A 288,358-nucleotide genomic window follows, 5' to 3' on the forward strand; every position below is an offset into this window, starting at 1 on the left:
ATCCATTATCCCGACGTTACGAGGCCTCTCCGCTGGGGCTCGTCGGCGTTTTTGTGATGTATAATTGAAGCCACATGTAATTTGGAGCGGCCCGTTCGCACAGAACTTCCCCGTCGGTTGATGTGGAGTATTCCGTCTGAAGTGGAGCGCTCGTTTGAAGGCGCTGCCGGCGTTAACATGACCAGCCACCTCCGTCGTGCAATCCCACTCCACGCCATTCATTCTTTATGGGACTCGCAGGACGGAGGAGTGGAAGTTTGGATCATAAAGGCAGGGTTAGAATGGCACAACATAGGATCTGGCACCCTGAAGCTTGGGGCTCTGTGGGTTTTCTGATTGGACTATTAGACTATTGTTCAGTGAATTGCTTTCACTGGGCTTCCCCAAGTTAAATGAGGGCCGGCACTGAGACCGAACACACTGGGACTTCATCATTAGGCATTTTTTGGATTATTAATCCCCTTTTCAGTTCAACCTGGACAGACTCAAACAGACAAAAGCAGCGATTAGGAAGATTTATTGACATGTACATTAGTTTTGGTGATCAGACCCCGGCGGTAACATCGATGGAAGTCTGTAAACTGGGTTAGGCGTTATAAGTTTTCACTTCAGCCTAAACCCTTTCGGTCGTGTTGTCCACAAAGAATTGGAAATGTATTTACGTTTAAAGGAATGAACAGACCGAATAAACTACTACTCCTACTACTATCGGTGTATGAGAGTCAGTATGGATGGACAGTTGGAGTTTGGAATGCCTTCCCTGGAGCCTGGACACTGGTGGTGGTATGAAACCCGTGAAGATGCAGCAGGGAGAAGCCGTGAGCAGAAGAGGTGGAGATGGGGCGGAGGCGGATCACGGCACAGCTGGGAAGCGAACGAACCATGATTGCCGGGGCTTAAAAGCGGGCCCGAGGGCGATGATTGGCTGCTGTGGAGGTGCGGCTCTTACGCTGATGGCTGAGGTGGAGGTGTGGCCTCTCAGATCATTGACTAAAATAATTAGTCTTAATTTTAGTCAAAGTGATATTTTTGACGACTAAAATTGGACTAAAACTAAATTAAACGTTTTTCATGAGACTAAAACTATGACTAAAATGTCCAGATATTTTAGTCGACTAAAATGTCGACTAAATAAAAATGAAAAGGAGAGACTAAAATCATCCAAACTTCTATTGAGCGTCTGAAAGAGCCTCAGATCATGTAAATCCTCTGCCAAAGGAGCAGCTCTGAGCTTTGTTCATGTGAAGCAGCTCCATGAAGCAGAGGAACAAGATTTAATATGATTATAATAAATATTATCAATGCAAAGTCCACTAAATTCGTCTTAATTTTAGTCGACTAAAATTACTTGCAATTTTAGTCGACTGAAACTAGACTAAAATTGAAGATATTCTTTTTTTTGACTAAAACTAGACATTTTCATAATTTTCAACTAAGACTAAAACTAAATTAAAATATGTTGTCAAAATCAACGCTAGTCAATAGAAGCATGTTTTGTACTGATGGCGTTGTTGGCGTTCAATTCAAGTTGAGCTGTATTATGACTCTATTGTCTGTGCTTCTGTTGTTGCTTTGTACTGTTATTTTATATTGTGTACCTGTATGTGAAGCACTTTGGGCACCTAGTGTTGTTGTAAACGTGCTATACAAATAAAGTTGACATTGACATTGATGGCAGCACTGTAGTCCAAAATGTTACACAGTGTGCCTTTAAATTACCGATTTGATCAAGGTTGTAACATGAAGTTATGTTTTAATCACTGATACTGTACACAATGAATTATATATTGCACATATTTTTAAACTATTTTTTACAATAAAATGTCTTTACAATTTAATAATCCACAACATGATTTTTGTTGTTGTTCACAAACGCTGCGACCCACAGCTGTCCTTTCCACCCTCCCCTGAACGCCTCGGCTCATGAGGTGAAGGAATAAGCTGGACAGCCTCACATTTGACATTTTAAAGAATGATAATAAGTTGTACCTGTTTTCAAACTCATTCTAAGCACAAAAACAGTCAAACAGAGACGACACAGCGGCGTATCCTGCTCGACAGTTTATTCATTGTCCAATTTCATATCAGTAGACTCAGGAGAAACTAAAAAGTCCTTTTGTTTTAAAACATTCTCTTAAACAAAAATATAACAACTATTTACAATCACTGGTAAAAATACATACAAAGCATTGGAGCATCATGTTGTCTTTCTAAAAGACATAATTCACGACAGCGATGAGAGGAGAAAGATGCAGGCGTGACCAGACATCTGAATCAAACCTGTCTGTGCAGCCGCGTCCAGCTTCGTTTGTGCATTTGTGGCTTTATGTGAGGACGAAAACGATCGGCGTCGTCATAGCGATCAGGTTTGACGGGCCTGAAACGCTCACTGCAAAACAGAAACATCGGAGCAAACATGGCAGAATAGGGATCTCTGTTTCTGGAATTTGGACTTTTTTGGGAGGCTTTCCACATTCTGACATTGGCTTGAGACACATTTGGGCAAAACAACTCATTTCTACCACATTTACAGATGTGCAATATTCAAAACGGCTCGTATCAAAGGCCTTCCTGAAGAAACACGCTGAGGCTTTCCACATTTAGAACAGAAAAAAAACTCAAGTCATTTTCTTTTGTGTTGAATCCTTGCTCCTCCATGGTACATTTCTGACATCCGACTATAGGAAAAATGGAAAGCGGCTTGAACAGATAAATACAACTCAGAGATGATCAGAGTGAAAGATATAGACAGCAATGGTGCCCCTAGTGGAGGAGTGCAGCTAATGATAAAACCACTGCCTTCAATTAGATCACTATATATAAGTTATGTAGCATGTTTTGAATTATCTGATAGGGACGATTAATCAGTCATTCAATAAATCATCATGGGCTTAACTGATTAAAAAGTATGTTCATAATTAATCCTTTTGCTGTATGTACGTGCTAATAAGCATAAGACGTGGCGTTATATTTGAGTAAATATTATTTTTAACCATGGTTCATGATTATTTTATATTAATATGTGGGTAACAGTTCACCAATAATTGTTTGATAGTTACCAATTAACCTCTTGCCTTAACCAAGCGCCTTTTCTCTTTCGGCTTTACCCGAATCTAAAAGCTAAAAATCTAAAAGGCCTACAAAACGGATCTCAATTGATCTTCATCCTTGCATTGTTGCCATGTTGTTGTTTGTTTTTATTTTATTTTAACGCTTTTTGGTTGTGTTTTTGTCACACTTTTGCCTCTTTTTTTTTGTTTGCTCTTTTGTCGCTTTTTGTTGCATTTTCATCCTCGTTTGCGTCTAATTTTTGTCGCTATTAAGAAACTTTTTTTTTTCAGATTTGGGTAAAGCCAAAGCGGAGAAAATGTGCTCGCTTTAGGCAGGGTTAAGAGATGAATCGATTCAGGAAATTGTGCAGAATGTGCAGCTCTAACATCAGGTGTGGAGAAACATCCGTATCAGCGTCGGCGTCGTGTCAGCTAACAGTGTAGCGTCGTGTCAGCTAACTGTGTAGCATCGTGTCAGCTAACTGTGTAGCATCGTGTCAGCTAACTGTGTAGCATCGTGTCAGCTAACTGTGTAGCATCGCATCAGCTAACTGTGTAGCGTCGCGTCAGCTAACTGTGTAGCATCGTGTCAGCTAACTGTGTAGCATCGCATCAGCTAACTGTGTAGCGTCGCGTCAGCTAACTGTGTAGCATCGTATCAGCTAACTGTGTAGCATCGTATCAGCTAACTGTGTAGCATCGTATCAGCTAACTGTGTAGCGTCGTAACTGTGTAGCGTCGTATCAGCTAACTGTGTAGCGTTAGCTGCTCCGTTTACAGACGAGTTTATGCGAATGGAATGCTCGGAATGTTCCGGTGGAAATGGTCCCCGTTCCGTCCACTAGGTCGCAGAACCTTGTAGGTTTCTGCCACTTCTTCTTAAAGCAGTACTAAGTAACTCTTCCCCCTAAAGGCCATAAGCGCAACTGCAGGTGTAGTAGCAAGTTACGATTTTTTAATTTATTAATTGTCTTGGAGAGTAAATACTACGCTGACAGGAAAGGCAAAGGGAGAGAGGGTTACTGTGCATCCAATTATACAATAGAAATATTTTTTTTCACTCAAACCTGGCTGTAAATACTGTTTAAAGTGACGTTAGCCCGCAGTTAGCTTTGCCTGTTAGCATGTTAGCTTCTTCTTCGTGATTCCATTAGTGTGTATTGCTTTCTCCGGTCCGGTGGCAGTCAAGTTGCAAACATGGTTTTCTGGCCAGAGACACCAAGGGGAGATGAAAGACCCTCCAATCATCCCATAAACACTTGTATTACCCCCACAGGGACTACGGGAAGGATTTATTAAGGTAAACACGTTACTTAGTACTGCTTTAAAGGAACCGCTTTTCCAGAGATATGTTCTTGCCTGAGCTTAGACGAGTTGATTGCGTACCCGCCTGGTCTTTGTCCGCACCCTCAGTCACGCAAAACGACCAAAGATGTTGTTAGCATTTGGCCTCTCCCAGTATATCCCTATATCTCCAAACGTGGTGGAAGAAGAAGCGACAAAGCCCTTCCACACAGACCAGACAGGTACACATCAACTCGTCTAAGCTCAGGTAAGAACATGTCTCGGTGTGGAAAAAACGCCGGCCTGTTCCTTTAAGAAAAGTTAGAGACACCCGTGTATCACTACTTCCAAACATGCTTAAACAATATTTCAGCACAAAGAAAGTTGAATGACAGTAAATACGAGCTTTCACTTTCAGCTAAACCGCATGCTAGCAAATCATTGATGCTGTGATGAACACACTCTGCATGTGTAAGTGTGAGTTGTTTTGCCAGTGCAATATTCATGTTTCATTAGGTTGAAAGCCATTGTTAAAAAGTGTTCAACAGAAAGAAAATCCCTCCAATTAATTCAATTGAAAATCCTTTTAGCTTCGACGTTTCTCTGGTGCAGTGTGGAAAACCTATACGGCTTATGCGTTGGCGAGGATTTTGTATTTTTTTGTAAGTAACACTGATGGTTCAAAATATGAGGATTGATGTTGTGCAAAAAAAAAAAAAAAGTTTTCAGCAAAAATGTTTAGCTTTTAAGAAGTTGCTAGCTTCGACGGCGGCTCCTCTGTGGAGATCTGCTGTTGATGAGGAAACGGAGAGAAACTTTGGCTACGAAAAGCGTCTCCGAACACTTTTCCACTGGTGGATTCTGACAAAGGTTTGGCGGCGTGTCGTACGTGCACAAAGCAGGAGGGAAAACAATAAATTACCATTAAAAGTAACAAAAAAAAAAACACCAAGTCCCAGAGCACAGCAGCAGTTACGAGAAAACAAACGAAATGGCACCGAAGTTAGCGCAAAAGTTTCAAAAATCATCAAATATGTACAACGCTCACACACGTCCCGTCGCCTTTTTCTACAAACAAAAGTCATGATTCAAGTTTTTTGTGAAACATTTTTTCGATGATTCCAGTTCGACCAGATGTTGTGCTGCGAGACACATTTACAAACACACAAATTAATATTCAGGGCGGGGAAATGAATGAACATTTGTAAACATGCGAGCGCTTCCAAGTAAAACGCGATGAGGAAAAACGACTATTTAGCTTTTGAAGATGTGAAATAAAGTCGATTGTGAAGAAGATACAGTAAAGGCGTGAGAGACTGGGGGCGGGTCAGGGTCTGGGGCGCCCTCTGCAGGCAGCAGTGGGGAGGAACACGAGCTTTCACGGATCACAATGGGTCCAGAGATCCATGTGAGAGTCGTTTTAACGTGAGCTGGACAAAGTGGAGTTTGCGTGACGTGTCTCTCTGAAAGTACTAATACTGCTCATGAGGAGTCGTGAAACTCTGCGGAAGATTCTCCAGTTTAGCTTTACCCAAATCTAAATGCTTCTTGAAAAAAGTGCCAAATAGCGACGAAAACGAGAAGAAAACAAGGATGAAAACGCGACAAAAAAAGTAGCAAAATCTGATGAAAAAGAACGTTAAAAAACTACAACAATGCGAGGGAAAAGATCAGTTTCAATCAGTTGGTCTTAGCTTTCAAATGAGGTGTGGCACTACAGGCCAGGGGTGTCAAACTCATTTAGGGCATGGGCTGAAATTCGGCTCCCACGACGGATGGCGGGCCACGTATCATGTAAACAGGAAGAAACTACTGAGAACATTTTTCCAATAAATGAATAATAATAATGAGTCAAAGCCCAAACTTTACTGTAAACCATCACAACGGCTCACACTTGTACTGCACTCTACAAGTCACGGGCCGGATTCAAGCAGCCGCCTGTTTGACACCAGTGCTGTAGGCTGTAAGCTCCAGTCGAGAAACTTTCAGATTTGGGTAAAGCCGAACTGGAGAATTACTTGAGTAATAAAGTAGAAAGAATCGATACAGAGTAGACGGCACAAGCAACACCTCCTTGTGAATGTTTTGACACAGCAGATTATCCACTAGAAGTGAAAGACTGGCACTGGACGCTAACTGCTAGCTCGCTAACATATAGCATGAAGCTAAAATTAGAATTCAGTTATTTATGGGCTGTTGAACCACTTTTCTCCTCTCCATGTCTCTGTCGTTATTTGGTAGGAAGTACATCCATACTTCAGTGTTTGTGAAAGTATGAGGGTAGAAGTAGTACGAGTCGTTCTTTGTTTTCCCCCTCTGGCAGCTTCGGACGTGCCCATTTGCAGCAGTTCCCAGAGATGCCGACTGTATCTATGTAAATATATGAAAAGAGCAACTGAGCTATTTTACAAGAAAACAAGGCTAATGGATGAAAAGGTTCAAAGTGTGGCCCGGCCCTGACATTTACAAACAGTTCTGAAGTGGAGTGAGCACAGAAAGTCAGGATAACCTAAACAAACTGACAAAGTCGAATGAAACTTTGGAATTAATCTTGCGCCGCCGATGACGAGGACGCAGCTATTAGAACGAGCGCAGCTGTAAATGCGGGTAATACATGCAGGTCGCGTGGCGTTCTTGAGTTTGTTTATTGCTACGGCGATAAAATAATATTAGACTTTGTTTCTGAGAGGCGCAGCGAGGCCTTTGTTTGTCCGCTCATTAAAAGGGAGTTGTAATAACGAGTTTATGAGGCATTTTGTGGGAGCCGTGAAGTGCCCGGAGTAAACAAGGGACAGGAACATGTGCAGGACTTGGAAGTAACTCCGTGTTTAGATCTGGCTTCGTTTAGTACAGGGCGAGGTTTGAAAACTTACTGAACCTGCTTAATATTCAATTCTATAGTGGAAAATGGAGGAAAAAATAAATCAGCTTATGTTCTGATGAGAAAGTTGATCGATTTTCGCCTGAATGAACTTTTTTCAAAGAGCCACGTTGGTCAAAAGACTTAATGTGAAGCCCTGACAATGAGAAAAAACTGAAAGTGGACTGATGGAGGCTGGACTGCAGTTTTTAAAGCTCGGTTAAAAAGTACAATAAGTGCTAAACACAAACAAAAGCGCTCTGTGAACTTCCTAAAGCTTAAAGCTGGGACGATTTATGACAACTGGAGTTTAAACTTGGTTCCTTTAAGAGACGGCTAGTTTTCAAAGTCTTTTCAGCTCAGTTCAGCTCATTTGTCATGATTCTAAAATAGATTTGTGTTTGTCCAGTTGTCCGAAAACACCACAGCGTTTTGAAGCTCGGAATCCGCGAGCTACATTTGTGCGAGGGTTTTGAAGTCGGATGCGTTTCCGTCATAAACCCTTAGAATCTCACGTTATTTACATTCAACTTGTTTTTTTTTTAAAAATCCAGACAAAATGACCAGAAAAAAAACAACAACAACTCATTGTCTTAATACTTTTTCTTTTAAACTAGCTCTAGCTTTGTGTCCCTTTGCTTCTCGCTAATCTCACTTTGCAAGAACAAAAAAACTAAACGGCTGTACAAAAAGCAAAAACTGTACAGGTAAAAACAGATCCAACATGGAGGTACGGGCGGGACTCGCGGCAGAGTTCCTTCCTTTGTTTCTTTGTTCGCTTGGATTGACAAGTTTAGATCTTTCCACTCATTTTTCCACCAGTTCGAAGGTTTTTAAAATGGTCTTTCTCCCTTGTTGAATGAAGATGTTTTTTGTCTCCGGGGAGAGGGAGAGGTGCATTATGGTCCGTGTGGGGAAGCCACCGCGGCGCGATTGGACGATGTGCCCTGGTTCAGTGTGAGGTCATCATCACGAGACGAGAGAAGCCTAGACCGCGGACACCTGTTCATCTGGAAGAGAAGAAGAAAGGATCGTTATTCCCTGGTGCATGTACAAAGCTCTGTTCATGGCACTGCTGCTTTAAAGAGGGGGTGTTCTGCTTTTTTCAATCACACAGCACCAGTCTATATCACACTACAATGATGACAAACCTTCTGTTGGTCTGTAAATGCAATAAATTAGAATAACTGCCTTGTATAAAATGTCTCTCTCAAAATGGCTGTAGTGAATGTCTTGAAATAGGCCTCTGTCTCTTTAAGAACCTCTGAGCCTTTCCGACACGCCCCCTCCACACGCTGTCTGTGGCATCAGTGGGGAGGGGGTTCTGCTGAGGAGCAGTGGTTGGTTACTCGGCTGGTGACCAAAGCTCGGAGGCGTCTCCAGGAGGTGGGGGCGTTCCTAGGAGGACTCAGGCAAACCTATCCCTAAAATGGCCGCCATCAGAGTTTTTACAGATTACTCAAAAATACGTGAATGTGCCAAGGCAACACTTCAGGCATGTTTTTAATGAGGGAATGACATAATAACATGATGTAAAGCTTGAAAAAGTCCATTTTGCATAATACCCCCCCTTTAAAGTAGAAGTCGCAGGAAAAGTATTCCAAAAGATCAGACGAAATATTGCCAGTTTAGCAACTTTATTTAGCCCAGTTTAGCAACACCTGTGAAGCTCGACAGGCAACGCAGCACCTGGTTCACTATTGATAAAAAATCATTATAAATGTATATGTTATAAATGTAAAGCTCACAAAGATCTTTTGTCAAAAATGTCTGGTTTTACAAAGTAAACAGGTATTGGTTTGATATAGAATGTTCTATTTGGTTTACATCACTTGTCCCACATGCACAGAAAGCTGCACCAGGCCGTGTCCCTCCCCACACCTTACCGTCCTCGCTGTCCAGTCCGTGCGGGGCGACACAGATGCTGGCCGGTCGACTCTGTGCTTGTCCCGTCAGGAGGTGGTTGATCCGGCCCACTGCTCCGGGACTCTGGAGCAGTTTACTCCTCTGCAGGGCCACGCTGTACTCCGGGGGCTTCAGGTGGGGGTTCCTGGGCAGCGCAGCCGCCAGTGCCCCGTCGGACAGGGCCAGGTCTCCCAGTGCCAGCCCCTGGTAGCCTGGAGGGGTGGGAGGGGCAGCTCTGAAGCGCTCGTCTTTGGAGGGTGATGTGATGCAGTACACTGGATGGACGTGAAAGGCAAAGCAACAAAAAAAAAGCAACAAAAAAAAAGCAAGACGAAGTGTGGGAATGGTGCAGGGGGAGAGAGGGGGGGGAGGGGGACAAAATAATGGAAAAAATAAATTAGGATGATGTTTTACTGAGATGGTCTACACATGCAGTGAAAACACAAACACAGGTACAACCAATGAGATGGGTGCCCACAGCCAACGCTAGCTAACAACGCAAGCTAACTATTTAACGTGCTAACAGCGCTAGCTAACTATTCAACGTGCTAACAACGCTAGCTAACGATTCAGCACACTAACAACGCTAGCTAACTATCAACACGCTACCAATGCTAGCTAACTATTCAATATGCTAACAACAAAAGCTAACTATTCAATATGCTAACGATGCAAGCTAACAATTTAACATGCTAACAATGGAAGCCAAGTATTCACTACACTAACAACACAAGCTAACTATTCAATACGCTAACCATAATTCTAATGATTGGTTCAATAATAAAAGCTGGATCTGCTGGAGATGTGCTACTTCTCACATTTCAGTGAGATCAATCTCAGTTTTGGGAATGGTGCTTCTGCACAGGTCCACAGTTTCAACTTAAATATCAAATGGTCCAAAACGTTTTTGTAGGAATACAATGCATATGGAAAAAGTATGAATCCAATGTTTAACAGAAAAATGTACTGTGAAATCGTATGTGTAATAAAAAGCCATGTGGATGCTATAATGCTTCACATTTCAAGCAATAATTCTGACAATTGCATAAGTGTAAACTTTATAATCTACCCAAATTACGTTTTAAATGTTTAACAATACAGTGCCCTCCACAAATGTTGGTGCAGCTGATAAAACTTTTGCCTCTTGAGAGACTCTAACCCCAAGACTCAACATTTTAAAGATGATTCAGAACAGATCAGTTCAATAAAACAATCATTTATTTTGTAATGTTTAGTATTTTGTGAGTCTTGTTCAGTAAAACTACAGAAATCAATCTCAAAAGTGGAGCAATAACATTTAACGGATTGTGGTTCTCCCCAAGGTTGCTCTTTCTCCCCACAACTATTCTTTTTTTTGTGTGGCAAAAAACAAATCTTGCTTCTTTGCCCATGACAATCGAGCATATTAGTGGAGGGCACTTTATGACGTCCAATTTAATTTAAGCAATAAAAGTAAATACTTTTATTCTATGCCTGTGGTCCCTCACCTATCAGGCCTTTGTCAGTGCTGGACGTCACTGTTTTGTAGGCGGGGTCTGCGCTCTGTCCTGCCTCCTCATTGGTCGGCGACGCGGGGTGCTCCGAAGTGTTCCGCCTTTTCACCGTGCCGTAATTCCCTTCGTAAGTGTCCGAGAGAGAGCTAGAGGAGGCCCAGCTCTGCCGGGACAGGTCCAAGTTGGACTCCTCGCTATGATTAGTCCAAATGTGGCTACTGTGTCCCGTGTTGGGGTGCGCTTCGGCTACGGGTGCGGTGAGGGGTGCTTGTTGCTTGTAGCCCGATAAGTGCACGTGGGACAGGGGGAGGGAGAGGGGGTGGCCGTGGGTGCCGTGGTCCCAGGGGCGACAGGAGGAGGCGGGCAGGCTTTGGAAGGAGTCGTGGGAGTTGGAGGAGCAGGAGGTCCAGCTGCCCCGCCCACTGTCGGCTGCCCCGTCCAGGGATAGAGACGAGGGGTCCGGGTGCAGCTCCTCCGTGGAGAGAGAGGGGGGCACAGGCGGGGCGCGGGAGAGGCTGCCGCGGGCCACACAGGACGAACTGTGGAGGAGAGACAAAGATCAGCTTTAACGTCTTCCTTTCATTGACTGAAATGATCATTTTCTTAAAGTCATATTGTTGCTGTTTCAAATCAAAGTTCCACAGATTTCTACAGGTCTGTGCTTTGTTCCTGTGAGAGAAAGTCCATGAAACACTACAATTTGATAAATTGCGTCGAACAGAATTGTAGGAAAGTAAAGTTGACAAAATTTATTTTAGAGTTCATCGACTGGATTTACATTCAAATTAGACAAAAAGTAGTTATTTGACAAAATCTTCACTGAAACTAAGTAAAATCTTTGTCAAAAGGCTAGAACTAAATTAAAATAACTTGTCGAGATTATCACTGACACTTTTTCTCACATGCGGAAACACTTTACTACAAGCAAAATAAAGCGATAGTATATTTTTTAGTGCATAGGGTTGGGCGATGTCCCCTTACATGGCAGTTGATGTTCACAGTGAATCATGATTAATTATAGGCATTTTTTTAAGACATTTCCATAGCCTGATATCTTTACCTCTTAACCAATCACATTTTGAGCTACTCATGTACATAGAACACACATCCTCAAACTAGCGACCTTCCCATTCTTAGACACAGTATTAGGCCCTGGATCCTATTGTTCATAAAACAAACTCTTGCCATTGACACACTTGAACATAAAAAGTATGATAATGGCAAGTATATCCAACACCTGTCAAAGTGATTAATGGCTAAAAATGACTTTGAAACTTCTCTTATCAACGCCTTCCAGCTGTCAAATTTATCGTCATATTTTCGCTGAACATACTCAATGACACAGCGCCGCTTCTTCACAAACCCGGCCGCGTTTTACAATGAGGCTGAGGTGGCCATTTATTCTCTGCGGAGCAGACACATTACTGGGTCTGCTGATGCTTTATAGGCTCTACTTTATGAGGCGGAATAGGCCTGATCACCGAGACACAATGAACAAAGAGCAGACCGTAAAGCAGCCATTGTTTACGGGGACAGATTAAAAAGGTGCGCGTGTGGAGGGGCCGTTAGCGGCGGGAGAGGAGAGTAGTTAATGTTGGTAGTAAAAGACTGACTTCCCGGACTTTAATGAGGTATTGATAGAAACGCGGATGCAGCTGTGTAAAGTATACTTTTTAAAGTCAGGCTTTAGCTCTGAATGCACAGCTACAGGAGCATCAAGAGTGAAATTAATGCATTCTGATAGAAACTATTTTTAGTTATCGAAGCCTGTTGTTGAGGGCAATACTTTTTTTTTGCTTCATTTATCCTTTATTTTTAACTTCTGAGCCCAAATGTGCTCCATGCAAAAATCATAGTTTTAGAGCCAACTCTAAGGAGCTAAGCCGGTGTCCTTGTTTAAGCCAGGGGGAGGAAAAGTTGGCAACATTTCTGCACGTCACAACATTCTGTCTCATTGACTGTTTACACCCGTGCCCCGCTCCGACCTTGGGGCTGTTTTGGGAGTAAAATATGGGCTGTTAATTTGATACTAATCAGGGACGTTTGTCATTGAGATTTTTGTGGCGGGTTTATGATGGGTTTACACATAGGCACGGTGTGTTACGCATGGCGTTTTTCTGATATTCATGAGATTCTTTACTTCATGCATTTTAACAGGGTTCTAAACAGAGCGCATCGGCTCGTGGTGATCGTGGAGGATGTTTTTGGACAAAAATATCTTTCACGAATGTCACAATTCACCCTCCTTCACCCTCAGGTCGTGGAGGTCACAACAGAGCGTGTCCTTTTGTGATGTTTAGTGGTGATAAATAATTCAGCGTGAGAGCATTCTGAGTGTGGGAATCATTTGTGACTAGTCGTCGTTATGTTTGGTTGCTTGGTTTAGAATTAAAGAAGATATTTTGGTAGTATGGACAAGCACAAGCTGGTTTGTATAACATATTTCCAAAGCCGGTCATAGACACAGAATGACAGCTTTCTGGTTAGCGGTCAAACCAGTGAATACATTAGATAATAGAGGTGGATTGCAGTACGCACTAGTGGTAGTAATCCATCTCAAAGCACCTTTGATAGAAAAGCCTTCAGTGAATCCTCGCGGGGGCCGACAACTTGTCCTCTGTGAACAGCAGCCTTCTCCGCGCCAAGTCAAGACCGTGACATTTATCATGCTAATGAGTACGAGGCACTAACCTGGCAAAAGTCAGACTGATATTACAGAGCAAATATCACTACCAGAGTAATATCATCTGGAAAGGCTCCGCTTGTATTAGGATACGTGCCACCCATTGGATCAAGCACACCTCCCTTTTAGTCCATCACAGCCAAGTCTCAAATGACGAGATCAGTGGAGTTTGTGTTTGTAGCAGTGTTCCGCGTGCTTTCCCGGCGCCGCCTCTGTCGGTGCGTCCTCACCTTGTGCTGGGCTGGCTGTAGTCCAGACTGGAGTGTGTGGAGTGTGCATGAGCAGCAGGCGCGCTCTCGGGGACGGCCGTGGACGTGGCAGCAGTGGTGGTTGTGTTCGTCCTGGAACTGCCGCTGCCCCGGTCGTCTGCCGAGGCGGCGGGCACGGAGTCCACCGAGCAGATGCTGGAGCGGGACGAGATCTCGCTGTGGCTCGAGTCAGACAAGTTATCGGCCTTACCCGGGGGCAGCAGGGCGTAGCCTGCAGGGGAGGGAAGCGGAGTGAGTTGTTATATTTACCAAATCATTTCAACTTTAACATTGAATATGCACACACATCTACAAAGAAAGTTGAAATGAACACTTAAAACTTGCTAAGACTGTCTGAATCTGCGCAACATATTATTAATATCATCACTTCAGTGTGTGGCTAATTCATTCATTGGATTGTGAGAGCTAAAAGTGTGTGGGGCAGCAGGTTACAGTTTCAATTCCACTACCTGTCACCGTTTACAAATGTGGATTGTTTCTTTTATAAATCTGAAAGCCGGGTTAGTATTTGGTTTGCAAATTAAACATGAACAGAGAACAGAATTCCTACCTCATGGCTAAAAGCTCAAACTCTTTTTCTTGATACTTACTCAGTTTGCTCTGAAACAATAAATGTCACTGAAATGCTAAAATTGCCTGATTTGAAAACATCCTGGAATGACTCATAAGTTTGAAAACCATAGAGAAACAGAAAAGGGCAAAAGAGCAACAACAAAACACAAGATATAACTACACTTTGGTCATGTGACATCTGTCCTGTACCATCGTGAGGAGTCGGGTGGATAAACGGAAACAAACTTTGGCTAAACAAACCGAGTGCGTAAATACAAGAGTGAGAATTAATTTATTGAACTCTGTGGTGGAAATGTAAAGCTATACTGCCATCTAGTGTGAAAGGACAGAAGTCTGGCTTTCAAATGTGCTGTAAAGGCTGAAACTTCACGCTTCAGACGGTCCAGGAGACCTCGGTCACAGTTCAAGTATCACTTTGCATGATAATAAAAATAGACATTTACAAGTTCATTTCAGGACAAGCGCTTCTAAAATGTAGAAAAATAGCAAACTCTGACTGAACAATAGCTGCACTCAATGACATGAACTGAACACTTTCACATTTAGGGAATACATTATTGACGAACTAATGTAAACACACAAACTAAACTGTAACCACACAGAAACAAGTGATGTAAAATGCTCCTACAGTAAACTAGTCCAAACTCCTCAGTCGTATACATCCCTTGTGTCTTGTCGTGCTCCGTTTGCCCGAGCATTGGACTGTGATGCCGCAAAACAAAAGAAACGTCCGGAAAACCCTGGAAAACTGATATGATTTTCCATTTTCTGACAAAGATCTGCCTCCTCTTATCTGGGCATCTGTTCGCTCCCTGTTTGCTGTACACAAGCGCTTCCGCCTTAAAAAACAAACCTCAAAACCAATTTCTATACCACGCAGAATTGAGCCCGTTATCTGAAGCAGCGGTTCCCAAAGTGCGGCGCTGCCTCTCGGGGTGAGCCTTTTATCGACTCTCTTGAGGCGCTCGTTTGATTTCTGGGCTTATTTGTTCAGGTCTGAGCTTTGTGCTGCGGTAGATCACCGTGAGACTTCTTCTTTTGCATTATGTTACTCAGAGAACAGCAGAAGTGTACAGTAAACTAATGTAGCAGTGTTTAAAGGGGTGGTATTATGCAAAATGGACTTTCTCAAGCTTTAAATCATGTTATTCTGTCATTCCCTCATTAAAAACATGCCTGAAGTGTTGCCTTGGCACATTCAAGTATTTTTGAGTCATCTGTAAAAACTCTGATGGCGGCCATTTTAGGGAGAGGTTTGCCTGAGTCCTCCTAGGAACGCCCCCACCTCCTGGAGACGCCTCCGAGCTTTCGTCACCAGCCGAGTAACCAACCACTGCTCCTCAGCAGAACCCCCTCCCCACTGATGCCACAGACAGCGTGTGGAGGGGGCGTGTCTAAAGGCTCAGAGGTTCTTAAAGAGACAGAGGCCTATTTCAAGACATTCACTACAGACATTTTGAGAGAGACATTTGATACAAGGCAGTTATTCTAATTTACTGCATTTACAGACCAACAGAAGGTTTGGTCATCATTGTAGTGTGATATAGACTGGTGCTATGTGACTGAAAAAAGCATCATACCCCCTCTTTAAATAACAGTAAATAAACTCCTGGATGTTGGAAAGCTTCCCCAGTTCATGAACGCAGCACAAGAGCAGTTCATGCGTTTTAATGTTAAAGTTTGAATTGGATTTTTAGACCTGATTTCGCTCTGTTTCATTGCCAGAGTTCAGACCTGGTTTCAATGGTTAGTTCCTATATACCGGTTTTAGCTCCTGTTTAGTTTTCTGTTGAAGATCTTGTTCAGTTCTTTCTATATGGTTTTGATCTATTGACTGACAAGTGAGGCATCACTTTTGGCTTGGACCTGGTTTAGTTGAGGCTCAGCTTCACTGTGCGACTTTGACGGTCTGCAATGAATAATCCCTCGTCATGGGGAAAAATCTTGGGCTGTAGTTCACTATTTTACATCTAAAAATGTTAAAAGACAAAAACCATGGTGTGTGCTGGGCTTTAGGTGATCCCTGCTTTAGTGTTACTCTAGACCCTGGTTAATCCTGGCTTATACTGTATAAAACCTGTTCAAGTCCTGCTTTAGTCCTGACACATTTAGTTTGATCTCAGGCCTTCAGTCCTTGAGAAAATGACTCTTTTCTGAATGGAGAGAAGTCCCTCTTCATCAGACCGTCTTCCTCCTGCTGCGCTTGTCCACGCAGAGCCAGAGGAAGGGGTTGGGGCTGATGGACCTCCTGCCTCGCTGCTCTGTCTCGGGTTCGTGCTCTCCCTGACCGCGCTCCGGAGACTGCGGCGGCGTGGTCACTACCAGCCTGTCCCTCGAGCGACTCCTCTCCCTGAGCATCCTGAACGGGGACAGCATGCGCTTCCTCATGGGCGACTGCTGTGGCTGTGGGCTTGTCGGGGAAACTTGCTGTGTGGGACTTAGCGGCCTGGCTGCTGCTAGCGTTAGCCCTGTCGTGGCTCTATCGCGGCGGGCTTTGCAGCTCCACCTGCCTCGTCTCTGCCCTGACCGATTCACCCCTCCCTGAGCTTCATCCTGCGAGCGGCCGGCGTCTCCCTCGTCTTCCTCTCTCTCCCTGTCGCTGCTCGCGTCTCGGCTGTGCTGCCTAGTCATGAGGAGGATCCGCTTGTGGAGATGGGCCCCACCTATGCCGTAGCTGCGCAGGCTGACGGGGCCGGCCTTGGTGCTGGCGTCGCTGGTCAGGGAGGACGACGAGCCCGACAGGTTCATCTGGGACTTCTGTGCTCCTCCGACTGAAAGGCAGAGCAAGAGAGGATGTTCAGCTGATGTGTGCAGCCAGGGTTTCCAAGCCACTGGAAGCTCCAAGAAGCTCCTTTAAACCCCTGAACGGAGAACATTCTCCAATTTACACAAATCAAACCAAAATACAACAAAAATGTGACAGAAAAAGCGAGGATGAAGTGACAATTATGTGACTTTTTTGTTGTGTTGTTGGCGCGGTTTTGTCTCTTTTTTCTTGGGTTTTAATTCTCGTTATTGTCGCTATTTGGGGAGAGCCAAACCGGAGAAAGTGTGCTCGGTTCAGGTGGGGGTTAAGCGTGAATGCATTCTACATTTACACTTCAGTTATGAACAGGTCGAATCTGCAAACATGAGACATGAGACATTTTAAAAATAGAAAAATATCTCATTAAAGTTGATCTTCTCTTCACTACCTCGGTAGAAAACTCGGCAGCATCGCCCCCTCTCTTTATGATTGGACCGTCATAATAATCCGACTGTGGGAATCCTTTGCTGCGAGTGTAATTCCAGATGCTCCAGATGTTTGAAGAGAAAGTAGGAGTGACTGAGTCAGGGGCACTTTCCAAAAGGTCAGACTCAGGACAAACGTAAACTGATCAAAGACAATAACAGTGCCTTATTTACTAGGGCTGTGACCAAATATCGGATTGTATTGCAATACTTTGTCCTGCAATACCAAATATTAATACTTTATCATGTATCGCAATACTTTGAATATTTGTGTTGTTTAAATGTCAAATGGAGTTTGGTTTATAAACTTTGGGCACATGACTTTTTACACATTTTAAGGTAAAAATAAACTTATCATAATTACTTACTGTATCACAGTTTCGGATCGTGACAATCTACATTAAACTACATTTAAAATATTCTTATTCAAACCCCCCAAACATTTCCAAACACTGCTTTTATTAAATGAAAAGTACTTCAAGTATTTTTAAATTTCTTCATCATTAAGGTGAGAAAGTAAGGCGTAAAAACACCTTAGGAGCACTTCGACGTTGAAGTGCTCCTCAGGTGTTATTATGTCTTACAATATAGCACCGCTTAGAAAATCCACATGTTTTAATTTGTGTAACTAGACTTGGATCGTGTAACTCTTCACGTACAGGGGAAAAAAAAGTATTTGGCCAAAATCCAATAGAAAGTCTATGGGAAACTGAAGAGCTTGGTCGCTTCTCACTTCTGGAGGAGGAACACACTGGGAGACGCTAAATGCTAGCAACATTTGCGTGACTGAGCGCACGCACAAAGACAGTTATGCATCAACTCGTCTAAAAACAGTGGCCTGTTCCTTTAAGAGACATACATTTAAACTTCTGCAGTAGATTACGGACAAGAGAAAAACCTGTTTTCATGTTTTCATATAAAAATAAGGCCTGAAACATCCAGTTACACCATCTGAGCGTCTGGTTTGATTTTCGTACCTTTGCGTGGGGACCCCTGCGGAGACACGGTGGGGCTGGAGTGCAGGGACGACACGGTGGACACGGTGTCCTCGGACGACCTCTTCATGCTCCACTCGTCTGCGCTGGAGACCGGGGGCTTCTTCACCACCTGTGGAGAGCTGGAGTCTGCAACAACACCACACATCAGTCCATGCAGGTTTGACTGCTCCCCCCGGGTCAAATGCACTCTCTGTGCTCGTACTTGGCGTGCCGATGTCTTTGGCCGTGCTCTTCTTGCGCAGAGGGTTGAGGGGCACCTGGACCTGCAGCACCTGGGACACTCGGTTCTGGGTCTTGGCCGAAGGCAGAGCGGAGCGCAGAGACACCGGGGACATGTCTGACTTGGTGGAGCGTCTCTCACTCAAGTTCTTGGACACTGAGGGAAAATGATAAGATGTGAGGACTTTCTACTCTACCAAAACATGTTCATGCTGTTCATGGAAGTCCACTAGATGGCAGCATTTGGTTATGTTCACATGATCAGCTGGGAGCTACCAAAAATATAGACAAAAACAACTCAATCATGTTGTTTCTCAAATACTAGTACTAGCACTCCAATTCTTTTTATCTCTAGTTTTGACTAGTTAAAGTTAAACTAATGCTTTTAGTGCAAACGACCCATTTCATCAAACCATAGTGATGAATCATTGTAATAACAATGGTTTAATGTTTGTCTTCTGTGACGTTTATGAGGGATCCTTGGCTGTAGATGTGACATAACTGGAAACATACTGAACCATTGGAAATTTCTTTGTCACAAATGTTTTAGAACAACAAAAACAACACACTATGGTACTATGGTATGGGGCTTATTCCGGTGGTTCTCAGAGTCTTCTGAAGTTTGACATTTGATTCATTTGAGTTAGAGATTAGAGGTGCCTGGGGTGAAAAGTTTGAAACCACAGTTGTAGAACATAAAAGTTTCCTCTTTTATCACCACATTTCCTCATAAACTTTAAAGTGCTGTAATACTACATTGTGTAATACCACGGGCATTATCCCACCAAACTAAGTCGGGTCATTCCTGACTTAGTTTGTTTTACACAGGTCAGTCCTGCCATTATTACTGGTAATGCTGCCGTCTATTGTCAAGTAATTCATCTGATTATAGGGTTAGCACATCAGCTCCGGAAAGGCAAGAGTGTTTTTATTTATCATTGGAATAATCAAAGAAAGATGAATGTCCACCCAGTGACGCTGGTGGAAATCAATAACAAGAGCATTTCTGTTTCTTTAACATTTTAGAGACGTTCATTGTTGTGGCCAAGCATAATGTGTTAGGGTGATTAGTGGGGCCAGCTATTATTAAATAATTTATGTTTACATTGAGAAAAAGCCATCTACAACTGTCTGCACTGTCTGATCAAATTGTGAGTGCAAACTTCATTTGTAAAAAAGCCCTGTGGACAGATGTCTTAGAATAAGTGACTCAGGGACATATTAACTCGTCTTAAGATAATTTCACTTTTCCCCTTTAAAGCGAGACGCTGCAGGTGAACAGGGAAACTTTCTACATTTAGCGATATCAACTTGGAAACTTTTGCTGTAGAATACTGGCATCAATGTGAGAAAAGCATTTAGTGCATGTTTTCTGTCATTTTATGGTTTTATATAAACACGAGGTGTTTTATACTTAAAAATGCCCAAAATGTCCCATATTTTCAGCGAAACTGAATAATGGATCAAACCAGGTTTGAATTTGTTCATATATGACTATATGACTTTTTCAGAGGGGATTTGGGATATCTTCAAATCAACCCTTTAACAGGAATGACCCAGTAATCAGACGAAAACCATATAAAGTTATATTATCCCTGTGAATACGAGTGATGGTGAAAGGCTCACGTGTGCTGTAGGTGGGTTCACACTGCAGGGACATGATCTGGTGCTTCTCCTCGTCCGTCTCCACGTTCAGGTTGGACAGGTACTGCTTGACTTTGCGCGCCATCTGAGCGTCTTCGTACAGCTTCTTGGCGTTCAGCAGCGAGCTGCGCCTCACTCGCTTCTTGTGGCCGCCGCCCTGCACGTCCAGCATGTTGGAGTTGGTGCTGCCCTGACTTAAAGACCTGGAATAAAGAGGAACAGGAACACCAAGAGCTCACGTCAGCACGGGACACGGAGAGAACAGTGCACTGCAAAGAAAAGGATTATGATACACAAGTCCAGATGATTTGAACTGAAAAGATTCAGAGTAGGGACTAAAGCAAAGTGGAAATTCTAGCCCTGGTAGGTTTTTCAAAGCTTAACTGAAGACATTTGGTCTAATTTTAGTGCAATGTGCAATTTACTAACAAGCAAAAAACCTTATGTTGAACTTTTCCAATAATCTCATCAAAAACTTCCCAAATCAAGATTATCATTATTGATCCAATTCAGTTCAAATCATGTAGACATTCAGTTCTTTGCAGAGTAAGATGCCAAACCTCGCTGAATACATTTCAAAGCAACAAAATGTGCTTTTTGTGGGTGCAGCTTTTCCAAAACATGCAGCCGGGAGAAGAGGGCTGGTTTGTGCCGTGCAACAGAACAGCAAAACATCAGAGACGGAGCGAGAAGGATGCACAAGACTCCATATGGGGAATATTAGGGATTTGATGCAGATATGGACGTGTGGAGACAGGGAGGAGTTATTTTGGTCCAAAGGCTGGTAGTTGGTCACATTTGTGGATCAAATGCACTCTGATGTAAGATAAGACAAAAACGCCAAAGGAAAGCGATAAGTAAAAGACTTTTCATTTACTCCCATTGCAGCTGTGTTTCACTCATGTATATTTACTACTACGCTTTGTATTTGCATTATTCTGAAATACATGAAAGTAAATCACTTGTTAGAAGTGTTATAAGGCAGTAAGTTGTCATTACTGTGTAACTACACGACTAAACTCCTAGTACCACGTTTCTCAATGTCTGTGTCATCACCCAAAACTTGCCTTCTATCCTTGACTGCAAATTATTTTAACCTCTTAACCCCCGCCTTAACCAAGCACGTTTTCTGCAGTTCAGCTTTAACCAAATCTAAAAGCTTCTCAGCCAGGCCAGTGTAACACCTCATTTGAAATCTACAAAATGGATCTAAACTGATCTTTTCCTTTGTTTTATTGTTGGTCTTTTTGTCACTTTTTCCATCACTTCTTTTGGTCACATTTAAGTCATTGATTGACAGCGGAATTCTTCCGCAGTCAATTATTGGTTTTCATGTTCTTTATTATTATTCCTCTTCCATCTTTTTCCCGATTTTCTCCAGCTTTCAGCACTTTCATGCTTTGTGCAATTTATGCAAGTTATGCATCAAAACGTTCCGCATGTTGAGGAGAAGGTGCTGTTACTTTTGGGACTTCTGCAACTTACGTTTTTTCTGCAATCGGCCAAAATGTCGGAGATTTTTCCCATTGACTTATAATGGGGCTGCTGCAAATCCATGCTTTTGTGCACTTTTTTCTGCATTTTATGCAATTTCTGCACTTTGAGCATGTTCAGCTTCTGCAACTTGTGGGTTTTGAGAAAAAATTGGCCTTCTGCAGTTTTCCATTTTTTTTATACGAGAGTTTGAAATATTTGCATTGGTGTGTATGTGGGAATCCAGCCAATAGGGAGACTCCAGGCCTTTCAGCCATTTGTGCAGCTTCTGCCAATCAAGCACTGAGGCCATTTCAACAGTTTGACCAGTTTATGGAATATAAAAGTTCATGCAATATTAACCACTTTATGCATTTTAAACCGTTTATGCAATTTAAGAGTTTATGCCATTTAGGATTTATGAATTTTCATTCATGCATTTCACCACTTTATGCAGTTTATACAGTTTATGCAACATGACATTGTATGCATTTTACCAGTTTATGCAAATTAGATATTGCAAATTAAGCAATTTATGCAATTTGAACAGTTTATGCAATTTCTGCATTCGCTTCCCGCAATTCCGCAGTCAATCGCAATGGCGCAGCCATTGCATTTCTAGTTTTTTTTGTTGTTGTCTCGTTTTTGATGATTTTTTTCATTTGGGTGAAGCTGAACTGGAGAAAATGTGGTCGGTTCAGGTGGTGGTTAAGAGGTTTAAACAGCAGAGAGATTTTGACATCATTTGTAAATGTTTTGTGCTGTTTTATGAATGTGCTTTATAAAAAAAACTGAACCTTGAAACAAGTAGCAGTTTGTAACAAAATGAACAAACTTTGGTTCTATAATATGTGCAGGGCTAATAAACTGGGCTCTATAGACATTCACACAAGGCTGTTGTAAAATCATGATTAAATGAACAGGATTTAAAACTGAAATGTTGATTTCAGAGCAGCACGAGTGCACACAAATATTATTAGTATTTAATCAGTATTTGTTTAATCCTAAATTAAATGCACAATATCTTATACCAGTTATTCATCAACAACATTTCATAAACTAAAACACAAACACTTGGCTCCAGAAGTGTCCGATTTTATTTGATTAAGCTTCTTTAGGTATGTCTATCATAGTTTGTGACCCAGCCTTGATTAGTTGCCGTTAGATCAATAATAAGGTTAAAGAGTGCTTATTCAAAATTATACATAGATATTACCCGGTAAAAGATTATATTTGTCGTTTTTTAAAAGATGTCAGTAACAATTGCTCCTTTTGTCAAGGTGATGGTGAAAGTCTTGAACATTTATTTGTGGAATGTCCTTTTGTCTGCACTTTTTGGTCTGATGTACAGAACTACCTCACAAGAATATTTAGTAAGAGTATTACATTGACAAAAAAATCATATTTTACTGACCTTTGATAATACCACCTTCACTTCAGATGAAACATTTATAAAAAACTTAATTATAATACTAGCAAAATATTATATCCACAAAATGAAATGGTGTGAAAAAATACCCTCATGGTTCCACTTTAAAGAATCTGATTTAAAAATGTATTTGGCCATCCTTGAGAAAATGAATGTAAATAATAAAAAACTAATTAAATCCATCACTCTGTTGTTTTGTCTTATAGATTTTTATGTTTATTTGAACATGAACGAGTTACATCTATGTGTAAGATGAATTTGATTGAAAATGAGCATATTGTAATAAATTGTATAAATTTGCACTGATGTTAAATAAAAAAATAAAAAAAAATAAAAAGTTGCCGTTAGCATTAGCATTCGGCCGCTAGCTTTAGCATGCTTTAGTAGCATCAAGAATATGCTAGGTTAAAACTAACTCAGTAATTCGATTCTCCGGGTTCAAAGTTTCGACAGCATGTCCATGTTCACTCAGGTTTAAGGTTTGTGTTTTTAAAGCAGTGAGAGCCTAAACCGGTATCGGCTCAGTATCGGATGTTTGTGGCCTGTACCCGATACTGTTTTTTCCAGTTTCGGCTCCAATATCCAGTACCAACATTGGATCGGTGCGTCCCTATCATAATGTATTGAAACGGTTTAGCATAATATTGCAGTCTCATGTATGTGTATGTATTGAGGACAAAATAAAAAAAAACAGACATTATGGAATATCAGAAATCTGTCCTTGTTTTCATCTGAGTGCATGTGATCTCAAAACCTGCTGAACATTTGTGAAATATTCATCTCACAGAGCCAGCCCTTATCATTATTATGAATAAACATTTCTACAGTCGCACTCTCTGCCACAGTAAAGGTCATGTTTTTTAGATGGACTATAACGATGGGGGTTAATGGAACAAGCACAGGCAAAAACATTCAAAACAAAGACGCATGCGCTGCTATGGTGGCGTTATTCAGAAGTATTACGAGTACTTTTTACTCTGGAGATTATTCAGGGCCACAGGGACAAACTTACCCTAAACTTTTCCACCTCTTCTTCCTGTAAGCGAGAGGCGTGAACATTGAAGCGTGATTCAAAAGTTCAAAAAGTGAAAGACGGGGAGGGAGGGAGGGAGGGAGGGAGGGAGGGAGTGACAGGACGCAGAGATGGAGGACAACTCTAGAGTGGACATAGCAACTGTTTGAGGACTCTATGGGCTCTATACACCCAAGCGTGCCACCTCTTAATGGACTTATCAGTGTCCACACATCCTGTTTATTTAACACTTTCAACTGTCAAGATTACGTGGCGCTCATGTTAGAAAGGTTATGTCACCGCAGGAGAAACTAATGCGTTCACTTTGGGCTTTTTCCTCCAAAGCAAAAATGTATCTTTAAGCTCATAGCCCCCGCCTGAACGGACCACATTTCATAAAGCTTGACATTACCCAAATCTAAAAGCTTCTTGGAAAAAGTGTCAAAGCGATAAAAACGAGACAAAAATGAGGATGAAGATGGAACAACAAAACCAAAAAAATAAGCAAAGAGTGTAAAAAAAAAAAGTGACAAAAACGCAAAGAGGAAAAAGATCCATTTAGATCCATTTTGAAGTTTTCAAACGAGGTGTTGCTCCGGGCTACAGGCTGTAAAAGCTCCAGTCGAGAAGCTTTCGGATTTGGGCAAAGCCGAACAGGAGAAAATGTGCTCCGTTTAGGTGGGGGTTAAGAGGTTAAGTGTTAGATTGTAGGGAGTCATTTTAAAATCTAAGGTAGGGCTGCTCGATTATTGAAAAAATAATAATCACGATTATTTTTGTCATAATTGAAATCACGATTATTCAAACGATTATTTGTTGCCTTTAAAAAAATCCATCAAAAAAGTGACAAAAATCCAGCAAAAGTGAAAAAAATCCAGCAAAAAATGACAAAAATCCATTAAAAAAAAGACAAAAATCCAGCAAAAAAAGACAAAAATCCAGCAAAAAAAATGACAAAAATCCAGCAGAAAAAGACAAAAATCCAAAAATTAAAAATTTGAAAAAAAAAATTTGAAATTTTTTTTTGAAAAAAAATAATAATCGATCGCTAATTTTGTAATCGTTTACTGTTGTAATCGAAATCGTAATCGAATTTTGATTAATTGCACAGCCCTAATCTAAGGCAATTCAATATGACAGCAAGAATTTACATAACGATTACCCCCACCCCCCAGTACAGCTTTACCCAAATCTCAAAGCTTCTGACGGCCTAAATGACCAGTGTAACGCCTCAGCTGAAACTTCCAAAACTGACTTTTAGTTTATTGGTTTATTTGGTCGGGACAGTGCAAGATAATGAACAAGCCACATCAGATTGTAGCTCTGGGCTTATTTCTAACCCACAAACAGACTCTCATTCATCCTGGCCTATTGTACATGTTTTTAGTGGTCGGGGAAACCGGAGTACCTGGAGTAAACCTACGCAGACACGGGGAGAACATGCAAACTCAAACCTTTTAGGACTTTTTTTTATTATCACTCTTCTGTCATGTGATTGTGGCTCTTTCGTCACTGTTTCGTCGTCACTTTTTTGTTTTTTTGTCACTTTGTCATCAGAAGCTTTCAGATTTGGATAGGTCAGTGGCCTCCGTTAGTGACTTGCTATGTCCACTGTAGAGCGGCGTTTCCATCTCTCTGGTGACGGGACAGTGTCGAGGGCATCGCCAAAGACAAACGGGACGAGGATGAGTTGAAATGGAGGGACACTGCACATCTCCCCATATCATCCCACACACAGCAGCGGGTTCTTGTGCATCCAAACAGAAGAGACGCTGTTTCTGACGCAAGCTTTCACCTCTTAACCCCCGCCTGAGCCGAGCGCATTTTCTCCAGCTTGGCTTCACCCAAATCCACAAGCTTCGAAAAAGAAAAGCGTCAAAATAGCGACAAAAACGTGGATGAAAATGCAACAAAAAAAGTGACAAAAACATGACAAAAAAACAAACAAGAATGCGACAAAAAGCAATGAAAAAAAAAGCTATGAAAAGCAACAAATACAGGCAAAAACATCACAAAGAAGCAACAAAAACGCACCAAAAATGTTGAAGAAAGTCAGCTTTCAAATGAGGTATTGCACTGCTCTCCAGTTGAGAAGCTTTTAGATTTGGGTAAAGCTGAACGGGAGAAAATGCACTCGGTTTAGGCGTGGGGGTAAGAGGAGTAAATCTATATCATAAGTCTATCATTTGAAAGGTCAACAGTGTGTCACCTCCAGAGCATACTGTGTGATTCTGTCATTGTGAGTGCAGTATGCAACATGTGCCAGGAGGGGGCAGTCGTGCGCCGCAGTAGTGATGTGCAGTGAGCAGTTGTGTCTTGAATCCAGACCTCATCATTATTATTATGAGATATTTGTGGTTTGTTGTACTGTGTAATAGGATCCCTGAGTATCTGAGGGGTTTGTGGGTGCGGTGTGGATGATCACCTCTGTCTGAACATGAGCGCCGGGTCCATGTTGGCCGAGGTCATCCGGACCACGTGGCGGATTTCTTTGGCGATCATTCGGAGTTTCTCGAAGTTCACCAGCCCGTCCACGCTGGAGTCGTTACCTGGAGGAGAGGGGGGGAGAGTGGGATTGTGCAGGGATTCTCTGGCCTCTCTGGATTGCTGTATGCAGTAGCCCAAAGTGGCATGACCCTGCCTCTGTGCGTTTGAACTTACCTTCGTGCAGAAAGGTGAGGTCCTTCTTGACCACGGGGAACAGCGGGATGATGGGCGGCTGCATGCTCTGGCTGCTCAGGATGTTCCTGTACTTGGCCATGTTTCTGGACGGATCGAAGACGTCCTGGAGGTCGCTGAACAGCTTCTCGTACTTGCTCGGCAGCTTCTCCCACGTGCTCCTCAGGCGAGCCACTGGAGCCAGGTTCAGACCACTGCACGGAGGGAACGAAAGGTGAGGAATGTCCCCACAGAGGCAATATCTTCCTTTAAACCTTCATCTTCTACACTTCAGTCTCAACTATTGTTTCTCACTGGCCTGAGCCTAACAGAATACAGCGACACTTGCTAACCGTGTGAGTTCTCGGACTCGTCACTGTGAGTTAGCGAGTGTTCATTCATTCCGAGGAACCGAAACCCCCAGAGAAAGTGCCAGCGCTGACGGAGTAGATTCATTTAGACACACCATAATTATGACTGACACCGGCATCATCAGCCGCCCAGTTTACTCCCTCCATAATATAGGGCTTTTCTTCTTCTTCCAAATTGGGTCATTTTTCTCTTTCGGGTGAAATCATTAGACAAATTAAAATCTTGTCCGGAAAAGAAAGAATTCCTGTGACACAGAAAAAACAATGATGAAATGTTTGGGCTCAGTGAGCGCTAATGTGAGTTTGCGATGAAAATATAGTGAAAGATGACGACGATGAAGGAACTCGAGCCGTAATGTCAGTGGGAAAAGAGGACATTTGGCAGGAACTCGGATCACATTAGTTACGTTTTAAGGCGAGACACTGCAGGGGCACAGAGGAAAAAATAAATACTTTTACTAAATCTTTGCTGTAGATCAGCAGTTCCCAACCTTTTTTGTCTCGTGCACCCTTTGAGTCTTTGATTTCTACTCAAAGTACCCCCAAAACTCTGAGGTGCAGCCGAGTAATTAGAAAATGATCCGCTAAACTCTGATTTGTTCAGGTATTGAATAATCTGTAAAAATTCAAAGCTCAATAAATCAGGCAGGAATTCGATATTTTTAAAAAGTCCTTGAAACAAACCTTTAAAATATTGTCAAGTAAAGACGAGAAAGGAAAGCCTCATTTGGAGAAAATGGGCCTAAAGTTTAGTGGCATCTACTTATGTGCGTGTTTACTTCTCCAGTCTTTAGCTGCTGCGGTCTCCCACAAAGGAAATCTCAGTCATTTCCTTTCATGCTACACATGGATACCAAACATGTCAGTATTTGTGAATGACCTGCCGTGTCTCGCCTTAAGTTTAAGTTCTGTCATTACCAATAATGATAATGGCTTACACTTGTATTGCGCTTTACAAGCCTGTCGTCATGATTCATTCACTCCAGACTAAGTAGGGTAAGCTAATGTTGTAGCCACAGCTGCCAGCTGAAGCTACCAGTAGTGGAGATGTTGAAATCAATTTATATTCCTCTGTGCTCCAAAGGCATTAACAGTCCACCTGCGATGTCCTTCCTCTGGTCACTTGGCCGTGTGCCCAGGACAGCCCGCTGTGCCGGGGGGAGAGGTCCTCTGTCCCGACGGGCAGAAAACAGCTCAACAACAGGGGAACAACATGTGGCAGAGGGAGGCCATAACCCGCTGTCCGCACGGAAATATGACCCTGGATCAGACCGGACTGACCTCAGATGAAGACAGGAAGCTGCAGGGCTTAGCAGCAAGTCCACAGAGGATTAACACAGACATTTACTCTTTTTGCAGGTTAGAAAATGGTAAGGAAATACTATATTGACCAAAATGTAGGGTACATTTTGTTATACTTCTCCCCCCATAAATGCTGTCAAATTAAAACAAGGGAAATATCGAGCGTGCTACACATGTTGCTGTAGCTTCACCAGATGTTTTTTGTCACCAGTGAAGATTCCAAGATGACTCAAATATGCGCGAGTGGCTCAAAAGCACAGCTCCAGATCCGTGCTCCTCAGGGTGGACTAGGTCTTACCTGATGATGGCGAACATGGAGTTGAAATTCTTGCACTCGCGGCAGTGCAGGGCGATCTTGATGAAGTGCTTGATGATCTTCATCCGCTTCAGGGCGTTGGGCTCTTTGAGGATCTCCGTGGCGACCCAAAACGTCTCCTGGTTGATCACCTCCTCGAACTGCTTCAGGTTCCCGCTGCCCGTGGAAGAGTCCAGCTTGAACAGGTCGTCCACGTACCTGCAGCGACAAGGCACCGTCATCAGGACAAATCTCAGTGGATACAGGGCTCTGGCCTGTGTTGGAACGGCCACTTTCGGATTAACATGCTCCACATAATAATCTCAAACACATCTTTATCCCAATCTTACTCTTTCTTGGTTAGAAAATGCCATATTGATCTAGCCTGTCCAGCCAGCAACCCGTAACGGCTGTTTCAATCAATGTATGTTTGGAATGGGACAAAAAGTCTTTCGCTACGAGCTGAGCTTTTTGTGCTTGGCCCATCACTAGTATGAACCACAGGGTTAGCAGATTTCATTCTAAGTCCCCACTATCACAACCTAAAGTAAAGTGCATAAACTCCGCTGCTCTACGCTGCAAAGGATCAGTATAAGTGTAGAAGAGAAGCCTGGCCCGTACTCTGTGGACTCGATGTTCCTGAACAGTTCAAAGTCCCTCATGGACAGCTGAGCGGCCACCTCCATCGTACTGAGCTGCAGCAGCGAAATCTGGCTCTCCCTCAGCAGGTCCTGGGCGTCTTCGTCGGAGCACAGCGTCTCCGTCTCCATGTTGTTCTTCAGGTAGTATCTGAAAAAGGGGGAAACATCAGGGTTCATTTGATCTGATTACGTCTGTTATTCCGTTTGGATTTGGATACGAATATTCGAAAAGCATCAACTTGCAATGAAAAAAAAAAAAAGTCATGGATGAAACGCTCCTTAAAATAGATAAGATGCTTACACACACTCACACACACACAGACACACACACACACACACACACACGCTTTATTTTTAGCTGCGCAAAGTGTGAAAGGCAGAGGCAGACAGGTGGGCTTCTCTGGGAAAAAAAAAAACCCTTCTTTCTTCCGAATATCTCCTGAACTCTGCTCTCATTTCTCCCCTACCTCGAGCCGGTTTGCTGTCCGCAGGTAAGTGCTGGGGCGGGGGAGCAGTTAGAGCGGGACACTGATAGATTGGGGACATATTTTGGGGAGAGCGCTCCGAAGCAGGTGGGAGGGATGAGGTGAAAAAAGGCTGTTTGAGATGCTTGTTTTGCTCGTGTTCCTAAGTCCTCCCCTGACCCCAAACATCTAGTCTAATGGAGCTGGAGTGTGACCAGTCCCTGAACAGCAGACCTCAAAGCCCCACGGACCGAAGGTGCAACAAATACAAGCACAACGTTGGTACTGCAGGGCCTTAAAGCGACCACGAAAAGCCACGGGAATGCGTCACAGGCTACAGAGGCAATTTATGATGTGCTAGAAGTAACACGTACCTCTAGCACATCACATGACTTTTGTTTTTATGAAGGCCATCTTGGGAACCTTCTGCTCATGTAACTTATATCAAACTCCATCTCCACTGACTCAAGACAGCACATCCAAAAGTCCATCCATATCTTATGCAGATGAGCAGAGCTGATACTCGTTTTGCATTAAAAAGACGAGGCTGACACGCGGAGCAGTGACGGAAGAGCTAGAGAGTTAATTGGTGCGAGATTTGCTGCATTTTGGGATTTTAACCTCTTACCACCCGCCTAAACCAAATGCATTCTGTCCTCTTTAGCTATACGTCTGTGTAACACCTCATTTGAAAGCTAAGACCCACAAAACTGATCTTTTTCCTCGCGTTGTTGCTGTGTTGTCACCTTTTGTATGTTTTTTTCCATTTTTGTTGAGTTTTTGTCACATTTTTGTTGAATTTTTGTCACATTTTTGTCACATCTTTGTTGCGGGTACATCCTTGTTTTCTTCTCATTATTTGTGGCTATTTTGGTGCTTTTGTCCCAAGAAGCTTTTTGATTAGGGTAAAGCCAAACTGGAGAAAATGGGATCCGTTCAGGTGGGAGTTAAGAGGTTAAGGATTTAGTTATGTTGCACTCCTTTTGTTAGCCTTTAGTTGCTTACAAAGTTTACTAGGCTAACAGCCAAGCCTGAATGTTAACAATAATAAATAAATATAAAACTAGGGTGCTGGTTGATTCTAAGTGGAAAGGTTAGGGCTGGCCCTCGTTGTAGTGGCTCCGTCTGCCTCGTGTGGCGACAGCCCTGTCTTTTATGTAGGCGTGTGTGGACACATCACAACACAGCTCTGGGAGATGTTCTCACAGCCCTGCCAAGTTCTGCTCAGATGAAGGGCTCAGAAAAAGAACTGTTGAACAGGAGCTGCACGAACAAGATGATGTCATGTTGTTCATACGGCTCTGGGTGCAAGACTAAAGTTCTTAAGAAGTGAGAGGCTGGTCACAACAGAGGACAGTGAAAACAGACTTTCAATTTCAACCAACGGCATGCTAGCAAATCTATTATGAGATGAACACACTTTGAGGGCAGAACGGGCTTGGTGATGCATTATGAGTTTTGAAAATGTAGACGATTGTTTCATGTTCAAGGATGTAACAAAATCCAGGACATAAGGATCAGAGCACTTCAGTAGAAGAGGAAACAACCAACGTGAACAGTGTGTTTTTGACGAGGGAACAACATTATAAAATTTAAAGCTAAAAAAACTGACATCATAATTTGTGACCAAGCCACACCGCATATAATTTTACCAAATAAATAAAATTCAAGCATTTATTCATGACAGATATTGAAAAATTCCTCATAAATGTACAAACAAACATGAGCCTGTGCTGTGAGCGGCTCAGCTCTCCTGAGACATGACTGTGACTTTACCAGGAGTGGGGACGTCTCCAGCTCGTCTCCATGTGCCTAAAGTCCGCAGAATTTGAGATTTAAATAGGGAGCATGTGTGGTGCTGATGGCAACAGTCCATAATGTTACGCGGTGTGCCTTTAAGCAAAAACATAGAGGACGTTGGATTAAACCAGTAGCTGTGGCCCCAACTAGGGATGTCACGGTAACCGGTGTAGCGGTAAACCCCGGTAAAAAATTTGACGGTGAAAATGACTGTCTTGTTTTGTGTTTTTATTATTATCTCGGTGAATAACCGCACCCGCGGTGTCGGCACGGTGAGCCTCGCCAGCCACCGTCTCATCTGCTGCAGTTTCCGCGCATGCGCACTTTGTTGTTTGCAACACAAACAAAACTTTCTCGAAGCTGGAATCATGTCCGACACGACAGCGCGCAGGATCTATCAGCCTCAGAGTTCAGTTTGCGGAGCGTGCAGGAAAAAGTGTCTCCAAATGCAGCAATACTTCGAACCTCTGACTCTCCTGCGTGACCGTCTCCCACAGCTCTATAGCAGTAAGCTAACGTTAGCGTTTTAGCTGAAATGCTGATGTGGGACTTTGGGTTGAGGGAGAATGTAACGAGTCGCCTCATAGTGCGGCTGCAGCGCCACCGCCAGCACAAGCCGTGTCCGGATACCTCCGCACGATGGCACAATGCGTTACGGGGCTCCCGGTGGCAGATTGCAATAGATTCACTCTCGCCGCAGTTTTATGAATTTAATAATGATGGCATTTTCCCAAATCTGCAAAGTGAAAGCTCCCTGGAAGGACAACAACAATTTTCCTGATAAAGACGGTTTATCTTCGTTTCTGACGCTATAAATAGCACATGTAAAACCCTCGAAACATCAACAACACATCGTTATAGTTCCTTTGCTTTGATGTGAAAAGGCTTTGTCTGTATTTTTTTATGTAACAAGCACTGTTAAACTTTTTTGAAACGATTTCAGTTTGTGTAGGACTATCAATGCTTTCTGAACATATTACCACACATTTAAAAAAAATACCGCGATAATACCGAAAACCGTGATAATTTTGGTCACAATAACCGTGAGGTAAAATTTTCATACCGTGACAGCCCTAGCCCCAACTCATTTCTAGCTCTCACAGGCAAAAAAAAGAAAATCAGCAGCTCTGGGAAACTGTAAGAGAAAGATTTTTTACAGCAGTTACACTTATATATCTCTCACTAATTTACAGCCACAGCCAAAGTCGCCCTTCACTTAAGAAGCACCGTCCTCCCATCGTGTTTCAGTAGGAGTGGTTTAAAAATAGCAGCACCGTTGTCTATAAATGTTGACTTTACAGAATGAAAAGGCTTGTGCCATCCCCAGCAGGAGTTCATGCCAATCACCGGCGGACAAGAAACGAATACATTTCTTAAGAAAAGCGCAGTGAATCTATGCGGCGCCTGAGGTCCTGCTGACGCTGCATCATGTTTATGGAGTAGAAAGCATTGGCTATTCTCGCTCAGTCGCTAAGATGGATGTGTTTGAGATGTGCTCAAGATGGTGATAAATGAGACAAAGGCAAAAGTGCGTCGCCGAGCTTATAGAAGCGTGGGCTTTAGACAAGTTTAGTTCTGCGACTTTATACGTTCAAAATAAATACACACAAAAACAAAAACATGGTGAATCATCCTGAGTCTTTGTGATGGTTTCACGTGGAGCATCCTGGTAATAACAGAGATACTAACAATAAGCTTAGACAGAAACAAATAAATACATCTGCATTTTGACAGTTGCAGGTGACACTACCACCTCAACCTCTCTCTCTTTTTGTACAGCTGCGTTTCGCCTTTTTCTGAGAACTGCATTTGTGGTTTCTGTGTTCCACATTGTTTTCCTGGATACTTTTGGATGTCTTAGCCATGTTTCGTGAGGTTCGGCTGATTTTTTTTTTCCCACTGCAAAGAGTGCATAATGGTCCGAAAGAAAGCAGCTTTTTAAAAGTAAACAAACAGCTAGCTTATGAGCTAAAGACATATGAGACCAACACATTTCTTCTCCTGAAACACTGAGGAGGCACCAAGAGCCGCCCACACCTGCAGCACAGCGGAGGCGTCACAAGAGGAGCTACAGGAAACAAGGAAGGGACAAAGGAGGAGGTATCCTGGCAAGACTCACAGCTAAGCCACACATGCCTTCTGCCCCTGCTATTGTTCTGGCTAATGAAGAAGATGGTGAAAGACTGTTGTGGAGCGGAGGGAGCTGCGCAAGAGGAAGAGTCATGATGTCATGTGACAAAAACTGTGCTAGAAACTCAAAACCTAAGTCCAGGTCTGTTTTTGATGAGAAAAAAATAAAATGAATAGAAAATAGAAAACATTGGTTGGCTACATTAATGTTTAAGGTTAAAGCATGATTTTGGTGCTTGCTTAACAATAAGAAGTACAATATTCCTGTGCTAGCATGTTGATAAATTCGAGGTTGTACATTCATTAATTAAAAAAGCCTTCACTCCTCACCGTCGCTTAAGTTTACAGACACCAAATCAAACAAAGAGCTGCGTAAGAACACGTTTTTCAGACATTCCCACTATCTTCTATCCTCTGGAAAACAAAGCCAGAACAAAGCATGGCGCCTGCTTTAACATCTCTATAGACGCATGTGGCTGGGCATGAATTATTCCACCAGTGTCACGCCGTGTGCAGAGGCCCACGCCCCGGACGGCGGATGAAAAATGCATGCTAACCTACTTGGAGAGGGGACAGAGCGGGGACCACAAGAGGAGCGTGGGGAAGGCGTTTTCACTGTCACCACTGCAACACAATTACACTTGCACTTTTATCTTTGGGAGGGAGAAGAGAGGCAGCATCAAAAAGAGATGTCATAGAGGGAGGTGTTGAATATATATGAGCAAAGGTATGGGGTCAAAAAGTGGGAGTCGGTGGGGAAAAAAGTCAAGCTTTAATTGGGTTTGAAACTAAACCGGAGAAACTTTGAAGGGCAGCTTTCCCCCAGTTTTAAGAGTCAAGAGGGTAGAGAGAAATGAAGTGGTTTTCTGTGGGAACAGCAGTGAATCTTCACCAAAGTCATATATTCACTTAAAGGACAGGGGGCAGTTATTATCAACTTTGTCAGGTCCAAAGATCTGAAATTCTGCAAAATTCAGCAGCTCCGCATCAACATAAACGCGAGGACATTGTACAGACGTGGGACATTTAACATGTATCACTCGCCACGACACACTTTGACTAAACTCCTCATTTAGAATTTGCTCTTTCTGCTAAAGCGTGGCGATGGAATCTAGCCTTTGTTTAGGCTTTTTACTAACGAAATCAATGTAGTACTTACAAGGCAATGAGCAGTTTATCGGCACACCCAGATATTCAAAGCGAGACAGCAAGTCTTCCGTCATGTATGTTTTCATAATAAGATTGTACACATAAAAATGAACAAAATTGCCAAAATCTACATAGTGGATCAAGCCAAGATTAAATGTATTATTTTATATTAGATATTTAATGAATGAATGCATGAATGAAACGTTATTGTCCCACTTTAGATACTATTTTGTTCATATAATAGTTTTGGATCTTGTTCAGACTAGAAATTAGATATTGGAAAATCCCTCAGAAAAATATTGTAAGTTACAAGGCTAGCCTGGAAAGTTTGGAGTCTGTGGGAGCTACAAAAGTGGAAGAATGGGATGAAAACCTAATTTGTCCTAAAACAAGCGTCACACAGGGTAAGTTTTGTCTTTTTTTACTCTCTGACATTTAAAGCTGCCCTCAGATAGTCCATTTTGCCCGCCAGGAATTGTTGCTTTCTCACATTACATCGCCAAATGCGCCAGCCTCGAAACAGCGAGCAGAAGCAGAGACAAGCTCCACACCTCCCCCCCCCAAACACACAGACACATGCAGAATAATAAATGTTTGCAACAGTTAGCGCTAACACAGTCAGAGTTTAGCATTAGCACGCTAACACAGTCATAGCTGAGCTGAGCTTTAAAACTAAGATGTTAAGGGATAAATGTATGCGTTTGCCTTGAAGGCGTGTGTTTATTTCCAGAGCAATTGTAAAAGCCAGTTTATTACTTTTTTCACTTTTATGGACACTAGGTGGCAGCTGCTACTTGCTGGCCAATTGTCTATTGATGAAGTGTTTGTGTGTGTGTGTGGGCTGACAGTTTTGACTGACAGTTTTGGTGCTGTAACTTCGAGACAGGGAAGTTGTAGTTTACAATTAGGCTTCTGTTTATGGAAACCTACATCTTTGGCAGCACGGGTCGGACTGGGCCAGGCTACAACACACTGCAGGCTATCTGACAAACAGAAAGACAACAGCAATATTTGTGCTCCACAAGCTTGTCAACAGCCTGCTGGTCCAGGACTGTCAGTAATTGACAAAAGGGTCGACAGGAGCGTGTCATCTGAAATATTTAATATGTGTCGATACTTTGAAGTCCGACAGTCATCCATGTATACAGTGAATAGCAGAGGTGAACTCACACAGCCCTGGGGGACAGAGGATTGTATTATTTATTTTGACCAGCTGGACTCTGTTGCCGAAGTTTGGAAATCGGAATATCAGGTTGTATTGTGCTGAAAGAAGATGGTCTAGAAACAGAGCCCTTGCGTAGTTGAGTTTGTCAAGACGTTTAGCGATAATAAGAACAACAACAGCATCTTCAGAGCCACAGCCAAAGACCAGCTCTTATTTTTCCATATAAACCCAGCACAGAAAAAACAACAACGATAAAAATGTGTGTAAATGATCGTATGGGACCATTTAGTGGCACAAAAATAGATAATCCAACAACTCCACACAAACATATACAATAATGAATCCACCCTGCATTTCTCATTTGGCCTCACCTGCCGTTGAGCTGGATGCGGTCGGCGAGTTTGGACAGCTGGTCGGGCAGGCGGCGCTGTTTGATGACCCCCTCCGGACTCACAGACACCTCGCACAGGGAGTAGGTCTCTGGGGAAGCGGGCAGTCCAAACTCGTTGACCGTGTGCGCCACCACGTCTTTGGCCGTGGTGTCTTTGCTCAGGATGATGTAGCAGCTCTGTTGGTCCGCCTTGAACACGCGGATCACCTGGTCCGGGATGTCTGAGGGAGGGGAAGGGGGAAACAAAGGAAATCCATAAACGTGGAAGTTACGCGCAAGACCCGAGTGAAAAAAATCACAACTTCCCTCTAGTCCCATTTAATGATGGATTGACCCAGGTGTACATTTTGGATATCTTGTTTAGATTATCGATAAAGTGAAAAATACTTTGTGGTTTAAAGTAGGACAGAACAAAATTGAAGTACCTTGCGATATGTGATACGGCTATGCAATATTGCGATAACGATAATTCACCAAACCATTTCAACGCAACATGTTCCATTCTAGTTAAACCCAAATCATAAGTAACCGTTTTTTCAGCAAATTGTGTCAAAAAAAGACAAAAAAAAAATCTCAGTCAGATAAAGACTTAAGTGATGATGATGATGAGGCTCAATAAGTCAGGGTAGGCTGGGTTTCTTACTATTCAATTCCTAGCCTAAGTCCAAGCTTGGAAAGAGAGTGTGCGAGGAAAGTCCAAATGAGTTTGTGATGTCGACAGATGCACCAATATACTCGCCCTTCTTCAGCCACTAATGTCTACTCTTTTATACTTTACCATATTCGGATGACAGCGTAATCTCGGTCGCCTTTGGTGCTACAGGCAGACACCAAACATGTCGATATTTGTGAATGAATACGTGTGTGAAAGACGAGGGAGCGTCACGACGTAGCAGTGATTTGGAGATTAAAACTAAGAAGGGAGAAAACTAGCTACAAATCTTCAACATCGACCTCTGCGTGAAAAATCCATGTTTTCACCTGCCGCGTCTCGCCTTAAACAAATAGAGCTGCTTTATAGAGCTCTTTGTTCGGAGAGAGGAGCGGAGAGGAGGCCACGGCCCATTAGCCGCAGACACGCGCTAACGCAGTGACAGGTGCCTGAGTTAAAGGCGTCGCAAAGCAATGGTTTTATACACGTACCGTTTAGTGCGGCCTGTAAACCGCGTCTGACAAGATAACGCTGTTTATAGCTCAAAGTCATTAGCGCGTTTACGTGGAGCAGATAAGGCTTTAAATGACTGATCGTGTTTGTATGAGCGGGACATGGGGACGTTTATTATCGCTGCAGGGTAATGTATGAGGGCCACGCTCCAAGTCAATAGCAATAAGCGAGTTCCTTTCCTACGGCTCCATCGATCTGAGCTCTCTCCTTTGGCTTCAACTCCAAGGAGGATTCCAAGGATGGAATTGAAATGTAAAGGTAGGGTATTTTTGCTCAGTATTTTATGAGTTCTTATTTCTTCGAGCATGACTAATCATAGAGACTTTTACATGAGTGTCTTTGAATAACCTAATCATTTAAAGAGGGAAGGGAGAATGTTTTAACCCCTGAACCGAGCACATTTTCTCCAGTTTGGCTTTAACCCCAATCCAAAAGCTTCTGGAAAAAAAGGTGTGAAAATAGCGACAGAACTGAGACGAAAACAATGATGAAGATGTGACAAAGAGGTGAGAAAACTTTGACAAAAAAATGACAAAAATGTGACAAAAAAATGACAAAAATGTGACAAAAAAATGACAAAAAAGACAAAAATGACAAAAAAGACAAATAAAGACAAAAAAAGACAAAAAAATGACAAAAAAGACAAAAAAAGACAAAAATATGACAAAAAAATTACAAAAAAGACAAAAAATGTGACAAAAATGTGACAAAAAATGACAAAAAAAAGACAAAAAAAAGACAAAAAATGTGGCAAAAATGTGACAAAAAATGACAAAAAAAGGACAAAAAAATGACACAAAAAAAATGACAAAAAGTGATGGAAAGGATGGAAAAAAAATCTGACGACGGGAGGAAAAAGATCCATTTAGATGAGCTTTGTAGATCTTAGCTTGAGGTGTTACACTGGCCCACAGGATTTGGGTAAAGCTGAACGGGAGAAAATGCTCTCGGTTCAGGCGGGAGGTAAGAGGTTAAGGACTGTGGCCTTTTGCGGAGCAGAGGCAACGATGTCTTCGATGAGAAAGGTGCAGCTGTGGAGTCCAGCGGTGGACACAGTGAGGTAAACAGGAGAATGCGACGTTGCAAAAGAGGCCAGAGACTATGAAAAAGATCGGATACAGGTTGCAGAGGAGCAAAGTGTGCTTGGGTCGGAGGTCTGGGAAATTGTGGCTCTCTGAAACCTGGATAAAGTGGTAGACGATGGATGGATGACATACTGTATGACAGAAACACATTGACATGAAGGAAAAGACACAATATCCTGATATTAAAATGGATTTGCTTCCACCAGACAAGCGCCCGATTAGGCCTGATGTCAGTTTATCCTTGGTGTGCAGACCAAACCTGGATAAAACTGCCACAGGAAGGACATCTGATGCAAAACTCTTATATACAAGTCACTAAACCCAATGAAATGCTGTTTAGAGAGTTCGGGAATGTGACGTCATATCGCTAAGCATTATGGGATGAGCAGCAATTGTAAACTAATGGAGATTTTAAAAGTTAAAATACTGGAGTTATTGTTCACATTAAAACACTTGGACACCACAGTGAGTTAGATGTTTTTACCAGCAGTAACTCGGCGGCTAACAGAGTTGTTCCACGGCTATTTTCTCCACTTTTTATACTGTTTTTAGCAAATGTTAATCAATGGAAATGTATGTTAACAGCTGCAAAGATGGCGGCTCTCCATGGTAACTGTGGAATTTCCCGAACTCTATTACTAGGGCTTGCCAGTTTATGTCTATGTCAATGTAAAATGCTTCTTCCCTAGCTCTAACCGGTGCTAAGATGTTGGACTAAAGGGCAATCAAGCCGCATGCGCTCTCTCAGTGCAATAACCTAAAATAACACTGCTGGATGTCGGCCGTAGTGCTAATAGATCTCTTCTCTCTGGTGCGCGGTGAGTGTGGAGGCTAAACGCCGCTTGTCTCATTAGCGGTGATTTGTGATGTCAGTGCGGGAGCGCTCCTCGAAAATTTGCCCGCTCGTATCAAGGGGTCCCAATCACAATTACTCCTACGGACGCTGGATGGACTCGGCCCAACGTCGGCAGCGCTCCAGCTAACAGCCCATCCGTTAAAAATGATCCTTTCCTTGGCTTCGACATCCGAGTTTATCTAAGGCTGGGGGTGAAGGGGGGGTTTTAGCAGTTTTCTGAGCTTGCACGTTGTCCGCGTGTACTAGACTTTTTTATCACAGCCGCTTTATCATTAGAGTGATATACATGCTTTTGTTCTGTAAGTTACGGGTGTGTGAATTTTAACAAAATGAATAAAGTAAATATGGATGGAACAAAAACACAAGTCTACAAAAAGCACAGAAAAAGGACTTTGGGAAAATGTGCAAAAATAAACATGAAAATGAGTTTTACGACCAAGAGTTGAAATGTTTACTGAGGCACAAACGAACGGCAGAGCTAATGATGTTAATACTTACAGTACAGTCCCAGGGCTTTGGCGAAGGCAGAGGGAAAGGAAGACAGGAAAATTAGAGAGGAGCCCAAAGAGGAGAGAGTGGTTAAAGACACAACTCTGAGGCCGACACTGCACGACAGAATGATCCACATTTAGAAGTGTCCTGGATTCAGATCATTCACTCATTTGAGGACATAGACTTGCTTAGATTTAGATGTATGACTAAAACATTAGAAAACAGCATTTACTTTAGCCCCAGTAAGTTTTCTTAAGAGTTAAACAAACCCGGATGATTCCTATTTGAAACATTTTGTTCAAAGTACCTGGCGTGGTGACAAGGGCTTTCCTTGATGCTTGAATGCACAAAAATACTTTTTTCCCCAGCTTAAAACTAGACTTCAAGGGGCAAGATGCAAGTTAGCCATTTTATACTCACTACTGCCACCTCAGGCCATACATGTAACTGCATCTTCTATATTATGACGGCAATTCGGACCAGAAGTAACACCTTTCTGAGTGACAGTGCAGGATTTTAGAGGCACACATTAGGACATTGTTGGAACATGTAGGGGGAGGAAAATACACAATTTAACATTTTTAAACTCTGTATAGTCCCTTTAAAGGCACACTGTGTAACATTTTGGACTATACTGTTGCCATCAACACAAAACTCTCTCTGCTCTTAATGAGCAGCTCGACACACAATATGCTATTACTGCAGTGGGTAATCAAAGAATGGATTTGGATGAGTTAAATCTCAAATTTAACCAACATCTCCATGGAGACGAGCTGGAGATGTACCCACTTCCGGTAAAGTTACAGTCATGTCTGAGAAGAGCTGAGCCGCTCATAGCAAAGGCTCATGTTTGTTTGTACATTTATGAGGTATTTTTCAATGGTGAATATATCTGTGATAAAATAAAGGCTTGTATTTAAATGTTATTATTTGGGTAAACTTCTACGAGGTGTGGCTTTAAACTCAAGTTAAAGAGTTTAAAGATAGGTAAAACTGTGACTAAAACATTCAGGAAAAAATGTATGAAATATGAGACTAAAAACAGCTCAGAGTCCAATTACACATATTGTCATTTCATCTTTTCTGGGGGAAAAAACCTATGAACTGTGCAACATGTTTACAAAATATGTGGTAATAAATGACTAAAGACAGCCGACAAAGTGCATGGCAGATTTAGCCGTCTGTGTTTACGTGAAAGTTCTGTCGACTAGAACTAGAGCGAAAACTTAAAAGAATGACATGACTAAATCTCGCTGCTGTAATGTATTTACACCAGAATAACCGTAGCCAACATCTGTTTGAAATCACAGACAGGGAGACACAGGGAGGAAACACCAGACATGGGCCTGAGGAGAAACATGAGCCGTCAGCACAGCGGATCACCACATGACAAACTGCAGGAATGATGGACGCTTAGGAGCTTTCTGTTTATTTATACTGAGCAGCGTGACGTTTTCATTTTCAGTTGTGTTTTTGACCAGATCTGCAGGTAAGACCATAGAGGGGTTAAATAATCACCTCTCACTGCTGTAGTTTCATCACAAGCACCAAAAGTGTCCACAAATCTGCTAAAAAAAATGATCCCTGACTTGACATTTCATTTTAGTGGCTTCAAATAAAGATGAGAAACAGCGGACGATATTTACGACGTAAGATTACACATTTTCATAAATTACAAGCTCAGCAAATAAAGAGGTCGGGGCACGGGAAAGTCAGATTGCTGTTTAAAAACAAGCAGTAAAGTAATTCAGCAGAGAAAATAAACGGGAGGATATTCCTTTTACAGCTTTGGCTACAATCCGAAACGTCTAGCATGGAATTATTTAGTTGATGTATAGGTCTTGGAACGCAAAAGCCGTGCCCTGGTACATTTGTGCATCTAATAAACGGGCAGTGACATAAATCGAGACTTTGTTTACAGCAGCTCCAATAAAGCATTTCGTTTTTGTTTGAGGGTCATTTTAGAGTGTGACCACATACTGCAGATATTCAGGGGAGCGAGGGGAGGTTATTCATTACTAGGGCTGGGAACCGGTACCATACCAGTACTTTAACGATTAGGGCTGGGTACCAACCCCGGTATCATAACGTCCACAGGGTCCACGTGTGCTGGTCTACCCGGACCGATAATCTCCAGCCTTAACGGTTTTATACACGGCTGTGATGACGCATTAACCACGTGCGCTCAAATAGGCTCCAAATGTGCATTCTCTGCATTGGATCCGTTCAACCCCTACTACTCGCACGAGAACATTCAGAACCGGCCTAGAAACCCCCGGAGCTGCTGCTGCTAACCCGCTGGAAAAAGCGAAATGTAACGACTTCGTATTGAACAAACAGACGAGCCACGCGGTGTCGACCCACTGGACACAAGCTGAGAGTCACAACGAGGAGAAAACAGGCTTTGGCTCTTGTTCATTGTTATGAACTCTGTGATCGGGGCCGATCAGGACTCTGTAGTGTCAATCTCGGAGAAGAGAACCCTGGGGAAGCTGCTCTCTGTGATGGACGACAGAGAGCACCCCATGCACGAGCTGGTGATGAGGCAGAGGAGCTCCTTCAGTGAGAGGCTGCTCTCGCTCTCCTGCTCAAAGGACAGGTTCAGGAGATCCTTCTTGCCCAGAGCGATCAGGCTGTATAACAAATCCTTGGGTGGGAGGGGCTAAATGGGAGTGAAATGTTTTTTTTATAGTAACTCTATATATTTTATACTTATATATATTATATATATATTATATTTATTCTCTGCACTGTTCTAGTTATTTTAAATCTGATGTTTGTATGTGTGACTTGATTGTGCAGCTGATGAACTGAATTGATTAATTAATTGATTGAATTGATTGATTAATAAAGTATATCGTATTGTATTTTATTCATAACTTTTCATTCAGGCTCAGTCCCAGAGCTACAGCCTGTGATGAACAAAACACATATGAGACTGAATCCTTCATTTACTGAATAATGTGTTTAATGTGTAATCATGTATTTTAACTCCCACATATTAAGTGCATGCGCTAATTGAAAATAAAATAGGTCCAAATGTAGAGTAAATGTGTTATAAAAAGTATAACAAAAAAAAATAATATAGAGGCTACTATATAGTAGTACCTTTTTTTCCCTTTCAAAGTACTGATAAGAGTACCGTTAAAGTACCGGATCGATAAGGAGTATCGATAAGAGTAGTAGTATCGATAAATCCTTAACGATACCACGATGCTTGGTTTCCGATAACGATACCTGAACAATACTTTTTCTGAGACCTATACAAAAATATTTGTCGTAGAATCGGAAAACGGAACAATTAGGGAAAAAAAAGAAAAAAAAAGCTGCAAGGCACAACAATAAACACAACCTTCTTGAAAAAGCAGAGGTGAAGCAGGTACGATTTACAAACCGCTCACTCTCTCTCCGGTGTTGGTGTGGTCTTACCAGCAGGATTGGAGAAGTCCAGCACACTGGAGGCCGGCTGGAACAGGTCGGGGCTGCTGGACGACAGGTTCCCGGGGATGGGCATGATGGCTACGCTGTGCCTGCACTGTTTGGTCCCCACGATGCTGTCGTCCTGGGACTGTCCGAGGCCTCCGTCACTGCATCAGCAATGAACAAAGACAGAGAGGGATTCACCAACAACACACCAAAGAGGAGTCCAAGATCTACCAGAAAGACTGCGTTTCTAACTCATTTTTGTCCTGGTCCCAGAGGGGAGCCTATTGTACATGTTTTTATTGGTAGTGGAGAAGTTAAAGAGGGGGTATTCTGCTTTTTTCAATCACATAGCACCAGTCTATATCACACTACAATGATGAGCAAACCTTCTGTTGGTCTGTAAATGCAGTAAATTAGAATAACTGCCTTGTATAAAATGTCTCTCTCAAAATGGCTGTAGTGAATGTCTTGAAATAGGCCTCTGTCTCTTTAAGAACCTCTGAGCCTTTCCGACACGCCCCCTCCACACGCTGTCTGTGGCATCAGTGGGGAGGGGGTTCTGCTGAGGAGCAGTGGTTGGTTACTCGGCTGGTGACGAAAGCTCGGAGGCGTCTCCAGGAGGTGGGGGCGTTCCTAGGAGGACTCAGGCAAACCTCTCCCTAAAATGGCCACCATCAGAGTTTTTACAGATTACTCAAAAATACGTGAATGTGCCAAGGCAACACTTCAGGCATGTTTTTAATGAGGGAATGATATAATAACATGATGGAAAGCTTGAAAAAGTCGATTTTGCATAATACCCTCCCTTTAAGGAAATGGAGAAGATCTGAGAATGGCTTGCAAACTATAGAGAACCATCTTAAAGAATGCCCCAAACCTGGAGACATACTGTTTGTAAATTCAGAAGTACTTCAGTAGTTTTGAGGATGTGGACCCACCCCTTCACCCCTTTGTCGACCGATAATTTGAGATTTTAAGTAATATTGGTTGCAATATATCGCAACACCCCTTTGTCGTGATACATGTATCGCATTGGAAATCATGTATCACAATACTTTTTGATACTCAACACAGTTATGGAAAAAAGGCATGGTAATACCTTTTGGGCAGCTTTTTGATTCTCATTCCAGGGCCCAGGACCTTCTTGTTGTGAGGAGGGAGTGCAAACCCCTTTCCATTGATTTTTTTTTAATGAATCCATTTTCTGTTCTGAATACGTTTGAAACAGGTCTAGAGTAAATCCTTCACATTCTGTCCTGGTTGAAACAATGGGAAGAGCAGTTCATGCATATGTTCAATGACAGTTTACAAGCTGGTGTTGGCAATGCGCTGCGGAGAATGCGACGGCAAGAACTCGCATGCATTTGAGAGATGATTTTGTCTGCTGATTTGAATGGAATATGGATGGGCGTCTCACTCTACCTGCTTTGAGCTCAGGAATACATTAGCACGAATTAGCATTTGGCACTTGGCTTTCTGCGCGATGCTACGGCGCCGCGGATAGACGGGCACCGGGCTCCACTCAGGGATATGCAAACTTCAACCTTTACATTATAATGGACACAATCAGCAGGATGCTCAGGGGGGAGTGGAGTATGTGGAGAAGATTACCTCACGGGTCAGAAAAAGCAATACCATTTAACATTTAACATTATATATAACCACCAGATTGACATATTTAAGCGCTATATGGAACAATTTTTTTCTCTGCATTTGACACACATCCTTTAACCCCTCAACTCCCACCTGAACCGAGCACATTTTCTCCAGTTTGGCCAAAAGCTTCTGGAAAGAAGCTGTGAAAATAGCAAAACTGAGACGAAAAAAATGATGGAAATGTGACAAAAATGTGAGAAAACATTGACAAAAAAGTGACGAAAAATTGAAGAAAAAGTGGTAAAAATGTCAAAAGAAATTGATAAAAAATTGACGAAAAAATGACCAAAATGTAACAAAAAAATGACCAAAATTTGCTAAAAAATTGACGAAAAAATGTGACAAAAAAAAATTAAAAAATGTGACCAAAAATGTGTAAGAAATTGACAAAAAAAAGACCAAAATGTTACAAAAATGAGTTGAACACCCAACAAAAAAATGATGGAAAAAAAAATCTGATGACGTGAGGAAAAAGATGCTCTCAGGTCAGGTGGGAGTTAGGAGGCTAACCTCTTAACCCCCGCCATAACCAAGTGCATTTTCCAGACGTGACCCAGGAGCAACATGATGCTAACATGCTCGGGTAATGACTGTTTCCTGGCTGTGTTTTATTGCTACATTGTGGAAATAAATCAATAATCCATGCTAAAACCAAATATGCAAATGTTCCCACATACAAGTATAGAAATGTACACAAAAAGCAGAGTACAGCTTCTGAAGCAATGGGTAAGAAAAATGTCCTTTTGCTGACAATGAGGTGTAGTTTGAGAAATGCTTCGGCGAATAGGAAACTTTCACAAAAGTCTTACCCAAACAGGCCCCTGCAGCAGCAAACAAAGGAGAGGGACAACATTGAAAAGCGTGATAAAAAAAGAAAAGAAAGGAAAGGAATCAAAGCGGAAACATCAGTCTGAGAAACGAAGACACGCAGCCTATTTACAAAACACCCAGACAGAACAACAGCGCAGGAGAATACGTATTAGTTTGGACAGAGGAGCAGCATAAGCAAAAAACGGCAGACGGGGCATGACGTGTACGCTGGGTATAAAAATGAACAGGAAAATAGACTGAATTTTAGCCATAGCCATAGCAAGGCACATTTATGGAAAAAAAACTTCAAGTCCTCTTAGTGGACAGAAAGGCAAGAAGCAATTGCAAACAATACAGAAATGAAACATTCAGGAAAATAATCAAGCCCATTCAAGCAAAACGATTGGACTTCTATATACCTGATTTGAGAGATACGCAAATATATTAAATTGTCCTCATCTCAATCAGACGTGTCCAGTCGATATTCGATCGTCTCTCCTACGCTGCATTAGTGGGCTTTCGTTTATGCCAAACAGTCTGAAAACATGTTTCCCCCTGCATATAATGGCATGAATATCACGGTCATATGGCAAGATAAAAGTACATGGGTTAAGGGCGTGTCTAGGGGTAGCCAGGTGCCACCGCCTCACCAGGGTACACAGCTATTCCAATATTTTAAGACTGATTTATCTCAATGACTTCTGAAGGGCGTCACTGACTGGTGGATTAACCAACATGAGGAAGGCATGGATCGGATCGGGAAGTCTGGGCATGTCTGCTCAGACTTCTGCCCCCGCGATAAAGCGGAAGAAAATGGATGGCTGGTCTGTCTAAGAGGACTCGTGTGCGAAAACATGAAATTTAACAAGAAACATGTACCAAAAATGGCCATTCTTGCCTAAATCAACAGGCAAACTACTGTCTTTCAAGTACATGTGATAGGAAAAGAAAAGTTTGTTTTGAATGATATGCCATTTGCATAGTCCTCCGCATCGGGGCTGAAGCAGTATATCGGGTCTTCAAATCTATCTTGCTTATTATCCATCACCACACTATGACGTAGATGCAGAAGTGGTCATGAATAAGAACAAACGTAAGCCTCTAAATGTCTGCTGAAATGTCCAAATGGACATATGGCTCGTCCGAAGGGGCACATTCAGCTACTTAACACTGACTCACAGTTATTGCCATTACTGTCATAGTTAGTCTCTGGAGGACAGGATCGGCATCGGGCAGATCGTCATCTCCATAAATCAGCCGCTTTTGTCCGTGACACTCAGTGACTTCAGGACAAACCTTTGTCTATCGCTTTCCAATCGTTTCTCCGTAAATCCAGCGCCGCTGTCGATACGGGCAACGGTGTGACAATGTGGCGAGGCTTGGACAGGTCAATGTGGAGAAAAACAATCGCTGAGTGTATAGTAAAATAATAATACTTCAATTTAATAGCACAATATTCAAAAAGTACGGTCTTCTGCTCTTCAAAATGAAAGGCCGTTTTTGACACTGCTTTGGTTGTTTTGGATATTCTAAACTTTTGGAAAGTAGATTTTTTTAAGGTTTTGTGCTAGTTTGCTTCACACAAAATATAAACGTTTACCTTAAAGAAAATAGTGCTTAATCTTCATAATAAGCTTCATAATAAGCTATTCAAACACATTCAAACAAAACATGGATGTTTTCTCCGTCGACCTAAATTGGAAATAACAACTTCAAAGGCCATTGTTTCAACAGTTTCAATCTTCCTTTTCTTACCCGGCTTTACTGATATTTAAAAAACCAAAAAGGTATAATGTTATAATCTTTTCCCCCTTCGTGTCTAATATAAACTGGATTCAGATTTTTCAGCACAGCCGAGTCATGGCTTCCGTTACCCCGGAAACAAAGCTGCGTTAAAGCTCTGGTGTTGTTCTGGTAAAAGCTAGGACAAGGACAGAATAACAAACACTGGCTTTTGGTGAACCAGCGTTTTAATCAGCCCCGAAATCAGAGCCGGTTTCTGAAATAGTCTGCGGCGACAACAAAGACGTGAACGGAACAGTTTGGTGGATAATTGTGTTGTCGGCTGGATCGATGTTGTGCTTGGCCTGTTGAATACATGTGTGATTATTTTCACTGAAGATGAGTGCGCCGAAATAGCTTCATTCACTCTGCTCAATCTTCTTGAGAAACTTCCCTGAATGGGGTGTACATGTTTAAATGAGGCGTATGACATTCATTGGGCTCCTCAGCACTGATATTTAAAGTTTTCAAATGTAAAATAAAGTCTATGTAAAGAAACACATACTCGCAGACTTTAGTGAATATCTCCGCAAGTAAATGTCTCTGGGAAGTGATGTAAGGCTGCGTTGAAAATGTGCGCCGTTGCCGTGACAAACTCGCTAATGTTAATATATATAGTATTTGTCCACGATTTCTATTTCACAATTACGTGATCATGTGACTACAACTTGAACAAGCCCATTGGATTCCTAGACACCCAAAACATGGGGTTAGACACCAAAATGACTTGTCTAGGATGAGTAATAAAGGAGTAATGGGCATTTTAAGGATCTCGCCACCCTCTTGGACGCCATCTTGAAAATTAGACCTTTCCAGTGGTCAGATTTTGGTAAACTTTTAGTATGTTAATAAGCACACCTGATACTACAGAAAACCATTGAAAAACCTTTTGTAGCAATTTTTTTGGGGCTAGGTGTTTTTTTTTTTCATATATGCAGCCGCCTAAAAAGCCATTCATTGATGGATTCATTGATCTACTTGAAATAAAATGATAGTTGATATTTTTCTTAATTTAAAGCCGTACTAAATAACTTACCCTAGAGGCCATGAGCATCACTGCAGGTGTCACAGCATGCTAGGTTTTTTTTACTCATTGTCTTGGAGAGTAAATACTACGCTGACACAAAAGACAAAGGGACAGAGGGATATTGTTCATCCAATTACACAATGTAGATGACTTTTGTCACTCAGACTTGGCTGTAAATACTGTGGCACTAGCCCGCAGTTAGCTTTGCCCGTTAGCCTGTTAGCTTCTTCTTCGTGATCCCATTAGTGTGTATTGGTGGCTCCGACCCAGTGGCAATTGTGGTTTTCTGGCCAGAGACACCAGGGGGAGATGAAAGACCCTCCAATCATCCCATCAACACTTGTATGACCCCCAGAGGGACTACGGAAAGGATTTATTAAGGCAAACAAGTTACTTAGCACTTTGTTACTTTGCTTTAAGTGTAAAAGAAAAAATGATATCTTGAAATTAGTCTCTCAAAGGCTAACTTTACATATTTAGATAAATGTTTTTTCTGTTATTTCTAGAGTCTGTCAGAGCTACTAAAGTGGAGATGTTTTTGCAAGAGTAGTATATTAGTATTATATTAGTTAGCATATTCTTCTATGCTGTGTCTGTCTCCTTTAAAGGAAATGACCATATTTGGATTACAGTATCATCTCGGTCACCGTCCGTACACGTGGATACAAAATATTTGTGACTGAAAAAGCGTGGGTGGTGCTCACTGTAGTTACTTCCTGACAATCTCCGGCTCACTAGCAACAAAACATAAAAGAAGCATCGTAAAGGGAAGGGTGAGAGACTCGTGCGGCGTCGTGTGCTCACCCATTCGTGTGGCGTGGAAATGTGAAAACGCATTCAGAGCGAGGTCATTAAAGCTCCACCAGGCGCCGAGCAACGAGGCGCGGGGATCCGTGAAATGATGGGGGATAATCAGGTTTGTAGCGCCGCGTTATTGGAGCAATATTGAATGTAAGCCGCGTTCTGCACAATTACTTTGAATATTCCCCGATGTACAGAGGACAATGACGGCTGAACTAAAGGCTGAACGTGTGGGCGCGGCGTTTAAAGCCACGCTGCGGAACATGCCAGGTTATATGCCGCAATGGAGCGACTAAGCAAACGTTCTCCTCGAAAGCAAGACGGGACAGGATCATCTAAATTTCTTTGCCTCTTGGAGATCATTTCCTCATCCCCTTGTTTTACTTTAAGAAACATTTTGCCTCCGCTTCTGTGGAGTCGGGCCTCACCTGAACGGCTTTGGCGGCAAAATGCTGAAGCGCGTTTTCTCCAGCATCTTCCGTATCCTGTTCCGCCCGCCGGTCACCGTGTTGGCCTTCATCTTCCTGGTGCTTTTATGGTCGGTGGGGAATTCCATGTCTCCGGGCAGGTCGGGGATGGAGAAGCGGTTCCCCTTCTTCTCCTGGATTTTGGGGATATGGGGTCCGCCGTTCTTCTTCTCGTGGACGACCCGACTCAGCAGCTCTTTGAAGACTAGAGGGAACCCCAGTTTAGCCATTTTATTGTTTTTACTGTTTTCCACAAATAAAAAAAGAGACGCTGAACTCAATAATCAAACAATGTTCTTACCAAAGATGTTGGTCTTGACGGTGAGTGACAGATGTGTGTTGTTCCTTATGATCTCCACCGCTTTGGACAAGGAAATGTTTTCAAAGTTCTGCCCGTTGATTTCCATGATCTATGAGAATCAGCAAAAGAGAGAAAAGTGTATATTTGATCTGTTTGACACATCCATGATCAGTGAAAAATGCACTTTCATTTCACCTTTAGCTAAATAAACCTCGTGGAGAGTTTCATGTGACTCAAAAATAAAGACAGTTCTCAGAAACAACCTCAAACTGTTTAACCTGCTTCCTCTGACGTCTGCGGGGAGTGTTTTACATTCATACCGTCTCGATCAGATAGTTAAGGAAACATTTTGCATGGTTGGATCTTAACAAGGTTCTACGTAGAACTTCAATATGCAACAAGAAGAAAAGGGAGAGAGACAAAGAAAAAAAAACCTGTAGATTGAGTCATTTCCTGTCAGGTTTTCACTCTGTCGTGACGTCCTGATGCAAAGGCAGATAAAATGGTTTGGTTTTGAGCATGGTACACAGAAAGGTGGAAGACATTTTCATTCTCTGATGAGAAAAAATATGACCTTGATTGTTCTGATGGTTTCCAATGTTACGGAGATCACAAGCAGATCCACCGAGATGTTTTAGATGCATGTGGTCCTGAGCAGTCGTCTCACTCCCTTTTCTTCTTGTTGCAGATTGAGATTCTACTTGGAACCTTGTTAACATCCAACCATTAAACATGTGAATTTTGAAATGTGAACGGGTCTTCAACTTATTTTCTTTTCTTCATCAAAAGTTTAAGAAAATAGTTGCCGTTTTTATATCTTTATGTATTCAAACTGGATAACTATTAACTTCACTGATCCTGAAATTCCCCCAACAGCCTTTATTAAATATCAGTGACACATTAGAAAATATCAGTTTCTTTAACATCCACACTGAAAAAAGGAGCTACTTGTGTTCAGTTTAGTAGTTTCAAACTGACTCCTAACTTTCCTCACACAACTCGACACTAACATACATCGGTTTATTTGTTTCACGGTTTTGATTTATTGTGTAGCCCTGTGAGGCAGTACTGGGCTGCACAAAAACAACTTGATTTGATTTTCAGTCTTTGTTTATTCCTACGGAGAGTACGCCGTAGCTTAGAGCTTAAAAACTTTACTCATTATGTAAACATTTCACCAGAGGAGTGATTCTGTCGCTGTTTTAGCCTTAAAGCTTAAAATAGCATCACCTTCTGAACTGAGTTGAATGAAACACACTGAAGAAAACTAAAAATCGAATTTACTTTTAATTCACGTTAAAATGTGGACAGGAAGTTTTCGTTACCTTTTACTGGCCAACAGGAAGTTAACCAGAAACATTAGGTCTATAACCGAATATAAACGGTCTTTTCTATTTAACCGCTGTGGACAAATCTCCCATAGAGGGACAGTGAAGTCTCCAAACGTCCTGACCTGGTCTCCCCTCTTGAGCCCCGCCTCGGCCGCCTTGCTGCCCTCCTCCACAGACTCCACGAAGACGCCGAAGCCCCTCTCGCTGCCGCCCTGGACGCAGAAGTTCAGGGAGGCCTCGCGATTGGCCTTCTGCAGCGTGATCTGCCGCCACTTGGCTTTGGCGGCGCACGCGATGTTCAGCAGGCGCAGGTGACCCTTCATTTTCTGGAAAGCAGTCCACACATCCAATTAATAAGTTTATACGTTTTATTAAGTTTATAACTGTACATGGTTAAAAGACAATTACCGCGGTTTCTAGATGCTTCTCGAACTCCTCCAGGAAACGCGTCATGGCCGGGTCGCCCTCGAAGTCGTTGAAGTGGTTGTTGACCCACAGCAGCACTATTCTGGTCACCTGTCACACCAAACAGAGAAAACAAGGCTAGTCTTGTGGGATTATTGATAAGTGACTATTTTAGCCATCAATGAATTGTTTTCTGGATTACACAGACTCAAAAGTAGAGTGTTGTGACCATTGTAAATGTCATAAAAAGGATCTGTGTGACAATTGTCCAATCAGAAAGCAGAATGAGCTCCTCTCTTATTGTTGCCAGATCCTACAAAGTAAACCTCCTCAGTCCCCGACAGAGTCCCAGTCAGTGCCAGTGCAGCCTCCAGCAGCTGGAGTCTGGAGGTAGCTTTCAAATAAGGAATGGCAAACCAAGTCCAGTTGTAGTGACTTTGTAAATCGCCAAGAACCAAAGTTTACCCCAACACTCAATCATCAAGCACCTTTCACAGCCAAGCGAAATAATCGTTAAAATAATCTGCAGACTGGACATTACCAAAAATAATACTTGATATTTCCTTATAATGTTAATTATGGAGAAATCACAGAAATGATGTAAAAGCCGTGAAATGGACCTCACCGTACTTTGACCGAGCACATCTTCTTCAGTTCGGCTTTACCCACATCTAAAAGCTTCTCGACTGGAGCTCACAGCCTATAGGCCAGTGCAACGCCCCATTTGAAAGATAAGACCTGCAAAACTGCAAAGCTGCCACACTGTCATCACTCTTTTGTCATATTTTTTATGCTTTTTTTGTCACGTTCTTGAAGCTTTTGCATCCCTTTTTTCATCGCCAAGTGTTTAGATTTGGGTAATGCAAATGAAAATGTAGTCAGGTACAGTGGGGGTTAAGAGGTTAACATCGGGCCTGGGGTCGGATCGCTCAATTCGAACAGGTCCAGGAAGCCGTTGGTGAACAGATGTATGTATTTGGTAACAGGCGCAGTTAGTAACAGCGTTTCCATGATTACCACAGTCATGGGTACCTAGTTGGAGGTTTTAGCCTGTTGTACATGGTTTGGGTTGGAAAGGGGGAACAAAGGGGAGCAAATGCAAGGTTAACACACAGAAAGGCCCACCTGGTCCTGAACCTGAACCTGGGGCCTTCCTGCTGTTGGAGCTGATTATAACCAATATCTGCCAAACAATGAAATGGCAAATATGATGGAAAAGTAATCCCGAACTTTTTTCTTTGTGTCTGTCAAAAGTAGGGAAACAAATTAAACTTTCCTGCCGGATGAGAAACAATGCGGTTTCCTTATCTGCGTGTTTATGCATGCATCAAACCAACCCATCCACGCTGCAGTCTGGACCCCCCCCCCCAAAAAAAACAGACTGCCTTCGTTTTACATAGAGCCTCGGAAAAACAGCGGCGAAGATAAGACGCGCTAAAATAAAGAAAAAACAGCGGGGAGGAGAAATAATTGGCTGACGCTCTGCTACAGTAAGGCTTTGACCAACAGTTCATCGAGAGAGAAAAAAAAAAACGTCTATATATTCCCAAAATAATGGGCTTGGCATAAAAAATGGCTGACCCAAATTCACCCCAACAAACGCACGGCAAGTTTCCTCCAATATTCTGCAGGAGGTTCGAACACTGATGCAGGAGTCCATGAAAGAAGCTGCACAGTTCGCTGATTGAGATTGGATTAGCAATTTAAAGACTCAATAAGATTTGAGGGAAGGATGAAATATGAATTGGCTGAAGAAAAGTTGGTGACAGCGGGGATAAGCTGTCTTTTTGTTTTTTAAATTGGGGGTATTATTATATGCTGAATCAACTTACAATGCTGTTCTCTGGTCAAAAACAGACCTGGAGCTGTGTTTCGGGCCACTAGCGCATCTTTGAATCTTCTACAGCGGCTTTTCCTCGCACCGAGGCGGCATCATGGAGTATTTTTATTGAAACAGCGAAGGGGGGCAAGAGTAGGGTGGTGGGAGGGGCTTACAGGGAGATTGTGTGACAAGGAGGTGAAACTATTGGGTATTTCAGATGTTTTAGATCAAAATTGCATTTTCTAAACCAACTAAGTACGAGATAGTGAAGAATATGTGCTTGACATGATTTCCAAACATGTGTAGTAGTAGTTTTGTAGATGCAAATTTCACTACTTTTCATGGTCACGTTCAAAGGTGTGAATATAAACCACTGTTGATCCAAAACAACTCCAGGATACATGCGCCTTTTTGGGCTTAACAAGCCACCGTAGCAAGGCACCTTGGACTTAGCCCTTCACTGCTGCTAACACCAATACTGGATGGACGCTACAAACAATGAGCCATGGACAGACCTGGAGCAACGAGGAGACGCTGGGCCTCCTGGATACAACACAACTGCTAGAAAAAACAGACAAAAATGCGTTTGTGTTCAACATGTTTAGCGACAAAATGAAGCAGAGGGGCTTCGAGCGTCTCCTGAACAGCCGTGGCGTCAAAGTGGAAGAAACTTCGCCAAACTTAAATGAAAGTACGAGACGCATTAAAGAAGAGGAGGAAGAGCCACAGCAGCATGGTTAGAGTTACACGCAACAACGCCCAGGCATGAAACAATGTACTAATAAACAATGTACTAATAAACAATGTACTAATAAACAATGTACTAATAAACATGATCTGAGGCTTAACGCGGCTGAGGCTGAGTGACAAGCCCACAAAGAGTATTGACAACACAAGAGTAATGTTGGATTAATGCAGTTACGGACAAAGGAATGCTGCGTGTGCTGCTTCTGTATCGATCCAACAACACGGGGGAATACGGGCTTAGCAGAGTCTACACCGTTGTGTTGATAATGTCCCCTCACAAGTCTTTGATGGGTAAGTCTTTAGAGATTCACATGTGTTTGCGTGTTATCACAAAGTGTCACAGAGCTTTAGCACCTAGTTATGGAAGAAAAGAGCCGCACTGACCGTGTCCCTGAGGCTGTCCACCTGGAACCAGTGCAGCAGCCGTGTGCCCACCTCCATGGGGCTGCTCAGGAAGGTCCTGTAGGTCAGCAGGAAGTCTTCGATGAAGGTGGGGTCCACCACCGAGGGCTCCTCCACCAGGTGCATGATCAGCCGCTCCGGAGTGCCCTGTTCAGGAAGAGTCCAAATCAGGTTTGAATAAATATGTCAAGCAAAAGCAAGTCTTTATTTGAAGTGGCAGGTCAGGAACAGATCAATCGCCTTTAGTTTTAAAGCGGTTTGGTGACATTGACAGTGATTGGAGAGACATTTTTAAATCAGTCCTGACTTTAATGGGTAACCAGAGAGATGGGCTGGACTGAGTGAGCTGTGATCTCTCTTATTTGACCCGATGAGAAGTGTCACTGCTACAGGCTGAACTAACTGTGACCTGTGGCAAGAGCATTGTGTCCAGTCCAGTGCTTCATTTGTAAATGAGTGGTTTCAGGAACACTTTTGGATTGATGTGATGAATTTGGGGAATGGTTACCGGAATCTCACTGAAGGAGAGATTGATGGGCCCGGGGCAAAGAGCTGTAAAATCTCGTCCTTGCTGGAACGTCAAGGTGACATATAAATGACATCCAAATCAGTTATTATTGTAGAGTGATACGAGTCTGCATCACATATCAAAGTAATAATGGCAGTAACTTTAACGTAGGGCTGTGCATTAAGATTCAGCGCACTCGGCTGTAAACCTGAGCGACATCTGAGGCGACACAAGGGCAGATATGATCAATAAAGTCACGTGACAGGGGCGTGTAAAGCACACAGTCAAATCTACACACGCTCGTCTGAATGCATTACGTCCTCATTCATCATAAAACTGACAAGGACATCAACTGCATCGGGCAGCGCTGTCCGACCAGCATCAATAGATGAAGTCACCAGCGCCCACAGCCTCGCCTGTAGGGCTGAAGACGACAGGAAGCTGAGATTAAACTATCTGACTCCACTCATTTCTAGCTCTCTCAAACCATTCCGCACATCCCCATTCCTAAATAAAAAAATGCATGTTTTACAACTTTCAGACTGTACAAAACTACCATGATATCAGCACATGTTCATAGATTTGCAAGTACAGGGTTTATATAGGGATCAACAGGTCAGATTTAATGCTTATTAATGACATTTTACTGCCCAGCGGACAAGAGTCATGAAATAAAGCACCACAAAAGTTCTGTCTTTTTATACTCAGACAAAAAAAACAACTAAACTGTTAAGGGAAAAACATAAAATCTCAACAAAGTATAAACCTCTTAACTCCCGCCTGAACTGAGAGGATCTTTTTCCTCACGTCATCAGATTTTTTTTGTTGGGTACTCTCAGTATAACTCATTTTTGTAACTTTTTTGTCAATTTTTTTATCACATTTTTGTCATTTTTTGTCAAATATTTGTATTTTTTTTTTGTCAAATGTTTATCACATTTTTGTATTTTTTTTGGTCACATTTTGTCACATTTTTGTCATTTTTTCCCCACATTTTTGTCATTTTTTCGTCAATTTTTTAATCAATTTTTATCATTTTTTTGTCACATTTTGTAATTTTTTTAATCAAATTTTAATCAAATTTTTGTACTTTTTTTGTCACATTTTTGGTCCATTTTTTGTGACATTTTTGCTACGTTTTCATCCATTCTTCATCACTTTTTGTCAATGTTTTCTCGCTTTTTTGTCACATTTCCATCATTGTTTTCATCTCAGTTTTGTTGCTATTTTCACAGCTTTTTTCCAGAAGCTTTTGGACTGGGGTATAAAGCCAAACTGGAGAAAATGTGCTCGGTTCAGGGGTTAAAAAGGAACGGGGCTTTTACGTGTCATTCCTTTGGCAGAGCAGCGGTTGTAGCTAGAGTGAAAAAGGATGGGGATTTCAAGTGTCCAAGCAAATTGACCCCTCTATTCTTTATTGTGACAAAGCCTGAGTTTTTTTTCTTTACTTTGTCCCTTTGGCGGAAACAACTCGCTCAACAAGGAACCGAAACCACAAGTGCATCCAATTTTTTTTCGTGTCGAACACTTGAGAGAACAAAAGCTCCGAGACAAAAGCGGAAACTGCGGCTCTCGTGAATGGACCGTTTTCTTTTGTTGCCGAGGCCAGAGAAAATCATTCAGGACCATTACGCGATCGATACCCGGCGTTTGAGGAGAAGAGAGGGATCAAAGAGGCCTCGGGAGGTAATGCGGCAAACGCGAGACGCTTCGCCGGACGCTAATAGAGCCGACACTTGTTCTAAACGGTCAGCTCAGGACGAGAGGCGCTGATGGTTTACTCAGAGCAGGTGTGAATGTGTGGTCAGTGTGTGGTGATGGGACACTCCAGGGACATGTTTCGAGAGCCGTGAGCGCAGCACATTAAACAAAAGGCTGCATGAGAGAGCATTTGATAACTGCACAAGATGGGAGAGTGTGATATTTCTATAGTTCAATAGGGTTAAGATTAGATTAGAACCGATTATATGACAGTAATGTCTCTCGCAGATTTGCTGTATTATTGCATGGTTGTAGAAAACACACTCTCAGGGTTACTTTTACCAACGTCAACGACTCCAATGGCCTATAGCCAAACCATGTCCGGGGTATTATGGCGCGTTCCCTTTGTACTCGGAAGTCCGAATTTCCGACCTCCCAGTGGGAAATTTCAACTGGAACGCCCCCCCATGTCGGATTTCCCACTGGGAAAATTGGACGATCATCAAAGGCCCTGACTTGGGAAAACAAAATGGCGGCACCCGCTTGGTAATAAAATGGACTGTTTGCTCTGTGATGCAAATGATGCTAACATCCCTCACGGGTTAATGCTAACTGTGCTCTCTTATTGATTTGTAACATTAATGAGATGGTAAATGTAACCACACTGTTTGGGTTTATAAAACAAGTAAGTGAGGGCCATATTAGGTTGGATTTTTACCAGCATCACAGTTTAAGCCTGTCACAACTGGACGAACGACTCTATGGCCGTGGAATTTTTACCGCTTCCCAAATCGTTGTGTTTATTTTTCTTACGTAGTTGTGGTGTTCACATCACCTAGCATCCAACGCACAACCTTGAAGTTAAATGTGCGTCACACAGTGGCTGCTGGGACATGGGTTCCATGCGGGCTTCGTATGAAGTTTGCAAGAACGGCCCCGATCTGTACGTTGTGTGTACAAACGCTGTGCATTTGTCACAGAGATTATCCGGCAAATTGGCGGGGTAGAGCCATTATATTTCGTCCTTAGAAACCGAGAAGGCGCACATTTGGGCAGTATGACACACTTTTCCAGGAGTTGGAGAGAGAAAGCCACAGTGACTACATGTCATACAGTCACATGGATCCAAACACCTTTGGTGAATTGCTGCTACGCGTGACACTACGCATAACGCCTTCCTCTCTGCTATCTCTCTGACACCTGTTCTCTCCTCGCCTTCCCTCTTCCCCTCGGCATATGCAAAAACTGTGAACAAATGCCCCCACTCTGAAGCTTTATATATCGTTTTCGTGCGATTGTTGCACTCTCGCCGAACGGGCAACTCACGATGGACTTACGCGTGTATGCAGGACGTACGAGATATCTGAACGTGTGTTGGCCGCATAAAGTCTGTAAAGACATACAGCGTTCTTGCAACCTGAAAAAAACCTAAGCGTAGAGTTTGTCTGACATGACATGACAAAGAACTTCTGCTGCGAGTTAGCGGGCAGTCTACGGCTTGAAAATAGGCATGACACACGCATGCTCTCCGTGCATTTCTTCCGTTTTTTGCACGTAGATCGGCCGTAGGAGCCCGTACAACCGGTTGTGACCTAGGCTTTAAACGATTGTTATTTCGTCCGAGGACAGATGAAATGCAGCAATACCACACGGCTCGATCCCAAGTGCGCGGCAGCTGGAAACACAGTCCTCCATGCCTATTGAGAGCTGGGCCTATAGGTCTGTATATTTGGCATCCTGAGTGAAACGTTGCCATTTTCATGGTAGTACATTACTCGACTGCTGACATTTAACAATCCTCGAATGTCAGGTATACTTTGTTGTCCCCGTAGGAATATTTCACAAAATGTTTTCCAAATACGAGCCTGTCAGAAACAATGGCCGGTGCAGCGCCCGGAAATCCATGTCTGAATGCAGTACCTAGCTGGAGAATTAAAGTGATAGTCTGTAAGTTCAATTGTTTTACATGTTTAATAAATTGCGCCTTAATGTTAAATAAATACATTTGTTCTTAAGTCCCTCCCTTTTCTGATTTCACAAACTCATCAGAATCCCCCAAAAAACAGAAGGGTGCGAGTGCATCAATGGTCTGAAAAAAGTGAGTACCAAAAGCAGTCAAAAAGGCAAAAATGTCTGAGGCACTCGAGTCATGTAGAAAAATAAAAGTCCTTTATTGATACATGGACCAGTTGGTTTCGACCGCACAGGTCTTCATCAGGGCCTGTGAAGGGCATGACTACATGACTTGAGTGCCTCAAACCTTTTTGCCTTTTTGACTGCTTTTGCTGCTCTACACAAGCAGTTCTACAAGCAAGTCTCAGCTCACTTTTTTATCAGAATGCCCTTTGACCAATGAGACGAGCTTTTTTGAACCAGCCTGTCAGGTCCAATCAGGCAAACTAGAGCACTAGTATTTGCATGGTTCGAATCCCGCCTTGAGCAAGACACTTTACCCACCTTGAGTCCAGTGTCTGTGTGCACTGGTGTGTGAATGAGAGTGTGAATGAGAGTGTGAATGAGTGCCTAAAGCAGGTAGAAAGGCGCTATATAAATGTGACCATTTATTTTTAACATCCACTATACCTGACCCTCCAAAGGAACAGCACTTTGGAAACGGCCTTGCTTATATAAAATAAGAAAGCGCGCTCACCTTGATGACGATGTGGCCCTTCCTGGTGCCGCTGCGGTCCAGCTCACGGTGCTCCTTGACCATGACGATCTCGCCCTCCTCCTCCACCTTGTGCGTGTTCTTCTCCACATGGTTCAGGATCCGCCAGTAGTCCTCCTGCGCCACGCACACGAACTGCCCGACAAGCACATGGGGACGGCGGGTCAACTCACGGTACAGAAACTGGCTACTGGGCACGAAGAGCGGGAGTTCGGGTAACAGTATGGACGAGGCGTAGTGACGGGCGGGGGACGGCATCAGAATCCAAGTCCATTAAGAGACAAAGCTAAACATAAACTGCTATGAAGACTGGAAAAGGGAATACTGTGCTTAAAAAAAATACACGCCTATGCTAAGCTAGTTTAGACATTTTAGCATATAGATATGTTCAAGAAGAAAGATTAGTCCAGACAAAGCAATGTCACGGCACAAAAACAACATGACAATGACTAAATAATCTAAACAAGAATCTACTCTGCTAAGCTAATGTAGCCATATTTGCCGTTCTAGTAGGTTGGTCCAGACATCGTCATTCACAAGCGGTCCCCCTCGACTGAATCGTTTCTGCATTTGCCTCTCATAGTCTTAGTGCACTAACTTCCTGTTATGTGCGAAGTGGAGGAACTGGGCCGAGTGGACAGCAGCCGCAAGAAGCAGATTCGTGGCTTTTTGTGCTTTTTTTTTTTTTGCATTAGCTCAAGAGATTGTGCAAGATACAAGCGATTGACTGTGCGAGAAATAAAGACGGAAAAGCACAATGTTTCAAATAAACATCAGAGTCTAAAATTGAGAGTAGCTTTTTTCAAATAAAGAGCTTGTGGTGTGGGTTATTTAAACAAGCAGATGTGAGAATGAGTCGGCTTTCTTGTCACTGCTGGAACAAAAGTCATTTAAGGGCCTATCTCACCGGAGAGAGTCGCAGAGATGTTGACTGGCAGTCTCCACAACATCTCTGACTCGGACTGACTGCGTGCATGCACAGGGTCTATCCCACTGGCCTTATATTGTTGGGCTCAATAGTTATCGTTTGTAGTTTTTTCCCCACATTTCTATGTAATACTGTAATTAAAGCCACACCGTGCGTATGGTCTCCCAGAGCTCTATGTGGTCTCAAGCAGCTGTGGCAATGTTGCGAACACTATTTGTTAGGGCTGGGACAAAATATCAGATTAGATCAGATTGAAATACTTTGTGCAGCAATACCAAGTATCGATACAATCGATACAAGTATCGCAACACTTCATTTTGATCACACACTCCTTTGTTTTCCAGTAACAGTTACACAGCACTTTGCTACATGTGTTAATGCACTTTTCAATCTTAAAGGGATATTTCAGGATATTTGACATAGGGCCTCATTTCTTAGTTATTCAGAGTGTTGCTGGTCCCTGGAGATATTTCTTTTGTAATTCATGCAGTTCTTATGTTTGAAGAGTTTCGTGGCGCTAGGCTAGTGCAAGGCTAGCGCATTTCTATGGTATCAGCTAGCCTGCATTAAAAACAGTCTGACCTGCTCCACAGAGCACCTGAGGCAAATCACTTATAACACCAGACTAACCATATAAATGTCTGTGTCCATAGAATCATGTTTGGAATATAACTGACCTTGCATCACATGAATGATCGCATTTTGAGGGACTATTTTCTAGCAGATCACTCCGCCGCTGCGTAGCTTATACAACCACGAAGTTGATGCTGCTCAAACATAAGTTATTTTAAATGCAAAATGGTTAAAATTATTCTATGGACAGAGACATTTATATGGTTTGTCTGGTGTTATAAGTGATTTGCCTCAGGTGCACTGTGGAGCGGGTCACACTGTTTTTAATGCAGGCTAGCTGATACCATAGAAATGCACTAGCCTTGCATTAGCCTAGCGCCACGAAACTGTGCAAACACAAAGAACTGCATGAATTACAAAAAAAATATCTCCAGGTACCAGCAACACTCTGGATAACTAGGAAATGAGGCCCTATGTCAAAAATCCTGAAATATCCCTTTAATACTTCAATAGACGTCAAATGGCCTTTGGTTTATAAACTTTGGACACATGACTTTTTACACATTTGAAGGTGAACATATTACTTATATATAAAATATATTACTTACTATATCGCAATACCTATCGGATCCTCCCACAAGTATCGTGATACGTATCGGATTGGGACTTCTGGGACAATCCACTTTTGTCACAGAGTCACAGAAATGTCTCACAGGTTGAGGACAAAAATTTGTGTTCGCGACAACTGCTTGAGACCACATAGACGTCTCGAAGGCCACGTGGAGACCACATGGAAACCAAATGGAGACAAATCGAAACTTTTTGTTTTCACCAAGACTACCTGGAGACTCGTCTTATCTCACAGGCAACTCGAGTCTCAAACTAGTCTCCAACTAGTCTCCAGGCCAGTGAGATACGCCCTTAAGGTGGTGTTGAGGTGCAACTTCTTCTTCTTGTTTGGTGGCGGTTTGAGGGTTCATGATTTAACCATACGTATGTTCACTCTTACACATGAACCGACTTCACACGCTGCTGTCACTGACCTGGCAGTCGTCGCCTTTGGTGCGCACCACCCCGTTCATGAACTGCTTGTCCAGAGAAGGAGAGATCCCGAAGCTGTTGCCCATGCACAGGATCTCCGCTCTGCCGTCAGAGTAGGCGATCTCCACGGCGCCGTTCAGGATCACATACCAGTGGTCCAGCTGGAGACAAGGAGTGACCATTCAAAAACAGAGGCAGTGAAGAACATGGGTAAGAAAAGACATGTTTGACCTTCCAAGTAGCACCAGGCCTAGATCAAAATGAAATCAGAACTACTGTAAACCGGGTCTAACCACGTCTAAAGCAACAGGCCAGGATGGCACTTCTCTTTGGCCCTGATCACACTGCTGAAAATCCAGAAGGAACTAATAGAGATTAAAAAGCATTACATTTCACTTGCTTCTACCTGTAAAAGAAAAAAGTCTAAATCAGCATTTGTGAGAGTCCGCCCTGCTTCCTTTAGCGTCAGATAAAGCTGTACACATGTCCGCTACGTGCATATGTTTGCGTGAAAGTTTACGATACCCAGATATAACTAAACTACCTCCTTTGTTGGTTTTTATTGTGAAAACATGACAAAGCCCTAAACTGATAAAGACAGATTGTGTGAGCGACGTGGCCTCATAAAGCAGTTCTCCCATTCACAAAGTGTCCATCACCAACTGCACTGCAGACACTGTAGCGTCTCCTCCGCACTTCATACGCCGTGTGTCAGTGTTGCTTCTGGCTCCTGTCTTCTTTAACGGTCTGGTAAGAGGCTGTCCACTGGCATTTACCGTCCTGTCGTTTCTAATGCTGCTGTGCGTAACAATGTCTGTGTAACCTCATTAGGTGAACGGGGCAGTGGTGATTGACTGGGCTTTTACTGAGAAGACGTCCACGCACCTGTCTGTGAGGCTTTGTCCGACAGGACCAAGAGTCTTTGCAGTTTTAAATTCATTTGTTATGAATCAAATAATCTTAAAAAAACAAACATCTGTAAATTAGATCAAATATCAGTCTTTTGGATGTGTTTGTGAAGGCTCTCATTGTGAAAGCTTAAATCCTCCACTGCTTTGGGTTAGGTGGAGTTTATATATACTTTCGGGCTCAATATGTATCGTTTGATTTTCATTTAAGCAAATTGTGTAAAAAAATAAATGTTTTAAACTTGTGTGGAATTTAAAATGTGGTTAGGAGCATTGAGTATGTTCAACTCCACTATGATCTTTTGGAGCAAAAGTAGGAAATGTTTGAAGATAAAATATACAAGTTTTTATTTATTTATGTATTTGTGCAAAGGCTTCTGAAAAAAAAAAAAAAAAGACAAAACTAACTAACTCCAACTAAGCTGAAGTATATTGGGCCTGTGCTCAGTGGACTTTCCCGTCAGGTCAGGATGCTTTGAGTCCATGTCTGCAGCGCTCACCTCCTGCCTGTGCTGCAGTATGACCGTGGCGGCCTGTTCCACCACCTCGAACACCATGACGCTGCACAGCTCTCTCCTCACGGACATCGTCATGTTGGCAAAGGCCGGGAGCTGGTGCAAGAACTCCAGCAGCTGCTCTGTAAACGCACACAGGACACAAAGTGTTCAGGACACACGAGAGACAGGAAGTGAGTACGAGCTTTGTCTGTCATTGTAAAACCAAATAGTGTTCAGGTGTTAGTCCTGAGCCGCACCGCCACTGTGGGCAAACCTGACCAGCATGTTTGTAGGCCAGGGTCTGAAATGCTGCAGGCAGGTCTCAAATGTCTTTAGCTCGTGAGCTAGCTGTTTGTTTACTTTTAGAAAGCTGCTTTGTTCAGGACTTTATGGACTTTCTGCAATAAAAAAATGTGTCGAACCCCACAAAAACATGGTAAAGACGTACAAAAGCATCCAGCAAAACCGTGTGCAACACAGCAACTATAAATGCAGTTTGCAGAAAAAGGCAAAAAATACTGCTGTACCAAGAGAGAGGGAAGTTGCTGCTTGTTAACGCCAAGCACCATTAAATAAGCTTTACTCTCTTATATCACTGTTCCCTCGTGAGGGAAATGTGATTATGTTTCATTCATGCATGTTCAGTCTCTGCCACGAGAGTTTCGACCGCCATCATCACAAGGGACGCATCGATCCAATACTGGTATCGGATATCGGCATCAATAATGGAAAAAAGAAACAATATCATATTTGCTTAGATTTAGTCGGTGAAAGTTGTGTTTTGAAAACGGTTAGAGCCAAAACGGGTATTGGTTCATTTGTAATCCAGCTCTAAGGCAAAAATCTTGTCCCCTAGTAAGCAAATTTCTTATATATAGAAATATATATCTGACAGCTTTCACAAGGAGATGTTAGCCTCTGTCATGTAGCAGAGGATTTTTAGTGCAGGAAACTCAGGTTTTTCATTAGTTTATTAATAGATATAGATATTTTTTCACTCTAAGTCTCTTGGTGTCTGTTAATATCGGATATCGGCAGATACTCAAACCCCCAGCATCAGTATAGCTGGCAAAAAAGCTGGATCGGTGCATCTCTAATTTCAAACTCAATTTACACTCAATTTATTTAAATGAGAAACCCACCTTTGTGCTAACCACATTTGCTATAAAACAAGAGCAGTAACTACAATGAGATTACATCTACATTTTTCTTTTAAACAATGGCATTGCGTGACTATATATATGTCAAAATTGGTGAAAGCACATTATTTATGGTCCAAAACACATGTGATTTTTTTATGTTAGTTATTCTTGCTTTAAAAAAACATTGGCAATAAAAAGCATAAATCTGCCATCACAATAAGGTTCCACTCTGAGAAACCAAAACAAAGACTCGAGACGACTCGTAGTAAACCATGGATTTGGGAGATTATTGATGTAGATTAGCTTGAAACAGATTCAGAGAAAAAAAAACCTCTCTCCTCTCCATCCGCCCGAGAACACAGTGACTCTTTCATTTCCTTTTTACGCCTTCACACTCTGTACAAAGACTGGGTCAAAGGGTCACCGCGTTTTCATTTCATCTTCGAGAGCGGCAAAACAAGATCGCAGCTTCATACTTTGTGCGTAAACATTGAGATTGATGCAGAGAAAACACACCACATTCATCTGTTTCATAAATACGGTAATTGAATAGAGTTTCTGTAGATCTGTGAGTATTTTTGTGAAGAAAAGACTTTTACTCCTCTACATTTGAAGGATAAACTGAATACTTTCTACTCCACTACATGAACTATAACTATTTTGTGGGTTTTTGTTGATTTGTTGTTGCTTTTTCACCACTCTTCAGTTGTGGTTTTGTCACTTTTCCATTTTATTTTGTTATGTGCACTAGTTCCAGCATTAGTTCTTCTGAGAATGTCTTCCACATCCAAGTCAAACTGCTACTGCGTGCAGCGTTTTGTCAATGAGCCGACGTCTAAGCCTTTAACATTCACTCCTCCTCCTGTAGGACCCCACCCGGCGCTCATTAGCGGCCCCTGTGCCTGCCTGTTCATAATTACAGAAGGGCACGCGAGCTGAGACGCGCCACACGGGTCCCTGAGCTTCAGTGGATCACCGACTGAGACGTGGCTTCTAATGGAGAGACGCACTTCAAGACGCTTTCTTAAAATAGATGCTGACTTATTGGGCCACAGAGAGAACGGATAATGGATCAATCAGAAGCACAAGTGGAGCAGGTGTCGGATATTTAAGATCAGATGTCTTAAATATCTTAGAAGGCAGGAATCTTTGACGATATGGATGTATCACTGTTGGTTAACCCCTTGACTCCCACCTGAACCGAGCACATTTTCTCCAGTTTGGCTTTACCCCAGTCCAAAAGCTCCTGGAAAAAAAGCTGTGAAAATAACGACGAAACTGAGACGAAAACAATGATGGAAATGTCACAAAAATGTCACAAGAAATTGACAAAAATGTGACCAAAAAAATGGCAAAAATGTGACAAAATGTGACAAAAAAAAGACCAAAAATGTGATAAAAATGTGATGACAATTTGACAAGAAAATTACAAAAAATGACGAAAAAATGACAAAAAAATGACAAAAATGTGACAAAAATGTGACAAAAATGTGACAAAAATGTGATAAAAATGTGATGAAAATTTGACAAGAAAATGACTAAAATCTGACGAAAAAATGACCAAAAAAATGACAAAAACGTGACAAAAACGTGACAAAAATGTGACAAAAAATGACAAAAATGTGACAAAAATGTGACAAAAATGTGATAAAAATTTGACAAGAAAATTACAAAAAATGACGAAAAAACGACAAAAAAAATGACAAAAATGTGAAAAAAAATTGACAAAAAATGACGAAAAAATTGATGAAAAAATGACAAAAAAATGACAAAAAAAATGACAAAAACGTGACAAAAAAATGACAAAAATGTGACAAAAATGTGATAAAAATGTGATGAAAATTTGACAAGAAAATTACTAAAATCTGACGAAAAAATGACAAAAAAAATGACAAAAACGTGACAAAAATGTGACAAAAAAATGACAAAAATGTGACAAAAATGTGATAAAAATTTGACAAGAAAATGACAAAAAATGACAAAAAAATGACGAAAAAATGACAAAAATGTGACAAAAATGCGAGAAAAATTTGACAAGAAAATGACAAGAAAATGACAAAAAATTGACGAAAAAAGGACAAAAAATGTGATAAAAAATTGACCAAAAATTGACCAAAAAATGACAAAAAAGTTTCAAAAATGAGTTGAATATCAAACATACCAAACATAACAAAATAATGATGGAAAAAAAATCTGAGGAAAAAGATCTCTCGGTTCAGGTTAAATAAAGAATAAAACAAAGCTAAAGGCCTCACATCTTGATCGTTGTCATTTTGCGTTGGGATCCATATTCATTTCGTGCTTTCGAGTCTTTACAAAAGAAAGCAGCAGCAGCACTTTCCGAAGGCCTGTCCCAGTACTAGTGATAACTTACCGATGTCGTCGTCATTTCGGTCCCGTGGGTCTTTCTCCAGACACTCCCTGACCAGGTCTCGCCCCAGCAGCGTGTCCGAGGCCCTCTCCAGATCTTCATCCTCCTCCTCCTCTTCCTCCGAGTCCACGGCCGCCTCGGGGAGCCCGGACAGGTCCACGTCCCCCAAATCGCTCTCTGTCGCCTGGGCACAACACAACACAGAACTGGGGTTAGTTTCCAACAGTGGCTAAGGGGGATTTTCTAACATGGTTCAGCAGGAGGAAAAACCTGAAATCATTCTTTAGAGAAGGCGGCAACTGTCCATCGGTTAAGGTCAAGATAAGGTCAACTATATTGTCCCTGACCGGCTGCTTAGGGCGCCATCTGCTGGACGGGGTGCCAAATTGCACTTACATTTTTGAACCACATCAGGTCCATGCTCCCGCCATCGACAACATTGCCAATTTTCGGATATAACTTTGGAGCAGAAAGTGATGGTGAGATGCAGTCTTTTGTGCTGGAAACTAGAAATTTAAATCTTTCAAACGTCCCCTCCCTGGAGCCGTGCACCATCATGGTGAATATTTGTAAATTTATTAAGGAAGTACAGATTCCTCTTTCAACTCCAATTCTTCAAAATATTGTACAAGACTGTAAAGTTTTGAGTCAGTAGAAGCTACTAAACTGGGGATTTTGTTGCAGGAGTGTAATGAAAACCTTCTTTGGAGAAAATGGAACTAACGTTTTTGCAACACCTGCGCAGACGTGTGTAAATCGCTGCCTATTTTTGTTGCCATCGTCTTCCAGAGTGGAACAGACCAGATTTGAATCACAGTCATCTCGCCTTTTGTGCAACCAAACATGTCGATATTTGTGAATGAATATGTGTGATGTTGTCATTTAGTGATGAAAAAGGGTGCGGGAGTTGACAAAATGTTATCAAAGAAACGTCGTATGTGGTAAGTTCGGTCTATTTTTTACTCTGACATTAAAACCGTCTGCATTTGACCCTGCGATCAACCAGTGGGCTCATGCACTGTCTCCTCAAAGTGATAACCACGTACTTCAAGTCACCTTCTCCTTTCTTAAAGTAGACTTTCTGTCCTGTGCTCCCTCTCGCTCTTCGGTTATTTCCTCGGTGCATTCGTGTGACAGTTGGACACAATTGTATTGAGATCAGTGCGTGTGAAGATACGGCCTGCCGTCCTCCACACTTGTCCCGAGGGCGGCGCGGGATTGGGTTGAAAGGACATGTCCTGTATTTCTCATGTGTCAGTGACGGAGGGCTGAAGTGAAGGGAGAGGAAAGAGCGCCAAAGTTGGGCCACTGGATTTGCACATTTTGGCTGGTAACTTTTAAATCTATTCTTACTACACCTGAACGCTCAGGTAGAAGGCTGGCAAAGGTCGAGTTCATTTCCTGTATTTGACCTTTACTGTCTCGCAGCGGGAAGAGGGAGGAGCGACGGGCGGATCACCGGGAAGCCCCAGCCTCTACTATAATGAGAAGCTATTCACTGAGGAAAACGTACTACAGCCATGAGGTAAAGTGATTTGAATTGAAAACGTTTTCCCCAGTTCTAGAGGACCACATGTGTTAAAGCTTAAACATGACAGCCACATGTTTAAGCTTCATGTGACTGTCATGTGTACTTTGACCCCTTAACTCACACCTGAACCGAGCACATTTTCTCCAGTTTGGCTTTACCGCAGTCCAAAAGCTTCTGGAAAAAAGCTGTGAAAATAGCGACAAAACTGAGACGAAAACAATGCTGGAAATGTGAGAAAAAAGTGAGAAAACATTGACAAAAAAGTGACGAAGAATTGATGAAAAAGTGGCAAAAATGTCACAAGAATGGCACAAGAAATTGAAAAAAAATTGACGAAAAAATGACAAAAATGTGACAAAAAAATTACAAAAAAATTACAAAAATGGGACAAAAATGTGATAAAACATTGACAAAAAAATACAAAAATGTGACAAAAATGTGATAAAAATTTGACAAAAAAATTACAAAAATGTGACAAAAAACGACAAAAATGTGACGAAAACAATGATGGAAATGTGACAAGAAAGTGAGAAAACATTGACGAAAAAGTGACGAAGAATTGATGAAAAAGTGGCAAAAATGTCACAAGAATGGCACAAGAAATTGAAAAAAAATTGACGAAAAAATGACAAAAATGTGACAAAAAAATTACAAAAAAATTACAAAAATGGGACAAAAATGTGATAAAACATTGACAAAAAAATACAAAAATGTGACAAAAATGTGATAAAAATTTGACAAAAAAATTACAAAAATGTGACAAAAAACGACAAAAATGTGACGAAAACAATGATGGAAATGTGACAAGAAAGTGAGAAAACATTGACGAAAAAGTGACGAAGAATTGATGAAAAAGTGGCAAAAATGTCACAAAAATGTCACAAGAAATTGAAAAAAAAATGGACGAAAAAATGACAAAAAATGACACAAAAAACCCCCAAAAATTACAAAAAATATGAAAAAAGTGACAAAAAATGACAAAAAAAATGACAAAAAAGTTACGAAAATTAGTTGAATACCAAACAAAAAAATGAGGGGAAAAAAATCTGATGACGTGAGGAAAAAGCTCCTCTCGGTTCAGGCGGGAGTTAAGAGGTTAAACACAAGACAGGAAGATGTGGGGTTTGTAGGCGCTACTTTAAGTGCGGAGGTCGTTGCCGCAACCCAAAAATCTACATTATATAGATTTTTGGGTTGAGAGCAGGTGTAACAGCACTAGAAACTAGGACAACAAAGTCAAATCTTCTCAACTTCAGCATCATTGATAATACCTGAAGATCGCAGTAACAAATAGAAAAGGTGATTCATTTTTACTCATCTGACTGAACACACTGCCCATTTCAAACCCCTTTTCACGCAGAACGTCTGGTACGAGAATTCAAAAGCCCACCTGGTAAATGTCCGACAGACTGCTGCTCCCGGAGTCGCTGGCGATGCTGCATCCCGATTGGCTCTGCGTGACCTGGTGGGCGTGGTCTGTTAGCTGCATCTTATTCAGGTCGCCAGGGAGCTGTGGACACAAGAGAGAGGGAGACGGGACGGTCAGACCGGGGGTGAAACTGACACGCTTTTAGGAAACCAGAAATCAAGGGACGCATGGTGGAGAGGCAGGATGATTCAAAGTACGGAAAAATGATTCAGCTCACTGTTGCAGGAAATCTAAACGACAAATTACACGTAAACATAGGGGGTGTAACTCAGTATAGTAGTTGGCAAAAGATCAGCTTGTCGGTTTTGCTCCAGGCGTTAGCTTTGAGCATGACCTTTCCCAAAGATGCTTGTGTCAGTATCTATAAAGACCCCAACCCATATATTATTCTTACAACAAGCATAAAACGTCCAAAGCCTTAATTCACGTCCATACACGTGACTGACAACCCAACATACAGGGGAAAAACGATCACAACCAGGCTCAAAACAAAGCTGCACATTCACAAAACGACGCGTCTTATCAGCTCCTCCAACTCCGGAGTTCTTACCCATTTGGGCCTGGGCAGGTTTAAGGAAGACGTCCGCCTGCGACACTGTGCAAATCTGCAGCAGAAATCCTCCATCGCCCCAGAACAAGTCCGGACTATCCCAAACACACACACGCAGCGGGCCGACGCTACGACATGTAGCGGAGCGAGGCGGCGAGGAGGCAGCAGCATGTAATATTAAAGACGGTGGATCTGGGGGGGCTCTCACAGGCCTGCTCCTACTGTATATGCCCCCAGCAGCACTCAGACACGAGGGGCGGGAGGTTCACTGGTGTGTTCATAATGAGGAGGATATAAGGGGAAAGACCATAACAAGGGTGTGTTGGTCATTTTGAATTCACAAAACTAGAGTGGAGTCTGTTCGGTTTGGTCTTAAAGTGGACAGCTCCTGCAGATGGGGCTTAAAAACAGATCAAAAAACATGATTTTTCACGTTTTATCATTTGAATATTGTAAGAATGAACAATGAAACATGGCCTAGAGCTGGTGAACACTTATACTGGGGCTCCTCCTGCTGGCAGCTGTTGGAATAACATATGTGTAAAGTAACTTTCAGTTTTGATTTACGGCGTGGCTTACAGCTGCAGCTCGGCCTGATAAAGACTTAGAGCAGAGCGGCTCGGAACCGATATAATGTTGGATTATGGGCAACAAAAAATGTTTGCCATAAAAACTTAAAAGTGATAGTGTGTAAGTTTGCAAAGTGAGGAGAGATAGAGTGGAATTTGAAAGCGACCAATCAAATTCTCTCTTTAACCAGAAAGCCCTTCTTAGTTTACAAAATGAGGAGAGCAGCAACAGAATTTTCAAAAGTAAAGATCAAGCTCCTCCCCTTCGTCCTGATTGGACTAGTTCACAGGTAAAGCTCGTCTCATTGGTCGACGCAGCAGGATACTAGACTCTGATTAGTTGCTGAGATCCAGGAAGGAGGGACTTTACAAAAAATAATACATACAGTATTACTTAAAAAAAAAAATTAGGTGGTCGATTTTGCACATTTTATAAAATGTTTAGAACATTTAGACTTCCAAATAATCACTTTAAGAAAGTGAATCGTTTTGCAATGGCATCAGCCTGAAGAGACAAATGTGAATGATTTACGTTGGCTCCTTCGTCCTTGAAAAAGGCCTGCAGTTCCACATAGTATAAAATGGTAAATGGTTTAGTTTAGTTTATTTGAGCAGTAAACATTCTGCTCAAAAGGAATGGGCTGAAGCAAGAAGCATATAATCGCCCACCCCCAAAGTCTGTCAAAGCGTGTTTCTCAAAACGCTTTACATCAATGAACCACTCACCCATTCACACTCTCACTCGTTCAAAGACTGTGCTGCTTTATCATCACAGCAGAGGCGTCTACACATCCTGCATGTCCTTCAGCACCATAATATGATGGAGAAAAGAAGGCTTCTTCAGCTAACGCTCACAATACAAAGAAACTTTCTATTTTTTCCTATATTGACGGCGCCGCTTTAGTTATTTTTACTCAGAACCTGACCCCCCGTATGCAACATCTGAGCTGCTGTCACTCAAATCGATACTGAACATGCATTACCCCGAGGACATACAACAAAAGCAGGCTCTTTCTTACATGATCCACTACCAGGGAGGAGAGGAATTACCCATAATTACAGAGCCACTAAACGCTAACAGAGGCGAACCACTCTCGCACAGACTACCCGGGCCGTCCATTTCGCACTTCATTCTCTTCTGAGTATGTATGGCAGAAAGAAAAAAAAATGGCACTAAAGAAAATTTCTTGTTGGTTGCAACTTAACCTCTTACCACCCGCCTAAACCAAATGCATTCTGTCCTCTGGCTATTATATAGGCCTGTGTAACACCTCATTTGAAAGCTAAGACCCACAAAACAGATTTTTTTTCCCCTTGCGTTGTTGCTGTGTTGTGTCTCCTTTTTTACGTTTTTTTATTCTTTCTTTTTTTTTTTTCATTTTTGTCACATTTTTATTGAATTTGTTGAATTTTTGTCATTTTTTGTAGAATTTTTGTCACGTTTTTGTCATTTTTTGTAGAATTTTTGTCACGTTTTTGTTGAATTTTTGTCACGTTTTTGGTGAATTTTTGTCACATTTTTGTTGAATTTTTGTTACATTTTTGTTGAATTATTGTCACGTTTTTGTCACATTTTTGTTGAATTTTTGTCACGTTTTTGTTTAATTTTTGTTACATTTTTGTTGAATTTTTGTCACATTTTTGTTGAATTTTTGTCACGTTTTTGTTGAATTTTTGTCACGTTTTTGTCACATTTTTGTTGAATTTTTGTTACATTTTTGTTGAATTTTTGTCACATTTTTGTTGAATTTTTGTCACATTTTTGTTGCATTTACATCCTTGTTTTCTTCTCTTTTTTTCGCGGCTGTTTTGGGGCTTTTTTTCCCCAGCAGCTTTTTGATTAGGGTAAAGCCAAACTGGAGAAAATGTGATCCGTTCAGGTGGGAGTTATGAGGTTAAACAAACGCTTGGGATAATTTGTCAGGTTCATAAAAAAACCCTCAACAACCTGGAGCTGAACGCCCAGAAGACAGTGGAGCTGATCATGGACTTCAGGATAGACACAGCCCCACCGTCAGACTCCCCCCACTCCCACCTCCAACCTGGGCACCACCATCACCCAGGATGAGCTCAAACAGGAGGAGGAATAGACTCTGCAGAGGATGTTCTTCCAGAGTCTATTGTCCTGCGCCTGTAAGTGCAGGAGAAGGCCGGGGGGAGGGCGGGACGTTCACACCTCCACACCTCTTAATCCCGCCTTAATCCCCCCTCTCCCTGGCTTTCCCCCAGGTGGGACGTCCCACAGAGGGAGGGGCCGGGGGGGGGGGGTTTCGCCTCATGCATTAGCAACTAACCATTAATTATGAATGCGTGGTGTGCCTGTGCCTGTGCGCGATGTTCAAAATGGACAGATTGGAAAAGAGGCAACGTGTCCGACCTTGGACTGAGGTATGAAATAATCAGGAAGAAAGAAATTCTGTTATCATTGAGGAAGCAAATTAGCATATTTTGTAGACGGTGCATGAAATCCCCCTTTTTACGAAAACAGGAAACCCGGCAAGATCCTCAAAATACTGTCTGTTACAGTACATCAGACTTTATGTATTTTAATACACGCTAATATACAATAATATACCACACAAAAAATCATCCTCATTTCCTCATATTCTCGTGGCTGTGAAGTCCAGTAAAACCATTTGGCCATCGCACAAAGAGCCGTCCGCTCCCGGAGGCCCCCAGAGCCGGGATAATCGGGGCTAATATATTTGGAGGTCACAGCGCAGACAGAGGGTTCAGAGTCCTGCTGGAATCTGGAGGAAGAGGCTGAGGATTTCAACTGGTCTGGCGGGTTTAATGGCCTTCAATTGGCCGCTAAAAATCCCAGGAGGAAGTCACAAAATACAACAAGAGGGGGAGCAGAATAAACAGTACATGTTTGTAACATAATGACGACTGAAAGGCAAGACAAGCAATAAAACTAGACTTTCCAGGTTAAAGCCACACCACGTAACATTTCACCTAAATACAGTCATAGAAACTTTAGTGGGAGCAGGACGTCTCCAGCTCGTCTCCATGGAGATGGCAACTAAAGGCAGATATGAGATTTAAACAGGTTTGGTGCTCATCTATATCCATTCTTTGGTCATCATGTTTTGTATTGCTGGCATGAGGAGAATCCAAAAATGTTACCAGGGGTGCCTTTAAACACCTTTGCTGAACTGATATAAATATGAGAATAGATCCCGATTTAAATGGTTTTGATTGTTGACATATTAGTAACAAATACTTTTTCAGAAGGGATTTTGGACCTTGCTTAGATTTTGAATAAGCTCATCATAAGTGAAGAAATCTGTAACAACTCAAATTTGAAATCAAATCCAATAAATACAAGAAGATCACAGAATGTAAAACCTTGGGACGGCGTGGGTTCAGCGGCGGGATACGTGAGCCATGTTTAGCTGGCTTCTTCAGTGAGCGCACAGCTGAGTAAACAGAGGCGTGCTGCTGACAGAGGCTGAGGTCACCGCGGGGGTAAGTGACGTGAGCGCAAATGGACTGTAGGGGGCAGCGGATCTTCCCCTCGTGTCTGAGTGTTGACCTGTACGTGCGCTCAGGTCTCTCTTGTCATTTGAGGATGTGATTTATGCGCCTTTTTTCTCCTGATTCTTTACTGTAGGACGTCCGATGGTGGTAGCTGGGCTGTGTTTTCCAGTATCTACTTAGCCACACAAGCCTCTATCCCTACTATTGTTCTGCACATACTTGGAGTTAACAATAGGAGTTAGCACATTAGCTTTTGAATCATGGAATTGCACCCAAAATCTACTAGCACAAGTTGTGGCTATAATTACATTCAACCAACAAAGGGAAGAGCAAATATTACGGACATGTAATGATCAGAGTGGTATTCGGCTGTACAGTTTAACCTCTTAACTCCCACCTGAACATGTTTTCTCCAAATTCTCCAAATCCAAAAGCTTCTTCAAAACAGAGCCAAAAAACGAGAAGAAAATGAGAATGTAAACGCAACAAAAAAAACTAAAAAGTGACCAAAAAAAGCGACAAAAATGACAAAAACTCAACAAAAAAGTGACAAAAGAGCAACAAATAAGTGACAAAAATCCAGCAAAAAAAGATAAAAATCCAGCAAAAAAAAGACAAAAAAAACAGCAAAAAATGACAAAAATCTACCCAAAAAAAGACTAAAATCCATCAGAAAAAAGACCAAAAAAATGGCAAAAATCCAGCAAAAAAATGGCAAAAATCCAGCAAAAAAAGACAAAAATCCAGCAAAAAAGTGACAAAAGAGCAGCAAAAAAGTAATAAAGTGACAAAAACACAAAAGGGGAATAAAAAGTGACGACAATGGCAAAGAGGAGAGAATGGATTTGGTTTCTTCTTGGATTCTTTTCTTTTGCCTTTTCAAATTTGACCATGAAATAAAACGAAGAAGGTTTTTTTCCTAGAAGCAAATAAGAAGTTCTTGGGACAGGGCTGACACAAAGAGACAGATTGGGTTGATGTCTCTCAGACTGGAGCAAGAGCCACAGTTCAGTATTCCTGCACTGATTGTGTGATATTTGCGTTAAAAAACGAGCTATATTAGTGACGAGCTCCATTATCCCCGTCCATTTATCCGCCCACGTAATATCTCCAGATAAACAATAGACAATTTGCTCGCACCCAAAAATATCGTTGGCGTGATGCCGTCTGAAACCCAACGATTGTACAAATCTGCACAGCAACACGGTACCGAAAAACGGCTCAATCTTAGCATTATTAGCACAAACTCCCCGCCATGAATTTGGCAGGACATTTTCGGTGAAACCCGAGCCGGCGAGCTGGCACGGTTTGGCGCGCTCTCCGGCTGAAAGCAGACGTTTGCTGGCAGTCCGCGGTTCTCTGAGCGGTGCCAGCTCCGCGACAGACGGACGATGAACGGAAAGTGGTGCCAGCCCTGCCGGAGGCCGCCGGCTTCTGCCCTTGTGCCCTTGTGCAATGGGGAAGAAGGGGGAGAGGCTAAACAATGGTAAATAACATGGAAATGACACACTTGTACCTCACGATCAATACTAATACTGGATCCTGGTAACATTATCGGGACGTACGGCCTTCTTTCAAGTGCAAAGAAAGAGAACAGAAGCACTAAATACTTGATCTCCTCCTCTTCTGTAGACATTTCTATACGACCCCGGGTTTCCCCTTGTGCGCGGAGCTTTAGATCTCCTGTTTCTTCATCCTTCAGAGGCTTAAAGCGTGAAGGAGCACATTAGAGAGGTCGGAGCCCGCTGTGAAGTCTCCCCTCTCTGCACGCGTGGGGCTTTAGCATTAGCCGCCCTAGAGGGAACCGCTTTGACTCAGCCAGGCAGGTTGGAGACTGCAGCAGCTGACGAACTCTCAAAATAACATTCAGCGGCTCGCCCGACTCCACCCCAGCGCCTGGTGGACGGATAAAAACAAAAGGCGACCAAAACAACACTTTCACAAAAATGATAAAAGACGAATATGCACTGCCTGACCTTCAAAAAGTCGCCCTGATTAATGCAGTGACTGGCCTCTCATTTCTGAAAGAACCATATCAAAACACTTGATTGCAAACACTACTAATAAGGGCATAAAAACGGTTTTGGACACATTTGGACACACAGTTTTTTCTTAGAGTAATGCAATACAGTGGGCCTGTAATAGACCATGGTCATTTATTCAGCAGGCGGATGGAGGTAGGGAGGAAAGTGGAGGTCACCCTCTTTGTCCCCAGAGGGCGGGACCTGAACCTGCGCCCTGACGGCAACAGTAGTGAAGATCTGAGGCTATATCCACACGAAGACAAAGCGCTTATGTTTTCAGAAACTTTCTTTGTAAGTACGAAGCCAGCTCAGTAAATGTGTGCGTCCACATGGGTCGACTCAGGTCTGTGAAAACGGCGCAATTCATCTTCCAGGCCTGTGTGAGGCGCTGTGACGCTAACACAGATGATAGAACAAGATGTAGAGGGCGCATGTGCAGTAAACCTTTGTGGAATGTAAACAGTGAAAATGAAACTGATTCAAGGATTTAGGATCTACAGAAGAGACGAGGAGGAGAGTTTATTCTTCAGACGTAACGGGACTAAAGCAGAAAAACACAGACTGACTCGTGTTTTTCTACTTGTCACCTGTGGCTTGTGGACGGCAGTGGAGCAAAGAGGAGCGGAGTCAAACTATAATAGATCCATGAGTAAAACTCATTATAAGGTCAGTAGATTATGGATAACAAACACCACTCTGGAGCTGTGATGTCATCGTTTTAGTAAAAGTTGCGGAGACGTCGTAGCAACGGCGCCACGTAAACGGCGTTTTGAGATCTTTCCACTCTGGGACCTAGTTTGGAAAATGTTCGTTTACAAACCCCCAAAACGCCGGGCTCGTATGGACGATACACTGGATTGATAAAATATCTTTGCGTTTGGTCCTCAGCTTGACTTCGTATGGACAGGGCCTGAGTCCTTTCCTCAGAACTCTGGAGTCATAGATACGACTGAGTGAATCCTGCTCCTGATCGGTGATTTTGTGGCTGATTTTTAGCATTTTATTGAGCATGTTTCGGTGGGTTAGACAGCGATGTTGAATCTGTGAGGATGGATTCAACGAAACATTTATAGAAAGAGGCGAGAATGGATTGGTGGACTTGGAGTTTGCGGAGCTTACGGAGAAAAAAGAGGTCCTGTTGGCATTATAAAAAGATGTATTCAGCATTGAGTTGGAAAGTGAGTTTATGGTCGATTATGGAGTCGGGGTATTTTTGATTTTTTTGCCGTGGTTAAAGCAGTAATTAACCAAGCTAACGGCGACCAGTACTTTTTCATTCCTTTTTCACTCGTAGACTGCTGTGTGGTCTGGGGAATCGAACCCAAGACCGTCTTGTTTTTGAGTGATGTGAACAAATGATTTATATCCTTATCCGGTAATACATGAGCGTGGCCTTGGAGCAAGATGTTAGGAATGGTTTTTCATTGAAGGTTTGAACAAATCAAGTCACAGTTTCGCTGCCCGATACCGTTTGAAGGCAGGAGTCGGACAGCTGTTCAGTGAAGGAGCGGAATAATGGACTTCGATCCACAAGTCTTTTGTTTTTGCAGCGCCGCGAGCGTTTCAGGAAGCAGCGTGGCGCCTGAGGAAGGAGCAGCACGGCAGGAAAGAAGAGGCGGGAGAGAGGCGCTAAACAAAATACAGAGGAACACTGCCTATGGTGCTTCAGGTGAGAGATCAATGCTGTACGCAAGGGCCGCACAATATATCGCCAAATTATCGCAATATGTAGTGCTGCAATGACCAGATCACGAGAGCAGCTTACACTAGGGGGCGTAGTCTAGCTGAGAGGGAAAGGAGCTTGCTACGGGACTCTAAATGTTTCACACTTTTTAGATGTTTTCTGACTATGAGCATATTTAACAAAAATGGTAAAATGGTAAATGGACTCAACTTAAATAGCGCTTTTTCTACTTTTCAAGCACTTTACAGTAAGGAACCAGTCTCGCTCTAATTCATACACCAATGTACGCAGACACATATTTAACAACACTAATTAGGTCCAGAAATCGTGTCCTTGTGAATGTTTTTGTCTTGCAGTAGAAAATGGATCAGGCTGTCTGGTAGAAGAGAAAAAGCAGCGCTCGAAGCTAGCCGTTAGCATGTAGCATTAAGCTATTGTTAGAATTAACCTTAACCTCAAACTTAACTGAGCACACTATCTCCAGTTTGGCTTTACCCAAACCTAACCAAATTCTTGGAAAAAACATATAGCGACAAAATGAGACGAAAACGAGAATGAAAATGCAACAAAGGGCGAAAAAAACATGACAAAAATGTGTGATGAAATTCAAGCAATGAAAGAAAGTCCAAAAGTGACAACGCGCAAAGATCTGCAGGATCATTTTTGTGGGTCTTGGCTTTCAAATGAGCCTGGCCTGTAGGCTGTAACCTTCTAGACTAAGGAGGGGGCTACGTTTTTATGGTCTGTTGAAGCACTTTTCTCCTCTCTGTGTGTCTGTATCTTGATTTGGTAGAAAACATTGCCATAATTGAGAGTCGTGGAGGAGCAGGCGGTGAAAGATTGGTTCTTCTTCTTTGTTTTCCATTTGGCAGCTTCAGGCGTGACCATTTGTGGGCGTTCCCAGGGATGGGTCTGTATCTACTGGCCTCGTGATGAGAGTTGGATGATTCGAAGCGGCGGCTGTGGAAGATTTAAAATGTCCATCTGTGTCCAGTTAGCCTCTTAACACCCTGCACCAACAAGCGACAAAAAACAAATCACTTACAAAAAGCGCCCAAAATGCAACAAAACAGGCGACAAGAAAATGATGAAAAAGCAACAAAAAGTGCCAAAAAAAAAAAATCCCTTTTGTAGGTCGTAGCTTTCAAATGAGGCATTACACTGGCATATACGCTGAGAAGCTTTTAGATTTGGGTAAAGCCAAACAAAAAAGACCAAAAAAGGAACATCCTAAATCAATTCGCCTGCAAAAACATACAAGGCAATAGATATCTGGACACTTAACCGGGACGAGGGGGCTAGTCTGCTTTCGCACACTTGGAAAGCTTTACAGAAGAAGGAGAAGAACCTTAAGATACTACACAAATAAATGCAGTTTTTGGAATATATCAATGGTTCAAATTGCGATTTTTGTAGCAGAGAATAATTCAGTGTTTGTTCAAAGTGCGAGAGATCAATATTGCACGATGTGTTGATAGTACAAAGACGAGTATTGCACGGAGCGCAGCGGCAGACACTGGCACAGACGGCGCGTTTGCTGTGGGCTCGTTATTAGCATTTGGCTGGGAGTCCTATGAATGCCCTGCACAGCTGCCAAGATGTCTCAATGCCTCAGTGTGCCAATGTACACGCGCTGATGTGGATTTGAAAGAGATTTGTCAACATTACACAGGTCGGAAAATGTAGAAACCCTGTTAACAAATAACAAAGGGTTTTAATGAGCGACTGCGTCCAAATGAATGATCAGAAAACACTGGGCCTTTCTCTAGTTTGGGAATTTGACTGAAAGTCTGTTTGTTTTGAGCTGAAAGAGGTGTAGGTTTAGCTTCCTGTTGTAATCCTTGTTATCGATGGGCCTCGGGTAATGAATAAGGATGGGTAGTGTTAATATTGATCCTCCTTATCGATTCAGTACTTTAACAGTACTTTAAAAGGCAAAATTAAAAAATGCTTAATATGTTTAAAATGATTTAGTAAATGAAGGATTAAGTCCCGTAAGTGTTTTGTTAATCACAGGCTGTTGGTTAGATTTGGCTGTAGCTGTGGGACTGAGTCCAAATGAAAACTTAGTGCTATAATGAACCAGAGCCACAGTCCATATTTTTACAATTTCTCCTCATTATCCCCACATTTCCTCACTTGGAGATGAACCCAATGTAGTTGTGAATTTGCATTTATCTTCCAAACATGATTGTTACATTTCTGGTTCGAGGTGACAAATATTAGATATTGGGAAAAAAAAGAAATCGTTCAGGTATCGGTATCGTTAACCGAGTATCGTTATAGTACCCAGCCTTACAGGGGATTTAACCCCCCATTCTCCAAAGGCTCATAAACATCAAATCCATCACGGCCCAAAGCAGAAAACGCACATATACGATAATGAATGCACATTTAACCTTTTTGATCTCCCGCATTAGCGTAGCCTCTGTAGTTCACACCATGTGAAGAGACAGCGGCATCACAAGACCAGCTCTACTCCGAGTGCTGCCATTACGGTCCATTAGGGGGAAAACATGAGGGAGCGTAATTTAGGAGCAAAATGTATCGAAAAATCAGGCCAATAAGTCAAGAGACCCTCGTAGCCCTGGTTAGGAAAAACTGCAGTAAAACAATGAGCTGCTCTGATGTTCGTTTATGCCATAACTCTCTACGGGAGAGATGCTACAACCCCCCCTCGCCCTCCCCCACCACATGGACACACGACTGGTGCTAATATTTCAAACAACAAGACTTCCCCCATACCATTATCTCCAGCTATTGATCCCCCTCCCCTTCGTCTGTGTCTGCGCAACCTCTACGAGCCGTGGCAGGGTCATTTTCAAGGGCATTCGCAAAATCCCCAAATGGGCTGGAGAGAAAACCAAGGATGGTCTCTTTGCAAAAGAGAAAAAAAAAATGTTTTGGTCAAATAAATAGAAGAGAATGCCATCCATTATGTTGTTATGGGGACTGATAACTGCTGGGATGTAGACATTACAGTTACATTTTAAGCGTTTGTTACTTTTTTTGTTTCTCTTTCGTGGCTTTCCTGTTGATTTTTGGTTGATTTTTCATCACTCTTTAGTCTTGTTTTTGTCGCTTTTGGAAGTGTTTTTGTAGTGTTCTCTGTTTTTTTTTGGGGGGGGGGGGGGGTTCAGCACTTTTTTCGTTGCTTTTTCTGCACTTTCTCCATCTCATTTTTGTTGCATGTGTGTAGAAAATGTGCCCAGTTCATGTGGGGCTTAAGAGGTTTAAATTTTTAGGAAAAGTGCCAGACATTCATCTTAGCAGATAACGTTAACTTGAAACAGTAACTGTAGATCACGGACATAAATATGAGGAAAAAAATGATTCCAATTGCCTATTCTTTCAGCAACTAAATCATGGATTGAGCCAGGTTTGAATTCATGTTGTTAATATTCATTTCAAAGGTTCTGTATTTTCAGAGGGGCATTTTAATTAGTTTTTGGATAAGCTATTTACTAGTGGAAAACCTGTAAAAATTCAAATTTTGCCCTTTTTTGGGATTCAAAATTGAACAAATGAGGTACAATTAGATACTTAAAAATCCCTCTGTAAAAAAACACTTCAAAATCTTGTCCGAGACAGGAAAGTTTGGAGTCTGTAGAAGCTACTGAAGTGGAGAAATCTTTAAAGGAACGGGCCACCGTTTTTCCATACTACTGCAGCTAAAATCTGGAACAGTCTTCACGAGGATGTGAGACAGGCCTCAACTCTGACAATGTTCAAATCCAGGCTGAAAACAGTTCTTTTTACCAATGCATATGACTGAAAGTATTTATCTGCACTCTCGCCTTTTACTGTAATTGATTAATTTTATGTTGATGTTTTTAATGATTCTATTTGTTTTCAACTGTGAAGCACTTTGAATTGCCTTGTGTATGAATTGTGCTCTACAAATAAACTTGCCTTGCCTTGCCTTGCCTTGCCATACTGATATGTTTGTGTGTGACCAGACAGGTACGTATCAACTCGTCTAAGCTCAGGTAAGAACATATCTCATGCCTGTTCCTTTAATTCTGAGAAAGGTGAATATGTTTTTTTTTTTTTTGCCGGCTTGGTCTCCCATCTTGATCACTTTTCGTGCTACACGGATACCAAATATTCCAATACTTTTACTTTGACATAAAAACTAAGACGTCAAGGAGAAAACTAGCAAAACATCTCAACATTGAATCTCAAACTACTTTCAAGTGAAGTTCATAAATAAGAACTCTTTTTTTTGCTGTTGGCCTTGATATGGGTTGAACTGACCCTCCCACTGTCCAAATAACCAATTAACCTCTTAACTGCATTTTTCCAGTTTGACCCAAATCTAAAAGCTTCTCGACTGGAGTTTACAGCCTACATGCCAGAGTAATGGCTCATTTGAAAGCTAAGACCTACAAAACTCATCTAAGCTTTATCCTTGATTTTCTGATCAAGTTTTTGTCTTTTTTGATGCTTTTTTAATCACAATGTCATTGCTTTTTTGTGGCATTGTAGCAGTTCAGTACGTGATGAAAACAAGAAGCTTAGATGAGTTTTGTAGGTCTTATCTTTCAAATGAGGCGCTACTCTGGCCAGTGGATTTGGGTCAAACCAGAGAAAATGCGCTCGGGTAAGGTGGGGGTTAAGAGGTTGAACAACATCCGTGAAGATGGATTTTTTTGCTGGGTGAATCCAAATCAATCCAAAGCAGCATGTCCTCCTAACTGAGCTGAGTGCACAGGGCCAGAGAGGGTTAACCGGGTTGCGTTAAGGCCCATGACATCATCTGAACTGTGGCCTCATCAAAACGGCAGCATCAAAGACGACACTGCTGCCCCGTTTCTGAATGAGACCAAATCGCATCTGACGCACTCCGGATAAAACAGATTTTTAATGAGATTTGGAGCTTTGAACCGCCATCACAGGGCTGCTCACAGAACATTCATCTTGATCCATTTTTTGTGTCTGTGTATTTTCCTTTTTCGCAGCGTGTTGCATTGTTGTTTTTAAGCAGCTCTTGAGTGTGTCCTGGCGTGGCCTAATGCAGCCGTTATCGATCCTTATCACCCCGACTTCCTGTCACATGATATCGTCAGACCTCTCTAAAAGCCTGGCCGGGCTCCGTCCTGGGCCTGTGAGCGCATTCTCCAGGGTCGGCAAGGCCACGTTTCCTTGATTTGTGGCTGTCCGTCAGAGCGAGGCCGGAGTAAATGCGGGAGGTCGAGTGCAGAAATGATCGGCTGTGGATCCAAAGGGAGAGACCCTTCCACTCTGGACTCAGTTCCTTCAGCTAATTACTCACAATTCACAACCAAAGTTGGCAAAATAAGGAAACAATAAATCCTGAAAACGTGCTCATGGTAGGCTTGTAGTTTGTGATTGGTGATGGCTTTGAGGGCCGTTGATCAGTGGTCAGTGCTTTCAACTGTGTGAATTTATCAGGTTGTAATTGTGCAGCCACAACTTTACTTAGAGCTTAAAGGTTCTATACCTGATTTTTTTTCTTTAGTATATTGTAAAGTCAGACATTTGTGGAAATAATACACTGCATCTAATCATAAAGCATTTCTATCACTTTCATGAACTTGCAAGCTTAGTTTACGAGTGTTTCTGTGATGGTGACCTGGTAAAATGACCCTGGAAGCTGTGAAACGTGCCAATAATAATAATAATGCCTGACATTTGTATTGCGCTTTACAAGCCTGTATTACCAAGTTTCTCAAAGAGCTACAATGTCGTCATTAATCATTCACTCCATACTTGGTGGTGGTGAGCTACTGTTGTAGCCACAGCTGCCCTGGAGTAGACTGAAGGAAGCGAAGCAACAAGCCTGTGCCACCGCCAACCAGTCACTCACTCACTACATTCACCCCAGGCTTCCTGGTGTTACCAAAAGGTCTCCCATCCAAGTACCGACCAGGCCCTTCCCTGCTGAGCTTCCAAGATCTGACGGGATTGGGCAGTACAAAGGCGGAATGGCCAAAATAAACTCATCCATGTGATGAATTGGCAAGTTACAAATGTGTTGGAAAGTTGGGAATGAGTTTGCACCATTACATACATTTTAATTTTCTTTTAATTAAAAATAAATCAGGCCTTTAATATCAGCTCTATCTCACACTCAAATATTTGTTATTGAGGTTATAAGGTTTGAAAAATGAAGAATACCACCTCTGACTACATGTGCCAACTTGCCAATAAGCAAAAAGAAGTCTTCACACTTCAAGGTTGTAAGATACTGCTGTAGCCACAGCTGCCCTGTGGTGGACAGATGAACTTAAAGGCCCTATACTCGATTATTTTAATAGCAAACAATGAAAGAGGAAGCCACAAAATTAAAACGTCACAAATTAAAACGTTAAATTAATTTCCCAACTTTCCAAACATAATTCCAAATATTATTTGTAACATCCCTATTCTTCATAGGGATCAGTTGATCGGCACATTTCACAACTCAGAGTCACTTTCAAGGAAATGTATCAAAAAAAGCCTCCAAGTCCATGAAATTGTTCCAAATGCTTTGTAAATAGGACAAAGTAAATTTCAAAATCAGGCATATTGCCTCCAAGGCTGGCCCAAACTAACTCCTACATACATAAGTTTGGTTACATGACTTTGGTTAAAGGACATGACAGCAGTGAACTGACAACAGTAGGATTCAAACAGTCAACCCTCTGACTCACCTGTCAAGTATATCAACGTGAATAACAAAATTTGATTATCATTATTACTTATGTCAAATTAACAAATGTATCAACACATGAACTCTTGTAACAAAGTGAAACTCACCACAGTCCGGCTGAACGCATCATGTGGTGACGTTTAAAATGTGATAAGGCTGAAATAATCTCTTCTCTGTTGGCAGAATGACATTTTCATACTTTCTAATTCTTACAATACAAAAAACGACTCCTCTGGGTCCACATGCCAAGTACTTTCAAACCTCTTGGGACGTAATTGCTCTGGCTAATTTAAATGAATTAAATGCCAGTACAATGTGTGAGGACGCTTCTGAATAATTAAATCGCAATTAGACCCGATCCTCGTCCCGAACCTGTGCTGCGCGGCGTCGTCCTTGACCGAGTGAAAAACCGCGGCGCTTTCTCTGCGACTCCAAAATCAATTCAGTAATAATTACTTTGTGTGTTATCTCTCTCCCCCGCAGCGACGTTTCAACATGGAGCTTATTAGAGGTGTATAAAAAATGGAACACACACACACGGGCCGGTGCTGGAGGCGCTGTACCCCATCATGGCACACTCTGTCTGGGCACAAAGCCACGGCTGGGCCCAGGGTCAATGGACTAAAGTGGGAGATCATTCTTCTGCTCATGAAACGGGCCGGAGCCATGCCTGCTGAATGGATGAGAACTGGTTAAGGAAACAAACACAAAAAAAAAAAAAATCTTAAAGCCAGACTTAAGCGTTAACGTGGGCAAGAACACGTCGTCTCCCAGGGCTTCACTGAAGATACAAAAAACTGCATGCAAGACTCCAGTTGCTCCTCAAAAATGGCATGCTAACAAATCAACGTCGCCGTAGTAGATGGAGCTGGATCAGAACAGCTCCAGTGATGCTGGACAAATGTTATATTTCTTCCAGATTTTGTTCTTTCGTGTCACATGTTGGGGAGACAAATAAAGTATCTTGAACCTTGAAATACAACTTAAAGGGACTGGATGCAAATTTGTCATTTTATGCTCACTACTGCCACCTCAGGTCATACGTGTAACTGCGCCTTCTATATTAAGCTCGTGCATGACGGCACTTTGGACTCGAATTAACACCTTTCTGAGTGACAGTGCAGGATTTTAGAGGCAGTTGTGGTGAACAGGTCTGAGCTCATTCTACACATTAGGGCAGGGGTAGGCAACGTCAGGCCCGGGGGCCAAATCCGGCCCTCCATCACAGCTCCTCTGGCCCTCAAGATGATTTTGAGAAACATTATCACACAAATCAGAGAATACCTTTAGCATTATTAGAGTTAAATAGGAGAAAACAAGGTATAAATACTGAATACACCCAAATTAGGTCACATATTATGTACAACACTGGCATTTGAAAGAAGTGCCCTGAAAAAGAATTATCGTTTTAAGGAAGAAATGACATAAATCTACTTGAAATAACAGATTAAATCTGAGGTTTGAGTAGATTTGGTCTGAGACGAGATAGTAGTTATTCTCTTTTTTTATTCTTGTTCCATTGGCGCTAGCAATTTTAAGTAATTTATCTCATGTAAGTTGGTCATTTTTCCAGTGTTGTGCTTTACTTTGGGCTAATAATCAGGGGCTTCGGCCCTCGGTCTATTTACAATAAAGAAAATCGTCCCCGCCAAGAAAACTTGCCTACCCCTGCATTAGGACATGGCTGGAACATGTAGGGGGAGGAAAATACATACTTTTAACATTTTTAAACTCCCTATAGTCCCTTTAAGGTATGTTTTTGATAAGGGGATAATGTTAAACGCTCATGTAAACAGACGAAATCCTTCACTGTGTGTCCATCCAATGCTCATGCAGAACTAGCCATTTTTGCCTATAATATAATTTTCCCTAAACATCTGGGAAAATATTTATTCATTTTACTAGGACTAGAGTCACCATCTGCGTCTGATGGGATTACTTCAACCTTCACCTCTGTCCACTCTAGTCAAAAGTCTGTGTGCTCTTTTCATTCACCATTTCAAACTTTGCGAGGTATGTCGGCTTCCATCTTCCCAAAAAACAATTCAAGTGTTCTAATTGTGAAGTTTGGTGTTTCCACTACTCATGACTTATGTAAAACTTCAGCGTTCCAGTAGTTAGGCATGTAGCTCCACAGCTCTATTCTCTAGATTGGTTTTAGCTCATTTTAAATCTATAGACAATGTTTGCAGGTTTCCCCTAAAATGGGAGACGAACGCGACTGAAACAACACTAACCAAGGTCTTATTCAGAATCACACCACGGCATTAAGCGTAGGTCTGAACAGGAACAAAAAAAAAAACGTGGCACTATCTTCACAGAAGCTCGTCCTTGTTGTAAAATCTCCTCCATCTGTTTTGTCCCTGGCAGACGTCGCGGTATCACAGCTTTGCGCCTCCGTATCAATGCTTTCAGCCTCATTACGATGCAAAGAGCCGCCGAGGCGCATGGAGTGATTATGCCCCTGTTTCAGAGAGGTCCATCGATCGCTGAGGAGAGCAAAATCAAAGGCTCGGGGTCGAGTCCGAGTCGGGGACCGGATCGACCTCGGGACGGCGGGCTGGGACCTGAAGGTGACGACGCGGGAAACGCTCAGAGAAATTTGCAACGCAAATCGTTAAGGATTTCAATATGATGAGCGCTATTGGGTGAACAAAAGCGGAAACCAGTGCCTTCCAATGTGATAATGCCGCGATGTGAAATTTGGGAAAAGAATCAGTATGGTTGGGTGCGATTCGTCAAACAAAAAAGTGGCCGAGGTAGGAGTCAGCGAGGGCCAGCGGGCAGCAGCAAAACAACAGCAAGTCTCGATTATGGACGCTTAAATAATAGATGGAGCTCCAGAGTGGGAAAGAGCCAAGGAAGACAGAGGGGCCGGAGCTTAAGACCCAGCCCGGAGAGAGGCATCAGGCGTCGGGCAGACAGACGGGAAACCTGGGTTCAAACGAGATCAAACCAAAGCTCAAAAATGTCGACCGAGGGAGGTTTTGTCGTGTGTTTTTGACTCCGCTTCCCCTTGTTCCTTCCTGCGATCGCTGCTCAGCCAATCACAGCTGTACCTCTCAACAAACCGCCATTCATATAAAATCCCTCCCTGTCATTTCTGCTACGACTCTGTCTCTCTGACACAGCAGCAGAACCACCAGCAAACGACAAGTCAAACAAATGCTTCTCAGTGACATTGTACTGCCTAAAACAATCTTATTACTGCCGCAAATGCAAAAGAAATCAACGCTTTTGTCATAAAACGTATGGTATGGCGTACAGCATTGCCTGACTACCCTATACAATGTCGTGTTTGTCACCCGACGCCTGATTTCCAACCCCTGCAACCCAATATCCCAGTCAATACAGTCCTCGTAAGATTTGGCACGGTATCGACAGTCCGCCGTACAGGGAAGTGTTTTCAAGAACAAAAGGCGGCGAAAAGGCAGAATAAACTGTTGATTTTTCTGTCGAGGTTGTGCCGACGGGCCGGTTTGAGCCGCGTGTAGTAAACGTGGTCGTAGGAAATACAACGCTAAAAGGTTTTTGGCAGCCGCAGAAGTCCCCGCTGAGAAAGAAAGCCAAGCGATGAATCATGCAACGCAATGCCAGAGCTCTAGGGTGCAGCCCACGAGATCTTTCCGGTTTTAGGTCGAGTTGTAGTGTTTGAGAAAGGTGGATGTAAGTGGTGGGTACTCACGCGAATGCAAGAACGGTCAAATCGTGATTCCAGCCACTAAGTGAGTGATTGTGCTCAATGATTGCAGGGATACAATGCTTAATTCCCCAGGGCTAGGGTTAGTTATTTGTGACCGTACTGTACTCACCGTGCTGCACTGTATTTTAAAAACAGTGCAACACATGATTTTTCACACTTCCACTGAGATTTCATAAGCTCTGGCTCCAGCGGCGACCCTACTGTACAGAGAAAGACCCGACCCTGGTAAATGATCACAACTTAGCACTTTTCCACCTACATTGGGCACTCAAAGCACAAAGGAACCAGTCACCCATTCACATTCATACACCACTGTACAAAGACACCGGAGACAAGGTGGGCGAAGTGTCGTGCCCAAGGACACGACGACAGCGTGCATCTTCAGGAGGCGGGATCCAAACCCCGACCTTCCACTCACGAGATGACCTGCACTACCATTGTCGCTCAAGAATGGAACAAACTTTCTTGCTTTGTCTTTATAACTATTGCATGGCACGAATCCCAAAAAAGGAAATCCACAAACATTAATCCTGATCATAATCATGCAACATTTATCCAAACACACAAAAAGCGTGAACATCCACATTGCGAGCACAAAGAACATCCCGCGATCTTCCTTGTACTCACAAATCTTTGAACCAGGTGTGTAAACCCTGATACCGCGACCGCCCCCGCACGGAGCGCAGTGTGTCGGCTAATGGGGAGGAAAGGGGAATTTAATTAACCTTTAGAAAGGGCCGCGTTCATCACAGACACAGACCAATTAACCGTGGACTTCAAACGAACCAACAGGAGAGGACCACCCAGCCTCCAGCGAGCAGTGGAGCCACACGGGCCTGGCTTCGGGACATCAGAAGCTTTACAATTTGGTCTTTTGCATTTGACCCACCGTTAGCCTGCCCGACGTCTCAGATCTTGAGGTCTGTGGTGTATTGTGGCTAGTACTGTATCAAACAGAAGTTTTAGAGTTTTTTACACTGATGAGAGCATGACCCTCGGTGCAGTACAGCGCCGCGGCTGCATCTCTACTGGGTCCATAATACCACGATATGGGTTTTTGTTTTGCTTCAAGGACGTGCTAACGATGATTAGCTAACAATGCCTGGCAAATCGGTTGTATCGGCACCAGTTCTGATACTGATGCTGGTATAGGAACGTTGAAAGATGTTTGCCTACTAACCCAGTGGTTCAGGAAGTGGAGTGGTTGTATCCTAACAGATTAAATCCCAGCTCCAACCATTGAGTCTACGATCACATCATCATTGGCAGCCATTTTTCAGCCGCCCCAGGGCAGATGTGGCTATATAAAACAAAACAAGACTTAAAAATAGTGTCAAGACAGAGCAAAACAGTGCTCAAGACAGAGCGAGTCAAAACAAGACTTAAAACTAGTGCTCAAGACAGAGTGAAATAGTGCTCAAGACCGAGTGAAATAGTGCTCAATATAGAGTGAAATAGTGCTCAAGACAGAGCGAGTCAAAACAAGACTTAAAAATAGTGCTCAAGACAGAGTGAAATAGTGCTCAAGACAGAGCGAGTCAAAACAAGACTTAAAAATAGTGCTCAAGACAGAGTGAAATAGTGCTCAAGACAGAGCGAGTCAAAACAAGACTTAAAAATAGTGCTCAAGACAGTAAAATAGTGCTCAAGACAGAGTGAAATAGTGCTCAAGACAAAGTGAAATAGTGCTCAAGACAGAGCGAGTCAAAACAAGACTTAAAAATAGTGCTCAATATAGAGTGAAATAGTGCTCAAGACCGAGTGAAATAGTGCTCAATATAGAGTGAAATAGTGCTCAAGACAGAGCGAGTCAAAACAAGACTTAAAAATAGTGCTCAATATAGAGTGAAATAGTGCTCAAGACCGAGTGAAATAGTGCTCAATATAGAGTGAAATAGTGCTCAAGACAGAGTGAAATAGTGCTCAAGACAGAGTGAGTCAAAACAAGACTTAAAAATGCATATAACTGAAAGTATTTTATCTACACTCTTGCCTCTTACTGTAATTGATTAATTTCATGTTGATGTTTTTATTGATTGTTTTTGTTTTTCTTATATTTTATGCTGCTTTAACTGTGAAGCACTTTGAATCGCCTTGTGTATGAATTGTGCTCTACAAATAAACTTGCCTTGCCTATATATAAGTAGCCTACAATCACTGAGTGTGGGGAGAGGATGAAATCTGCCTGGTGGAAAGATTATCGTTACTGGTTCTGTGGACTTGATGGACAGAACTTACAATTATCACTATTCCCTATTCTCGCAGTTATTACATCCTGAGCATGAACGGACCACCACAGCACCAGCCTGACTTGTGTTAAAAGCTCCCGAGATGTTTACCATCATCATTATGTGTGGAGGTATAATAATGAGATCCCAGGAGAAAGACGGTCTTCAGTACAGCGCTGCCTTTAACACTTGGTAATGTCTATATTCCACGAGGTAGGAAAACGTCTCTAATACTATAAAGCACATTGTCAGAAGAGTTAAAGGAACAACGTGGCAAACTGCGCCTGACCTTAAAAGTTACTTGCACAAATTGCCGCAATAACCCACTTCTTCGTATGCAGACGGTTGCGTCAACGGCAGATTCGTCCGTCTCTATAGTCCAACTCTGGCACATTATGTAGAGCAGCTAAATCTGGGACGTTCAATTGTTAATTATACGCACATCCACAGCACAAGGAGCCACTGCTGAGTTCAACATGAGGGAGACGGGCACAGGTGTGTCTGCTGTCGTCGTGCCGGCGAATAGTATCAGTTACGCCCACAAATGAGCCCAAATGGCACCAATCCATTTTTGTGACCAGGCAAGGGAGATCCACCAAAATCTGTAGCTTTTGCTTAATAATATCTAACTACATTTCTAATCTATTGTGTAATTTCAGCGACTGACAGGTAAGGAAAGGAACAAAAGAGAGAACTTTGCATGTCTCCTTGAGGTGGGGACTCTGAATTCAAAATATGTATTGTGAAAAAAAAACCCAAATGAGCTGGTTATTGGTTAACCCCTGAACTCCCACCTGAACCGAGCACATTTTCTCCAGTCTGGCTTTACCCCAGTCCAAAAGCTTCTGGGAAAAAAGCTGTGAAAATAGTAAGAACACTGAGATGAAAACAATGACGGAAATGTGACAAAAAAGTGAGAAAACATTGGCAAAAAAGTGACGAAAAATTGATGAAAAAGTGGCAAAAATGTCAAAAAAATGTCACAAAAAATGAACGAAAAAATGACCAAAAAAATGACCTAAATGTGACAAAAAATTACAAAAATGTGATAAAAATGTGACAAAAAAATTACAAAAAATTGACACAAAATGCCAAAAAAAATGGCAAAGATGTGACAAAAATGTGATACAAAATTGAAGAAAAAATGACAAAAATGTGACAAAAAATAACAAAAAAATTACAAAAAAGTGAGTTACCCAACAAAAAAATTATGGGAAAAAAATCTGATGACGTGAGGAAATAGATCCTCTCGGTTCAGGCAGGAATTAAGAGGTTAATTATCAACCGATCCACGTGGAACCAAACTGGCACAAAGATTAGAGTGATTTCTTTCTCCACTGGACTTCACTCTACAGGTGCCAGTTAGAAGGACTTCACAAGATGAATCTGGATGGTTTGTGGACCCACTGACAACCACTAAAGAGGTGGATTCTCTGGAGAGTTCATCCATTCTACTATAGCCACCTGCTCTCCATCTGAAAATCCAAAATCAAACTCTAGAGTGTCATAAATATTCCAGAAAGATCAAGAAAGAATGAAAGAAACGGTATTTGGTTTCAGCGTAATAGGAACCACAAACTCACTGTTGCAATAATGAAGTCCTGCAATATCCATGTAACAAGAAGCAACAATATATCGCGACATCATCTTCCATTAATAATGTGTAAAAGTTCAGTTTTAGTCAATATTTTCCTAATTTAGCTCTTAGCCTTAGCCTTCATTTTGCTACAATTTGACGAAAAAGCAGATTCCTTACATTTTGTGTTCACTTTTAAAAGGAAAGTGATGAAGCTGATGATTAAAGTATCGCATTAATATTGCTATTGCGATATTCTAGACATTTTTCTTCTCAGTGCAAATATATGTAAATTTGTAGGATCACGCAGCCAAAATTTATATTAATTATATCAAGAAAAAAGCCAATAAACCTCACTAATCAAAAAACACAAGGCCATCTGAATAGAAAGACAAATGGAATCTTGATTCTTCTGAAAATGTTCCCTTTTTTTGCGGAGGTTACCAAAGTTTGAAAATGACGTAATGTCAGTGAAAGCGTCGAGCGGCGAGAAGTGGGTCTATCCCAGTAACAACGTCTATTTTAACATGCACAAAAACTGGAGCGGGGGGCACGTCTTTGGCATCTCCTCAAAAGCCTCTCTGCTATCAGCGTGTTACAAGACGCGTCCACTCAAATGTAAATGATGTGAGCTGGCGTGCATCAGACAGCCCCCCCCCCAAAATAATTTCCTTCATGTGCATGTAAATCAAGTTCATTTCTTTGTTTCTCTGCTTTTATTCTCTGCTATCTTTCCCGCTCACGCGCAGCAGCAGCAGCGGCGGTAAACCCCCCTAGAGCCAGAGACCAGAAAAAGCATTACGACATCGCTTACTTTGGAGGACCACGGCTGGAGGCAGTTGGCATAGCAACGGACCAGGAAAGCCATTTTCACCGATGGGATGGGCGGAAGGAAGGGAAGTTTCCACTCGTCGCTTTGACGGAAAAAGGGTGAATAAAAAAGACTGAATGTGCAGAGGAAGGTTTATCCGCTTTGCTGCAGAGACTTCCAAATCCCAAAGGTCTCAAGACGCAAAGTTCCACGCTAAACTTGTCGTCGTAATCTGGGGGGGGGGAGATGTTCAGGGGGAAATGGTGCAAAGTAAGTAATGAGGGCTTGCATTCACAGGTAGAGATAAAGTTCAGTCTCCAAGTTCTGAGCAGAATATCTCGTCACAAAAAAGGAAGAGGGTAGTGCTCATGTAGGGGCAGGAATCAAATGAAATGCAAAAGTGGCACGTCCGTCTGTTGCGTGGCCAGTTTTGAAGCAGTGCTCGTCTGAGGTGGCGAGAGATCCCTTTGCAAGTTTTTTTTAACGGAAAAAGGAAGCGAGAGCACGCCTGGTTCCAACAATTCGAAGTCCAGATCTCACTTGGAATTGTGACGATTTCCGACGCCAATGCACAAGTCCAAGCACAGTACGGAATCCTTTTGGCGGCTTTAATCCCTTCTTTGAGAAAGCAAGCGGGTCACTTTTGCAAAATAGATCCCTCAGGAGGTCGACGATTCCGACGTTTAAGTTTCAGGCGAACTCGCAGCGTACGGCGTCCACATCCCCCGTCGTCTGGAAGTTCATCCGTCGACCCAGTGGGAGCAAACAAGTGCGCGAAACGATTACGATCCTTTGGCGCGGGTCAAAAAGACGCTCGCAGGACAGTCTCCTGAAGTCAGTCCCTCCGGTTTGGAACTTGCCCGGCGTCACTTGCATCTTTCCGGCGGAGCACCTCCATGGCAAAAAAGGGGGGCCAAGTCTTCCCTCCGCTCCCTCAGCCCCGGGAAAGAGCACCTCGAATCCAGCTTCTTCTTCTTCACGCCGGCATCCCTGGATCCCTCTTTCTCCTCCCTCTTTCTTTTTTTTTCCGAGAGAGAGGCGCGCGGATAGGACGGAGCGAGCCGGCCGCTAATGGAGAAAGAGAGCGAGCGCGAGAGGAGGAGGGGGGGGGGAATCCAGCTGAAAAAAGGATGACATCACCTGAGAGCGGATAGAAGGAGGGGGGGGAACTGCATTAGACGAATTGGGAAAGACAGTCCACGGAGCCAAACGGTAGCATCTTTATTGATCTGTAACATAACGCCGAGTGAATGGAGACGTGCCCCCGCGGCCCCCCCCCCCCTTTTTTTTCTTTCTTTTTTTTAAGAGAGAGCCGCGATGCATAAATTACAGCTGGGGCATAAATCATGAGGCTTTCGCAGACTAGATATGAAGCGGAGGGAGGGGGAAACGGGTGTTTGGGGGGTACGGCGTGGAGGAGGGGGCGCTTTTTTTTTTTTTTTTTTGGCAGACGTGACAATAGAGAGCAGCACGGAATGGGTTTCCCCCCCACTTGAGGAAGCCCCCCGAGGAGAGGAGTGCGGCGGGGATTAGTGGAAAGTGTTTACCGCGAGGGAAAGAAGATGTCAGGCTTCAGTTGTAGGGCGTAAAGGCTAATAATACAAGACGAGTCGCATTAGCAGAAACATAAACACAGCTCCACGTTTTGGGAAATCCACTCACCCCCTTCCACAGTGTGAGAAGAGGAATCGGCGATACAGGGCTGCACTTGTGTTTTACAGCGTCCCCTTTTTTACGTGGCTGCTGTTAAGTTGGAGCACTGCCTGTAAAAACGCCCATGAGTTTACGCTGTGTTAAATTATGAACAGATTAATCTGATTGGGTAGACGTTGAACTTCTAGGACAGAGCAGAGACATAAAGGCTTTTTTTTTCCTTTTTTTTTTTTTTTACTGAGACATGCACATGCATAAGGGGGAACAAGTGCTTCTCTATTCATTTTCACAATTTACCTTTGTAGAGTGTAGAGTAGGGGTGGGAACCTCTGGGTACCTCACGATTCGATTCGATACGCGATACATGGCTTACGTTAACGATTATCTCATGATAAACCGATATATTGCACAAAAATAACCTACGATACATCACGATAAAAAAAAACTTTTACTTCTACATATTATTCATCATTTACATTGTTGTTTCTTTTTTTTGTGTCTATAAATGATCCCTGACACTGAAAATGTGTCTATAGATCTGTCCGTGACTTCATTTACATCTAAATAAACAAGAAACCACAGTCCTGTTTAAAAAGGAATAAATCAATCCCAAATGGATCTTATATAAATATAAAAAATATACTTAAAAGTAAATTATTAGTGTGACTAGTGCTGCCCCCTGCTGTCCTGACTGAATTCTTGATTTATTTATTTATTAATTATAGGGACAGTGCCTATTAATATACATTCTACATGTAAATCATTGTTGGCCTCTATTGACTGCACCGCTGCCTCATTAATATGCATGACGTCGCTCATTACAATATAGGAAGAAAAAAGTATTGGTATTGTATCGTCCCGCAAAACATCGCGATATATCGGGAAATCGATGTATTGTCACACTCCCGGTGTAGACGTTACAGTATTTTGAATGTCGCAAATGCATGATCATTTTGAAAGAATTGCAAAGCTTTCAGCTGAAAAGAGCCGTGCAGGGAAACGTGGATATTCAAAAGAGAACTGGACTCAGCGGGAAACCTGGCCACAAACATTTGTGTCAAACTGACGGGAAAAGGTTTGGTAAAAAATGCAGTTGCAAGTGTTGGAGACCATGTTTCTCGTGATTTCAACTTGTGGAGTCAAATGATGAGCTATGAAACATGAAAGAAAGGCAGATGTAATGCCCGTTACTGTACTGAAATCGACTGCTTTCTACTGGCCTTTGATTCATTCCATTCTCTCCTTTGTCCTTTGTACTTTACACTACAGTCTGCATCCACATTCCTCTCTCTGTAACGTCCTCCAAAACAGCCATTACTTCTTATCACGCAGATCCTTTACTTTCCCGCAGCTTATCATCGTCTCCATCCATTCTCGCTGGGCTGCAGGCTGCTCTGAATCGGGATTTCTCTCCCTCCCTCCCTAACCTTCGTTTGCCTGCTCCTCTCGCTCGCTACAGCAATGACATCATCCTTTACCCGGGCAGCCAATAGGAAGCGAGCACATGGAGCCCTGCCTTCCCAGACGCGCAATGTACACAAGAGACCAGGAGCACCGAGGCGGAGGCGTATCAGGAGCACAAATATGCTCGAGAAGCCGGCGGGCTCTTTCTGACATACGAGAGGATTACATTTGCTATGCGGGACGTTAGTTATATGTTGGTATGTCATTAGAGCCATTTAGGTCAGATCATACACAATGCTTTAGTCTTATATAGTGGTTTTCCAGATTTCGTGCACTATTCATTCGCTCCATGCCTAGTGGTGGTAAGCAACGTTTCTAGCCACAGCTGCCATGGGTTAAGACTGATGGAAGCGATCGATCACTCACTCACTCACTTATATACATATGTATTAAATCCATCGTCCAAAATTCAGGCCTTAAAGGGACTATACGGAGTTTAAAAATGTGAAAATCAAGTATTCCCCCCCCCCCCCCCCCCCACATGTTCCAGCCATGTCCTAATGTGTAGAATGAGCTCAGACCTGTTCACCACAACTGCCTCTAAAATCCTGCACTGTCACTCAGAAAGGTGTCACTTCGGGTCCAAATTGCCGTCATGCACGAGGTTAATATAGAAGCTGCAGTTACGCGTATGACCAGAGGTGGCAGTAGTGAGTATAAAATGGCCAACCTGCATCTAGCCCCTTTAAATGTCATTTAAAAGCATGATATTTGATTTCAACAGGCATTCAATCAACATTTCTTTGAAAATAATGTTGCAAATTGACTTCAGAAGTTCAGATCCAAAACTGCAACTTCTGCCCAAAGTTTTTGGTAGGTTTTTATTTTGATTTAGCAAACAATATGCTCAAAAGCTGATTATTGAGACTCTTGAATATTCATTTAAAGAGGGGGTATTATGCAAAATCGACTTTATCAAGCCTTACATCATGTTATTATGTCATTCCCTCATTAAAAACATGCCTGAAGTGTTGCCTTGGCACATTCACGTATTTCTGAGTAATCTGTAAAAACTCTGATGGCGGCCATTTTAGGGATAGGTTTGCCTGAGTCCTCCTAGGAACGCCCCCACCTCCTGGAGACGCCTCCGAGCTTTCGTCACCAGCCGAGTAACCAACCACTGCTCCTCAGCAGAACCCCCTCCCCACTGATGCCACAGACAGCGTGTGGAGGGGGCGTGTCGGAAAGGCTCAGAGGTTCTTAAAGAGACAGAGGCCTATTTCAAGACATTCACTACAGCCATTTTGAGAGAGACATTTTATACAAGGCAGTTATTCTAATTTACTGCATTTACAGACCAACAGAAGGTTTGGTCATCATTGTAGTGTGATATAGACTGGTGCTATGTGATTGAAAAAAGCATAATACCCCCTCTTTAACACACTTTTCACAATCGAACACTCTTGACCACTCTTGAACACTCTGTCGACCTGGACACCCTGAATGACCATCAATGGATTTCTTCCTCCCTGATGGCACAGGCATATTCTAAGGCGACAATGCCAGGGCTCACATAGTGAAAAATCATTTTCACACATGGATTGGCCATCACAGAGGGATGTGCAGAGAAGGCTTTGCGCAGTGTCCACACTTTCGTCATTGCAGAAGCTCACTGAGACAATGCCACAGAGAACGTATGCCCGTTCACAGCAAAAACACCCGGAATAAAATGAATTCTTGCCATTTATTTTATTTACACGGTGAAAAGCTACGCAGTACGGCCTTAAGATAAGCCATATTAGCGCATGGAGACAGTGGGATATTTCGCTCTCTACGACCAAAATAACTGTGGCGATGGTTGGGGAGGGAAAAAGAAGCGATACGAAAGGGAGGCAAAGGTTGGATTCACTGAGAGACGGTAACTGGATTATTTAGGGGAAACAAACACACATTACTTAGGGCTCTTTGCTTGGGTGGTGAATGAAATTAGCAGACGGAGAATGCATTACTGAGAGGGAAAAGAGACGAGAGAGAGAGAGACTAGATGCCAGAAAAAAGCAGCTAAGTATGTACACTGCAAAAAGGGATATCTGATGCAAATATTTGACTTTTAGGTCTAGATTGGACTCATGTGCGTGTCCTTATGGATCATTCGTCTCTCAATTTGAATAGAAATAATCTTCTGAATGCCATTTTGCCACTCATTTTGCGTACCAGCTATAAAAAAAAGTGTGGGAATATAGGAACAAGCCAAATATTCCATGCTAATTGAAACACTTGAACTGAAGTGGAGGCTCCGTTTTGCAGTGCATGGAGTTTGCTGCAGTGCAATCGGAACATACTGTATGTGCTATACACTACATCATTTTAGCCCCGCTGTCAATGCACACGGGCGAGAAGAGAGAGGCAAAAAGTCCACAGCCAAACACGCAGGGCCAAAGAGAACAAGCCAAAAAACTTTTAAGATTCAGTTTATGGGATTGGTCTCAGAAATACTATTACGGGGAAAAACATGAACCCTGACATGAGATATTGCACATGTGGACGTAAATGATCACAAAAGGCCAGTGATTTCAGCTGAAATGTATGCACGAAGGCGCATGGACGATGTTGGGTTTTATTTGTGTGGTTTGGCATGTTTTCATTGCATCGACATAGAACACAGCTAATCTCAGACGTACAGTCTCAATCAAAAGTTTAACCCCTTAACTCCCGCCTGAACCGAGCACATTTTCTCCAGTTTGGCTTTACCCCATTCCAAAAGCTTCTGGGAAAAGGGAGTGAAAATAGCAACAAAACTGAGACGAAAACAATGATGGAAATGTGACGAAAAAGTGAGAAAACATTGACAAAAAAGTGACGAAAAATTGATGAAAAAGTGGCAAAAATGTCACAAAAATGTCACAAGAAATTGACAAGAAATGGACAAAAAATTGATGAAAAAATGACAAAAATGTGACAAAAAAATGACAAAAATGTGACAAAAATGTGATAAAAATTTGACCAAAAAAATGACAAAAATGTGACAAAAAAAATGACAAAAATGTGATACAAATTTGATGAAAAAATTAGAAAAATGTGACAAAAAATGACCAAAAAAGTTACAAAAATGAGTTGAATACCCAACAAAAAAATGATGAAAAAAAAAAATCTGATGACGTGAGGAAAAAGATCCTCTCGGTTCAGGCGGGAGTTAAGAGGTTAAGACCAGTTGAAAAATGTTGGATGGTTGGATGTTAACAAGGTTCCAAGTAGAACTTAAATATGCAACAAGAAGAAAAGGGAGTGAGACAAAAAACACGTTTGAGTCAAGCTTTAATTGAAAACAACAAATAAACTGAAACAGTCTGTTACGCAGCTGATCACATGCCTGTAAAAAAATCTGTGCAAAAATGTGGATTCAGTGTCATGACGTCTAGTGGAAAGTCAAGTGGAAAACCCAAAAAGACGTACCCAGCTCTGAACTGGAGGATCTGGTGCGTCACGACACTGGGCGACCCTCGACTCACGTTACAGCTGTTACTGGAGCCAAAATTCAAAAAGACCGTTTGATTGATAAAAGCTTTATTCATTTTTTTTGTTTCACTCCCTTTTCTTCTTGTTGCATATTGTATAAATTCTACTTGGAACCTTGTTAAGATCCAACCAAGCAAAATGCGATTTTGTGCCATTTTTCAACTGTTCTTAAACTTAGGCATCAAGTCATGGATTGGTGCATATGTTATGTCGTAAAGAGGTTTTTTTTTAGAGCTTTTCACCATGTTACGATGTTACACCTATAGATGTGTTTAGAGCCGCTAGCGCATCTTGAGTCTTCTTTGAACCTTCTACAGTGGCTCCCAAAAAAGCTCCTCCTGGGGTCATGATTTCCTCACCTCTTAATAATCATAGTCATATAGCTTCACTAAAGCAACATGCTTATTTACTGTATGTTAAAACAGCTGTGCAGCAAAGGGGAGCAAGAAGAAGGGGGAGTGGGAGGGGCTTACATCAGCTCGCTCGGACTATCTGGAAGTTTCCGCTGTTTTAGATCAATATTTCATTTTCTAACCAACAAAGTGTAAGATAGAGGGGATATAATGCTTTAGGCAAGTACAAACTTTATACTGCATGGGCGGAATCCACTTGGGGAGAGGGGAGAGTTAACTGAATCCAAGTGTCTTCTCTTCCGGGTTTGAAAACTTCTCATACTTCTCATAAAAATGAGTGGTAGTACAATATCATATAAATGCCTATACTGTTGTTTACTTTCGCATGGCTAAACTCGCATGATACAGGCCCTTTAAGCAGTTAGTAAGTGTTAGTCATGATTAACTAATGAATTGTTCATGATGAAATAAGTGCTAATTCATCATTTATTAAGGGTTAAGTGAGGTGTAGTTACTATAAAGCAGTAAAAATAGTCACACAATAATACAGGCTGGCATCAGTCAAAGCGTCCGATTGGACCCTTTAATGTGGTCTGAAAACATGTTGAATGCCGTGTGTCAGAGCGTCCTCCTTTTTGGAGCAAAAACAAAGCAGCGGAAAGCCGTCACACAGGAAGCACTTCCTCTGAGGCTGTGGTCGGGTCAGGTGACTAAACGCCGAGCCGGCAAATCCGCAGAGGCTTCTGAGCGCAACTGAGTGGCAACAAAAAATACAGAGAGGAGGGTTCAACATTTACTGCTTTTGCAACACAATCCACAGAGGCAGAAAACGGTTTACTCTACGACAACAACAAAAAGAAGTTAGGAGGCGGGCTTTTACAAACTAGCTTTTGGTCAAACTAGCTACAACACCGGCAGCAACAATGAAAACTCAAGCTGAGCAAACTAGATGAGATATTTGCTCTAAGCTTTGATAAAAACCCTTCTGTTACTGAGAAGCTTGTCACTTACTCAAAACCAAATTGCGGTCCGTGGGCCAATTTCTGGTAGCCCTTAAAGACACCTGGTCCTGCTTTAATATGGTGCAAACTCAGACACTGGTGGGTAAATAGAGAACACTGTGCATCTAATTATAAAGCATTTGTATCAGTTTCATGAACTTACAGTGTAGTTTTCTAGCATTTCTGTAAAAAGTGAACCTGAAAGTTGTGAAATGTTCCTGTAAACTCATCCCTGTGAAAAAGCTACAAATGTGTTTGGAAAGCTGGGAATGAGTTTGGCCATAAAAAAACATTTTGATTTATTGGCTTCCCTTTTCATTTTCATTGTTATTTTATTGTTATCAGGTTCAGAGCCTTTACGCTCTGTGTTGAAATGGCACATAACGACAGACATGTTTTTGAATGATTCCGCACAGTTATAAGACAAAAAAAAAAAAAAAAAGTTTTATAGTGAGTCAGAGCTGGCAGTAATGTTCCTAAATAAAGCTGAGGGGCGGGGTTTAAAACTCTGCTAAATCTGCCCAGCTGGATGTTTCACTGCGGTCTGTGGGTCTGGTAAAAATAATCAACATCACAGCCTTAGAAAACTGTCCTTCCTGAGAAATGAATCAATCCGAAATGTAAGTGAAGAGGCATCAGACGAGCTCGTGCTGCTGCTCACTGAGGCGGGACAGTCACTCGCACAGACGGGCTCCTGTCTCTCGCTCGTCCTGTCTGGGCTGTGCTGGGACGACTGCCCCCCCCCTCCCCCGGGGACCCGCCCCCGCTCTGTCGCTCTTTGTAAACCCCCATGTGTTTCCCCCCGTGTCCAATAACTGTCCCGCATCGATGCGGAGAGCGGCTTTAGCTAACAGCTAATCAGTTCTGCCGGGCTAATTAACAAGCGCCTGCTGATCTCAAAGTTGCGTACGTAAACATGAAATCTCCGGGAAAGCGCTGAGTGGTTAGAGCCCGCAGGCGGTCCGGCCTAATAAGGGCTCTTCAAAACCTGAGGTTTAGCCACCGAACGGTGGGGTTAACCCTGGTTTATCGCTACTACCAAGCTGTTGAGGGTAGGTTTCTATGGTAACAAGCCCTGAGTGTAGTGGAGGTGATGTAACTTAAAACAAACTATCTACTGACTGGATTTGGCCCATGATCCAGTCATGTTAAAACTTTAAAATGCCTCTAAATATATCTGTCAGTCAAGAACAGATAGTAAAGGTATAACTGTACAGTTCAATTTGATGTCACGTCATTTTGGTGAGAATTCAAGAGAAAAATGGCTTAATATCCAACACTGATTATGCTGATACAAACAAACCAAGGCGGCTAGGCTAAAGCTATGCCACAAGGATGAATGAATCGAGCAATGTTTTGCTTTTTTGACAACCCAAATGGAAACATGCCCTGAGCACTTCATCTACCAAGGACAAGATGAAGTTCCCATACGAGAAAAGAAGACGGTAACTCCCAGCTGCTCTTTGTCTTTGGCTCTGCTCTTTGGCTGCTCTTGTGCACAAAAATTGCCAAAAATGCCTAGATTTTGAACAACCAAATATTAATAAAGAATAGAACTAGGTTGTTTTATTTATTTTGTTGATATATTAGGAAATTTGAGCTGACAGGATTTTGGATATCTTATTAGTTTTTGAGCTTGTTATTAGAGTGAAAAAAAGATGTAAAATCTGCCTTTATTATTCAGGTTCAAAGCTCAATAAATCAGGCTCGGATTTACATAGTGAAAGATTCTTCAGAAGACACCTTCAAAATATTATTAAGTCCCAAACTGGAAAGTCAGGAGTCTGGAGCTGCTACTGAAGTGGAGATGTTGTTGCAAAAGTGTAAGAAAATGCATTTAGAGAAAACAGACATTGAGGTTTTCATTCTCCACATAGGGCAGAGAAAGAGAAAGGGCAACCCAGTGCAGAATGTAGACACTTCACAGTGTGAGTCAAATATTTGTTTCCTCGTGAAAGTTGAAAGGAGGTCCAATATCAGAAGATGCCGATGATGAACCACTTGTGTGACTGATTAACTGCTTTAACGCGGTGATAATTTATGTGAAAGCGGCGCGTTCTTTCCTCAAAAGAACCCAGTCTTAAGCAGCACAAGAGTCAGATGATGATGATGATGAGGTTCTGCTGAAGGAGATACAGATCTGCCACAGTGACGTAAACAAACAAAGAGAAAGAACAACTCGGATCATGTGAGAGTCTCAGTACAACTGGAGTCCTGGATTCAGAGTGGATGTAAGTCTGACATAGAAACATTCTTTTGGCCGTGGGAATTTGACATTTTAGAGCTTACAACATTGTCTATGTTTGGACAGTTTTTAGTCAATATGTGAAGACGATGGGGTTTGTCTACTTCCAATACAACCTTTTTAAATCCATTTTTCCCGCAGTGGTCCATGTTGAGATTTTAAGCTTGTTTTCTCCATTAACATTTACCGTTTTAACATCAGAGTAAAGAATAAAGCAAACCCCTTTGCAATACTTATTTTATGACGTTTTGTCAAGGAAATTGCTACAACATGGTGGCGCTCCGAGGGATGCACCGATCTGATACTGGCATCGAATATCAGAGGTGATAAAAAAATAACACACACACATTTTTTAATAGCCGCGTCTCGAAACAGTGTGCCAACGTTATTCAATAAAATGGTGCTGTTTGTATCTTAGTCTGATCTGATCACTTTAACCTCTTAACTCCCACCTGAACGGATCCCATTTTCTCCAGTTTGGCTTTACCCTAATCAAAAACCTTCTTAGGAAAAAACTTTTGAAAAAACTGAATTTTTGTCACAAATGACAAAAACTCAACCAAAAAGTGACACACAAAAAAAAAGGTGACACAACACAGCAACAACGCGAGGAAAAAGATCAGTTTTGTGGGTCTTAGCTTTCAAATGAGGTGTTACACAGGCCTATATAATAGCAAAAGAGGACAGAATGCATTTGGTTTAGGCGGTTGGTATGAGGTTAAAGGGGCTAGACGCAAGTTAGCCATTTTATACTCACTACTGCCACCTCAGGTCATATGTGTAACTGCACCTTCTATATTAAGCTCGTGCATATAACACCGTTTTTAGTGAAAGTGCAGGATTTTAGAGGCAGTTGTGCTGAACAGGTCTGAGCTCATTCTAGGGGGAAAATACGTAATTTTAACAATTTTAAACTCCATATAGTCCCTTTAAGCTGTGAGTTAATACAACCTAAAAGGCTATCGAGTATCAAGTAGTAGAAGTTAGTAGAAAGGTCCAGTGGTCCTTGTGTAATGTTTTTTTTCCATTTGTTTATTAATAGATATAATTAAACATTGAAAAGATTAGACTTTATTGATCTCACACTGGATATCAGCAGATACTCAAACCCCCAGTATTGGCATCGGAAGTTAAAAAAGTTGGATCGGTGCATCTCTAGTCACTCCCTTGTGTTTCCCCGGCTTGTGTTTGGTGTCCACGTCGTGTAGCACGAAAGGTGACCGGGGTGACGCGGTGATCCAAATATGGTCATTTCCTTTGTGGGAGGCAGCAGCGGCAAAAACAAATGTTGACATACACACGTGCTCAGACCTTACATAACTTTAGGCCCGTTTTCTTTACACTTTTGCAACATTATCTCCACTTTAGTCGCCCTTACAGACTCCAAACTTTACGGACTTTCAAATATGTATAAATATGTCATTCCCAGCCTGATTTATGGAAACATGAACCCCAAAAATCAAGGCATCTAATGTGGTATGTAATGTCATTTCCCCCCCTATTCACCAGTTGAAGTTTCACTTGTGTTTGTGCTTTGCTGCTGATGTGAACTCAACATCTGCGAGAGGAGGATGAGGAGAAGAGAAACGCTGAGTGGAGGCGACATGCGGATGAAAAATTTAGACCAACACAAGATGGGCTGGCAGACGGGGAAAGCCATTACACCCGTTAGAACAAAGTAAACTGGGATAAACCTTTTTGTTGCTGTATTGTTTGGGAAGAAAAAACTCCCAATCTAAATCGTAGAGAGTGAACGATATTCCAGTCCGGCGTGGACGGAGATGGAAGGACATGGAAAGCGGAGGAGGCGGAGCTGGGGGTTCATGGAGGTTGTCATCTCGGTGCGGCTGATGTAATCCCTAAAATTAGCAGCAAACAGCAGCAGGAGGAGGAGGAGGAGAGCGGCTGGTACACTGTCTGCTCTGTACTGTACACACAAGAGGATGTTTACTTTACATCTTTAGACAGGAGCCAGGAAATGAGAAAACTGCCGCGCGCATAACAAATGGTGCGGTGATTACGCGTTTATTAAATATGCACAGCTCCGTCTCAAGAGTAAGCACTATTGGCCACTCGCACAACAAAGCTTTCCGTTTCCATGGGGTTTTATGAAACGTGCGACCTCGCAGCCCCCGATATGGCGAGTACGAGTCGGTCAGTTCTAGTTCGAGAGGTTTTGGGGATCATTACTCATCTGAAGAAACCATTCGCTGTTGAACTTCAGCTATGTCACAGATGATGCTGCCCTTTCCTCCAGAATTTGTTGGAATTTAATTCAATCGAAGGCTTAATGCTGGGTTTACACAGAGGCAAGTGACATATGAACAGAACATAGGGGTGACTGGCTTCAAACGGCTCCTCTTATTAACCCGTCTCCATTATCAGAGATCACCCAGTTCCTCTCATTAAGCCTCCGAGTGACCCTCCTCCAACCTTGACCCCACCTCCCTGTCTCCTCGTATCCTTGACTGACCCCACCCCCCTTCACTTATTACCCTGACGTAACCAGGCATTATTTTTATACCATCTCCCCTGACAATGAGGCGCGTGCCCTTCAGAAACCGACACACACAGTATGGATTTGTATCTAAATCCGTTCCTTCATCCGACTTCCACGTCCGTCGACAAAGAGATTCTGTCATTTCCATTTCATCCTGGTTTTAAATCCTGCTTTATTACCGTCTCTATGATTACCAGCCTCCAACAGCCTTCCTCGTCCCGCAGCGTCCTCTTCTCTCTTTTACAGTATGAAATATTCAGTTCATGCTTTGGCAAACCATTTTCATTTGTTTACTTATTATTCTTTTGTACTATAACATCACATTTCTTCACTATTAAATAAAGACATAAATGTACTAGTTTCTCTTATTATTAGCTCAGACATAAGTAAAATAGAAAAGACTTGCCTATTTGGCTGTAGTGAACCTATGGCGAGTGTTTTGTCTCCGTGGTGAGAGGATTAAAGCAGAACTAAGTAACTAAGAGTAAATACTACGCTGACAGAAAAGACAAAGGGAGAGGGAGATATTGTACATTGTGCCACAACGCAATTAGACAAAAGAGATCATTTTTGTCACTCAAACCTGGCCGTAAATACTGCTAAAGTGGCGCTAGCCCACAGCTAGCTTTGCCCGTTAGCTTCTTCTTCGTGTAATCATCCCATTAACACTTGTATTACCCCTAGAGGCACTACGGAAAGGATTTACTAAGGAAAACAAGTTACTTAGTGCTGCTTTAAGCTCCGTAAGGGCTCTGGAAATGTGAGAAAAGCATTTCCTGGATACCTGGACCTCAGGGGGGGGCCAGTGAAGATCCAACAATCACTCAAAGATGCGCCAGTGGCTCAGAACACAAATGCAGGTAGGTCTGCTTTGATAAGAGAACATTGCAACCCCTCAAAACTGCAGAAAATGTGCTCAGTTCAGGTGGGGGTTAAGAGGTTAAATGTGCTGAGAATGAAAGACATAATGGACACTGTGTAAACTAGAACGTGTCATGTGAATTAGTATGAATGAGGGGCAAGGCTGGCACCCTCTCCGGCATATGTGCTGCAGCCTAACCCCTAAGGCTAATGCACAGCATCACCTAAAGTTAATTATACATTTAAATATATATATAAAATGATCAGGCCAGAAAATCGAATATATACATATACACACAAATACAAATATTTAGCACATCACAACATTAACCTCTTAACTCTCACCTGAACGGATCCCATTTTCTTCAGTTTGGCTTTACCCTAATCAAAAAGATTCTTGGGGAAAAAGCACCAAAATACCACAAAAATTGAGAAGAAAACAAGGATGTAAACGCAACCAAAATGTGACAAAAATGTGAAAAAAAATGTGACAAAAATGTGACAAAAATGTGACAAAAATTCAACAAAAATGTGACAAAAATGAAAAAAAACAAAAAACAAAACTGGATTTGTCTGAAAGTGAGAAACCTGCTACTCCAGATTAGCCCATAAATGACTAAGCAACAACCAGGTTCCAGCTGCCAGGGAGGGATCATTTCTCTCCAATAGGTTATTAGGAGGAGAATCAATACTCATTTCTGGTTTTCATAACTCACTTTGGGAGCTGTGATGAAGTGCCTCCTGAACCGGTATTTCCTGTTTACAGTATTGAAAATGTCTCTGATTTAAACGATGGTTAAAGTTAGTTATGGTGGTGCCACGTGTGGACACATGATGGATTGGGGAGAGCCATGAAGTTAATACAAATGACTGATTAAAACCACCAAGAGAGGGGCTGAGCTGTCAACCGATCACCACCTGGTGGTGAGCTGGATCCGCTGGCAGGGGAGGAAGCCGGTCAGACCTGGCAGGCCCAAGCGTGTCGTGAGGGTCTGCTGGGAACGTCTGGCGGATCCCTCTGTCAGTGGGGTCTTCAACTCCCACCTCCGGAAGAGCTTCACCCAGATTCCGGGGGAGGCGGGGGACATGGAGTCAGAGTGGACTCTGTTCTCCTCCTCCATTGTCGATGCGGCTGCTCGTAGTTGTGGCCGTAAGGTCTCTGGTGCCTGTCGCGGCGGCAATCCCCGAACCCGGTGGTGGCGCCCGGAAGTAAGGGATGCCGTCAAGCTGAAGAAGGAGTCCTACCTGGCCTTGTTGGCTTGTGGGACTCCTGAGGCAGCTGAGAGGTACCGGCAGGCCAAGCGTGCTGCGGCTCGGGCGGTCGCAGAGGCAAAAACTCGTGTCTGGGAGGAGTTCGGGGAGGCCATGGAGGAAGACTATCGGTCGGCCTCGAAGAGATTCTGGCAAACCATCCGGCGCCTCAGGAGGGGGAAGCAGTGCTTCACCAACACTGTTTACAGTGCGGGTGGGGGGCTGCTGACCTCGACTGGGGATGTCGTCGGGCGGTGGAAGGAGTACTTCGAGGACCTCCTCAATCCCGTCGTCACGTCTTCCAATGAGGAAGCAGAGGCTGGGCGCTCGGAGGTGGGCTCGCCCATCACCGGGGCTGAAGTCACCGAGGTGGTGAGAAAGCTCCTCGGTGGCAAGGCTCCGGGGGTGGATGAGATTCGCCCTGAGTACCTTAAGTCTCTGGATGTTGTAGGACTGTCTTGGCTGACACGTCTCTGCAACATCGCGTGGCGGTCGGGGACAGTGCCCCTGGATTGGCAGACCGGGGTGGTGGTCCCTCTCTTCAAGAAGGGGGATCGGAGGGTGTGTTCCAATTACAGAGGAATCACCCTCCTTAGCCTCCCCGGTAAGGTCTACTCCAGGGTGCTGGAGAGGAGGATCCGGCCGATGGTTGAACCTCGGATCCAGGAGGAACAATGCGGTTTTCGTCCTGGTCGTGGCACACTGGACCAACTCTATACCCTCCGTCGGGTGCTTGAGGGTTCATGGGAGTTCGCCCAACCAGTCCACATGTGTTTTGTGGACCTGGAGAAGGCGTTCGACCGTGTCCCTCGTGGTGCCCTGTGGGGGGTGCTCCGGGAGTATGGGGTCCGGGGCCCTCTGTTAAGGGCTGTCCGTTCCCTGTATGACCGCAGCAGGAGCTTGGTTCGCATTGCCGGCAGTAAGTCAGACCTGTTCCCGGTGCGTGTTGGTCTCCGCCAGGGCTGCCCTTTGTCACCGGTTCTGTTCATTACTTTTATGGACAGAATTTCTAGGCGCAGCCAGGGGCCGGAGGGTGTCCGGTTTGGGAGCCTCAGAGTCTCATCTCTGCTGTTTGCGGACGATGTTGTTCTGATGGCTTCAACGAACCAGGACCTCCAGCACGCTCTGGGGCGGTTTGCAGCCGAGTGTGTAGCGGCCGGGATGAGAATCAGCACCTCCAAATCCGAGGCCATGGTTCTCCACCGGAAAAAGGTGGCTTCCCCTCTTCAGGTCGGTGGGGAGTCCTTGCCTCAAGTGGAGGAGTTCAAGTATCTCGGGATCTTGTTCACGAGTGAGGGACGGATGGAGCGTGAGATCGACAGACGGATCGGTGCGGCGTCAGCAGTGATGCGGTCGCTGTATCGGTCTGTCGTGGTGAAGAGGGAGCTGAGTCGGAGGGCAAAGCTCTCGATTTACCGATCGATCTACGTTCCCACCCTCACCTATGGTCATGAGATTTGGGTAATGACCGAAAGGACAAGATCGCGAATACAAGCGGCCGAAATGAGTTTCCTTCGCAGGGTGGCTGGGCGCACCCTCCGAGATCGGGTGAGGAGCTCAGTTACCCGGGAGGAGCTCGGAGTAGAGTCGCTGCTCCTTCACGTCGAAAGGAGCCAGCTGAGGTGGCTCGGGCATCTGTTCCGGATGCCTCCTGGTCGCCTCCCGCGGGAGGTGTTCCAGGCATGTCCTAGTGGGACAAGGCCTCGTGGAAGACCCAGGACACGGTGGTGGGACTATGTCTCCGAGCTGGCCTGGTGTCGCCTCGGGGTCCCCCCAGAACAGCTGGAGGAGGTGTGTGTGGATCGGGAAGTTTGGGCATCTCTGCTGAGACTGCTGCCCCCGCGACCCGGCCCCGGATAAAGCGGAAGAAAATGGATGGATGGATGGATGGATTAAAACCACATTAAGTAGGTTCCAGCCACGTCCTCATGTGTAGAATGAGCTCAGACCTGTTCACCACAACTGCCTCCAAAATCCTGCACTGTCACTCAGAAAGGTGTTAATTCGGGTCTGAAGTGCCGTCATCCACGAGCTTAATCCAGAAGCTGCAGTTACGCGTACGGCCTGAGGTGGCAGCACTGTGCATAAAATGACCAGCTTGCATTTAGTCCCTTTAAGCAAAGCTTATTATGAAGTTATGAATGGAAAACTGAGACAAAACAAACACATGGGCCTTCCTGTGTCTGGGTGGTTCTGGGTGCTCAGATTTGCCCCATCAACTTATGTACAATACTGTATTACTCCAACAACTCCTGACTAGTAACCTGGACCTGGTTAGCACTTTGATGGGGACCCAGAGGAGGTCGGAGATGTGTGACAGCTTGGGTGGTGGGTGCAGATTTCTACAGCATTACTTTGGTTGATCTAGACCAGGAACTCCCTAAATGTAGGACAATTCAGTAAAGGGCTCATTCGAAGTCATTTACAAATAACAAAACCTTAAATCAAACCTACATAGGGCTGAAACAACAATCCATTATTGGAATAGTTGAGAACTATTTTAGAGATCAATGAATCGTTTTGTGGTTTACACAGACTCAAAGGGAGCGAAAATGACATGAAAGTTTAGTATTTTTGATTGAAAAACAATATAATCTGTCTATGTCACAGAACAATTATCCAATCATAAAGCAGAATGAGCTCCACTATTATTGCTGCCAGGTCTTATGGTTTAAGCCTCCCATCGTTCAAGCTCAGTGGCTGCACTCTGGAGGTTCTAAGCTTTCAAATGAGGAATGGCCTGTTCACACAAACGTGTGCTTGTGTTTATTGCAGCTTTGAGCAAACCAAGTTTATCTGTAGTGACTTTGTAAAGCGCGAGAGCCTCCGACAAACATTCACTTTAGGTTTCGAACTAACTGATAACCAATTTATTTGGCAATCGATTTGCAGTAGTTTTAGCAAAGAAAACTCCATCGTGCACAACGCGCGCCCTTTGTAAAGCAGCAGAGGTTGTTAGGAAGTCTTTGGCTGGGTTGGAAAAAAATCTGTCTGTTTTTAAAAGCATGAATTCATTGATTTAATTTGATTTATCGGCCAGCCCTAGTTGCCGGCAGCCCAAACAAACATATACCTAATTATTCGTTTTAACTTTGCTCATTCAAACTGACACACATAGCCCTATTTCCAGACAACAGTATCACAAAATGAAAGTTACTGTCATAAATAGGCAAATATTACAAAAGTCACTTCGGGAGTCCGGACAGTTCTGTACATAATTTATCACTAATGTGTGGAGACTGGAGGAAAAAGGCACAATTCTAAATCGACTTTGAGCGTGTGGAAAATGACCATATTAGACCAATGCTTAGTAGTAGTAGAGCAGCAATAGTGAAAATGTCCTGGTGGTCTGTGCCGTCCCCTGGGCTCTGTGCTCCTCCTGCAGCGGTGGCAGAGCTGCTACTGGCCCCCAGAGGCTCCACTGGACCTATACCTGCACTGAGCTAAAATTAGTCCAGCACAATGGACTGAAGGGCAGCTACAGGCTTTGAACAGGGCACAAGAGATGACCACAGCACGTGTAGTTCAAGAGGAAAAGAAAGATAGAAATGAAATGAGTATTTGGGAAATCTAAGTCATCCTAGCTCCAAATGTTTTTTTTTCAGAAAGCAAGAAAAATGTACAGAGAATGTAGAAGCACCTCTGGTGGATAGACGTGGTACAAATCGAAGGCTACTCAGAGATATGTTAAAGGGACTAGATAAAGTTGGTCATTTTTATACTCACTGCTGCCACCTCAGGTCTAACACGTAACTGCACCTTCTATATTAAGCTCGTGCATGACGGCACTTCAGACCCGAATGAACCCCTTTCTGAGTGACAGTGCAGGATTGTAGAGGCAGTTGGGGTGAACAGGTCTGAGCTCATTCTACACATGAGGACATTGCTGGAACATGTCGGGGGAGGAAAATACTTTTAACATTTTTAAACTCTGTATAGTCCTTTTAAGAGCTGGATTACTAAAGGCAAGACGAGTGTGTATGTGACACAGAAGAGCAGACGCTCTGTCCTCTGACACAGGAAGTCAGCTCACCACATATGCTACGAGCGACTGTGACATTTCCGCCGTTTAGCGTCAGTGATCGCACCTAAAACCGACTGCAAGGCTTCAACTTGGATTGCAATTCACAGAAGCAACTGTATGTCGACATGCAACCTAAGACAGGTTCTAGAAAGTTCTTTGATAGTTCAACTTGTGAATTTGGTGTGAAAAATCGAAGACCAGCACAAAGCTTTTGATGCCATTTTTAGAATGTTACTCCAGCGTGGTGAGCTTACATGCATGAGTCCATGAGTGTTCTTTAAGATGCATACACAAGGTAGGCGTCGTAACAAGGGGCCTATAGAACGCTCAAGGATCAATTATTGGTTACATATACATTCCATTGTGAAAACCTACCAGAAATCCTAAAAAACAGAAATAAAACTGATACTGAAGAATCAGAGGCCACCGGGATGAAAAGGTAAAATATTTTTACATAAAAAAAGTTGCATAATGCACCTTTAAAAATGTAATTAAAAATAACTTTTCTTCACTAATCTGCAGTTCCAATGAAAAGCAGATTAATGATTTATCCATCCAAGTTAAAATTACAAAGGGATTAAAATTTGTCATGTGTCGATTTGGATTTCTTTTCTTTTTTACTGATAGCACATGTACTTGATGCAATCATGCTTTCGAGATTCAAGATTTCGTTATTTGTCCCGAGGGAAATTTGTCTTGAAGACAAAGGCTGCCGCATAAAAAATAATCACCAGGACAGTGAGCTCGAACAATTCAAAACAAAACATACTCGCTCACACACACATCCCCGCTCTGAGTGCAGGAGGTTCAAGTTTACCCAGACCTCTCTCTTTATATTAGCTCTTCCCCGAGCTACTGCACACAGTCCTCGTCTCCAGCGCGGACCCGGCCGGCTTCCACTGCTCTGACTCAGACTAAATGAATAAGGAGGAGAGTCGGCTTCCCCTGCAAACTAAATCGGGTAAAGCGGTTGATCCGTCTGCCGGAGGGGAAACACAAGGAGGAGCGGGGTCTTAATAAAGTGACTGGGAGTAGGGCAGTGTACTGCTAGCATTAGCATCCCCGGGGCTAAGTGAGAGAAAGTCTTGGGTTTCTGAGATCAATGTGAACAAAGTCAAGGCGGAGGTGTAGCAGAAACACACGAGAAAATGCAATAGAACAGGAGGGAAACATTTGTGGACCACATGTTCACGGCGTCAAGAAACCAGAGATATTGACAATTAACGGGAAAATAAATCATGATTGTGACAGTTTGGCACTTTCCCATTCACTTTCCAAGCTTCATTGACTTGTGCATACAGTACTCACTGAGCTCCATTAAGATAAAGGCAGAGGCACCAGTCTACAGAGTGCAGCGATGATAATGGATGACTGATGTTATTATGAGCCAATAAATGCTCCTAAAGTCCATCCGCTCTGGAAATAAACCAGGACCTGTGTATCGTGTTAGGACGCGGCTTCAAAAGCAGTAATAACTTCACTCCCTCGTTCATCGTTTGCAAGTTACAAAAGAAATAAGAGAAATGAGCCTCGAACCAGAACAACACGTGAAAAGACAAACCCGTCCATGATGTTGACAGATTACAGTCATCTGCCATTACCTTCAGCGCATGAACCACCCGCTTTCCACAATGCTCCTGAACAACTCCACGAAGCACACAAGACAAGAAGGAAACAGAGCAGTCCCGATGAAGGAGGGATCTATACAAAAAACAGAGAGAAAAGCAGCTCCTACCTTATTGTTGACATAATCCTGTGAGGAGGCCACATCGGACAGGACATGAAACAAAGAACACAAAAATAACATTTCAGTTACACATTAAACAAATGAAGTGCTTACTTTGCACATATTAAAAAGTTAGATCATCTGGAAATAGTTATAGTAGAAGAAGAAGAAGATCTTTATTTACATAGCGCCTTTCACAGACATGGTCACAAAGCGCTTACATGAGAGCATTTTACATTCACTCCATACTCGGTGGTGGAAACTACGTTTGTAGCTTCAGTCTCCCCTGGGGGAGACTGACAGAAGCGCTTTCGCGACTACACACGTCTGCGCCAACGGACCCTCTGACACCACCATACATTCACTCACACACACACATCATTCATCCTGGCCTATTGTGCATGTTTTTAGTGGTAGGGGAAACCGGAGTACCCGGAGGAAACCTACGCAGACACAGGGAGAACATGCAAATTCCACACAGAAAGGCCCCGTGCAGGTGGGAATCGAACCCAGACCTTCTAGCTGTGAAGCGAGAGCACTAACCGCTGCGCTACCGTGCCGCAATATCGCAATATGTTAATAAAACCTATTTTGATTGTGAGATTTTCATAAAAAGTGGACAATTTCCCCTGATCCACCTGGATCGATCAGCTCCAGCCTTTACGGTCCTGCCACTGGTACTAAAGGGTCACGCTGACGTCGCTCGGCCAAATCACCGCCTAAAAAGGCTCGGTTCATACTTCCACATCCGTTTATCCGCCCAGAGAGTGCACGTGTGGGATCTCTGTGCTTCCCTCCCTCTGCTGCCGTACATGTGGCACTGGTGTGAGGTAAACGGTGCGCTGGGAAAGACGTCAGGCAGTGTGTTCTTCTACAGAAGCTCCTGCTGCTGCTGCTTTAGAGGCGCACAGTCACAGCTCGACCCACTGGGCACAAGCCACAGGTGACACAGCGAGAAAGCGGCCTGTGAATAACATAATAAAAGACAAATATGAAATGCCACCCTTACTCTGAAAGTATATTCTAATATTTATTACACGCATTATTAGGTGCAAATGTGTGGTAAATATATATGTCTTGCCACATGTTGGTTCATAGTTGTATTTTACATGCCATATGACAATGCTATGTGCTAAACTTCATTTTGAAATAAATCAGGTCCAAATGTAGAGCTGTGAAGTATATATATTTTTGCTCAATAATAATCTGTCTTTTTCCAACATAAACTTCCTACTCCATCAGTGTCGACTGTTCTCTATGCCGCGAGCATAATCTCATCAAGCAAAGTAATTAGAAAACATGAAAACCTCTCATGTGCCGTGTACATTTTCCGTTCACGTTCATGTTAGTGTAATCAGTGGCGTCAGGCGAGTAACACAAGATGAAATAAAAGTAATATTTCTCATCCTTTTTCTGAAATGTTTCTTGAGCCTGTTGTCGTTACCGTAGATATGAGAGGTGCACTAAAGCCACTGTTACTCGATTACAATAATGAGGCTTCTGCTTTTCTATTCTCCGATCATGACTACCTTACCTCGCAGCACCTTCCTCGGTATCAGTATTCTGCAAGTGTCTCAAAGCGGGGCCTGCATTAACATAAAAAGTGCTGTCACAGAGAGGAATAGGTTGGTGGCGGCGCTTGAGGCGAAAGATGTAAAAGTAGGACAAGAGCTGCAGGCTGGACTGTGGCCAGTTTCAGGTGGATTAAGTCAGTACATCTCATTTTTACAAGGGTTTGAAAGGTACGGCTCTTTTCGGTGGTAAACACCATTGGGTTTGTCTTTTTTCAGCCCTGGGTTCAACGGGGCCAAATCCTAAGTTGGTTTGGTTTGGTGGTCAGCAGTGGTCGAAGCGTGTCCGCGAGCGATTAGCTTCTGCTGTAACTGTCACACTGGGGCCTCAGCGAGACTTATCAGATGGAGGGAAACTTGACTCACCAAAGAGGAAACTCCCCATCAGCGGATGAATTGGATTGGAGACGGACAGTCCCACTGCTCTGGCTATATATACATACTGCAAGCATTATGTGTTTTACTTGAACATTTCCTGTGCAACGCTGGAGTCACCACAGTTTTGACACGTCTCTCATATCACTTCCTGTCTGCTTTGCAATGTCTGAAAATCTAAGTCACCAAGCACGCACACACTAGATAACGCTGGAGCTGTCAAAACGAGCAAGATTTGTGGGATTTCCCGCACTCTCGATGAACAAAATTGTATAACACTTCTATCAAAAGTTGTTTTAACCTCTTAAATCCCACCTGAACGGATCCCATTTTCTCCAAAAAGCAATCAAAAAGCTTCTTGGGAAAAAAGCACCAAAACAGCCACAAAAAAATGAGAAAAAAACAAGGATGTAAACGCAACAAAAACGTGCAAAAAATTCAACCAAGATGTGACAAAAATGTGACAAAAATTCAACAAAAATGTGACAAAAACTCAACAAAAATGTGACAAAAATTCAACAAAAATGTGACAAAAATTCAACAAAAATGTGACAAAAATTCAACAAAAATGTGACAAAAACTCAACCAAAAAGTGACAAAAATGTGACAAAAATGTGACAAAAACTCAACAAAAATGTGACAAAAATTCAACAAAAATGTGACAAAAATTCAACAAAAATGTGACAAAAATTCAACAAAAATGTGACAAAAATTCAACAAAAATGTGACAAAAATTCAACAAAAATGTGACAAAAACTCAACCAAAAAGTGACAAAAATGTGACAAAAATTCAACAAAAATGTGACAAAAATGTGACAAAAACTCAACAAAAATGTGACAAAAATTCAACAAAAATGTGACAAAAATTCAACAAAATATGACAAAAATTCAACAAAAATTCAACAAAAAAATTACAAAAACTAAACAAAAAAATTACAAAAACTCACAACACACACAACACAGCATCAACGCAAGGAAAAAGATCAGCTTTGTGGGTCTTAGCTTTCAAATGAGGCGTTACACAGACCTATATAATGGCCAAAGAGGACAGAATGCATTTGGTTCAGGCGGGTGGTAAGAGGTTAAAAAAGGAAACTGCTTCAGGGGTTTCCACTCACTCATTCCGATGCATATTTTAGAACATCCGAGCCTTGTTTTCCTCCGAGCGTGAGCAGTTAGAGAGACAGGAAGGAAAAAGAGTTATGTGCGCTATTGTTGCCAAAGCTGGGTTTGTCCACAGCACAACAACATGTCAGTTTTCAAACCATAACAAGACACTGTGTCACTGCGACATGAGGAAGCTTTACGAGCGCCAAACTACCCCAGAGGCTCATGGCAAACTGATACAAGCGTGACATACGGGATGAGAAGCAGGGGATCTGGTAGGATCATCACAACATCATTAGAGGCGGCTTCCCCCAGCACAGCGTCTGGTACACCCGAGGTACAGGTCGACAACGCCAGTCTCCACAGCCTCATTCCACAGGTGGTCAGACTGGGCCCTCACTGTGCGTTACTGCAGCGTACATCATTTACTAGCCGACCTCTGCCTCCCCTTCCTTGTTTTGTTACTTGTTAACTGCTTAATACTAGTGTGAACCTGCTCTTCCATCTGCACTGTTCACTATTCCAGGCCTATTCATGACTGGTGCTCTATATGTCGTTTTCTATGTAGTACATACACAACGGAATAAAGGCACCATTCTGAACCCTCATACATACAGCCACAGGGTCACTCAAAGGTCAAATATGCATTAATATCACTTTTTTTCACATAAAAGTTTCTATACAAATACATATTCTTGTATTATATATGTGACCCATAGGCATAAGTTATTATAAACTGTTACGAAGCACATTACATTGTACTAAAGTTGGCAAATATTAAGGCAAACAACTTATCAAAACAACTTACTATCTTAATTTATAACGTTACCCACAAGTACCTTGAAATACAGTATCTTAATTTACTATATGAAGCTGAAAGTCGTCATTTTAATTATCAACCATACACTAAAGCTGATGAAATGTAAGACAAGAGAGAATCGACTTTGCAGAGGTTTGTCTTGGTACATAGATATCAATACATTCCAAATACTCCAAAGACTGAGGAATATACGGACTTGTTTAGGGGGCTACTACGCAGAAATAAGCTAGTAGGTTCATTTGTTCGGCTCATTCTTTTGTAATTAGAGTGAATTCATGAGACACAGCTCAGAGTGGGAGGTGTTATAATTACAATTACAATGTTGTCAAAGGAAGAGTCCCAAAAGAACCACGTGCAGCTGCGTTTGTTATGTCACGGTTAAAAACGAAAGTGATACTGTGGACGTTTTTAGTCGGAACTGTAAAAGATTAGAGAAATTCTGTATTTTCTCCCCGCTCGCTCCTCACCGTGTTGTACGAGTTGGGGTCCTGCCCGTCGGTGATGACCTCTCGCTCTCCTTTGGGGTTGACCCGTCTGAAGCGCCGGCGGGACCTGCGCTGGGACTCCTCTCTCTGAAGGAAAGAGTCGTCCGCCTCGCTGCCGTTCTCCACCTGAAGGGAACAGAAGGGTTCGTGTGACTGTTCAAAGACAAGGAAAATAAAGGATCTGCAGCATCTTGGGGACACGCTGGCAATGGCGGCGGGAAGACAATATTTTCTCTGTGAAGGTGGCGAAACATTACCTGAGGGGTGTCAGTAACAAAGTACATTTTGTTAAGTAGAGTTTTCAGTGGTGTTGTACTTTACTTGAGTGGTATTTGCGTTTTACCCCAACCATATAAATGTCTGTGTCAGTAGAGTAACTTTAACAATTTTGCATTTAAAATAACTAACATTTGAGCAGCATCAGCTTCGTGGTTGTATAAGCTACGCAGCGGCGGAGTGATTTGCTAGAAAATAGTCCCTCAAAATGCGATCATTCATGTAATGCAAGGTCAGTTATATTCCAACAAATATTCTATCGACACAGACATTTATATGGTTAGTCTGGCGTTATAAGTGATTTGCCTCAGGTGCTCTGTGGAGCGGGTCAGACTGTTTTTAATGCAGGCTAGCTGATACCATAGAAATGCACTAGCCTTGCACTAGCCTTGCTCCACGAAACTCTTCAAATATAAGAACTGCATGAATTACAAGAAAAAATATCTCCAGAAATCAACAACACTCTGGATAACTAGGAAATGAGGCCCTATGTCAAAAATCCTGAAATATCCCTTTAACTTTCCTTACACTTATATAAACTGAGTCTTTTCTACAGAAACAACGTACTTTCACATATGTAAAAAGTTGACTGAGCAACTTATATTGGAGAAACATTTGACCAGTATCTGTACTTTTACTCAAGTAATGAAATCAAGTACCATCACTGCCTTTAAATAGTCAATCAAGGCAGTGACCACTTAGACTAAAACTGGACTAAACTAGCCTTAAAGAAATGTGTAAACCTGGTCTAAAAGATGACTAAACCAGATTGTATCCACATCTAAACTGGGGTTCAAACGATGACTAACACAGGACTGAACTAGGTCTAGACCAGGATTGAAAGGAGACAAAGCCAAGTCTAAATCCAAACTAAATAAGGACTAAACCAGGCTCCAACTGAGACTAAAGCTGGACTAAACTAGGCCTAAAAACCTGGTCTAAAATATGACTAAACTAGATTGTAAACCACATCTAAACTGGGGTTCAAACTATGACTAACACAGGACTGAACTCGGTCCAGGATTGAAAGGAGACAAAGCCAGATCTAAATACAAACTAAATAAAGACAAAACCAGGCTCCAACTATGACTAAACCTGGACTAAACTAGGCCTAAAAAAATATGTGTAAACCTGGTCTAAAAGATGACTAAACCCAGTTGTAAACCACATCTAAACTGGGGTTCAAACTATGACAAACACAGGACTGAACTAGGTCTAGACCAGGATTGAAAGGAGACAAAGCCAGATCTAAATACAAACTAAATAAAGACAAAACCAGGCTCCAACTGAGACTAAACCTGGACTAAACTAGGCCTAAAAAAATGTGTGTAAACCTGGTCTAAAATATGACTAAACTAGATTGTAAACCACATCTAAACTGGGGTTCAAACTATGACTAACACAGGACTGAACTCGGTCCAGGATTGAAAGGAGACAAAGCCAGATCTAAATACAAACTAAATAAAGACAAAACCAGGCTCCAACTGAGACTAAACCTGGACTAAACTAGGCCTAAAAAAATGTGTGTAAACTTGGTCTGAAATATGACTAAACCAGATTGTAAACCACATCTAAACTGGGGTTCAAACTATGACCAAGACAGGAGAGAACCAAGTCAAAGACAAAACCCAGACCCTGCTCTACATCAACATTCACATTCAGGCACTTCTCCAACCTCCAAACAAGCACAATAAAACAGGCATTTGAAGCACCCGTACCAAGGCCGGGGACAGGTCGAGTCCTTCCTCAGAGCAGCAGCTCCTGCGTTTATTCCGTGTATATCCTCTTTGCTTGACCGTGTGGTGGTTAGTCACGGGCTCAGAGGTGCTCCTCTTCAGCAGCTCTGCCTTCCTTCTCAAACTACTGGTAACATCCAAGTCGCTTCCCGCGCTGTCCGGTCGTCCCAGCTTCCCGTCGGGTTCCAAAACGTGCCCGTGCTGTTCCTCCGGAGGCTCCTGATTGAACATCCAATTCTTCCACAGCAGCGACAGCCGGTGCCAACGCAAAACGCTCATCTTAGAAGCGGCATTCAGAGGCAGGAAATACCGAGGGCCCGAGTGTAACGCAGGGAAATCCGTGGACGGGGTTTTGTTTTTTGTTTTCTGAAGGGCTCAAAGTTGAGAAAGTCCTGAGAGGGGATCCATGGCGTGAACGTCCTCTCGGAAACCAGGGGGGAACGGGAAGGAAGAGTCCAGCGTGTCCCTGAAGCAGCCGAGTTGAGAAAAGTTCATGTGCTCAACACGTTGCATAGTCACAGAGTTACTCACATGCTCGGCAGCCACGCTCTCTCGTGCCCCCTCTCTCTCTCTCTCCCCCCTCTCTCGCTCACCCGCTCTCATTCTCTCTCTTTCCACCCTCGGCTGTATCTATGATCTTCAAACCTTTGCTGTACATTACTGACATAAATATGAGGGGAAATGTATTGCAAGTTTTCTGCCTTTCTGACTGACTTTCTGCATAAAAACAGCTGAAGTTGCCTCTCTTTTCAGCGACGAAATCGAAATAATTTAATGGGAAATGACCAGGAATGACTACGAAGTGATCATATTCGGATTACAGCGCCATCTTGGTCGCCCAAACTGTCAATATTTGTGAATGAATACGGTCCTGATTTCCGGAAAAACAACAGTATGTGGAGAAAAAGCCATAAAATAAGCTTCATAAATGCTAAGTTTGGTCTGCTGTGTCTCGCCATAAACGGTTAAACCCAAATGTTACAGAAAACATAAAATAAAAACTGAAAATACACTACAATGTAAAGCTCCTGGACGACTGACTTACAGACTTTACCTTAACTTTGTACCCAGACACCTTTCAACGGTGTCCCGGCCCGTCCTAACCGTCCTATCTCTTCCCTTCTCTCTCACACACACATACTTTAAGCTGAACGGAGCCAAACCATTTCCTCCAGGAAGCTGTAAACGCACAAATATCCTCACAGCAGCAGAAGAAGAAAACAGACCCACGCAACAAATTCCGGCCATTCAACTCACCCTCTTTAAAGTCCCACAGCTCTCTCTATCTCCGCCGCTGCACTGCTGGTGTATTGGAATGTGTTTACAATGTTATGTAATGGTGCGGTTATGAGTTGGTTTCCATACTACTACTTCTGCTCTACAGGACTTAGATTATCTGTTATTCAGGCTTTTACAACTGCTTAAGACAGTGGTCCCCAGCCGCACAGAAATACTCATTCATTTATGAACGACCGCATTTTCTCCGATTTATCTTTGGCCTGTTCCTCTTGACTCGCCAATGAGCTTTCACATAGATATATAATAAAACTCCAGATTGAAGTCAGCAGAATAATCCTCTGGACTCCAGTACATCTGGTTTTATTATAGACGGAATCAGCACAGCCTCGTCCAGCTCCCACGTCTGGCTTAGCAGGTGATTCAACACTGGTACTTTCAATTCCTAAAAAGTATCGGTAGTAACAGACAATTCACATGAAAACAAATCGAAATCATGAATAATGTGTATAGTTTCTCGTGATGTATCGTGGGTTATTGTTGTGCGATACATCAATGATTGCAGTATCGGCGGATTGTACGGCTATCGTGTATCGTATCGAATCGTAAGGGACCGACAGGCAGTGGCGTAGTAAGGGTTCCAAGGGGCCCCAAGCAAGAATGTCGGTAGGGGGCCGTCCGGTGGCCGCTCGGTGTACTGCGCACTGGGAGAGAAGCAGTGTTAATTTTGACAACATATTTTAATTTAGTTTTAGTACATTTTTTAGAAAATGTAATTTGACTTTAGTCTAGTTTTAGTCAAAAAAATATTTTCAATTTTAGTCTAGTTTTAGTCGACTAAAATTGCAAGTAAATTTAGTCGAATTTAGGATAAATTTAGTGGACTTTGCATTGATAATATTCATTATAATCATATTTAATCTGGTTCCTCTGCTTCATGGAGCTGCTCCACATGAACAAAGCTCAGAGCTGATCCTTTGGCAGAGAATTTACATGATCTGAGGCTCTTTCAGACGGTCAATAGTAGTTTGGATGATTTTCGTCTCTACTTTTCATTTTTATTTAGTCTTATTTTAGTCGACTAAAATATCTGGACATTTTAGTCATAGTTTTAGTCTCATGAAAAACTTTTAATTTAGTTTTAGTCCAATTTTAGTCGTCAAAAATATCACTTTGACTAAAATTAAGACTAAATATTTTAGTCGACGAAATTAACACTGGAGAGAAGATGTCATTTGGGCAGAAGCGGGTCACCTGACGTCTCCCATAATGCAGTTCTCTGCTTAAGTCAGAACAGAAGGTTCTTTAGGTCATGAAGACTCTTACAATAAACTGGTTTCACTATTCAGGGTTCAAGACTAACTTTTATTTTAGTAGCGCTGGTGCTACCAACTTTTTCATTTGGTCGCACAGACAATATTTTGGTCGCACAGACTCGAGACACAATATCAAAATTCACCATTTTAGTAAATTAAAACAAGAACGATTATAAACATGTTCGATATAACTTATAATTGATCTTAATAATGCTAATGATAAAAATGGTGTTAAAACTTTTTAAAATTGAGTTTTTCATATTAATAATAGTGATTTTATATAGTTTTATTATATATATTTTTTTAATTTTGTGTTTTCAATCCATTATTATTCATCTTCTTTGAAAATTGTTTGTCTCTTTATTTCCAAATCTGCAATATCAATTGCAGGATATTCACTTATAAAATTATGTATTACTGCCAATTAAGACCGTTTTAATAACAGGCTAAAAGTACCTGTTTTAGCCTAAAGCCTAAATAAATAGAGGAGCTGAATCTGCTGCGGCTGAGGGCGGGTCATAACAGCAGCTGTTAGCTCTCTGTTAGCTTCATGTTAGCCCTCTATTAGCTTTACGCTAGCTCTCTGTTAGCTCTCCGTTAGCTTTACATTTGCGCTCTAAAACAAGCTTTTTCTGACCGCGAGGAGATCAGAGCGAGCTCAGGTAGGAACATAAACCGCTGAGCTCTTTCTGCTCCTGTCTCCTCCTCTCGTGCTCGTGCTTCTGTCTGATCTGCGCTCGTGAGCTCGCTGCTCGGCTGCAGCGCTACCGCCCCAAAAGGCGAACATAAAAGTGAAAATAGATACTTCTTTGGGGAATAAACTGTAGGAAAGTGCGCATTGGCAGAAAGTAATAGAAGGTTAATTCATGTCGGGACAAGTGGCTTCTGTTGCTGTCTGTATTTCACCTGTCCCTCAGACAAACAGGGAGAACAGGGGCACTTGCCTGGACAAAACGTTTAGCGTAAACTACCAGCTGATTTCTTCAATAATAGTGGAAGCTTGGGTGGTGGGTGCGTGCGTGCGTGTGTGTTTGTGCAGTGTGTGTGTGTGTGTTCTCATGAAGCCCATTAGACTTTCTTTCTTTTTTTTGCTCGCACAGGCGCTACCACTTATTTTTTTTACTCTCACATTCTCTAAAAATAGTCGCATATGCGAGCATTTTGGTCGCAGTCTAGAACCCTGCTATTGGAAACATAATCTGGTGGAGCCGTGAGTAAAAAAGTCTGTCCACTGCTCATTAGAAGTTAACATTAGGGAACCATGACTCAGCACAGCAGGATGAGGATGAACAGCGCCACGGAGCAGTGGTGGAGAGATGATGCAACTGCATCACCAAAGTCATTAGGAAGACTTTGTATATCAAGTGTTGACTGCAGGCTTCTGAATAACGGGTTGGTTCATGGGGGCCCTTGACTGTTGGGGGCCCGAGGCAGCTGCCTGCGTTGCCTTATGGCAAGGTACGCCTCTGCCTACAGGTTCCCGCCCCATCACAGAGTGAGCCTCCTCTCACTGCAACAAGGATCTCTCAAGCGCCTCGCCAGCGCCCGCCTCACCGCCACCAGAGTCACAAGCAGTGTTAACTTTGACAACATATTTTAATGTAGTTTGAGTCTTAGTCCTTTGAATAAAATGTAAAGTAATTTTAGTCGAGATTTAGTCAAAAAAATCGTTTCAATTTTAGTCTAGTTTTAGTCGACTAAAATTGCAAGTAAATTTAGTCGACCAATTAAGACTAATTTAGTCGACTTTGCATTGATAATATTGATTATAATCCTATTTAACCTTGTTCCTCTGCTTCATGGAGCTGCTCCACATGAACAAAGCTCAGAGCTGATCCTTTAGCCATGATTGTAAATGATATGAGGCTCTTTCAGACGGTCAATAGAAGTTTGGATGATTTTAGTCTCATTCAGTCATTTTTATTTAGTCTTATTTTAGTCGACTTTCGACAACTTTTAATTTAGTTTTAGTCCAATTTTAGTCGTCAAGAATAACACTTTGCCTAAAATTAAGACTAAATATTTTAGTCGACGAAATTAACCCTGGTCACAAGCAGCACAGGCCAGGCATGAACGGGACACATTTTACTTTTATAGCACTTTTCCATGGAACTGCACTCAAATATAGCATGAAGGGCAAAAATACTCCATGGAAAAAGTTTAATTTATTTACCTTATTAAATCAAGCCTTCGGGCAGATATACTTATTTCAAGAAGATTGTACTTATTCCTAGATTTGTGTTCAGAGACATTGGCCACATTTATTTAAATAATTTTTTTATAAACAGTTACAAAGCACTTCACACACACCATGTTAAACCTACATTTTAGTTGTGTTGATCTTTTCCCCATGTTTTAAGGCGACTCACGAAGCTTCCTGGATCATACATATTGTATAGGCCCTTCAGTGTAATATTGAGCCTGTATCTGTGGTCCATGACACACTCCATAAAACTACCATGAGAAATGTTTGTGTCAATGGCCCACAGGGGGAATAACAAACAGGTCAGCCTTCACCTATCACTGCACCCCAGGGTCCGATTGGCAAAAATGTTGACTTTGAACAATAAGTTGAACACTCAGGGCGGTTTAATATAAGGGTAACAGCTGCTGAGGGCTGGTTAGGCAGTAAAACACCCAATAATGGCTGCGACTCCAAAGGTTCTGAAAGTCATAAACCAGCGTCATATAGCATGGTTTTAATGGGACTCATGAGACTGCCTCCGGGTAATAGAGAAGTCAGAAAAAGACACACATGACCAGGGAGAAGTCCATGTTTGTCCCATGTTTGTCCCATGACCAAAGTGAGGGTCCTTCAAAGAGCCGCCGGACTTCACACAGCGCTGTCCACGCTCGTCATTAACAAGACAAGGCCAGGTTCATGGGATGCATTCTTTATTTCCAAACATTTGTATCCATAAATATAGGTCTCTGTACAGTCCGTGCGTTGGAGCAGCTGCTGTATCTGTATCTGTGGTCGTAATGATAATTGTGCCGTGTTTCCTGTGTCCTCTGTTCATTCACTGCGGCGAGGACATCCGCCTCCATTTACACGGGAGGGTCACATGACGAGCGCACACATGCCAGAAAGTAATCCCATCATCAGTGTTTTGTAAATGACTAAAGTGAGTTTGGTCTGTTTAGATTCTTTCATTATTGATACAATTCAGTTAGTTTTGAGTCCTCAGCAGAGTAATGTCACTAAACTACTTCCTCTTCATGTCAGAAGTTGACCAATACTCGGCCTGTGTGTGGGTGTCCACATTGCATGGCGATCGGACATGCAGCTGACCACTTCCACCAGGCCGCAGGTCACGTTTGGTTTGTTACGAAAGCAGTGAGCCGAGTGTCCAAATCGTCAGCTACTGTGAGTTTGCTAAACTCAAGTCATAATGGATTTCTGCGACAAAGATCGACCAAATTCAAGATACACTTTATTATTTATGGATAAATATTAGATCTCTTTGATTTGACATGGATTTTGCGTGATTGAAGACGACGGCCTGGATTATTGCCTTTTTGCCTGAGAGAGGAAGCGATCAATCATTTAACAGCTCCAGCTGAAGCTAAGCAGCAAAACATTAGCCACTTCATCATAACAATTCATATTTAAGTGGTTTATTCATGAGCTATAAGCAACACATGAATAAAACAGCTGTTTTTGATTCATTCTGTTGTGTTTCTGTTTCTGTCAACTGTTCTCTCCCGTCTCTCCCACTGCTTTTATTAATATGGTACAGAAAAATTGGCAGCAAAGAAACAGAAGATTTTCCCTGCCGGAATTTTGTCCGTCTCATTTCCAAACATGGTGAGCATGAGTAAAGCCCTGATAACATCACACGGTGACCTGCTCCGTCAGAGTTTACTTTCGAAAATTGCAACATAAACACTGCATCCTACTTGTAACGACCAACGTTACATCATCAGATTCTTGTCCATCTCTTCTTATAAACCGCTATAGTCACTTCTCCTGCTCGTCTCCTCGCTGCGTTTCATTCTTGTGTCATTCCAAGGTTTCATAACAGGTCTCGATTACAGCAGGTCATCATTTTTATTTTTTATAGGTACAACCAATCTAAAAATCAAGACGAAGTAGAATGAAACAATTATTTTAGAATATGAAAAAAAAAAAAACATTTGGATCTAAATGACGCAGGAAACATGTATATATTGTGTTTTTGATGAATGACATTTTGTCAGCAAAAAATATCAAGATGCCTCTCAAATATTGCCTTGCCTGCCAAACTACTGCTTTTTCATGGATATTTCAGACATATAGTCTGGGAGCAGCATGATCTCAACGATTTCCCGGTGGGCGTGATTGACAGGCGGCATCAACCAATCAGAGTAACGTTAGATACGTCGCAGTAACAAGCGGCAGGAAGCCTTTCCAAAAACATCCTTTTTACGAGGAACGCTTCGAGCGCCGTTTCTCGCTCCGGTTTTAGGGATTTAATATTTTCCAAATGATTTAAAACAGACGAAAGAGCAGAAGAAAACCATGTATCGGTCGCCGCGCCGCCATCTTTAATGTTTTGGAAGAGTGCGTGGTGGTGACGGGTGACGGCTTCTGTCTCTTGGTGTGTGATTGGACCGATGTGGGTCACATCGTGAAATGATTGGCTGCGAGCCGCCGCCCAGACGGTTCTTCTTTTGAACAGAAAGGGGGAGTGTCTGGCAGGCCAGGCAGTCTCAAAACACGTGAAGTATCGAACCGTTTCGGTTCAGTCAGTCGTGAACCGATTCAGAACAATTTTGATCCATTTAATTTATTTAGCAGCACAAGTGTAAATGCAGCTGCCTTTAGAGCGCTGGCAGTGATTATATTCATTGATTTTTGAACTATCCAAAGTATTTTAACACTTCCAAATGCGAGCGTGTAGGTGGAGGAGGAGAACGGGAGCCGCCATCATGAGATTTCCACAAGATATTTTGACCGTAAAACTGTCTCTGCGCATTAGCGTGGTTTTATAGTTATTGATAGACCACGAAAAACACCTGACTGATGAAATAATATAACATTATGGATAAATCTCAAGATATTGTAATTCATTTTCAAAGAGAAATGGGTGTCTTAAAATGATGTTTAATACTGTGTAAGTTTATTTTCTGTGAGTGTTTTGTACAGAAAAAAACAAACTGTGCCCTCAAAATAGTAGTAGAACCGAAATGTAATTTTAGTTCAGGGCCAGCCCTAGCCAAGTTGACGCTCTAGGCAAGACTGAACTTTTGCGTTGAAAGCTTGAAATTTCTCGTTTCCAGCACAAAAGGCCGCAAGTCTCTATCACTTTCGGTTCCAAAGTTATGTCAGAAAATCGGCGATGTTGTCGATGGCGGGATCACGGGGTTCAAAAATTAAAGTGCAATTCGGCGCCCCTCCAGCAGATGGTGCCGGCCCTGCTTTAGTGTACGTTGCACCCCTGCTCTCGAACAGCATTAGATCATATTGTCCACAAAGGGTCGATCATCTAAAGAATGATTGTGAAAATAGTAAAGTAGTTGCAACCACCGTTTGTAGGGCGTCTGCTGGAACAAAACCCTTCACATTCTTGAAGTGATATGATCCCATTTCACAAATACTTTGATTGCATGAAATCAAATCTCACAGTAAAACGGGATTATCCCAGTTCTTACGCACTTGATAAACTGCGTTATGTCACCTCAGACTTGTTGGGCTGATACTGAATATGATGTTGTAACGAGTTGTAAACAGAAGTCTAATCTGTCTGGAGGAGAAATGATTAACTTTGCCTCTGGAGCTTTCCACAGAAACACTGGTCCAAAATAAAAATGCTCCATCGAAGTCAGAGAAATACTGAAACCCACTGTTCTCAGTCAAGTTATTCTGCCTAATTGGTTACAACAATAAGTTATGTGAAAAGCGTCTCATCATTATTATAAGTCACCATTGCGTTTAAATCCACTACTGTCGCTTTAACAATGACTTCTGTTTATTCTTTGTTTGAGGGACAATGTGCAAAGAAATGAGGCTCACGGAGACGCACTCGCCACAACCTAAAAAGCCCATTTCCACACAACTGATAGTCCTGTGCAGGGGAAGGCAACGTCAGGCCTGGGGGCAAAATCCAGCCCTCCAGCATGAAACCTCAGGCCCTCAAGGTGAGAAAATGTCAGAAATATTAGTACTATTATCAAAGTTTTAAATATACAAAGCTGACTTGCTACCCCAGGTTTAGTGGTTAAAGCTGGAGAACATAAACGTACAACACTGTTCTGTCCTCAGCTTTGTAGGTTCGCCCTGAGCTGTGAGTGATGGTGCATTCAAGTGATCCTCCGGAACTCGGGCAAACGACATCCCCAGGTGGGGAATTGAGTGGGGAACCCGAGTCAAAACAAGCTTCCCAACTTCCGCACCTGACTGCGAAAATCAGCTGATTTGTCTTTTTTGAGTTTAGTGTGAGCTGTCGTCATCCTCGTAGTAACAAAATTGCGAGTGAAATGCCCGATATCAATGCTGTTAATTTACATGATGTTTTTTTTTTTTAAATGAATGAACCAATGTTTAGCTTTTGAGATGCTAACAACACATTACAGGATTAGCTCAGTTAAGCGCTAATCAATGATAAAAGACTGTATTTATTTGATGACATCAAAATCCCCACTTCCCCACATAAAAACCACATGAACACAAACCAACTGGGGACAATGATGTCACATCTCGGGAACCGAGAAAAAAAGCCAAGGAGCAAAAAAAGACCATTTCAGTCAATCACAATTTAGGATGTGTGAATCGATACCAAAGAATCCAGACTTTTTATTCTTCTTCCACATCAAAACCAACTTGAAGGGATCAATCCTTTGCATTACAAAATGTCGAGAGGAAAGGAAGGACTTTATTTAAATACATATAAAGACAGTCTGGAATTGTGGTAATAGGACCCGGGGTGGGGGGGGGGACGATCACAGCTTGAACAAGAGAGAACCAATGAAACACGAAGCGAGCTTATCATGGAATGTATAGACATTCAAATTGAGAGGAGACTGTCCGATAGAAGTGAAAACTCGGCACTCAAAGCTAGCCGTTAGCTTGTAGCATGAAGCTAACGTCAGGATTTCCCTGTTATATGTACTGATTTGGGATTTTGAACCACTTTGTTCCACTCTGTGTCTCTGCATCTTTATGTGGCAGAAAAACAACCACAATTCAGCAACAATTCTTCTTTGTTAAAGAAGTTGTAATGTAAAAGAATAGCTAGAGCAGGGCTGATGATACTTTTAGGCCCATAAAACATGCACATTCGGCTAATCCTCCAGCTAGAGTCTTAAAGAGTCTAAAATGGCTGAATATTGGCAAACCTACAATAAAATTCATATTCTACCACATTAGGGGGCATTGAGTCTGTGCATTGGAGTAATGGGTCTATACTGTACTCCAGACATCACAGTTATGTAAAAAAAAAAAAAAATCATTTGAAATGAAAGTGCTTGACTTTTTGAGTCAAAGGAACAAAGTGGTCGTCCTGTGGTGTAGAAGTCTTGCGTATCCGGCCTTATCCTGTCTGATCCCGGTAAAGTCCGTTTAAAGTGTGACCAGGATGGAAAGGAGACGAGGAGACGGCGAAGGGAAGGAGGAAGGGAGGAGCCTTTGAGAGCGCTGCGACCTTGTGGAGAGGAGCTGAACTCTGGGGTTACAGCTTTAGGTAACAACAGCAGAATAGATATTTACTTACTTACTTGACTTATTAACTGGAACACGTGAGGAAGCATGCCATTCATAATGTCCACTTTTCACTCATATACGTTTTTGCTAAATGCGACTGCAGATTATCCCATGACACTTAAATAAGCCTTTGGGATTTATTAATTGCAACTATTCAAGCTACAATTTGAATCAATAGCCTTTAACCTTCGAACAATTTGGTTCAATTTAGGTCAGTTTACCCCCTTACCACCCACCAAAACCAAATGCATTCTCTCCTCTTTGCCATTGTCATCACTTTTTATTACCCTGATGTGTTTTTGTCACTTTTTTATGGCACTTTTGTTACTTTTTTGATGCATTTTTGTCAATTTTTTTGCTGGATTTTTGTAATTTTTTTGCTGGATTTCTTCACTTTTTGCTGGATTTGTGTCACTTTTTGCTGGATTTTAGTCACTTTTTTGCTGTTTTTTTTTGCCTTTTTTTTTTGCTGGATTTTTTTCCCTTTTTTGCTGGATTTTTTTTCCTTTATTTGCTGGATTTTTGTCATTTTTGTCAATTTACATCCCGCCAAAACCAAATGCATTCTCTCCTCTTTGCCATTGTCGTCACTTTTTATTACCCTTATGTGTTTTTGTCACTTTTATGCCATAAAAAAAACTTGCTGGATTTTTGACATTTTTTGCTGGATTTCTTCACTTTTTGCTGGATTTTTGTCACTTTTTTGCTGCATTTTTGCAATTTTTTTACTGGATTTTTGCCATTTTTTGCTGGATTTATGTCTTTTTTTTGCTGGATTTTTGTCACTTTTTGTTGGATTTTTGTCACTTTTTTTCTGGATTTTTGTCACTTTTTTTCCTGGATTTTTGTCACTTTTTTTCTGGATTTTTGTCACTTTTTTTCCTGGATTTTTGTCACTTTTTTGCTGGATTTTTGTCACTTTTTTTCCTGGATTTTTGTCACTTTTTTGCTGGATTTTTGCCATTTTTGTCAATTTACATCCTCATTTTCTTCTCGTTTTTTGTCCCTATTTTGAAGAAGCTTTTAGATTTGTAGAATTTGGAGAACAGGAGAAAACATGTTCAGGTGGGAGTTAAGAGGATAATGCTTTTTATCGCCCAAAAACATCCATGACCCAACTGACACAAAGATCTGTCCCATTTTACCTCCCAAGATTGAACTTTTGAGCAAAAACGTATATAAAACTGAAAGAAAATGTACAGATCGTTTTTGAAAAGTGTGCATTTCAATGTGTTTTGGACCATACATATACTATGAAGTACGTAAAGTTACTCCGTGAGGGGAAAGATAATGCTGCCAATCTGCGCCCACAGGCCCCTCCAGCGGCTCACTCCAACACCTCTATCACCTGAGCTACTGTTGCTCCCAGTCCCTAAAACTCAGCCTGGCCCTTTATAGTGGAAATGCAAAACCTTCCAGTAATCAAACGCCTGTGCACAATACACATCGTTTGAAAGAGGAGATGAAAAGACTTCTGGACAACACATAGAGGAGCAGAGAAAACCAAACTGAATGGACATCAAATAAAAAAAGACATTCTCACCTAAGCCTTGTTTTTGCATCGAACGGCTTCCTATCTGGATGTTTTGAAGAGCTATAGGTTATGTGAAGAGGCGGCGTGCGACTTACCACAATCATTTCTGACGGCTCCAAAGTGATGCATTCACAGCCGCGTCGACCTCCCAGCTGCTTCCCAAAACTGTCGAAACAGAGCAGACGTTAGAGACGAGAACATACACTGTGAAAGTGGAAACAAGCGGGACAGCGTTATACAATGTGCTGGTGCCGCTCGGGAAGGAAGAAGATTATATCCACAAGCGTTGAACCTGATCCTCCAGAATAGTGACGAGGACCATGACCCATCACATCACTAAATCAGCACAAATGACACTTTGTCGTCCACATTTCTGATACATTATTTGTTATCTAGAAAACAGAACAGTAATGAGTGAATATTGTTCAGATCGGCAAATGTACAATACTGGGTTCATCTCCAATGCCAAGAGATGTGTGGAAAAAATGAGGAATCATTTGGGGGAAAAATGGGGGAGATTGGGAGAAATAAGGAACAAGTTGGGAAAATGGGGCAAACATTGTGCAAAAAGGAAAAAAAACAAACAGAAATAACAGTGAAAAAGATAAATAAAAATTGTGCAAACATGGGGAAAGGATAAGGGGGGGAAAAAACATTTATTTGAGCTGAAACAACCAAGTCACTGCCTTTAATGCTGTCCCTGGACCAATAATTATATTTATTCGATACCGGTAGTACCTAAAGCTTTTTTCCAATACCAGACTGGTATGGTTTATCAGTCCCCAGGCCGCATCACGTAGAGTCCTAACCCTTTCTGGTCCTAGTTTTATTCCTATGGGGAGTTAGCCATGTTAATAATGAAAGAATAAAAGATCCGCACAACTTTGTAGCTCCCAAGCTTTTTTAATGCTCATCGAGTAGTGACGTTTCTTCAGACAATTAAAACAGCTCCATGTTAGCCATGTTAGCCTTGGTGCGATAAATATAGATTTCAATTGAACGGTGCATAGTAGAAACATGCAGCTCTTGGATAACAACATGTTAAACAATTCACAAAGGATGTCAGCAGTCCATGTAGGATGTGAGCATTTAACTGCAGGAGACCAAGTAGGTACCCTTTAACCACCCTGAGCCAGTTGTGGCGGCTATTTCCGAACATTTGGACAACTTTATTTGGCATTATGCAGTTCGATACCTTGACTTGGTCATTTACAGCAAAGGATTATCTCCAAGATGTTGTTTCATATTCGACATATTTCATTTTCATTCATTTCATTTATTTATTCATTTGAGCAGAAAAAGTATGTCAACATTTTACAGAAAGAAAAAATACAAAACAAGACTTTGTGCTCAAAAGGAGTAGGAAGACGTTCAAAGAACTTATAGTAAACCTACCCCTTATATCAGCGCCTTTTGCTGCAACTTTCAGATGAGAGGGTTTGCATGACATGTCCGTGGGCAACAACAACAACTTGGCCATGTTTTGGATACCTGAAGAGGTCCCACTCTGCTGACTTCAATCGTTTGTTGGGTGTATACAACTCTTGAGGAGAGCGTCCTTATGCCTCAACTATCAGTGAGTTTATGCGTGCAGCGGCCAGTACGTCAGTATGAATAATGTCAGCGGTCACCGAGCCCTCGAAAATACTGAAGGTTAACCTACTGTGTCCTTTAATAACCGTTAGAATTGTAAAACCGGTTAATCATGACATCCCTACCCGCGGCACTTACAAAATAAGAAACGAGGTCCTACACCAACATGGGTGATCTCTGACACTGATCATTTACTTACAGACCAACAACAGTTAGGGCTGTGCAATTCATCGAAATTCAATCACGATTTCGATTATTACACTAAACGATTACAAAATTAGCATAATCGATTTTTTTTTTCTTCTTTTCTGGCAAAGCAGACTTGCATTATTTCATGGTGCTGGGATTATTTTCCCTTCGCATTTCACGTGCCACGGCTCATGCTTTTGCCTGACATAAAAACAAACGGCGCTGGCCAGCAGGGGGCAGGTGTGAAACAGAGACCTCTCCTTAATCGAGGCATACTTGAAATCATTTGTACTTTTATGACTGTTCAGAAAACAGAAAATATTCCGCATAGTTTTTTTAATTAAGAAATATATGAATTAAATACTTTTTTTTTTAAAGGCAACAAATAATCGCTTGAATAATAATAATAATAATAATCAATTATGACAAAATAATCGTGATTCTTATTTTTTCAATAATCGAGCAGCCCTAACAACAGCCCAGTTAGTTAAAATGACATGGGTGAACTTGTTTACAGCCTGCAGGTTGTAGCAACTGTTAAGTCGAGCTCTAGTCACGTCAGACGTGTCTAAGCACTTGGTCCGGGAGAAATCTAGATAAATTGCAGTGAAATCTCATAAAATCAGACTTTGCTTATTTTGTGCGAATGCGCCACATGAAATGCAGACGTGTGTGACCCCTGCATGGGCCGGCCCGGCAGGGATGTTCAGGGAGCCCATTATGTGGCTAAGGTGTAACCGCTGGATGGACTGAGAGCTGCCTGTGAAGATCGATGAGGCTTTGTGGTCCGGAAGACACCCCCATTTCTCTCCACTGGGAATCTGGGCAGAGTTAGCAGCTAAAGTAGCAAAGGGCCAGAGTTTCAATCAAGATGTGTTTCAGTCTATTTCAGTGAGTGTATAATGCCCAGGCAAAAGAGTCAAAAGCGCCGTTATTTAAGTATGTGGAATGCAACAAAACATAGGAACTGTTTGTTACTGAGAAAAAGGAGGCAGAATTTTTTTTTTTTTTTACAGTGCCAGACTTTCTCACGCTTTCTGCAAAATGACAGCTGACGGGAACGCTTTACAACCCACAGTTTTGCTTATTGAATTTAATCCGAGGCAGCACAATAAACTGAATGTTAGAGATGAGATTTCCAAGGAAAAAACACAACGCAGGCCTTTGTCAGATGGATACGGGTGAATGTGTGTGGGACAACAGCGTGTGCAGTGTAGCAGATGCCATGTGGGGTCAGTGGGAATAGAACACCTTTTGTATGTTTGAAGACCAAAACAAACTGCGAGGGGCGGAGAACTATGTTTCGATGGGGCGACATCATAAATGGTAAGCTGTGAGATAAAACACATTACTTTGTTGCAGTGATAAAAACATGAGCAGATGGAGCTACACAGATTATGATCATCGTCCAACAGGGAGAATAAATCCTTTTTTACCTTGATATTTGACTGCACCGGGAGCTTGTCAGTATTAATTACTGCGACTCTGCATACATTTGGGTAATACATGTCTGTACTACTAGGCTTGGAAATGGGCGGGAAATTACAGCTACATTTTCAAAAATAAACAATTGTCCAAGCTCTTAATTTAAAGAGACTAGATGCAAGTTGGACATTTTATACTCACTACTGCCACCTCAGGTCTTATGCGTAACTGCAGGTTCTATATTAAGCTCGTGCATGACGGCACTTCTGACCTGAAGTAACACCCTTGTGAGTGACAGTGCAGGATTTTAGAGGCGGTTGTGGTGAACAGGTCTGAGCTCATTCTACACATTAGGACATGGCTGGAACATGTAGGGGGAGGAAAATACTTGTTTTTAACATTTTTAAACTCTGTGTAGTCCCTTTAAAGTGCATGACACATTAGAGACCATTTTTGCTAAAACATAGTCAACACAATTATATTTGAGATAAATGTTTTTGTGATGTTTACAGTTTCACTTCCTTATTGGACACTGACAGGAAGTGACATAGACCTTTCTCACTTTAGAAAGTGGCAATTTAAAGCTGTTGCCGTGCCAACCACGTGTTGTCAATACATTTGTAAGTGATGATGTAATTTCTCAACTTCCAGGTCCAACAAAACTTTAGGCGTATTCTCGATAATGTGATTTAGCTGATTTTAACCTGCTGTAGAGCCGACTACAGGCTAATAGAAAGATAGAGATTCTTAAGTGATGATTTTCTAACATTAACTATCAAATATTTTTTTCTATACACAATGAAGGCTTATTTTAAATATGTCGTCATTTTGCCTGGAGAAATGGTGAGCTATATTATTCTAATTAGGATTAAAAGAGTTTTACAGCAGGAGATTCAGATACAGTTGTGTTTTTTGCTGTTTGTCGATGGAACTCTCAACTGTTTGGGCCCGGAAGTATGTTATTATTGTGTGTGACGTCACACGTAACACGAGTGTCAAACTGACATGGAACATGTATCATGTTCCCTCGTCCAAAACATCTTCCTTCATTCCCACAGTTTTAAGACATCACATTTTCACGTCAGTGAGTTCTTCTCCTACTGAAGCGCTCCCATCTGTATTTCTTACATTTTATTGCATCATAGTGGGAATACAAATTTGGATTTGCTAGCATGCCGTGAGCTAAAGTGAAAGCTTGTGCTCACTGTTATATAAATGTAGTTCCCGCTGGTGCCTGCAGAGGGTTCTCCAGACCATTTCAAACTCTTGACCAGCCCACTCTTTCACTCTTTCCTTCCTTCTCTTTATAGAGACTAACTTTCAAGTTTTAAAACATGAAAACTCAAAGCTGAGGACGTCAAAACAATATTTTGAAGCTGTAAAAATGTGAGCGTGACCAAAATGATCTCTTTCCTGGACGCGTCTCACATACCTCTGGTCCAAAACTATTAGCTTCTGTTTGACCTCACCTTTATTTTCATACATAAACGGTTGCAAACAGCTCAGGTGCAGCCGTGTCTAACTTTAAGCAACAAAACTCCAAACAGATGCAAAGGAGAGAAAAAAAGAAAAATCATTAAGCGCCGGCGTGGAGTCGTCGCACTCTGCGGGCCTCGGTGTAATTTTAAATCCTAGCTTTAAAAGTGACTTTGAAGGTAAACAAATGAAAGTCCTTGTCCCAAAGCAATAAGCTGCAGCACGGTGTATGGGTTTTTATCAGCTTTTTCAACAAATAAAGAAAATTTATCAAAATATTGGGAAAAGAAGCACTTTTAATATACCGAGATTACGCCTTGGGAAAATATGGGAGATGTTCCTTGGATGAAGAAATGAAGGACCAGCAAAGATCTGTGTTAAAGGCCTCTGGTATTCTTTAGATGGTCATACTCAGGCTATGACGGGTCGAGCAGAGAGATCACACATGATGCTCGGGTTTGGGTCCAGATTTCTTATCTATAATATGATCTCCACCAAAAATATAAGATAAAAGGTTTGTCTAGTGCAGGGGTGGGCAATTCATTTTCATAAGGGGCCAAATAAGGAGCCACAAAAGGGGTCACATGAGAAGCCAGAATTGAGTCGGAGCCGCACCAACAATAACTCAAACTTATTCTGCTCAATTTTGTGTATTTTGAATAGCTGATACCTACCGTTATTTAGTAGGACTAATATTTTCTGTAAATATTTAGCCATGTCAAGCCAAGGACACGCATGTTTGCGCATCATTATTTAGGTTATTCAACTTTTTAAACTATTTTTAAACAGAGTTTGTTGGAAATGAAGCGATGCACTATAGCGGGGGTCTCCAAGTACATTTCCCTGGTCCAAAATATATCGTGAGTGTATCGCCGGGTCCATAAACAAAATCCTGGTAATTTCTTTAAAAAAATCTTACCTCCGCACCGGAATGGCTGGAGACGAGAAACCTGTTTAGTTTGTTGTTTATGCTCCCTGTAGCTAACCATCAATGTGTTACGTTAGCAAAGCAGACGCCTATTCAGCCTGTTGTTTTTTCATTTGGCAATGTTTGACTAGTGCGACGTGTATTCCGGAAAATACGATATATTCTTGTACTCGTCACGTCATATTATTATGTGGCAAGTTATATTATATTTAATATTAAAAGCAAAAAGGAAAAAAATGCCAGTGATGTTGCAGTTCATGACGTTCCAGACGGCGAGATATGAATAAATCTCTTCACACTCTTTACAAATGTGTCTGTTTGGAACTTATCGTGTTCCGATGATGGAAATGGGAAATGTGTAAGGTTGTATGGTTAACATGTTTTGAAGCTCTCTTCCATTTGTGGAGGAAGGGCCCAAACCAAGTGAGGTCTCCCAGGGCCCATAAGCAGAGGTGTACACCCACACACACAATGGCAGTCTTTGGTGTTTTTGTGTCAGCATCGACGTGAAAGTCCCCAAAGCCGCTGACATCACTGTATTACATGGTAGCTGCCGGACACTCTTCTGTTTAGACATGGCCGCCGCGGAGAGGAACAGAAACAGAGTAAACTGCGGTTGAATGAGTGTAATCTGAGAGGGGAGTGAAGTTGGCTCGGCCCCAGCTCAGCACGTTCCCATAATTAAAACCAGCAGCTCCTCGGGACTTTAACGATGCTGAGTCGCCGTTTAGCGCGCCAAAAACAGCAAGATGCCCCGCTCCCATGGATCACACAAGAAACGAGCTGAAGACCACAACACTGAGCAGGACGACATGAATGAGAGAGAATCGAGACAGAGGCATCAGAGGGAAAAGGACTGCTCAGAGAATTGTGTTGTTGTTGTTGTTGTCATCAAACCAAGACTAAACCAAGTCAAATTTATCGATGCCTATTCAAAGTATTGATACTTTTAATGTGCGCCGTCAGACTGATCAGAGACTTGGATTTGCAGCAGGAGTTTTCCGTTTTTTTCTGATCCGAGCAGGAGCGAGCCGTGTCATTCTCCTCCTCTGTCGCTCAAGCCGTGGCTTTGTATAATATACATGTGCGCCGGCGGCCCATCTGCTAAACTTGGAATATCCTGCGTATAAATTATCTTTGAGAACTGAAACCAGCGCATTCCATCTGTAGCTACCGGCGTTTTGACAGTGTGGGAGACGCAGAGGCGGGGCCAGAACGCAGAGTCCAGCTTCAAACCAGTGTCTGATGTTCAGAATGAGAACCCCGGGCCACTGAGACAAAGAAAAACACTCGGATTGGCCTTTGTTTTAAGAATACTTCCAAAGTTTTGTATTGAATTAGGCCTCGTCTACATACGTATTCTTAACAGCCTATCACTCAGACAAGACAAAATTGTTTAACCTCTTAAAGCAGTACTAAGTAACGTGTTTACCTTAATAAATCCTTTTCGTCGTCCCTGTGGGGGTAATACAAGTGTTTATGGGATGATTGGAGGGTCTTTCATCTCCCCCTGGTGTCTCTGACCAGAAAACCATGTTTGCAACTTGACTGCCACCGGTCCGGAGAAAGCAATACACACTAATGTAATCACGAAGAAGAAGCTAACATGCTAACGGGCAAAGCTAACTGCGGGTTAACTTCACTTTAAACAGCATTTACAGCAAAGTTTGAGTGAAAAAAAATATTTCCATTGTATAATTGGATGCACAGTAACCCTCTCTCCCTTCGCCTTTTCTGTCGGCGTAGTATTTACTCTCCAAGACAATTAATAAGTAAAAAAATCGTAACTTTCTACTACACCTGCAGTTGCGCTTATGGCCTCTAGGGTGAAGAGTTACTTAGTACTGCTTTAACTCCCGCCTGAACCGAGAGGATCTTTTTCCTCACGTCATCAGATTTTTTTTCCCATCATTTTTTTGTTGGGTGTTCAACTCCTTTTTGTAACTTTGTCATTTTTTGGTCACTTTTTGTCACATTTCCATCATTGTTTTCATCTCAGTTTTGTTGCTATTTTCACACCTTTTTTCCAGAAGCTTTTGGACTGGGGTAAAGCCAAACTGGAGAAAATGTAATCCGTTCAGGTGGGAGTTAAGGGGTTAAAGGTGGAAAACTTGCGCGAGTTCATTGTAATAATGGATGAAATGGGTATTTCATTATGTGTGCTATATTCACTGTCTTCAATCACGTCAAAGTGGGGGGTACGTGACTGGTCTCTCAAAGCTTCTGGGGGTACACCGCTCCAAAAAGCTTGGGAACCACTGCCATTTCTGATTTCATTCACTACTTTAAGTCTTAGTGTTATTTACTAAATTCTTACAGCTTTGGTTTGTTTTCAGCTGAGTGTCTTGTATTGTAACTACGGCAGGGTACTGTTACCATTTTTGTTAGATACCAGTACTGAAAACGATTTCGATACCTATAAAATATTTGTCATCTAGAACCAGAAAACAGAACAATAATGTGTGGAAGACCTGCAAGTGTACAATATACGGTTAGGCGATATGGACTTAACCTCTTAACTCCCGCCTGAACCGAAAGGATCTTTTTCCTCACGTCATCAGATTTTTTTTCCATCATTCTTTTTGTTGGGTATTCAACTCATTTTTGTAACTTATTTTGTCACATTTTTGTCATTTTTCTTCATTTTTCTTCATCAATTTTTTGTAATTTTTTGTCAATTTTTTATCAATATTTGTCATATTTTTGTAATTTTTTTGTCACATTTTTGTCATTTTTTCTTCAATTTTCTTCATCAATTTTTTGTCATTTTTTGTCTATTTTTTATCAATTTTTTGTCATATTTTTGTATTTTTTTGTCACATTTTTGTCATTTTTCTTCAATTTTCTTCATCAATTTCTTGTCATTTTTAGTCAATTTTTTATCAAATTTTTTACTTTTGTAATTTTTTGTCACATTTTTGTCATTTTTTCTTCAATTTTTTTCATCAATTTTTTGTCATTTTTTGTCTATTTTTTATCAAATTTTTGTTATATTTTTGTCATTTTTTCGTCAAATTTTTGTCATTTTTTCGTACATTTTTTGTCAATTTCTTGTCACATTTTTGCCACTTTTTCATAAATTTTTCGTCACGGTTTGGTCAATGTTTTCTCACTTTTTTGTCACATTTCCATCATTGTTTTAATCTCAGTTCTGTCGCTATTTTCACACCTTTTTTTCCAGAAGTTTTTGGATTGGGGTAAAGCCAAACTGGAGAAAATGTGCTCGGTTCAGGTGGAATTTAAGGGGTTAAAACATGCATCATGATATTTTTTGGTATGTATCACGATATGACAATATGATATAATTAAATGAACAGATTTTTTATTTATTTTTACTTCACCCACTGAGATAAAAAATATAATTTTCATGGGAGTCCTGACCAAGAGGCAGCAAAGGAGCTACAACTACAATGTCAGCACTGGTTCAAACGTCTGTCTCCACGTGCTCTTGAAACACTGATATTTGTGAAGTGTGTCCTCGGCCCGGGTGAGGTTAAATAGATCATTTTGCAGACTCATTTTGGCACGCACTTGAAGTCAGAGGAATTCCATTAGGTTTCCTCCAGGAAAATTAAATTATTCACCAGAGCTACAAAGTATCATCGGCTATAAAAGGGCATTTTCATAAAGTGTGCTGTTTTGGGGTGAATCCGGGGACGTCCGAGGCCCATTAGCGGACCATCGATTCTCCTCGATTCTCCATCTTTAATGCAGCTCGTGCAGAAAAGAGGATTTAAGTGAAGGAACTTTCGAACTTTTCGCATCAAGTCGTAGTCATATCCATCAGCCAATTGGGATTACTCGACATGCAGTTCCCATTCACGCTTTAGCAATCATTGGAGAAATCCTGTTCTGTCTGGATAAAAGAGAGGGTGGATTCGCCATGATGCCTTCGCGGTCTCTTGTGTGGAACTCGTCAGTCGCTTCTCTCTCCTCTGTATAATTGACACTTCAGCAGCAAACGGACGACACATTGTTGACCCCAGTCATTCCACGGATAGTTTGGCCAGTTAAACCGAGGTTAAAAAGTAACTCTTCTTGGCGCTCGGATATTTGTAGGGTTAATGATCTTAAGAGTTTGGTTAAAAGCAGAACAAATAAAAGATCGTTGGCGGTTTGAAAGCACTTCATGTGTGAAGTGCAGTAGTATCGGTTTGGAAAGTTTGGAAACACTTTTAATGAATCGGCTTTTCTTTATTTTCAACACTGTTTCCATTGTGTGAATCTGACTGAAGACATTAAACTATGAATGAACACACGGGATTATCTAGGAAACAAAAAAGGGTGAGATAACTCAGTGGGCCCTTACACAGTCTGAAGTGTAAACATTTCTGGTGGCTACATCGTGAAGCTCATTGAGAGGGGATTAGGGAAATTGGTTCTTGACCCATCCTCAATGCCACTGGGGCGACCTGTGGGAACAGTGGGCCGGCGCTCGGGGACCCACCTCCAGATGTGGAGCCAGGCTGAAGGTCAAACCCTTGGCTGGTAGATTAACCGATTGTACATTTAGTGGGAAACTGATAGGGCTGCACGATTTTGAGGAAGAACCTAATTGTGATTTTTCGGACAAATACAGCGATTGCGATTTGCAATATTTGATACATTATAAACTGTTAAAATGATGAGTGAAGGAAGTTACTTTTAGACTTCTGGCTCAAATCGCCTCACATTAGATCAATACACAATAATCTACTTTCAAAAATATTTGGTTTTATGTGGACACTTCTGGAGGAGCTTCCCCGACATTCGGAGAGTATCTCTGGGGGACAGCCACGTGACTGAAACAGAACGTCTGAACACTTTAGAATCTGCTTCATGGAATCTCAGACAAACTTTTACCTGTTGCAGCTGCGCCTGAGATCGCAAAGCTCCACAACATCTTTCACTCAGAGACGGAAGAAGAAAAAAAAATCTCTTTAAGTCACGTTATTGCAGTAGTCAGTATATTGCAGTATCGGTAAACCTTGCAGCCATAGAAACCGGAGTACTCGGAGGAAACGTACACAGACATGGGGAGAACATGCAAACTCCACACAGAAAGGCGCTGTCCAGGTGGGAATCGAACCCGGGACTTTCTGGCTGTGAAGCATGAGCACTAACCACCAAAGCATTTATCAAAGACCACTATTTTGAAAAATCTATTTCATTTTTTTTTTTCCGTTTAAAACTTAACCTCTTAACTCCCGCCTGAACCGAGAGGATATTTTTTCCTCACGTCATCAGATTTTTTTTCCATCATTTTTTTGTTGGGTATTCAACTCTTTTTTGTAACTTTTATGTCATTTTTTTGGTAATTTTTTGTCACATTTTTTTTGTCATTTTTTGGTCATTTTATTGTCATTTTTTTGTCAATTTTTTGTCAATTTTTTGTCATTTTTTGTCATTTTTTGGTCATTTTTTTGGTCATTTTTTGTCATTTTTTGTAAATTTTTTATCACATTTTTGTACTTTTTTGTCAAATTTTTTGGTCATTTTTTTGTCACATTTTTGCCACTTTTTCATCAATTTTTCCTCACTTTTTTTGTCAATGTTTTCTCACTTTTTTGTCACATTTCCATCATTGTTTTCGTCTCAGTTTTGTTGCTATTTTCACAGCTTTTTTCCAGAAGCTTTTGGACTGGGGTAAAGCCAAACTTGAGAAAATCTGCTCGGTTCAGGTGGGAGTTAAGGGGTTAAAGGTGCATAATGCAACTTTTTATGAACAAAAAAGTTGATATTTGTGCATATTTGACCTTGTAGTGACCCAGAGGCTGTATGAGTGGTCAGCATGGCGCCTTTACTTTTGATCACAGTGGTCTCTAGGACGCTCCAGGATCAATTGTTTTGTAGGTTTTGTGGTGAGAAGTTAAACCTTCCAAAATCTGTAAAAAGTAAAGTAGATCCTACACCACAGTTAGTAATAAAAAGCACCAATACAGAAATGTTCTTCTAGTCCAGTCTGATTCTTATATCGCTCGACACCACTGTTATATCGCACATGGAGATTTACAACATTTTCGACACAAACTACCAAAAGAGCTCCTGTAGCCCCGCACGTTACAGATTGTACCCAGAGAAGAGCGCTGGGCTCTGGGCTGGAGTGTTTGTCTGAGAGCTTTTAGCTGGAGGTCATCCCACTGTGACAGATCTCTCCACACTCCGCTGAGGCGAGACGCATGGTCCCTGTCAACAACATGTCGCAGTCTGCCAACTCTCCCCCTCTCTTTCCACTCTTTACCTCTGTGCGCTGACAGGACTGAGCTAGGACTATATCAGGACTGAACCAGCGCTGAATCCATCCTAAACTAGAAGGGAACAACCAGAAGGAAAACACGGTTCAAGTAGTGCTATTTCCAGGCAATGAAGCTTAAGGAACATCTTTTGTTTGTTGACGTGATCCTTTTGCCGGTGCTTTATCCATATTTCCTATAGTGAATGGACTCTTCAGAAAGAATGTTCACTGTCCACTGTATAAACCTGCTGTTGCTTTGCCTCTGCCGAGGGACTACAGGTGAAAATCAGCTTGTAGCCATCTTTTTCCTCAAATAAGTGGATCATTGAAAAACTAAGCAAGATACAAAGATTTGTTCAGGCAAACTTTTGGACCTAATATACCAAAAAATAAATGTGCATATTCAAACCTGGTTCAATCCATTATTTAGATTCTGTCGCTGGAATATAAATGCCTTCATTTCAGATGAAAAACAAAATGACAGAAAACTTAAGCAATGCATTTCTTTCCCTCATATATATGTCACAGTAGGGCTGCTCGACTATTGAAAAAATAATAATCATGATTATTTTAGTCATAATTGAAATCACAATTATTCAAACGATTATTTGTTGCCTTTAAAAAAAAAAAAGTTCAAGTTTGCCTCGATTAAGGAGAGGTCTCTGTTTCACACCTGCCCCCTGCTGGCCAGCCCTCACACCTGCGCAAGCAAACTGAGCAGCGCGGCCTGATGGCAAAAGCATGAGCCATTGCACGTGAAATGCGAAGGGAAAGTAATCCCAGCGCCGTGAAATAATGGAAGTCTGCTTTGTTAAAAAAAATAAATAAAAAAAAAACATTTAATTGTTGTTGTTTTTTTGCGATAAATTGTTATCGAATTTCGATTAATTGCACAGCCCTATGTCACAGCAGAAGTTTCGATGATATCTCTCAATACTTTTGTTCTATTCCATTTCCCCTTAAACCTATTAATTATTTCACAACAGGATCATGACAAACACAATACTATCTATTATAGAAAACGCTATCTCAATGGCCGCCGCCTGGGCGCCGCCATGTTTATTTCCCATACCGACTTTGAAGCTAAGCAGGGACGGGCCTGGTTAGGACTGGGATGGGAGACCGTTTGGGAACACCAGGAAGCCTGGCGACAGTACTGAGTGTGTGCGTGGTTGGTGCTGCCGTGCGTGTGCGCGCATCCAAACAGGGCGGTGTGTGTGTGCGTGTGCGTGTGCGTGCGCGTGCGCGTGCGCGTGCGAGTGCGTGTGTGTGTGTGTGTGCGCGTGTATGTGTGCGCGCGCATCCAACCAGGGCAATGTGTGTCATTGTCACTCACCTCTAACCTGCAGACGCTCCGCACAGGTACAGTTACGTCCTCCAAAACACATCTGCGTGTCTTTGTTTAAGTCTCTCCTGCAGTGAGCGAGGCTGTGGTTCATTTTACATCCAGGGCTGCGTAAAGTTAGAGACGCAGACAAATGCGTAACATCCAATCCTGCCCATATACGTCTCCAAAGCTTTGTCTCCGAAAAAACAGTACACGCTAAACTTTGCCCAAAACCTGCTCAAACACGAGCCTCTAATCAAACGCGCTGCTCCGACTGATTTATCCTCCGTGTGCGAAAAAGCGAAAATGACACTACTACTTAACGAGCGCATGGCCTGCACTGCGTTGTTTTTTTCCTTTTTTTTTACTTTGCTGCTGTACCATTTGTTTTCTATTTTGCTTTCAGGTATTGTGAGCCCAGAGGTACTTTTTATTCTAATGCAGCTTTGAATGCATTGCCAATTTTATTGTAAGGTTATAAATACTGTCTAACAACGATCATTAGGCTATTTCAGTTCAAAACCTACTCATTATTTATTTTTTTTGTACACTACCGTGATGCACCAAACCACGGGTCCTGCACCGTGACCCAAACCGTTAGAGCTGAACCCCTAATATTTATCCATAATTATCCCACTGTCTCTTGAATTCTATTCCCTGAGTTTAGCGAAAATATTGTCGATGTAGTTTATAAGAAAGGAGCACGGGTGCATCAAACACTCCAATTGCAGTTTGTTTGACATTATTTTTAGCATTCATTATTTTACACATTTGTAGTGGCCACAGTTTTTGGAATGGGTTGGGAACCACTGGTCTACAGCTGAACTGTGTGACGGGTTGGACATTTCTTTGTAATCACTCATAATCTCTGAATATCACATGTGGAGACTAGCGAGGCCCGGCCGAAGGCCGGGTCTCAGCTAGTATAATATAAACGTGTTTGCGGCCTGACTCGAAGAATAACAATCAACAAATGGATCCAAAACAATGATCAGTTTCAGCCCTAAAAAGTCCCGACTGTGGGTCTATTCAGTGTGACATGGGTGAATCCATCAGCAGCCGTGTCACAGCCTCTACTGAAGCACAGCTGCGTCTCTGCTGTCTGGAGCTGCTCCACGATGATGGATGAGCTACAGTCACAGCAAGTCGCTAAACTTTCAGACATTTAAACAACCAGCACTCGAAATGTACACGTAATGTGTTTTTCCAGAGACAGTTGGGCTTATCACGTTAAAACAACTCTTATGAGCATTTTAATCATGTTATTTACAACACTGGGACACCTGGAGTCAGATTCGTCATCCGGATTAAGGCTGGTATTGGATCAAAAGTTTAGATCCAAGTTTTGATGCTGTTGGTCCAGGGGCAGCGTTAAAGGAAGTGATTTGGTTATTTCAGCTCAAACAAAAATAAAGTTTTGCCCCCAATTTCTTCCCCCATTTTTCCCTAATTGTACTTTTTTTTTTAATTATTTCTTTATACTTGTCCCAATTTGTTCTCGTTTTTATTTTTACCCAATCTATTCCCCATTATAAAAAAACAATACTGTAAATGTGCAGACCTTTCGCATATTATTGTTCTGTTTTCTGGTTCTGGATAGTATAGGTATCAGTATAGAAAACCAAACATCATTAAAGAAAAAATGTAACGGTACCCGGCCCTATTCCTGAAGCAGCTCTGCGCTCGAGTGGGCTCATCACGGCACCATGGATTTGCTAGCATGCCATTACATAAAAGTGAAAGCTAGCCTCCTTTTACACATGATTCTCACTTCTGCCTGCAGAGGGTGCTCCAGACCATTTCAAAAAGCCAACCTGCCAATGTGCTGTCCACCATTGAAAAAACCCTCACATTTCGGATGAAAAGTAGACTTGTTTGAGACACTCTGGCACCAGTTTCAACCTTTGAAAATATTGCAAGTGTTCTGTCGTTTATTAAGGTGCACCAGACGAGACTTTTAACAGTTTTAATATGAACAAAGGGCAACAACCATCTGCTCCCATCTGACGCAACCAAGCGCTAGCAGATTAACATAAGGCTGAAAAATAATTAACGGGCCGTCCTCGGGGGCCTTCGCTTTATTATTCCCTACGACGCTCGTTGATTAAACTGAAAATTAAGTGGTGGTCTCGTCACACCTCGGCCCAAACGTCCTGCAGACAGGTCTTCATGACGCTTTTTAATGGTGATATTTTGATGAACAGGAAAACAGCGGGAATATTGAGCTCTGAATAGGGCCGCACCAAGGGGAAAACTGGAACATGAGATACATTTCACAGATTTCACTAAACCCCGTCAACATGGTCAACGTGGAAAATACTCAATCAGAAATAAATCTATGACAAACTAAACGCCATGCATATCCAACATCATGCATGTTAACCTCATAACTCCCGCCTGAACCGAGAGGATCTTTTTCCTCACGTCATCAGATTTTTTTCTTTCCCTAATTTTTTTGTTGGGTATTCAACTCATTTTTCAACATTTTTGTCATTTTTTCGTCAATTTTTTTCATCACATTTTTGTCATTTTTTTTGTAATTTTTTGTCAATTTTTTGTAATTTTTTTGTCAAATTTATATGACACTTTTGTCCTTTTTTCGTCAATTTTTTAACCTCCGTTTTGTCACATTTTGTCACATTTTTGTCATTTTTTTGTCATTTTTTTTGTCATTTTTTGTCACATTTTTGTCATTTTTTTGTCAAATTTTTATCACATTTTTGTCATTTTTTCGTCCATTTTTTAACGCATTTTTGTCACATTTTGTCACATTTTAGTCTTTTTTTTGTCATTTTTTTGTCACATTTTTGTCATTTTTTTGTCACATTTTTGTCATTTTTTGTCACATTTTTGTCATTTTTTTGTCACATTTTTGTCATTTTTTGGTCAAATTTTTATCACATTTTTGTCATTTTTTCGTCCATTTTTTAACGCATTTTTGTCACATTTTGTCACATTTTTGTCTTTTTTTTGTCATTCTTTTGTCACATTTTCGTCCTTTTTTGGTCACATTTTTGTCATTTTTTTGTCATTTTTTTGTCACATTTTTGTCATTTTTTGTCACATTTTTGTCATTTTTTTGTCCATTTTTTGTCAATTTCTTGTGACATTTTTGTGACATTTTTGCCACTTTTTCATCAATTTTTTCTCACTTTTTTGTCACATTTCCATCCTTGTTTTTGTCTAAGTTTTGTTGCTATTTTCACACCTTTTTTCCAGAAGCTTTTGGACTGGGGTAAAGCCAAACTGGAGAAAATGTGCTCGGTTCAGGTGGGAGTTAAGGGGTTAATGAGGCTGCAGTGCTCCCCTGCTTTCACAGTCTACCGAGGCCAATCTTGATCCAGAATACGGTCAGCAGCACCCCGATTCTAAGCACGATAAAAAACATTGAATTGTAAACGTGCCCACCCAGTTGACCGTATGCTGTTTGATAGCACCAGGCCCAGCGTCACCTGTCGTGTGGCTGAAGCAGGTGAGGGTAAAGTCAGCAGAAAGATGAGGGCGGTGTCGGGTCAGAGACAGCTGAAGTGCTGTAAACAGAGCCCACACACAGAGGAGCCCGGGGACAGTCACAGGAGGCAGAGGAGCAACTGAACCACCAGTCTTTGGGCTCACAGTGCACAGTTACTCACTATGCGGACAGTGCCATCGCTTTGATATGCAAAAATCCCTGTGTAGGAAACAACAGTAGCACGAACTCCACACAAACACAGATAGGCCGCATTACATCACAATACGGAGTTTATTATGGGAATCTAATCGGGCCGAAAGTCCAGACAGATCCATGGAAAGAGTGATGAAGAGCGCGGGCACAAAACCGCAGACCACACACTCGTACGATGGAGGGGGTTCAGCTTTCTCCGACGTCCAGCCTCCCAGATTCAGCGCTTTATTTGGCCTGCACCGACTGCCCCACATGGATCACGTTACAAGAAATGGCAAACAAACAGAGGCCGGACGCCGCGAAAGAGATGCAGGCGAGAGAGAAAACGACACGCAACTGGATGAGTCATTTGCAACAGCGGTTTGTCCACAGCCATCCCTCTGCCAAGTCCAACTCGTCCTCTTTCACGATCTCTAGGGCTTGAAAAGACGCTTGTTGAGTAAAAACTGGTCTTGTGTGTTGTTTGTAGCGCCCTCTGGTGGCCACAGGGAGACTTTGGCACAGCATAACACTATACACAAGCCACCATGTCTGACCAACGGCATGCTAACAAAGCACAGTTGAAGCCCCGAGTTAGAGGCTGCCTGATATGGGTTCTTCTAAGGCCGACGCCAATATGCACTGCTGACACTTTTGGACAATATTCAAAAAGGTCATGTCTATAATCCTGTATGATGATTCTAAACTGCTTTATTAGGTGCAGAGGGCTGATTTATTCAGGACAATAGGGTTGTTCTGATGTACGATATCCTCGTCCATCGTGATGGATGAGCAACATCACGATGGAGAACCACCATCGTGATGCCACGCCCCCTCCTGTCAGAAACACGCACTGGTCTTCTGTGGGCCTTGTAAACCTACAAACTTTGCAGGATTGCACTGTAAATTAAATCACAAATATAACTAATATGCGCGCTAGTTTCAGTGGCCTGCCAGAAGCCAGAAGACATGAGGTGTTAGCTGTAATTGTTCGCTGCAGCGCTGCTCTATGTGATGCGATATGGCTCTCACATCGGAGCTAGCAGAGCGTGCATGGGTTTGGATATATCCTCAGGAAGGCCCGACAGAGGAGAGAGAGGAGAGAAAGAGGCGGTGCAGGAGGTACGAGGCTACGAGCTCACGGACCGGGCGGCGCGTGGAGCGGCTTTAAAAACGTGAGCTACGACGCAAACTTAGAAATATTGTCCCGTTCACCCACTGTTTCTTAAACATTACGTTCAAATTAAGCAAATGCAAATTGTTGCAGAGTTGCCGCTCTGAATAAGTCGTTCTCTCAGATTTTTACACACGAGTTTTAACACATTTCTTTTGCAATATTCGTGTTCCATGACTGTGTTCAGATCATGTTTAGTTTAGATCCATTTATCCTGCTATCTCACAATTTTCCTAATATAAATCATATGCAGCTTCTATATAGGCTATGTAAAGGTCTTTAAAAATGCTTATAATGAGAGATGGAAGAGATCATCGTCCATCACGATGGTTCACTGTAAACATCACAACACAATTATGGGGACATCGCCCAACCCTACAGGACATGCATGTTTAGGTACTTCAGAGGGAATTAGAAGCAAATGTCTGCAACATTGGAACTTTTTATGTGAAAAAACAAACTTGATGCGGGCGCAAGCTACCTTTTTTCATTTATTTTTATTTTATTTAATTTAAAATTATTTCATTTTTATTTAATAAACACTGATTTTCAGCAGGTTCCTGCTCTGCAGAACACACAAACACAGTATCAACATCAGCTCAACACTCGACATAATTGTGACCCAATGGCAGTATGGGTGGTTTCCATCACAGTGGTCTCTACAACGTGCCAGGATCAATAGTTTAGTCAGTGTTCTGGTGAGAGGCTCCGTCTACCAGAGACAAACTGCTCCTGAGGCATCATAGACGTCACTATAAAGGTGCCATGCTAACCACTGGGCCACGAAAAGATAAAATATGCACAAATAAAAAGTTTTGTTTTTCACTTAAAAAGTTGCATAAGACACCTTTAAATATAACAAATATGATCCGAGCCTCCGCTCACTTTAATGCTGTGACTCTTTCCAAACGGGAAATCTCATGCTCGGCCAAAAGCCAATATTGGAAAATACCCATATATCGGTTACCTGCTACCTGCTATATCAGTCGACCTCCACCCAGAACTAGACTCTAGAGAGTTTCTATTTAAACTTTAGCACTTGGACAGCAGCACTAACAAAGCAGCTAAGCGACTCATTCAGAAACATTGAGGGCCATTTGCAAAACAACAGTGATCAGAGGTGGGTTTAGTGACAGCTGCCCACTTTACTGTCACTGCCACAGCTCTGAAGGGCCAGCGTTACACAACTGTGGACAATGTCTTCCCCAAATCACTGTTTTGTTCCCAGAAAACAACAGAGGAAGTGACGCTGAGCCAGATCTGTCAATGTTTCACTTTGGGAGCAAAGAGGGAAGTGGAGCATCAACTGAAAATCAAACTTCATGCCACACTTTTACTGTTTCATGTTTTAGTAGTTTTGTTCATTATCGGTTTTGATTTTTGTTCCCTCATATTGGCTTCTGTTTTTGTATGATCAGGGTTTATACCGACAGCAGCAAGATTTAGTGCTTTTCATGCTTTTTCTTTGTACAATTGATACAATTTCAGCCATAACTGCTGCTGAAAGTGTAACTGTATTTCCTATGAACGTATGCAACAAAATTTACATTTAATGCCCGTTTGAATCCAGTTTAAAGGGATATTTCAGGATTTTTGACACAGGGCCTCATTTCCTAGTGTTGCTGATTTCTTGAGATTTTTTTTTTTTTAATTCATGCAGTTTAACTTATATTTGAAGAGTTTCGTGACGCTAGGCTAGTGCAAGGCTAGTGCATGTCTATGGTATCAGCTAGCCTGTATTAAACACAGTGTGACCCGCTCCACAGAGCACCTGAGGCAAATCACTTATAACACCAGGCTAACCATATAAACGTCTGTGTCCATAGAATAACTTTGCTGCGTAGCTTATACAACCACGAAGCTGATGCTGCTCAAATATAAGTTATTTTAAATGCAAAATGATTAAAATTACTCCATCGACAGATATTTATATGGTTAGTATAAGTGATTTGCCTCAGGTGCTGCTCAGCTGCTTGAATTACAAAACAAAAAAAATCTCCAGAAATCAGCAACACTCTGGATAACTAGGAAATGAGGCCCTATGTCAAAAATCCTGAAATATCCCTTTAATGCTTTTCAATGACATTTAAGGCCTTCATTTCGACAAAATCCCCAAAACACCAAAACACCAGATCCCAAATTTGTTTACGCAATAAACCCGACGGATTTGATCTCAAGGGTGTCACGGAAAGCCTGCACCTTTCGCCAATGGGACGACCCACAGCGGTGTCCTTTGGGAACTCTGTGCTGCGCTGTCGCTCGAGTGACGGCAGACAGGAAATGGAGGGTTAAAGAAAAAAAAAAAGAAAAAATGCAAAAATAAGAGGGAGTTTTGAATAAAGGAACAGAATAAAGGACCAAAATGACCGCTATCAAACAACGCTATCAAACAACGCACGCCAATAGAGCGCAGAAAGCAAAGCAGAACAATGCTGCCTTATGGTCAGGAAAGCTTTGACAACACAGCAGTAAACTTAAGCTCTAAAACAAGTAGGGAGACTAGTGAGAAGTTAGTGGTGCAAGCAAACAGCTGACCGCCTGGATAACTTCCATAACAGAAGAAAAGCATGTCCCGCTAGTCACAACTTTGTGCTTTCTGGGTATATTGCTTAAAGTTGAAAAAGTAACCGACCTAATTGACAAGTTCTGGTGGTCCGCTTGCAATGTGTCCAGTCCAGGGAATTAAAATCCAGCATTATATCCGCAAACGAGGAAGGGAAAAGTCCAGCGAGTAATCCGGGTATAGATCCAAACTGGTTAATACTCCACAAGTTGAAAAGTGTTCCTCGTTTGGCTTTAACCCTCTCTCTCTCTCTCTCTCTGCAGAGCTTTTTCCCTCCCTCCTCTCTCCCTCCCTCTCTCTCTCTCTCTCTCTGAGTTGGCTACATGTGTGTTTAGTGCAGGCCTGCTCATTTCCGGTTTGCTTCGGCAGCAGCTTGAGGCGGGCACGGCACACACATGGCTTTTCCCTGCATTCCTCCCACACTGCCGGTAACTGCCTGTAGCCGACTACAAAAGAGGGGGGGGGGGGGAAGCGAACACGACCTGGAATATGAATCTCTCTTATCGGTTTAGACATTTACGCAGCAGGTCATGGAGTTTCAACTTTTTCCTTTTTTTTTTTAAAGCTACTACGGCACAGCGCTAGTTCTGCCTTGAGGATAATGAGCCCCATTGCCCCCCACACACTGGACACACCTCCCGTCTCCCCTCCCCCTGGTCCTGCTACCCAGTGACCCGCGCAAAAGCTGACCGCGGACAAATGCCCCGCAGTCATTGATAGTTGGGGCTAATTTGTCCACAGTTGTTCAGAGGAGGCTTTGTTTTGTTTTGGAAAAGGGCAGGCTTTTACAACTGGCCAGCTGCTGTGGCTCATTCCAACAGTGGCCACGTATATCCCACTGTGGGACGAGGATCGGGGTTTTATTCGGTTCACAGTGTGAAACAGGAGCATTCAGGATGGATATGCACATGCATTTCAGAACACGTTTGTACTGGGGTTAGAAGGCATTTAAAACCTCTCACCATCTGCCTTAACCGAGTGCCTTTTCTCCAGTTTGGCTTTACCCTTTAGATAAAGCTAAAAAAAACAAAAAAAAGAATCAAAATAGCGACAAAAACGAGGATGAAAATGTGCTCAGTTAAGCCCTTAACTCCCACCTAAACCGAGCACATTTTCTCCAGTTTGGCTTTACCCCAGTCCAAAAGCTTCTGGAAAAAAGCAACAAAACTGAGACGAAAACAATGATGGAAATGTGACAAAAAAGTGAGAAAACATTGACAAAAAAGGGACGAAAAATTGATGAAAAAGTGGCAAAAATGTCACAAAAATGTCACAAGAAATTGACAAAAAATTGACGAAAAATGACAAAAATGTGATAAAAATTTGACCAAAGAATGGCAAAAATGTGGCAAAATGTGGCAAAAAAATTAGAAAAAATATGACAAAATGTGACAAAAAAATGACAAAAAATTGATAAAAAATTGACAAAAAAATGACAAAAAATGTGACAAAATGCTACAAAAAAATGACAAAAATGTGACAAAAAAATGACTAAAAAATGACAATGTGATTTAAAAAAATTGACGAAAAAATGACACAAATGTGACAAAAAATGACAAAAAAGTTACAAAAATGATGAAAAAAAATGACGGAAAAAAATCTGATGACGTGACGAAAAAGATCCTCTCGGTTCAGGCAGGTTAAAGCGGGGGTTAAGAGGTTAACATGATGATTGGGCCTTTCCCGCGCGAAGACAAGCGCTCTAAGACCTCACAGGACACAACATCCCCATTTAACCCCGCATCTGCCCCCGCATCTGCCCCCGCATCTGCCCCCGCATCTGCCCCCGCTCTGTGCAAACACCAACGTCTGGCAAAGGAGGCGCAAAAAAAGTGGAAATGTTTGAAGAATGCCAGAAGTGTACGGTGCGGAATGTGTCGTCTGTAACCCTGTGTATGAAGCTTCGAAACGTCAGTGTTGAACTGTGACAGCAGGGGGCGCTGTATGAGGGGCATGGGGTATAGATAGGGGGGTAGAAAACTTCTCATGAGGGTCACCATTATATTCTCATATTTATCACGTACAAATCGGGTCCATATGGATGTTTTTCACAGCAAAATGGTTCAGCGGAGCACTCCTAGCTAATGTAGCATGAAGCTAATGTTAGTTTTGCAACCTTTCTGGTTTGCATTGTCAGTTTTTTTTAATTTATAGCCAGTTGAACCACTTCGCTCCTTTCCATTTCTTTATATTGTTGTTTAGCAGAAAAATATACTCATAATTCAGCATTTGTTACAGTAATGGTGGAGTAATGGTGGCTTTCCCCCAGGCTGCTTCAAAGACGACCAAATGTGAGCAATTCCAAACATGTCGTCTGGGTTGACTCATTTTAAAGCTCAAACTGAGCTCTTTCCAATTCAAAAAACAGGAATTCGCCATCACTTTTAGTTCCGGAGATATCGGCCTTTTTATCGGACAACAGCCGATATTGTAAAAAAAAAAAAGAAGCCTGTTATGCAGACGATTTCACAGGCGATTATGCAGTCTGTAAAATCTGCAGATCCACCTTTATTAAAATCGCGATGACATTAAAATTCCCTTCATAGTCCAGCCCTACACAGTACGACCTCATGAACAGTCATCTGCAGAGGCTATTGTAGCGCCCTGACATCTCTACAGTGTCTCAAACCAGATCAAATACTATCATTGACAACTTGAAGACAGGCTGCTTCATGCCTTCTCCCTAAAGCGCCGTAAAGCATTGTTGATACTTAAATGATAAGGATACAACCCGCCGAGCTCAGCGTGCACGTGTAAAACGAGTCAAAACAAGCGCACTTTCACTCGTCCTCCTGCTTTCACACACAGAACAGGGCTTCCTCTCCGGGACGTCTATAAACACACCTTCCTTTGTCTGGCATTCCTCAGGCAGCAGGGACTTGCTGGTGGTTTGGAGGAGCAATTACCTACAGCAGCAGCGGTGGCTCGGACAACATTCGGAGACATTTCAAAGCGTTTTCTTTCATGTTCAATCAAGAGTTTTTAGCTTTGTTTTCAGCTTTTAAGAATAATAAAGTTGTCCCAATCGAGGAAACAAATTTGGACACGTCACTTAAATGCAGACGACTCTCAAATCACTGTGAGCTTGGAACAAATGGATTGAGTCATAATCTCAGAAGTAAGGGCCATTGGGCCATTTTTTGGGAGTTAAGAGGTTAATGAGGCTGCATTAACCTCTTAACTCCCACCTGAACCGATCACATTTTCTCCAGTTTGGCATTACCCAAATCTAAAAGCTTATTGGGGAAAAAGGCGTCAAAATGAGAAGAAAATGAGGATGTAAACGCAGCAAAAAAAGTTCAAAAAGTGACAAAAATAGCGACAAAAAACCAACAAAAAAGCAACAAAAAACATAAAATGTGACAAAAAAAGTGACAAAAGAGCAGCAAGAAAGTGACAAAAATTGATGAAAGTGCAGCAAAAAAAGAGACAAAAATGTGACAATAAATTGATACAAAACAGCGATAAAAAGTGACAGAAAAACCCAACAAAAAAGTGTCAAAAGAGAAGCAAGAAATGAACAGAAGTGCAACAAAAAAGTAGCAAAAAAGTGACAAAAAGTAACAAAAAAAGTTGGCAGAAATGAGAGGGAAAAAACATGAACATATTGACAACAACGTGGCAACAAAGCGAGGAAAAACATCAGTTTTGTGGGTCTTAGCTTTCAAATGAGGCGTTACTCTGGCCTTTAGGTAAAGAGGAGAGAATGCATTCGGTTTAGGCGGGTGGTAAGAGGTTAACCTCTTAACTCCCCCCTGAACCGAAAGGATCTTTTTCCTTACGTCAACAGATTTTTTTTCCATCATTTTTTTTGTTGGGTATTCAACTCATTTTTGTCATTTTTTTGTAATTTTTTCTTCAATTTTTTATAAATTTCTTGTCATGTTTTTGTAATTCTTTTGTCACATTTTTGTCATTTTTTCGTAAATTTTTTGTCAATTTCTTCTGACATTTTCGTGACATTTTTGCCACTTTTTCATACATTTTTCGTCACTTTTTTGTCAATGTTTTCTCACTTTTTTCTCACATTTCCATCATCGTTTTCGTCTCAGTTTTGTTGCTATTTTCACAGCTTTTTTCCAGAAGCTTTTGGACTGGGGTAAAGCCAAACTGGAGAAAATGTGCTCGGTTCAGGTGGGAGTTAAGGGGTTAAAGAGATGAGATGTAAAGCTGGTCACTTTATGCTCACTACTGCCATCTCAGGTCTTACGTGTAACTGCACTAACTTTTGGGCGCAGCTACTGTATAAAAACCTCTGATACCATGAAAAGGGGCTTGCAAAGATGTACTTCATGCATAAACAAAGGAAACTTCAGTGCATCATCTACACAATTGCGATATGAACTGGAGAAACGTAAACAAGCCCATGTTTATGGAGACGCGCCACAGCTGTCAGATAATGAGGTGCTATAAATACAACCACAGGCTCCTATAGGGACGCAGTGTGAAGGCATCAACAACAGAAGCAGCAGCATCTCTGTTTATCATCAGTCTGATCAACCTGTGTTACCAAATATCATTCTCAAACAGGAAAAATACAAAAACAAACAGACGTTAAACTGCTACAGGCGTGTGTGGTTCGGTGTGGCGTGTTTTGAGTTCAGTACATACCAACAGCGGGCCAGGTACATGTGCTCCTTCACGAACACAGAGCCCGAGAGGAGGATGTACCAGCAGGTGGCGATGGTGTCAGGGCTGCGAGACACAAACAAGGAAAGGGGTTGACAAAACATTCATTAAACTTGGTCAGTGAAAAAATAAAATTAAGTTTAATGTTTGACTGAACCCCATTAAAAAAACAGAACTAAAACAAAAAATAAACTACCGTGAATGCTCTAATATAGGCCGGGGCTTTTATTTACTCAAGGGCATCTAGGACCAGGCCTTTATTGGAACCAGGCCACAATTAGAGACAGGCCTTTAATTCTATTTGAGCAAAACGGACGACCAGGAAAATGAAGAAAAACTAGATTTGTGTCCATTTGCACCTAAAATATTAGGTTCATTTATTAATTAACATTTCAAACCCTCTCCCAGCGGTTGGAACATTGACGCCTTTTATTTTGTCGGGACAACAGGAAGTGTTTTGTTGCTGTTAGCGGAGCTTTGACATCAATGTCACTGCAGGCTCTGTTTCGTTTTTACCGCGGACCAGATTATTTGTTGTTATCTTGTGTAAAAGGCGAGTTTAGACGGAGCGTTTGTGTTTGTGATCGATCATGAGACTGACCCGAGAGAAGACGAGACGCTCGCGCTGATGGGAGGAGTTATTTTGAGGCGTGGGACTGACCTGCACACGGAGCAGCTGGACGTGCTTTGAAGACGCGATGGTGACTTTATTAAAACCCTGGAGGGTCAGACAACATTTGTTGCTTTCCCTGTTTCCACAAATAGTCACTGGAGGTTTGAAAAGTGGCTAAATCTGTGTCAAAGTTACGCTCGGATCAGCTCCTCCACAGCGTCCCCCTCGGCCCGGGTTCTCGTTTGTTTACTTCCTGTACGTGAGTTTTCATTTACACCAGTATGAGACAAATTCCTAACATGGGGAATATTTCTACCGCTATAGTTTCTAATAAAAGCCCCGGCCTGTTTTAGAGACCAGCTTTAATTTGCCTCCGCCAGCCGCGAACCCGGCCACTGTTAGAGACCCGGCCGCTAATGGAATACAGGCCAGTATTAGAGAATTTACGGTAATACATGTTTTTGTAATTGTGAATGAATCACCATATAGTTGTTGATGGTTAATTTCGTTGACTAAATATTTCGTCCTAATTTTAGGGCATGGTTCATGAGACTAAAATTGAGGAGAATTATTTGACTAAATCTAGACTAACACCAAATAAAAATATGTTTGGATGGAAGTTGTCATTTTCATTGGGTTCGGTCACTTGTGAACCATATACATACAATTGTTGTCCATTTATTTAGTAGCACAACTTTTTAGTGAAGCGGAACAAATGTTACACTTGTTTCACACAGACGCTATTGAGTGGCGGACTTATACTAATACTTGGGCTTATTTTTTATTGTGGTCTCGCCATTTTGTCCTAATGTCTGAATGTCCAGAGAGAAAAACAGTGCACTGAACATTTCCCACAATGCATTCTGAAAAGTAGTGAGCAGTGATGGGTCAAAATAAACCACAATGCATTGCAAGAGTCAGAGGAGAACATACAGAGACAGGTCTTTGAATGAAAAACAGCTGTTCATTCACATGTTGCGTATTTTTTATGAATAAACTACTTGTGTTTACGGTGAAAAGTGGCTAATGTTAGCTGCTAACCTTTAGCTTGAGCTGTTAAATGCTCCATAGCTTCCTCTCTCAGGTATTAAGGCAATAATCCAGGAAATGTGCGTCCATGTGCCCACCGGGCTCAACACTTTCTGCAGAAAGTAGTGGGCTGCATGTCCGAATCCCCAACAGAATCAGGGCACTATGTTGGTTGTTTTCAGGTTGTAGAAAGTGATGATGTCACACCTCCATGTGGGGGCAGGAGCCAGTTGTTCCTATTGACTGCATTACACTTTCACAAGTAGTGAAAAAAAAAAAACACTGACTGCGTCCATGATCCAAAAACTTTCTCAAAAACTAAATCATTTGACCTGCCCCGCACCTGTGTAAATATTATAAGCCTTTAGAACGCTGTGATTTTCTACTATATAGTGTGGGTGTATATAGTGAATGAGGGGTTAGGACATTCGCACATAACCTTGGTGTATTATTTCTCAGCGCTGCCTTTTGAGTGGTGGCAGAGATTATACTCATTCATTTCTGAACCATTGAAAGTATTCAAACACTTGAAAATGTGAGCGCGTAGGTGTTTGTTGTTGTCACACTGTCATCGCTCCGGTCCAGTGATACACTGTATGAGTCACTGGGCAAAAGCATTGGTTTAAGGGTTAAAGGGATACAGAAGTTGATTGAAGAAGTGTTGTGGATAAATCTACAGAATTGTTAAAAAATAAATTATAATCTAGATCTAAATCAGTCTCTGGAATTGCAATACTACAATAAGATGAATTTCCAAAAAAGTCATTGAAAATGGTTAGAAGTTATGTCTCGCTGGGAAAGAATTGTTGTCCACTATGACTGTTAAAGCAGAAGAAAACAGCAGCTGATGCAATCTGGGAAGTGCAAACCAGTCACTCGTCAGGCCACTAAGTTTCAACACTGTTACGTAACATTACCGTTTTTACATATCATCATGTCCAATAACATATCTTCAAGTCAGAACGCTTCTTCCTGAATGCACATCTTGAATTGAAATAGCAGAGGTGCGTGATCCCAGACATGAAAGCCAAGTCCCCGGTGATGCATTTTGCATCGGATAAATGTATTGGTCGTGTGCAAAGAGCTATGGAGCAGCTCCATTATGTGCCATTACTGAGGCGTCCATTAGCCGCAGGGAGACGCGCTCAAATGTTTAGGCACGAAATCCTGTGTCACAGCGGGAAGGAGAGGGGACTTAGAGAGGAAAAAGGGAGTATTTGGACAGCATGAAGACAAAAGGCTGGATAAATGAAGAACATGTGGGTATTGATTGCGTGACACGGTGGTTTTGGAGTCATGTGTAAAGGGTGAACTTACAAGAACAGGATGTGGTTGGCTTCATGTCTCTCGTATCGGGCGGAGGAACACATCGACCTGAAGGAACAACATAAGAAAGTCATTGCAAAACACTTCTTCAGTAGAAACATATTCAAGTCCACCTTATATTGATACAATTCTATGTGATTCACGATTTGTGGGTTGAAAAAGTTGCCAGCACCGTGTCTATTTACACCAATTAAGGGCTCGGGAGAATCGTAAACAAAAGTCCCAGGCGCTTATTAGCAGGAACGTAATTGGATCGACCCCTTGGCAGCCGGTCATTTGGAGGTGTGACTGTTCTGGCAAAGACAGACATTTTCATATGAGTCCAAATCCATTTAGTTCATATTGAATGAGCCACAAAAGCCATGTCTAATACTGCAATCAACGGGACACAGCTTCTGTTAATAACAGCAATTTAAGCGCCTGGTGTTTCAAATCCTCAATGACAAGTTTCAAAAATGATGCCAAACATTCAGTAGCATGTAGGAAAGTTCTGCTGTGTGTTCTTTTTGTGTTGTTTTTCCCAATTACACGGCAAAAAACAACAACATTTTGTTTAAAAGTATTTAGTCAAGTTAGATATATTGGATGGTAATAATGTATAACTTAAAGCCGCCTTCAGCTATTCCATTTTGCCGGCCTGGAATTGTTGCATTCCCACATCGCATTGAACACATTGAACACCCCCTAACAACACATACAGCAGGGGTAGGCAACGTCAGGCCCGGGGGCCAAAACCAGCCCTCCATCATCAAACTATGGCCCTCGAGATGATTTTGAGAAATATTATGCCCCAAATCAGAGATCAAATGCCTGTTAAAGTACTCTAGAAATGTGAAAACGGCCATAATCCTAAAAGAATAATCATCTAAAGGAAGAAATGACTTAAATCTACTTGAATTAAGAGATTAAATCTAAAGTTTGAGTAGATTTGGTCTGGCCTTAGAGCAGATAAAACCTATTCTTGCCAATGGAACAAGCACAATTTTTTTTTTGTATAATTTCAAGTGAAATGGCCCTCCACCGAGGAAACTTGCCTACCCCTGACATCCAGCATAACTTAATAATCAACAGACTGACCGGAGCTGGTGTTCTCGGAGGTGGGAGAGGACGTCCATGCGGTAGAGGTGGCTGTAGATCGTGTGGAGGTCCTGGAAGAAAACAAAGTAAAAAATGTATGGTGAGCGGAGTTATAACCTTCATTCCAAGTCACACAGGATTGAGAGAGTCCGCATTTAAATGACACATTGAGTGGATTCATCAAAATTCTAGCGAGAGAGGATTGGCTGCAAACAGAGCCACAGACACTCCTGCCTTTGAACAGCAGGGAGCCGTCTGCGAGGATCAAACGCAACTTTTTGGAAAGAAGAAGAAAATAATGGCGTCAAATGTCATGACCTAAAATATTCACTCAAGTTTGTGTAAGTAAACTTCAGTCTCCTGGTCTCGGCTGCTCTCAGGGACCAAGAACAGCAGCATATCACTCCTCGATTCTTTCACACTTGTCAATATACCAAGTTAAGGAAGGAGGTGCCCGACAACTGCTATCTCACCGTTTGGCTCTAAATAAAGCCTCATTTCGACAGGACCAGACCGGAACGGACCGGAGCGGTTTGAAGCTGTTTCCACTGCCAAAAGTGAACTGCTCCGCTCCAAAAGGGGGGTCCAACCCACTCCAGTCCCAGAGCACTTCAGCCATGGGGTCTGGAGCAGTTTGCAAACTAGACCAGTTTGGGGGGAAAGGGGAGGGGGGCTTGTCACCACTGTGATCGGTTCTATCATGACTGGTTCACAGAAAATATAGGCGTTTTTTGCCATCTCTACTCACAGCCTATGCCTGATTTGATGTGAAATCATTCAATTAAATTATATATTTTCCTCATATCTATGTCAGTAATTTACTGTTCAACTTTTCAAGTTTGATTTGCACAGTTTTCCCAAACATTGTTTCTTATTGCCCAAATGAGAGGAGCGAGGCCTCATATCACTCTTTTATTTTAGAATTCACTGTCAAACTAAAAAGATTAGGTTTACTCGTTTTGGGCATTTTTGTGATTTTTCTTTTTTCCTCAATAACTGTTCCTCTGGTGCTTAAAAACTGTTCAAACACTTGAGCCTCCTAATGGCCACATGTAACAGATACAAAGGTGTTTTGATGCAGGACTAAAGCACAGTGATATCAGGCTGTGGTTGTTGCCACATGAATATGAATGTCCTAGGCCCCTCCCATAACGACCCAGACCACTTTACCTTAAAGGGGGGTATTGTGCAAAATCGACTTTTTCAAGCTTTACATCATGTTATTCTGTCACTCCCTCATTAAAAACATGGCTGAAGTGTTGCCTTGGCGCATTCACGTATTTTTGAGTAATCTGTAAAAACTCTGATGGCGGCCATTTTAGGGATAGGTTTGCCTGAGTCCTCCTAGGAACGCCCCCACCTCCTGGAGACGCCTCCGAGCTTTCGTCACCAGCCGAGTAACCAACCACTGCTCCTCAGCAGAACCCCCTCCCCACTGATGCCACAGACAGCGTGTGGAGGGGGCGTGTCGGAAAGGCTCAGAGGTTCTTAAAGGAATAGGCCACCGTTTTTACATACTAAGATATGTTCTTACCTCACTTTAGACGTGTTAATATATCCCCGTCTGGTCTTTGTCCGTGCGCTCTGTCACGCAAATGGAGCACATACGCAGCCTCTCCCACATGTCACATAGCTTCGAAAAAGCTCACGATAGAAGCTACCAAGCTCTTCCATGTGTTCCCTATTTAAATAAAGTTACGTGAAGTGTTTTCATGCGAAGTATATTTACACAGAAATGTAGCATGTCGATTTTATAAGCAAATAAAAAGGGGGACTATATTGTGAGGCGTAATGATACGAGGAGCACAGCGTCCGCGTAGTAACTCCTAAAGACTTCCCCCGCTCACTTCCGTCAATAACCTTTAGGAGTTACTGCGCGGACGTTTTACTCCTCGTATCATTACGCCTCACAATATAGTCCCCCTTTTTATTTGCTTATAAAATCGACATGTTACATTTCTGGGTAAATATACTTCGCATGAAAACACTTCACGTAACTTTATTTAAATAGGGAACACGTGGAAGAGCTTGATAGCTTCTATCGTGAGCTTTTTCGGAGCTATGTGACATGTGGGAGAGGCTGCGTATGTGCTCCGTTTGCGTGACAGAGCGCACGGACAAAGACCAGACGGGGATATATTAACACGTCTAAAGTGAGGTAAGAACATATCTTAGTATGTAAAAACGGTGGCCTATTCCTTTAAAGAGACAGAGGCCTATTTCAAGACATTCGCTACAGCCATTTTGAGAGAGACATTTTATACAAGGCAGTTATTCTAATTTACTGCATTTACAGACCAACAGAAGGTTTGTCATCATTGTAGTGTGATATAGACTGGTGCTGTGGGACTGAAAAAAGCAGAATACCCCCTCTTTAAAGACACTTGACACAAACTTGCAGGCACTGCCCCCCTAAATGAACCGGTCTCAAGTGAACCGAACTGGTCTAGTGCTGTTGAAATGGGGCTTGAAGCGCCATTTACGAATGAAAATTAATATGATGAAATACTTAATTCCTTTTTTTTTTTTTTTATGAAACTGACTATAACCCCTTTGAGTTTTCGTAATCTAAAAGGTGACTAAAACTATCACTTTAAGAAATGACTAAAATGTGACTGAAACCGTCCAAAAGACTAAGAGGGGCTGCCAAAAACAACCCTGCGTCTGGTGCTTTCTAAAGTAAAAGTGAGTAATTACAAACTGTTTCAGACGGTTACTTGGCTTAAGTTGGCTCCGGTTCATACGAGTCTGAGCGGCTGAGAAATGGAACAACATCCTCCAGAGTTATTATCAGTGAGGCCGGGTGTCAGGCGATACCATGTGCGTTGTTGTGTGAAAATGCACGTGTCCGATATCAACGTGCGCCCTCTTAGACTGCGCCGAGGCATACGGACACTGCATGTTTACACGTAAATGACTCCACAATGAGACTGTAGCCTAAAAGCAATCCGAGAATGCGAACATCTCTGCCAATACCTGCACAATCAACACAAAACAAAAGAGTTGTGATGCCGAACGTCCTCCTCCCTGAACCTAAAGCAACTTCTTCAGTCAAACGTCTCTGTGAATGCGAGGCAATGTTCTTTCCCACTCAGAGAAACTGGGTACAGACACTGGTTTTCTACAGGAGACCCGCCTCAAGGATAAAGACCATTGTGTAGACTAAAAAGATTTACCATTCTAATTATAGCTCGAAAAGCATAGGAGCTGCTGTTATAAAAGACTATGTGAGAGAAGATCGCCACATGAGGTTGGAAAGGACACAGGGAATTCTGAGTATAGGCTGAAAGTTGAGCTGCAATATCATGAGGAAAATAATCCCTATAGGCGTCTTCTGCCTTGTTAAGGAACAGTATTAACCTCTTAACTCCCGCCTGAACCGAGAGGATCTTTTTCCTCATCAGATTTTTTTTCCATTATTTTTTTGTTGGGTAGTCAACTCATTTTTGTAACTTTTATTTATTTATTTTTTTAATCACATTTTTGTCATTTTTTTTGGTCTTTTTTTTGTTATTTTTTGTCAAATTTTCATCATATTTTTGTCATTTTTTTGTCACATTTTTGTCATTTTCTTTTTCTTTTTTTTTTACATTTTGTCACATTTTTCTCATTTTTCGTCAATTTTCTATCACATTTTTGTCATTTTTTTGTCACATTTGTCTTTTTGTCATTTTTTGTCAAATTTTTGTAATTTTTTGTCAAATTTTTGTAATTTTTTGTCACTTTTTTGTCATTTTTTCGTCCATTTTTCATCACATTTTTTTTTCCTTTTTTATCACATTTTTGTCATTTTTCATAAATTTTTTGTCACTTTTTTGTCAATGTTTTCTCCCTTTTTTTGTCAAACTGGAGAAAATGTGCTCGGTTCAGGTGGGAGTTAAAAGGCACATAATCGTGTTTGAGCAAAAGGTGGAGTGAAGTCCAAGGCTAACTGTGCTTTAACACTGCACAGAACAGGGAGAAAACATCCTTATGAGGCTTTGCCACAAATATTTGCATATTAATGAATCTGCAGTGCGGCATTGCTTTCATTAATTCAGCCATGACACGGTGCGACTATAAAGCACCAATAACGTCTCTTCTGGCAAGAAAATACGCAAGGAATGTTCAAACAAAGTCATACAAGACGTTAGACTCGTTCATTCCACCGTTTTGCCGAGCTCTAATCTCAATATTTGCTTCGTAATCAAGGCAATGACAGAATATTTCGCCATCATTTAGGACATTTCTACACAGTTTACCCTGGGCGCATAAATACCATGAGCAGAAGAATGCGAGGCTGAAGAGGGAAAGAGCCTTATAAGCCGAGCTTCGTTGTTTAGAGCGACTCTGTGTGAATCATGTTCCGGAGCGAGATGTGTGAAAGTGGAGTGGCAGCTCTAACGTGCGGCGTATTCTCCCGCAGACTTAAAATAGGGCCGATATCACAGCGGCTGTCAGCGGCGTGAAGAGGCTGGCGGAGCGCGGCGGGCGGAGACACTGCGGCGCGATAACGGGGATTTTAGCTTAAACTTTTCTTTCCCTTCATCTTTCCGTGTCGCGACTTTGAATTGTTGAATTGTTTCATTGAACATGTTTCTTGCTGTGTTAGGTCACATTTCATGACATAAAAAAGAGGGGATATAGAGGTGAAAGTTGGATGATTATTTCGTGCGGCGCTTTCCGCATGACACAAGTCCCCAAAGTGCTTCATAGTGTCGGAGATTTGTCATTCACGCACTTCAGTTTACCCCTGGGGCAGACGAAAGCATTGTCCCGACTGCAAACATCTGCGCCAACAGTCCCTCTGACCACCAACATTCATGCACACACATCATTCATCCCTATTGTACATGTTTTTAGTGGTTGACCTACGCAAACACAGGGAGAACACGCAAACTCCACACAGAAAGGCCCCGCCCGAGGATCGAACCCGAGACCTTCTAGCTGTGAAGCGCAAGTGCTAACCGCTGTGCTATTGTGCCGTCCACAAAACGAGATATTGTATGTAGCAAGCTTTAAAGAGGGGGTATTATGTTTTTTTCTATATCACACTACAATGATGAGCAAACCTTCTGTTGGTCTGTAAATGCAGTAAATTAGAATAACTGCCTTGTATAAAATGTCTCTCTCAAAATGGCTGTAGTGAATGTCTTGAAATAGGCGTCTGTCTCTTTAAGAACCTCTAACCCTTTCCGACACGCCCCCTCCACACGCTGTCTGTGGCATCAGTGGGGAGGGGGTTCTGCTGAGGAGCAGTGGTTGGTTACTCGGCTGGTGACGAAAGCTCGGAGGCGTCTCCAGGAGGTGGGGGCGTTCCTAGGAGGACTCAGGCAAACCTATCCCTAAAATGGCCGCCATCAGAGTTTTTACAGATTACTCAAAAATACGTGAATGTGCCAAGGCAACACTTCAGGCATGTTTTAATGAGGGAATGACAGAATAACATGATGGAAAGCTTGAAAAAGTAAATTTTTGCATAATACCCTCCCTTTAAAAAAAAAAAGGAAGTTGTACAGTTGGTGTAGGGCTGCCCCCTGTTGGTTGTTTAGTCCAGTGCTTCCCAAAGTGGGGGTCGGGGGATGGCGGGGCACTGAGCAGGGAATTTGTTAGATGATTTTATGATAGTATTTATGAAATGTATACATTTTAATTTGATGTCTTAATATTGATCTTAATCATATTTTAGTGAATTCAAATAAGTATCCAAACCATCATCACTAAATTTGAAAATTTTGCACTTAAATCATGTTTTACAGTGCTGGTTCCAGTGTTGTTGATCTTGTGACTTTGGGCATCACAACCCGAAGATTTTAGGAACCCCTGGTTTGGCGACGAATTAGTCAATAGAGCCTTGGCTGACAACAATTTTCATTGATCGACCAAAAAAAATACTTTTTCATCAATTAAATGGCAGTTCTATCTTTTACTTAATTAGAGCGAATACTGTGTCATAGAAACATAACGGAGTTGTACACACAGTGACGACGTGTGAGCTTTTCTTTGAATCAACACTGAGGAGAGAGACTGTTGCCGAGTATCAGCAGCTCCCTCTCTCCTGCTCAGTGAGGTTGAAGCTGTCGCCTCCTGCAGGCTCCACGTCTGCAGGTTATGAGCTGTTTAATCCACACTGACATGGCCTATACACAAGTCTGACAGTCCACTGTCAGATCAAAACTGCAAAACAGCACATGGAGCTGTTCTGCCTTTTTCTGGGACAAAGAAGATGAGGGTAATGTGCACCTGAACCTTGACTATAGCGCACCGCACATCTACCAAAGATGAAACGATCGGGGGTCTGAGTGGGAAGTATTGCTCATGCTTACAGAGATATGCACACCGAGACGATGGACATTAGATCATGGACGATGATGGAAGAGGAAGACTTTATTTGGATTAGATGGATGTGTGAGGTCAGCACAGCAGCAGATGCAGGGGTGAGGGGAGTAGGGTTGGGCGATGTGCCCTTAATTGGCAGCTGACGATGTTTACGGTGAATCATGGTGACGGACGATGATATTGACATTTGCATAGCCTATAAGCTTGCATATTATTCATGTTGGGAAGGATGCAGGATGAATGGATCTAAACTAAACATCAACAACAACAGCAGTCATGGAATACAAATTTTGCAAGAGAAATGTGTATAAAGTCATGCGGAAAAGTCGACGAGGACGACTTATTCAGAGCATCATCTGCTCCTCAATATCAAGGCTCATATAACACAACAAATGTATATCAGAGCTTATCATTTGCTTTTTCTTTAACTCCCGTCTGAACTGAGAGCATTTTCTCCGGTTCAGCTTTACCCAAATCCTGTAGGCCAGTGTAACGCCTCATTTGAAAGCTAAGCTCTACAAAGCTCATCTAAATGGATCTTTTTCCTTACGTAATCAGATTTTTTTTTCCATCATTTTTTTGGGAGTATTCAACAATTTTTTTTTTCACTTTTTTGTAATTTTTTTGTGACATTTTTGGCACATTTTCATCAATTTTTGTCATTTTTTCGTCCATTTTTTTTTTACAATTTTTGTGACATTTTTGTCACATTTGTCATATTTTTTTCAATTTTTTGTTGTTGTTATTTTTATCATTTTTTGTCACATTTGTCATTTTTTCATACATTTTTCATCACTTTTTTGTCAAAGTTTTCTCACTTTTTTGTCACATTTTCATGATTGTTTTTTCGTCTCAGTTCTGTTGCCATTTTCACACCTTTTTTCCTGAAGCTTTTGGATTGGGGTAAAGCCAAATTGGAGAAAATGTGCTCGGTTCAGGCGGGAGTTAAGGGGTTAAGAAACAGTGGGTGAACAGGACAATATTTCACAGTTTGCGTCGTAGCCTGCGTTTTAGAAGCTAATCCACACGCCGCCTGATCCGTGTGCTTGCAGCCTCGTACCACCTGCACCGCACTTCTTCTCTCTTCCCTCTCTCGGTCCTTCATGAGAATATCCAAATCCAAGAGCTCGCAGTTCGCTCCGATGTGAGATCCATTGCGGCATTTTAAAGCTGTTTTGCTTCCGTGCGAAAGGCAAAGCCGAACCACACGGTGTTAAACAGTGAAGCTGTTCAACAACGTGTTTATATGTGTTATGAGTGCACTTTGAGTGAAGTTGTAGCTTTCAAAAGGTTTCGTCAAATAACCACATTCCATCAAACGGGCAATTTCAGCCACAACGTACAGTCGATCGTGTATTTTTGCCCATGTGTTTTATTTTGACAAAGTTCCGCAGTAAAAACAGTTGAGTGATGTCATTATTTTCCATAGAATCTTGATTGGATGCTGGCTGTGATCCAGGTGAAGCTTTGTAATGCCCTATGGAAACCCCGAGCCTGCCCCTGCCTGTCCGTTGAGGTGACTTGTTTAAATCTGCAGTCGTTTCTCTGTGTTTTGAAGGATCTCTTTTGTCCAGCTTCTTGAACTAAACCTTGAAGCCTGTACTTCTTTATGAACTAACTGTATAAACCAGCTATGTTTACGTTAACCTGCGGCTCTTTCCAGTGCATTGGTGGAACTGTTGGCTGGATCTCAATGAAAACACACATTATTCACTATGCGCCACTCCTCTCCGGCCGCGATAGCCATCTGATATTTGCAGAGAAATGGCAAGGATGCACTGGGGAGCGCGGCCGGTTTCTCCTTGACATTTCCTGAAGCAGTCCAGTGAAATGACTGGCAGGGCCCACAGTTTCAGCATTATGTTATCTTGGCTTTGTCGGCCTCGTCTCGGACCAGATCTCTTACCACATACTGCAGGGTGGTCAGAGGACGTACAGTATATGTCGGGGGACCTGGCGTTACCTTCCCCTGACATAGGCCTACTGCAGCATAAAGGTTAAGCCACACTTTTGCAATATACTAATCTAACTTGACTCCTTCATTTGTGAGTGCGTTATTCCCCAAGCATCATTTCATTCAAACTGTGGAGTGGGCCCACCGATGTTTCTCAGCTCCCCTGAGGTCGAGGACGTTTTGCGAAGGCTTCTTTTACAACTGTGACTGAGATGAACGATATTGTGATTTCGATTATTATGTTTTTTTTAATTGACCAATAAATAACTTTTTGTTGCCTGAACTGAGACAATGTTAATTGCTTATGAAATATTAACAACTGACTTCCCTCACCCTAGCAGAGCTGGGTTGTAACAGAATTACTTACTTTTTAAAAATAATTCAAAATAGCCCATCCATTCATCCATTTTCTTCCACTTTTCCGTTGCCGGGTCGTGGGGGCAGCTGTTGGAGCAGCCCATATCACATTGCACCAGCCCCTATGGTTCCTCCTGCAGGTGGTGGGTCCACAGAACGACGGCCTCATGGTTCTAACCGGGCCTGTTGGTCTCTCGTCAGGGGCTTCTGAACAGCTCTTTGTCTGACCCGTCACCTAGGACCTGTTTGCCATGGGAGACCCTACCAGGGGCACCAAGCCCCCAACAACAGAGCTCCAGGATCATTCGGGTGCTCAAACCCCTCCACCACGTTAAGGTGGCGGTTCCAGGAGGGGTCAAAATAGCCCACATTTATATAAATGTATACACTGTAATACTTGTAAATAGCCTAAATCATTTCTTGCCATTTGCTCTAACTTGTGTTTTAGTCTGTGCTTATGAGATGAGTTCTTATCTTTATCAAAACCATTTCCAAACAAAAGCCTCCTTTAAGAACCTGCTGAGCTCCAAACGACTCTTTACTCTTTACAAGCAGCTCACGGCTCCTCTTCACCTCTGTGGAGGCAGTGACATGTGAATCCAGTTGGAGATGAGTTTATTGATATGACAGGAGCTCTATGAGCAGTGCAGCGTGGCCCGGGACTCTGAATGGGGTGATTAGCACGGCAGCTCAATCAATGCTAATGGAGAAAAAAGCAAAAGTCCTTTGCGGTGGCTGAATGAGAGATATTTTCACTGTACATCCACCATCTACTGCGCATCTCCTGGTGGAGCGCATGTGACCGCCTATCGCCGCTCCATTCACTTCTGTGGGCCACGGCCATCAGTGATGTGGACAAATCACATGCTGCGATTTGGAAAACACGTTGTGTAATATCGCGATAAAATTGTAAATGTACTTAATCATTCAGCCATTAGCGCTTTCCAAATAAAAACAGTTCACAGCGGTTCCAGTAATATCGTCGCATAATATCTGGCCATGATTTTTGACCTGACATTCCCAGTTAGCAAAGGACACAATCTCCAAGCTTCTCACTACTGGATCTATCGACCACAATCAGGCCGTTTAAAGCAAACCTGTTTGGATCCAATAGAATCCATTCGTCGATTTGACATGGAATGATCCAGAGGGAACCACAACAAAGAGGCTAATTCTGGCATATTTACAGAACTGTTCATTAATATGCCTGACATACATAAATACAATTTCAAAAATAGGGGCAGCGAGTCAAAAAAAAGGCACAGCAATCCAAAAATATTTCACTCTTTCCATCCGAATATCCGGTCCAGGGATAGAGGTGTATTGTTCCCAGAGAAGGCAGCAGGTCAGTAGGCCCACACCGACACGGACAGACAGCAGGACGGAGTGGACAGAGTCTACGCTGCGGTCAGGACTGTAACCCGATCACCGCAGACTGAAGCAATCTCTGTCTCGGACAACGGTATGACTGGAGAGGAGACTACAGAAAAGTGAATTAAAGGCAGAGTCTTCCAACAGCAGCACACATCCTTTTCAAGACAATATTTCACTTGATTTTTCACTTATTATGGATGGACCATGCATTTTCAACAGTTTTGTTCTTGATAATATTTTAGTAGCTTTGTTGGCAGCTTTGACCTTTTTTCTGTCTGACCTGGTGTATCTCTCTATTCATTTCATTTGGTTTTGTTTTTTTATTTCTAGTTTCAACACCAGTGTCCACAGCAGAGGTTACATTAACCAAAAATTCTGCATCATTGACGAAATATTTCGGACCGTGGGACGCCGCACGGTGTCGCTTCACATTTTGCACAGCAACACAACAGCCTGTGATGGTTCCAACATGATGCAAACACACATCAGAGCTGAGAGCATCGACCCCTCACCCCTCAAGCTACAATTGAGGAAATGCAAAGAATCAGCTCCTATATGCATTTGTTATAGTGCAAAGTGAGCCTCAATATTGACGAGCAGAGGACGCTCTGAATAAGACGTCCTCTTTGGAGACGTTTACGCACAGAACACATTTTTGCTCCATGATTGCGTTCAGAAATCATATGTTTTGTTTAGCTCCCCTTATCCTGCAATCTCAGATTATATTACACAAATGAAACATAGATAAGAGGTATAAACACCTAAAGTGCAAATAATGAGAGATGCCTCATGACGGAACCCTGTCCATCAAACTGACGGAGAGAAATGATCCTAAGCGAAACCACTGGTCTACGGTGATGTGTAAGTTTGGCCCAGCGCTGCATATTCTTATTAGGCTTAGCTGGCCTTCAGGTCCACCTTTCAGTTGCCTTTGAACATTTTGGGGCTTACATATCGTTTAAGATGGGACGCCTTATAATGGTAACAAAACATTTCAAAACATCGTCGTCTCCAATATGTTTTTTACACCCCTGTTGTATTTACACGCCCCAAAGTCACGTCCTTGTTGTAATGATCCGCCCTCCTCACCCTGTCGACACTTCAGGCGCTCCTCTGTGACCCGTGAACTGCGCCCCCTCCTCCCAGTGACCCCCACGATTGAGATAAGGACGACCCGACCTCAGCGCCGGCATCCATTATGTCATCGACGGCAGAAGTCTCCGCCCGTGTCGCTCAGGTTACAGTTGTGTGTAAAGTCTCCTGCGGCATATTTCTCTCAGAACAAACATTTAAAAGGAGTAGGAACGGGAAGTCGTTTTAAAAATAACACGAGCTGTTGAGCTGTGGAACTGTGTCTTCATTCAGTGAGAGGACGGCTGCTTAGGCTTCTGTAAATACAGTGCTGCTGCCACCTGCTGGTCAGTAAGATAACAGGGGGGAAAGAGTTTGTACCATGTAAACAAGGAACATGTATAAAAAAATATATGAGCAAATCTAAGAAAAGCCAGTGTTCGTTTGTTAATAAGAAGAAATATAAAAGGATTAAATTGTCAGAATGGCGGCTCTATCTATAATTGTATGCCATCTTCTTCAAAACATGATGCACTTTGAATCAGATTGTCATCAGATTTTTTTTCCATCATTTATTTGTTGGCTATTCAACTAACTTTTGCAACATTTTTGTAATTTTTTTGTAATTTTTTGTCATATTTTTGTCTTTTTTTTATCACATTTGTCACATTTGTGTCCTTTTTTTGTCTTTTTTTTGGTCAATTTTTTGGGTAAATTTTTTATCACATTTTTGTTATTTTTTATCACATTTTTGTCATTTTTTATCACATTTTTTATCAAATTTTAGTAATTTTTTCGTCACATTTTGACAATTTTTTTTGTCTTTTTTTGTCCCATTTTTTTCCTTTTTTGTCCATTTTTTGTCCATTTTTTGTCAGTTTTTTATCAAATTTTTGTGACATTTTTGTAATTTTTTTTGTCACATTTTATCAATTTTTCGTCACTTTTTTGTCACATTTTTGCCACTTTTTCATCAATATTTCGTCACTTTTTTGTCAATGTTTTCTCACTTTTTTGTCACATTTCCATCATTGTTTTCGTCTCAGTTTTGTTGCTATTTTCACAGCTTTTTTCCAGAAGCTTTTGGACTGGGGTAAAGCCAAACTGGAGAAAATGTACTCCGTTCAGGTGGGAGTTAAGGGGTTAACACCTAACATTTTGTTCATTGCTTGTAAACAAAGAAAAAAATTGAACTTAATCTACAACATTAGTAAGTATTACTCCAGGTATGATTTTAACGAAGGAAAATTGTTAGAACATGGTGAAAAAATACAAAAAAAAGAAAAATGTATTTCACGTGACAAGTCTTGCAGTTTATAGTGACTTATCACATGGTAATGTTTGTCCATAGTTCAAATAATGAATGAACAAACAGGAAACCTGGGAGGATCTGAGTAAGTACGCCTGGTTTACTTTACCTTTTCAACATGATCAGCGGTGTGCAAGTGAATGAGTTATTGGCCCCTGACATGACACGACAGGAAGACGCTGCAGTGTGGGCTGAACTATGCGGCTTACTCACTCAGACAAGCAGAGGCAGAGCAGCGCGGGGCCTGATGGAGAAAGTCCACATTTATGAGCCGAGATGGTGGTCTAAGACTCCACACTTCAACACCACGCAGCCTCGTGCCGTTCTCTTCGCACCGCAGGAACCTCTTGCATTTATACTCGCTCATCCTCTTCCATATTCAGTGTGTGGAGCTCCTCTTTGCTTTGTGCATCAGGGACAGAGGCAGTAAAGCTCTTTCCCATTTCCTGCTCCACTATAAACATGTTCACAGTGATCTGGCTGCCTTCACACTAGGGGAGTGACAATATAGCGATTTTGTAACATATCGCAGTATTTTGTGGGACGACACGATACTTTTTATTCCAAAATCGATACTTTTTGAGGACATGATGCATACTAATGAGGCAGCAGTGCTTTCACAGTCTATTCACCTTATTCCGCCCCGCCCACTTTTTGCGTTGTCTCGACACCTCGTTTTCCAGACACTTCCGGTCGAGCGCGAAGCCCGTTCAATTTAACGGAGATTGAGGGAAAATATTCTCCGCTCAAATCTGATGTTTAGTCGATTGATTTGTGTAAAATGTCCGATGTTCATTTGCACCGACATGTCGACACTGCAGCGTTTCTCTGTGTGGCCTGAAAACGGCTTTGTTTTCCTGTAGTGACTGATTTTATGTGGACTTCTCCAGCCCCATGTTAACACATAGGAGAAAAGGGGCGGGCACAATTCATGGCGGCGCCCACGCGAGCCTCCGGAATAAGGTGAATAGAGCTCCACAGTCCCGTCTCCTCTCCGGTCTGGAAGTAAAACTCCCCTTACTTTGAGACCGTATTGATTTGGAATAAAGTCTTTAACTCCGTAACTGAATCCAGCTCTGTGGTTATAAAGCGACCGCAAAGTCAGATGCAGGTGAAAAAAGCACGTATGAGGTCCATCTAGTTTACCAAAAAATACAGTTTAACTGCGAGCCTTCGTCCTAGAACTACATTACCCAGGATGCTCGGTAGTCCCATGATCTACTACGAGGCTTTTGATTGGTGGAGCTTCACGTTCCCACACGTATTTATTTATTGTAATGTAGACAACATATTATAAACAATTTATTCAAACATAATGCAGGCAGATAGTTGACGTTTTATCCAGATCTAACACTGAGAGTAAGAAAAACGTCAGATGGATCAAAAAAATGTTCCCAACGATCCAATTAATCAACCACCGATCATTTTTATTCCAATTAGCCAGATTCAGATTGTTTAATAGTGAAATAATATAGAACTTTTGTCTGCAAAGTAAAAGAAACCGGCCGTGTTTGCTGAAAACCTGGTTGCCTTGACCAGAGGGCGCGATGTCGCAATGGTTCTTGGGATACGGAGTTTCTATAGTCAGGAAGTGAATGATGTCACAGCCTTGTACCTTTGCCTTTTCTTCAACATGTCGTCTTCTTTTTGGATTGAAATGAAACATTTTATGGTCACGAATTGCTACATCGCTGATTAGCTTTTGCGGTGACGTTAAACTCTTAATATTTGAATTTTTGGAAAATCGATGGTCGTGTAGACAGGGATTTTTTGCTTCCGGACCAGAGCAACAAGACCGCAAGGGGCGGGACTGTGGAGCTCTATAGAGGCCAATCATATTCAAGACGAGTAGAGGGCAGTACTACAAATTTAAAGCTGGGCACCTTACTTTTTCCTGCTCAAACTGTGATTCTTGTTTTTTTTTGTAGCTCTAACAATCCCTCCTGTATATACAAATTGTTCACACAGATTAATTTCACACCAGTGGACCACTTTGAGCAGTGGCAAAGTGAAGAATGGGTGACCACCCCGAAAATATACTGCATTAATTTAGATTCTACTTCCATCTTCCATCGCTCAATACAAATTTTGGTGAAGACAATGCAACACGATCTATTTTTTTGCTCTGTTTACAACACTGTGGTGACAAAAACACATTTGCTCTTCAACAACAAAAAGTCCGGCTTTAACCACTTGGACCAGACACCGTCACACAAATATAGTACTTTTGATGATAGCTTTGATCATTATGAATAAGAATCATTTGTGGTTGATTTTTGTGATGCATTGTAGATATTTTTTCTGCAATACATCTATTATCAAAGCATCAGCACATCGTAAGGTTATCGTTATTGTGAGCCATATATCGTGTATCGAATCGAATCGTGCGGTGTCCAGCAGTTCCCACCCCTCCCTCAGGCTAAAGCTTGTTTTGATGGTAGCAGTTAGCTTGTTAGCGCGCACAGGCCGAGACACCGCAGGCGTCATCCATTTCTATTTCTGCCGGTGTTTCTCAGTGCGAACGTAGCTTCCATCACGGTGCAGGCCCCTGCTGAGCCTAGATGAGATATCGGAAGATCTCTTGATCAGGATCACCGAGCACATTCACAGATGGATGTGAGAAACAGGGAGAACCCACAAACTCCACACATATAGGCCCCACACTGTCCAGATAAATCACTTGAAGCCTCAAAGCAAACCTCTATGAATGCTTTATTTTCTCAAAAGTCCTTTTTGATGTGGATCTAAGGCGGGTTGTGCCCACTCCCGGCCCCAGTAGAATGTACAGTATGCTGGGTCTCAGGCAGGAGAGGGGTCCTGCCACAGAGGGACATTGTGGACGGTGGCACAACACTTCCATTCAACTCAGACTGGACACACGGCTTTAGCTTCAGACCATGGACAACTCTATATATTCTTTACATCAGATACAGGCAGGGAAGAGACTGTGTAAACCGTGCTTACCCTTTCATTGGATCTATTCACACACATTTTTGTTAAAAGCTAGAAAATATGGCCTTTCATAAACACAAATACAGGATGATGGTTCTAGTAATGTTTGTCAGGTCAGGTTACTTGGCTAGTAGGTCAAACGCCTGATCATCTTTGACTACGTATAAATGTCATGAATAATTTAGAGTTTTGCCATCATCACTCATGCTTTTCAAGGTAACAAAGCTGCCGACGGCAGGGTCGAACCACGTTATCCAAAAAGTGACCTCAAAAGTCCAGGGTCTCCGTGAATCGTGAGAGAATCCCGGAGAGGAAAGAGAGTGTGCCCTGCCCTCATCAGCCAAACCAAACAGGCTCTCGAACACTCGACCTCCGCCACAGGCACAGCATGGAAAATGTGAGGTCTGAAATCTGAACCCCGCCAAAAAAGCCAGGAAGTCTCCATTTGGGCTTAAATATATTTCTGTACAGTGTGGGGGAAATGGGCAGTGGCTACACTCACAGGAATATTCCACAATCTTTACTCAGCGTGGTTTTGTTATTCAGCTTTCCCCCGGTCATGAAAGAAATGTCTTTGTCATGACAACAGTTTCTTCCACAAAAAAAAAAACTTTGACGTGCAAGCCTTCTAGTGAAACTTTAAAACACAGAAACAAGAGTTAAACGCATTTATTACCCATGTGTGGTTCTAATGTAATGGCTGATGGTTGTAGCGGTCAGGGCTGAGATTACTATTCCACATTGGCCTTACATAACAAACGCTTGAAAACATTCTGTGGTCGAGTCTAATCCCGAATGCAGCCACTTCTTATTCCCTCAATGACTTGTTTCAGGGCATTTCCACTGTCTGCAGCGATTTTGCCCCTCGCCCTCCGCTTTCATTTATGGCTATCCCTCACTGACAGGAAGGACTCAGCAGTTTCTGTATGCTGCCATTATAGCGCAGTTCATCATGATTAGGTTTTTTTTGTGAAGTGGAGGTTTTTCCTTCAGCTCGTTTCATGTTGTGGGATATATCGTTCATCTGCCAGTGCTCTCGTAAGGACACACCAGGGGGACGGGATACAAGGAACCAGATAGAAAGACTCAGTTTAAATCAGAGCCAAAAGCAACTGTACTGATATTCGAGTTTTTGTAATATGTTCAGGAAGGCGTCATCATTAATCATTAGTAAATCTTCCAGCCTTAAGAGCTTCAGTTGAAAGTTAATCGTGAGCCTGTAATCTCGGCTCGTAACCTCCTGTAAACCACTCGACAGACAGAGAACGGACTTCTAAATGGTGACAGTAGAGACACGTGTGTTCAAATGAGGCACTTCCCACAAAACAATTACCCTGACATTAGGGTGGTCCTCGATACCAAACCAATACTTAAAGTAGTATCGAAGCTAGATATTCATTTGAGCAGGTGTCGATACTTCCGGTCTATTCCTACTGCATGAATGGCACACGAGGTACTCCTACTTCAGCTAATTTTACTAAAACCCTGAATAAAGTTCGAAAAGTAAATGCATTCATTGTCAAAATGAAGGATCTGATTCCTGCTGCTGTACCAGGTCGAAAAGAGCAGGCGAAACAGATAGAAACTCTAGAATTTGCAAGTGTGGCTAACGTTAGCTTATCAGCCCATTCATTCTTATGCGTAGCTTTAGCCTAGCCACCTCCATTCATTTACATGTATCAGTTAGCATCGGATACAAAAAAAAGCCAAGAGTGTCATTACATGTTAGACTCATGAATATATTTTATTTATTTTAAACATTGTTTGGTGCTGTGTATTAATGCACTGTTATGCAACTAAATCTGACAGCAGTGACTGTTCACTGTCTTAAAGGCAGAAACAGACCGTGTTTTAACTGGATGGTCATGGCTTAGATATAGCCTGGTATAGTTTTAGGATTTGACGCTGAATATTGCAGCTGAAAATGCAGGAAAATATTTATTGGTAATAAGGGAGAACAAATGAGATAAATGATTTTTAAAGAACATGGCAAACCCAAATAAACCAATATATTGTTGATTGTAGATAATACAGCACAAATGTAAAAAGGTACACAAGCTTGCTATGGCAAATACAGTAGGCTATATATTTAAAAAGGGATTTTTTTTGTGGCGATATCAAGTGAATATGTGAATATTTAAGGATTAGCCGGTTGCAGACACAGACACCGAGCATTCACTCAGCTGTAGAGGAAAGTGTGAGTGTGGGCTGCAAACTATGAAAATACACACATGTATTAGCAGGAAGTAGGAATCAACATGGACAAGATAACTGATTTACCTGCTCCACAAATCTATACGAGCTGTGCGTAGCCACAGACAGAAAGCCCACATATGAACCAGATACTGATAAAAGAATGTCTTTCCACTATGTTCGGATAAACTTTGAGATGGGCCTTACAAATTCAACATACATTAACTCATTAAGAGCCCTGGAGACCGGATATTGGGTCTCTACAGAGGACAAAATATGACCTAAAGCCTCTGTGCAATGTTTACACTACAGCCATTTTTGTTCCCTTTATTTTGTTTGGTTTGGACATACAGGGCTTTATTTTATGCCTAAGGTCATGCTTAAACTACATGAACAGAAACTATAGGTTGTCTGTTTAGAGAAATAACACGAGTAAATTGTAACCATCAGGAATAGAGAGGGTCGGATGAACCCGAGGCCACAAATGGACTTTGAATGTAGCAGTAAAAACTAGAAGGAGCTGTCCTCGAAATCCCTCCTGGGGCTGAAACATGCATCATGTTTTCATCATGCGGCTGATCCACATACTACAAAACTTGAATGAGCAGTCACCTATCAGTCAATCTCGCTCTGACGTTTGCTCCAGTCACAAATATCCGTTTGGCATGGTGCAGTGGTAGACAACATGACGGCAGCACTTGGCATGTACTCACATAGCTTACATAGTTTGACTTCCAACGTGGTGCGTCTTGTTTTATCGCAGCTTCACCTGTGAAACGCACAGCTACTGAAACTCCCAAAGATCTGAACAAATATCCATGCAAACGGTCTACGCCAAGATTCACACACACACTTCCTTTACAGACGAAAAACCCTTGCATTCAGTTCAGCTACAGGCTCCGCTCAGGTTTGTCCTCTCTCCTTCATGTTCCTGCCGCCTCAGGTTCCAGACCCTTCGGGACCTCTCACTTTGTCCTTTTAATTTCACACCGACATTGCTTTTGTGGAAAGTAAATGTGTTTAACCTCTCAACTCCCACCTGAACCGAGCACCTTTTTCTCCAGTTTGGCTATACCCCAGTCCAAAAGCTTCTGGAAAAAAGCTGTGAAAATAGCAACAAGACTGAGACGAAAACAATGATGGAAATGTGACAAAAAAGTGAGACAACATTGACAAAAAAGTGCCGAAAAATTGATGAAAAAGAGGCAAAAATGTCACAAAAATGTCACAAGAAATTGACAAAAAAATGACCAAAAAAATGACCAAAATATGAAAAAGGGGCAAAAAAATAACAAAAAAATGACAAAAATGTGACAAAAAAATGAGAAAAATGTAGCAAAAAAAAGACAAAAATTGGATGAAAAATTGACGAAAAAATTACAAAAATGTGGCAAAAAATGACCCAAAAAATGACCCAAAAAATGTGACAAAATGTGACAAAAACAATTTACAAAAATATGACCAAAATGTAACAAAAAATGACAAAAAATTGATGAAAAAGTGACGAAAAAATGACAAAAATATGACCAAATAATGACCAAAAAATGACAAAAAAAATGATAAAAATTTGACAAAATTTTGAATGGACAGAAAATTACAAAAATTTCACCAAAAAGACAAAAAATGTGACAAAAATGTCATAAAAATTTACGAAAAAATGACAAAAATGTGATAAAAAATGTACGAAAAAAATGACAAATAAAGTTACAAAAATGAGTTGAATACCCAACAAAAAAATGATGGGGAAAAAATCTGATGATGTGAGGAAAAAGTTCCACTCGGTTCAGGCGGGAGTTAAGCGGTTAAACTTCTGCATTATATACTCTGACAAAGCTCCAATGAACTTCGCCTCTCATGCAGCGTAATATTTAAGATTAATGGTCTGACGGCGAGCACATGGCCTCCCCAGACTTCGCCTGCTGTCAACCCTTTTATCGGTCTTTCTGCATGGCTGGTTCTGAAAACACTTTCATCGTTTTAATTACCACGAAGATAACATAATGGGCATTCATCATTTTCTCTCTACTGCTCTTTCTCATATAGGACATGCCGTAGCTGCACAGTCCTACAGAGAAAGCTCAAATACAGTCCCGATCAAAACGCAACAATACCCCCTTTTTTTCCCAAACAGCTTCTGAAAAGGACCCAAAAGCTCTAGGTTGGTAATGTTTGCCAATGGACGTTCCTTCTGAATGACTCTAGACACAAAGTCGGCTGATTTCCTGAAGGTAAATATTTACAAAGTTCCCCGCTCGTCACAAATGCGTCACTGAAATGTCTAAATTGAAGCTGCAGGGTGTAATTATCCGCCATTTAGGCCACACTTCACAGGCCGGGAGTAAGTCGCACAGAGCCTCACTGCGATGAACGAATAAGCAGGGTATTGAGGAACACGATACAAAAGGATGAAATGTTAAGGAAAGATTACTTTTACTTTTCATGGCAGATACATTTGTGAGATATTACGGTGATACATTACATTATGGGCCGGTAAGTCCTTGGTACTTACAGTGGTAATTCTAAATACTTATGGTGGTACCTACAGTGGTAAATACTAGTAATAATAGTGGTACTTCTAGGTACTTATTGTGGTACTTACGGTGGTGCTTATTGTGGTACTTACAGTGGTAATTCTAGGTGCTTGTTGTGGTAATTACAGTGGTAAATACTAGTAATAATAGTGGTACTTCTAGGTACTTATCGTGGTACTTAAAGGATACTATAGTGAGAATTACAAGGTATGTACTTCTAGAAAAAGTGGTAACTCTTAGTAATGAAGGTTGTACTTCTTGTTTTCCCTCATGCGGTTTTATGTTGTTTTATAGTCACACTATCCTAGAAATTACTTCTGTTGTAGAAGTACCTCATTACCTTAGAATTGTGGCTGCAGCATCCTTGAATTACCAATAAGTACCATAGATACATCATTGTAACTACTAGAAACTATGACTTAAAATACCAAAGTAAATAGAAGTACTTCATTACTAAGAGTTACCACTGTATCTCTGAGTAATGAGAGATACAGTGGTAACTCAGTGACTCCCTAACCACAATGACTAGTAATTACCACTTTTAGTACCACAATAAGTACCAAGAAGTACCACTGTAATTACCACTGTAAGTAACACAATAAGTACCACTGTCATTACTAGTAATTACCACTGTAAGTACCACGGACTTACCGGCCCGTAGTGTAAAGTGTTATCGATATGACAATAAAGATTCAGTTCACAGTGCACATTTCGAAACAGGGAAATCCTAAGCTAGTACAATAAATGGTAACTACTTTTTTTTTAATCTCTTAGGTCCAGCGAGATGTTTGGACGTTTGTTTTTGTTGTTGAACATGTAAGGGGAAGTGTGGGAAACGTTGTCTCATTGTTGTCATTCCTGAGTCGATCGCTCCACATTCTCGTCAAACTTGTCACTGAAGGCGATGACCCAGGATGAAAAACAGAGCAGTACAAGGTGTGTGCTGCATACTTTACTTTTATACGAAACGCTAGCAGTGATAAAGCAAAGGTGGCGTTGATAAAAACTAGAAGGAGCCGTCCTCAAAATCCCTCCTGGGGCTGAAATGTGCATCATGTTTTCATCCTGCGGCTGATCCACAAACTACAAAACTTGAATGAGCAGTCACCTGTCCATCAATCTCGCTCCGACACAAAATCAAAACTGCATTGCACTGTCTGCAGACTGTGTCTTTACTTGGTCAGGATGTGCTTAAACCATGCTAACTGTGCTTTACACCTCTGCACACGTTCTTAATAAATGCATGTGATTCTTGCGCTAGTTTAGCAGCTTTTTATGCTTGACAAAGAAGAGAATGGGTGAGGTATGCCTCTTTGAACAGCAGGCTCTTGGCTAAAATAGAGTCAAACAGAATAAATTATCCAACATAAACTGCCACAGACTTACAGTGAGGTGCGAAACAATTAAGTGTGTGGAAGATTGAATCTCCACAAGGCGTTGCAGACGCTAGAAAAAAGGTTTGGGCACCTGTTGAGTTAATACTAGAAGCCCCCAGCGTGGCAAGTACCACAGCTTTCAACACTTTCTAGTCAGCCAAGAGTCTTTCAGTTCTAGTTTGAGGGTTTTTTGCCCTTTCTTCCTTACAAAAGCCTTCCAGAAATATGAGACTTCTGGACAGTCTGACACATACTACTCTTTCAAGGTCTATGTACAGATCTTCAATGATGTTTAGGCAAAACCTTCTTCACGTCGTCCATCATAAACTTTGAGCCGTGTTTACGATCATCATCCACTTGTAGAAGCCATCTGCTTTTTTAAAGGGGGGGTATTACGCAAAATCGACTTTTTCAAGCTTTATATCATGTTATTATGTCATTCTCTCATTAAAAACATGCCTGAAGTGTTGCCTTGGCACATTCACGTATTTTTGAGGAATCTGTAAAAACTCTGATGGCGGCCATTTTAGGGATAGGTTTCATCTACAGTGGGTCGTAGCCGAGTGGTTTTCTCCCGGAGCTTAGGTACTATTAGCCGCGACAAGCTAACAACCAGCTCGGAACATTCATTGAAAACAAGCAGCATATTATTCACAAATAACGTCCATAAAGCAGGCGACTACTTGGAGCAGCCTTTACGATGATCACACAATGAGCCTGGCTTTACACATGTGTGGTTTATTGCAGACTTTTCATCAACAATGAGCTGTAGTCGATATAACAAGCTAACGGGGGTAAAGAGCCTCTTCCAAGCGTCCGGTGTTGAAGGTTCGTCTCCAAAGTCACTTTCCGGGTCAGACGCTGGATCAAATCATATCCTGTGTGGCCATTGTTCACAAAGTGATAAACAGTAGCTCCTTTCCAACTATAAAAATTAAAATGCACCGATCGTAGTTTCAATACTGTGGAGAAAACGAGCCGAGTGTTGTGATGATGCTACACACAGCGTGTGGAGGGGGCGTGTCGGAAAAGGTCACGGGGCGTCTTAAAGAGACAGGGGCCCATTTCAAGACATTCAGTACTGCCATTTTAAAAGAGCAATTTTATACAAGGCAGTTATTTAATTTACTGCATTTACAGATCAACAGAAGGTTGCGTCAATTCAACATATTGACAAGGCTGCACTGTTGAGAAAAGCAACTTATATCACTTACAGTTTTGACAAGATGAATGTCATTTTATTTTGCCTTTTCACAAAGATTAAACATCTAATCGCAAACCTCACATGCAGTGATTGCCCGGTTCCAGAAACTGTTTTACAAGCGTCAGCGAGTTTGTAGTAGATCAGCCCATCTCTCTGTCATCAAGGCTGGTTTGACAACACGCCTCTTCGGTCTTTGGAAACCGAAGCTCCTTTGCCTCAGGGAAAAGCAACCCAAACTGTGGTTACCCTCACTGTCCCGGGCAATGACAGCTTTCCCCTTCAGGTGGAGAACACTGGAGTCTTATGAGAAAGACTTCAAAGAGACTTGAAACTTGAAATCTTACAAAAATAGGAACAGGAATGAAGGGTGAGTCACTAAAAATGTTTGATCAATGTATCACCGGAGAAGGTGGTGATTTCCTCAACGTCAGGCCCACAAACAGGAAATAATGCAACCTTTTTACCAGTCTTATTTGACAAACAGGAGGATAGTTCCAGTGGCCCAAAAGCTATTCACAAAACTATATTATGGCACTTGTTGGACTCATTTATTACAGTTTGACCCTCTTCACTTAGTCACAATAATCTATTACTCTTAAGATGTAAATGAGGATGTAAGTATTATTGACAAGGGGCTTTCTTTGCAAACTTCAACCATGGCACCGATACCCGATACTGGTATCGGTGCATCCCTACTATATAGACTTATCGCACACCAGTTTTGGATTTGAAAATACAGGACATTTTCTGGCACGCGCTGTGAGCCATCGCACCAGCCCAACCAAGCTCAAAAATGGGTGAAAATACGGCCAAAACGGGACACTTGACAGCTACGCAGCCTCGCGAGTACTGCTACTTAATTATTGTAGCAGTAGTTCAAGCAGTGTTGCTATTTTGTAATTAATTCTGGTAAACAAAAGGTTTAGCGTCATTTTGATTCTTTAGAGCTAGCTTGTATCCTCTGTCTTTAGAATCAAAAACATCCTGCATATTTTCCTGCCTCAATATATCGCACTAATCGTGACAGGCCTCACTGCGGGCTGGTATCATCCTTGTAAAGTGTGTGTCAGACAAAAGAGGGTTGGATGTGCCAAGTACTGGGACAAAAAGAACATTGTTACGACTTCTTATCAGTGCTTTAAATACGGGTTGGGCCGTGTTGAAATAAATATCTGTCGGGTTGTTACGCAAGAGCAATATAAAAAGGTTTGGCAAGATGGCAGATAAACATTTGTAGTAATACTTTGTGACATTTTCTGAGCTGATCCTGGAATCAAGATTGGACAAAGATCTTTTCAGAACGTGACCTCCCTAAAAAAAAAAAAAAAAAAAAAAACAGTTCTCAAATCAGATTCCTGCCGCTGCACTGGGACTGGATCAAAATACACCAACAATGAGGTGATGACACGCAGCTTTTGGATATATTGTTTTTGGAAACCGGCAAATTGAGATCACAATGGCAGCCAAAAATGACTGGAAAAGACATGGGGCTTCTTTTCAACACACCCTTTAAGAGTTATGATGCCTCTCCAAACTTGGACTAATCTGTGTTTCATCCGAACAGTGAACAGAAGCCCAAAATGTTTATCTGGGAGGATCTGGATCACATGTTTTGTGGAGGGTTGGTGGAAAAACGGTGACAACAAAAGCAAGATGTTTTGAAGAGAGCCGAGGGAGAATGTGAAATATGTTGCTTTTGTCTTGTGTGGGCAGGTTCAGTAACCTGAAGTATTTTAGACATTTCAGCTGCATGATTTACAGGACCGTTGTTGCAATGCGCCAGTTCTCTCAAAGAGTTTAAATTTGCAATGGTCATCAAGAATACATGATCTATTCCGCCAATCTTTTCTTCTACATCTCAGGTTCCCAGTCTGAGCCAAGCGGTACAGACACAAACCACGCTGCCCTTCAGGTCTTTTGAAAATAAAGTTTATCTTAAACTTTTGACAGACACTTATAAACGTAGCTACTGGCCACCTAGGAAGGTTTGGATTGAAGCTGACTGAAGGCCCAAGGAAACATCCGTGTGGTCAGATGCGTTGAAAAGTAATGGGAACACAATCAAACATACGATCTGAAGTGCCACAATGATCAAATCTGGAAGAAGACATGCAGAACTGAGGCTTATGGGCACATCATCCTCGCAGCTCGGTAATATTCTCACAAAGCCAAACTTTGAGAAACTTCCAGGCAGACAGACAGCAAAGTAATAGTGAATTTGCAGAGGCTGACTCGACATTTCTGTGGCCCATGACTGGATAAGAAAACGAATATAAACATAATTCTAGTGGGATGTTAAACAGGTGTGCCTCTCGGTCTGAAACGTGGCTGGACTCTGCCAAAAGACACAAAAGTGCGTCCAGATTTTTCTTTATAAAACATGTGAAAGCTGGACTCCCCTGAACTGAGGGAACATTGGGTCCAAGTACAGTATCACAGAAAGTCTTATTGGCACTGAAGTTATTGCTTTTCAGAGCAAGAAACTGTAGACGATTCCAAAGCATAAATCTCATCAGCAACATCGCAATGACAATATTTTGTAGATCCATGCAGCTTTGGAGAACACAGTGCCCTGCATCTCCAGCTGCCGCCTCCCGGTAAATAACATCGCCAACAATAGGTCTAACTTCTTATGATTCAAAAATTAAATAAATTAGCCATTCCCTAATCAATCTGAAGATTTACGGGGGGCTCCGAAAAAATCATTGAAAATTCCAGCCACGTCGTACGTCTGCAGATTTTGTTCGGTTTTCAGATATTTTTGGGCGAACTACATGCTTTTTCATAGATATTTCAAAGACATATAGTCTGGGAGCGAGCGTGATCTCAACGATTTCCCGGTGGGCGTGATTGACAGACGGCATCAACCAGTCAGAGCAACGCTAGATACGTCGCAGCAACGAGCGACAGGAAGCTCCGGTTTAGGGATTCATTTTTTTTTTCAAATGATTTAAAAGACGAAAGAGCAGAAGAAAACATCGTATTACTCGCCGCGCACGCCATCTCTATTGTTTAGGGAGAGTGTGGTGACGGCTTCCGCGTCTTGGGGGAATGAAGTCCCGCCTCTCGGTGCGTGATTGGACCGATGTGGGTAAAATCGTGAAATGATCGGCTGCGAGGAGCTGTCCAGACGGTTTATTAAATAAGGAAAAGCCATGACCGTGGACGAAACACCACTGTACGTTTTTGACAAGAGAACAGTGTTAAAGCTCAAACTAATGGAATAACTGAAATGGAAGCGTCACATAGCCCTTTAAAGGAAAGTACGCTAGCTGCCCGCCCTCTGCCTCCCTTGTGTACCTGTGGCGCTTGGCTACAGCTGGAATGCAGTTGCCTTTGACTACAGCCCAGTGGGATTTATGGGAGAACACGCTGTGCCAGCCAACAAAAGCTCTCCGTTATTTACAGGTCAAATAACAATGAGTGGGCACAGTGTGTGCACATGCAACTGTGGCAGATGAGACGCGCTGAAGAAGCCGCAGCAAAAAGGAAGCAGAGAATACTGCGGCGAGGATGTGAGTCAAGAAGAGTGCGATGTGCTGTACGAGAACGCCAGCCACCCAGTCACCATGCACTTAATTATATACTAATGTTTGTTTTGTCTGTATTAAACATGCTAAAAACAATACACAAGCCTTCATCATGGCACCATGGAATTGCTACCATGCTTTTGGCAACAACAGCATGCTAAAAAATCAATGACCATGATTAACAGTTTGAGAGTAGAACTGCTCAAGAGAAACGTTTTAAAGGGCTTTAAATCTGCAGAGGACACATGGAACGATATTCCTATTGGTCTCACGATTATATTGGGACAAAATAATAGTGATAACGATATAATTTGAATGATTACACAATTTTGGATGGTGAATGAATTCCTATTTTTGATTTTTTGTGACCCATTAAACTAAAACTCTGCAGATTAGGATTGAGTGTGTTCATAATTAAGTCATTTGCTGCCTAAAGACACAATATACATAAGTACCAGCCCCCCCTTTCCTTTTAGTGCAACCAATTGCCTTCAGAAGCTGCCTGATCATTTCTGTATGATCACATGTTGACCTAATGACTAAACAGAGTCTACCTGCGTGTAATCTAATGTCAGTTCAAATACAGCTGCCCTGTGATGGTCTGTTAAGAGACAATTGTGTCCGGGATAAAGTTATTGAGAAGTATAAAGCTGGGTTAGGTTATCAAAAGCTTTGAACATCTCTCAAAGTACAGTTAAATAAACCATCCAGGAATGGAAAGAGTCTGGCATCACTGCAAACCTACCAAGACCCGGCCGTCCTCCTAAACTTACTGACCGAACAAGGACAGCACTGACCACAGCTGTTACCAAGAAGCCTATGATGACCCTGGATGAACTGCAGAGAGACACAGCTCGGGTGGGGGAGACTGTCCACAGAACAACTGTTAGTCAAACACTGCACAAATCTGGCCTTTCTTTCTCTCTCACACGGACTACGAGCTTGAAACTGAGCACGGAGCGTTGCCTAAAAAATGAGGTGAAAATCTCGGAATGAATGAAAGCTCTAATATTGCATTTTTAACTCGTAATAAAAAATAAGCCAGCATTACTGACCTACATGTGATTTAAAGCGTACATTATTACATGACGGATTAAAGAGGTACGGACACTGTGTTAAACTGGATGATTTGTCGTGTGCGCAAAACGGGCCCTGAACATAACGTACTCCATGTAAATGAGGCGTTAGCCCTGTGCTAATGGGCTGTCCCAATAATAAAACAATGCCTTCTATCTATCGAGATTAGGGATATTATTGTATATGGTTCCACTTCTACTTCCGAGTAGAAATTACACATTTGAGGGCATGAGGCATAGAAGAATACAAGCAAAATGAACAGGATTATTCAAGCTGTGTGAATGAAAGGAAATATACTCATCATGGTTAAAGTTGATAGCACAAGCTACGTCCCCTTTAAAGTAGCTGTAATGCCTTTATGAGCGGGTGCTAAAAGGTTTGAATAACTGATCTGAGTCATCTCTTCTTAGCCAGACACACAGGCATTACCGCAACATTTGACTTATCATACACGGCCATTGATCCTCCATAAACCGGGACCGAGTCTGTGCTACAGCTTTCCCTCCCGGCGTCAAACACAAGACCAGCTTTTCAGCCTCGTAAATGTTCAGAGACCGCAGTGTGGCGACAGGTTGAAGAACGTAGTCTACCTCTATCGTAAAAATGGGGCCAATAATAACTCCTGGCACTTGTCCATTGGAACCGTGACTAAAATAAAGGTTGCAGTCCCTCTAAACGTGTCCCTTCATGCTTACCGTACCTCTTGGGAATGGAACGACGACTTCACCTCATGCACCCAAAGCACTGCGGGCCACCAGGCAAGAAAACACTAGGTTAGCGGTGCCCGGGGGAGGAAAGCTGACGTGTTTACAGAGAAACTAAATCCAATGGGACAATGCTCTTCTTCAAAACATGAGGCCGTTGCTGCATGCTTCACCTCAAATAAAGCTAAATCTTTTGTAGAAGGCCTTGCACGTTTGAACCCTTGTGCATTGGCTGCTTGGTGAGGAGAGCTTTGAGTCGATACCGGGTCAGGGTGAGGCCAAGTTGGTTTACCCAATTACACAGCGCTCGTATGGACAAACAAACATGGCTTCTCCAGCACAGTTTCTTCATTTAGCCCTAAACTCCAGGCTCTGCGGCTGGCTGACTCTTTTGTTGATGTTGATTTTGGCAGGGCGCATGCTTGGTCTGGAGTGAGGAAAGTGTGAAAGAGGCGGAGAAAAAAACAGAAACCCCATTCAATACGGCAGCTCCGTGTAGCGACAGAGAAAGGTAGAAGGTTTTCGTAGGTAGATACAAAGGGCACGTTTCATAATAATTCATCAATGATTACCGATTCGGTTTTTGTCGTAGCGCTTCTGGTCAGGTGGAGTATTTCTGTGAGGGGGTTTTGCATGTTCTCCATTTCAGTGGGCCCCGTTAGAGACCGGTACCAGACCTGAAATGATTCCATGGCCTAGAGGCTGTGCTTAAATGGGCTATGGGTCACGTTACTGAAACATGGAGAGCAGCTCCACAGCAGGACTATCAGTATATTCACTCTTCCCTCATGTCTGTTCAATCTACAGTGGGCTTCTACAGCAGTTTGGTTCCTGGGAGAGGGTAAAAGGATAGTAGCTCCAGCCGGCAGGTAATGTTATCGCTATCACAGCTTGAACACTCACTGAGGACAATCAGCAACCAGTAAAAACATAATAATGGCAATGAAAAGATTCTTGTTACTTTGCAGTGTTGTCATTCAGCTTTTACTCTCATAGCTACGCACTTTTTGTTCATGCATAATGATTAGCCATGTGCTCCTACTAGTGCTAGTCTCTCTCAGGCCTTAACCCCTTAACTCCCACCTGAACCGAGCACATTTTCTCCAGTTCGGCTTTACCCCAGTCCAAAAGCTTCTGGAAAAAAGCTGTGAAAATAGCGACAAAACTGAGACGAAAACAATGATGGAAATGTGACAAAAAAGTGAGAAAACATTGACAAAAAAGTGACGAAAAATGTATGAAAAGGTGGCAAAAATATCACAAAAATGTCACATGAAATTGACAAAAATGTGACAAAAAAATGACACAAATGTGACAAAATTTGACCAAAAAAAAAGACAAAAATGTGATAAAAAAAATGACAAAAATGACAGAAATGTGACAAAAAAATAACCAAAAAAAAAAGACAAAAATATGACAAAAAATTACAAAAATGTGATAAAAAATGACAAAAAATTGATTAAAAAAATTACGAAAAAATGACAGAAATGAGACAAAAAAATGACTAAAATGTGACAAAATGTGACAAAAAAATGGATGAAAAAATGACAAAAATGTGACAAAAAATGACAAAAAAGTTACAAAAATGAGTTGAATACCCAACAAAAAAATGATGGAAAAAAAATCTGATGACTAGAGGAAAAAGATCCTCTCGGTTCAGGCGGGAGTTAAGAGGTTAAAGGAACAGGCCACCATTTTTCCAAACTGAGATACGTTTTTACCCGAGCTTAGACGAGTTGATGCGTAACTGTCTGGTCTTCGTGCGTGTGCTCAGTGAGGGAACTATTGTTATCTTTTAGCCGCTCCCAGCAACGGTATAGCTCCAAACTGGGGTGAAGTTCCACGTCTTCCCTATTTAAATACAGATATGTGAAAAGTTACATGATCCAAGTCTAGCTACAGAAAATTAAACATGATGATTTTCTGTATTTAAATAGGGAAAATGTGGAACAGCTCTGTAGCTTTTAACTTCACCCCAGTTTGGAGCTATACCTATGCTGGGAGCGGCTAAATGCTGCAAAGACGAGACAGTTACGCATCAACTCGTCTAAGCTCAGGTCAGAACACATCTCAGTATGGAAAAACGGTGGCCTGTTCCTTTAAACATAAATGCATCAGACTTCAGACGCAGATGGACCAGACGCAATATCTGCTGCTTTGCTCTTGTTTTGTGACGGGGCTTACTTAAAATGCTGCAATTATAGGTCGACATTTTAATACAACTATGATACGAAAAGACTGTATCGGATCGGTATCAGCTAACGAAAAGCATCAAAATATCGGATCGGGTCAGGAGGTCATAATATCAGATCAGGACATCCCTATAGTTCAGACAGAGCGTGAACGGACTCGTGAGTAAGCAGCCCGGTACCGGACAGCCCACGGCCCTCGAAGGATGGGGCCCCTGCTCCATGTGTCTGTGCGTGGGTTTCCACCAATGGCCGCTGGCTGCCCTGCTTTTTGACCACGACACTAGAGGCCGCCATTGCTGTAGTACCTCCATATGGCCGCTAGGCCCCCATTGAAAAGCATTGGAGTTTAGACACCTTAAAAACAACTTTAACGCCTGGTTTCAATTTTTTCAACACTAGACTAGGCTAGATATTCCTCCCGAGATAACGCTGGGTTAATCACAATTTAAGAAACCAGGCTGGTTTTCGTAATATGAATTTTTGAAATCTCGTACTTAATGAGGGTCGGACTGTTAGCATTGGAGCAGCGCGAGCTACACGTCACGCAAGGGCCGAGGCTACGGTGAAGATCCCGCCCTTATGCCCTTTTTAGGAACATGCTTTGTCAGAGCTGGGGAGGGGGAGTCTGTAAATCCACCATGAATTGCCCCACGGCCGTGGTCATTATGGTAAACGGGGAGGAGTGAGCAGAAGACGTCCATTTTTTTTACAGTATATGGTTTCCACAGAAAACATGTACAATATCAGCCCATGAGGCCAGAAAGAATAACTACAATCGAGTGCTTTAGTGCTTCCATACATTACATCAGTCTCGCACTGCACCGTCCCGACAATGAGACAGAAAAAACTCAAAACAAGAGCAGATTTAGGAAAAGCCTTTCAGCCTCTGAGCAGTTCAGACGATGTGAGGTGCCACTCTCAAAGACTGCTACTTCATAGTTTCAGTTTCTATTCTGAGGCTGTACCACCGTTTGAGAATCACTAATGCACGAGTGCGCTTCAGGTCAGGTTCAGTCCTGTTAAACACCTGGTTTGGATCTGTGCTTGTCAGAAAGTCAAATATTATCTTAGGTGGTAGTTGGTGTGAAAATCACTGCCCTCTAACATTTAGGCTGAAGAACAACAAACTAATGTCTACGCTGCAGTGCGACATTAAACAAACTTGCCCCAGTAAAAAAAAAAAACGGTGTAGTAGCTGTGTGAGAAGTCGTGAGCTCAAACTTATGAATGAAGCGTGCTGACTGGACTGTGTGAATCACTCGGAGTCTTATCTGCTCTGGGCGGCTCTGCCACGTCAGCCCGGCGCTCAAATACTCGCATTCAAAACGTGGAGCGCTGGAGCGAGGGTTTCCACTGGCAGCCCGCACTCTCGCGCCTGGGATAAGGGCTCTCATTTGGGGGGGCTTGTGGGGTAATTTCCATGTTCCCAACTTTATGGAGCCTACGCCGCAGCGCAGAAAAGGTCTGAGATGCATTACAAAAGTCGTGACGGCAGTGGGGAAGTTTGAGAGAGTGAAGAAAAGACGCAGAGCAGAGAGACAGAAGAGTTTGAAGGTGAAGCCGGTGTTTTCAGACTTCATTATTGTGATGTTTCTGATCTGGACGACTTTACTGCAGTGTTTAGATTCACCTACATCTATAAAGAGCTCACTGCGGAAATGAATGTGTTTGAACCACAATTCACAATACTTTTACTCTTGATCCAGTTCAATAATGCAGCATCTTAATCTCAAAACATATTTTGAGATTTGACCTATGATTCATTTGTTAATTATCTTTTAATAAATCGAAAGTTTAAACATTAACACTGACAGCCAAAATGATTAGCAACACAATACTCCGGACTGTCCACATCACAAAAACCTCTCCTGGTCCACAAACTCTACGTCACCGGCCAAGAAAAGTCTACAGTGTCTCTAGAGTCCGGGGTCCCGTCAAGTGCACCTTCTACTGAGGGACCTTAGAGCATCCTGACCAGCGTGAGAGCTACTGAGAAGTTTGTCAGTGCCCCCTCCCCGTCTATTGTTGTCTGTGATATTTACTCCACACATCACAACCACAAAGCCTTCAGAATGGCAAGAGATCCCATCACACGGTCTCTCACGGTCTGTGCTGCCTTCAAAGACTGCGGAGTCTAAGGGCCAGGTCCAGCTGACTGAAGAACAGCTTCATTTCCCTCAACTCTATATAGTAGGGCTGGACAGTTAACCTTTTTCACATCGACATTGAGGTCTGAGCTGCTGCGGTAACCTTTGTGTAACCTTTTGGGGATTTTGATTCACCCTTGTGCCTCCACCGCTTGAGTGACAGACATGTTGTCCAATCAGAATGATGGAGCCTCGCTTCCTTTGGCTCCTGCCAATCAAAAGTCACTGCCGGAGAATCCTGTTTGTCTCCTCTGTTCTAAACAAACTCCACACGTGTCTCGTGCTGCACCACCGAGTGTGGAGTGAATGAATAATACAATGTAAAGCGTCTTTGAGTGTCCAGAAAAGCGCTATATAAAACCAATGCATTAGTCATGATTCCATGATAAATAAAGAGGCTGATCCTGATCGTAACGAATTTGCTAACGCAGCTAGTGCTAACACATCCACAGCAGCTTAAACATACTCTCACTGAGGAGGGTCTGCACCTGCTAAAACATCATTATTGTGAGGAAAGACTCGCCTTTAGAGAGAGTCAGAGTCAAACAGCTGTAATGGGAGCTGAACTATGTCCTTTTGTTTACGTATATTAAGTAGCCATGTGCGCTCCTGATTACAGCTGACTCGATTTGACCAGAGTCTGACTGTAGGCCACATGTTTGCACTGCAACAGAAAGTCTTTCCTAACAATAATAATAATTCAGCGGCACAGAGCCTCTGCAAAACTAACGATTATTTGGTTATCAATTAATCTACCGATTATTTTCACAATTAATCGATGGGCTGTGAATGGTCTATGAAAAATGTATTTTTTTTTGTATTTGATTCCATAATGCTAATGTGGCATCGCTTGAGGACATGTCGATGGAGTAAACTTAAAGTGAATGTTTGTATGTTCTGATTGGATGAGACACAGACAGAAATGTATTAAATATTCCATGTACAAAACACTACAGACCCCAACTATAAAAACAAAATTTGTATGTTTTTTTTGCTCTTTTTGAGTCCATGTTTACTAGAAAAAGATGAATTGATTACTAAAATAGGTGTCGTTAGTTGTTTCAGCTCTACTCCTCAGTGAGTGTCTGTCTAAGCTGCTGTGGACGTTCGCATTAGCAAATGCATTGCCATTACTGTACTCAGAGATGATATGGCCGCACAGCATGACCCAATGAGATACACCAAGATGTTTTTAGACTGTGATTCACTCAAATATTTCTACAGTTAGGCTAGTGACCTATTGTAACATCTCTACAGCAGGTTTTTGACCTAAAAATATGAGCTGAATTTTCATAAAACAAGCAGCGCTTTGCAGCTGGTCATTCAGAGAAAGCTTTTATGTAGCTGAAGAGGGAGGGAGAAAGAGCACTGCATTGATTTGAGAATGATTAAAGCTAAGGATGTTTTTCTGACAACTCAATAACTCAATAAAAAATAAAATGCCTCGTTGTCTCTTGAAGATTTGTATCTTGTTGCTGTCTGAAAGCTGAAACTTAATAACTGAGGACGTGATGTTTAAAAGCAGTTTTCGAAGTTCATTTGTGGCTCAATTGCATAAATTATAGGCAAATAGCAATTACATTATCTGTGAGAAAAATTGCAATGTGTTTTTTTTGGTTCAGCCCGACTACCTAACTGGTCTGTGCTCCCGGTGAAGCTGATCTTTGGTGTCATTAGCCCTGGCCTCGTCTCTCTTCCATCTCAGTCTCTGCTGCAGACGTCACTTATCGACAGCTGCTCGTGGGGTTTCAAAACAGAGCGCTCCGCTGAGAGGAAGTGTCGCCACACAGTTTCACATCCACAGCTGCCCTCATGTCCAAACGGTGCGGAAACACACGCAACACCACCCAGGTGAGGCAAAACGGGCACTTCACAACGTGCACAAAAATACATTGTTATCGTAACATTCAATGAGTATTTTCCCTGACAATGTGCTCCTAATAATAACTCCGCTGACCTCGCGCGCCTTTATTTCTACCTGGAAATGTGGGTCGTGACGAGTCTCAATGCAAATCTCTTCAGGTTTCAAGTTTCAACAATGCACCACCTGAGGCCAAGTCACAGGCAGACGACAGCATAACAGGAGTGTCAATGAGACCAGATTTATCGCTCCACTCTATAGTAGGACACACACAGATTAATATGGGGCTATGAAAACATGAAGGTTACTATAGCTTATACTAGAACCCTCCCACATACTACAGAGAAACAAAGGAGAGACTACATTCATAAAAAGATCAAAAGTAAACTAAAAAGAGTAGGAATATAATTCATTTAAACCTTTTCTAGTAGAGGAACACATTTTGTTCTGTCCTGCTTTAGTATATACTCAAGACATTTGTAGAAATAAAACTTTGAAGCATTTCTGTGAAAGTGACCCTCAAAAGTTGCCTATGGAGGATTGGATTGGGAAAGTTAGGAATCAGTCTGGTCCGTGACTAACAATTCAGTTTACTAGCTCCCTCTTTTATTGCTCGTTATGAATTCAGCAAATCTTAGACATGAAATTTCTCTCCTCTGTTTGGCACATCCTTTTTCGTCCAGGAAGAGATGGAGCAGTGAGACTCAGGAACGAGGTGTGCAAACGACCAAAAGAAAATGACTCTTTCATACCACCCCCTACTAGAGGTGGGCTATAGGTTGTCTCCAAGATCATATTGACAGTGCAGTTTGGGAGATATGCAAACATTGGGAAAAACTTGAGAAGAAAAAGTAGGGATGAAATTGAGGTTAAAACAGGGGTTGAGAAATTGAGAGTACATGGGGTGGATTGAGGAAAAAATTGGGAGAAATTAGTAAAAAAGAAAAAAAGAAATAATAATCCAAATAATGTGGGAAAAAGTGAGGACAAATTAGTAAAAAACTGTGAAAACTTTGCGTGAAAACTGAGGGAGGGGGGCGAAATGGGTCAATAATATGGATTGTTTTTTTGTTCTATCCTTTGTAATCTGATCAGGACAATAATCTCGATGGATTGATTAATTTATTGATTGATTGATTGATTGCAAAAACATTTCATCGTCGTCCCCAAAAATATTGAAACATTAATTTTTGTCAACATCGCCCAGCCCGACCTCCTATGAGAGCTTTTCAATCTGAAGCAAGTAGATATTGTTTAGGAATCCAGCCTAGGACCTTCTGGCCGTGGGGCAGGAGTGTCCAACCTTTATGCCATCGTGTCAGTGGGGCGACCCTTAATGGCCTACTACAGCTCATAATGACAGAAGTGAATACTTTCCACATAAAGTTGCTTCTTTTGAAGCGTCAGCATTACCTAAACTACTCTGCATTTCTTATTACAATTCAGCGTGCAACACGTCTCCGCTCAAGTTGGTCTTTCTTCACTTGACTGGCTCGGAGCTCGCGGTGTTGTGACGCCTGGAATTCCCATAAAAAGAAAAAAAAAACCTTCTCCGCGCTCATCTCGGAGTAGCGTAAATTTAAACGCCGAGTGATTTGTAGCATTTTCACGGCGAGACGTCTTGGATGGCACTGGGGGAAGGAGGGCAGAGAAAGAGGGAAGGGAAAAAAACTGCCACAAAGTCAAAGGGAATTTATTTTTTATTTATTTTATTTATTTATTTATTTGAGCATACATTTTGCTCAAAAGGAGTAGGCTGAAGCAAAAGCTTATGAGCGCCTACCCCCAACTCAAAATGATGAACTTTTCATTTCTCATAGTATAATCAGTGTAAACAAAACAACAACAAGGAACAATAGCAAAGAAACAAAACAAAAAATGAAGAACTCGTTTCTTTTCAGAACAGCTTTTTGACTCACAACCACTGTATGAGCTATTCACATAATAACAGAAGCAAACACTATTACACTATTACTATTTCCTGCAAGATTGCTACAAGCAAGTAACAAAGCGACCATTCATATATTTCTTTCAGTTTCCAATGCCAAATATCAGCCACGTTCACTAGTTTTCATGACATAAGGGCACATTAATGCACGTATTATAGTCCGTGTTCTTGTTGCTCCAGTTGTCATTACCATTACAATTGGACATAAAGGTTAAGAATTGTCTGCAACGCAGTATAAGAAGGCGATTTAAAGCTGTTTAGACTCAAATCATGTGTATATTATGAAACATGGAAGTGGAACTGCACCTCTTTTGCCAAGAAGAGAAAGGGATAAAAATCAGCGCCACACTATAAATCGCCAAATCGTGGTCGTAATATCAGGCGACTTTATATGTGTATCGCAAGATGCCACAATACAACAACTTTTGTTTTGTTTAAACCTAATGAAACAAACTGTGTTAGAAAAGTTTACTGAAATATTGCATTTTTTCTAAATAAATACTGTATATATTCTAAATAAAGAGATATGTTTGCACGGCACCAGTAGGTTTCCACAGAATTAGTATTTAATGCGAAAAAACTATTTTAATCTTGTCCCACATTAAAGAAAAGTAGTTGACATAATAAATAAAACATACAGAGGAAAGGGGATTGAATATTCAGTATTAAAAGAGATTTATTTCCCAACGGTACAGAGGTAATAACCGACCGTCGCTACATGACGTGTACAATACAGCAGCGCTCCGCTCCATAACACACATAAAGATGCTAAAGGTTTGGTTAGAGAGGCCATAGGTTCGAAATGACAGCCAGTCTCTGTCAATTAGCCCCAGGGCAAGTGTCAGGAAAGCGCAAACAATTTCTCACTTCTGAAATATGTGCTTGGTCAGTGTTGAGTTGTGCATGTGCAAACAAGAGAGAGAGAGACAGCTGAAGTATTTTCTAGCATTTAAAACCCATTTCACCCCCACAGCAGCAGCAGCAGCAGAACTATAAGCTTCACAGCCTATTTCAGTCCTACTGGCGTCTAAAGACCTTCCCAGATCTATGGGATTATCTTTGAAAGGCAGAGATGCACCCAGAGCACATGGCTACTTTCTATGTGTAAAAAAGGAGGCAGGACTCCTGATTACAGACTCGATTTGACCAGAGTCTGACTCTGCTTTGAAGGCGACATGGAAGGACTGCAAAGGTACGTCTTTCCGAGCAGTAAGGATGTTTTAGCAGCGCAGAGCCTCGTCTGTGAGAGGATTTAAAGCTGCTGTGGACATTAGCAATAGCCGTGTTAGCATGTATTACAATTAGCCTAGTTATTTATTCATCTATCAAGGTTAAGACTGTACTATATAGATGGTATGGCCTTACAGTATGACCCGATATGATACATTAAGAGGTTATAGACTGTGTGTTCTACATTTACACTGATGTTTGTTTCTCAGTCGTTTGCACATGCGCAGCTCGCCTCAACTGTGACCTCGCACTTATTTCAGAAATGAGGAATTATTTAGAGAGTATAAAGAAGGCTAAAAGAATAATGTTTATTATCATTATGAAAATGTACAGAGGCTCACCCAGGGTGAGGTTGACAATAAATCAAGATTCAAGGAGAGAGATCTTTTAAGGAGAGGGGATCACATTTTTGTCATGGAGCTGTGAAGTGTTTGGCGCAAACATGAAGAAAGAACCAGCTCCATCACACCACAGTGAGGACACTCCACTGAGGACGCTCCCTTTTAATCCCAACACTCCTTCACTCTTCTCAATCCCGAGTCTGAGGAAGGCATTTTCAATCAAATCCAACCCGGGACCTTGTGGCTGTGAGGAGCAACTCCATTTTTATTTTTGATGAAAATCCAAACACAAAACGTCCAAAGCTTTCTCTGATGTGGCTAATGCTCCTCTGGGATATTTGTTCACTAAACAAAGTTGTGTTTTGTCGAACTCGTCTGAAGACGGGTTCTTGAAACGCGTCAAAGAGTCTTTCAACTTCAACTTCACCTCCACCGCAAACAAACACGTGACGGGACCGGCCGCCCTACAGGGCACTTTTCACTGCTCCACACCGAGCTGAGGCCAAACAAGCCATGAGGATGGTTTCATGATGTATTAATACTGCCAAGAGGTCGCTGAAGGAGCCACAACGTTTACTGTTGCGTTAAAATATGAATATGACCATTTTTGGAGGATGAAGTATTTTTAGGACATGGGCGGCAGGAGTGAGTCGTTTGGGCTATTTTGGGGCCGCTGTGGAACTAAAGCTTTGCCAAACCAGCTGTGTTTCCACCTCTGCATTTCAATAAGGGCCAGGATGAGTCAAACTCTACTTTACTCCAAGCCTCTCCGGGGGCTCGAGCGCCGCGGAGAGTAAATAGCTGCGCAAAGTTTGTAATGTTACAAAGACGGGGGAAAATAGACAGAAAAACATAGTATCTCTACAACAATGGATCCCTGGACGACTGCAAGCCCTCCAAAAAAATGTGTTGAGTGAAAATAAACCACGTTATAATATCCTCAACAAAAATAGATGTATTTCAATAATCCTCCTCCACAGAGAACTTAAGTCCAGACAGACTTGTTCTGATCCCGTCTAAGGTCAAACTCTCTTCCCTGCACAGAAAGTTTCATGTACAGTTTCTCTCTTCATCACAGCAGCAGAGGCACGTTTGCACAATATCTGATAACATCTAAAGTCATATTTTATGATTACAAACATTATTTTAAGTTACACAGCAAAAATATTGAGACTAAGATGTATAAAAGTCTTTGGAAAGGCCTAAATCTTTGAGCCCCTTTCAAAGTGAGGCTATTGTAGACAACAATCATTCAATATGCAACACAATATTGACATTTAATAAAAGGAAAGCAGCGTTCCCACGACAGCTTTGATGTGAACTCAGGCGGCCCGTCTGTGCATTCGGAAGTTAGAAAATAACCAAACTGGAACAGTGTGTGGTTTGTGGTTCAGATAGAGTTTGCCTGAAGAGAATGCATGTCATGACATTGCAAGTTGGACGAGGGCGGAACAATATCCACTCTGTTAATGCCGTATTAGCAACTATTCAACCAACATAGATCTGATCTTCCATCTGCCCAAAAAGGGCCTCTTTACCAACAAAACAAAGCAAAACAATAATGATCATCGAGAGAAATGACAACTAATCGATGACTAAAATAGTTGTCAACTATTTCAGTCATCGATTAATCGTTTTCTAGTAAACACAGACTAAAATAGAGCAAAAATGACATGACAATTAGGTGTTTTGGATGAAAACCTACTTTGTTTTTAAAGTGAGGGTCTGTAGTGTTTTGTACATTGTAAATTTCATAAATATCTGCCTGTGTCTCATCCAATCAGAAGCAGAATTAGCTCGAAGTCTCTCTCTTAGTTAAATGTTTAGCCAAAGTTGGCAGCGCCACTTATTCTATTTGTGATTTTTTAAAAATACAATTTTCCTACACCATTCACAGCCAAGCGATTAATCGTAAAAAAAAATAACGATTGATTAATCGATTACAAAATAATCGTTAGTTGCAGCCCTACACTGAACATAAAAAACATATACTTTAATCAAAAGGACAAAACACATATTTACATGTGACTAGGGCTGCAACTAACGATTATTTTGGTAATCGATTATTTTTACGATTAATCGATTAATCGCTTGGCTGTGAAAGGTGCATGGAAATTGTATTTTTTCAATTTTTTTATAAAAATAAAGCTAATTCTGCTTCTGATTGGACGAGACAAAGACAGAAATGTATGAAATTTAAAATGTACAAAACACTGCAGACTCTAATTTTAAAAACAAAGAAGGTTTTCATCCAAAATACATAATTGTCATGTCTTTTTTGCTCTACTTTAGTCTGTGTTTACTAGAAAACGATTAATCGATTACTGAAATAGTTGACAACTATTTTAGTAATCGCTTAGTTGTCGATTAATCGCTTAGTTGTTGATTAATCGCTTAGTTGTCGATTAATCGCTTAGTTGTTGATTAATCGCTTAGTTGTCGATTAATCGCTTAGTTGTCGATTAATCGCTTAGTTGTCGATTAATTGCTTAGTTGTCGATTAATCGCTTAGTTGTCGATTAATCGCTTAGTTGTTGATTAATCGATTAGTTGTCGATTAATCGATTAGTTGTTTCAGCCCTACATGTGACACATGAAGCTTTTCTCACTTTCAGATCTACTCAAAATGAGAGCAACCAAACATCACTAAAGTACGGGTACTACTTATAAAGTAGAAGTTACTGCAACTCCAGGGAGTACAATTATTGGGAAAAAAAGTACATACTTGTAGTAAATCTAGGCCACTACCCACCTCTGAAAACAACACTCATATACACATCTCCTTTTAAATTATAAATTATAAATATATATATTAAATATTATAAAATATTATCAATATTTTAGGTACAACACATACCTGAATGAAATGAAATGAGGAAAATGTCAAGCCCCCTTTATTTTTTACCTGTTTACATTTTTCAAAACAACAAAAGCTCCAGCACTAGCAGCCTCACAGGTCCTGCTTCTGCAAACTTGGTGAACATTTGAGTCACTTTGACAAAATGTCACTACAGAAAAACAACAACAATGCCTACTTTTGACGCTAGCAATCTTACAGCTAACTATTTATCATATATATAGAAATATGAACCAAACTGACACATTTAAACACATTTACCAACCACAACCTCGTCCACAACAAAGAAAACAACGACATTATGATTAAATGACACTTTCCTTAAGCTCATTATGATGACGCTAACCACAAAGGGCCGCACGTGCTCAGCAGACAGATTGACAGCTAGCTCATTAGCATAGCCTACCTGCACATTTGCATAAATTAACTTTCAGAAACGTGTTGTTTCTGTAACTCAGTTCGGAGCTGAAGAACCTGCAGCACGTTTGAAGGTTATGCAAACTTTATCCAGAAAGAGGGAGGCGGACTTTGACGCTGATATAAAGGTTGTTATTTTGTAGTTGTTGTTGCAGACTTACCTCCGTGCTGCGAAGCGAGGGCGCCTTCTTTAAAGCGAGTTTGAAGGAAGTTTCCATCGCCCCGGTCATTTTCATCACTTCGGCTCCAAAGCTCGCCCTCTTTCCCTGGAGAAAAAAAAAAAAAAATCCCAAACTAAAAAGCCAGATTTGTCGGCCCGTTTAGTCCCGAGCGGAGCCCATGTCCTCCTCCTTCGCCTCTTCTTCTTCTTCTTCGCACGCGCATAAGGTTGGGCATGTAGGTAACTCCAGAAGGGCACGGCGAGAACAGAAAGTCACTCAGCAAAGAAGAAGAAGTGAGTGAAAAGTGTCGCGCGAGGGGAAAAGGAGGCAGAGGGCTGTGCGCGCGAGGCTCCCGTGGGCGTTCATGTCGGGTAGTTTCCACGGGAGTTGGCTCGAGAGTGAGAACGCGGCGGCGGTAGGTAGTTTTTGTGTGTGTGTGTGTGTGTGTGGATTTGGTCCCTCCTTCGCCCGGATCAAAGAGCGGAGAGAGTTGACGACATCTGTCCGCTCTGAGGCGCCCCCTACCGGGCAGCGGGGAGAGCCGCTGCAACGAGTGATCCAAATCGACTCGCCGTTGTTTTTGTTTTTTTGTTTTTTGGCACACATAAAAAAAAAAGAATTAACCTCTTAACTCCCGCCTGAACCGAGAGATCTTTTTCCTCACGTCGTCAGATTTTTTTTTCATTATTTTTTTGTATTTGTTTTCAACTCATTTTTGTCCATTTTTTCGTCAATTTTTTGTCATTTTCTTGTAAAAATTGTATCAATTTTTTGTCATTTTTTGGTCATTTTTTGGTCCATTTTTGTCAAATTTTTATCACATTTCTGTCACATTTTTTCGTCAAATTTTTGTCATTTTCTAGTCAAATTTTGGTCATTTTTTGGTCCATTTTTGTCAATTTTTATCACATTTTTGTCACATTTTTTTGTCATTTTTTCGTCAAATTTTTGACATTTTCTTGTCAAATTTTTATCACATTTTTGTCACATTTTTGTCACCTTTTTGTCATTTTTTGTCACATTTTGTTACATTTTTGTCATTTTTTCGTCACATTTTTGTCATTTTCTTGTCAAATTTTTATCACATTTTTGTCAAATTTTTATCGCATTTTTGTCACATTTTTGTCATTTTTTTGTCATTTTTTTGTTACATTTTTGTCATTTTTTCGTCACATTTTTGTCATTTTCTTGTCAAATTTGTATCACATTTTTGTCACATTTTTTGTCATTTTTTTGTCACATTTTGTCACATTTGTTCATCACATTTTTGTCAATTTCTTGTGACATTTTTGTGACATTTTCATCATTGTTTTTGTCTCAGTTTTGTCGCTATTTTCACGCCTTTTTTCCAGAAGCTTTTGGACTGGGATAAAGCCAAACTGGAGAAAATGTGCTCGGTTTAGGTGGGAGTTAAGGGGTTAGATGCTTTGTCCAAACCTAGAAATTAAATAAAAATATAATATAGGCTAATGCAATTTGCCTCTCGTTGAACTGGTCCTGTGCGTAAGTTATATTAAACTTTTTAACCCAATCCTGAACCGACAAATTTGGCTTTACCAGGGGTGGACTGGCCATTCTGGAAGAGCACAGAAGGGCCACTGGCTCTAGGGCCACAGGTCTGGCCTCTCACTTTACCTTACCCTAATCCCGGGCATAACCGAGCTTTACCCAAATCTAAAAGCATAAAAGAAAAGCATCCAAAAACAAAAATGTGCTGGAAAGACAACAAAAACACAACAAAATGTGGAAAAAAAAATGACGACAAAGCAATGAAAAAACAACAAAAACATGACAAAAAACAACAAAAAACAAGAGACAAAAACACAACGAAAAAGTGACAAAAAAGTGACAAAAAAGTGACAAAAACACACCAAAAGGCCACAAAAAAGTAATGAAAAAGCAGAAAAAAAGCAACAAAAACATGACAAAAATGCAGCGACAACGTGACAAAAAGTTACCGTCACTTTTCTAGATTTTAGCTTTCAAATGAGGCGTTACAGTGTTGCTCTCCAGTCAAGAAGCCTTTAGATTTGGGTAAAGCCGAACTGGAGAAAATGCTTTCGGTGATGGCGGGTGGTAAGAGGTTAACATATATGTCTTTGTGGAAGTGTCGCATTTACACTAATTTGGACCAGGCTGTCCAGAGTCCAGGGCTGTTTTTCAGTCCCAGTCCAGCCCCTGGGCTTTACCCACGTCTAAAATCTTCTTGAAAAAAAAAGTAAAAAACAAGACGAAAATGTGACGAAAATGTAACAAAAACAGCAATGGGAAAAACTGACCATAAAGCTTTAAAAAAAAATAAGACAAAAAAGTGAAAATGTGGCAAAAACTCTACAAAAAAGAAAAAGAAAAAAATGACATAGTGTCAAGAAAGCAACAAAATAGTGTAAAAAAAAAAAAAAAGCAACAAGTGACCAAAACATGAGAAAAGAGCAACAGAGCGACTTGAAAGCGATGAAAAATGAAAGTGACGGCAACACAGCAATAATGCGAGGGAAAAGATCTGTTTAGACCCATTTTGTAGCTTGCAAATGAGGCATTACACTGGCCTATAGTCTGTCAGCTCCAGTCAAGAAGCTTTTAGATTTGGGTAATACCGAACAGGGGAAAATGTGCTCTGTTAAGGTGGGGGGTTCTCTTACTTCTGGAAGCAGGGAAGGGTCCTTGGAGATGGTGTTAACAACTAAGCACATTTCCAAACACAGACAGTTCAAAAATAAAAGTAGGAAACATACATTTAGCGATAGGCTAGGCTAAATAAACAGAATTCCATTGTTTAGTTATATTGAGCGCTGAACTGCAGTTATTATTTTCAATATTTACGTCAATAAAAATGTAGGCACTGCCCTTGGAAGAGCGTGGTAGCTTCCAACTTCACCCCCGTTTGGAGCTCTAGGAATGCTATGGGAGAGGCCAAATGCTAACAACAGCTTTGGTCGTTTTTCATGACTGAGCGCACGCACAAAGACCAGACAGGTATGTATCAACTCGTCTAAGCTCAGGTAAGAACATATCTCAGTGTGGAAAAATGGCGGCCTGTTCCTTTAACCGAGCACATTTTCTCCAGTTCGCTGTTTCCCAAATCTAAAAGCTTGGAGTCTACAGCCTACAGTCCAGTGTTACGCCTCATTTGAAAGCTAAGACCAACAAAACTTGCGTTATTGCTGCGTTGTCGTCACTTTGTCATCACTTTGTCGTATTTTTAATGCTTTTTCATCACTTTTTTTTCACCTTTTCATCCTTGTTTATGTCTCATTTTTGTTGCTATTTTGACTTGCTATTTTCAAGAAGCTTTTAGATTTTGGTAAAACCAAACTGGAGAAAATGTCCTCGGTTCAGGCGGGGTTTAACCTCTTAACTCCCACCTGAACATGTTTTCTCCGGTTCTCCAAATTCTCCAAATCTAAAAGCTTCTTCAAAACAGAGGCAAAAAAGTGACCAAAAAAGCGACAAAAATGACAAAAACTCAACAAAAAAGTGACAAAAATCCAGCAAAAAAAAGACAAAAATCCAGCAAAAAAATTACAAAAATCCAGCAAAAAAAATGACAAAAATCCAGCAAAAAGTGACAAAAATCCAGCAAAAAAAAGACAAAAATCCAGTAAAAAAAATTACAAAAATCCAGCAAAAAAATTACAAAAATCCAGCAAAAAAAAAGACAAAAATCCAGCAAAAAACATTACAAAAATCCAGCAAAAAAATAGACAAAAATCCAGCAAAGAAATTACAAAAATCCAGCAAAAAAAAAGACAAAAATCCAGCAAAAAAATTACAAAAATCCAGCAAAAAAATTACAAAAATCCAGGAAAAGTGACAAAAATCCAGCAAAAAAATTACAAAAATCCAGCAGAAAAATTACAAAAATCCAGCAAAAAGTGACAAAAATCCAGCAAAAAGTGACAAAAATCCAGCAGAAAAATCCAGCAAAAAAATTACAAAAATCCAGCAGAAAAATGACAAAAATCCAGCAAAAAGTGACAAAAATCCAGCAAAAAAGTGACAAAAATCCAGCAAAAAAATGACAAAAATCCAGCAGAAAAATTACAAAAATCCAGCAAAAAGTGACAAAAATCCAGCAAAAAGTGACAAAAATCCAGCAGAAAAATCCAGCAAAAAAATTACAAAAATCCAGCAAAAAGTGACAAAAATCCAGCAAAAAAGTGACAAAAATCCAGCAAAAAAAGAGACAAAAATCCAGCAAAAAAATTACAAAAATCCAGGAAAAGTGACAAAAATCCAGCAAAAAAATTACAAAAATCCAGCAAAAAGTGACAAAAATCCAGCAAAAAGTGACAAAAATCCAGCAGAAAAATCCAGCAAAAAAATTACAAAAATCCAGCAGAAAAAGGACAAAAATCCAGCAAAAAAAAAGACTAAAATCCAGCAAAAAAATTACAAAAATCCAGCAAAAAAATCACAAAAATCCAACAAAAAGTGACAAAAATCCAGGAAAAAAGTCCAGCAGAAAAATGACAAAAATCCAGCAAAAAAATTACAAAAATCCAGCAGAAAAGTGACAAAAATCCAGCAGAAAAGTAATAAAAAAGTGACAAAAACACATAGGGGAAATTAAAAGTGACGACAATGGCAAAGTGGAGAGAATGCATTTGGTTTTGGCGGGTGGTAAGAGTTTAAATATGATTTTAATAGATATAATGAATGAAAAGTTGACTAAATTCGTCATGCATTTTTTCCAGACTAAAACTAGACTAAAATCGAAGAGAAATATTTCACTAAATCTCGACTGAAATGAAATCCCACTTTCATCAAAAGACTAAGACGTAAACAAAGTGAAAACATGTTGCCAAAGCCACTTTTGGAACAGAGGTTTGTTATGGATGATTTTAGCTCAGCCTGTGTGTTTTAGTCTGACTCGTCTGGATTTGGACTCTGACCCAGGGTTCTGTGTTAGCTTGGCTGAGGTTTGGAGTCCTCCTGTAGGCCGTGTTCTCTCTGAAGCATGTGAGAAGCTTCTCTGTGTGGACTTGTAAACACTGTGGTGAATGCGCTGGTCCTGTGTCAGAAGCAGCCGGAGGAAATGTGTGTCACTCATGGGACGGGACACTCCTTGTGTCGTTGCATAACTCGCAGGGTGCGCCTGTTTTCCTCCTGCTCACGTCCTGTCTGCACCTGAGAGGGGCGGAGTTAGCGTCAGGTGAACAGGGGACAAAAAAAGGATTCAGAGATATCAATTTGAAACTGTTTCTTATCATTGTATGGTTTCATATATATTTAAAAAGGCATTTTGTCACATTCTCTATACCAGTATTTTCAACGACAAAATCTTAAAAATGGACTGAGTTTGGTCTTGTTTTTAGTTTTTGTTTTCCTTGTATATTAACCCCTTAACTCCCACCTGAACCGAGCACATTTTCTCCAGTTTGGCTTTACCCCAATCCAAAAGCTTCTGGAAAAAAAGCAGTGAAAATAGCAACAAAACTGAGACGAAAACAATGATGGAAATGTGACAAAAAAGTGAGAAAACATTGACAAAAAAGTGACGAAACATCTATGAAAAAGTGGCAAAAATGTCACAAAAATATCACAAAAATGTCACAAGACATTGACAAAAAATTGACGCAGAAATTACAAAAATATGACAAAAATTTTATTAAAAAATTGACAAAAAAATTATAAAAATGTGACAAAAAAGTGACAAAAAGTTACAAAAATGAGTTGAATACCCAACAAACATTTGATGGAAAAAAAATCTGATGACGTGAGGAAAAAGATCCTCTCGGTTCAGGCGGGAGTTAAGAGGTTAATTACAAGTATTTGTTCAGATTGGATTCTATATCTTGTTTAGTTTTTGAGCGTTTTTTAAAGCCACACCGCGTAGAATTTTACCCAAAAAATAAAATTGAAATACAAGCTTTTATTTTCTGACAGATGTTTTCAGCATTGAAAAATAGCTCAAACAAACATGTGCCTTTGCTGTGAGCAGCTCAGCTCTCCTAGGAGATGGCAGAACTTTACCGGGAGTGGGTGCGTCTCCAGCTCGTTTCCATGGAGATGTCGACTAAAGGCAGCAGAATTTGAGATTTAAACAGGTGAGGTTTCCATTCAAATCCATTCTTTGATTTCTTACTGCAGAAATAGCATGTACTGTGTGGAGCTGGTCATTAGGAACATGTTTTGTACTGATGGCAACAGTATAATCCAAAATGTTACGCAGTGTACCTTTAAGTTATTTTTTTGGTCAACCTCTTATTCCCCACCAGAACTGAGCACATTTTCTCCTGTTTGACATTACCCAAATCTAAAAGCTTCTTGGGGAAAAAAAGTGTCAAAATAGCCATGTGTGCCATAAGGGGGTGAAAGGTTAGGACGATTCTAAGGCCCAGGCTGAAGAGGGGATTATCTGTAAAAAAAAAAGTTAAAAAAAAGCTACAACAGCAATGTAGGGGGCCCAGAATTTTTTGTTTCCATAGGACCCAGAATTTCTGGCAGCGCCCCTGAAAATAGGGACGAAAACTAAAGGGGAAACATAACAAAAATGTGACCAAAACGCAACAAAGAAGTGACGAAAAAGTGACGAAGAAGCAACAAAAGAGCAACGAAAACCTGCCCGACAACTCAACAAAAAACACAACAAAAAAGTCATGATCTGGACATTTCATATATATATTTCTTTTTTTTATGTCCGAGGGGGCGTGGGGTTGCAGAGTGAACAGCTGTAAACCCGACATTTCTCTCTCGCTCTCTGTCAAAATCTGTGATTTTGATCAAAATTGCCCTCTGTTTAGCTTAGATTTCTTAGGAACTGAGGCACAAATTAAACAGTTTTCACCTACAGAGAGCTTAGGGTCCCCCCTTTCAAATGAGCCATAGCATGTGTCCATGGCTAAAACATAGAATAAGCTGTGATGCTACAAACATCATGAAAAACGGCCTGGATTGCTGGCACTCAACAGCTAAATCCCGAAAACAGCGCCGCACTTAATGTGTGAAAGCTAAATCTGCAGGGGCGGGTGCTGGGCTGAACTAAGGAAGAGAACATGGGAGGGGCCTTGTCCCCAGGCGGAGCCTCGTCCCCTCCAGATAAACAGCAGGAAACTAGGTGTGCTTAAGGTGAGCGAGGCGCTGCAGGCGGCTGCAGGCGGCTGTCGGCGAGCGCTGCATGCTGGTCAGATTCGTATCCACGATGGCACCGCCTTACTCTGACGCCACCTGTGTGACGGTGCCGGTGTTCTCACGAGAGCCGCCTGAACTACAAAGGCCCAAGGGATCATGGGGTATGAAGTGCGCTGTCAGAGGACTGACAGATGATTGGATCCGAGTTGTATTTTGATCAGAAACGTGTCGTGACGCTCTGCAGCCTCCTGCCTCCTCTTTTCTCACCACAGAGATCTGCAAGCAGAACTGCTTCATATTTGTGCCAAGGATGAGTCCAACATATACCTACATTTAAACCATCAGAAGTTTAATGTTCTAATCCTAGGCACAAATGCGTTCACAAACTTTTAAAATACTTTTATTCACAAACTCTTCCTGGCAAACGCGAGACGCTGTGTGATCTGTGGCTCCTCTCTGTTCTCAGGGCTGTGATGTGTCTGACTTGATTCTCCGGCCTCGAACACACCGCCTGGTCTGCACTTCATCACCTCATGGCTGCTGGCAGGAGATTCAAAGATTACTCAAGACTACGTGAATCAATCTGAGCAACACTGGAGGTAATGACACACTAACATGATATAAAGCTTAAAGTGATGTTACGTAATACCCCCCCTTTAAAGTGCATATGACACATTTGACACAATTTGAGTTAACACAATTATATTTAAGATTTTGCTAAGACTGCACCCAGCTTTCTTTAGTTTGACCACTTGTTGTGATGTTTGTAGTTTCACTTCCTTATTGGACACCGAAGTGTGGACAGGAAGTGACATAGATGAAGGACAACAATTTTAAACTGTTGCCATGCCGACCTTGTTTATTCAATGGGATATGAGTCAAACTGCTGTGGAACTTTACCTGTAACTATGTCACTTCCTGTCAGCAGCTTCAAAATTCAAATGAAACTAACTTTTCTGCCCAGCATTTCCCATCATTAAAATCACTGCTTCACTGAAACAAGATGATAATTATGCAACACGTGATCCTTCTCAATAAGTCATATTTTCAAGAGATCCAAAAATCTATTTTTTGCCTTTTTTTCTGCAGTTCAAAACTCAAAAATCAGGCAGGAATTAGATGTTGAAAGGAAAAAAAACTCCTGGAGAACAAATTCAAGTCCAAAACTGTAAAGTGTGGAGTCTGTTGGAGCGACTGAAGTGGAAATTTTGTTGCAAGAGTGGAATGAAAACCTCATTTGGAGAAAATGGCCCAAAGGTATATATAGGTTTATTTATTCATAGAAAACTAGCTATATGCTGCCTTCATGTGCTCTCGTAATTATGGTATATACCACTTCTTAATAACATTTTTCCACTAACAGAAGCACCTCTATTCAATACAAACCCTTGTTTCCTTGATCATCTTTAATTTCACCTGTTATTTGGACCGGACTGGACCGCCTCTGGCTCTCCAGTCTGATTCACGGTGGTAAATGTAAAAATAGCCCTGTGTAAATGTGTGTCCAGATGTGGAGTCCAGCTGTTTCTAGTGTAAACAGAGCTGCCATTTTGGAAAAAGTCAAGGATTTCAGTGCAACAATCACAGTTGGTGGTATGAGATGAGATGAAGAGTAACTGAAGCTGGAGATACTTAGACATTTTGAAACCCTTAAATATGTTGTGTTAAAACCGTGCTTGAATGAAGTACTGGACACATTACTATATCGCATTTAGCAGTAGTAAGTAGTAAGAGGTACGTTACAGAAGGTACAGATACAGTGGCCACAGTGTCATCCTGGGTCCGCTTGATTTAACGGCAGCTTTTGACACAGTGGACCCCGGATACTTCTGTCTCGATTGGAAAGCTGTGTTGGGATTCGAGGCTGTGCTTTGGAGCGGTCCTGCCTCACAGAAAGACAACTGTGTGTCCGTGTGGGGTCCAGCTCGTCCTCTGAAGCCCCTCCCACACCATCATTTGGGCAACAACTACAGAGACATGCACACTCAGTTAGCATGGCTTCAGGTAAGAAGCAGAATCAATTGTCGTCTTATTAAATTCCTCAAAAGCAGCTGAAATGATTGATAATAGACTGACTCTCTTCAGTGACGTTCATGCTTATTCCACTCGCCAAACAAGTGAAGGGCGTTTTTTGTTTCCTACCTGTCGAACAAATCGACAAATCATCTTGTAATAGAGCGATGGTGGCGGGAACTCACTCCCACAGTTCCTGAGATTCACAATGTTAGTTTTTCCAAAAGACTTAGACTTATGCACTTACTGTGGAGTAACTGGAACATCTATGTAATGACTTTATAATGAGCTACAGCTGAAATGTTATTGTTATATTTTATATGATACCCTCGTATCATAGAAGAGCTTATGTTGTTATATTGTTGTACTGTCATGTTCAGTAGGGCTGAAACAGCTAATCGATCGGTCGACAACTAATCGATTATATACGATAATATGCCTATATATGAACTATTTAAAAAAAAAAAAAAATGTTAATGTTTTGTTTATGATTTTTGATTAATGATTTTTATGATTTTTATGATTATTATTTTTGATGGGACCTTTGTTTTTAAGTTGGGGTATGTAGTGTTTAATACACTCACTCATAGCCCTTTGCTCTGCCTGATCCCGTCAGACCTTGGAAGCTCAGCAGGAAGGGCCTGGTCGGTCCTTGGATGGGAGACCGTTTGGTAACACCAGGAAGCCTTGGCGAATGTAGTGAGTGGTTGGTGGGGGTCGGAGGGACCGATGGCGCAGACTGGTTGCCTCACTTCCATCAGTTTACCCTAGGGCAGCTGTGGCTACAATAGTAGCTTACCACCACCGAGTATGGAGTGAACGAAAAGTGCAATGTAAAGCGTCTTTGAGTTTCCAGAAAAGCGCTATACAAAACCAATGTATTATTATTATTATTATTATTATTATTATTATTATTATTATTATTATTATTATTATTATTATTATTATTATTATTATTATTATTATTATTATGTGATAAAAGATGGAGAAGGGGAAAAGGAAAAAAAAACATTCACGATTTCCATACACTATTCGCAGCCAATCGATTGGTTGTGTAGATTACTGATGGATTGATCGACTATGTGTGTGTGTGCGTGTGTGTGTGTATGTCTGCGTGTGCGTGTTTGTGTGTTTTGTGTGTGTGTGTGTTGTTGCACAGCCTTGATGTTAATATTTGTTTAAAACTGTTAAGACCCCAGGAAGAATAGCTGCTTAATTTAGTAGCTAATGGGGATCTAAACAAACAAACAAACAAACAAACAAACAAACAAACAAACAAACGCGTGGAGTACCCCAGGGCTCCATTCTTAGGCCCCTCCTTTTTTCTTCCTCTGGGCTCCATTTCTCACAGACCTGGCATGTCTTTTCACTCGGGCTGCACGATATTGAAGTGACTTGCGATATGCGATACTGTTGCTGTGCAATTTCGCGATAACGATATTATTGCGATATTTCACCAAACACGATGTGTTCCATTTTCTTCAGCAAATTGTGTCAAAAGAAGACTTAAAAAAACACCCAATCAGGACCAAAACAAGTGTCGAATTTAACAAAGCGAGTAAATGTTAAACTAAAACTGAACTTTTACACTTGACTTCACTGCATGAGTTTGAGTTTGAGTCGATCTCAGTCAGATGAAGGCTATGGCGATGTTGTGATATATTGTGGCTTCTCGCGATATGGATATTGCATCAGCTAATATCGTGATACGATGTTTTCCGCGATATATTGTGCAGCCCTACTTTTCACCTCGATGCAGATGATCATTACATTTACGTGGCATTGAAGCTCACATCTGTCCACGGTGATTTGGGCTTCCTGACCAAGTATGTAACGCCTGCCCTAACCAACCCAGGTGTGAGACTGGACACTCATCTTAAACTCCATGCCCAGATAACCCACTTCGAGATTTTAATTCATGCTTTTGTGAATAACCGTCTCGATTATTGTAATGCCCTGTATGTTGGCACACAGAAGAGGGAGCACAGATCTCCTTAGAATCTAGAGCTCACTTAAGCTTTTCAATGATAATTATTGTGACTTTGGAAGCATCAACGTTTGAAATATGTCCATAGTATGACACTTTTGACACTACTTTTTCCATTGGTAGTACTGATGTCCTTCTCGACCTATAAGTGAGTCCGTTTGTGCCGCTCTCCAAGAACAGTGTGTGCAGTTTGGGAATAACCAAACGGCAGATGTTTCATTCATTATAAGTCATTCTTTTTTACCAGTCAAAACACCAGCATTTCACTGTACATTATGATTATAAAGCCATGAGGAATTGGATATTTGGACAATGGTCAGTTTGTCTGTAGCTGGGGTATAAAACCAGTCCTAGCGGCCCATGTACGGATATAGTTCTTTCAGGCCAAGTATCACAAACTATCAAAACTACTCATTATCAGTCATCTTTGGCAAACATGAGTTTAATCCAACTGTTTAGCTTTTGGTGGACTCTGTGTTTCCCCAACACTGCCATCTAGTGGTAAACAACTGAGGTTTGTTCATGAATGCATGCATGACGCAGTTTGGCTTTACCCAAATCTAAAAGCTTCTCGACTGGACAGGCCAGTGTAATGCCTCATTTGAAAGCTACAAAATTGAACATATCTTTTTCCTTGTTTTGTTGCATTTTTGTCACTCTTTTGTCACGTTACTGTTGGTCTTTAGTTGGTTTTTAGTTTGCGTTTTTGCACTTTTCCCACTAACCATGGATACGGTTCAATCAGCAGTGAAAACCTACAAAACTGGTGCTGTAGTGAGGAGTAAAGACGCTGTACTGACCACCCAAGCATCCGCTGAACCTTAATATCACCTTTTTTTTTTTTTTTTTTACCAAAGAAGTTGCATAGAGCAGCTTAGATGCAAGTTGGTCATTTTTATACTCACTACTGCCACCTCAGGCCTTATGCGTAACTGCATGTTCAATATTAAAGGGACTATACAGAGTTTAAAAATGTTAAAATGAAGTATTTTCCTCCCCTTACATGTTCCAGCCATGTCCTAATGTGTAGAATGAGCTCAGACCTGTTCACCACAACTGCCTCTAAAATCCTGCACTGTCACTCAGAAAGGTGTTAATTCGGGTCAGAAGTGCCGTCATGCACGAGCTTAACTTCTCAACTCCCGCCTAAACCGAGAGGATCTTTTTCCTCACGTCATCAGATTTTTTTCCCATCATTTTTTTGTTGGATATTCAACTCATTTTTGTAACTTTTTTGTCATTTTTTTTGGTCAATTTTTTAATCACATTTTTTGTCTTTTTTTTTTTCGTCCATTTTTTATCACATTTTTGTCACATTTTTTTTGTCATTTTTTAAATTTTTTCATCAATTTTTTATCACATTTTTTCATATTTTTGTAATTTTTTTGTCACATTTTTGTAATTTTTTCGTCCATTTTTTGTCAATTTCTTGTGACATTTTTCTGTGAAAGGCTCCCTGCTGGCGTCTATACTGAAGCTGACCAACGCTAGTGATGTCACACTGTATCACACAGTGCGCTGTGATCCAGGAGGCTCCGACCCACACTTTGGGAACCACTGATCTACATAACAGAAGGTGGGATTATGAAGTCAATGCCACTGACTCACACCATTTTTAAAAACAAATGCCATAAATGACCTGATGAGGTGTTTTTCAAGGACATTTTAAAGACACTGACAACGGGCCCGATTTGGCCCGCAGGCCTGAAGTTGCCTACATCTGGAATAGAGGGTATCCACATTTTAAATTCAAACAGAAATAGAACCTTCCACATAACGCCAGGTGCAGGGCAAGTTTTTGAAAGGCTTGTCCTAGTAATATTTGGAGTAATATTTGACCTGCAGTATCTGTACTTTATACCACCACTGATGAGATGAACTGATAGAAACAGTGAGAATTCAAATACCGCTCCATCAAAGACACAAACCACCTTGGCTTTTGTCGACATGGGAGTTTTTAATTGCACAACGTTCCCATAGAATTGGGAAGAAAGAAAAAAAAAATAGATTTGAGGAAACATTTTGTACAAATACATGTAAATAAAACCATTGCGTACAGTTCCAACCGCCCGAGCGACTAAATAACTTACTTATATATGGTACAAAGACAGAAAATTCAGAACATGTTGGCGAGGGCTGTAGAAAATGACAATTGCAGAGCAGTTTGGATACAGCAATAAGCATGAATAGGTTTTTGTATAGGCCGGATTTACCAGCAAAGTTGGATCTTCCGTTGTTTGTGCCTTGTGTGTGTTTAAGACTAAGGCTCGGTGTCAGGGGGAGATTTGGTAAAGTAAAAGACAGTTCACCTGAAGAAAATAAAAATCTACAATGACCTATATTAAAGTTAGTGCAAATGTTGGAGTGCCCCGACTGGACCGGGCAGTGTCCGCAGACAACTCTCCAAGGCTTCATAGATACAGACGGCACTGCGAGGGGGAAGAAAAAACTCATGGGGATCACAACTTTTTTCTGGCAGACCATTAACATGTTTATCACACACAAATTAAGTCAAGCCAAAATCGGGTCCATAAGGATGTTTCTTCATAGAAAAACTGCACTCGTCGCTAGTGTTAGCATACGTAGCATGAAGCTAACTTTAGCTAGGCCAGGGGTAGGCAAGTTTTCTTGGCGGAGGGCCGATTTTCTTTATTGTAAATAGACCGAGGCCGAAGGCGCTGATTATTATGATTATTAGCCCAAAGTGAAGCACAGCAGTGGAAAAATTACCATCTTAAATTAGATAAATGACTTGATTAATCAAATTCTATGTTGAATTTGAGTCGGTTTGAACTAATCCAAGATACAAATGCCAATGGAACAAGAATAAAACCCACTTGAAATCAGACAAATAATGTTTTTTCCCTTGAAATTACACAAAATTATCTGAATTAAGAGAATAACTACTACTAGAGGTTTTCTCTAAGACCAGACCAAATCTACTGAAACATTAGATGTAATCTCTTAATTTAAGTAGACTTATGTCATTTCTTCCCTTAAAGCGATTAATTAGGTGCATTGACAGTATTTCTACCTTTTTTCCTCCCATTTAACTCTAATAATGTTAAAAGTACTCTCTGATTTGTGTAATAATGTTTCTCAAAATCAACTTGAGGGCCAGAGGTTCTGTGCTGAAGGGCCGGATTTGGCCCTCGGGCCTGACGTTGCCCACCCCTGAGTTAAGCTGTTGAATCACTGCCTCTCCATTTCTCTGACAAATGCTGAATTATGAATATATTTTCCTACTAAACTAAGATGCAAAGTAATGGTGGAGAAATTGGAGAAAGTGAATAGTTTCCCCCGGCTGGCTGCTTCGAACATTAACCATATATCAGGGGTGTCAAACATACGGCCTGCCCGGTAGAGCATACATTGTAGAGTATGTAGGAAAAAAAGTAAGTCTCTAGCCCATTCCTGTGCGGAGTTATGATTTTTTTAAAGAATAACCAGAATGCTCATTCTAGCCACTAGGGGGCATTAAATAAAATTAAAAAAAAGTTCCACACATGTCCAGCAGAGGGCACTGACATAACAAGGATATGAACAACACATTATATAGGCATGTGGTAAATGGACAGTCTGCCCCAGGGCGGCTGTGGCTTCTATAACAGCTGACCACTAACAAGTGTGGAGTGAATGAATAATGACGATGTAGTACTTTGAGGAACTTGTGACACAGGCTTGTAAAGTGCAATACAAGTGTAAACCGTTGTTATTAATGAAGCTACAGTCAAGTTGGGGCTTTGACCAAATCACAGCTCATTATTATTCATATATTGATTTTTTGTTCTCGATTACATGTGTCCCGCGACCCAAAATAAGTTTGCCACCCCTGCACATATCGTGTGGGCCTCGTCTGTATCTATAGTTGTGCCATGCCTTAGGTTTTACCCCATCGCGCCCTGACAACAGTACCACAAGTATTGTTATGGTCAGATCTGGGCCGTTTCCCCAAAGCCCAGGTGCTTCGCCTCGCCTCGGTCTGATGTGGGCGTGGTCAGGCGTCCACATTTCAAAATAATATTGATTAACAAACAAAAAACATCCAGAGATTTCAGTCTTAGGTTTAATCATCTTAAACAGCTTTCCATTTAGTTTCCTTATATTCGTACTAAAATAGGTGTCACTTCGCTCCCCTAGTCTGGCCCCCCCTAGTCGGACGAGGGCACGTGTTTAAAAGAAAGTGAGTTTGGAGGCAAGGCGAGGTAAGGCACTCAGACTTTGAGAAAAAGCACTGGACAAAAACAAAACAAAACAAAAAAACACATTTTGGGGCAGAGTAGAAAGCTAGTGTTTGTGAATTCCTTTCCATCTAAATTCCAGCACACGCCCGTAAGCCGTAAACATTGCAATTAAAGGTGGCAGAGCTATAAAAGTGAGAAAATACTTGCGACATTTGAAAGTAGAAATGGGTGGAGTACAATTTCCACAATAGAAACGGTCCTTCCTAATCGCCTTGTTTGAGGTTTTGTTAAAAAAAAAAATGTCCGCGTTGTTTTTTTTTTCTTCTGCTATTTCCCTTTTTTTTTTTTTTTCCCGACAGGAGAACACAGCATGGAGTCCGCGCACAGTTGATTAGAACGTTACCTCGATGTCGCCGTCCGATGAGGTAGTGCCGCTGTACCTATGATAAAAGGTCAAAAGGTCACGGGGTCAGGGGGTTTAAAAACGGGGCATATCAGGTCGAAACTTTGCCTGATATGTCCCCTTTAAAACCTGTCATTTTGAACAAAAAAAAACATCTAAATAAATGCCCCCAAATGAGGCAAAACTGCTGAGGTTAATAATGATAATAATAAAAATGTGGGGAATTTAAAATAACTGCATTATTACAAGAAATACAGTTTAAGAAAGATAATAATCACAATAAAAAGATGAAAATATTCAATGGGCAAATTTGAATGAAAACATCATTCGTAATCGTTCAAATCAAATGAGTGAAATACAAATCTTCATATTGACCTTACGAGTGGACTTTGACTCAGGAGAAATCAGGCTTGTAAACAAATACAAAAAGATCGTAAAAATGAGAGAAACATAATTAGCTCAAGTAGATGAGAACCTAAATGTAAAATATCCACTGCCTTTTCCAAACGATTGTACGTAAATCTAAAGTCGTTGTTATGACTGTATCGTAGACACAAGAAAAAGTCTCTTTTCAACAAAAACATGAAGGTCTTTGGCTTTGTATCCAACAAGAACATTCGAAACGGGGGGGGGGGGTCATTCCCAAACCTCCTCCCTCCTTTGTAAAATGGTCTCTTCCCCTTTAGAATCCGCACAGCTCCAAAAGAATTCCCGCTCATGGTTGGGCTGATTGTTTTTGTCTTTCCTCTGTGCCCAGCCAGCGGCTAAAACAAGTCCGTGGGGGTTCCAAGATGGCCGCCTGTCCGGTCCCGCTGCTCAGGGTGTGGTCTGTTATAGCAGGATCTGAGCCACGTAAGGGGAGTGTGTACTGGCCACGGCCGCCAACAGGGGGAGGTCGCTGGACTCGATTCTGCCGAAGAAAACAAACAAATGTGTTTACTAGTGTAATGTGGTCAAGATTTCAAACTGGCCTAGAGCCTAAAATGAAACAGTACATTCTCTCTCATTTTCAACTAACGGCATGCTAACAAAACAAAAGCGCCGCGGTGAACAGACTTTTAGCCGATCCAAGGGAGTCTGGTGAGAAGATTGTGGGCTTTAAAAATGTGGAGGACAGTTTCGGGGTCCCTCTGTGACCGTGAAGCTTAAATCAGGAAATACAGATTGGAGTGCTCCAGCAGCAGAAGAAAAAACGACCAAAGAGAACGGGTTCACCAAAACTGTGTCAACGCAAAGTGAAATGTCACTCCAGGTTGAATCTTGACAAGGGAACGATGCTAACTTTTGTTAAACTCTGACTGTGTTAGCCGCTAATGCTAAACTCTGATTGTGTTAGCCGCTAATGTTAAACTCTGACTGTCTTAGCCGCTAATGTTAAACTCTGACTGTCTTAGCCGCTAATGTTAAACTCAGACTGTGTTAGCCGCTAATGCTAAACTCAGACTGTGTTAGCCGCTAATGCTAAACTCTGACTGTGTTAGCCGCTAATGCTAAACTCTGATTGTGGTATCTGCTAATGCTAAACTCTGATTGTGGTATCTGCTAATGCTAAACTCTGACTGTGTTAGCCCCTAATGTTAAACTCTGACTGTCTTAATGTTAAACTCAGACTGTGCTAGCCGCTAATGCTAAACTCTGACTGTGTTAGCCCCTAATGTTAAACTCTGACTGTCTTAGCCGCTAATGTTAAACTCAGACTGTGCTAGCCGCTAATGCTAAACTCTGACTGTGTTAGCCGCTAATGCTAAACTCTGATTGTGGTATCTGCTAATGCTAAACTCTGATTGTGGTATCTGCTAATGCTAAACTCTGACTGTGTTAGCCCCTAATGTTAAACTCTGACTGTGTTAGCCGCTAATGTTAAACTCTGACTGTGCTAGCCGCTAATGCTAAACTCTGACTGTGTTAGCATTAGCAGCTAGTATAGTCGGAGCTTAACATTAGAGGCTAAACTCGGACTGTGTTAGCCGCTAATGCTAAACTCTGATTGTGTTAGCCCCTAATGCTAAGCTCTGATTGTGTTAGCCGCTAATGCTAAACTCTGATTGTGTTAGCCGCTAATGCTAAACTCCGCTGGCGCATCTTTGAGTTGCTCTTCAGAGAAAGCTCTTCCTGTTCTCAAAAAGGTCCTATGTATCCAGGCAATTATTTCCTCCACTTGTTTGTCTGTGAGCAGGTAGCGATGTCACTCACATGAATAATAAATAAAAGGTTAAACAATAGCCGTAACAACTTGTTCAACTGTTGCTGTACGGTTGGTTAAAGCAGAAGACGTACCCCAGAACCATGCCCAGCTCCTTGACGTGCACCCGCGTCTGTCCCTTTAAATACTCCGCCAACATCTTGGACTTGAAGTAGATCTCCTGCAGACGGTCCTCCAGGTGCATGATACACTGAGGAGCAGACCAGGAAGAAGGATCAAAACAGTGTGAAAATCAACATCAAAATACAAAAAAAATACACACTAGTACACGAGTACACACTACCCGTGTTTATAGCCTTAAATGATATTTTGTCTTTGTGTAATTAGCAGTTGAAACAGTACGTACAAAGTTTGGGGAGAGGTTGAGTTTGTAGAGCTGGTGGGTGGACTGCAAAAGGCTGGACACCAGGCTGGACACCAGGGCCTCTTTGCCCAGTCTGTTCTGGTCCGTGGCTCTCCTCTGTGAACTGGCCACCTGCACGCTCCACTTATCCGTGTCCGCGATGATGCACACGGCCTCTGCGATGGGCTCGTCCAGCACCGGGTGCTGTGGGTAAACGGCGGCTTTGGTTTAAACACTCATCAATAATGAGACGCTGATGAGGAGTCTGCGTGTGGAGGGGGTGATACCTGAACGGCGTGGGCGAGCTCCTCCGTGAGGCTCTGCCGGAGCTTTTCGTCGCTGGGCATCCCGTGCAGCACGAAGTCCGGCACGTAGGTGGGGCAGTACCCTCCGAACAACGAGCGCCCGAAGTTAGCGATGCTCGGCCTGGAGAAGGTCTCCACCAGCTTGGATCTGATGACACATTAACAAAACCAATCCTTTAGTTCACGTGATTGTTTTATACGTCATTAGGCTTTACAAAAGCTACAGATTAATACAGTACCAGTCAAATGTTTGTAAATGCTTTTTTAAATGTATTGTTATTTCTTTTACTTCAAGACATTCCAGCTTGGGTTAGTTTTTCGTATCCATTTGTTGCAATTAGACCAGGGGTGTCAAACTCATTTTGGGTCGCGGGCCGCATATAACAGAGACATTTTTCCAATAACTGAATAATAATAAGCTGTGATTTGGTCAAAGCCCCAACTGGACTGTAGCTTCATTAATAACAACGGCTTACACTGTATTGCACTTTACAAGCCTGTGTCACAAGTTCCTCAAAGTAGAAGTCATTATTCAGTCACTCCACACTCAGTGGTGGTGAGCTGTTATTGAAGCCACAGCCGCCCTGAGGCAGACTGTCCATTTACCACGTGGCTATATAATGTGTTGTTCATATCCTGAGCTCTTATTATGTCAGTGCCCTCTGCTGGACACGTGTGGAACTCATTCTATTTTTTAAATTTAATGCCCCCTGGTTAATGCCCAGGAATGGGCTAAAGACTTTTTTTTTTTTTTACATACTCTGGAATTTAAGCTCTACAGGGCAGGGGATTAAATCATCCGGCCTGATCCGGCCCGCGGGCCGTACGTTTGACACCCCTGAATTAGACGATAACAAAATAAAGTTCAATATATTGAGGCAGGAAACTATTGCGATAAACAATGTTATTATCCTTGAAGAGAACTCTAAAACTTTGTGAAGTGAAGCTCTGTTCGAAAAGTACTTCATCTTCAAATACTGTATGAAATACAACGATGCACAACTTGCTTTGGGTAAAAAAATACAGCATTACATTAGGGGGAAAAAATGCAAATGAATGAACTGACAAGTGACGATAAATACTGAGCCCAAAAATGCATTGTTTATCTGCCATTTATTGAACGATAAGTGGATATAGTCACTATTGTGTTGCAGATGGAGGTAATGTCCAGCTGATTGCCTTTTAAAAAGGGGCCAAAAACATGATCATATCAAACCAATGTGTGCGCCTTAACACTGACTTCCTGTCAAGTTTAGAATGGATTTGGAGGCTTTGGAGTTTGTTTTTAAAGCTCACAGACCTCATTCACTCTCGCATCAACATCTCATATTAGATGAGAGATTTTTGGGAGTCTTACCCGGGGAAGGGCAGCACCTCCTCTTGCCACTCCTCCGTCTCCTCGCTCTCACTGTCCCCCAGAGCACTGTCCGAGCTCTCGTTTCTCGGGATGTCCCAGTCGTTCAGGGGTAAAGCTTTCCCCTTTTGGTCCTCTTTACCGTCCCCGCTCTTATTGCAATCCTCAGACGGGACGGCAATCGCTGGCGCCGACCCCGCACCCTGTCCCGAGCAGCTCCTACAAGAAAAACCCGTAACCGCAGAGTCCGTCGAGAGGCACCGACACGTGTTCTGCGCCTGCTCTTTGCTCGGCATTGTCCGGTTCTGTCCCGCCTCTAAACAGGGACCCGGCTCCGGACTCCGGACCCCGCCCTGAGCGCCTGTACAAAGTTTGTCTCTGCTCAAACTGCCCGTGCTTGAGCATGTTTTCGCCAAGTCGTCAATAGTCCTGGTTTCGACGGGATTCTCGGAGCTAAAATACTCGTCGAAGTCGTCCACGGAGGTTGGAGTGCATTTTGGCGTTTTACTGGTCGATCTCTGCGGGGAAGGGGTGTCATTGGTCATGTTGGTTTGGTCCTGGGGCGAGCTTCCAGACAGTTCTTTATGCAGAAGTTGCTGGTGGAGCTTTTTGTGTTTTTTGATCTCCTCCTCCATTCTCCTGCCCCTGCTTTCCGTGTCCGACTCGGGGGACATCGAATCCCCGATGAGAAAGGTGACTTTTGGAGCCTCGTTCAACACCATAGGCCCGCTTGTGCTCCCCGGCACTGGCACCGCGCCCGCCTGGCCCTTGTCCGGTGGCTTCTTTTCCAAATCTGGACTGTGTATTTGCGCTTTTGTGGGTTGATCGGCTACGGCAACGTCTACTACGCCTTCACAAATCTTAGCTTCGGTGTTTGAACAAGGACTGGACGAAACCAGGGCGTCAGCTTTTGAATCTGCAGGAGAAGCCGAGCCGACTCGAAGGACCGTTTCCAGTTTGGGGTCGTCCCGGACAGGGCTGCTGGACTTTTTGTGGACCTCCGTAGGTTCAGAAGTGTCCGCTGTCCCGAGGGCAGGGGGGTGGGCCTGTCCCGTTTGAAGCACGCTGCTCCTGGAGCCCTGGCTCTCGCTGCTGTCTTCATCATCATCATCCTCATCGTCTTCCTTTGGCGTTTCCTGCGGTAGAGGCGATATAGAGGAACATTAGGGGTGTTTTATAAACCCATAATAAACCAAGACCAAAGAAAGAGAAAGTAGGACAAAACCAGGCTGAAACCAGGATTGAAACTGGACTGAACCGTTGCTTAGCTAGTTCTAAATGAACTAGTCCAAAGACATGATAGCTGTAATACAATTACTGATCATTACCATGCGTTATATGTTGAGCATGAGCTCAACCTGGCAGTGAAGTGGGTCAAAACGAATAAATTGGTACTTAACACGTCTAAAACTAAATGTATTGTATTTAACAAAAAGTGTGTTCAATCAGACGCCAATGCTCTTCATCTGTCACTAGGGGGAGACCTAGTGGAGCAGGTCTCAAAAGTAAAGCTGTTGGGTGTCAGACTGGATCAGTCATTGTCTTGGTCAGATCAAATTAATCATATTGTTGGTATAGCTATGGCAAAGAAATGTTCTGCTTAAAACTGCCCAACTCCTGTTCTGAAAACTGTTGTCCAAAGCATAGTATTGTCTCACCTACATTACTGCCCTATAGTGTGGTCCAATGCTACATAAAGCATCTTCAGAGACTTCAAATTGCTCAGAACAGAGCAGCTCGAGTTGTGCTTCACTGTCCTTTCCGCACTAATGTCCGTGAGATGCTCAGGAGACCAAACTACAGGCCAGTCTCCTCATGTTCGTGCACAAAGTTGTGATGGACGAACAGCCCAGTTTTTTGTTTAACAAACTCTTATTCAGCGGGTTTGGTCACAGATATGTGACTCGCCAAGTGACGACAAACTCTTTGGTTGTTCCCAGACCCAAAAGTAACTCAATGAAAAAACTGTTCTGTACAGAGGAGCAAACGCCTGGAACGCGTTTCCTTTTAACATCAGAAATACTAAGAGTAAACCACACTTTAAGCTGAAGGTAAAAGGTCAATTAGCTCAGTACATGTGAGCATAGTCACCGCGTGTTATATGTGTCCTATAAGGTTGTATGATTATATGAAATGTGTAACATTCATGTATTCTATTTTAACTGTTTTGTAATTTTATATTGTGTCAGGACCCCAGGAAGACTAGCAACCACTTTTGGGCGCTAATGGGGATCCTAATAAAGAATAAAGAATAAAGAATGTCCTTTCATCCTTCTATACTCCTGTAGAGCAGGAGTAGGAAGTGTCTAAAAGTACTCCAAGTCAAATGCCCTCCACAATGGACTTAATGAATCCCTCCTTCAAAGGCCACAGATAGTACAGAATGTACCAGCTTCCTCTTTTTTTGGATCGATTGAAAAGAAATATTGGTTCTCAAACTGTTGTTTCTTTCAATTACAGATAATTTCATTTATTAATATTATTCATTATTCATTGAGGGCCACACAACAAAGAGTATACAGCATATCAGTGGTCAATGTCAAATATTCAACTGGGTTTAAACTGTTCCCAACACCTATATTTAGACTTGGAACATTAAAGCCTACTCTCTCTCACAATGAAATGTTAATTTGGAGGCTTTAATCATATGAAAATGATAATATTTGTCTGAGGGCGCATTATGGGCATCCCTGATTTACTTCACACCAAATTTAGACTTTTTTCCCCCAAACTTTGTAGACCCAGTTTAGTCCTGATTTGATCTTGATTTAGGTCTGGGGGCACTTCAGTGTTTGGGAAAGAATGGTCCATGTTAAACACCATTACTACTGTGTTTGGACAAAGCCATACTTGAGTTTAGGCCACCATAGTGAGGCGACCTCAGACTCAGACTCCTGCTGTAGTGTTTCATTGTGCGAAATGCAGGTGACATTTTGTAAAGTGGTTAGACAAATAGCTGCATTTGGATTTTCATTTCAGATGTTCCTTCTAAAAATGTCTTATGACAGATGATGTAACATGGGCTTTGTTCTGAAATCAAGCCGTGACTGACCTCCAGTGTGTCCCCCTCCGCGCTCTCCGGCTCCGTTTTCTTCTGGAGGCTGCCGTCCGATGGGTACATCATGTCCTCTCGTCCGTGCACGCTTTGGGCCAGGTACTCATCGCTGGGCTTGTGCACGGTCACCAACACGTAGTCCGACTCCTCCACCTCGCCCTTCTGTAGCGTGGTGGTGATGAGAGAGCCGGGCATCACGATGGCCTCGTCCTCCGCGGGGTCCAGCGTGCTGGACTCCAGCAGCTCCGAGCAGCGGATGAAGTATGTGAGGACGTACAGCAGCCTCTGAACGAGCTCCTGTCTGCGGCCCACCACCACAGTACGAGAGAGGCGCACGGGGGAGCCGATCGCCCCGTACAGGTCGCCTGAGGACAAACGTGTACAGTCAATAAGGCGGTGTCTTTCTCGTGATGGAGTTCTTTCATTAGAAATAGCCATGTTTTTGGACCCCCTCGTATGAAATGTAGGTGCATTGTTATTGATAACGTGCCGTAATATTCAGTATGAAAAAAAATCTATAAATTAGCCGCATTGTTGTTTAAGTTGCAAGGTTCAAAGTGTTGGAAAAAAGTAGTGGGAAACAAAACTCTATGGCACACACTTAAAATGGCTGAGGAAAATATCACAATAATGTTGTTATAGCAATATTCAAGCTAAGGCTTAAACAGGCCTCGACATCTACCTCAAACGTCACTGCAGTTGAGCATATTTAAATTAAATGTGGAGAAATATATCTCAAGTGCTGTGGTAATTTGTGATGTGGATAATTATTAAAATTGAATGCTTGAAAAGGTAATTATAAAGATTAGGATCATGCAAATGTAAGATTGGAATTTGTCGCGCTTATTTCAAAGTGTAGTCCCTCCATTTGAGCACTAGGTGTCACTCAGAGCTTATTCAGTAAAACACCAAAAGCCTGTTTTGACACATCCAGTTGAGTTTTCTGCATTCATGCTATAGAGATAAACAATAGATAATGGTTGTTAGTCTTAAACCTATAATTGATAATCATTTCTGCAGTAATCTGTCAGCACAAATAAGATGAAGTTTGGATCTGTTGAGACTCACCGAGCTGTGCCCACAGCGGGTTGTATGGGTGCGTCTTGGCCAGCATGTCCACACTTTGTGACGAGTGCTTCTCCAGGAAGATCTTGATGGGCGGCTGACCGTTGGGCATCACAGTGGGCACCCAGGCCAGGTGGTTGGTCAGGACGGCGGTCAGCAGGGCAGGGAGGAACCTGGGAAGGAAGAAGGCACCTTGAATGGTTGTAATCGGCAAATAAAATCACAAAGGCAACATTTATTTGAGTAGTGTAATGTAGTATAAGTCCAAAAGCATTAACACTTGAGAGAAGATTTTAGGCCAATTTACACATAAAAGGAAGAAAGACACGTTTTTTTTTTAGTACTATCACCTAAAAAACTCTTGGATTATACATTATGACTGATTAAAATCTCAACTGAACATTCAAAAGTGCTAATGTGATTACAAAGGAGTAAATAAAGAAGTTTGGAACTAGAAGTAGGTTGAGGAAATGGGTGAGCATATGACTCCTTTCTCAGTTCCTGTGACTTATGACTTTCCTTATGACTTGGGGTTAAATGAGGGTTGACTCAATGAACTAGCACTGTGGATTGTAGAGATTAAAGCACACGCATTATTGGGTGTTTTTACTGGAGAAAAAATAACCACATGTCTTTTTGCTCTTCTTTGACCCTTTGCATGGTTGTCTACACCTGGATTACCCCGAAAACGTAGTCGCTTTTGTGGCGTAGCAACATATATCCCGGCATGTTCCACAGTGAGGCTTTAACATTACTTGGATCAAAAAGCCACGTTCAAACGGCATGATTCATTTCTCGTCACGAACCGCCAGTGTCTGCTTCCTTTCCTGCTTTCAGCGTTAAAAACCATTACAGTCGCAATTAGTCATGTGTGGTTACTGTAAAGCGGTTACTACGGAAACACAATACCATCCCCTAAAATAATGGCGCGCTTGTAGTCACTGGAACACAGAAATGAAGCTACAACAGCCACTACGCAAAGATAGTAGTTCCTGTACTCCATTCTACTTTACTTCCTGTCCACAGCTTTTATGTGAATTAAAAATAAAGTAGGATAAAAAAAAAAGATATTGGTGCTATTTTAACATGTGCTAGCGCTAAATTAGCCTTTAGCTTCGTGGCTAAAACACATACCACTAGATGTGTATCCATCCCTACAGAAAGAAGAAAGGCTTTGGCCTAACCTGGTTGATAGGTTGACAACAAGCTTAAAACATCTGGATCGTTCACATTTTGTGATGCTTCATGGCTAAGTGCTAATGGCTATAGGAAAAAAACATCAAGCAGGAAAACGAACGCTGCAAAGTTACTAGCTGGCTCACTTGTGTCAATCATGAGACACACTCGGCTTTATGTTTAAGTTTCTTCTATTTTTTGAGTCTTATTTTATTTTCAAGTTACACTAAAATAAGGACAGGAAGTAGGAAGTAGTCTTAACCCAACAGGAAGTTAGCCAAAAACATTCCATGCACAGAGCGTTGAGTGTGACGTCACGATTTCCACTTCCGGGTCCTAGCAGACCAACAGATATGCGAGAAAAAAACCCATAAAAAACTCTTAAAAACAACCATCAACATGTCTGAAACTCAACGGAGAGTTACTGAACCTACTTATTTCTCAGACTCATTAGCCAAAAATGCCGCACTTACTGCTAGAAAAGTATTATTTACTAAAGTCACTACTCCCGGGTTTAGCGTAGCTGCTGCGCCGACTCGGACGTTAGCATTTTTCTCCGCTAAACCTGGATGTAGCAATTTTGGCAAATATTATTTTTATAGCAGTAGGTACAGCATTTTTGGCTAATGAGCCTGAGATTGTGACGTCACACCTTTACAAACGTAAACAGTCTGGTCATGTTTGAAGCAGTTGGGGGCAAAACAAAGAAGAGATAAAAATCTAAACTTTCCATAATTACTCCTAAACTACTTTAACAAATGCTGAATTATTAATATAGTTTTCTACCTAATAATTATACAAAGACATGGAGAGGAGCAAAGTAGTTCAACAACCCATAAATACATAAATAACACAGAATGCTAACATCATGCTACATGCTAATGCTAGCTATGACTGCCATTTTTCGCTTCTACTGAACAATCTGATGTGGAAAAAACATCCATACGGGCCCAATTTAAACTTGACTTTATTTGTGTGTTACAAATAAGTTTATAATAATAAAAAAATTGAAAAATGCAACATTCCATTCAGTAAATGAAATAAAAGAAAGCCTTTAAAGTTATTATAGGTGACTTTGATTATGGATTTGACTATTTACTGCTCTTGTCATATCGCAATGTAAAACTCGTGATGTTATGCACTATGGCTGGGGTAGGCAACGTCAGGCACGGGGGCCAAATCCGGCCCTCCAGCACAGAACCTCTGGCCCTCAAGATGATTTTGAGAAACATCATGACACAAATCAGAAAGTACTTTAGCATTTTTTGGGTTAAATGGGAGAAATACTGTCAATACACCCAATTAGGTCACATTATGCACAACTCTGGCATTTGTAGAAAGTGCACTGGAATAATAATAATCATCATCATTTTAAGGAAGAAATGACAGAAACCTACTTGAATTAAGAGATTCAATCTAAAGTATGAGTAGATTTGGTCTGGTCTTAGATCAGATAAAACATCCTATCACCAATGGAACAAGTCATTATTCTCTTAATTCAGATTTTATTGTATAATTTCAAGTCAAAAACAGATCTTTTTTAAAAGTAAAAGTTCATTTGTCTGATTTCAAAGTGGGTTTTATACTTGTTACATTGGCATTTGTATCTTTATCTTAGATTAGTCCAAACATTTAAGATGGGCATTTTTCCAGTGTAGTGCTTTACTTTGGCCTAAAACTGGCGGCTCCGGCCCTCGGCCTTTTTACAATGAAAAAAATTGGCCTCCGTTAAGAAAACTTGCCTAACCCTGCACTATGGCTTTAAATAGGGCACATAATTATCGGCTAGTCGTATCAAATGAGAGCGCTGTTAAGAGCTTTAAGCAACGCGCGTCGACATGGAATTTCCTGTTGACCTAAGACTTCTGCTGGAAAAAACGGGCTGCACAGAACAGCGTTGTCTCAAACCCGAGTCGTAAAATGTCTCAATGCTCTTGCTGTGTTCAATACAAGTCATGCTACCAATTCAAAAGTGCACAATTAGGAGGGTTTGGCAGAGCTCCTTGTCATTCACAAAGCTCTATAGAGACGACGAGTGCAGAGGATACAAGGGCACACGAGGATAGAGGAAGCAGGCAGCCCTCTCGCGCTTTCTCTGTGTGAGGAAAGAGACCGAGTCATGTGCACTGTCTGTCAATAAGCCGCTGATAAGAGTTTCCAGGAAGTAGAAGTATTGCATAACTTTTTTCTTTATTGATGAGTTCTTATTTTGGATACAATCTTCTGACCCTGCAATTGAGATTTCTATCAACATGTTTAGAAATGCAATGATAGTTGTATTATTTATTCTTCTTCTTAAAGCTCCTACATGTGTTTTAAGTTTTTCCCACCAATGGCTCAGCTCGAAATGTTGACACTATGGCAGAAATTTGGTCTAATGTCTGCAATGACTGTGGTTTCAAAAGCCCACATCAGATCAGATGATGGTAACATGACCCAGATGAAAAGGTTCAGTGAGGTACGTTCGGGGTTAACTCAGCAGAGACTTGACTGACTGAAGCCGCTCGATTCAAATGTGGCCACAAAAAGGCAAGTTTGATGCAGTACGATGTATACTTTTCCTCCTTGTAAGGGAATGTGTCCGTTGCCTTTTATAGCATTTTGTTTGATTTATTGTCGGGGAATCCACATGAAACAAAAACGGTCTCGAAGTTCATCGTCTTCTCATTCAGTACATAAAAACTAAGGTTATTTGTTTGAAAGGTGTCCAAAAGTGGTGACAGTATTAAAAAGAAAAGACTTATAATACAGCGGGTATCTGAATCCAATCACTACCAACCCTAACTCACTGTGGTGTCCAAATGCTTTAATGTGAACAATAACTCCAGTATTTACCTTTTCAAATCTCCATTAGTTTATTATTGCTGCAAATCCCGTGACGCTTAGTGATACGACATCACAGTCCCGGAGGTTGTTTTCATGTTCTAGAATTCTATTTCAGTCAGAGCAGGTGCCAATACAACTCTATGGGAGAGAAACTGTTCTTCAAAGAAATTCCCTGATCATGGTTGGATTCACAAACCTGCAACATTATTGATATGGCTGAAAGTCCTCGTTTTTGTATATTGTCTCACAGCATAGTTCACATGAGCTGGAAGAGAGGACTTTGTACTTCTTGGGCCAATTTGAATGAGACAAAAACTGTCACAACGTTCAGAGAAATTAACAGTAAGACTAGAAAACTGCATTTTGACAGTTACAGCCATGCAATTTTCAGCTGCTCTACCTCGATCTTCAACTACAGGCTCTTAAGAATGTTGAGAACGCAACCTATTGTAGCTCAACATAAAGCACCATGATCTCTTTCGGCATCATATATGATCTAATAGGGTGCTTTGCCAGGTATTGTAAAATATGTTTTCCAAAATGTTAGAGTACTTTATCGTGTATTTGATCTCTAATTCACTGCAAAAAGTGAATATCAAGCATTGGCTTAAATGACTTGAATTGAGGAAATGTATCTTGTTTTGAGCGGTTTTCACTCATTTAGACACTTTTCCTGATCGGACCAAGTTTACTTTGCTTGTTTGAGGACATTTCAGACCAGTTCTAGGGTAAATCTCGCTTGAAATAAGAAAGTAAAATTGCCAATGAGATCAGACCAATTTTCTTACCCCATTGGCAAAGAAAATGACCTGAAATAAGGACGAAATGTATTGAAACGAGTCAGAAACATCTCAGAACAAGTGAAATAATCTGGGCCAAATGCCCAAGAACTTCTTACCTAGTCAAAACAACTAAAATTTGGATTATTGTGCTCAATTTGAGATGTTTAGACTGATCTAGTTAATTACTTTTTGCAGTGTTTGTGTAATAATATTTCTCAAAACCATCTAAGTTCCTAAGCACCTGTATGGAGTTGTACTGTTTAATAAAATAACTAGATTTGAAAAGTGTAGCCACGACTCTTGAACCTCTGGTAAAACAATCGATTTTGTGGCTCTCAGTGAAGCTCCAGATGACTTGTGTGACCAGGGAGGACAAAGCCTCAGATTGGAGAGGGCTGAGCGGTACTCACTGGTTCTTGGAGGCCTGCTCCATGAGAAAGGACAGTTCCCTCATGAACTGCCCACACAGCTGGTTCTTCTCCGAGGCGCCCGACATCATGGTCAGCCACACCGGCTCAGCCACCCGCGGCATGGTGTACAGGTCGCATACTGCGTTCCTGATGAAGAGGGGGGGGGGGGGGAGAAGAAACGTTATAACACGATGAACCAACTTATTTGTGACTGTGGAGAGACGTGAAGTAAACAAAGACCGAAAACAGACGCGTCATTGTGGGACAGTTCACAGAGTTTGCCCCGTCTGCCCCGGGATAGTCCTCCTCTTGTCTGTACATTTCTGCGTGGCTGGCGTTTGTTCATTGAGATTTGAGGATTTTCCGCAGAGCGAGGGGGGTGGGCGCGCCTCGGCATTGGGCCTGGGGGGAATCTCTGGAGCTGGGACGAGAACCAAGCATTTTTTAGGAGCAGAAACAGCTGCTGGCTCTGACATGCTGTATTTGAGGAAGGCTTTATGCAGCAAACTGGGAGAGTCACTTGTTGGAGAGGTTTTTTTTGTTTTAAGTCTGCACAGCACGCGGATACACCAGATATTCTCATAAACAGGGTTAGGGTAAATACTAACTAGGCTCCAAACCACTAATCCAGGTGACGTCAAGGAGATTTTTCCCATTTTCACAGTGCAGGGTGGCCTTTTCCAGCACTAAGCCCACAGTCCCAGTGGGGGGATGTCCGAGGAGTGAACCCGTGTGTCATGACCGGACAGATTCATGTTACCACACGGTTTAGAACTCCTTGACCTCGTGTTTGACTTTCGTAGACGGATACATTTACCAAACGCAATTCAAATCAATCATCGAAAACACATGAGGTTACGCCATGACGCTAGTGAGAAAGATAAAAGTGGCCGTTTGAAACCCACTCTAATCAAGACGTCCTGCAGCTGTGTCCTCGGGCAAGGCATAAAGGCAAACTTCAGCGAAAGTGCGAGACAATCATCGGCTGAAAAAGCTCCTCTGAGGTCCTCTCTATCCATTTCCTCACCTCTCCATCGCTTGCTAAGTTCACTCCTTTCATCGCGGAGAAAAAACACTGAGCGACACACAGCTTTTCTTTAGCCCCTCGGTCCTCTTTATGGATTTTGTTTTGCTATTTTGTTTCAGCTGTTTTTGATCAATATTGCATTTTCTGACCAATAAAGTGCATAAATATGAGTTGCAAAAGCATGATACTCCTTGTTTAATCTCCTACCCCCGACCTGAACCGAGCACATTTTCTCCAGCTCGGCTTTACCCAAATCTAAAAGCTTCTCGATTGGAGAGAGCAACAATGTAATGCCTCATTTCTTTCTGTTTTCTCCTTCTCTGCCTCCCATCACTGGAACACAGTACCTCCATCAATAAGAGAGTCTTATAAGTCTTTTAACACATTGAGTGCCAAAAACGGAAAAAGTCGTTTTTTTTGTTTGTTTTGTTTTTAATTACGAAACTATACACTCTAATACACCTTATGTGTGATTTTGGTAGCTCTGTGTAAAAAACTTGTGAAGAGTCAGGATCTGGACATTTTATATATATTATTGGGTTTCTTTTTTTTTCTAATTTAGTCTGAGGGGGCGTGGTGTAGCGTAGCGAACAGCATTAAATCTGACATTTCTCTCGAGTCTGACAAAGCAGAGCGGCTACAGATGTACATATCGAAACAGTTGAGATTTCTCTGAGTTTTTAAATGGTCAAAATCGGTCCAAGGACGGCTGAGAAACATCCTGTTAAAGTCTTCAATCCATAACCAGGCTGTTTAAATGCACACGCGGTGTTTCAATACTTGTCAATAATGTTGTCGCATCTTCCCATAACGTTAGTGTGACTCCAGTGAGGAGAAAGAAGGAGAGAGAAGGAGAGAGGAGTTAATCAGAAAGGAGAGTGTTTGATAAAAATTAACTTAGAATCGAATCATTTTGTTCAAAACTTGCCTCTGTTTAGCTTAGGATTTCTCTGGAACCGAGGCATGTAGAATTAAACTGTTTCCACCTATGGAGAGCTTAGATTCTCGTCTTTAAAACGAGCCATAGCATGTGTCCATGGCTATAACATAGAATAAGCTGTGGCGTTACAAATATCATGAAAATGGTCTGGATTGTTGGCACTCGACAGCTAAATCCCCAAACAGTTGTGTCAGTGTGTTAAATGAGTGCCAAAAAATGGCGAGTTGAGTCGCAAATCTGTGAACACTGAATCTAGTATTTGAGTGTGTATATAAGTTATGTGGTTGTCTTATCTGTTATGTCTGCTTACACTGTTCCATGTTTATGCTGTATGCTACTGTAGTATGTGATTTTTTAATTACTTTTTTTAGATTATAAAATCTGGCAAGGGGACAACCGGTGAAAACTAGCCTTTACCGGTGAAAACTAGCCTTTACATTAGGACATTTACATTGTCCTAATGTTCATTAATGTACAACATTGTCCAACTTAAAACTAACACACACAAAAAATCTATAAATTTGGAATCTAAGAATTACAAAAGTGATCGTTGTTTTGTTACATTGTTGTCATGTTTACGTCTCTTTTTAAAAAAAATGCTTTTTCATTTGTTTTTTTATTGCTTTTTCACGTTTTTATGGCTCTTTTGTCGCTTTTTGTTGCGTTTGTATGTCACTTTTTGTCACTGCGTTTTTGTCATGTGTTGTCAGTTTTTGTTGCTTTGTCATTGCTTTTTTGACACGTTTTTGTCGTTTTCATCTTCGTTTTCGGCGCTATTTAAATTTACTTCTATTATTTACTATTTTAGATTTGGACAAAGCCAAACTGGAGAAAATGCACTCAGTTCAGGCGGGGGCTAAGAGGTTAAGAAGAGAAAACACATATCCTTTATAATGAGGATAGACACATTTTGGCCCAAAGCAAAGCACTTTCTACAAATGCCAAGTTATACAGAACATTGGGAAGGGATTGAATGATCAGCTTCAGAGGACTTCAAGTATTTGATCTCGGATGTGTATAATAATATTTCTTCTCATTATATTAGGAGCCAGATTTCAGCCCTGAGCCTGCTGTTGCCAAAACCTAATTTAAAATGTAGCAATGATTAAGGGTTAAAGGGTAAACATCTGAAATTCAAAACAACAAAAATGCATGCTGAAGCACAGGGTCCACCATGCAACTTTTAATGCAAGAATAAAAAGTTGATATTTGTGAGTATTTTTAGAGCCCCAGTTGTTGTATGAATGGTCAGCATGGTGCCTTTACTCTCGCGGTGGTCTCTCCAACGCTCCAGGTTCAAATGTTTTGTAGGTTTTCTGATGAAAGGGTCCATTCAGCAGAGAAAACCTTCCAAACAATGCTCATGCAGCTACTCGGGTCACGACGAGGTCAAAAACACACAAATATCAACTTGTGTCATCACATTAAAAAGTTACATACTGCAGCTTTAATTTGCTACCCCATTTCACCCTGGGCTGTCCTGCAGCACAAAACTCATCTGACAAAAATCCTTTAAATTCTTAACCCCTGCCTCAATCAAGCACATTTTCTCCAATTCGACAAGACGGAAATGAGGATGGAAACGCAGCAAAAAACAAAAAGCAAACCGGGGACAAAAAAGTTAAGTTGGGGGTTTTAGAGGAAAAAGGCATCACAAAATGTTTCATATTATCTCATTATATTAAGCTTAAACTGTTATTACAAAATGCAGCTCTACAATGCAGCATATTTCCCAATGCTTCCGCTCGCAAAAAAACAAAATGCAAAGTGGTATTTGGTCCATTTCTCTTTGTAGGGTAGTAGGGGTGAGGTAAAGGCGAGGCGGGCTGTATTTGCAAAGCACAATCTGTACACAATGTCATTCAAAGCAATTACAGCGGTATTCACAGGTCAGTTGACTAATGGTATGTACTGTATGTAAGCTTGTGTGTATTTGCCCATTGGCCCCCCTCCATGTCCCCGTCTTATCTCCGCTAACACGCGTGAGCTCCCCGCCCCGCGCGCTGACGTCAAACCGCCGCCGCAATCTTTCCAACCTCTTTCAGCGCCGTTCCATGAAGTCAACTCTTCATAATGGCAAAGGTGGTGGGCCTATAAATGTAGCTTTGCCTTTGGGAGTCCGCCCGGAGGTGAACGTTTTGCGGTTATTTCGCTTGTCCCGGGCCCATGGCGAGCCTCTCCACTGGCACTGGCAGATTATTTACTATTCCTGTGCCGCTCGTGGGCGGATAGGGTTGCCACATTGCGGGCTAGGGTTGCACTCGGCCGCGGGCCAGGAGAAAAGCAGATGACCGCGCGGGAGTGGAGTATTTCAGAAAGTGAGGCGTTGCCAATGTGACAGGAGAGCGAGGGGAGAAGGTGAAGACAGGACGGAATCATGCACTAACTTTATGCCAATGTCTATGAATATGTCAGCTATCAGTTATAAGTGATAAATCTGGAACCCGGGTTAAAAGGACCGACCCGTGCAGGGTGTCGACTGTGTTTGTCAGTTTCCGGTCAGGTGCAGCGGGGACTGTGCAATTAACCCAGAATTCGATTATGATTTCAATAACTCCACTTCACGATTACAAAAGAGACAGAACGATTATGAAGGATGCCCTCACACTTGTACATCGGAGTGCGTGTTGTCCCGATAGGCAGCACAACTCTAAGCTGTATTTGTGGCCGTGAAAATGTGACTGATCCACGGATCCATGTTCTACTCAATGCAGACAGCAGACTGGAGCAGAAGTTTTCCTTTGCTCTGGCTGCTCCTTGTGTAGATTAGTCCAAAACTCAACAAAGGAGCAGCTCAAAGAAAACTTGCCGCCGGGATGATCATTTCTTTTCCTTTGAGAAAGCATTTGTACTATAGTTAACCTTTATTTTCTATCTCCATATCACTACCACTTAAAAGGGACTATACGGAGTTTAAAAATGTTAAAAGTAAGTATTTTCATCCCACTACATGATTCAACAATGTCCTAATGTGCAGAAAGAGACATATTCAGCACAACTGCCTCTAAAATCCTGCACTGTCACTCAAAAAGGTGTTAATTCGGGTCCGAAGTGCCGTCATGCACGAGCTTAATATAGAAGCTGCAGTTACACGTATGACCTGAGGTGGCAGTAGTGAGTATGAAATGACCAACTTGCATCAAGTCCCTTTAATACATTGATCACATTTATCTATCTAAAAGCCAATGGAAGCAAATAAACTAATAATCACTTTTTGGCTTTAAAGAAATAATAACAAACATGCATCAAACAGGGGACTGTTAGCAAAACTATATACAGCTGGATAAAGTACAGATTAAATATATGTAAGCCGAGATATGCTAACATTGTATAGCAGCAGAAAAATTCATGTCCACCTCTGTGTTTTTGTCAAACATTGACACACTGCCCTCTGGTGGCGCTGTTAATGCGCTTTGTTAACACGATCAAAACATACAAGGCATTTGAATATGTCAATGTCCATATAATGGCATAGCAAGTCTAAGTATAGCAGTATTAGCACTACTAGTACTGCTGTAATGAGACAGGTCTGTTTCAAGCATCATAATGACACACAGTCCTGCCAGATTTACGACGCCGTCCTCACTCATAATTTACAGTAGGTCTGAATTATTGAGCACTGAGACGCATTAGGAACAAGAGCTGTGCAGAAGGAAACAAACACTTCTCTTGTGAATAGCTGTGATTAATATTTACCACCGGCATTAACGCATCAAGAGCTTCACTGTACAGTATTCATTATGGCATCGTGGTTTACATTGTACACTCAATGACAGAAAAGGTTATATGTAAATACCTGAACTCGTTTAGCCCCTCCAGAATCCGGGCGGAGGTGTGGACTCGCTGGTCAGCTGACCTCCGGCCCATCTTCATAGCCTTGGGGAGAGACACAAACACACGCTTTACTTTCAGGCATTTGCCAATAAAACCTTGGACAGGTGAGCGGCTTGGTGCGTGTGGAGAAAGTTCAAGATTGTGACATCGCCGTGTCAACAAACCCATCGATCAACGAAGCATGTGCTCAGGCGGGTCCGTCTGACCTGCACACAACTGTGGCAGTTTACAGTTGGTCCTATTTATAACTGTGCAGCCAGAACAAAAACATATCAGCTCAAAGTAATGTAGCCTCTCTAACTGTGGATACACTGGGAAGTTCATTGCAGTTGTGAACACTTTCTGAGCCCAAGAAGAATTTGACAGAATTCTAACTAGGTCGACTGATATGGGTTTTTTAAAGGCTGATGCCGATATGCACCGCCGATATTATCTTAATCAAGGTCAAGGTCAAGGTCAAATTTATTTATAAAGCACATTTACAACAACTATCGCTGCCCAAAGTGCTGTACACAGGCAATACAAGGTTTCAACAAAGTTAAAATACATTACATAACAAACAAAAGCAATGATAATAACCACCAAAGAAAATCAGGTCAGCTTGTGTTGAAGGCCAGTGCAAACAGATGGGTCTTCAAAAGAGATTTAAAAACATTCAAAGACTGAGCTGTTTTAACGCTCAAGGGAAGACTGTTCCAAAGTGTGGGTGCTGCAACAGCAAAAGCTCGGTCACCCCTAGTTTTCATCCGAGATCGCGGAACAACTAGCAGCATTTGATCTGCTGACCTCATTGTCCTCTTTGGGACATAAACAGACAGAAGCTCTGAAAGGTAAGACGGGGCCAATCCATTTAAGCACTTAAAAACAATCAGTAGGATCTTAAACTGGATTCTGTAGCTCACTGGGAGCCAGTGCAAAGACACCAAAACAGGAGTAATATGCTCATATTTCCTTGAGCCAGTGAGTAAACGTGCAGCGGCATTTTACAATCCCATGTATGATGCTTCGAAACAGTCAAACGTGTCAATGTTGAACTATGACAGCAGGGGGCGGCACAAACATAAATATGTTTCATTTAAATTTTGCGTGAAAGACACACACAATAGTGAAGTGTTTATTTTATACATGAGTTTGAACTTTTTCTATAAATAAAAAAAAACAAACTGAAAAGTGGGGTTTGCAAAAGGATCCACCCCTTTTCCTCTTAGTGCAACCAATTCTCTTGAGAAGTTGATTTCTGAATGATCACATGTTGACCTAATGACTAAATAGAGTCTAAGTGTAAGTGTGTAATCTAATGTCAAATACAGCTCATGCGTGATGGTCTCAGAGGTCTGTTAAGAGACTACTGGGGAGACCCGGCCGTCCTCCTAAACTTACTGATCGAACAAGGACAGCACTGACCACAGCTGTTACCAAGAAGCCTATGATGACCCTGGATGAACTGCAGAGAGCTACAGCTCAGGTGGGGGAAACTGTCCACAGAACAACTATTAGTCGCACACTGCACAAATCTGGCCTTATGGCAAAGTGACAAGAAGAAAACCATAAGAAGTCCCGTTTGCTGTTTGCCAGAAGCCACATGGGGGATACAGAAAACATGTGAAGAAGGTGCTCTGGTCGGATGAGACCAAAATGGAACGTTTTAGTAAAAACGCTATGTTTGGAAGATAGATGGGGCCAAATACAGATCAATCTTGAACGAAACATGTTGGAGTCTGCAAAAGAACAACCCTGAACGTAAAGCCAGGGCAACAGCGGAATGGTTGAAAACAAAACATATCCACGTGTTAGAAAGTCCAAGTCAAATTCCAGACCTAAATCCAATTGAGAATCTGTGGAAAGATCTGAAAACTGCGGTTCACAAGCGCTCTCCATCTAATCTAACTGAGCTGTTTTGCTACAAGGACGACAATATTAAAGTACGTTTGCTGATTGTATGGTACCTTTTCAACGGCGATCTTGAGCTGGTTCATGCGGCTTTCGAAGATGGGGAAGTGCGAGAAGAAAAAGTCCTGGAATCGGCTGTTCTCCTCCATGTTCGGGGACAGCATGAAGATGATGCCGATGGCGATTTTTTTCTTCTTCAGCGCCACCCCCAGATTTGGACCCGCGCTGTCGTCTGACATGTTGAAACTGTCCTCCACCGACCTGGGAGAGGGAGAGGACAAAAGGCCGGGTTTCAGGACACATGCCTGCATCTCCTGTAGTCGTGCAGTGCAGTCAGATGGACGCTTGTGATTTTCTCTTCTGACATCAATGCGTGTGACTCGAGGATGAAAATAAAAGGGACTCACCAGCGGGGGAAGACCCCGTTCTCCAGGCTGGTGGTCTGACTGCGCAGCCATCGCCGCTGATAACTGGACGCACAGCTGCTGTTGACAGAGGAGCCGGGAGAGGGGTAGGGGGTGATCCACAGACTGCTGAGGGAGGCTGCACAGTGGGACAGAGAGGCACCCATTAGTTTGACTGGAAAAGCAGCATTTACATGTTGCATGGAAACAGTTTGGAGAATACTTTTTTTTACGGGAAGATTAGGTTCTACTCCGCAAGATCAAATCCCAGCTATACATAAATAAGGATAGATATAATATAAATTGTCTCTACTATTATTTTTAAAAAAGCTAGTAATTTTCCTGTATGCTTTTATAAATGGATTGATGTATGAGGATGTATTTGATCAAGAACAGCCGTTTCAAGACAAAAAGATAAATGGTCATGAGTTTTTGTTAATTTTTTATGATTGTTTCCTCTGTGGATTCCAACCACAAAAGTCTTGTACTTGTGCACTTTTTAAAAGGATTTTTAAATATCTAATTCCTACCCAATTCAAAAAGACATGCACATTTTTTTTTTTTACAGATTATTGTTCACCTTTTTTTTTACTTGCTTCACTCAAAATACAAACAAAATCACCTCAGAACTAATATGTCAAACAAAATAAAACAGTAAGTTTTTCCCATCCATGACTCATATTTCTTCATATACAGGCAATATGGGCCACTTTTACAAATACATGTAAATGCCCTATTGTTGTATGAAAACATTAAGCAAAATAAAAAAATAATATTAAATAAAATGATCAAAATCTCTGTATTGACACGTTTTCCACTGTCCACCTGCAGTGTCTCGCCTTAAAGGGACTATACAGAGTTTAAAAATGTTAAAAGTATTTTCCCGCAATGTCCTAATTTGTAGAATGAGCTCAGACCTGTTCACCACAACTGCCTCTAAAATCCTGCACTGTCACTCAAAAAGGTGTCACTTCGGGTCCGAATTGTGGTCATGCATGAGCTTAATATAGAAGCTGCAGTTACACGTATGACCTGAGGTGGCAGTAGTGAGTATAAAATGGCGAACTTGCATCTAGCCCCTTTAAGCGCGCTCCCCTGCGTTGGAGTCACAGTCAGGCGCTGCTGGCTTTACCCCCGTCTGGCACGTTAATCGAGTGGGTCCAAACTGATCACATGCTTAAATATATGACGCACAGGAGACCAGGAAGGAGACGAGACACTGGGTAGACGAGACTAAAGCTAAAACACTAATCTGTGGGGATCCACGCCATAACCCATGACATCTTGGCACTCAGAGAGAGCTTTGTATTTCTATTCAAGTATTGCCTTGTATGCGACACGGAGCTTTCCATCACCGGGAGGAGCAGTGTGGCAGGCCTGAATTAGAAGCTCATTTGCTGGTGGAGCTTTTGGGACGAGCTATATTTACTCTTCCACATGTGACCCAGGTTTGAGCAAAAGTACAATTCCTCGCATGCCTCTCGTGTCGATGTGTGGGGACCAATGGGGTGAAGGAGGGAGAGGCCGGTTAACAACCTATAGACAAAACAGGGTTCCTGCGCACTTTGCAATGTGACATTTAAGACCACGAGCACCTAAAGATGACTCGCATCTTATCGAAATTTAAGACAAATTATATTTGAAATGCAAAAACAAACCAAAAAACTATTTGATTTGCATAAATGACATAATTTAGAACAGACAGGCAACCGTCGTAATATCAGTCAACAAATGGTTATGGGAATAAGTATTGGGGAGGGATGGAGGAATTTTCTTTTATATATTGCCTCGATTTGCACATTTTATTCACAAATGGAGTGACTGACCTGACAGGCTTTCGAATGAGTACTCTGATCTTTTGACTGAGAGACAAGGGACGAGGCGATAGATACAGACGGCATCTCTGGAATCGCCCATATATGGTCATGTTTGAAAACAGTTAAGGGGGAAAACAATTTAAAAAAAAATCTAAACTTCCTCTAATTATACAAAAACTACTTCAACAAATGCTGAATATGAATATAGTTTTAAACTAAATTAAGATACAAAAACACGGGGAGGAGCAAAGTGGTTCAACAGCCCATAAATGCATAAGAAACGGAGATGCTAACGCTAGCTAGCGCTTGCTACGACTGCCGTTTTTTCACTTCTACAGAACAATCTGCTGTGAATAAACATCCATATGGACCTGATTTAGACTTGACTTTATTTACATGTGATAAATAAGTTCATATTCCACCAGAAAATGGCTAAAAAGAGTGAAAAATTGTGCTTTCCAATAGATTCTGTTTTCCCCCTCGGCGAAGCCACACCCCCTTCTATGACGAGATGCCGTCTGCATCTATGCTAATCGTGGCTAACAGTGTTCAAAAACAGCTGTTTCAAAGCACTGCGCACCAGGCCGCCAGACCCTCGTTATAAACCAAAGCATAAAACTCTTGCATTATTTATGTATTTGTCACCTGGTGCTTAAATAAAGATAAAAACAAAAATTATAATGAATAATGCGAAAATACAATTTACAGTAAGACATTTTAAGACCCAATGGGCACCCTGCAAAATATTGGCCTTATAAACTCCTCAAATCGTAAAGTACTTTCTTTTCCTTTTGTAACTCTTTTTTCCTTACACTTGACCACATTATTGTAAAGTGAGTGAATATGGTTTGAACGCAGAGCCAGCAGGATGCTAAGTGGCCACAGTTGTAAAGCTTAATAACTGGAAACATAGGTTGGCGTCTGCATACCACCGCTGACAGCTTTAGCTCAGCTGTTTACAGGGGTTAAAGTTCATGTAGGACTTCAGCCCTGTGACTCCGGAATGTAAGGTCAAACCAAGGCGCACATTCATATGCCAGACCCACCTGCATTCTCCATTTTTATAGGACGCCCCCCATCCATTATTACATTACCATTATCAACTGGTATGGCGTTGGGACCAACCATTACCAAGTCCCCACACAAATAATAGAATTAGTACTGTATCCTCCTTACAAATTATTGTAATAATAAACATTAAAAAGCCTAAAAAGCTGAGTTAACCTCTCAACTCCCGCCTGAACCGAGAGGATCTTTTTCCTCACGTCAGATTTTTTTTCCCTTTCCCTTCCCTTTTTGTTGGGTATTCAACTCATTTTTGTAACTTTTTCGTCATTTTTTTGTCCATTTTTCGTAATTTTTTTGTCAAATATTTATCACATTTTTTTTTTTTCCCCCCGTCAAATTCTTATCAAATTTTTGTCATTTTTTCCCTACATTTTTGGTCATTTTTTGGTCACATTTTTCATAAATTTTTTGTCTATTTACTTACTATTCACTTTTTCATCAATTTTTTTGTTTATCCTTCCTCACTTTTTTGTCACATTTCCATCATTGTTTTCGTCTCAGTTTTGTTGCTATTTTCACAGCTTTTTTCCAGAAGCTTTTGGACTGGGGTAAAGCCAAACTGGAGAAAATGTGCTCGGTTCAGGTGGGAGTTAAGGGGTTAAATGATGAACAACACAATAACAGTCATTTCACTCTGGTAGTGTTCCCAGTGGATAAATATTGCCAGGAAAATCTCCTAACAGAAAATTGACAAATGTTGTACCTTTCTGCTGGCCATGTTTTTGAATATTACCACTTTTGGACGCCTTTCAGAGAACATGATTGGACCTTAATTATATGAAAACTTCCAATGATGTAATCTCCTCCCTTTTACCCAGTCTTAATGTGGGTCAGAGTTTTTAAACGCTGCAGGTTAACCCCGGGTTAGTCTGACTGACCTGAGCGGGCGATGCCACTGTCCCTCTCATCGTGAAGACCTCTGCCGGGCATGTCCATCGGGTGACTGTGACCTGGACCAAAAAGAGACAGTTAATACGAATAAAACCCAACATGTTAAGTACGTTTCAGGAAACATCTAAGAGCATCTAAGTGCAGTTTTCAAACCACGGAAGAGTTATGGCCTAAAATAATGATCGTTTGCATTATTTGTATTGTTCGATGTTTATTATGAAGTAAAACATATGGTTTGTCCCTAAATGTAAAGTTTGGGTGCAACGGGGCAAACCATTTTCAAACAATATATTCCAGTGGAAATCTGAGGTGAATCAAAAAGAGCCCTTTACACTTTCCTGCTGCATAATATCCGAGCGCACCACAAACCTCAGATTAACTAAAGGTTTAGCCGAGTCCATCTCGAGTCACACTGCGGATCATCAAGTCACAAGAGAAACTAAACTGTCATAAAACCAAGCCATCCAAATACAATGCGAGTGGGTTTGTATTTAAATCTCATGTTTAGCTCAGGCCTGGGAACACATTGAAATTTAGAGAGTTTTTGCTTTATTGTTTTCACATAACTTTGTACCAATAAATCCGAGTTTAGCAGATCATTTTCTAGTACCTGAGAGTTTAGTGGTACTTTGAGTAGAATTGAAAGACTCAAGAAGTATGCGAGACAAAAAAGGTTGGGAACCACTGGTTTACACAACTCAAGTACATATACAATTCTGGCTACATGAGTATACTTTGTTTCACCACTTATGGAGAAAATATCACTCTCAAGACAGCTAGTCTATGAGAAAATGCTGACGGAGGTAAGCGTTAAGCCACAAGTTCACTGTGTTCTTTTTTTTAAAGAGGGCCTGTAGATGGGCTGGTTACTGTGTGGAGGCTAAAGCTATAAGCTACCGCTAACACGCAGAGCAGCTAAAACGCTGACTGTGAAGGCTACACAGACTCTAAAAAAATCACAGAGGGAGTATTAAAATGACCTCTCTGATGCCATCATATACTGTAGCTACGTGCAAAGGAATCATATTTTTTTGGTGATTATTTTTGTAAAAAATTATCCCGATTGTGAAAAAGAAATGCTACGATCAACAACGGTTCCTTGTTTTCGTCATCACTAAGCAATATTATATACTCTAGTCAAAATCATGGAGATGGGCAGGTGACTTTTTTTTTTTAATCCTGAAAATATCCTTGCACCATGATGTGTTATGACATTAACCAGCTTCGCCATGATTTTATACAACCTAGTGGGAGCCATTGGACTGATCTCAAATGTCATTCTCGTCAACACTCGCGGGTAAAATGGTAAAGATGTCCGAGCCGTTCGATATGGGAGAGGTGCAAAACCACAAACGCAGCAAGTGGACAGGGCCACTCAATGTGATTCACAAGCGCCGCCCGGCCTTCACTTCATGAATCTCAATGCGTATGTGTGTGTGTTGCCAATGTATTTTAGACATGGTTGCATAACAGTCACGACTAAATGCCATGCCAACCTGAGGGAGCCCGAAAATGTATTGTAGGCTGACAGCTGGGCACAGGCGAGCGGCCTGGGGGGGTGGAGCTGTATAGATAACAGCATTTCACAAGAGGAATGATGGCAGAACAGGAGAAACGGCACTTGCAGTATGACGGGAAGGCATTATCAGTTCCACTCCAGCCCGTTCAGTACTGTTGGTGATGTTTTGTATACAAGCCAGCATTTGGCTTAAGGCTTAAAAGCAGACTTTTGGATACAGTAGCATTATATTTTATTTTTAACAATGTCAAATAACATTTATTGTAAAGAAAACGTTAAAAGTAGGGCTTGTCTGGATTTCGAATTGGCCTGAAGCACCCTCTGCAGACAGTCCTGGGAATGACACTTTCAGCTAGCAAATCCACGGCGCCATGAGGAACACACTTTGGTCGATCAAACACGGTTTAGGACACAGGTCGGGCTCCATTACAATTAGCAGCACTCTTTAGTAGCGGGCGGTCTTACCGTGGGAAACACTATATACATGTATGAGTCAAGCAGTCTAAAATAAAGCAGAGAAAGTCTGCCGGACAATACTGTGGCCTTTAGATGGAGTTCTGGAGTTTTCTTTAGAAACGCAGAGCCAAAAAACAGAAGAAGAATTATGAAGGTAAGGCAACGTGGCTAAAGCTATGCTAACAGCGGCTAACTCTATCAACCGACAAAATCACCAATTTCAACCGAACTATGACATTGTGAAACAGGGCCGTCTTATTTTTCCTCTGGTCAGTCGTCAACCCTCCCCCTCGGTGAGTTCCAAAATCCAGAAAATCCAGATCTGCTCGTTGTAGCAGAAGACGTGACCAAAAGAAACGTGAATTTAACAAAACTGACGTGAACGAGGGAGCTAAAAATGCAAAATCTGAAATTAGTCCATTTTGCATATCTTTCCTCTGAAAGACGTAGAAGTCATATTTCTAAGTGAACCCACACATAAAATGTATTTTTTGTCATGGCTTTTGTTTTTGACCTCTGAACCCCCACCTTTACCAAACACATTTTCGCCAGTTCGTTATTACCCGTCACGTTTTGTTTTTCAAGAAGCTTTCAGTTTTGGGTAATGCTAAAGTAGAGAAAATGTGCTCAGTTAACTTTAAGTTAATTTCCGTGTAAAATATTTAAAAAGTACTGACCATGAACTGTTATTATTGTGTGCATTTGACTTTGGCTGGAGGGATTGTCGTAGCGATTCTACGTTTAATATCCATAAGATCCATGGATTGTACATGAACTAAGGTGCCCTTGGGGACTTTTCACACCTTGTGCTGTGGAGGGGACGGCGGGGTAACAGCGTGTAATTGCATAAGTACATTTAATCTAAGGTGTCGCTGTTTGAACCTTGTATTCATGAAGCGCTAATAAGCGTAACAGGCAAATAAGCACGAGTGTGAGATCGGCCGAATGAAGCTGTGCTGATCCCATGGCTTTACCATCAAGTCATATTTATACGAGAAATAAAATGATTTTTAATAACTTTGCAATTGTTTGTTCTACAGTTCTCTCAATATTTATTAAAAACCTCTAATCACTTGACCCACTTTGTTTTTTATTTGGGTTGCTAAATTGCATATCAGAACTGGATTGAATTGCATGGAAGAATGTCGCTTTGGGCAGAAATGAAATAGATTAATTAAGCATTCTTGCGTACAGAATACAAAATTTCGGGCCACATCTACTGAATGGAATGTGTGTGTGACTAACTATGGTAGAATGCAGGGACATGGGCTACTGCTAGGGGATCAGGCTTATGACCCTGTCACAATACCTGCACTACACAACAGTAAAACGCTGCTTTCTTTTAGCGGCACTCACTAAACTTTCATCTGAAAGCTGATCATTTTTCGTTAATCGTGTTTAGGCGGTCTTGCTACCTAAACAGGCCACCTTTCCATTTAATCCAAGTAGCCCTAGCTAGCAACAGAGAAATGCATAATCTATAAAATATATATATATATTTTTTTCAAGACAGCTTTCTTTTTAAGCGACAAAGCAATCTTTTTCACATATTTTTGATTCTTTGCAAAAATAGTATTTCATCATCATTCTTGAGAAAGTGCACACAAACATTGAGATATTCATTTCTGTCAATATTGCCCAACCCTATGTTACACTGTGCAATATTTGACACCAAATCAGATTTTCCTCCCTTGCTGGACCAGGATGTGCGACATGTTTCAAATAAACTTCAAACTTACAGAAAACACATTCTTTCACCCAGATCGAAACTTAAGATTGTCAACCCAACACAATAGACCAGAGAAATGAGAAGGAAAAGATGTTAAAGTGCTCAGGTGAAGAGGTCAGAAAGTTTAGGTGAACACTTTAACACACCTACACGCCCTGCACTACTGCATGCGCGCACACACACACACACACACAGCCTGGGTCAGACACGACTGGAGTGGCGCAACAAGCCAGCTGAAGTTACGATTACTTACAACACACAGAAGAGCGATAACCCAGTGTTTCTACCATAATCCAATTCTTGACGTGGGCTTATCCAGCTCATATCTGACCCAGGGTTTTCAAAAGCACGTTTGACCCCCGAGTGCAAGCTTCACCATAGCCATGCAGTGTGCAATACCTCTACTACCGACCAGTGTAAAACAGGAATCTCTACACGAGTTCAAATGACCGACAATCAGACTCTGGACTCATAATGGCCTCGTGAAGCCATATTTTATGTCAATAAGGCAAGAAAATCGCACTTGACGGGCATCCGGAAAGTGTTCACACCCCCAAAGTTTTCCCATATTTTGTTAGGTTACAGCCTCATTCAAAAATGGATTAAATTTGCTGCTTTTTTCTCATCGATTTTTTTTTTTTTTTCGTGATTCTATTAGTGTGTATTGCACCTCCAACCCAGAGGCAGGGAAGTTGCAAGGGGGGTTTTCTGGCCAGAGACACCAGGGGGAGATGAAAGACCCCCCAATCATCCCATTAACACTTGTATTACCCCAAGAGGGACTACGGAAAGATTTATGAGGGTAAACACGTTACTTAGTACTGCTTAACCTCTTAACTCCCACCTCAACCGAGAGGATCTTTTTCCTCAGGTCATCAGATTTTTTCCCCATCATTTTTTGTTGGGTATTCAACTCATTTTTGAAACTTTTTTGTCACATTTTTTCATTTTTTCGTCAATTTTTTGTATTTTTTTTGTCAATTTATCACATTTTTGTAATCTTTTTTTCATTTTTTTGGATCAAATTTTTGTTATTTTTTGTCACATTTTTGTCATTTTTTCGTCAATTTCTTGTGACATTTTTGTGAATTTTTTCCCCACTTTTTCATCAATTCTTTGTCAATTTTTGTCATTTTTTCGTCAATTTCTTTTGACATTTTTGTGACATTTTCCACACTTTTTCATCAATTTTTCGTCACTTTTTTTGTCAATGTTTTCTCACTTTTTTGTCGCATTTCCATGATTGTTTTCGTCTCAGTTTTGTTGCTATTTTCACAGCTTTTTTCCAGAAGCTTTTGGAATGGGGTAAAGCCAAACTGGAGAAAATGTGCTCGGTTCAGGTGGGAGTTAAGGGGTTAAAGTATTCACATCCTTCGCTACGACACTCATAACTGACCTCGGGTGCATCCTTTTCCCACTGATGCTGATGATTTTATTTTGAATACATTTACAAAACATTGTCAATTAAAGGAAAAGGAAGAAAAAACAATGTAATCCATATTGGAAAGAGGCTGAAATATAACAAAATGTGGGTAAAGTACACAGGTGTGAATACTTTCCAGGTGCACTGTCGGCTTCTACAAGGACTAATATTGAACCACTGCTTTGTTTTGGGGGTAATAAGCCTCCTCTAGCACCAAGCCATTGTCACTCATGTAGAAACCCCTTTTTTTACAGAGAGCTACGGCAGAACTACAGGCTTTACAAACGCATGCAGCCGCCACACAGTGGGGTTAGGGCCAGTCGTTTTTTTTTTTTGTCAAAGCGGCCAACCTGAAAAGAAAGAGGCGCTTTTGATGAGGCGCAGAGGGCCCTGTTCAGAGAAGGCCCGGCGGGGACTGCACAGCTGAGAGAATCCTGGGCAAACGAACGAAAAACAAGGAAAAGAGGGAGAGAGAAAAAAAAAAAAAGAGGACAAAAGACATGGATGTTGGTTAGTGATTAACAGGAGAATGGGATGCCCCTGTTAAGTTTGACACAACAATAGAGCATGTAAAGGACAGACAGACCCTCTATACATACAGTAAGTCCTGTTCGCAAAGCAGCCCCCAATTCATATCAATGGGAGCACAACGTTGTTTTTTTTAAATAAACTGGTCTGGGACATAATTTCACCTCTGCCTCACTGTTCATCCCATCTACTAAACGAATGGATTTGTGTTGGATACTTTCCAAACAAGAAAGTTGTTCTTGAAGTGAGTCGAGCAGAAACGGCAGTTGCCAATATAACATGAGCTACCTTATGTAAAAACAAGAGTTGATATTAGTAAGTATTTGACCTTTCAGTGACCCAGCGGGTGCTTGGGTGGTTAGCATAGTGCCTTTACTTACCCTCGCGATGGCCTGTAGGATGCTCCAGGACCAATTGTTTATAAGGTTTTCACTGCTGATTGAACCGTATCCATGGTTACATATTCCATTACATTCCAAAACCTACCAGAAGCTCTGAAAAAACTGACTCTGTAGCATAATGGGAGCCACCAGGATACACGGCTTTAAGTTAACCCCCCATGCAGCCGCTGGGTCACTGGAAGGTCTAATATCAACTTTTTTTTTCATTAAAAAGTTGCATAGTGCACCTTTAACTTGCCATTTTTACAAATATAACTGCTGATCGACAAAACAGGTCAGCACTTCAGCAAATATCAGATATTGGTTTACTTCTTGTGCTAGGCTTGTGGCATTTGCTGGAGTGTAGGGCTGGGTACCGCTACATTTCCCCCCTGATAGCAGTACTTTAACTTGGTTATTACTTGGCACCCAGCGCTGCTCGAGTGTGGAGCTCCTCCTTTAGCAAACCGCTGTTCTACAAAGAAAATAGCAAGCAGAATCCTTTGTGTAGCACAAGAGGTAGTTCAGAACTAAATCATTTCCCTTTTCCATCAGGTTTTACGACTGTCTAATCACATCCTTTTTCGCACACTGCTGGAAACAGTCGCTCTGAAATATCCCTGTAAACCTCTGATGAACAGTTTAGTGCCACGACTGTTGATTTAGCAGAAGTCCCCTGATGTTTATCAGTCCTTTGTGTGACTTTAAAGTTTAAGTTGCGTTTTAACCGTTTCTTTGTATACTAGCTGATGTTTGTTTTGATGAGTTTCTCTGATTGGTGAATGTCTTTAGATCGCCTTCTTCTTCGTCAAAGTCCCCCGTTTATTTATTCTTCACGATCCAAAGCATACGTGGTTAAATGGGGGAAGGTATTAGAAAGGCTCCAATTTTGAACTTTGGAAAGTGTATAAACATTTGACCATTATAAAGAATACCTGTCCGAGTTTGAAATCTCCTTAGAGCCTTAAAGTCGACCTCTCTTTCCCCGACAACTAAAGGCTTTCACGCTCTTTCACTTAAGCTCCTGCAAAACTCCGGGGATATCCGAAGCTTTGCAAACGGATAACGCTCGATTCCTCTGAAATACTAAAACTCCGTGTTAGCAAATCCGGGCCTGGGGTTTCCAAGTGTGCAGGAGCTTAGGGCTGTTGGGAGTCTGGTTTATTCAGCAGAGTAAAACAATACAGCGTCTGAATAAGGATGCACAAACCTCCACCAACATGTCCCTAAATGTAGCAATTGACATTTCTTTTCTTTTTTTGTTAATCTGCAAAAAGGGGATGAGTGGATGAGAAAAGGTTCCATTTACCGATGTTCCCGAGTAAACTGCTGTGCCCCGTGTGCTGGTCTGGCCGGAGCGTGTTGTGGTTGTCCTGCCCAATAAACTCGAGGCTGTCCTGCAACCTGCAAAAAGAGAAAAGGTCACTCGAACTGTACTTCTTGTTCTTGACTCCACAGTCCAACGTGCCGTATTGACATATAGGTAGTATTGTGGGCTTACGTGTTGAGGCTGCCGTACACGCTGCCTTCCCGCGCCGTGAAAATCTTACTGAGCATCAGCTGAGGGGGAGATCTGAGAGGGAACAGGGGGAGGAGCGTGATAAATGCCTTTGAATTACCTCATCTACGAGCTGCTTTATTAATTAATTCAAAGTTCAATACTATCAAGTCTTGACCCCCGAAGATACAAACTCCCTTTCCTTTGTATGAAACCATTTTACTGTATTGTTTGTAACAAAATCAACAAATGAATAGGGATGGGAATTGAGGAAATTTACCAATATCATGTAGTTTCAAAGACAATTGCCCTTATTCCTGTTCTTCGTCAATTTTCTTGATTTCTATGCAATAAAAATAGGCTATAGGCTAGGGCTCTGCAATTAATTGAAATTCGATACACTTTTGATTATTACACTAAACAATTACAAAATTAGCATAATCGCAATTTTTGTTTTTGTTTTTATTTTAATTTTTCCGCAAAGCAGACTTGCATTATTTCATGGCGCTGGGATTATTTTCCCTTCCCATATCACGTGCCATGGCTCATGCTTTTGCCTGAGATGAAAACAAACAAACAAACAGCGCTGTGTGATGATGTCATCAGGCCGTGCTGCTCAGTTTACTTGCGCGGGTGTGAGGGCTGGCCAGCAGGGGGCAGGTGTGAAACAGAAACCGCTCTTTAATCGAGGCAAACTTGAAATCATTTGTACTTTTATGACTGTTCAGAAAACAGAAAATATTCAGCATTGGTTTTTTTTTAATTAAGAAATATATAAATAAAATAAACACTCTTTTTTAAAGGCAACAAATAATCGTTTGAATAATCGTGATTTTAATTAGGACAAAAATAATCGTGATTATCATTTCTTCAGCGTCTGAGCAGCCCTACTATAAGCTAATAATACATTTGGTGGTGTATTCTGATTAAACTTCTTATTGCGATTGTAAAAAATGTTAAATGTTAATTGGAGGAGCAGGAGACAGCTCAAATTTAATGCCTTTTAGTGGCATTTTTAAATCCCAAATACTATAGTTTAATGAAAAAAAATGCGCAAAGATGTGCAAACATTTGATCAAATAGAGGCAAGAGAATTGGACAAAAACTACATACGCTTTAAAACATCATCTTGGCATTACTGAATGACTTTAAATGTCCCGCAGAAACCCTATTTTTTTTAGTTTGACTGACCTCTTCATTCCTCAGACGTCCCACTGTCACTATCCCCTGTTCAAATTCTGCATAACATATGAAGTGCATTTTCTTAGATAACTGTTGTCTAAATATTACTTTCAGCAGTAAAAGCAGTCAACAGTGAGTGATCTCGGCCCACTCCGAGCAAACACCCAAACTTTATTCAGCAAATGGGCAAATTATTACCAAAATGTATAATAAAATAACCCACTATGCAAAGGGTCAAGAAAAACAAGGACGTGCTAAAAAATATGATCAAACTGTCTCTATATCAAAAAATATGGTGTCATTGAAGCTACACATGGCTTCTCTCGTACTACCCGCCCGCCACAGCAAAGTCACCTGATCTGATGGATTTTTAGCGTCGACCCTCTGTAGCTCATGGCCACAGAGCCGAACATCATCTCCCCCAGCATCGCCCCATCAGACGAACTCTTAGAGCCCTGGGGAAAGAACACGGAATTCAGCCCATTCTGGAAAATCATCACAAGTCATCACTATCACGTTTCCAACTTAGCTCCTAGTCTGTTGGTATTTTCATGTGTCTGTTTAAATTGTTATGCATAAGCTATGATTATGTGACTTGTACCTTGCTCTCGCCGGAGGAGGAGGAGCTGTCCAGGGAGCTGCTGCTGCCCCCCGTCGACCGGAGTTGGCAGAATTTTCCGAACACCTTCGCATGGCACTCGGCGCTCTGCAAAAAAGGCACAGGAACCCGTCGGTTTTACTTTGCAAGTATGAAAAATATGTGGACAATGCAAAAACAACAGTTGTGTAAGAAAGAATGCAAAAGAAGCTATCTCGACTTGACACTGAATAACTGCAATAAACACAAACTGAGCAAAGGATCTGGATCAATGTATGTATCTTCTTCGGCTTTGTGTTTTTGTCCAAAGTGCCTTTAATTTACGAATCCATGACAAAATAGTAAGATAACCAGTCAAGGATCTGTTATTTTTAGGAATACACCGATCCCGACACTGGCATCGGAGCCGATACTGGAAAACATACGACATTGTGTATCGGCTACAAATATCCGATACTGAAACAATACCGGTTTTGGCTCTAATCATTTTAAAAACACAACTTTCACCAACTCAATTTAAGTGAATATAGACATGCTGTAACGTGAAAGGCAGAACAACTTAGTTTTAACTTCTACAAATGTATTTTTGATCGCCGTGAAAAATACCCCGGCTAGCAACAGTATGCTAATGCAACCGGCAACTAATCAATGCTGCTGGGACAGAAACCTCTGTGTCAATTCTGAACAATCGCCTTGGCAACTACCTGGGCACGGAGGCGTAAGTGCACCCTTGACAAGCCTCTCCCGGCAGCACGTTTTTCAAGCTCTCATTTGTGAACTCGTTCCTCTCTCTTTGGCCATCTGCCCTTTAGCCTGTGATTAGCTTTGTTTTGTTTTCTTCTCTTAAGAGTAACCTCCGCTTCTCGCTCACTCCAAACTTTCTTTCTGCTGCTCGATTAGCCTGAATTATATATTTGAATTTTAAAAGGGGCAAAAAAAATGCATATTAGGCACTCTGGAGTATAAGACGCGGCCACTGCCAAACTATGGAAAAAAAATGCGACTTAAAATCTGGAAAATACGGTAATATTAATACAACCTAAAGCCTATCATTTACCCAAGGGTATTTACTTGGTGTAGAAAGGTCCAGTGAATCTTGTTTAATGTTTTTACATTAATTTATTGATGGATATAATTGATATGTAACATCTCGTTTGCAAGAGAAGACAAGACTTTCTTGCAATGAAGTCAACTTTTCATTTTTCACTCATAAAGGAAGTCTCTTGGTATCGGTTAACATCAGATATCGGCATCTCCAGTTATTTTAACCATTTCTAACATAACTTCAAACATCCTGAAGTTGGGTAAAGCTAATTAAAACTTCTGAAGGCACAAAGCAGTGAAAGCCAACCCTGGTTTCACTTATGTAAACAGCAGACTAAAAGCAGCGCGGGGGAAGTCATGTGCCTCCTCCTTTTGGCAGGAATGCATTTGGGACAGGGCCACTGCAGGGAAGAATGTTGTTCATCTTCATCTATTTAACCACAGTGGACATAATCTTCATGTGAAAAGTGCAGATGTATTTGCACTAAAACTAAGAATAAAACCAGTGCAGCCCAGCCCACGACAGCTCTGTGACTGTGGGATCTTTCCTTCAGCTGGACGGAGCACACGGGGCAGTATTGACTCAGCAGAGCGGCGCATACGTGAGGGAGCACACTGCAGTCTGACAGCAGCATGTGACTGCGGGTCATATGACTCTCTCATGAACCCTCCCTTCCCCTCTGCTGCAGAAAGATCCACCACAGCTCTCACTGGAACGCTGCACTTTAGCTTTGCGGAGTTGCCATGGAGCAAACTGTGCTACCGATCTGCGCCTTTGACTCCACTGAACACATTTGTACGTAGACTAATATCGCAGAGGCTGGCTGTGAAGTCGAAAAAACACATATGGGTTTCTCAAGGCCCTTTTGTTCCGCTGATGTCACTCAAACCTGGTCTGATTTAACCGTTTGGAAGAATGAGCGTGCCGTACAAACACAGAGCGCTTGTGTAACAGAGGCATTCCCAATGGCATGCATCATCATCCAGACCTCCATGTGACCAGAAATTAACTAATCATGACATTCCTTCCTCGTTCCTCACGCAGACCGAAAGATAACTCGTGATTCGCGGTGGATACGTCCTGCTTTGACCTTTTTGAACAAAGTAGCTTCATAAGGGATGGGAATAGATAAAAAACTTATCGCTACCAAAGCCACTGATCATTTCTCTTATCGATGTGGTTCTTCATCGATTCTTAATAAATAAAAACAAGCATGCTTCTTGTAGTTTCATATTTCAATTATTATTTAAAAAGCTATAGTAAAATTGTTATTGTTGGATTTAAAGCTGAAATGTTGATTTCAGAGGAGCAGGAGAAGCACATGTTTCAGCACGAGCTCATTGTTTTGGTTCTTCGTTGCGACACCACTGCTGTTTATCAGGGTTTATAGAGAGGACGGAGTCAGACGGACTCGTTACGACGTGCAGCGCGGATCCTAGAACAGCACAGGGATGTTTTAGTTTTAAGCAGTGCTAAGTAACTTGCTTACGTTAAATAAATCCTTTGTAGTCCCTCTCGGGGTAATACAAGTGTTAATGGGATGATTGGGGGGTCTTTCATCTGCCCCTGGTGTCTCTGGCCAGAAAACCACAACTAGCAACTTGACTGCCACCGGACCGGAGCGACCAATACACACTAATAGAATCACGAAGGAGAAGCTAACAGGCTAACGGGCAAAGCTAACTGCGGGCTAGCACCGATCAGACAGTGTTTACAGCCAAGTTTGATGGAAAAAAAGGATTTCTATTGTGTAATTGGATGTACAATATCCCTCTCTCCCCTTGTCTTTTCTGTCAGCGTAGTATTTACTCTCAAGGACAATTAATGAGTAAAAAAAAATCACAACTTGCTAAGACACTTGCAGTTGCGCTTAGGGCTGTCACGGTATGAAAATTTTACCTCATGGTTATTGTGGCCAAAATGATCACGGTTTTCGGTATTATCGCGGTATTTTTTTTAATGTGTGTTAAACTTTTTTGAAACTATTTCAGTGTGTGTAGGACTATCAATGCTTTCTGAACATATTAACAGTGCTTGTTATATAAAAACAATACAGACACAGCCTTATCAAAAGTGCAACTTTTCACATCAAAGTAAAGGAACTATAACGATGTGTTGTTGATGTTTCGAGGTATTACATGTGCTATTTATAGCACCAGTAACGAAGAAGAATATTTTTGAACTAGATAAACCGTCTATATCAGGAAAATTGCTCTCAGTTTGTGTCCTTCCAGTGAGCTTTCACTTTGCAGATTTGGGAAAATGCCTCAGACAGTGATCATTGTTAAATTCATAAAACTGTGGCGAGTCTCTATTGCAATCGGCCACTGGGAGCCCCGTAACGCATGTGCCATGATGTGGAAGTGTCACGGCTTATGCTGGCGGTGGCGCTGCAGCCGCACTATGGGGCGACTCGTTACATTCTCCCACATCAGCATTTCAGCTAAAGCGCTAACATTAGCTTACTTGTTATAGAGTTGTGGGAGACGGTCACGCAGGTGAGTCAAGAGGTTCGAAGTATTGTTGCCTCTTTAGCACCGGGTTCTATCTATTCTATCTGTCATTCGGCTTTCTTAAAATACCCAAAACATGTCCAGACTTCAGGCTCGGTCTCTGAGGCTGATAGATCCTGAGCGCTGTCGTCTCGGACATGATTCCAGCTTTGAGAAAGTTTAGTTTTGGTTGTAGCTACAAAGTGCGCCTGCGCGGCGACTTCAGCAGATGAGATGGCGCCGCAGGAAAATATTTTTTCAAAAACAGAACGGTAATTATTATTGTCAACATTTGTACCGGGGTTTACCGCTACACCGGTAACCGTGACAGCCCTAGTTGCGCTTATGGCCTCTAGGGGGAAAGAGTTACTCAGTACTGCTTTAACTGATTAACCGGTTAACTGTTACTGTTACTAATTAAGCAACCAGGTTAAGAGCCCTTTGCCCGGTCAACTGTTATTCCAGCCTTTTCACATAATGTATTAGTTTAGCGACAGTGACGTGCACAGACATTTTGAGGGGCAGGTGCTCAACCACGACAAAAGGGCAATCTGGGAAAAACAGCTGTAGTTGAATAAGCCCTCGGGGTAAAGGTACATTTCCATCATCTTTCATGTATAAACGCTAAGTCCCAATCAAGACTAGGCCCCACCGGTTAAACCAACAGGTCTAAAACCGTCTTAAGACCGAGGGAGGTGGACAGGCGAGTAGGAAGGACTCGGCGTCATGTGAGGAAGAGAGAACGCAGATTACAGGCAGTCAGCTGAGCCTATTATTACTGAGATAAGCACAGGACAAACCGGCACGACCGAACTCGACATGAGGCCGTGGATTCACAGCCTTGTCGTCTGACCTGGGGGGGGAGGAGCCGTGCGCAGATACAGACAGGATCATTATTTGCATCATTAAGTACAATTGGGAAACAGATATGAGTTAATAATGCATTCACGAAAAGCTAAACGATGTGAAGCGGTGTCTTACGGTGATGGGCGTGTCCTCTGGTCCCTTCTTCTTGCCGTGGGAGTCGAAGAGCACGACCCTGCCTCGATGCTCGCTGTCCTGGTACACGATCAGCCGGATCTGGGCGGGCTCCAGCTGGGGCACGGGCCAGCTGCCGAAAACAAGAGCATCACGTTAGAAAAGAGTCTTAAAGCTACAGGGCTGACGAGAAGACCGTTCAATCAGTCTGATCGCAAAGGCGGTGATTGAAACCGAACTGTGCTACACGTTTAATGCGGCTCATTCCAATATTCAAGCGGTCTCCAGTTTGGCTAACCTTAACCCAGATTTTCCAGATTTGATACACACTAAATGCCAGTGACCGCACCGAGCCGCTGATGTGTTGGTCGACTTGTTTACTTACTCTGCAACACAATGAGGAAGTTGTATTTCAGGCCAAGCTGCTCTCCTCGTGCTCAAAAGGTTTCACAAGGATTATTACAATATACATGAAGCGGTTTAGCTCCTGGCGGCATCCCAGTAATGAACATTAAAGTCTTACTGTATTTGTATCAACGCTATTCATGCCATAGCTGCATCTCAAATAGCAGTCAAACAGGCACACGCACTGGGGTGTGCCCGAGCGACCCAATCCCATAGAATGAGCCATGCACTATAACCTAGCCCTCATTTGAAGCTCTTCTTCATATCGGCCACGGCGTAAAACACTGTCCTCTTCAAACCCTGGTGTCAGACGGCGAAGATGATTTCTTTAAGATTTTTCAGTGTTTAACCATCAAATCAGATTCTTATGTTGCAGCTAAAGAAGCTACTTCCATTAATACACATGGAAAATGTCCTAAGTGTATCGGAAAGCAATACTTTGATACACAACTCATAAAAAAAATATTCCAAATGTTTTTTGATCTGACAGTCGTGTTATTACGAGCTCTAGAGAGATTGGTTTAATCAAAAAGAGTATTATTTAACCCCTTAACTCCCACCTGAAGCGATTACATTTTCTCCAGTTTGGCTTTACCCCAGTCCAAAAGCTTCTGGAAAAAAAGCTGTGAAAATAGCAACAAAACTGAGACGGAAACAATGTTGGAAATGTGACAAAAAAGTGAGAAAACATTGACAAAAAAGGGACGAAAAATTGATGAAAAAGTGGCAAAAAAGTCACAAAAATGTCACAAGAAATTGACAAGAAATTGTTGAAAAAATGACAAAAAAATGACAAAAATGTGACAAAAAAGGACAAAAATTTGATAAAAAATTGATGAAAAAATGACAGAAATGTGAGAAAAATTTGAGTTGAACACCCAACAAAAAAATGATGGAAAAAAAATCTGCTGACGTGAGGAAAAAGATCCTCTCGGTTCAGGCTGGAGTTAAGAGGTTAAATAATACAGAACTTTTGGAAACTAAACTTGTGCTTTCTTACTAAATTCATTGAGGGCGTTGCAGTTTCTTACAATAAAAAATCCAAATTAAAATATGATGTATCGCAACATGTATCGAATCGTATAAAGTCTCAGCCTTAGTGGGAACTTGGTAACTCATAATTCGATGTGTTACTGGTTTACGTCTAGCCTCGCAATAATCCAACACTGTGATAATTGACACATATAACCTATGCAAGCAATTCATTTCTCAAAAGTATAAAGATCGGTATAAAAACTATCGTGCCAGAAAATACCACTATAAGATAAAAATCGATGTTTGGCCACACCAATCACTTCGGACCAAGGGTAGCCAGTTTTAGCCCCGTTTTCCACCTCTCTTTAGCACTGTTAGTCCTCTTTTAGGCTCAGCATAGTCCTAGTTTTATGCTGGTCAAAAGCTCCATGATGAAGCTGCCCCATTGCCAACACTGTCGTCACTGCAGTGGACACTTGTCCCTGAGGTGAAGGAGAGCGGGTCTTTGCGATTAGAGGCGTCTGATTAAATAAAACACACGTCATGAGTTCGTATGAGCTGCTAAAATAAGCCCGGGCCGTCACTGCTGGGTCTAAGGAGATCAGGCAATGGAGCAGAAACATTTACCCATTATTTGCTAACACCGTCCAATTAAACCAACAAAAAAGCGTGCCTATTAAAGCATGTGCATGTGCTGTTTTCCCCGGGCTGACATAGAACACGCAGATCATGTTGAGATGACAAAAGCCGAGCGTTCTCCAGCTGAAAGTCTTTCTGGGACACACAGAGCAGTGACCCGTTTGACAAGTTAACGCTGCAGCGCCAGCACATGACTCTGATCCAACCGGCTCCATGCAGTTTCACAGCCATCTTTGACACGCTGTCTGTTTTCACATAGGAAAAAGGCAATCGTGTGCATTGAAAAATTGCCAATATTTTCAGCGCCAAAATCTCAATAATGGATCAAGCCATGATTAAATTATCATTTTATTTTGTTGATACAAAGGGGATTTTTGGAGGTTGTTTGGTTTTTAAATAAGCTAGATGTGCATGTAAAAAATCTGAAAAAAATAAAAATAAATAAAACATAATGTTTCACCTTATTTTTTGTTCTTTAAAACTCAATTAGGAAGGAATTAGATATTTCAAAATCCCTCTGAAAAAACCTACAAAATATTGTTTAGCTCAAGACAGGAAAGTCTGGCGTCAGTAGGAGCTGATGATTCAAGAGTGTAGAAAGCAGGGGGTCCAGGGGCCAAACGCATTGTTGCATTGGCACATCTGCCGAGAAATGACTACGTTTCGCTATTCCACACGACTAAAACCTCAAAAACTAACATTTTATTGTGAGACTACAGTTCCAAGCCTTGATAAAAGGTGTTTGGCACAGTTTATACGTCTTTTTGGTGAATGTTTCTCTGCACCCTCTCCTGGAGCCGCCACCTTAACGTGGTGGAGGGGTTTGAGAACCTGAATGATCCTGGAGCTCTGTTGTCGGGGGCTTCGTGCCCCTGGTAGGGTCTCCCATGGAAAACAGGTCCTAGGTGACGGGTCAGACAAAGAGCGGTTCAGAAGCCCCTTATGAGAGACCAACAGGCCCGGTTAGAACCATGAGGCCGTCCTGCTGTGGACCCACCACCTGCAGGAGGCGCCATAGAGGGCTGGTGCAATGTGATTTGGGCAGCTCCAACAGCCCCCACGACCTGGGACAAGTGGAAGAAAATGGATGGATGGATGGTTTCACTGACCACCGATCTCTTGCCCCTCACACTGCATACACTTCAATATGCTGCCCTCAATGAAAAAAGTGTGGACATTTTGAGTAAAAAGGCTATGTTTTGTATGTTTTGTAATGTCATTGTCTATGCAATGTGAATTAACATGTGTGGGGGAAATGCCGAAGCGACACTTCAACATAAAACGGCCTATTTTTTACACTGGCATGAAAACTAAGGGAGAAAGCTTTAGCTAAAATCTCAACACTGACCACTGCGTGTAAAATGTGTGTGTTCCATCGCTGGTGAAAACATCGAAGTTTAAACTACATTGAAACACTTTTGGTATAACTTCAAATATTGTGCCTAGAAAGGGGAGACGGTTTGAAAGGATCAGAGCAAGTTTGGTGAAACTTCGAGAAACCTAATGGACTCTCCGAGTGACGGTACAGATAGAAAAGTATTCCATGGTTAATAAAAATAATAGAGATCGATGCACCGATATGCGCAGCTGCCGGCACTGAGCTAAACAAATACTGAACCTGTCTGTGTGGAGCGTTTGGCAAAGGAAATCGGGGCTTAACTGTTCCACATCAACAAACAGTTTACCATCGACGACATGAGGCGCGCTGGTCTTAAATAAAGAGCTACATTTAGCCCCAGCTCTGGGCCCAGCTCCGTGATCAGATCAGGGAAAATCCTCGAGTGTCCGGCTCAAGCTCCAGCTCTGTCACTTTTAATGGGGCGGCGTAAATCAAAACGCGCCCGGCATCTTAAAACGCCACAGGGGTGTAGGAGAGGGGCAGTGAACTTTAAACATGGGGTTGTTTCAGGTGCGGCCACTGCTGCATCGTCCAATTACACACAAACCAAGACCGAACCATCACAAACTGCTGACGGGCCAAACGAACATGCCCAAATGTAAGTCTTTTGACAGCTTTCGGTGCCGTCACATCGGGCGAAACCTGTTCATTCCACTTGAAGTTAACAATGGGGTAAATGCCCCGGTACATGTTCAGGATCATATACCACTAGTGTGGTCGATGTTTAGAATTACCAATCATCTAAGCTGCAGTATGCATCACAGAGAAAACCTCTCCTCACAAGAGCATGCTTCTTCCAACGAGTTATGGTGTCTTTATTTTACATTTCATCATACTAGTTTGATTCAAATCCCCGAGGTGTAGTATTGTAGCTTGTACAGTAATCACACTAGGGATGTCACGGTAACCGGTGTAGCAGTAAACCCCGGTAAAAATTTTGACGGTGAAAATGACCGTCTTGTTTTGTGTTTTTATTATTATCTCGGTGAATAACCGCACCCGTGGTGTAGGCCCGGTGAGCCTCACCAGCCACCGTCTCATCTGCTGCAGTTTCCGCGCATGCGCACTTTGTTGTTTGCAACCGAAACAGAACTTTCTGGAAGCTGGAAACATGTCCGACACGACAGCGCAGGATCTGTCAGCCTTCAGAGTTCAGTTTGCGGAGCGTGCAGGAAAAAGTGTCTCCAAATGCAGCAATACTTCGAACCTCTTGACTCTCCTGCGTGACCGTCTCCCACAGCTCTATAGCAGTAAGCTAACGTTAGCGCTTTAGCTGAAATGCTGATGTGGGACTTTGGGTTGAGGGAGAATGTAACGAGTCGCCCCATAGTGCGGCTGCAGCGCCACCGCCAGCACAAGCCGTGTCCGGATACCTCCGCACGATGGCACAATGCGTTACGGGGCTCCCGGTGGCAGATTGCAATAGATTCACTCTCGCCGCAGTTTTATGAATTTAATAATGACGGCATTTTCCCGAATCTGCAAAGTGAAAGCTCACTGGAAGGACAACAACAGTTTTCCTGATATAGACGGTTTATCTTCGTTTCTGACGCTATAAATAGCACATGTAAAACTCTCGAAACATCAACAACACATCCTTATAGTTCCTTTACTTTGATGTGAAAAGGCTTTGTCTGTATTTTTTTATGTAACAAGCACTGTTAAACTTTTTTGAAACGATTTCAGTTTGTGTAGGACTATCAATGCTTTCTGAACATATTCACACACATTTAAAAAAAATACCGCGATAATACCGAAAACCGTGATAATTTTGGTCACCATAACCGTGAGGTAAAATTTTCATACCGTGACAGCCCTAAATCACACCCATGCTTTCATTTGACCTGCTGCCTGATGTTTGCCCCCTCACCTTCGTAGTCCAGCTGAGGGGGGTTCAAAATTCTTGAATCCTATACCACTGTCTAATAGCTGTCTCATAACATTTGCGGCAAAGTTAGCTTTATGGCAATATCCCAGTGATATGTAACTATCACTGAGATAAAGAATCTCTTTATCAAGGGTCACCTGGCCCCAGGGGGAGCCACATACCAGATACCAGAAAGAAAAGAAAGAAGGTGCGTACAAGTTCTTAATTGTTAGTCCTTGTCCAACCTCAGCCCTCGAGCATCCTTAACATCTCAATTCTTCACACGGATGAGTCGATGACCACTTTACACAATTGTCAAAGAGCAAAGGGTCGCTGCAAAGCCATCAACAACCACTACCTGCGAGTTCCCCCTCAATAAAAAAAGGCTTTATAATTTGATGCACAGTGCACGAAGGTCATTGTTCACAAATATAGTGAAAGACAAAGCTTTCTCCCTCACTGGTTGATGATGAGTGAAATTTGCAAACACACAATAGTCTAAATTACGCTTCAGTTCTGCAAATGTCAGACAAAAAACCAACAGTTCCTGCAATGTTAGGTTTCTCGTGACGATTTCTTGCTTGATCCATCTGTTCTGGACAATCCCATAGTTCCCAAGGGTCAAGCTGTGCAGTCACTGACCTCTGAGGCAGGTCTCTACGGAACACTGCAATCTGCTGCATGTTTCTTCTCTCTGCCGTCGGTCAAAGTTTTAAAAGGAAAACACGCAACAGGTTTAGGCAACTCTCCACTGAAACCACGACATTAGGCAAGGCCGTTTCAAACCCGCTCTGTCCACACTAATGTCATGTAGTAAATACCTTTAAGAAACATGATCTTCTGGGACGATACAAAAGCCAATCCATTTCACCTCGTCGGTGCTTGCAGGGCCAGAACAACTTTGGAAAACTGTGTAACTGTGACATAAGGCTCACTGGTAAAAATAGTCACGCAAGGTTGTGAAACGCAGGTCTAAGGTACAGGTCAAGTACTTCCAAAAAAGAGAAAGTCTTTGCAATTTGCTAATCGCAACAATTAAAACTGAAATTGCAATTTGTGTGTAGAAAAAATATATTGAAATCTACTAAACATGATTTACATCTCAAGGACAACCTACAAGAAGAAACCCGAAAATATTGATCAAATGGTTCAGAACTTTGAACCAAAAGAAATCTAGCATGTTGACGCTGGCGCTAGGGCTGCGCCATTTTGCCAAAAACCTAATTATGATTTTTCGTACAATTATTGTGATTGGGTTTGCAATTGTTATATTTCATACATTTAAAAGCTTCAACTGCTAAAACGATGAGTGAAGGAAGTCGTGTTACTTTTACACCGTCAAAACAGCATATTCTGCTCAAAATGTCCCAAATTAGAACAAAACACAATTAATTACTTTCAAAAATATTTGGATTTATGTGGACAGAGCCCTTTTCTGGAGGAGTTTCCCCGAGTACCTCTGGGGGACAGCCATGTGACTAAAAGAAATCTGCGATGGAATCACTGAGAGTCTATGTAGACACTTTAGAATCTGCTCTATGGAAACTCAGACTGACAATTTTGATAGATGAACATCTATCAAATAGAAGAAAAAACCCTCAGTTTCTTGAGGTTAGGTTATTGCAGGAGTCAAAACCTCGACTGCAATTCGATATCAGTAAAGCTTGCAGCCCTATCTGGTGCCACTTTTTATTTTGCTAAACCAAAAGGTAAAAAACCTGCAAACGACTAAATCACTAACTGTGCAATAAAATAATCATGCCAGGTTTAAAGCAAATCCAGAAATGGTCTAGTGGGATTGGCTTTTTTTCATGTTTCTAAAGTTTATTTACCTACAAACGGCCCGTGGTTGATTTCTGAATTACGGATAGCGCTGATTAAATCTGCACAACATATCAGCAAGCTAGCCGATGTGTTGGGGACGGAAAACACTTTACAGCAAGAAACCACAATCACTGAGGTTTTCTATCGGCCTGCCAATACAGCCAGAAACAAAAGCACATGGGAAATTTGAGCAAATGTTTTAGATTTAGTTATGATTTTAGTCTGAGGCTTTCATACAAGTTGGGCGGAAACACATTTTAAACCAGTTTGGAAAATCAGCATCAAGAAAAATCACTAGCTAAATAAAACAAAATCACACATTTTTCAAAACATGTTTTATTAGTGTCTTTTTTGTGTGACAAATATTTAGCCTGAATCACATGAAACAATTTGAACAAATTAAGCAAGGCATTTCAATATTAGCTGACATCAGTTTGTTTTTTGTTGACACCGAATGAAAACCAAAACGGTCCTAATGTTGGTGAAGGGTGACTTTGCCGGGAAGAACAATAGCACTCGGTTGACATCGGATGTAGCCGCGGCGAATCTGCATATCATTTGTGGACGGCAGCCTTCACTGGACCCTTTGTTTATAAAGGGGTCAGTGGAGTCAGGGCAAGAGGCAAAGAGTTCAGAAAAACACTGCACAAAAATCAACCTAGAAAAACCAAGAAAGCAACTGTAAAGTTCATCTGATGGTTGTTTTTGTAGAACAAAAGGTACAAAGCATTAACTGTGATCTTCGGCCAAGGCGGCAAACTTTCTGACACAAGGACCACATTGGGTTTTCACGGACCATTTTCCCAAAAGTTGTGATCAAAATAACTTCAAAATCAAACTGACTGTGGAGAACAGATGTACCTCCTCGCTGAGCCCTGCTTCAGTCTGAATGACTTCACCCCATGGAGGCGCAGGACATTTCTAGGGCTGAAACAACTAATTGATTAATCGACAACTAATCGATTGTTGAAATAGTGACAACTATTTTAGTAATCGATTAATCATTTTCTAGTAAACACAGACTCAAATGGAGCAAAAATGACATGAAGATTGTGTATTTTTTATGAAAACCTACTTTGTTTTTAATTACAATTTATAATAATAATGCATTGGTTTTATATGGCGCTTTTCTGGACACTCAAAGACGCTTTACATGGCACTATTCGTTCACTCCATACTTGGTGGTGGTAAGCTACTATTGTAGCCACAGCTGCCCTGGGGTAGACTGACGGAAGCGAGGCAACCAGTCTGCGCCATCGGCCCCTCCGACCACCACCAACCACTCACTCACTACATTCGCTAGGCTTCCTGGTGTTACCAAACAGTCTCCCATCCAAGTCCTGCCAGGCCCTTCCCTGCTGAGCTTCCAGACCCTAAAGTTAGGGTCTAGTGTTTTGTACATTGTAAATGTGTCTCCATCAGAAGCAGAATTAGCACAAAGAGCCTCTAACAAACATTCACTTTAAGTTTACTCCATCAACATGTCCGAAAAATACAATTTACATTCACCATTCACAGCCAAGCGATTAATCGTGAAAATAATCGGTAGATTAATCGATTACCAAATAATCATTAGTTGCAGCCCTAAACATTTCAGTTATTTATCAGAACAATTTCATTAAGCCTGAGCATAATTCCATCTGTCACCTTTGACACCACTTCCTATGTGCAAATATAGCAAGTAAAACTTATTTAACTGGCCAGAAACTCACTTTAGAGGCTGAGAGGTTTCTAGGTTTTGGAACAGTTGTTTGGCTGCACTGATTTTGTAAAGTTTGCTTGATTTTGTGCTGATAATCGAGATAGCAACATCGTGAAATCCTAGAGGGACCGTCCCGCCAATTACTGGACTTAAAAAAGTAGCTTCCTTGAAGTTTCCTTTGTGGACATTTAATTAAACTAAAATGTAGTTAATTTAAGCAGCGACGATCAAGTGAATTCTTTAGTGGTCTCTCAGACCTCGGCAGGCATCAAAACTTAGTATCCAAAGAAAACATCAGTGATTACAGGCAATTTTCTCAAAGTACAGAACAATAGAGTGGATTCTCTCGCTGGCCTAATGAGTAAATCAATCCAGTAAGCTAAACCAGTGTGTTTATAAAGCCTAATCCGCTCCTTTCTGTGGTGGTTTTTGCAGTGTTGAAGGAAGCTGGCGCTCATGCCGTTAGCTTGTGACTGTGACAGCGCTCAGAGGAGAGGAGAGTCATTCAGAAAAGCAGCACATGACCTCATGGCTGCTACATGCTTGTAATGCTTCGCGTCAGCTCCGAGCCTTAGACCAGACTAGAATAATTCCCCCATAAAAGCTTCCTTGTAGTTTCAGACAAATAGACATGCGTTTCCAAAATGATAACTGGTTAAGTCATGGAAAGTCCCAAGCATTCCTGCAGCAGGAATGAACATTTAATAAGAAGTGCTAGCTCTTATTCTTGTACATTTCCTGTTAATTCTATGGAATCTCGCAGCTATAGCATGTTTGATTCCTTTGTAGACAATTTTCAGGCATGTTGTTGTGTTAGCTTAGCAGTTAAACTGACAGTCTTCTCCTGATGGGTAAAAACACAACAATCTTCACCACACACCGTCCAGAACTCTTTCATGAGCAACAAACCTCTAAAATCCCAGTTACATAACATGCCCTTCACCGATGCGCTCCCCAAACAAACCCCAGTGCTGACATTTAGCCAGAGAGAAAAAAACTAAAGCTACAGGTTGCAAACTCGTGCCCAGCGCCGCGACTCGGGAGGGTGGTGTGTTAGCGAGTCGTACCTGGGCATCATCGCGAGCGGAGTGCCAGACTGTTCCCAGCCCTCTCCCCTTTCTTCCGCTTCCTTTTTGTGGTCTCCCTCTCACTAGAAGCCGACTAAGAATAGCACTGGACTAAATTCACACAACAACATGAGATAGTCAGGTGATCGGAGCTTGGACCGAGCGCAGGCCGCTAGCAGAGGAGAGAGAGAGACAAGAGACTTACTGTGTAGTTGTTTGCGTTTGTTTCTTACTCCTTTGTCTCATTGTGCTGCTTCTGCTGCTTCACTGCTTTTCATGTCATCCTTTGGTCAGGATTAGACAACACCAGTAAACAATCAAGCAGCCTCGAAGTCATTCTTGCAATTTGCAAACAGTGCACACTGTCGGGCTGCACGACTTTGACAAAAAACGAATTGCGTCTTTTTATAGATACTGCGATTCGATCTGCAATTTTCATTTTTAAATAAAGCCTATTATTACTTTTTTATGCAACTGAGCTGTACATACTGCTGTTACACATCATTGTACTTACTACATTTCAGCTTAAAGGAGCTATACCTGATTTTACTTCTAGAAATGGAATGAAATTCAGCAGCGTGCATCCAGTTATAAAACATTTGTATACATTTTATAAACTTTCATGCTCTTTTTCCAGCATTTTTTGTGAAAGTGACCCTGAAAAGTGACCCTGTAAGTTGTGAAATGTGCCTATAAACCTGTCCCTGTAAATAATTGACCGACCAGAGCTTTTCGATCGGTACCGAGTCAGTACCGTTTTCCTCGAAAAACAAAAATTCTTGCAAAGTTTCAGTACTTTACTCTCCAGACATCAATATATGACCCGCAGTGAGTCTAAAAAAAGCGACTTGTGTGCGCAGATAATGAGCTGCTTCTGTGCAAATGCAGCTCAAATTGACTGAACTTTTGTAATTATTACAGATGGCAGGGTCTGCGACAGGTCTGAGCCAGGACTCAACCAGGACTTAGACAAACCAGTTATAACCCACGACTAAAGTAAAGCCAGTTGTAAACCAGGATTGAATAAAATACTTGAGTTTGTAGGAAAATTGAAAAGCACAACAAAGCAGTTGCAAAAAGAAAGAAGTCTTTATCTTCACCGCGGAGGCTGCATGTTGTTTGCGCTGCAGCGGTGAGGAGGATGTCAAAGATTGTTTGATATCAAATTGATATCTACTCCTGCTGTGTTGCTATCAGTGCAGTTTTATGACATCCTGAATTATACTTCAATTTAATTAAAATATCATAGGTATCGAAAAAGTAGTGTTAAAAGGAACTATACAGAGTTCAAACATGTTACAATCATGTATTTTCCTCCCCCTACATGTTCAAATGTGTAGAATGAGCTCAGACCTGTTCACCACAACTTCCTCCAAAATCCTGTCACTCAAAAAGTTGTTCATTCGGGTCTGAAGTGCCGTCATGCACGAGGTTAATACAGAACCTGCAGTTACACGCATGACCTGAGGTGGCAGTAGTGAGTATAAAAAATGACCACCTCGCATCTAGCCCCTTTAAAGGGATATTTCAGGATTTTTGACATAGGGCCTCATTTCCTAGTTATCCAGAGTGTTGCTGATTTCTAGAGATATATTTCTTTTGTAATTCATGCAGTTCTTATATTTGAAGAGTTTCGTGGCGCTAGGCTAATGCAAGGCTAGCACATTTTTGTGGTATCAGCTAGCCTGCATTAAAAACAGTCTGACCCGCTCCACAGAGCACCTGAGGCAAATCACTTATAACACCAGACTAGTCATATAAATGTTTATGTCAATAGAATAATGTTTGGAATATAACTGACCTGCATCACTCCACCGCTGCGTAGCTTATACAACCACGAAGCTGATGCTGCTCAAATATAAGGTATTTTAAATGCAAAATGGTTAAAATGATTCTATGGACACAGACGTTAATATGGTTAGTCTGGTGTTATAAGTGATTTGCCTCAGGTGCTCTGTGGAGCGGGTCACACTGTTTTTAATGCAGGCTAGCTGATACCATAGACATGCGCTAGCCTTGCACTAGCCTAGCACCACGTAACTCTTCAAATATAAGAAGAGCTTGAATTACAAAAAAAAAATATCTCCAGAAATCAGCAACACTCTGGATAATGAGGCCCTATGTCAAAAATCCTGAAATATCCCTTTAAGGCACCGGTACTAAAAAGCAGGTATTGTTAATGTAGTGGTATTAAAAAAAAACGAACGGTGCCCAGCCCTACAAATAAAAAAGAAAGAAAGAGTGGCTTTAGTGGCTTCCCCTTTCTTTGTTTGCAACCAAAAAATAATAATTAGAGGTTCTAGAGAGCGCAGTAGAAAGTTACTCTGCAGTCCCAGTAAAGACAAATGACAAATACAATAGTTTTCTTTTTAGTGATCGTTGATTATCAGTATATTGTTGCAAAATACTCACCAACACCTCATAACGTCACATTCACAAACACTGGGGATTTTCTTCTCCCAGTCGGACACTGAGGGCTTTCATTCCTTTAGCTCTGACTTTTCAGTGAAATTGAATATGGCGCGTTATTGCTGCTTTCACGTCACAGAACCGCTCACCCATCCACACACAACCCGTCACCTGCTCAGTCAGTGCGGCTAAACTGAGACTTAACATTCAGAGCACACCTGTTATCAAAACAACAGTCACACGGCCATTTCAACAAACACTCATGTGACCGTCCAACTGTCACAGAGGAAACATAGGTCGTTTCTCTGATAAGTGTAGTAAAATCTCAGTTCTGGCTATATGAACTGCTGAACTATCTACTAATCTACATTGTGTTCTCTGAAGAGGACATTATGTCGTCTGAACTGCAGTATTTGTCATTTGCTGATTGTGACCGATCGAATTGCAACTTGGATTCGATTGGAGTACAAGCATGTATGTGCAGTCCTACTTTTGGGGAGGTTTTGTTGAGAAACATCTGTCTGACGTAAAAGTAACCAGTTAGAAAGAGTTATTTTTGATTGAACATTGTGTAATAAGTTTAGAGAAAGATAACCTGCATTTATACTTAGTAGGGCTGAAACATCTAATCGATTATTGAAAGAGATTTCTGGTAAACACAGACTCAAATAGAGCAAAAATGAAATATTTAGGGGTGTATATCTCCAATCATTTAGGGGACCTTTTTGAGTTGAATTATGGTATACTGGAAAAAAAGTTAAGAATGGATATGAATAGATGGAAATTGTTTTCACTGGGATTACTAAGCAGAATCGAAATTATTAAAATGATGGTCCTACCTCAGTACCTATTTTTATTTCAAGCAATTCCAATATCATTGTCGAAAACAAATTTTTACTCTTGGAATAGGATGACTGCAGACTTTATTTGGAACAACAGAAAACATAGAATTAAATTTAAACTCCTGTTAAAACCCAAAGAGGAGGGTGGATTAGGATTACCACATTTACAAAATTATTTCTACGCAACCCAATTACTTAAAATTAGGGCTGCAACTAACGATTATTTTGGTAATCGATTAATCGACCGATTATTTTTACGATTAATCGATTAATCGCTTGGCTGTGAAAGGGGCATGGAAATTGTATTTTTTTTTTCTATTTTTTTATCACATAGAGCTAAAGTGGCGCCGCTTGAGGACACGTGGATGGAGTAAACTTAAAGTAAGCGTTTGTCGGAGGCTATTTGTGCTAATTCTGCTTTGATTGGACGAGACAAAGACAGATATTTATGAAATTTACGATGTACAAAACACTGCAGAACCTCACTTTAAAAAACAAAGTAGGTTTTCATCCAAAATACATAATTGTCATGTCTTTTTTGCTCAATTTTAGTCTGTGTTTACTAGAAAACGATTAATTGATTACTGGAATAGTTGACAACTATTTTAGTAATCGATTAGTTGTCGATTAATCGATTAGTAGTTTCAGCCCTACTTATAATAATGAAATGGAGGAATGTAAAAAGTGAATCAAAATGGATTATTACTGAAAAAAATGTGAAGCTTTTTGATGAAAAACTACTGTGTTTTTAATAGTAGGGTTTGTAGTATTTTGAACACAGTTAATTCAATAAAGAGCCGTCTTTGTCTCATCCAACCAGAAAGCAGAATCAACACCAAGAGTCTCCTACAAACATTCACTTTAAGTTTTACTCAATCATCTTTAAGTGCCTTTGCTTTGTGATGCAAAAAAAAAAAAAAGCATTTCATTACCAAGCAATGCATTGTAAACATGATGTGTAGACTGATGGATTACTAAAATACTGGTTGGTTTCAGCCCTAATGAGCAGCCTGTTTGACATGTCTTTCTTTAGTTACCGTCTCCTGCAGTACTTCAGAGTGTAGCACCTGACTGCCCACATACCTGCATCACATGAGAGAAACGCCCAGAGGTCAACGCACTGTTCACACTGTTCTTCTGCTGGAGTTCAGACTAACATCCAGAAAACACACATATATACTGCGTAAAGGACGACTCCATGCAGCAGGACTGTTACACTGAATACAGGAAACATAAGAAGTACTTTTTACTCCTTGGAACTCCAATGATCAAAAACTAACATGTAACTTGCTGCAAACTCCATGAATCAAATTTGAATCTATACTATAGCCAAATAACACAAAAGGTGTGCAACATTTTACCGTTTAAACATGGCATGTCCCATTCAATTTCAACACAAATCGTAAATATATTTCAGCAAAAAAAAGTGAAAAGTTGAAAGGTTATAGCAAAAGATGAACTCCTGCACATTTTGTTTTGTTTTTGATATATTGTGTGGCTTCTTGGGATACTGATATTGTCATTTAGTTCAGCATGCTCAGTTTACATCTCACAACTGTGCCATCTCCAGCACCTCGTCTGGAAAACGAGATGAACTGGTTTTATTGTGCAGCTCTTGAGTCAGCATCACATGAGGATGATTATCAGCTGCGAGCCCTTATGACCACGTCACAACGGGAGTGACTGCCGGGCTGTTCAAGGGAAAATGGAAACGGGATTCTCATTTGATCTGTGGCTGCTCTCAGTTATTATTGGAAGCATCCAGCCATTTAATGTTTGAGCTGAGGTTTGTTTTGAAACGTTAGCTCGCAAATTGGCCAGAGATAATGTTGGCCAGACTGTTCTTTTAGTTAGGGGCTGTAACATCTGGAACAGCATCCCTTTCACTAGAAGAGAACGCCCCAAGTTTAACACACTCAGGACATGACTTCAAATCAAATCAACAATGTGCTCATTAGACCCTACAGATCTCCTGGTGCAGGACTGAGCCAAGAGTCAGGATCCATTAAACAGGTGTTGCTTTGTAAATAATAACTCGACATATTCATCCTCATAATGTCCTCTGTTTGAGCTGTATGACCAGCCCTCGCCCCAAAATCTATTTCTGTTGTGCAAGTCACAGAGCGAACATTCTGATGTTAGCAATGTATGAATTGTATGAACAAATGTAAACATGTAGCCTCAACTTAACATTTTTTATATGCTTTACAATTGTTTTTACAGAAATGTTCATTAATGTGTGTTGTCCTTGTCAAATAAACTAATAAATAAAATCATATGTTTAAGTATCTTTTAAAATGTGGATAAATAAATAATTACACGACAAAAGGCAAAAACAGCGCTACTGTGCTGGTACATTCCTTTGTGAAGCAGCTGCTTTGTGGTTCCTATGGACAATCCTATGGACTTTTCCCCCTAGTTTGGGACTGAGGGCTGAGTACCCTTACATTTTTTTTTATTTCGATACCGTAACAAGACTTTTTTTCAATACCTTCACTAAATATTTATCATAATATAACCAGAAAACAAAGATATAATGTTAATTTAATCCATAACTGACTATTTCTTTGAAACATCTTTCATTTATTTGAGGTGAAACAACAAAGTCACTTCCTTTACTGCTGTCCCTGGGATCAAAACTTTGTCTCTAAAGACATATGATTCCCCTGGTACTTGCTGTTGATACTTTTATTTTTTTCGTAGTAGTACTCTTCTTTTGATATCATTTAACGCTACCCAACCCTGTTGAGACTTTAGAGGGATTATACGGAGTTTACAAATGTTAAATTAAGTTTCCTCCCCTTCATGTTCCAGCCATGTCCTAATGTGTAGAATGAGCTCAGACCTGTTCACCACAACTGCCTCTAAAATCCTGCACTGTCACTCAAAAAGGTGTTAATTCAGGCCCGAAGTGCCGTCATGCACTTAATATAGAAGCTGCAGTTATGCATAAGACCAGAGGTGGCAGTAGTGAGTATAAAATGACCAACTTGCATCTAGCCCCTTTAAATCACGATGACGATGCTACTGGATAGATTCCTTAGGAACCTCTGAACATTTAGTTTTCTGCAGAGGCGATCATAGTAATCTTCAGGATTGTGTGCAACTTCCTTTAGCCCTAAACACTTTTCCAATCTTCGTGTTAGATTTTCCACATTACACGCCATGCATTTCCGTCATCTTCCCGTTACTAAATCTCCGTCTTAATGCGTAACATGAAATAAACAGCCACACAAGCCTGTTCGATGTGTTGAGCCAGTCATTCTCACTATGTGCCAGGCCTAGTATGTAGCGTGTATCGAGTGACTGCGGCTGTGACGCTGGGAAACGCCTTTAACTCAACAGGTCGCATGTAGTAAATTGCAAAGGCTAAAAAATATAACATCGATTGAAAACAAAAACATCTGTCTCTACTGGCATGCAGCAGTTTAAAGGAGGGTATTATGCAAAATGGACTTTTTCAAGCTTTACATCATGTTATTATGTCATTCCCTCATTAAAAACATGCCTGAAGTGTTGCCTTGGCACATTCGCGTATTTTTGACTAATCTGTAAAAACTCTGGCAGCCATTTTGAGGTAGGTTTGCCTGAGTCTTCCTAGGAACGCCCCCACCTCCTGGAGACGCCTCCGAGCTTTCGTCACCATAATACCCCCACTTTAAGAGAGTTTAACTTTTCTCTTTCTTTCATCACTGCAACAACTTACAGACTTTACACGCCGAGGACTGATCGACACATTCATAGCCAAAGCTTGAACATTTTTGTCCGTCGACAGGTGCCAGGCCAGTAGCCTCTACTACTACGACTCGTGTGCACGACCGGTTTTTTGCAGTAAAAAAATCTCCATGCCATGACCTCGCCGTCAGAAGACCCGCGAGAGGCCCCTCAAAATAGCCCCGATAGCAACTCGATGACAGCTAGCATCTTTACTCCACCGTGGCCGGCCCGCAAGCATGCACAAACAAACAGAGCGCGTGCGGTATGAAGCAAAGGGTGGATCACGGGGTGCACAGAAACTGTATTGGAATAACTGCATCACCGTTCTTGTGTTAGTGTAGCCGTTCAGACTTAACTGTTCAACTACTCGCAAGTGCTCATTTAGTCTACAAGCTGACGGTTGCAGATGCAGACCGCGCCGCATGCTGCCGTGCTAATTTAAGTGGCTTGTGGATCTGGGTGACAGAGAAAGCGGCATGTGATCGTTTGCAAAGTTGACAGTTGGGAGATTGATGAAACCTCACATGACACGAAGAGTTACGAAAGCGAGCGCAGAGGAGGAAGACGCCATACCAAACGCGAACATGAGAAGACAGGGCTATACCCTACACCCCCTGCTCATGCGGCCGCTCCGATCAAACCGGCCCGGGTCACTTTTGCGCTTCCACAAATGTCATTCATGGAGGGGGCATGAGGGGCGTGTTCAGAAAAATCCAATGAGAATGAGATGAGATATTGAAATAATGCACGACAATAAATAACATTTTGTTCATATGTTTGTTTCCATTGTATTGAGCCATTGTTTTCCACTGTACTGTATTGTTTTTAACAATCAACAACAGCCACAGGTATTGATAAGATTTTACCAATTTGTTTGCATGTAGTTTTATATTAGAACCAGGCTAATAATGACAAGTTTATTCTTAATAAACTTTCTATCATAAAAAAGGCATTGAAATGAATCTGCACGGGTGTGAGTAGAAACATGATAGATATACGTGTCTAATCACAAAACAGAAGACAGATCAGACTCTCAGACTTGTGCAAATTGTAGCTTCCAACAGCGGGGACCTAGAATGCAACGAAGCGTGGGTTAGGATCTAAGGGTCCAGTCTGCAGGCGGAGGTGGCGGTCCCAAGCAACTGAACATTGTTAAATAAAATCAACTAAGCACTGCTTTAGGCAACATAAACAGTTTGGCTGCATAAAAATTACAGACCTACTGTACAAAGTTACAGCTGGATTGACAGATTTTGTGGGCGACACGGTAGCACAGCGGTTAGTGCTTGTGCTTCACAGCTAGAAGGTCCGGGTTCGATTCCCACCAAGGACGGGGCCTTTCTGTGTGGAGTTTGCATGTTCTCCCCGTGTCTGCGTAGGTTTCCTCCGGGTACTCCGGTTTCCCCTACCACTAAAAACATGTACAATAGGCCAGGATGTTTGAGAGTGCGCATGGGGGACGACGGATGAAAATTAGCCTAAGGCTACAATCCGGTGTGGCTTGTTCATTAACTTGCACTGTCCCTACCAAATAAACCATAAATAAATTTATTTTCCTTTAACCCCCACCTTAACTGAGCACATTTTCTCCAGTTTTACCCAAATCTAAACAGCCTACAAGGCCAGTGTAACGCCTCATTTGAAAGCTGAGAACTCCAAAACTCATCTCAACGTCTTCCCCGTTTTAGTGTTTTTTGTTGCGTTTATTACGGTTTTGTTGCTTTGTGTTGCGTTTTGTGTCGCATTTTTGTCGAGTTTATGTCTTTTTTTGCAGCCCTTTGGCTACATTTCAAATTTTGTGCAAAACAAAAAAGCAAGAAAAATGTGATGAAAACACAACCAAAAAGGACAAAAACGGGCAAAGTTTAGTTTGTTTTGTAGGTCTTAGCTTTCAAATGAGGCGTTACTCAAGCTACAGTCGAGAAGCTTTTAGATTTGGGTAAAGCTGAACTGGAGAGAATGCACTCGGTTAAGGCGGGGGTTAAGAGGTTAAATTCCCTTTGCACTGTGCTATAGGTTTAACACGGGCCTGTCGGTGTCACTTCAGGCCTACTTCATTTCTTTACATGCCATGGACGATTCATCCGGTGGAAGGACGGGTGAGTGCGGAGCTGGAGACACAGACATTCAGAAGCGCGCAGAGCAGAGCTGACACTCGCAGTTAACAGGGCAAGGGGCGCTTAACCGTTTACTTAATTAGTAACAGTTAACCGGTTAATCGGTTAACCATGAAGATCCCAAGTCCCCATCATGCAACGTGGAAAGCTGATCTTGGGACACATCATGTTAAACTCACGTTAGGCACTTTTTGTTTTTGCAACAATGCTTGATGGAAAAACATCAAGGCAGCTTTGGCATCTGACGACCACCCGATAACCTTTAAGCGTCAGACAGTGCCTCGTTTGAGAAGAAATGGTCACAAATCTGCTCCTGTCATTTCACACGTGGCTACTTTCATGTTGTGTCTTGATTACTCTAAAACCTCTGTTGGTTTTCCGTTACGTTAAGTGAGGATTTGCTGCAGTGATGACACAATCCCGGTCCCCTGTTGGCAGGCAGGTTGGTTGACCCCTGCGCCTTATTTCCAGCCAGGATCCGTGAAATGTACTGTATGCGGCTGGATCTGGTCATGTGAGAAACAGGAGAGGGCTGAGGAGGCTGAGAGATGACCACTGACTCTGCAGCCAAACGGGTCAAACAAACCAGGGCAGGACATCACACTGGGGACACACATCCCTCTGCGGAAAACGACCAACCGGTAAAGGATTTCTTTAATTGTAGTGTGGGTAACTTTCGGACACCCAAGACCAAACTAACTTGAGCACTTTACTAGCAGAGATTTCTGAAGCTGTCCTCCTGACCGTGCATGAGATGGACACAATTCCCAAGGCTAATTCAGTATATGTATTTAAAGAGGGGGTATTCTGCTTTTTTCAGTCACATAGCACCAGTCTATATCACACTACAATGATGACAAACCTTCTGTTGGTCTGTAAATGCAGTAAATTAGAATAACTGCCTTGTATAAAATGTCTCTCTCAAAATGGCTGTAGTGAATGTCTTGAAATAGGCCTCTGTCTCTTTAAGAACCTCTGAGCCTTTCCGACACGCCCCCTCCACACTCTGTCTGTGGCATCAGTGGGGAGGGGGTTCTGCTGAGGAGCAGTGGTTGGTTACTCGGCTGGTGACGAAAGCTCGGAGGCGTCTCCAGGAGGTGGGGGCGTTCCTAGGAGGACTCAGGCAAACCTATCCCTAAAATGGCCGCCATCAGAGTTTTGACAGATTACTCAAAAATACGTGAATGTGCCAAGGCAACACTTCAGCCATGTTTTTTGAGACAGACAGCAGATCGATGTTGCCACCCATTGCAAGCAACATTTTTTGGTCATAATATTGCATTAGAAGAAAACACATCTCCACTATTTTCTTCCATCGTGCGGCCCCGTTTCTGCCTGTCCCGCTCAGGAAGTCGCCCGAGCCGGAGTTTGGTTTGAGTTCAGCCCCTGTGCCGCCGCTTGCACTTCGCTCCCACCGTGTGCCAAAGCACGTCCGAGGCCATAAAGGTGCCCTGTGTTCACGGATAGAGAGGCTGGGTAATGTGTGTGCGAGGGCCACGGCAAACAGACACGCCGCGGCAAGGTGGTCCTCCTGGCATCAGCACGCCAGCGTCGGAGCATCGTTCAAAAACCTCGCTCACGGTCGCACTAAATACATTTCTGGAGTATATCTTTTATTCATTTCTTACACATGAAGAGCAAAAAGTGTCAATCTGGGGACTTTGAGTTTTTTCTTTTTCTTTTTGAAGATGTTACTACTTTGCTTTGACCATAGACGGCCAAACACGAGGCTAAAAAATTACAACTGGTCCTTTTCCGAATGCTTTGTTTTGATAACTCGCTGCAAAATAGCACTGTTGGTGTCTGACAGATTATCAGGGGCAGGACATTTAGAGCAGTCCCCATAATTACTGTAAGTTATAATTCATGTTTTTACTTTGAGGCTTTATAGTCTGGACTGTGGCATTTAAAGGTCGTGAATAATATTGTTTCCTGTCTGAATTTATCAAATATAAAGTAGACTAAAGACTAATACTAAACCAGACCTAAACCGGCACTTAGGAAAAAATTAAGCCAATACACAACTAGGCCCCGGACTTTTGGAATACTATAACACAAGCCAGCAATGAATTAAATGGAAATGAGTTTCTTGATGACGGATACAACATTAAATAAAGCTAAATTGCTCAGCAGGCTCATTTTAAACTTTAAAATAGTACTTTTACTCCACGGTGGCATTAGCGGTGACCCTGACCCAGAATGCGAGGTGGTGATGAAGCAGCAGCAGCAGCAAAGGGAAACTACAACTCAGGAGGATATAAGGTGTCTCTACTCACCCTAACCAGATCCACGATGCGCTTGGAGCCACGTCAGGGGTGAATTTAGCTCGAGGGAGCTTCAATAACAAGTCACAGATATAAACGCCTGCAAGCCTGGACAAACTGCTTATGGCTGAAGCTTGTATAATACAGATTGTTAAGGTTTTCACATGTTTGTAAAGAAAGACCAAAATGTCCAACAAAGTTAAGTCACTGAGAGATGAGATACAAAAATATATTACTTTTTTCAGTAACTAAGGAATATAACACATTACTTACACAAAATTCTGGGATATATTAGTCATTACAATTCAAGTGATTCGAGTTACAAATAAAAAGCGACATCAAATCAAGTTTTTGCAGTCTGTAGTTAAAGGAACAGGTCACTGTTTTTACATACTGAGATACATTCTTACCTGAGCTTAGACGAGTTGATGCGTACCTGTCTAGTCTTTGTGCGTGCCCTCAGTCACGCAAAACGACCAAAGATGTTGTTAGCATTTGGCCTCTCCCAATGTATTCCTATAGCTCCAAACGGGGGTGAAGTTGGAAGCGACCAAGCTCTTCCACGGGCACTTTGACCAGACAGGTACATATCAACTCATCTAAGCTCAGGTCAGAACATATCACAGTATGGAAGATCTGTGGCCTGTTCCTTTAATGTCGTCAAAACAAAACACAAGAGAATGGGGGAAAGCGAAGGAAAACTTGTAGCTTGCCCGACACACTAGTGAGAGGAAAAAATGTCGCTAATAATACTATGCCCCTTTGAAAAGGTGGGTTAAATAAATGACATAATGTGATGAACACAGCTTGGAGTAGAGCGGTTGTATAACGTGTTGCAAAGGGACACCGTTATATATGGGAATCCTGCAGACTTTAGTTTAACCTCTTAACCGAGAGGATCTTTTTCCTCACGTCACCAGATTTTTTTCCCATCATTTTTTAGTTGGGTGTTCAACTCATTTTTTAAACTTTTTTGTCATTTTATTGTCATTTTTTGTCACATTTTTGTCATTTTTGGGTAATTTTTTTTATCACATTTTTGTCCTTTTTTGGACAAATTTTTGTAATTTTTTTGTCACAATTTGTCACATTTTTTTGTCGTTTTTTGTCACCTTTCTGTCATTTTTTTTGTCAAATTTTTATCACATTTTTGTAAATTTTTTTGTCCCATTTTGGTCATTTTTTTGTCAAATTTTTGTCATTTTTTCGTCCATTTTTGTCAATTTCTTGTGACATTTTTGCCACTCTTTCATCACTTTTTCATCACTTTTTTGTCAATGTTTTCTCTCTTCTTTGTCACATTTCCATCGTTGTTTTCGTCTCAGTTTTGTTGCTATTTTCACAGCTTTTTTCCAGAAGCTTTTGGAATGGGGTAAAGCCAAACTGGAGAAAATGTGCTTGGTTCAGGTGGGAGTTAAGGGGTTAAACTTTGAGAACATCTCTCGATGGGTGCACGTTGTTTTATGTCCAAACCGAGCGTGCACAGTCTTTGTATTTGTGGCTGTAGCCTTGGATTAAGAAGCACAACGCGCACACTGTCTTGCTCTGCGAAATGCAGCAGCTCACAATCGGCTCACGTGACCGCAGTTGTACTTTGCACCACGTTATCCTCGCGTTTTATGCTCTCCAGGGAACATGTCAACACTGGCATGGGCTGGGTTTATTATTGATAAGGGAAGCAAAGTTTAAGCTTTAACCTCTTAACTCCCACGTGAACGGATCCCATTTTCTCCAGTTTGGCTTTACCCTAATCAAAAAGCTTTTGGGGAAAAAAGCACCAAAACAGCCACAAAAAATGAGAAGAAAACAAGGATGTAAACGCAACAAAAAAGTGACAAAAACTAGAAAAAAAATGTGACAAAAATTCAACAAAAATTCCACAAAAATGTGACAAAAATTCATCAAAAATGTGACAAAAATGAAAGAAAAATGTGACAAAAATTCAACAAAAATGTGACAAAAATGTGACAAAAATTCCACAAAAAAGTAACACTGGCGTTGGGCTGGGTTTATTATTGATAAGGGCACCAAAGTTTAAGCTTTAACCTCTTAACTCCCACCTGAACGGATCCCGTTTTCTCCAGTTTGGCTTTACCCTAATCAAAAAGCTTATTGGGAAAAAAGCACCAAAACAGCCACAAAAAATGAAAGAAAACAAGGAAGTAAACACAACAAAAATGTGACAAAAATTCAATTAAGAGTGACAAAAATCCATCAAAAATGTGACAAAAATTCATCAAAAATGTGACAAAAATTCATCAAAAATGTGACAAAAATTCATAAAAAATGTGACAAAAATTAAAGAAAAATGTGACAAAAATTAAAGAAAAATGCGACAAAAATGTGACAAAAATTCCACAAAAATGTGACAAAAATTCCACAAAAATGTGACAAAAACTCAACAAAAACTCCACAAAAATGTGACAAAAATTCAACAAAAATGTGACAAAAATTCTACAAAAATGTGACAACAAAACATACAAAAGGTGACTCAACACCGCAACAATGCGAAGAAAAAGATCAGTTTAGTGGGTCTTAGCTAAGAGGTTAAAAAACTATAATGGAATGATATTTTAAGTCTACATGCTCCGTTTATTATGTAATAGAGAAGAGGAAAGTCGCCGTAACTTCAGCAAACCTGACAGTTTTTTCAGAATAGTTGAAACATAAACATGTCTCTGTCAAAAGGTCTTTGAATAAAAGCGGACAAATATTTGCCATAAAGAACAAAGTTTTAAGAGTGGGCAGCGCGTGCATCTGTCCTGCTAGCATCTGCTGTTAGCATTAGCACGCTACCCCAACAATAAGAAGCACAACACCACCACGTCGTGCACGTCTCCTGCACTTCCACTCACGCAAAAACCAGCTCAAATGTGTTGGGTTGAACCAAACCCGAGCCCGCAGAAGCCCCCCCTGCGCGGACAGCCCCCCCACGCTTCCATATTTACACCACGGTCACACAGTCACGGAAAACACGCACATTTGGTGAAAGTGCATTTACCTGAACGCGGGCTCGTCTTTGTTGCATCTCGGAGGAGGCGAGGAAAACGCATTATTTCTCTTGTTGAAAAGTTTCTGGAAGAGCGTCGGAGGCATCGTGTACCAAAACACACTCGGTACAAGAGCTCGTGTTTCCCAGCGCTTCTCCAAATCAAATCCGAGAGCGATTGTTCCTTGAAACTGTGTCCATGGGCGTCACGCAGCACAGAGTCATATGACTGGCATTAGTCACAGTCAGGACCTGCCTAGCAACCACAGTCTGGGCCGTTTTCTCATTGGTTGGCCTCGACTTCAAAAAATCCGATTGGCTGATATTTTTGTCCCAGTCACGTGGTCAGAGAGGATTCACGCGTGGGTCATGTTATGTCGGGAAGGAAGTTATTCCATCGAAAATAATCGGTACATCTAAAAAATAGATATTGAGGTAATTCATCTTAAAAAAGTGGGGTAAAGAAACAAAATGATCCAATTGTAGAGTTACTAATTATAAAAAAAAATATCTTTGAAAAAGCCACATCATATATACAGTAGTTTAATGAGTCTCAACAAGTGACAGGCCCAACTGACTGAAATACCAGTTCATCCACCAGGCAGTCAGAAAGCTGAACTCTCCTTTACCCCCCCTCCTGCCCCCCCGATAGTGTTTATGATATTGCTGTTTTATTGTCTTTTGCATCTGTGGATGGGAGAAACCAAATTTCGATTTACATTGAATTTAATTTAATTCAAAAGAAGAAACATTTACATTTTTATTTCAGTTCACACATTCACATCACAAATATTAATAATAAAATATGGCAATATGACAATATTAAAACACATAATATAAGAAAATACACTACATTGCCTGACAAGACAGACGACATCAAACTAGAGGAACAACTTTCTTTCATACAAAGGAGGACTGACATCTAGTGGCCACTTTACAAATAGTTTCAGTAAAGTAGTTCAAGCTCACAAGCACAACACATCGAAGTTTGTTTTTACTTTTCACAACAGCAATTAGACAGAATAAAACTTCTATTTATAATGACACACAACTCAAGGACAATCTTTGAAATGAAGAGGATTTATACATCGTGCAAGATGACGTTTTGCAGAAAGTGTCAGAATTACTGAATTGCATATGACAGGTTCTGTTTTACTAATTATTAATATATTTATGGTTCTGCAGCAGTGAAGAGGTAGTTTTTGTTCCATATTCCAGGGATGTATTTCATGTACAGTATGGGTGTGCGGTGATTGAACAGCACACAGCTACACATTTTTTACCTCTTTTTGTCTCACATCTTGTACTCATTCCCAATAAAGACGTAATGATAAACTCAGAAAACACAAACTAGGAAACACAAACTTAGTGAAAGCCTAACCTGTCTTAAACACTTGAACAGTTTTTTTTTTAAATAGCTCTGTGACAGTTTATTTATCTTTAACTGTTATAAACTTTGGTCTCATTCCTCTCAGACAAAACCTTGCAGCTTTGTGTATCTTTCTCTCATTTTCTGGAAGTAAATGTCACGTTCAGAGTCACAGGGAAAGTCAAAGAATGTACCTCCATCGACATGGTCATTTTCATCGTCAGTGCTCTCAATAAGGGGGCTGGGTGGGGGGCATGGCTTGGGGATAATCTTCCGACATTGGATCTTGTGTTTTGGAGTTGTGACGCTTTCTCTTCTGCTTTTCTCAGAGAACAAAGGACTTCGGAACCACACTTGTTTCTTCACGACTTTTTGGATGTGAATCTGAATGTTAAAATGAATAATAAAGTAATAATGCATCAGCCCAGCGTGTTTATAGGAGGTCTGGTGAAGATGTGGCTGCCTTTTATCTCTATATCTTCTGAGGAATTGTAACCACTGACTTTGCCATCACACTCCAGCCCTCACACTCACTATAGTCTTTCATACATGAGCAAGGTGTCAACAACAGTATGCACTGTGTAGTCCAGATGGCATACTTACAGAGGAAGTCTTAGATGCTTTGTCTTCAAGAGGAGAAAAAACAGCACAATGTTACTTTTGTGTGAAATTCAAACTAATTAATTGGAGCCATTTACCTGAGGTGGGACCTGGTGTTAATTTGCAGCTGTATGGAGGACCTTTGTTGATACTAAAAGATTATGATTAAGTCAGTCTACTTCTGATGAGAAGTCTCTCTGACCTGCATTCAAAGATCACTGACCTCTTGTCCTGATTGATGTTCGGATTGCCATTTTCACACAGAATTGTAGGTGCTTCTGCAAACACAGCAAACAAAATGTTTTTTAAAAAGTACTTTAGCAAGAAAAGGGCAGGGCAAACTGTGCCACTGACAGATTTGTTTTCTCGTGTGGTGTACTGCTGTTGTTTGTCCTGAACAAAATGATCTGATCTCATGGCAGGACCTCATTGCAACGGTTTACACTGGGGAGAAACACCAGCCCCACCAGAAGAAATGCACATAATTGGGTCAATAACTCTGGGTTCCACAAACTCGATATTACTTGAATATGTATACATATCGTCCCCAGTGCAGGATTTACCATTGATGGTGGACAGATTTGGAGGCAGATGTGCGAGTATGTTCTCCGCGTGGCTCTGCTCCAGCAGAGTGGAGTTCTTTATGGGGAAATCGAGGCATGAGAGATCATCGTCCAGACGGAAAGTGCTCTGCTCCACTGTGAACAAACACATGAAACCTGTGTGTTATTTTGTCATTGTATTCAGGCACCCCTAAAAATGAGAGGCCAAAAAAAACAAAAACAATAAAATCCACACTAAGATGTATTATGTTCTGCTATAATATATTTTTCTTGGTTGATTTTATATAATACGCTTATTTACAGAAATAAAACATAAACCACCTCTTCACTAAATGCTTTAGTCCTGAAGTCTCGCTCTCTGTAGCTAAGCTCCGCCTCCTCCTCACAGCGCTGTCGCCTCAGACTCTCCTCTATCGTGCCCCCCGGCATGGAGTGTAAACTTTCTGTCTTCAACAGCATACGGAGTAAATAATGGTTGTATTAACTTTGTAGATGCTATAAAAGATGCTCTCCACATCCCAAGCTTTTGTCCAGTGTTTAGTTTTTGAAAGTCCGTCTCATGTAGTCCTACACGGACTAACACAGCTGATGAGATAAACAGACATGGTTGTGCATTCACGAGCGTGTAGCGCGCTGACTCGTGGCTCCTTTCTCACTGTATTTCAGGTAAATGACCCACTATTAGAATCATCACATACTCAGTAAAACATCAGGCCAGACGTCCTGACAGAGGTTTCAGACTTTAGTTTGGTCTGCACCCTGTGTCACAGCCCTGTGTCTGTGAGACAGCAGGAGCTGGTGCAGAGGCACAGAATCACTCACACAGTATGTGTGTCTTAATATGACTGCTTTTTATGTCGTCCTTGTTTTTTATTAGAATTCCTGTTCATTTTGATCTTATAACATTTGTATGAAAAAAAAAACATATTTATGTTTCATTGGTGACACAAAACTACTCTAACTCACTCATGATACATTGGCACAATAGGACAGCAAAATAAATACAACTGTCAGACAATTATGCCACAATCTGATCTTCTACATTGTTTTAATGAATAATGTCTCATATGAATATGTATTTTTACAATCGTGTTGCAGTGTAATTAGTTCATCAAGAACGCATCATATTACAGCAAATTACAAATGTTCGGTCAAAATGTTCTGAGGGAGAACCCTGCGAGGTGCTGAGCACACCAAAGGTTTTGCCTCTTTTTGCCACGGATCGGCACATCCGTTCTGTTGACACGAAGCCCATTCATTAAGAACGAGGGAAAATGATTGAGCTAAAATCTGATGTTTAATCGATTGATTTGTTGTAAAATGTCCAATGTTCATTTGCACCAACAAGTCAACACTGCAGCGCTTCTCTGTGTGTCTGTGTAAAACTGATTTATCTTGTCTTCTTCAGTCCGATGAAGGGGCGGCACAATTCATGGCAGAGCCCACACGAACTTCCGGAAAATATGTTCTTACAGGACAGTTTTCAGCTAAGAACAGGTTTTGTGAATGCCAAAAACCTTCCTAAGAAGGCGTTAACAGATTTGTGTTATGAATGAGGCCCATTGTCCCGCTGTGTTGCAGCACAGGTGGGGTATTTCAGGGTTTTAGCGGTCATTAAATTATCATCATAATTGCACTTGTTTCGACAGATTTATCCAATGCATTTACTTTCTACTTTGAATACTTAAAGGGACTAGACAGAGTTTAAAAATGTTAAGTATTTTCCTCCCCCTTCATGTTCCAGCCATGTCCTAATGTGTAGAATGAGCTTGGACCTGTTCACCACACTCAAGAAGTTGCTAATTCGGGTCTGAAGTGCCATCATGCATGAGCTTCATATAGAGACTGCAGTTACGTGTAAGTCCTGAGGTGGCAGTAGTGAGCATAAAATGACTAACTTGCACCTAGTCCCTTAAGTATTTTCTGCAGCAAATACTTCAGTGTTTGTACTTAATAATTCGACTGAGCAACTTTCACTTTTTGATCAGTAGTATCTGTACTTTTACTGAAGTCATGACATGTAGTACTTTCACCATGACTCGGGCTGCCTTAAGTCCCCGGCACAGTCGTGTCTGACATGTAACTGACTGTACTGACCGTAGAGCTCCTCTCTGAAGACCTCAGGAGACGGTGGACTGCTGGAGGAATCGAACACTGAGGAGTCTTCATTGTCGGAGCTGTAGGACGTGTCGATGACCAGGCTGGGAGGAGACACATCTTCTGAAGGCACCGCTCCGGTGTCCAAGGCAGCTCGTTTAATGGACAAAATAAGACAAAACAAGAACAAGTTAGTGGGATATTCAATGGCAAACACTAAACACCGCGCCATGTATTTTATTTTACTAGATCTCGGCCTTTTGGAACTTTTATTACTATCTGTTCAAAATTTAATGAAATGTTAATTTAAAATTCACTTTCTTCTCGTGATTTCCATGATATGTTAATGAGCTAAAATTGTGCTAATAACAGTCCCGCCCTTCATGGGGTTCTGGTAGCCCATTCATTTTTGCCACAATTAGAAAAAAAGAAAATGACAGACCAGAGATGGGTAGAAAGAAAGAAAACACCAAAGGCTTAAATGTTTTGTTTGTAAAGTTTCATATGAATCTTGTAATTAAAACAGTGTGTTAAGTTTTATTTCTTTCCTCCTGAGCCGAGTGAGTGGGCCGGGCTGTTGAGCTGGAGTGTTCATATTTTATTTGAGCAGAGGTTTATTTATTTATGTTTTATCTCATCTTCCTTAAAGGGGCTAGATGCAAGTTAGCCATTTTATACTCACTACTGCCACCTCAGGTCATACGTGTAACTGCAGCTTCTAGGGGGGGGTATTATGCAAAATGGACTTTTTCAAGCCTTACATCATGTTATTCTGTCATTCCCTCATTAAAAACAAGCCTGACGTGTTGCCTTGGCACATTCACGTATTTTTGAGTAATCTGTAAAAACTCTGATGGCGGCCATTTTAGGGATAGGTTTGCCTGAGTCCTCCTAGGAACGCCCCCACCTCCTGGAGACGCCTCCGAGCTTTCGTCACCAGCCGAGTAACCAACCACTGCTCCTCAGCAGAACCCCCTCCCCACTGATGCCACAGACAGCGTGTGGAGGGGGCGTGTCTAAAGGCTCAGAGGTTCTTTAAGAGACAGAGGCCTATTTCAAGACATTCACTACAGCCATTTTGAGAGAGACATTTTATACAAGGCAGTTATTCTAATTTACTGCATTTACAGACCAACAGAAGGTTTGTCATCATTGTAGTGTGATATAGACTGGTGCTATGTGATTGAAAAAAGCAGAATACCGCCTCTTTAAAGGGGCTAGATGCAAGTTAGCCATTTTATACTCACTACTGCCACCTCAGGTCATACGTGTATCTGCACCTTCTATATTAAGCTGGTGCATGACGGACCCGAAGTAACAACCCTTTGAGTGACAGTGCAGGATTTTAGAGGCAGTTGTGGTGAACAGGTTCATTCTACACATTAGGACATTGCTGGAACATGTAGGGGGAGGAAAATACATAATTTTGACATTTTTAAACCCCGTATAGTCCCTTTAGGGTGTGGGGCTGTTCTTTGTGACATCATTTTCCTGCTCAAACAAAAACAATGGGGTGGTGCATTTAGTATGTAGTTTGTCAGGTGGCTGTACGTACATGTTACATTACGATCAGAGAGAGTCATCACTCACTGGGACCGGCGGAAGGATTTGGACGGGAAGGATCTTGAGCTCGGCGTCTTCCGGCAGTGTTTCAAAGGCTGTCGTCCACACTGGTTTCTTCAAGCCTCCACGTTGTGCAGAGCCGTGGGAAGATATTTTAGTTAGGGGGCGCTGAGGGACAAAATTTACCCCCAAAGTACTTTTTCTGTGCATAAATCCCATTTATTAACCTCTTAACTCCCGCCTGAACCGAGAGCATTTTCTCCAGTTCAGCTTTACCCAAATCCTGTAGGCCATTGTCACGCCTCATTTGAAAGACCTACAAAACTATATTGATCCTTTTCCTCACATCAGATTTTTTTCCATCTCATTTTGTCAAATTTTCGTGACTTTATTGTCACTTTTTCGTCAAATTATTCGCATTTTTTTTTGTCAAATTCTTATCAATT

The 288,358-nt window shown here is 41.7% G+C and overlaps 2 protein-coding genes and 1 long non-coding RNA gene across 14 annotated transcripts; all 3 read right to left on the reverse strand.

Annotated features, from left to right (window-relative positions):
- Positions 1–7,314: 7,314 nt before the first annotated feature.
- Positions 7,315–202,812, reverse strand: rapgef6 (Rap guanine nucleotide exchange factor (GEF) 6). Of its 10 annotated transcripts, none has more exons than XM_079566303.1 (34): positions 202,626–202,812; positions 161,522–161,592; positions 160,436–160,492; positions 157,459–157,542; positions 132,411–132,480; positions 118,519–118,662; positions 114,188–114,205; positions 70,323–70,442; positions 67,405–67,585; positions 63,892–64,028; positions 62,486–62,644; positions 59,924–60,076; positions 55,047–55,211; positions 52,097–52,204; positions 51,811–52,014; positions 50,358–50,466; positions 50,018–50,261; positions 45,979–45,990; positions 43,517–43,674; positions 40,094–40,108; positions 36,470–36,710; positions 29,371–29,538; positions 28,753–28,968; positions 26,785–26,996; positions 26,549–26,672; positions 24,124–24,147; positions 20,192–20,412; positions 18,549–18,722; positions 18,326–18,472; positions 16,781–16,888; positions 13,506–13,755; positions 10,587–11,131; positions 9,081–9,311; positions 7,560–8,204 (listed from the first exon to the last, which is right to left on the reverse strand). In XM_079566303.1, exons 1-34 carry the CDS (start codon positions 202,698–202,700, stop codon positions 8,182–8,184), a joined length of 4,968 nt encoding a protein of 1,655 aa, XP_079422429.1. In that variant the 5' UTR covers positions 202,701–202,812; the 3' UTR covers positions 7,560–8,181. The 10 variants fall into 10 exon arrangements, with proteins under 10 accessions (XP_079422425.1, XP_079422429.1, XP_079422422.1 ...); XM_079566296.1 differs by having other exon boundaries at positions 9,081–9,374; XM_079566299.1 differs by lacking the exon at positions 40,094–40,108 and having other exon boundaries at positions 7,315–8,204; positions 9,081–9,374.
- Positions 202,813–218,643: 15,831 nt separating this feature from the next.
- On the reverse strand, positions 218,644–281,940 carry fnip1 (folliculin interacting protein 1). 3 transcript variants are annotated; one of them, XM_079566307.1, is made up of 19 exons: positions 281,733–281,940; positions 257,508–257,637; positions 252,993–253,097; positions 252,746–252,846; positions 251,213–251,284; positions 251,021–251,115; positions 249,154–249,237; positions 243,664–243,735; positions 239,904–240,039; positions 239,553–239,757; positions 237,569–237,648; positions 231,806–231,952; positions 226,615–226,784; positions 225,544–225,911; positions 222,495–223,627; positions 221,120–221,285; positions 220,836–221,036; positions 220,564–220,679; positions 218,644–219,196 (listed from the first exon to the last, which is right to left on the reverse strand). In XM_079566307.1, exons 1-19 carry the CDS (start codon positions 281,825–281,827, stop codon positions 219,118–219,120), a joined length of 3,555 nt encoding a protein of 1,184 aa, XP_079422433.1. In that variant the 5' UTR covers positions 281,828–281,940; the 3' UTR covers positions 218,644–219,117. The 3 variants fall into 3 exon arrangements, with proteins under 3 accessions (XP_079422433.1, XP_079422434.1, XP_079422435.1); XM_079566308.1 differs by lacking the exon at positions 281,733–281,940 and adding an exon at positions 267,383–267,523; XM_079566309.1 differs by lacking the exon at positions 249,154–249,237.
- Positions 281,941–283,591: 1,651 nt separating this feature from the next.
- On the reverse strand, positions 283,592–286,524 carry LOC306970451. Its single transcript, XR_013793395.1, has 4 exons — positions 286,350–286,524; positions 284,253–284,387; positions 283,913–283,967; positions 283,592–283,840 (listed from the first exon to the last, which is right to left on the reverse strand). It is a non-coding gene; the product is annotated as an uncharacterized lncRNA (long non-coding RNA).
- Positions 286,525–288,358: the final 1,834 nt, after the last annotated feature.

The sequence above is a fragment of the Gobius niger genome (genome assembly GCF_951799975.1).
Source record: "Gobius niger genome assembly, chromosome: 11".
Taxonomy (NCBI): domain Eukaryota; kingdom Metazoa; phylum Chordata; class Actinopteri; order Gobiiformes; family Gobiidae; genus Gobius; species Gobius niger.

Coding starts and splice junctions, on each gene's coding strand:
- fnip1 (XM_079566307.1), bottom strand. CDS start 281,827: ATGCCTCCGACGCTCTTCCAGAAACTTTTCAACAAGAGAAATAATGCG. Junction 251,116..251,212: donor GTGTACGGCAGCCTCAACAC/GTAAGCCCACAA, acceptor CTCTTTTTGCAG/GTTGCAGGACAGCCTCGAGT. Junction 240,040..243,663: donor CAGTGGCATCGCCCGCTCAG/GTCAGTCAGACT, acceptor CCCACTGTGCAG/CCTCCCTCAGCAGTCTGTGG.
- rapgef6 (XM_079566296.1), bottom strand. CDS start 202,700: ATGAAAATGACCGGGGCGATGGAAACTTCCTTCAAACTCGCTTTAAAG. Junction 118,663..132,410: donor AGCCGTCAGAAATGATTGTG/GTAAGTCGCACG, acceptor TGTTCCCTTCAG/GTGGAGAACGGCAGCGAGGC. Junction 28,969..29,370: donor AGGAACATCGAGTCCACAGA/GTACGGGCCAGG, acceptor TTGTCGCTGCAG/GTACGTGGACGACCTGTTCA.